Raw genomic sequence first — 288,358 nt, 5'->3', positions numbered from 1 at the left:
AATATTTTGTATTTTTAGGTGGATTTTATGATACTAAATTATATTTATGCTGTATTTAAAATCCATGTATTCACTTTTTGAACTTAAACTATTGTAAATCTTGAACGCTGTAGAGCACAGACTTAAAGGTGCAGTGTGTGATTTTTAGCGGCATCTAGTGGTGAAATTTGCGAATTGCAACCGGTCAATAACTCGCGGCCTTTCCTTCAAATTGCAAACTCGAATGAGAAGCTACGGTGGCCGACGTAGGAGTGGAAGATGTCGTCGTCTGAGTCAGCAGAGAGTAGCAAGTCAAGCAATGAGGTTTCTCTATATTACATTTTATATTAAATTATATTTACTTAATTATTCAGTAAAACCACATGTTATTGCGATTGATATTTTTACTTGTTTATCATTGTGTTAGTCTTTTATTCACTGACTTTACCATAGCTTGTTTCCATGCTAGTTAGTATAAGATAAGAGCATCAAAGCAGCTAACTTAGGTAAGGGGAAATAGCTAACGTTACGATGTCCGAGGCGTCGTTCAGACAGCATGTTTTTCTCCACGTTTGCCGCGTCATGTAAGACTGTACCTGGGTATTCTGCTGCGTCTTTTTCTGCTGCTTCTCATTCAAGTTAGTGATGAAACGCGCTCTGTAGCGCTGTCTGTTCGCTGTCGGCTACGGTAGAAACATGACGTCACGATATGTCGACCTTCATAGAAGGGGGTGGCCGCGGTTATGTAGATATAAATGATTCATTCTAAGGTAAATTAAGTGAGGTCTTTATACACCACTGAAAACATAGTTATGGATCTTATATTGCATTTCTGTCAATAGATCCTCAGAAATATCACACATTGCACCTTTAAGTTTGATCTCTTTTCAAAGTCGACACTTGGCAGATTATTGCTGAAGTGAAAAAAGTCGTAAACAATTAAAAAAAACAGTAAAAAATTGTCGATCTCCGAATGCACCGTAACAGGGAGGAGTAAAGACGGAAAGCTCCTAAAGCTTAGTTCCATATAAATTCACGGATAATTTGTTATTTTGTCGTTAGTGAAAATCACTATTGACCTTGTATTTGAAAAAGAATCCTCATATAAGAAACAATAAATTCAGAGTCAGTTCATTCGCATTCGGAGATCGACTATTTTTGACTGTCAGAATGCCGGCGGACGGAAACAACAACAGCTACAGTGAGTTGTTCAAAATCTTTCTTTTTAGTAAACTCTGTGTTCACAAACAATGTTCTCAATGCTGGAGTTCATGTGTAGAGCCCCTGGTTATACTTCCAGCAAAGTTCGAGCCTTCTTAGTGTTTTAAAAATAGCGATTTTTGTTGCTATCATAGTCGTGCCCCATTCACTCCCATTCACAAGGCAATTTGACCGAAAACGAAAATACGGTCAAACTTAAAAGTGGCGTTTCCATTCTAGTTATGCTTTTAAATGAAAGTTTGCCTCGGGTAGATAAAAAGAAAAAAATACCCTAGGTTGCATTTTGGCGACAGTTATCCTTTAACTGTAAATTTCCCATGTAAAATCTGGCCCCAGAAGTTAAAAAAACCACTGAGCACAAGCGAATGATTGTTTCTGAGGCTGGTCTGGAGCTCTCCTTACAGGCGAACAGCTTGCAGAGATGGAGGAAGGGACCGAGGGAAGCAAGGGACGGTGCCAGAGAGATTACGGGGTCATTGTGCTGAAGGACGCGTGTTTTTGGCCCTCTGGCTGTGCTGTCCACAGCAGGCATATGTTCCCGGCCTCAGCGGTCCCTCCTGTCTGAATGTGAAGGGGGTCGTGGCCACTGCTGCATTTTAATCCTCTAAATGGAAAGTTTGGAAATGCTATTATCTTCCATCTGTCGGCCCCCCGCTCTCGAAAGGGCCCCCGCTCCGACGGCTGACAGGACCCGAACGCCTCACTGTATTACGCTCCTCTCACGAGAGGGCAGCCAAGATCTACATTAACTCCAGAACATGTCAGACATCAAAAGAATCAGACTTTACACTTAAAAAACTGCATTTGCTTCCCAGCCGGATATCTTCAAAGGCAAGAAGTGCTTCCTTCATTTAGCTGTAGCGCTTAGCCAAAGTTGCCCAGAGAGACGGCGCTCAAACACAGCAAAATCAATTATTTATAATTATTTATCAAATGTGTATTTAATGTTTCCAATGAGCATGAAAGTGCATTCCATGCCAAAAAGTAGTGTTTTATGTATACCATGGTGTTACAATTAATTCTCCACAGTATTTACATAGATTTAGGCACTTTTGTGATTACCATATTCATGTACCATGGTATTTATGGTATTTACCAATGTCCATGTCCAAAAAACCTGATATTTATGGCGATGTAGAATTCAGAAACCCTTGTTATTAGCGACACCTGTGGCCATTAAGTGAACTGCAGCCAAGCTTATTGCTCGTGCTCGCACTCCTAACATACTGAACGTGATTCATGGATATATTTTTAACAAACATCCCGACGCTGCTGAGAATATGAAGTTTATATGAAACATCTATAGAGATGTGGATATGTTCGCACCAGCTCTGCAATTCACCGGCATCATGACGACAGATGAGGTCATTCAAATTACACAGTTATGATAGTTTGATTATAAAGTATATTTGAGACCATTTAGACTATGTAAGACTATAATCCCTTTTCTTTGCATGACACATTGACAGTACAGTACAGAATGGCTCTTTCTGTGTTATACTGAACATTGTATAAGCATTTATTGCATGTGTCATTGAACGGAAGAGATGCGCTCGGGAGTGCGCGTCACATCTTTCTGATTTTCCCAGGAAAAACGTCCCGAATCCTTCACATAAAAATCAGTTTACAGGCTCTCATAGATAACCTAGGAAGTCGGGGAAGGTCTCTCTTTTTTTTCTTCTTTTTTTTTTACAAGCTGTTCAAACATTGTCAATAAAAAAGCCATTAATACATGAAAAGTCTTACATTTAACACATTTAATGGTATCATGTCTAAAAAAGCATGGCACTTCTTAAAAAATAAAAATAAAAAAGGTGTTACCATGGTATTTTTTGTATTTGGTTATGTCAACAATCACTTTAAATGTGGATGGACTGATATACCAAAAGTGATCAAAAACATGGAATTACCATGTTTTGGACATTAATTGTACCATGTTACTGCCATGGTATTTGTACAATGGTACTACCTGGGAGCACCATATAAAAACCATGGTAGATTAATTTATATACCATGGAATATTAGAATAGAATAGAATAGAATAGAATACTTTTATTGGCATTGCACAACTGTGCAACGAAATGTTTGTGCTTCTCCTCAGTGGTACATTCACATCAAACCAAGCACACAGACAAATATAGACAAGAAGAACATTAAAAAAATAGAAAAAGTATAAATCATTAAATATAGTCAATAAGAAAACAAATTAAAAGACATAGTAATACCATAGAACTTTTATTTCTGTTTTTCCATCTGTGTGAATGGATGAGCAGAACACAAACGCACACATTCAGGATGTGGTCAAACCTCGAGTCTGTGTGTGGCGGCTTTGTGCAATCACCTCCATGGATCCGCGGCGGATGTTATTCTGGAAACTGGAATTAAACCTGACTCTAACCTAATCCCGGCTTATTGCCATCTATTTCATTTCACAGAATACGGAGGGGTGCCACTAAGCACTAACACACACACACACACACACACACACACACACACTCATATCAGAGATGATAAAGCTCTGCAGTTGGATAATGTGCGCTTAGACAAGCCGCAAACACACCGTCACATCACTATACCTTATTTTACACTGGAAATTAAATTTCAACTCTGCAGCTACGATACTGACGGACTAGCTAGCTGCTAACCTCAGTCACCTGTTTGATTATCCATTTCTTTATGTCTCGTTAAATACATTAGTAGCACAACACCTTAAATCTCTGTAAATAAAAGCGTTTATCTAAGAGTTGATCTGTTCGGCGTGATGATGTTTAATCTCCTCGACAGCATCTGTAGTCCCATTTAGCCCCTTGTTAGCAACCGCCTTTTTCAAGGCACGTAACAGCTTAAAAAAATCACGAGTGGGGTAATACTGATGTATTTTATGTTGTAGAATAAAACGTGTACGTGTCTTGAGCTTGTGTTCACCACAAACACAAAATCGTATAAAAAAAAAACATTGAGTTTCGACGATGGACGATGGAGATGGCAATGCTAAAATGCTACTTGTTTCCGCGTTTTTGCCTACAAAAATGTGTCAAACCTGCACTTCTCTATTTGGGCACTATCCGGGTCACGGCACCAAATGTAACCGGTCCTACTCAACCCGCTCTGGAGTGCGTTTCCCATACAACGCCGTAACTCGCTGCTTAACTACCGTAATACAAACATGGTTGAAGAAATCCATGGTTGAAGAAATAGCTAGTCACGACTTTTTCCCGAAACCTATCGTCGCAAATTGGTCGTTCAACCACGTTGGTTAATGATGTCACGCAGGTGTTGGAGTAATAACTACTGTTAATGAATCTGTTTGAATCGAATTAACGCTAGATGTTTTGCTATAAATTACAGACATGACATCTGAGGACTATTCCTAATTTTTCTCAGTTATTTTGCTTTATTTCCAGATTCAATCATAGACTCGTTCGTACGCACTAGAGCTCGTTCACACATGCGCACTCTTCAAAAACGACACTTTAAATCTCTTGACAAACTAAAAGACGTAAATGACATTTGTATGTATTCTAAATAAAAGACACAGGCTGTACTGAATGTTAGCTTGCTTATTTTGCTCAGGATAAGGATTTCTTGAGTCCACATGTCATGCAAACTAGAAACTCTGCTTCTAACAACAGGTCAAGAGCCGTCATTCCAAACACACAACTTTGTGAAGATGTTTGCAAATGTTCGTTAGGACTACGTTTTCGGCAAACACAGACTCGTTGAACTATGCTGATAACGACAGAACTTGCGACCATAATTGGCTAACGATTATTTCAGGAAACGCACTCCAAGCCAGGGGAGTGAGACTTACACGCACGGCTCTTATCGGCGTTACATGAGCACAACATACCCAACCAATTCTCTCATCTAAGCTTCATGTAAACAGCCACGAGAGATTATGAACTGAGAGCTTTACCTCTTTCATATTCAAATATATTTTTTGATAATTAATTGACCTTTACCCGCTCGCCCGCAATGCAGAGGCTTGTGAGTATTGTTAACTCCCAGAACTCAAATGTCAACAAGCGGAATAAAGGAACGTCTAATTCACGCAAGTGTAAAATAAATTGCTTCTCATACATGTTCCTGCATATGACAAATTGATTTGTGGAAACTCAGATGGAAAGAGGAAAAATCCAGCAGACAGTTCTGCAAACACGCACTGAAATGTAATTGAAGTCGCCGCAGCCGGGAGGCAAAGCGTGCTCTTTCCCGCCCTTAATTTGTTCGGTTAACAGTCTTTCGGTCAATAAAACGAATCTAAATCATTTTCCCTCTGCGTGTGAGCGCAGATGATTATTCAATATCAAGCATTTTTTGAGATGTTTGCTTGCTGATGCACTATTTCCTGTCAGTCTTCTAGCAACAGCCGCTGGTTATGCCAATAACGCGTTTTTAATTTTCACTTCTAACGTGATTGAAAATCCATTATATTGCGATGTGAGGCAGAATGAAAAAGATTGCTTTTTGTTTGCTCTCATGTCCGTGGGATATGATAGTAGTCGGATTTCAGTCTTTTCACTAGGATGTGGCCCTGACGGGACGCTTCCCACCGTTGTGAAATCCGATGGCTATAAAAAGATGAGGATAAAGCCCAAATTACAGGTTCCTGCAGCCGAGCACCTGGCCTCCGATCCTCCTTTAACCATAGTCCATTTAGTCATGTTCCCTGCTCTCAAAAGCACAGGTGATGATGACATTGGTTAGGCACATTATCTCTCCTAATTGCCAGGTTGACAAAACATTACGGATGGTTTGGCTTTCCTCCGTTCCCGCCCCGAAAAAAAGGAAGCTGCAGCCCTTTTTAAGAACTGCTGATGGCCTTATTTTTCTTTTTTTCTCTTTCCCACACCAGGGATAAGGTTATCTGAGCAATTCGTCATGGAGTTTGCAGATAATTAGCTTTTTAAAGTTTCCCCCGAAGTCAGGACTGTCCTTGCAAGGGCGAACCTGTCTCTGGAAAAATTATTCAGCTATAAACAAAAGTTTTGAGCCGGAAATCCAGAAAAAAAGTGTGGTTTTTCCACACTAGACTTATACTGTTGCATCATTTTAGATATGTCTATTCACATCTACATAATGCAGGTCATTCTTGTATGCACGTTTCAAAAATGATATTGGAAATAATATCCAAAAAGTCTAATGATGATCTTAAAGGTGCTGTATGTAGGCCTATGCTTTTTCACTCTACTAAAGCTGTTAATATTCTGAGTTCACATACTTGTTTCTCTGAAAAACACTTCTCCAGTCAGTTATTTTACTTTGAAATGTGCTTTCCATGTCGGAATGCCTGATGTTGTTTTGGTCTGTGTGACTCCGCCCACTGCCAGTTCGCCCAATAGTATTTCGACAACCAGGGATGCCAGTTGGCGGGAAACACAGCGTATTGCAGCCAGCAAACAAACTGAGTCAGAGATTGCAGATTCCACACAACCTAAAGCGCCTCGGTATCCATCTAAAAATCTCTGTAAACGAGAGCATATTAAAACGCGGATAAATCGACTCATCAACTGTAAGTCTCCTCAGCTTTCATTGTCAATTGCACTCGTTCCTGTTGCGTGGGCTTAAACTGGCAACCACGTGAGCGTCGAGTCTGCGGAGGCGGGGGAAACAATGATCTCCGATATTTTGTATTTGGACTGCAGTACCTATTTCGACCACTACATGTCATTCTCACAGACAGTACCTTTAAGGTTGTTCGTACAACCAATCTTGCGTAAAATGTTACGAAAGTTTTACCCAAATTCGTTTTGCTCCTCTTTTAAAGATGGCGGCCGTAAAATCGAATTATATTTCTAAATTATTTGTAAAAACTATTTTTTATCTTAATTGTCACATTCAGTTCAAGATATTACATAAAACTATATTTACGAAAGATTTTCATTAATTTCGCAATAATGTGCTTAAAATGACATGTACATTTTTAGGCTGTGAAACGAATAAAAGTTAGTTTTTACACAATATATGTGTGTGTACAGTGTATAATTATTTTGTATATATTTAGGAAAAATGTGTTATTTATATATAAAATATTTATATTTATATATGATATAAATTATATATAAATATATATATACAGTATATACATGCAAATATTTCTTAAATATACATGCATGTGTTTGTATTTATATATACAAAATGGTAATACACAGTATACACATTTTATTTTGGATGTGATTAATCACGATTAATCGTTTCACAGCCCTAGTAAATTTATGAGGTCATTCTTGCATGCACGTTTCAAAAATGACGTTGTGACAATGTCCTGTTGTTCAAAAGGACTTTGCACGCTTGAAGTCTAGTGTGACCAGGTGCATTTAAAGCCACGTTTATAATAGGTTTCCCATTGCAGAGTCTGCTTTCTCAGTGGAGGTAGAGGTCACATCACCCCTCCATTAGCTGGCACACGCATTAGCCCTGGACTCTTTAGCGGGGCACAAACTCGAAAAGCACGAGCCCCTATCGACAGCCTGGGCCTGGTTCTATTGACTGCCTCATTTCCTGCTATCCAGAGAGCTCAGTGGAGCGTGTGTGTGTGTGTGTGTGTGTGTGTGACCTGTGACTGCTGGGATACGGACACCGCTGATCTCGCTAGCACTGAGTCATCGTGCGGACCGGGATCAGTGAACACACAGCAGTGATTGATAACTACCTGGAAAGAGGGTTTATTTATACCGCCGTCCTTCACTTTAGCTTTCTTCTGTGCACGCATGCATTGCCAACGTTGATGAGATGATGCATCGTTTTTGTCTTTTTGACTGTCTGGTTTTTTGTGTGTTTTCTTATTGTAGATCTGTAAATGCATGCAGAAAATGTCTTGGATTACCCATTTAATGGAGGGGGTTTTGTACTACACTCTTAAAGGGTTAGTTCACCCAAAAATGAAAATTCTGTCAGTAATTACTCGCCCTCATGTTGTTCCAACCCCGTAAGTCTTTCGTTCATCTTCGGAACACAAAGTAAGATATTTCTGATGAAATCTGAGCGTAGCGCAGCGCTTCTGGGTTGTACGTCAGAACGGAGGCTCACTATTGGCCGATGCTGGTCATGTGTGTGATGCGTGTGATGCTGGCCAATAGTGAGCCTATGTTCTGACGTACAACCCAGAAGCGCTGCGCTGTTACACTACGTGAACTCACTCAGAGAAACACACAGAAGAACTTTTTTTTTTTTTCGTACAGAAAGTATTCTCGTCGCTTGATAAACTTAAGGTTGAGCCTCTGTAGTCACTTGGACTATTTTAACGATGTCTTTACTAACTTTTCTGGGATGGCAGATCTCGATTACCTAGAAGCCTATGGAGGAGTGAGACAGCTCTCAGATTTCATCAAAAATATCTTAATTTGTGTTTCGAAGATGAACGAGAGACTTACAGGGTTGGAACAACATGAGGGAGAGTAATTACTGACAGGGGTAAACTAACCCTTTAAGCCTCATGCACACTGGGAGAATTATTGCAATTTTATTTTTTATTTTTCATTTTGGTGATCGAAAACGAGTGATAAAATTATTGACTACAGGGGGACTTTAAGACATTTTATAGAACCTTTTTGGCATATAGAGTTCTTAAAATTACGTCAAGAGTACTATATAGAACTCCACTGGAACTGTACTTCTAAGAGTGTATGATAATTCCTTGATCTGAAGTTTGAGTACAATATGAAGAACATGCTACAGTACATTAATATTGAAACGCTTTGGATCGACAATGTATGTTTTAAGCTAACTATATTTCGTCCATCCACTGATATTGTCTATATTCAGTTCCAGAATGTCCTGAAATGATCTCAGAACGTGTTGAAATATGAACATTTTCAGGGTACATTTACACGACAACGATGTACTAAAAAAGGAAACGTTTTTCCTTTGCGTTTTTCGTGCACAGACAACAATGTTGTCGAAACAATCCCCATTCACACAGATCCGCGAAAACGACTAAAAACGCTGCACTCTGCTGCCAGGCCAGTAGATGGCGATGTCACTACACTTTAAAAAAATTTGCATTTTTGTTGTTTACTATAACAGAGACAATAATGTTTTATTCAGTTATTCAAATTCAGTTATATAGTACTATTTCAGAAATCTGCATCACATCATGTCAAGTTTATTAGTTTGTTTATGTTAAAACAGTGTAAATTTTATCTGCGATTGAAATACATAAATCTTATTGGGTCTCATTCACTAATAATTGCTTGGATTATTCCATATTTATACACACGAGAACTGCACTTCTCGTGATATTTTTATGTTTTTAGTTTCTGTTTTAGTTTTAGTTTACTATATCAACCGTGGTATGGTTTAAGTTGTTCCCACTTTGTTACGTAAATTTAGAATAAATAATAGTGCGAATTAACGAATCATGATTTGTTTGTGCAAATGTTTGTATGCAGATTTCACGCACAAATTAGTGAATGAGACCCATTAATTGTATGTTGTCTGTGTGTTCATTTTGCAACCGATTGCTCTTTCTTGACTGGTTCTTGACCACTTTCAAACCATTTAAACTTTGTGTCTTTTGGTCATGTTTGCGTCAGGAGTCAGAACGAAACTATCTACATATAATATTGGACAATAATGCAGCATACTACCGTTTGAAATGTTTATTGAAGCGTTTAGGCAGTATACACTGTGTAGTATGCTAGCCTTTGTCTCCTATGTCTTCAAATCCATCCGTTTGGGCAGTAAACATTGGCCCTTTTCTCTGGAGATCATCCTATCACACACACATCCACACATCCCATGTATGTGCTTGACGCTCTACTGGTTTCAGACGTAGGGCTTCAGGCTCGGGTTCCTCTCGACTGTCTGAAGAGTCTCCGTCACTCTGTCATGCTTGATCCCTGTCAGAGTGTTTTCTCCTGAAATCCACTGAAAACTGCTAAGTTTTTTTCCCTCAGCATAACTCTCTCCGTCACCCATCACAACTGTTCCCTCTATGACGTCACTCTGATGGGTTGCAGAATTAATATTGGTATTATTGTTTGCGGGTCAATTTGACCCGGATATATCATAGTTAAAGGCAGCTGCACAGACCTAAAATATATATATATTTATGTATTTTATGTCAGTTTCTCAACGTTATTTGAGAATAATTCGTAATAAAAAATAAAAATAAATAGAGAAACTGTGACTTTACAGTAAGGTCTCATTTGTTAAGTAAGGGATAATGTACATCCAGCCGGTTGTTATCTCAGAAATAAAACCCAGACAGGGTGATCGGGACGGTCTTCATCATCGGGACGGTCTTCATCACCCTGTCTGGGTTTATTCTGAGATAACAACCAGCTGGATGTACATTATCCCGCTTATTTATTATTATTTATATCCGGCTACTTGCCACATAAGTAAATAATTAGACACAAAATATTGACCTGAGTCTAAATATTTTATCAGCTTTTTAAACGCAAAGCTTCCGCGTAGAGTTGCTAGAAAGCGACGAGTTCAAACTAGACGGACATTTAAGAGATACGATATACAGTCATATCACTTATTACACAGCATTTCACCACATAAATAATTATGGAGATAAGAGATGTTGATTTCAGATTAAACTGTTTTAAAATGGTTCCTCTTTGTATCTTATAATCAAACAGTGTAAAACACAATAGTCACAAAATGGCAGCGGCTGCGTTTGTATGAAACGAGAGAGAGTGAGTCCATGATTAAATAACTGTACACAAAATATTGATTTGTCTGAGTTTTAATATTTTATTAGCTCACCAAATACAAAACTTCCATGAAGAAAAACCGTTCCTAGCGAGTGTATAACACTGCTGACTTCAGTAACCCGGATGAGCCTGTGTTTCTGTTCTCAGTGGTTGTTATCGTCAAATAACACACCACTGGATGGTGCGATTGACCAATCAGAATCAAGTATTCCACAGAGCCGAGTAATAACTAACATGAACTTTAAGCATTTATTAATCTTTGCTGATGTTATTTAAAATATAATTGCTCATTGTTTGTTCGTGTTCATTTACAGTGCAGACAAATAATAATGTGTGAGAAAAATTTGCTGTTTTTACCTGATATTTTGTATTTCATAGTGCAATTTATGGTGAATTGTATTGAATTGAATAAGCTATAAAAAGTTGTAATTAGAACAACTATTGGAGTACGTTTTACAAGAAAATATTATTTCAGTCTTTCTACTTAAAAAAATGTCACGTTTTATTCAATGTGTTACTTGGCATTTCTTTGGCCCATTGTACAAGGGTAAAACTGTGGTATAATTCCTTTAATAAAAGACAAAAGTTGCATAAATGCTTATAACAGACCATTAAGCAACTTGGTTTCATTCTGTCTGGCACAAATTATACAAACTATAAAGGATATAAGAGCAGCAAATGAAAGGCAAAATGTATTTGTCCCTCCATCCCTGCAGTCAGCAGAACACACAGAACAGAAAGTGAAAAAGGCAAAAAGTGTCTCATCAGAAATAAATTCCTGCGTCTGGGCTTGTGACCTGACAGATACACGGCGAAGCGGAAATTAATAGCGTGTATAGGGGCGTCAGTGGAAGGCTATCGATTTCCCCTCGTCTCCTGCTGGCGTTTCTCACGGGCTTTTCTGCAGTGTCAGACGCACACGAGCAACACAAAGAAACAATTAATACTTTCCTGTTCTGGATGGCTGCTGTTGAAGGGTTGGGACACAGATTGGCTACTTCCTGATGTTTGACAGTCTTGTAGGAAGCACAATGTACGGTTGTTTACGGTATGTTATGAATATTTTGCTCGCTTAAACCCTCAAAACCAGACCAGCCTAACTAGTGGATACCAGCATGGCGGCCAGATAAGATCAGTAAACCACATTAAGCCGGTTTTGAGACTTGCGCGATATATCGGCCACCATATCGGTATCGGCCGAAATATGTAAATTTTTATGCGATCGTTATAGGCCCTGTAAGAAAATTTGGCTGAAATATGAAAGACTTATTTAGATTTATCAACCAAAATATCAGTTATCGGTTTTCAGGTATAAAGAATTATCGTTAATCGGTATCGGCAAAATTTGCATATCGGTGCATCCCTACTTTTGGGTTATATAGTCATGGGGTATATAGTACAAAAACATGCTGACATATTGACAAAAGATCACTTAATCACAATTACGAAACAATTAATCAAAATCAGATCAGTAAACCACATTAAGTGGGTTTTGACACTTGCACGATATATCGGCCACCATATCGGTATCGGCCGATATATATGTACATTTTTAATGCAATCGTTATCGGTCCTATAAGAACATTTGGTCGATATATTAAAGATTTATTTCGATTTATCAACCAAAATATCGGGTATAGGTTAATATAAAGAATTATCGGTTATCGGTATTGGCAAAAAAATTAATATCGGTGCATCCCTACATTTTGGGTATTATAGTACATAAAAACATGCTGACATATTGGCAAAAGATCAAATTCTAGGAAAGATTTTTAGACAATTAATAAAAAAATGCACCAAATGACAGGTCAAAACTGTTCACTTTTCTTTTCAGTTAATAATTTTAGTGTGTCAACTTAAACTTTTCCGTTTATTGCCAAGGCAGCTTTTAAAAATTTTGTTTAGTTTAAGTTTTTCAACTAATATTTTTATTTTAATTAACAGAAATATTTTGATAGTTTTATAACCCTGCTTCTCACACATTAAAAACACACACACAAAAGTATAATGCTTTACAATACGATTTCATTTGTTAACATTTAACAATGTTCATTAACATGAATTAACAATGAACAATACCTCTGCAGCAGTTATATTCATTTTAGGAATTTCATTACAAAATAATGCTTTTATTGCCCCCTCAGCAAGTTTGGTTTTAGAAAACCAAGAAACTGGAATTTTCTCATCTGATATATGGACGTTTAAGATCACTCACGCTGTTTAAAAATGCTTCCCAATTAAATTTGGTCAAATTGTTAATCGTCGTTCTTGAGTATGACAATCGTTCTGTAAGTTTTCTGTGAAGCTGATTGGGTAAGTCTAAGGAATCATTTCCAGGTCATGTTTCACCACAAAATCTAAAGAAATATATTATAAATTATATTTTGCTCAAAGAAAATTAAACCCATTTTTGTGACCATTAACTTGTTTTTTGCGTCATGACAATATTTTAACTACAATTAGGCATATTGTCACCCAATTTCTCAATACTGTCATTTATAAAAGTGTAAAATAAAGGTTTAATTTTATTATTTTATTTGAATTCTTTGTGTGTGTGTGTGTGTGTGTGTGTGTGTGTGTGTGTGTGTGTGTGTGTGTGTGTGTGTGTGTGTGTGTGTGTGTGTGTGTGTGTGTGTGTGTGAGAGTGTGTGCATTTGCTCATAATTTTTTTGTCTGAAATATGACGTAGACATGTTCTTGACCAGCATTTGAATGCTTTGGGAGAAAAACCTTACGAATACATAGAAATATTAATGTGTTCTGCATCATTTTCTGGCAGGTGTGTCTTTGCAACTAGATTTGCTGGCCCAAGATGCATTGTGCTGTTTAAGATCTACATTATTTATTCATAATAGCACCATTCATAATGGAGCGGTGCGGTTTATTCTCTATATGTCAATTCCATTCCTGTGAAAAATGCTGTGATTATCGCAACACATCCATTTTCTTGTCCCCTGGATGCGTTTGAGTTGGACCAGTAACCTCTGGAAAGGACAGCGCGACGAACAGGACCTGTTATTGGTGTAATGGGATGTGCAGGATGTAATAAGCTGTTTTTGTTCATGTGAAGTGTTTACTCTACACGTCTGGCTAAACAGGGTCTGTGACTCGGGTTCCCTAAACCGGCGTCACATGAGGCCATTTGCTGTTACTGTCCTCTAAAGTCTCCCTGTAGTCAATCATTTATCCCTTAAAACTCACCAAAATGACATATTTAAATGTCTTTTCCTTGAAAAAAAAAAAATTCTTCATGCCTCTAATGGCGCTTTTCCACTACACAGTACCAGCTCGCCTCGGCTCGCCTCGGCTCGCCTCGACTCGGCTCTGTTTGGTTTTCCACTGTGTAAAAGTTGTACCTGTACCCGCTTCCAGGTACTTTTTTTCGTACCACCTCCGGCGAGGTTCCAAGCGAGCTGAGGCGAGCCGAGGCGATACTAAAATGTGACGTGAAAACAAGGCAGACTGCTGATTGGTCAGAGAGAATCGTCACTATTCACTGCGTCATCATTGCGCGCGCCAGACGGAGTATCCTGAATAAAAAACAGCAAAAACAAAAACAAAAACATCCAAAAACAGCATACACTCGATTTCCTCCATTGCCCTGTGTGTGTGGGTAGCGGGTGTGTCTCGCGCGTCTCGCGTAAAAGATTAAGTCACGGCAGTTTCCTGCGGCGTCGCTATGACGACCAGGTACTATTGTGGAGGTACTATCTGCAATGGAAAACGGAGCGAAAAGCGAGTCGAGTTGAGACGAGGCGAGTCGAGTCGAGTCGAGTTGAGCTGGTACTGGTAATGGAAAAGCGCCATAAATAGCTTGAATGTAACTCGACACCCGTGCCTCATTTAGTATGCACGGTTCTATGAATATGCAAATGAGCCCCGCCTCCACTCACTCACTCAGCTCAGAGATCCACTGGTTGACGATCACACGTTGATCTGATTGGTTACAAGGTAGTTTGTGACGTCAGAAACACCAGCGATTTCAAAGCGTTTTAAGGAGAAAATACTCAGCAATGCTGTCGACTTATGAACTTACACATGGTTTGTCATAAAGCGTATTAAAAACACCACATAGACACATAAACAACATTAAAAACTTGATGTTCACCACAGGAGGACTTTAATAAAAGTTGTTGTGGTACAGTGTTTTTTTAACCATGATGACTCAAAGTAGCGCTATTGGTTGCGCTATCGAAATTCTCAAACAAATTTTTAAACAGCGCCACAATTTTTTGCACTATTCGAGGAAATCCACTTATTTTCTTTGCATATTAAACAGATTGGCTAGTTTTACTTATTTTAAGGATCTTGCTTTATATTGAAATGCGCGTTTTCGTTAGCATGTTTACTTAAACTGAATTATACGTTTATATACTGTATGTGTTTACACATAAAATAATAAGTAGGGGAGAGCCGGGACGATTGAAACGCGGGACGGATGAAACACTGAGATTTCCTTGAAAACCACTCACGTCATGTACGTCAAATTTCATTAGCACATACAGCACACAATGCCTACCAGACCCGCGAAAACATTTCTTATCTCTTTAATAATCATCAATTGTCCAATCTTCAATAAATTTCATTTATCTTCTTCTGGTTGACCTCGTTCTCTTCATAATAACAGGCTATTCAACAAGCAAACACTCAATATACACTCAACACTCAAAGACTCAAGGAAGAAATGTAAGAAAATGAATTGTAAACGGATTTGTCTGTCTTCGTCAAAATAGTCTGTTAGAAAGATTACAAAATGTGCATAGGCTTATCGCCTATTGTTTATTAGGCGACTGAACAAAAATGGTTAATATGAACCTTTAAATTAAAACAAATTACAAAATATGTGTGGAACAATATGTACATAAGTTACTTGTCAGGTATTGTTCTCAAAAACAAGCATTAGATGAATAGTTGCCGTTAAAACTGTTATGTTTCATCCGTCCCACCCCTTGAAACAAAGCACAACTACCGTTCAAAGTCTAATTTTACTTAAATCATTCTATATTTGTACCGAATAACACATGATACTAAGAGAACACATATGTGAGTTGTTGATCTCAAAAAAATTTCAAATCTATCTGTAACCATATCTTGGAAAACGACATTTATCTGAAAAGTGTTTCAACTGTCCCGGCTCTCCCCTACTTCCTCCTGTCCCAATTATAAAATCGTGGCTGTAAGTTTAGGCCTTGTCCACCACACTAACACGTTTCTTTTTCCTCTATATTTTGGCCTTCCGTCCACACTGAGATGCGTTTTTAGCAATGAAAACTAATCTTTTTGAAAACGCTCTCCTAGTGGATACAATTGAAAACGCTGTATTCGCACTGAATTGTGGACCGTTAAAATGGAGGTATTTGAAGACGATGACGTAAGTTTAGTCGTGACGCATATTGAACTCATATATTAATGTTTATACCGGTATTGTGCCTGTCATGTGCTATTCACTGTCACACAGTTGCCAAAATTTGTTACTTTCTTTACACACTCTTCATATCACAGTCCTGCAAAGATGACAGAAAACTCACTCGCATTTGCTGTCCTGAGAGCATCTGCGTTTTAGACCAAACATATAATGGTGAGTGAATGCGACCTGGATATTTATATATTTAGCTAAATAAAATGATAACTTGATCATGTCTTGTTCTGTCTGTATCATCTCAGTAAACTTGTATGGGCGTGAATTTAGCGAAAACGCTTGAAACACTAGTGGACGGAGAGCGTTTTGAAACGAAAACTCAGTTTTTCAAATGTATCCGGATGAATGTAGACGTTAAAACTGCTAGCATTTCTAGCCTTAGTTAAAGTGCTAGAAATGGCGTTATTGATCAGCTGTGTTGAATCCCTCAGTGCTGAAAGTACAGGTGTGATTGTAAGGAACACGTTATAGTTTCTTTCGAGCATTCGTCGTCCTCACAAGTTCTGTCAAAGTCGCAGCGTGTTCGCGGGGTTTTTAATCTAAAAGCTGCCGTGTTATTTGACTAGACTGGAATAATCTTGTCCATTGTGACAACAACACTAACACAGTGTGATATTGCAGTTTCACACTTTTTTTTATTATTATTATTATTCCCCAGCAGAACGGACAGTGTTTCTGAGCTGTGCTTCAACAAAGGTTGCCTTTCAGCAGTTTCCATTAGGGATTTCTTAAATTCATGTTTGTAAAAAGGAAAAATGGGTTGTATTCCTTTCCCTCGATAAAGCAGAAATGCATGAAAAAGAAATGTCAAGGAAATGTCAAACGCCCGCTGGCCCGGTCCACTCCATCTACCATTGAAAGCCATAGAAAGCAGGTTCCTGATCTTTATTCACCTTTATTTACCTGGTCTTTGATTCCCCCTGACACCGTCTGCATGCTCGACTTTCATCTCTGCTTTTAGTGTCCGCTTCTATAAAAGCCTAAGAGTCTTTGGCAAACCTGGACTTAATGCAAGTTTTAGTAGCACTTATAAAATGTGAAGTTTCCAAAGTTTTGCATTGGTGTTTGCCAGCGCTTTATTGACTTAGACCTGTAACATACTTTGGTATTTTGCAGATTTTTTGGGTTTTTGTTTTAAGTATAAACTCATTTAATTATCAGACAACAAGATTTAAGATTTATTGATCTTAAGTCATTTTGCTTCTCAAGTAAATGTGTCTTGGTTTTAGAATATTTTGATGTTTGGACTGGAAAACAAAATGAAATACTGGACTTTATGCCATTTGGCAGATTTTTTTCTGTTCTTTGTTTTAAGTATAAACTCAAGTTTTTCATATAAAATGTGTTTTTATTTTAGATATATATTTTAGCTTTATTTTTTACTTTAACTTTTTTAGTAATTTTACTTTAACTTTAGTTACAAACTTTATTTGTTTGTAGTTATTTGGCAAAGTTTCAAGTTTTTTTTTTAAATTTAGGTTTTTCACGTAATGTTTATATTGTCATTTTTTATTAGTTCTTTGAAATATATCTATAGCATTATTTCTATTTCAACATTTTTAAGTTTTTCATAATAATACATGAGTATAACATAAGTACGTTTTTATTAAGTTTTTTAAGTTTAAGTTTTTCATGTAATATTTATAGTCGTTTTTATTTTAAATATATCTTTTAGCTTTATTTATTTATTGTAATTTTTCTTTAACTTTAGTTACTGTACAAACTTTAAGTTAGTTGCCAAAGCAACATTTCTAATTGATGTTTTTTCAAGTTTAAGTTTTTCCACAATTTTTATTAGTTCTTCTTTTAATATCTATGTAGCTTTATTTTTATTTAAGTAATTTTAGTATTTCTGATTTCTGATTTTTTTTAAATGTTTTTCAAGTTAGGTTTTCATGTAATATTTATATTGTTGTTTTTATTTTAAATATATCTTTTAGCTTTTTTTTCAGATTTTTAGTCATTTCAGTACTTCAACTTTAGTTCTACAAACTTTATTTCAGTTTGTTGCCAAAGCAACATTTCTAATTTAAGTTTTTTTTTAAGTTTAAGTTTTCCATTTATAGTTTATATTGTAATTTTCATTAGTTTTTCTTTGAAATATATCTATTTAGCTTTATTTAAATTTAAATTTTAGTAATTTTAGTACTTCAACATAGTACTTCAAAACTAGAAGTGTTGCCTTAGAAACTAACTGGAATAAAGTTTGAGTTTATCACAATATTTAATTTTATTTCAACTTTAATGATTATTTAAAAAAATTTTTTTGATAGTTTCTGCTTTAGTTAACAGTAACTCAGCTGCTAAATAGTAATACATCTGTATTTTAAAGTACAATGTATTTTCCCACTACAGATTTAAATCTCAAATTAGCCTCTTCAGAACCTCACGTTTTGCAGATAATGATTCAATTATAGCATTCTGAATAACCTCAGTCTCTGTCAGAGTAATCTCACTTCATATCTGTGCATTAATAGCTTTGAATATTGATCCAGAGTTTCTCGTTACCCTTAAGTGTCCTCCTGTCCCGCTAAAACGGCACGCTCAGAATTAGACATCTCCAGACTTTTGATTGGCATGTTTGTGAAGTACTAATTCATATCTTAATCAATTAGTTGTTAAGTCCTAAATCAGTGAGGCGTAGTTTTATATGATTTAGAATAAATCATAACTATGTTTTCCACACTTAAACACACAGTGTTTTGGTTGCGAGTGTGTTTTTTAACAAAACAGTTTGTTTTGTTCTGTCAGAATTGGTGTTTGCTAAACCGCAGAATATTTAGTCATTTTTTACTTATCCTAATGTTTCTCCTACCAATTTTTTTTATTATTTATGTTGTAATAAGTCCAAACTCCAAATAGAACAAAAAAGCACAATAAAAATGTGATTAAAGTGGTTTGAATGACTCCTGAGATTAGCCTTACGATAGATTTATATCAAGAACAGACTAAAATGAATGTGTACATTTTATATTTTTAGTGTCAAATATGTAATTTTGTTCAAATGAACGTGAGCTGGGAGAATATTTACAGTAAATAACAACATAAACTCGGTTAAAACTATAATGCATTATAGTTTTAACCGAGTTTACGTTGTTATTTAATGAAAATATTACTTCAAGATACTTAACTTGACTACTTTTTTATCCTTTTTTTATTCAGATTTTCTTCCTCAGTATTTTTGTTTTCCAGTCTATATATCTAAACATAAAATACTTAAAGCATGATTTAAGATATTAAAATGAACTTATTTATGCTTAAAACAAGAAAAGTATCTTCCAATGAGAACAAATAAGCTTGTTTTTGGATTAAGGTTATTTTTCTTACACAATGGGCATATATATTGTTCCAGAAAACAAGATTTAAGATGAATTAATATTAAGTCATTTTTGCTTCAGGTAAATGTATATCTTGATTTAAGAATAGGTATTTTGGATTGGAAAACAAGTTGAAAATACTGAGGAAGAAACTAATTTTTTTGCAATGCACTTTTGTTTTATGGAAAACAGAAGCTTGGACATTTTTGCTAATATCTACTTTTGTGTTTTATTGGGAGAAGAAACGCATACAGGTTTGAAAAGACATGAGGGTTAATAATAATTTAGTTTTTTGGCTGAACTGTTTCTTTAAAATCCATGGCTGCAAAAACTAGCATCCATCCATCATGACCTTGCAGCATCACATGTCTTATGTTGCATTATAACTTTGCAATGATCAGATTTAAATGGGCTTTGATGAGGTGTAATTCGCTGTTGGCCTGTAGGGGTCAGTCATGATCCAGCTCCTCTTCCCACAGTCTCAGCATTAGCGATAGCATTAGCATCCGCTGCTCGGATACTCAGTGAAATACTGTTCACATAAAAAAAAATAAACATAAAAAAAAAATTTTCCTGTTCACATCATCATCAGTATGGCGACTGCGGCTGCAAACGTGTGTGTGTGGGTGTGTGTGGGTGTGTGTGGGTGTGGGTGTGTGTGGGTGTGGGTGTGGGTGTGGGTGTGGGTGTGGGGGTGTGGGTGTGGGTGTGGGTGTGGGAGGGCGGGGGAGGGGCTGGAGTGCAGTGTGTGTGTGGCCTCTGGAGAGCAGTGTGTGTGGCCGCTGGAGAACAGTGTGTGTGTGTGTGTGGCCGCTGGAGAGCAGTGGGTGTGTGTGTGTGTGGCTGCTGGAGAGCAAGTGTGTGCTTGTGTGTGTGTGTGTGTGTGTGTGTGTGGCTGCTGGAGAACATTGTGTGTGTGTGTGGCTGCTGGAAAGCAAGTGTGTGTGTGTGGCTGCTGGAGAACATTGTGTGTGTGTGTGGCCGCTGGAAAGCAAGTGTGTGCTTGTGTGTGTGTGTGGTTCTGGCCACTGGAGAGGAGGTGTGTGTGTGTGTGTGTGTGTGTGTGTGTGTGTGTGTGTGTGTGTGTGTGTGTGTGTGTGTGTGTGTGTGTGTGTGAGTGAGTGTGTGGTTCTGGCAGCCGGAGAGCTGTGTTTGTTCTGGCCACTGGAGAGGGGGTGTTTGTGTGTGGTGTGGCTGCTGGAGAGCAGGTGTGTATGTGTGTGACAGTGTGTGTGGCCGCTGGAGAGCTGTGTGTGTGTGTGGATGCTGGAGAGCTGTGTGTGTGTGTGTGTGTGAGAGAGAGAGAGAGAGAGAGAGAGAGAGAGAGAGAGAGAGAGAGAGAGAGAGAGAGAGAGAGAGAGAGAGAGAGTTTGTGTGTGTGTGTGTGTGTGTGGTCTATCTATCTATCTATCTATCTATCTATCTATCTATCTATCTATCTATCTATCTATCTATCTATCTATCTATATCACTTGTCTCTCTGTCTGACTCTAATGGTTAACAGTAGCTTCTCTCTCAGTGTAACTCGAACAGCTTTAACTGATGTTTCCCAGTTTACATCTGTCCACATTCACAGGTTTCCTGTTGTTTCTGTATCCGGTCTGCTGTGTTTGGCTAATTAGCGCTCTCAGCTGCTCCTGCTAGCTCTCGCTGAAGTGCGTGTGTGTGTGTGTGTGTGTGTGTGTGTGTGTGTGTGTGTGTGTGTGTGTGTGATGTGAACATAAACATCTGTTGCGTTTGTGTGTCGCGAGACGCCAAAAAGTGCACAACACGAGCCCTTCTCTTCATACTCTGATGGAGAATTACTAGCATCTTCAGAAATGCGTCGAGAAATGTGTAAATAAATCCGCGCTCCTCTCTGGTTTCCATCCGTCATCGTATCTCTCTCCTCTCTTGTACTGGGAATGTCAGTGTTTATGAAGATCAACGGATGAGCTCGCGATGATGGATCGCGCCGAGACACCGAGCGCCATTTTCTGTTCACGTTTTCAGCACTTTTCACGGTTGACGACCCACCGTCCTTCTTTTAATGCTGACCTGGAGTCAGTTCACGGGTAAATAACTTTAAACTACAGCTGACCTAGCCCACAAACTCACAGGACACGATACAACCGAACACTAGACCCAGTTTTGTCCTTGAGTAACTGTCAATTTGCTTGACTAGCATAGGCTAGTGACTAGTTTAAAAACAAGAAAACATTGAAAAAAAGTGTGTTGGATTTACATGATTTGGCTAATCTTGTACACCGGTTCCACATAAACCAAGTTAAACAAACATAATTTGTTTACCTAGGCTAATTTCAACATCATGGAATGAAGTAATTAGGTATCCCGATTAAGTACTCTCAAAATTGTTTTAATATAGTTCCCTAATGGGATTAATTTGATTTTTTTCAAGACTATCAAGTCTCGCTTTTCTCATCTTGCTCAAAAACACATAAAATAACACTTAATTTCAACATTTTTACTCTCCTCGTAAGTCCCAAGCAAAGCATGCTGGAAACTACACTGAAATAAAATGATTCGTTGAATTTAATACATTTTATCGTAAGTGGTTGCACATAATTGATTTTAGATACATTTAAACAAAAGCATTAAGTTGAATAAAGTTGATTAAGTTCAACTTAATGCATTTGTTTAAATGTAGCTATATAAAATCAATTGTGTGCAACCACTAACGATAATTTTTTTAAATTAAATTCAACGAATAATTTTTTTCAGTGTACAGTTTCAGCAAAAATCATTTTCGAGTACTTGATTGGTTCACACTCACCCTCAATAATTGAATCTAGTAGATTGCACGTATTAGAGAATTACATTAATCGAAAGCAATGAATTTTTTTTTCGAAGATCGCAATTAAGAATTTTGAGTAAATTGGACAATGTGTGTTTTCCTGTTATTTCAGTGAATACTGTACCTTTCTTAGTACACTGTAAACCTGAATAAATAAAACAAAACTCAAAAATTTTTAGGTAATCAAAACGATGATTACGTAATCATCAAACTAATCTCATGCTTAACACTCCCCAAAAAACATAACAGCAACTCTTCTAAACTAGCATAACAAAACCTTAATCACTACTAAATCTCCCACTTAACATTAATCTTGCAAAAACAAAACAAAACAAAAAACACTATATAACACTTAGTTTTAGCATTTACTCTCCCTTTTTAAATGTCATGGCAAAGCATGCTGGGAAATAGAAATTCCAGCCCAGTTTCAGTTAAATTTGTCTAAACGAAAAGAAACAAGTTTACGTGAAATCAAAAGAAAAAGAAAGTTCAAAATACTCATTAAAGTAAAAATAAATAAATTCAAAGTACCTTTTTACATGTAACGTTCAAATGCTCTTTTATGGAAGTTTACCATAGTTTTTGCATTGTAAGCATAGTTTAACTGTGATATTTGGAAGTAAAACCATAGTAAAGCAAGGTAACATTTCTTTGATTTGATGACTTATCTAATAGATTTACCATGAATCTACAACATTTCCGACAAATACATTTTTTTTACTATGCAAACAAATACTATTTACAGGTGACGGATCAAAAAGGCCAATAAAACATACATAACAGCCAACATTGTGTGTGTGTGTGTAAGTGTAACTGGTTGTGGGAGTGGAAGAATGAGGAAGATGATATGATAATATAGTCTTATATAATAATACAATAATGATATAATAAGAATAGTAATAGTAGAAGCAATAATAATAACAATAATAATAAACTTTGAGTTTACACATTTATTTATTTTTTTTGAGTTGGCTCTACTCAAACCAATTAATTATTTTGAGTGTTAGGGTTTACAGTGTATCGTTTCCCAATTTTAAAACGTATTTGTGTGCTGTATGTGGACATTAATGAGATTCATAAGTGCTCATTGTTAATGTGTAATGTGTAAACGAAATAAAATCAATGTGTACGACTTTATAAGAGTCCCTGTCATAAAAGCAGGAAGTTTGGACCAAAGCAAGTTTGTTTTCTGTATGTTTTCCACTGAGAAGTGCATCTTTACTGTAACGTTTGGAGTCGTTTAGCGACAGTAAACTGATCTGAGAGCAGCCTTCAGCCCTTGCGCTTCCCGAGCACGAACACCAACTGGTATTTGCTGAACACGCTGAATTTCCACTCAGCCGAAGCCCTCGACTGTCCTTGTCGCTCCACCAGCAGATCGTGTGACTCTCTCTAAGCGCTGGGAATGAGATGCAGTGGTTTCTGCGAATCCGTCAAGCGTGTGTTTGATTAGCGACGCGAAGGAAGCCATTAAACAAGCGGCTGATTCACGCCTGCAAGAGCAGATTCAGTTCTTTCTGATAACACACACACACACTCACAGACACACTCCCACCCTTGCCTCATTTAGTATACGCAGTTCTATGAATATGCAAATGAGCCCCGCCTCCACTCACTCACTCAGCTCAGAGATCCATTGGTGGACGATCACACGTTGATCTGATTGGTTACAAGGTAGTTTGTGACGTCAGAAACACCAGCGATTTCAAAGCGTGTTTTTGAGACTGTCTTTGGTTCACTGCAGTTTTACTCAGCAATGCTGTCGACTTATGAATTTACACATGGTTTGTCTTAAAGCGTATTAAAAACACAACATAGACACATAAACAACATTAAAAGCTGGGTTTTTAATAAAAACAATGTCGTTAAACTCATTTTGTGATCTTTCTTTGCATGAGATGTAGTGATTATTTTCTGTTCACACTGTTTGTTTGAATGAATTGATTCGAAAACAGATTCAATGATTCTCACGACATTGTTCATATTAAAATGTTTTAAGTAGCCTAATTGTGATAAATGTTGCTGCCTATCACTATATATGGTTAAATTGGTGCATGTAAATTTAAATCATTAGATTATTATTATTAAAATGTAACAAAAGATTATACATTAAATAAATTTTATTTTATTAAATTATTGATTATTTTTCTAAAAACATTACATAAACCATGCCTTGATGATTTAACTCGATTTTTACTGTTCTTTAATTCTTCCATGAAACATTTTAAATTGCTTCGTAATTTAGATATATCTGCAACACACACAGATTTCCTGATTGATTTTTCTTTTTAGAAAAGCAGTTCATCTCTTTAACATGATGTTCATGCTTTGGTAAAGGGAAACACTAATTAAACACAGTTTCCCAGATCAAACAGCGGACATGTATTGTGTGTTTGTTACAGGTTCTCGGCCGCTTCAGTTTCTCCAGTGTCTCAGTGGCATTTAGAAAAGACATGCTTTTATCCGACGCTCTCGTTCTCTCTCTTCATGCCGAGTTCGTGTCTCTCGATCATCTAGTAAGAGATGCTCTAGCAGTTGCCATAGAAACCCACCTAAAAATGCACAGATGTTGGTGAGAGAAAAGAGTGTACGAGGAAGACGAGGATCAGAGTCGTCTGGAAATGAGTACAAGTCTGAGCTTGCATTTTATTTTCTTCTTTTCTCACAACACACCAGTTAATCACTATTATTATATTTGCAACATCACTGTTTTGTAACCACTGTTTAACTGGGGTATATTTGGAGTAAAACCCAAGTAAAATCACTTTATATGAACATTTACCATGGTACTTGTGTGGTAACTATTGGTTTATTTGTAGAAACATAATTGGAACAGCATGTAAAATTGTTCTTTTATGAACATTTAGCATGTTTCAATCACTTCTATTTGCGGTATTTGCATTAAAACCATAGTAAACTCAGTTCAAATGCTCTTTTATGGAAGTTTACCATAGTTTTTGCATTGTAAGCATAGTTTAACTGTGATATTTGGAAGTAAAACCATAGTGAAGCAAGGTAACATTTCTTTGATTTGATGACTTATCTAATAGATTTAACATGAATCTACAACATTTCCGACAAAATAATGTGATACTAACTGTAGTAAAACACTAGTAAAAACACTGAAGTAACTTTTTTTTTGTTGTTGAAAGTTTACCATGGGTTTTGCATGGTAACTGTCATACTGTTTATTAGTGTGTGTGACGATACACTTAGCTCACGAAACAAGAAGATACGCGATATTGGGTTCACAAGAACAAGACGAGACAATATTTTAACATTATTTTTAAGTCAAGTCAAGTCAAGTCACCTTCATTTATATAGCGCTTTTAACAATGGATTATTTCAAAGCAGCTTTACAGTGATAATAGGAAATTACCGGAACAGATTGTTTAGGCTTTACAAAAGCTCTAGTCCAGCTAAAGTTAGTTTTGATTGATTCACTTCCGTTGTGAAGATCATTAGTTATTAACTTAGGGGCCGCTAACACAACACCGTGCTAACAGGAAAACCCTTAACGCGCTCCAGCCGGTCATCCGCACTAAACAGTGCCTGGTGTCTCGAGAACGCACTCCCTGAAATAGGCTCGAAGGTGCAAACGATTATCCGTTATCTCGGCGCAAACCTCAAAAACGCAAACCCGCGAACACGCAGATGTCGCGCACATGCGCATTACGTGTTCATTCTAAAGGTATGCGCGTTTGAATATATATGTGCACAGGCGTGTAGTCCTTCTTTACAAATCAACCCTCAATAAACTACTTGTCTGGCCTTAAATAAATGTTGTCGCGTCTGCGTAGCCACGCAAACCGGAATTATTATCCCGACAACATTTTATCTGTACTGAGGTAAAGGGAAGGGAAGAAGGCCTTTACAGGGGAGGGACTGGTTGACACTTCAGGACTGCGTTGTCGTCATGTTCAGGCGCAGGTCCTTCATCAGATCTGGATACGGCCTGGATCCGGCGGACTGCGGTAAACCTCGGATAAACAGAGAGACTAATATTAGCGTAGATGCCATCCTTCTTATGATATAACGAGTACATCAGGATTTATGGGGAGTGTTCACAGTTCCGGCTGGCCTGATCTATGCAGCCTAACATTAAATTAAAGAAGTCTATAATGTGTTATGTGTATGCTAGGTCAAAGAGATGTGTTTTTAGTCTAGCTTTGAACTGACAGAGTGTGTCTGCTTCCCGGACAATGTTAGGAAGACTGTTCCAAAGTTTTGGTGCTAAATAGGAGAAGGATCTACCACCAGCAGTCGATTTTGATAATCTAGGTATTATCAACTGGCCGGAATTTTGAGATCGCAATAGACGTGAAGGACTATAATGCCTTAAGAGCTCGCTCAAGTACTGCGGAGCTAAACCATTTAGTGCTTTGTAAGTAATCAGCAATATTTTTACATTTATACGATGTTTAATAGGGAGCTAGTGCAATGTTGACAGAACCGGGCTAATATGGTCATACTTCCTGGTTCTGGTAAGAACTCGAGCTGCTGCGTTTTGGACCAGCTGTAGTTTGTGTATTAAGCGTGCAGGGCAACCACCCAGGAGAGCATTACAATAATCTAGCCTTGATGTCATGAACGCATGTACTAATTGTTCCGCATTTGTCAATGAGAGCATATGGCATAATTTAGATATATTTTTTAGATGAAAAAATGCGGTTTATAGAGACAGTATTCTAGGTTATTACGTGAGGACGTTTTTTGTCCAATAAGTAGAATCTCTGTTTTTTCAGAATTAAGTAGTAGGAAGTTGCTAGTCGTCCAGTTTTTTATATCACCATGCATTCCGTTAATTTTGTGAATTGGTAAGTTTCGTCAGGGCGTGAAGAAATATAGAGCTGAGTATCATCAGCATAACAGTGAAAACTAATGCCGTGCTTCCTAATGATATCTCCCAAGGGTAGCATGTACAGAGTGAACAGCAACGGACCTAGTACTGAGCCTTGTGGTACGCCATACTGAACTTGTGATCGATTTAAGAATATGAACAATGGTTACCATGCAACATCTATGGTAAACTTTCATAAAAGACCAACTGAACTGGGTTTACTATGGTTTTACTCTAAATATCACAGTTAAATAATGGTTACCATGCAACATCTATGGTAAACTTTCATAAAAGACCAACTGAACTGGGTTAACTATGGTTTTACTCTAAATATCACAGTTAAATAATGGTTACCATGCAACATCTATGGTAAACTTTCATAAAAGACCAACTGAACTGGGTTAACTATGGTTTTACTCTAAATATCACAGTTAAATAATGGTTACCATGCAACATCTATGGTAAACTTTCATAAAAGACCAATTGAACTGGGTTTACTATGATTTTACTTTAAATATCACAGTTAAATGATGGTTACCATGCAACATCTAAGGTAAACTTTCATAAAAGACCATTTGAACTGGGTTTACTATGGTTTTACTCTAAATATCACAGTTAAATGATGGTTACCATGCAACATCTATGGTAAACTTTCATAAAAGACCAATTGAACTGGGTTTACTATGATTTTACTTTAAATATCACAGTTAAATGATGGTTACCATGCAACATCTAAGGTAAACTTTCATAAAAGACCATTTGAACTGGGTTTACTATGGTTTTACTCTAAATATCACAGTTAAATGATGGTTACCATGCAACATTTATGGGAAACTTGTATAAAAGACCAATTGAACTGGGTTTACTATGATTTTACTTTAAATATCACAGTTAAATGATGGTTACCATGCAACATCTAAGGTAAACTTTCATAAAAGACCATTTGAACTGGGTTTACTATGGTTTTACTCTAAATATCACAGTTAAATGATGGTTACCATGCAACATTTATGGGAAACTTGTATAAAAGACCATTTGAACTGGGTTTACGATGGTTTTACTCCAGTTACTTCATTTGAACTATGGTTATCATGTGAAGACAAAAATTTCATCTTTTAATCTAATTTAATTATATAATATTATGTATCTGCATTATTCTTTTTAAATATTCATAATCAGTTGTATTATCTCATGAAGTTACATGAGTTAGACTATAGATTGCAGGGACAGATTTTAGGATCATATTTTAGACACAAGGAGGGTATCTGGAAAGTTATATATTCTGTTAGAGGTGTGTGTGCAATGCAACGTTCACTGAGATGTTCCAGTGATGATGATACTTCAAATGTTGGTTTGTTCTTTACAAAGGAAAGGAATGTTTCAACTGATGCAAACGTACCATTTGTATACCACTAATGAATACACAGAGGGATAGTGGATTGTACCATGTGTAAGCATTAGGTATACATTCCATTTTTAAACATAAGCAACATGTTTTTCTACCTTACAAGGAAGTTGAAAGTCGCTCAGATGTGTATATAAGCTCAATCCTTACTGTACTACGGTAGAGAAACACGGAAATGCATGAATACAGCATCTTCTCAGAGTTTCTCTCCTGACATATACGAGTAAAGATTGTTCTTGGCAAGATAACTGGTGTCCGGTCCCTGTGAATCAAATACGGGGAAAAGGCTTGATTCCAAGTCTACACCATGCAAAAAATGTTTGTAAGATCCACTGGTATCTTCTGTTCACAGACACCCAGCTGGTCGATGCATGTCAGTTTGATTGGACCTTTGGCTCCCGCTGTGTCTCTTTGGTTCCATCACTGGAATAAAAGACCCCGTGTGTGTGAACGCTTGCTGTGCCGTTATCAGAAACACCCGAGGGCGGTGAAGAAGCTGTGAGAGGGATTTCAGGTGCTTCTTCACTGAATACAGTACAGAGAGATGCGCCCGCATTTTAGCAAGGTTAACTACACGAGCCAGACTGGATAAATGAGCTCCACTTACGCCTGTCAGTGACGGGACACCAGAGAACCGAAGAAACACACAGGGAGACTCAGAATAGCTCGTCTTTGAGCCCGAGTCATGTATTTCTGTAAAAAGTGTTCAGTTCACTTACTCAAAAAAATGAAGTAAGTTGCCTTAAAATTATTACGTAAATAAACTTAATGCTTAATTGGAAAAATATTAAGTAATGTGGAATTGTCAAGTTCACATAACTTACTTTTTTTTTTTTATTATGTGAACTTGACAATTCCACCTTACTTTATTTTTTTATTAAACACAACGTTTATTTACTTAATAATTTTAAGGCAACGAGTTTCCTCAGTTTTTTTAGGTTAAGTCAACTGATCACTTGTTACAGTGTATAGATATGAATAATCAACATAATTTTTTATTTTTAAGATATTTATTTTTTATGAGCATGGTTTATTTTATGTTATAAATTAATTATATTTTTATTAGCATATTTTTTTAATGTATTTCATGTATTTATAATATATGCAATGACAAAGTTACGAAAGTAAAAGTTTTTAACTTTTAACGTGTTATCCTTGACAAATGAGTGTATTTCACTACTTTTTGTCTAATAAATCAAATCGAATTATATTATTATAAATTATTTAGATTTTATTTTTAAAAAATTACTTTTATTTTTTTAATTTGTATTCTTTTTTTTGTTCATTATGTTTCATTTATTGTTATATTATAAACCGTTTTAATATTTTTATTTGCATAGTTTATTATAAATTATATATTTTTTTACTTTTTATTTTATTAGCATAGTTTAACTTATTATAATATTAAAATATATACATTTTTAATTATTTATTACTTTTTTATTAGCATATTATTACATTTTTATTAATAATAAAATAAAAAAAAAATCTTATTAAAGTGGTTCTTATTAAAGTGCTTCTCCCTGGCCTCTTACCAAACTAAATTAATCTAATAAATCGTCAAGATCCCATTCCCACAGCTCTTTAAAGGCCCAGATATTACAGCAGAAACAAGGAACCATTCACTTCAATTAAATGATTTTCCATACTCGTTACTTAAGGATAATTGGTATAGTTTTTAGTTTCGGGCCGTCGTGAATTAACCTCAGCATCCAGTGGGAGTTTCTCGCAGAATCGTCTTTTTTCCAAGAGATTAGAAATCACATCGAAATAAAGTCTACATTTATTCCTTATTAGAGTAACCCATGAGTTTAGCAATGGACTGACCGAGCCAAACCCTGATTATCTCAGTAATACTAACATCGTTAACTGTGCTATTTGGAGTAAAACTATAGTAAACCTAGTTCAAATGGTCTTTTATGAAAGTTTACCATAGATGTTGTATGGTAACCATAATTTAACTGTGATATTTAGAGTAAAACCATAGTAAACCCAGTTGAAATGGTCTTTTATGAAAGTTTCCCATAGATGTTGTATGGTAACCATAATTTAACTGTGATACATTTACATTTAGTCATTTAGCAGACGCCCTTATCCAAAGCGACTTACAAATTAGGACTAAGTTCAGCGAGTCATCATAAAGAGGCAAAAGCAACAACAACGCAGGAAGTGCTCAAAATACGAAGTTCAGGTATTATTCAGAGTAGCATAAGCCTGATAAGTGATGTTTCAAAGGGAAAGGATTTTTTTTTTTTTTTTTTTTTTTTTTTTTTTTTTTCTATAAGGTTAAGTGCTCGCGGAAGAGATTGGTTTTCAGCTGTTTTTTGAATGTTGTCAGGGATTCTGCATTCCGGATGAGGGTGGGGAGAGCGTTCCACCAGCATGGAACTGTAAATGAGAATGTTCTGGAAAGTGATTTTGTGGCTTTCTGTGATGGAACCACGAGACGTCGCTCGTTGACCGATCGTAGGTGTCTGGTAGGGATGTACTCTGATATTTAGAGTAAAACCATAGTAAACCCAGTTGAAATGGTCTTTTATGAAAGTTTACCATAGATGTTGTATGGTAACCATAATTGTAACCATAGTTTAACTGTGATATTTGGAGCAAAACCACAGTAAACCGAGGTGAATTAAAGTAGAAAAACTACTTTACCATGCCGCAAATGTACACATCCTATCCAGAATGATTGAAACACCTGTAAAAGTGTTTCCCCAGCGATCAGTGTCGATTCTAGCTATACGATCTTCCACCTCTCGACATTGACTTTATCAGCGCTATTTATTCATTGGTTAGAATACAGGAAACTACCTTTACTGGTCACCACTGTGTTTCTACGCTTCTTTTCCTCCATCCGTTGGCCTGTTTGGCAGCTGATTAAACCGAGCGCAGTGAAAGCTGTTATTACGTGTTTTTGTATTGCCAAGCGTGTGAATGACGGGCAACACGGTGAAGGAATGGAGTTAAGTGTAAGGTTATCATGCATCTGCCCTCTCGCTGCGTCTAATCAAACGCTCGGCACACACACCGAAGGAATCGGGAGCTGTCAGACAGAGAGTGTGTGTGTGTTTGTACCAGAGGAAAGTAAGAGCACCTTCATCCCCCATGGTGTGAAATATAGTTTTCATTAAAGAGCAGGCAGCAGTTTTCCAATGAAAGTCCAAACAGCACAGCATGCGTCTCTGGGGAGAAACCCTTACGCCGGGTCTTACCGCTGCACTTTCATGCCCGGAACCACTGGAAAGATTTCTCACTCCTCCATTTGCCTTTTCTTTTTCCTTTTTTCTTCTGTAGGTGGTGATAATCGACTGTTTTTAGCAATTTCTTGCCCATTGTCTGTTTTTTTGGGTTCCCAAGGGACTAATGGAGAGCAAGGCTCATGGAAAAGTTTTTATTTATTTTTTTATGATAAAGGCAAGCAAGCTATTAATGTTTTAGTGTAGTTTGCTAATGAATTACTCAGGTTAGTGTGGTGCTTATTTTACATAATGTTTTTTAAATTTTTAACAATATATTTGTACTAAATAATTACAAATATTTTCAATAAATGTTTTAATTTTAAATAAAAATGTCAATATTTTTTTCATTTTCAATCAATGTATTTATATAAAAATTAATTGTATATATAAATTAAATAAAAAATGTTAATGCGTTTATAAATATTATCACATTTTTATATTTTCTTCCAAAATATGTTTTTATAAAAAGTGCCCTTTTCCACTTAGCAGACACACAATTATTGAAGGAATTATTTGAGCATCACGTCTTAATATGGCAGAATTGTAACTTTTTGTTAATTTATTGAAGATTAATGATTAATTAAGTTTCTCCCACTCTCTCTTTTTATATTCCTGCAGAAGATGATATAAATAATTGTGCAGATTACATAACAGGTTATGTAAAACAAGACTGACAGGTTGGGGATGATTTGAATACGCTCTTATTCAGAGGAAAACGGGTCGAATAAATAACGAATGAGGGTTTGACGACTTCATTATTTTCTTCACTGATCAATAGTAAAAGGCAGAGCAGAGCGGAGCTGTCAATCAATGCTGGACGCGTCCTCTAAAACATTTAAAGATGTTTTTTTGTGCATTTTCTCTGCATTTATCAGCCCGTTTCTTCCTCCCGAGCTTCAATTCTCAGCGGTCGTTCCCTTCTTAAGGTTATCGGTGGAATCGCCAGCTTTTTCAATTGCTGAGATCTCAGAGGGATACGCAAAACGCACATGGAAAAACAAGACGATATTGCTTTTAGATTTGGAAATCTCTCCAGATCAATTCGTGTTTATCGAGTTGATGTTCTGTGAAATCTCTCCTGTTGCTTTGAGGCTAATGTGAGAGAGATATTTGGCAAGCCTGATGTTTCCATGTTTTTCCCCTGTCAAATTTGTTTTCAATATCACTAGGTTTTATATCGCACCTCAGATGATGGGATGGTTTACAAAGCTTCAGGCCCTGGTTGAATTAGATCAGATGAATCTGTTTGCTTTAACTGAACTGTATTTTCCATTCCACCGTATGATTTAGATTTCACTTTCTAAATCTTTATTTCGGCCTTATGTTCAGATAAAATATCAAGATATCCACAAACATGATACATTTATTTGATAGGTTTTTATTTATTTATTTATATATATATATATATAAATATTTTATTTTAATGATTGAATAAAAGGTTGAGGTTTCTATTTTAAAAAACAAGAAAACAAACTTTATCAGAAACCTTAAAAAACGTATTTGCCAAAGGGGTAAAAATAAACAAATGTAAAGACCTTGTTTAAATACATTAATTCGTTATTGTTAGAAAGACATTGACATTTGAAAATTAACGTAACATCTTTAGCAACAGTGTGAAAGTGAATAGCACATAACACACACTAGCGGTAAAAAACATCTATCGGTTCGATATCGTGACGTATAGTCGTGTTTTAGTTGGACTTTTGATGGTTGAGTCGTGTTTTGGTTGGACTTTTGATGGTTGAGTCGTGTTTTGGTTGGACTTTTGATGGTTGAGTCGTGTTTTGGTTGGACTTTTGATGGTTGAGTCGTGTTTTAGTTGGACTTTTGATGGTTGAGTCGTGTTTTGGTTGGACTTTTGATGGTTGAGTCGTGTTTTGGTTGGACTTTTGATGATTGAGTCGTGTTTTAGTTGGACTTGATGGTTGAGTTGTGTTTTTGTTGGACTTTTGATGGTTGAGTCGTGTTTTGGTTGGACTTTTGATGATTGTGGTGTGTTTTTGTAAGACTTTTGATGGTTGAGTCGTGTTTTGGTTGGACTTTTGATGGTTGAGTCGTGTTTTGGTTGGACTTTTGATGGTTGAGCCGTGTTTTGGTTGGACTTTTGATGGTTGAGTCGTGTTTTTGTAAGACTTTTGATGGTTGAGTCGTGTTTTGGTTGGACTTTTGATGGTTGAGTCGTGTTTTTGTAAGACTTTTGATGGTTGAGTCGTGTTTTTGTAAGACTTTTGATGGTTGAGTCGTGTTTTTGTAAGACTTTTGATGGTTGAGTTGTGTTTTGGTTGGACTTTTGATGGTTGAGTTGTGTTTTGGTTGGACTTTTGATGATTGTGGTGTGTTTTTGTAAGACTTTTGATGGTTGAGTCGTGTTTTAGTTGGACTTTTGATGGTTGAGTCGTGTTTTGTTGGACTTTTGATGGTTGAGTCGTGTTTTGGTTGGACTTTTGATGGTTGAGTCGTGTTTTTGTAAGACTTTTGATGGTTGAGTCGTGTTTTTGTAAGACTTTTGATGGTTGAGTCGTGTTTTTGTAAGACTTTTGATGGTTGAGTTGTGTTTTGGTTGGACTTTTGATGGTTGAGTTGTGTTTTGGTTGGACTTTTGATGGTTGAGTTGTGTTTTAGTTGGACTTTTGATGGTTGAGTCGTGTTTTAGTTGGACTTTTGATGGTTGAGTCGTGTTTTAGTTGGACTTTTGATGGTTGAGTCGTGTTTTGGTTGGACTTTTGATGGTTGAGTCGTGTTTTTGTAAGACTTTTGATGGTTGAGTTGTGTTTTGGTTGGACTTTTGATGGTTGAGTTGTGTTTTAGTTGGACTTTTGATGGTTGAGTCGTGTTTTGTTGGACTTTTGATGGTTGAGTTGTGTTTTGGTTGGACTTTTGATGGTTGAGTTGTGTTTTGGTTGGACTTTTGATGGTTGAGTCGTGTTTTGTTGGACTTTTGATAATAATAATAATAATAATAATGCATTTTATTTATAGGCGCCTTTCTCAACACTCAAGGTCACCTTACAAAAGCAACAATAAAACACTCAATCCATTAAACAAGCAATCATAGAAAACAGGCAATAAAATAACATGATAATACTATTAATAATAAAAGAACATGAGAAAGGGTGGGGTCATTACAGTCAAAACAAATAAAAAATTAAAGAGAGTAAGTCTGTCTGAAAAGATGAGTTTTTAAGTGAGTTTTGAAAATGGTTATGGACGTGGAGTGTTGAATGTAGTGGGGCAGAGAGTTCCAGAGGTGTGGGGCTGAATGACTGAAAGCTCTAAACCCCATGGTAACCAGACGAGCATGTGGGAGGATGAACTGAATGGAGGAAGAGGACCAGAGAGAAAGAGTGGGTATCTTGATATGGAGGAGCTCAGTGAGATACTTAGGGGCAGAATTGTTGATAGCTTTAAATGTAAGGAGGAGGATCTTATAAATTATGCGATATTTGAAGGGGAGCCAATGAAGTTGCTGCAGGACTGGTGTTATGTGACTGATGGAGGGGGTTCTGGTAATGATACGGGCAGCAGAGTTTTGGACTAGTTGTAGTTTATGGATGGATTTGTCAGGTAGACCATAGAGGAGAGAGTTGCAATAGTCTAGGCGAGAGGTGACCAGGGTGTGAACCAGAATTTCATGATGGTTGTGGTGTGTTTTGGTTGGACTTTTGATGGTTGAGTCGTGTTTTTGTTGGACTTTTGATGGTTGAGTCGTGTTTTGGTTGGACTTTTGATGGTTGAGTCGTGTTTTTGTTGGACTTTTGATGGTTGAGTCGTGCTTTGGTTGGACTTTTGATGGTTGAGTCGTGTTTTGGTTGGACTTTTGATGGTTGAGTCGTGTTTTTGTAAGACTTTTGATGGTTGAGTCGTGTTTTGGTTGGACTTTTGATGGTTGAGTCGTGTTTTGGTAGGACTTTTGATGGTTGAGTCGTGTTTTGGTTGGACTTTTGATGGTTGAGTCGTGTTTAGTTGGACTTTTGATGGTTGAGTCGTGTTTTGTTGGACTTTTGATGGTTGAGTTGTGTTTTGGTTGGACTTTTGATGGTTGAGTTGTGTTTTGGTTGGACTTTTGATGGTTGAGTCGTGTTTTGTTGGACTTTTGATAATAATAATAATAATAATAATAATGCATTTTATTTATAGGCGCCTTTCTCAACACTCAAGGTCACCTTACAAAAGCAACAATAAAACACTCAATCCATTAAACAAGCAATCATAGAAAACAGGCAATAAAATAACATGATAATACTATTAATAATAAAAGAACAAGAGAAAGGGTGGGGTCATTACAGTCAAAACAAATAAAAAATTAAAGAGAGTAAGTCTGTCTGAAAAGATGAGTTTTTAAGTGAGTTTTGAAAATGGTTATGGACGTGGAGTGTTGAATGTAGTGGGGCAGAGAGTTCCAGAGGTGTGGGGCTGAATGACTGAAAGCTCTAAACCCCATGGTAACCAGACGAGCATGTGGGAGGATGAACTGAATGGAGGAAGAGGACCAGAGAGAAAGAGTGGGTATCTTGATATGGAGGAGCTCAGTGAGATACTTAGGGGCAGAATTGTTGATAGCTTTAAATGTAAGGAGGAGGATCTTATAAATTATGCGATATTTGAAGGGGAGCCAATGAAGTTGCTGCAGGACTGGTGTTATGTGACTGATGGAGGGGGTTCTGGTAATGATACGGGCAGCAGAGTTTTGGACTAGTTGTAGTTTATGGATGGATTTGTCAGGTAGACCATAGAGGAGAGAGTTGCAATAGTCTAGGCGAGAGGTGACCAGGGTGTGAACCAGAATTTCATGATGGTTGTGGTGTGTTTTGGTTGGACTTTTGATGGTTGAGTCGTGTTTTTGTTGGAATTTTGATGGTTGAGTCGTGTTTTGGTTGGACTTTTGATGGTTGAGTCGTGTTTTTGTTGGACTTTTGATGGTTGAGTCGTGCTTTGGTTGGACTTTTGATGGTTGAGTCGTGTTTGTAAGACTTTTGATGATTGTGGTGTGTTTTTGTAAGACTTTTGATGGTTGAGTCGTGTTTTGGTTGGACTTTTGATGGTTGAGTCGTGTTTTTGTGGGACTTTTGATGGTTGAGTCGTGTTTTTGTGGGACTTTTGATGGTTGAGTTGTGTTTTTGTTGGACTTTTGATGGTTGAGTCGTGTTTTTGTAAGACTTTTGATGGTTGAGTCGTGTTTTGGTTGGACTTTTGATGGTTGTGGTGTGTTTTTGTTGGACTTTTGACTGTTGTGGTGTGTTTTGGTTGGACTTTTGATGGTTGAGTCGTGTTTTGGTTGGACTTTTGATGGTTGAGTCGTGTTTTGTTGGACTTTTGATGGTTGAGTTGTGTTTTGGTTGGACTTTTGATGGTTGTGGTGTGTTTTTGTTGGACTTTTGACTGTTGTGGTGTGTTTTGGTTGGCCTTTTGATGGTTGAGTCGTGTTTTGGTTGAACTTTTGATGGTTGAGTCGTGTTTTGGTTGAACTTTTGATGGTTGAGTCGTGTTTTGGTTGGACTTTTGATGGTTGAGTCGTGTTTTGGTTGGACTTTTGATGGTTGAGCCGTGTTTTGGTTGGACTTTTGATGGTTGAGTCGTGCTTTGGTTGGACTTTTGATGGTTGAGTCGTGTTTTGTTGGACTTTTGATGGTTGAGCCGTGTTTTAGTTGCACTTTTGATGGTTGAGTCGTGTTTTGGTTGGACTTTTGATGGTTGAGTCGTGTATTGGTTGGACTTTTGATGGTTGAGTCGTGTTTTGTTGGACTTTTGATGGTTGAGCCGTGTTTTTGTAAGACTTTTGATGGTTGAGTCGTGTTTTGGTTGGACTTTTGATGGTTGAGTCGTGTTTTGGTAGGACTTTTGATGGTTGAGTCGTGTTTTGGTTGGACTTTTGATGGTTGAGTCGTGTTTAGTTGGACTTTTGATGGTTGAGTCGTGTTTTGTTGGACTTTTGATGGTTGAGTTGTGTTTTGGTTGGACTTTTGATGGTTGAGTTGTGTTTTGGTTGGACTTTTGATGGTTGAGTCGTGTTTTGTTGGACTTTTGATGGTTGAGTCGTGTTTTGGTTGGACTTTTGATGGTTGAGTCGTGCTTTGGTTGGACTTTTGATGGTTGAGTCGTGTTTTGGTTGGACTTTTGATGGTTGAGTCGTGTTTTTGTAAGACTTTTGATGGTTGAGTCGTGTTTTGGTTGGACTTTTGATGGTTGAGTCGTGTTTTGGTAGGACTTTTGATGGTTGAGTCGTGTTTTGGTAGGACTTTTGATGGTTGAGTCGTGTTTAGTTGGACTTTTGATGGTTGAGTCGTGTTTTGTTGGACTTTTGATGGTTGAGTTGTGTTTTGGTTGGACTTTTGATGGTTGAGTTGTGTTTTGGTTGGACTTTTGATGGTTGAGTCGTGTTTTGTTGGACTTTTGATAATAATAATAATAATAATAATAATGCATTTTATTTATAGGCGCCTTTCTCAACACTCAAGGTCACCTTACAAAAGCAACAATAAAACACTCAATCCATTAAACAAGCAATCATAGAAAACAGGCAATAAAATAACATGATAATACTATTAATAATAAAAGAACAAGAGAAAGGGTGGGGTCATTACAGTCAAAACAAATAAAAAATTAAAGAGAGTAAGTCTGTCTGAAAAGATGAGTTTTTAAGTGAGTTTTGAAAATGGTTATGGACGTGGAGTGTTGAATGTAGTGGGGCAGAGAGTTCCAGAGGTGTGGGGCTGAATGACTGAAAGCTCTAAACCCCATGGTAACCAGACGAGCATGTGGGAGGATGAACTGAATGGAGGAAGAGGACCAGAGAGAAAGAGTGGGTATCTTGATATGGAGGAGCTCAGTGAGATACTTAGGGGCAGAATTGTTGATAGCTTTAAATGTAAGGAGGAGGATCTTATAAATTATGCGATATTTGAAGGGGAGCCAATGAAGTTGCTGCAGGACTGGTGTTATGTGACTGATGGAGGGGGTTCTGGTAATGATACGGGCAGCAGAGTTTTGGACTAGTTGTAGTTTATGGATGGATTTGTCAGGTAGACCATAGAGGAGAGAGTTGCAATAGTCTAGGCGAGAGGTGACCAGGGTGTGAACCAGAATTTCATGATGGTTGTGGTGTGTTTTGGTTGGACTTTTGATGGTTGAGTCGTGTTTTTGTTGGAATTTTGATGGTTGAGTCGTGTTTTGGTTGGACTTTTGATGGTTGAGTCGTGTTTTTGTTGGACTTTTGATGGTTGAGTCGTGCTTTGGTTGGACTTTTGATGGTTGAGTCGTGTTTGTAAGACTTTTGATGATTGTGGTGTGTTTTTGTAAGACTTTTGATGGTTGAGTCGTGTTTTGGTTGGACTTTTGATGGTTGAGTCGTGTTTTTGTGGGACTTTTGATGGTTGAGTCGTGTTTTTGTGGGACTTTTGATGGTTGAGTTGTGTTTTTGTTGGACTTTTGATGGTTGAGTCGTGTTTTTGTAAGACTTTTGATGGTTGAGTCGTGTTTTGGTTGGACTTTTGATGGTTGTGGTGTGTTTTTGTTGGACTTTTGACTGTTGTGGTGTGTTTTGGTTGGACTTTTGATGGTTGAGTCGTGTTTTGGTTGGACTTTTGATGGTTGAGTCGTGTTTTGTTGGACTTTTGATGGTTGAGTTGTGTTTTGGTTGGACTTTTGATGGTTGTGGTGTGTTTTTGTTGGACTTTTGACTGTTGTGGTGTGTTTTGGTTGGCCTTTTGATGGTTGAGTCGTGTTTTGGTTGAACTTTTGATGGTTGAGTCGTGTTTTGGTTGAACTTTTGATGGTTGAGTCGTGTTTTGGTTGGACTTTTGATGGTTGAGTCGTGTTTTGGTTGGACTTTTGATGGTTGAGCCGTGTTTTGGTTGGACTTTTGATGGTTGAGTCGTGCTTTGGTTGGACTTTTGATGGTTGAGTCGTGTTTTGTTGGACTTTTGATGGTTGAGCCGTGTTTTAGTTGCACTTTTGATGGTTGAGTCGTGTTTTGGTTGGACTTTTGATGGTTGAGTCGTGTATTGGTTGGACTTTTGATGGTTGAGTCGTGTTTTGTTGGACTTTTGATGGTTGAGCCGTGTTTTGGTTGGACTTTTGATAGTTGAGTCGTGTTTTTGTAAGACTTTTGATGGTTGTGGTGTGTTTTGGTTGGACTTTTGATGGTTGAGTCGTGTTTTGGTTGGACTTTTGATGGTTGTGGTGTGTTTTTGTTGGACTTTTGACTGTTGTGGTGTGTTTTTGTTGGACTTTTGATGGTTGAGTTGTGTTTTTGTTGGACTTGATGGTTGAGTTGTGTTTTTGTTGGACTTTTGATGGTTGAGTCGTGTTTTGGTTGCACTTTTGATGGTTGAGTTGTGTTTTCGTTAGACTTTTGATGGTTGAGTCGTGTTTTGGTTGGACTTTTGATGGTTGAGTCGTGTTTTGGTTGGACTTTTGATGATTGAGTCGTGTTTTTGTAAGACTTTTGATGATTGTGGTGTGTTTTTGTAAGACTTTTGATGATTGTGGTGTGTTTTTGTTGGACTTGATGGTTGAGTCGTGTTTTGGTTGGACTTTTGATGGTTGAGTCGTGTTTTTGTAAGACTTTTGATGGTTGAGTCGTGTTTTGGTTGGACTTTTGATGGTTGAGTCGTGTTTTGGTTGGACTTTTGATGGTTGAGTTGTGTTTTTGTAAGACTTTTGATGGTTGAGTCGTGTTTTAGTTGGACTTTTGATGGTTGAGTCGTGTTTTGTTGGACTTTTGATGGTTGAGTCGTGTTTTGGTTGGACTTTTGATGGTTGAGTCGTGTTTTTGTAAGACTTTTGATGGTTGAGTCGTGTTTTTGTAAGACTTTTGATGGTTGAGTCGTGTTTTTGTAAGACTTTTGATGGTTGAGTCGTGTTTTGGTTGGACTTTTGATGGTTGAGTTGTGTTTTGGTTGGACTTTTGATGGTTGAGTCGTGTATTGGTTGTACTTTTGATGGTTGAGTCGTGTTTTGGTTGGACTTTTGATGGTTGAGTTGTGTTTTGGTTGGCCTTTTGATGGTTGAGTCGTGCTTTGGTTGGACTTTTGATGGTTGAGTCGTGTTTTGTTGGACTTTTGATGGTTGAGCCGTGTTTTAGTTGCACTTTTGATGGTTGAGTCGTGTTTTGGTTGGACTTTTGATGGTTGAGTCGTGTATTGGTTGGACTTTTGATGGTTGAGTCGTGTTTTGTTGGACTTTTGATGGTTGAGCCGTGTTTTGGTTGGACTTTTGATAGTTGAGTCGTGTTTTTGTAAGACTTTTGATGGTTGTGGTGTGTTTTGGTTGGACTTTTGATGGTTGAGTCGTGTTTTGGTTGGACTTTTGATGGTTGTGGTGTGTTTTTGTTGGACTTTTGACTGTTGTGGTGTGTTTTTGTTGGACTTTTGATGGTTGAGTTGTGTTTTTGTTGGACTTGATGGTTGAGTTGTGTTTTTGTTGGACTTTTGATGGTTGAGTCGTGTTTTGGTTGCACTTTTGATGGTTGAGTTGTGTTTTCGTTAGACTTTTGATGGTTGAGTCGTGTTTTGGTTGGACTTTTGATGGTTGAGTCGTGTTTTGGTTGGACTTTTGATGATTGAGTCGTGTTTTTGTAAGACTTTTGATGATTGTGGTGTGTTTTTGTAAGACTTTTGATGATTGTGGTGTGTTTTTGTTGGACTTGATGGTTGAGTCGTGTTTTGGTTGGACTTTTGATGGTTGAGCCGTGTTTTAGTTGCACTTTTGATGGTTGAGTCGTGTTTTGGTTGGACTTTTGATGGTTGAGTCGTGTTTTGGTTGGACTTTTGATGGTTGAGTTGTGTTTTGTTGGACTTTTGATGGTTGAGCCGTGTTTTAGTTGCACTTTTAATGGTTGAGTTGTGTTTTGGTTGGACTTTTGATGGTTGAGTCGTGTATTGGTTGTACTTTTGATGGTTGAGTCGTGTATTGGTTGTACTTTTGATGGTTGAGTCGTGTTTTTGTAAGACTTTTGATGGTTGAGTCGTGTTTTTGTAAGACTTTTGATGGTTGAGTCGTGTTTTTGTAAGACTTTTGATGGTTGAGTCGTGTTTTGGTTGGACTTTTGATGGTTGAGTTGTGTTTTGGTTGGACTTTTGATGGTTGAGTCGTGTATTGGTTGTACTTTTGATGGTTGAGTCGTGTTTTGGTTGGACTTTTGATGGTTGAGTTGTGTTTTGGTTGGCCTTTTGATGGTTGAGTCGTGCTTTGGTTGGACTTTTGATGGTTGAGTCGTGTTTTGTTGGACTTTTGATGGTTGAGCCGTGTTTTAGTTGCACTTTTGATGGTTGAGTCGTGTTTTGGTTGGACTTTTGATGGTTGAGTCGTGTATTGGTTGGACTTTTGATGGTTGAGTCGTGTTTTGTTGGACTTTTGATGGTTGAGCCGTGTTTTGGTTGGACTTTTGATAGTTGAGTCGTGTTTTTGTAAGACTTTTGATGGTTGTGGTGTGTTTTGGTTGGACTTTTGATGGTTGAGTCGTGTTTTGGTTGGACTTTTGATGGTTGTGGTGTGTTTTTGTTGGACTTTTGACTGTTGTGGTGTGTTTTTGTTGGACTTTTGATGGTTGAGTTGTGTTTTTGTTGGACTTGATGGTTGAGTTGTGTTTTTGTTGGACTTTTGATGGTTGAGTCGTGTTTTGGTTGCACTTTTGATGGTTGAGTTGTGTTTTCGTTAGACTTTTGATGGTTGAGTCGTGTTTTGGTTGGACTTTTGATGGTTGAGTCGTGTTTTGGTTGGACTTTTGATGATTGAGTCGTGTTTTTGTAAGACTTTTGATGATTGTGGTGTGTTTTTGTAAGACTTTTGATGATTGTGGTGTGTTTTTGTTGGACTTGATGGTTGAGTCGTGTTTTGGTTGGACTTTTGATGGTTGAGCCGTGTTTTAGTTGCACTTTTGATGGTTGAGTCGTGTTTTGGTTGGACTTTTGATGGTTGAGTCGTGTTTTGGTTGGACTTTTGATGGTTGAGTTGTGTTTTGTTGGACTTTTGATGGTTGAGCCGTGTTTTAGTTGCACTTTTAATGGTTGAGTTGTGTTTTGGTTGGACTTTTGATGGTTGAGTCGTGTTTTGGTTGGACTTTTGATGGTTGAGTCGTCTTTTGTTGGACTTTTGACGGTTGAGCCGTGTTTTGGTTGGACTTTTGATGGTTGAGTCGTGTTTTTGTAACACTTTTGATGGTTGTGGTGTGTTTTGGTTGGACTTTTGATGGTTGAGTCGTGTTTTGGTTGGACTTTTGATGGTTGAGCCGTGTTTTGGTTGGACTTTTGATGGTTGAGCCGTGTTTTTGTAAGACTTTTGATGGTTGAGCCGTGTTTTGGTTGGATTCTTGATGGTTGAGTCGTGTTTTTGTTGGACTTTTGATGGTTGTGGTGTGTTTTTGTTGAACTTTTGATGGTTGTGGTGTGTTTTTGTTGGACTTGATGGTTGTCGTGTTTTTGTTGGACTTTTGATGGTTGTGGTGTGTTTTGGTTGCACTTTTGATGGTTGTGGCGTGTTTTTGCATGATTCAAAGCATTGGAAATACTGATGACCGTTATTTAGCTCCAAAACAGATGTATCTTTGCAATCCACACAACATCACTTGAGACATATCAGAGTTCAAAAGAGGACAAATTGTTGGTGTGTGTCTCGTTGGATCATCTGTGACCAGGACAGCAAGTCTTTGTGGTGTATATAGAGCTATGGTGTCCAGGGTAATGTTGACATGCATCCATTTAGGACAAACCACATCCAACAGGAGTAAATGTTGAAAGGAATGTCCAGGTACTAACCCGGATTGTATCTAAAAACCACAACTGCCCAACTCACCGCAGAATTAAATGCGCACCTCGACTCTCCTGTTTCCACCAAAACTGTTCGTCAGGAGTTAATATTCATGGTCGGGGTGCTATAGCCAAACCTTTGGTCACTCGTGCCAATGCCAAATGTCAGTTTCATTGGTGCCAACAGCACAAATCTTGGGCTGTGGACAATGTGAAACATTTATTGTTTTCTGATAAGCCCACCTTCACTGTATTTCCAACATCCGTTGGAGTTATGGAGTGGAGAAGAACCAAAGAGGACTGTTTCTGTCCAGACTGAGTAAAGTGCCAATGTGAATATCATGGTGCTTAATCGACTACAGTACTGAACCATTTAGGAGGACCATGTACACCTGATGGTTCACACATTGTACCCTGAAGGTGGTGCCGTGTATCAGCATGATAATACACCAATACACACAGTAAGACTTGTGACAGAATGATTTGATGAACATGAAAGTGAAATGGCCTGCACAGTCACCAGATCTTAAAGGGTTAGTTTACACAAAAATAATCAGTGAGTAATCAGTAATTACTCACCCTCATGTTGTTCCAACCGCGTAAGACTTTTGTTCATCTTCGGAACACAAATATTGTGTTATTTATAGATTTTTTTGATGAAATCTGAGCGTAGCGCAGCGCTTCTGTGTTGTATGTCAGAACGTAGGCTCACTATTGGCCAGCATCACACGCATCACACACATGACCTGCGTCGGCCAATAGTGAGCCTCCGTTCTGACGTACAACCCAGAAACGCTGCGTTGTTACAGCGAAAGAAAATGAATAGTTGAATAAAGTCGAGGGGTTTTTTTGCTCACAAAAAGTATTCTCGTCGCTTGATAAACTTAAGGTTGAGCCACTGTAGTCACCAGTGGCGGCTTGTCAACAGAGGGCGCTGGGGCGCTGCCCCCATCAAAATTCCAGAAATATACATGTACAAAAATGATTTAAAAATACAAAAATAAAATAGTTTACTCATACGATGTGCCGGCTGGTAGTAAGAAGAGCCTCACAATTTAATAAAAACTGGCTTTAATCGGTTAACTATTTTCTATGTTTTTCAATGTGTTTCATGCGGTTTCAAGAGCGAGGGACGCCGGTCAAATGGATGTCTATCTGAGTCCTTAAATTTTCGGGTAGCATGTGACCTGAAGCTGGTCTCTAATTGGTTTCTTCAAGATTCTCCTCCGGACGCAGGTCGTTGCGTCCCTGGCGAATCAGAATTGGATACATGTTATTTTATCCAATCTGATTGGTTCTTGTCACCTGTCATTCAACTTTACGCTCTTGTCCACTACTGCGAGCTGCCACCGTCACTCCGACTCCGTCAAAACCTTGCTAGGCTGACCACTTTGGTAGAAATAATGGCAGCAGTTAATCCAAATTCTGTAATTTATTTAGCAAAAAAAAACGTTCACAAGGCTTTCGCTCAAAAAAAAAATACGATAAAGGATAACGCTACACCCGGAGCTTCACCCGCGCTTGTTATGAGAAATGGAGGTGGCTGACTGGATGTGATGTTAGCAGTGCCCTGTTTTGTTTTGTCACTGAAGTTTTGTGGACAACAGCGGGGGTAAGATACCTCAAACATCTGAAAAATATACCTATTCCAACTGTTTATGGAGAATAATCTCGAAGAATAATCCGAAACTGTGACTCTCCTAAAAGTTCTCATTACCACACCCATGACCACGGCTGAAGCTGAGAGGTGCTTCTCAACCTTGAAAAGAATAACAACTTTTCTCAGAAACACCATGACCCAGGAGAGGCTGAATGCACTGGAATTGCTGTCCATGGAAAAGAGACTTGTTACTGAGATGACTGACTTTAATCAGAGAGTCATTGAGAAATTTGCTGGCCAGAAAGAACGGAGAGCAAAATTTATGTTCAAGTAGGAAACATGCTTTTTGGAACTGCTTTGTTTTTTTTTGTTTTTTTGTTTTTTTTACCGAATTGGTGGTAGGAGTAATAATAAGAACAACAATAATAATGATGAATGAACAATGAAATTAATTCATGTAATGTTTTAATTTTAATATTATTTATTATTTTTCCATATTTATATATATTTTTTTATATATTGTGGTTTGGTCAAAGGCATTTTGCAGTCAACATAATAATGTATAATTTACAATAAATTAATTTGTATTTTTTATATTGGTATTAATAATTACTTATTCATATAATATTTGTTAGTTCTAATAATCATTATAATTTGTTATATACATTTTATTTATTATTTTATCATTTTTATATTATCTAGTAGTAATGCATCTTTTTAAAATAATATTTTGTGTCATTTATTCATATTAGTTATTTATATTATCAATCTAAATGTATGTTTATAGAAATAACTAGCATGTGTATGCCAGTTATAATTGACAATTTCCTTCACTCTGTAATCTCTCTTGGATAAAACCCGAGTATGTCACAATGCCTTCTGGGATATCTTTTGATCATGACAATGTACGGTATGTTATGATCCAGAATAGGTATTGGTGGTTGGAGTCCTGCTGACCCAGAAACCCCGGGAGAATGACAGAGACTTGTGTTTCCCACCGGAGACCCTGACGTCCCTCAGATCTTCCTCTCGGTCTGGGGTTTGTGGATCTCCGTCTCCTTCTCCTCCTCCTTTCATCATTACAGCAGCTCCTGAGGATCATCCCAGGCCCTGCCGTTTGGTGTCCGTGGAGAAGTCCGGCTTTTACTCATTAACAGCATCTGGAATCCACATGCTGTCAGCAGATCCGATCACTGGAGAGCAATGATGCAACAACATCAACACATGAGAAACTAGCAGAGGAAACCTGTCCTTCAGCTCCTGCATCCCATAGATAGACCATAAAGACACCTGAGGTTGAGGTTGGAGAGGCGTCACTGGCTAAAACATCTATAGATTGGACATGGAACTGAAAAAAATTACTTGTAGGATTTGCGTGATAAAATCCTCGTAACAATTCGCACAACACGTTTTAAGTAAATTTTACTGCTACTGTCTGTACAACTTATCTGTTATTATCAAGTAAAATCTACTTACTATTATACTTAACATTCATTTGACATTTATTTGAAGTATATTACTTAATTATATTTAATTTTACATATAGAATTAAGTAATATCTACTTAACTAAGTTAAGTAAATTTAAACTAAATACATTTTTTACTCATACAATATAATATTGAATTAAACTACAATTTTAACAATGTATGATTTACTTAGAAACATCTTGATTCCATAATAAATCTTCATATTAGCAGAAACTTTTCATCTGATTCTGAACACAGAGACCTCAGTACTTGGTACACAATACATGATGACGGTAACATTCGATAGATCGTTTTTGAGTATAAATGTGTCATTTTGAGTAGAAAATGAATCCAGATGTCACAAAATGGCAAGTTATCAAACCTAACAACAAAAGCAATGATGAAACGGTGTAAATACAGCTGGAAAAAAGTGAAAAATCAACCTTACTAATTATTCACGCCCCAGTGCATGATGGGAACACCAGTATTAGAAAAGTTGAGTAGGTTTTACTTAATTTTATATCGTTGAGATTTACGCTTTATTAAGTTTGAATTGAGCATATATAGGATTTACTAGAATTCTTGACTGAACTAACTTTTTTTCATGTAGAAATTACATTTGTTTTAGTTTTTTTCTGTAGCATTTACTTCACCACAGAATCATTTTCACCAGTGCATAAAGACACTTGAGGGTGAGGTTGGAGAGGTGTTACTGGCTGAAACCACAGTAGATTTGGACATGGAACTGTCTTATTTTGGTCCAGTTGCAATTATGATTCAATATTTGTGGAGTTTCTCCGGTGGCTCCTTCATGTTTTGTTGTGGTAGGTAGTGTTGAGTCTCATTGATTGATCGTCTGCGTTCACCGGTGCTCATCTAGAGGTATGAAAACAAGCTCGGGCTGAACAGCGCTCTCAGTAAAAGCTCAGATTGATGTATCGATCCCCCCCCCCCCCCCCCCCCCCCCCCCCCCCCCCCCTACACACACACATATACACACACACACACACACACACACACACACACAAAAAAGCCCTTGCTTATGAATTTATTTGTCCATCAGACAAACCCGAGCAGGAATAAAAGGACAAATGGTTGCCGCATCAAAAGCACGTAAAATACCACAGGTAAACAAACGTCGCACAAAAGGCCCCTGCTTTCCACAAGCATTTTTATTGAGTGCTTCATTTACGAAATGTTTTGGCTTTGGTACAAAGATGTTTCTCTGGAGTGGAGCTCAGCGTGTGGAAGTTTCTTAAATTACGGACACTTTTAGGTCTCAAAAGTGGGTTTTCTAAAAGATTTCAAATTTTATTCTGTTATGAAAGTCACATTAAGTTTATGTTTGCAACTTTTCAAATGTTTAATGTAGAGATTTTATTGTTGTGGAGATGACATCAGAGGTTTTTGCAATGCTAAGGCTTATTAATGCTAAGGCTAATTTCATCGCAATTAAATGATGTTGTCACACTTTTTGAATAATTTGGCCAAATTACAGATCGAATCGGTAATGACACTCAAAAATATTCAGCGTCTTTTCAGTGATAAACTACTTGATATTACAAACTATTTTAATAATAAACAAAACAAATGGTGAAATGATCATGAACCATTTCGGTATACAGGATAATGTGTGAGAATAGTTTTGCACATTGTAATTTGAAATTATAATTTAAATGATTACACAAATTACGTCTGTTCTTAAGTTTTGACGTCATTTCCGCAACACGGAACAATTTTGGCCACTAATAAAGTTTGTCCAAAAGTTTAGAGATAATTGATAATTGAAAACGAAGTAAAATTGAGGTAAATATCACTTCCAAGCTGAATATTTTTGTGTGTCATTACCAACCGAGCTGTAATTTGGCCAAATTATGCAAAAGGTGTGACAATATCATTTAATTGTGTGTAAAAATTAGCCTCAGCTGAATGTTTAATGTCATTTCCGTAACAGAATCTTATCAAACAAAACGCATCAATAAAGATGTTGTGGAAATGACTTTTATTATTATCTGAAAAAATGGTAGTTCTTTGAAATGGATGCATGTATATCCACTGTTAGTAGACAAATTAAATGAGTTTCTTTGAGTCCACAGTTGAAGAAACCCCCTTGAATCTCAGATCAGACCGGAGTCTCTTTAGGTTTACAGCTCCCTTGTGCTTTACCACAATATAATCTAATCCGGAAAGCATAATGCAGGGATTACACTGCGAGTATAGCAACTTCCTGACGAGATTACGCTCGCGATAAGAGACGCTCCAACTCCAGCTCAGCCGTGATGATAGAGCGACCTACTTTCTCCAACACTTCCCAGGGATCTTATCATATCTAAATGGAAATGGCTCCGTTCAGCTTGAACAGCGTGTGTGTGTGTGTTTGTGAGCGGTAACTGATCTGAGGTCAGCTGGTGCTATAATATCATCCCGCTTCTCCCTCTTGTGTTCTGAACAGCAGGTGTGTGGAGAAGATGGCATATCTTTCTGATGAGAAACTGTTTTGTTGTTTTAGGATGTTGGTTTAGGTTGGCTTTAGCATACAAGCCCTAGGTCAGACTGCAACATTAGCATAATAATATACCATGGAAAAACTGTGACCAAGTCTTTTTTGGACACTATCATGATGGTAGCAGTCGAAAAAAAAAATATATATATATATTTTTTATTTAATTTAAATATTACAATATTTTAATGATACATTTTTATATTTTAAAATGGAATATCAAGGACTGGATAAAAGGTGCCATAAAAATAGCACAACATTATTTGTTTGTTGGTCACGTATGGTAAAGTAATAGTATTTGGATATGGTAGTCATTAGTACCATGGTATAGATGAATGTACCAAATTATTACCATCTGACACCATCACTGAACCATTCCTTACTAAGAAATATGAGCTACAGGGATTTACCGTGGTAATAAACTATGGTAATGTTCTATAGTAACTATTCTTTTGAAGAAAGAATGATTATTTTCTATATTTGTATTTATTTGCTATACTGTTATGGTAAATGTAAACACAATTCCTGTCAGTCTCACCTCTTTAAAAATGACAGATAACTTTGACAGTGAATGCATTAGTGGGTGAAGTGGTTTTAAGTGAATTCTTTCCAAAGACGTCTTGCCATCATTCTCGGGTCTCTGGTGTTAAAAGCGTCAGTAATGGTATCGATCTGTTGATGTTGATACGGTGTGTGTCGGTAAACGCTAGATCCTCAGTTTAGCATTAGCCTCTTGAGAACGCTATCGATCCGCTTCGCTATTGCTTAGCAACACGCGCACTTTAACCGTTATTTCTAAACTCGGATCAACATTTTTTGTGTGAAATAGTGTTCTAGTTAAGCTTTACGCTAATGTGTTGAATCTATTTGCAGCCGTCACTTTAAACGTCTTTTTTGTTACATAACTTTTTCAAATATAGCCTATTTAGATTTAGTTTAGCGTGTCTACATTACATCAGTCTGGTGCCGCTTCGATGCTTCCGATTGCGCGCACATTCTGCATGATTAGCATATGTTCGTTTGGAGATTTGCAGCGCGCATAAATGAATGCAGTGATGTCGTTTCTTCTTAGTTCTTAGCATGCATTAATGACGAATTAAAATGACAGAAGTTTCTGAGCAGTATATTGCACACTATATTTTATACATTATGTACATATTCAGTGCATATAGGATCATTCAATCGTTCTAACAAAAGCATTATGGGAAAATTATTCTTGAAGCTGAACAACAAGATCAATGGAAAATTAAATTATGTTTCAGACAGTTATTATACTATCGTCAGGGCTGCCAACTTTTGAGTTTAGCTTGGAGAGTTATGGATGGAGGGTGATTCGATATTGCTTAGCGATTCGATTCTGATCATGATTCAATATTGATTAATTTGGCTAAATATTGGGTTTCCATCTTTTCCATGGTGATGTCTGCGCGAGGAGGAATGAAAATACATAAACTGACAGGCAGGAAGTACATTGAATGGCATTCGAACCGAATGCATTGATTGGATGAACGTTTTATAGACCGAATGCAATGATTGGATGAACGTTTTATGGACCGAACGCAATGATTGGATGAACGTTTTATGGTCTTCCACAGACTATATAAAGACCACTTAAAGGGATACTCCACTTTTTTTGGAAATAGGCTCATTTTACAACTCCCCCAGAGTTAAACAGTTGAGTTTTACCATTTTCGAATCCATTCAGCCGAACTTTTAGCATAGCTTAGCATAGATCATTGAATCGGACAGGACCATTAGCATCTCTCTCGAAAAAGAGTTTCGATATTTTTCCTATTTAAAACTTGACTCTTCTGTAGTTGCATCGTGTACTAAGACCGACGGAAAATGTAAAGTTGTGATTTTCTAGGCTGATAGGGCAAGGAACTATACTCTCATTCCTGCGTAATAATCAAGAAACTTTGCTGCCGTACCATGAGTCCAGCAGGCGTAATGATATGACGCAGCGCCTGAAAATAGTCCCCAGCTCGGTAACTTCCAACATGACCAGGACTAAGTTTGTCTAACCTATTAGACCTATTTTCAGGCACTGCCTGAAATATCTCTAAATAAGCTGTAACTTTAATAATGTTCGACCTAGGGAAAAAAGGCCTCTGCGGGGTCGAGGTTATGGTGCAAACGACCCATGGTTGAAATTACTCTGAACCATCCCTTTAACTGAGTGATTGCTATCAAGATGTGAAGAGACATTCAACCAGCATAACAAAATATGTTTCTGGAACAAATCGCCTACCCTGCCTTTTAAAGAGTGCCAAAAACGGTATGTATTGTTTGAATTTTGAAATAAAAATGACAGAATTTAAAAGTTGAGACTTTGTTTCATATCAAAAGTAACGTGCTCTGTCTTGTCTGTCTGCGTGAGTCTAAATGCACGAGTTGGCAGCCCTGAATTAGTAAACATTCACATTATCACTTTAATTAATTCACCTCATGCAGAAGCGTACACACACACACACACACACACACACACACACACACACACACACACACACACACACACACACACACACACACACACACACACACACACACACACACACACACACACACACACACACACACACACACACAGGCTTATTTTCAGCCAGATCCGTTTCCCCTCATATGCCCCAAAAAATCCAACAGAGGATTCATAATTTCTGAGTAGCTCTCTGGGTAAATGTCAGCCCGCGTTACATATTTAACTATGGATTACTCGGAAATGTGCTTTCAGAATAATAATTGGCAGTTCTCCGGCTCCAAATCCCAGCAGGTTCTGCTTTCCCGGTTCCACATCAACTTGACTTGTAGTACTCGGAATAGGAAAATCAGTGTGTCGGCTGCAGGGATGTCACACACACACACACACACACACACACACACACACACACACACACACACACACACACACACACACACACACACACACACACACACACACACACACACACACACACACACACACACACACACACACACACACACACACACACACACACACACACACACACACACACACACACACACACACACACACACACACACACACACACACACACACACACACACACACACACACACACACACACACACACACACACACACACACACACACACACACACACACACGTGGAGGAGAGTCGTTTGACTGGTGATGTGCTGGGAGACGGCCAGTGTTCAGGACAGTGAACACTTTGATGTTCTGGTCTGTCTGAACTGAGCTTTTCACTCTCAGAGGAGACAGAAAATGTGCAATGAAGAGTCTGTCCTCGGAAAAATAAAGTACAAGGTTCATTTTAATGCTATTCAAGGCCTTTAAGGTCAGCAATGAAGATCCATTTGGTCTTGATCAGTTATTTTCAAGTATAAAGATCCAGTTAATACTGTGGAAAAAATTATAAATATTATAAATGTGTGATTGTTAAATTGCATTTTTGGTAACAATTTACAATAAGGTTCATTAGTTAACATCATGTATTAACATGGACTAACAATGATCAAAATACATTTGTTACTGCATTTTTTAATCTTTGTTAATGTTTGTTAATAAAAATAAAGCTTCATTGTTTTTTCATGTTAGTTCACAGTGCATTAACTAATGTTAACAAGATTTTAATAAAGTTAAGGAAAATGTTGAAACTTTAACAAAGATGAATAAATGTTGTATAAGTGCAGTTCATTATTAGCTCATGCTAACTAATGTTGTTAACTAATGTTAACTAATGAACCTTATTGTAAAGTGTTACCGTGTTTTTCTGTTCTCTGTAGTAGCCTACTGTGGTGTTATATGTATTATTTATTAATTTCGCTATTTCATGTTTTCTACAGAATTAGTCGTTAGAAATAAACATGAAATACACGATCTCTGCACGTTACAACATAACGCCAGTAGGGGGCGGTACATCTTTTTGAGTGAGTCATTTGAATAATTCAGTTCATTCGTTTCAAAGTGCTGAATCATTCACTCAAAGCGTTCATTCAAAAAAACACTCACTAGCGAGTCATTTGCTCAAACGATTCGTTCAAAACCGTTGATTAATCGAGGAACGCCATTACTGTTGTGTTGCTTCGGAGAGGAGGAACTGGTTTCATTTGGAAATGTTTTGGTCCAGCCAAAACAGACAGTAGGCTACTTCCAATACATACAGTCGGCATCTAGTGATAGTTGGGGGCGTGGTCTGGCGTGGTGAGGGTGGAGTCGGCGTGGGGGAAAACACTGCGAGCATCGTGTGTATTTGAATGACAAAAATGTGGTATTGCGAGCCTTGCGAGTCATTGACGCCTGCCGACCGGCAACGGTACATTGCAAAATTAACTGCAATAGGTTATGATTGCCCTTATTTAATTAAAAACTGGGTCAATGACCCAACCAAATGGCCGGAGGTGTCGTTTCCAGACATATTTTGTTATCTGGTTGAATCTCCAGGTAAGACATCGCGGCAGCTGTAGCGGTGACATTAGCCTGTTGCATACTATAACTCCATACATTGTATGGCATACAACCTTGTCACTTACCAATTGTACGTATGCTTCACTCCAAACTATTAATCCTTTTGTAAAACGGTGAAGTTGCCGATGGACTGTGCTGACAGTTATCCCTAACTCACAGACTGCAGTCTGTATTGAGTGTAGACCTCGAACTACTCCATAGGTTCGTGATTGGCCTATCAAGCGAGCCTTCAGCTGATAATGCTAATGTGAATGAGACATCCCTTATGAAAAACAACTATAGGAATCTTGTAGTATTTTGGGACAAAATATTATAGAAATCTTATAGGATTACTATAGTTCTTTTTCGTAAGGGATGTAGACAAATCTGGCCCACTGCCTAATACGTGTTTAACACCCACTACTATATCACACAGGGATCTACTCACACAGTAATCTCAAAAATTACAAGTCCCTGTCCTTCTTTCCGGTTCTGTGTGTTTATTAGGAAGAATGTAGAACTTCAATTCATAATTTGTTTGTTTATTGGCGGTACAGAAAACGACACAGCAACTCTTCGGCATGATTGCCCCGTGTATTTCAATGAGTGCCAAGGCAATGTTTTCCCCCACAGGCTAAATTCACATCACGTGACGGGGCGTTCCCGGGGGCGTTCCCAGACCAACCGTATGTATGTATATTGCGTCTAAAAAGTAAGTTACGCAATATGAACGTATTGTTTGTTGAACTGTGATATAAAATTCACATTTGCTAAAAATTCCTCCTCTCGCTAGTGAGTGTTTTCTTATCACAAAGATAATAAGGTTAAGACCAGAAACAACGCAGAGCTCTCCTGTTTTCCCTTGTGCCTAGATGCCCATCTACCTGGAGCATGTTTGATCCAATTTCGTTAACTACCTGCAAAGACATTGTTGAACATCTAAAAGCTACCTCTTGTCCTAATGATACTATTCCTTCACACTTTTTTAAGCAAATTATTGATATCATAGGGCCTGATCTCCTATTTTTTATCAACTTTTGTTTGAATACTGGTACGCTACCAGATTGCCTAAAACATGCCACAGTCACTCCCCTATTGAAAAAACCTAATCTCGATACATCTGATTTAAGTAACTTCAGACCTATTTCTAATCTTCCATTTATTTCGAAAATCCTGGAAAAGGTCATTCTCAATCAATTACATTCCTACATGAGTACAAATTCATTATATGATACTTTCCAGTCAGGATTTAGGAAACTGCACAGTACTGAATACGCTTTACTGAAAGTCACTAATGATATTATGCTGGCTACAGATACTGGGAGTGCTGTTGCCCTGGTCCTCTTAGATCTGAGCTCTGCCTTCGATATGGTCGATCACTCAACCCTAAAAAAGACTGAAACCAATTTAAAACGGTGCCATGAATGCCTAAATTCTCGAAGAATTTAGGCATTCATGGCACCGTTTTAAATTGGTTTCAGTCTTTTTTAACTAATAGAACATTCTCTGTATGTATTGAAAATTACACTTCTTCAGCAGCACATCTTTCCTGCGGTGTACCACAGGGATCCATTCTAGCTCCGATATTATTCTCTCTTTATCTGTTACCATTGGGTTCTATTTTTTCTAAACACGGAGTGTCATTTCATTTATATGCCGACGACACCCAATTGTACTTTCCATTTAAACAAAACAACTCAAGCTCTTTAGAAGTCCTTCTTGCATGTTTTCAGGAAGTGAAGCTATGGCTTACACAACATTTTTTAGCTCTTAATGAAAACAAAACTGAAGTAATACTGTTTGGACCAAATGATCGCTATGACTCCGGTACTTTAGATCTTGATGAGTTAAATCCTCATGTTACTTCATCAGCAAAAAAATCGAGGTTTCCTGTTCGATTCAGGCCTTAAGTTTGATCAACAAATTAACTCTGTTGTTAAATCCTGTTTCTTTCACTTACGGCGTCTCGCAAAAGTAAAATCTTTTCTTTCTTCTAAGAATTTCAAAATAGTCATTCATGCGTTTATCACTTCACGACTAGAATATTGTAATTCACTTTATTTTGGAGCTAACCAATCATCAATTGGGCTCCTTCAATTAGTACAAAATGCTGCTGCCAGGCTGTTGACTGGTAGTCGAAAGTTCGATCACATTACACCTATCATAACCTCTCTAAATTGGATACCAGTCAAAAAGAGAATAGAGTTCAACATTTTAATTTTTGTTTTTAAATCATTACACGGCCCAGCACCGGGGTACCTATCGGACCTAATACACTACCACAACCCACCCAGGTCACTTAGGTCTAGTAACCTTAGATTGCTCTCTGTACGTCGATCGAGACTGAAACATCGAGGTGACCGAGCCTTTGAAATAGCAGGCCCCAAATTATGGAATAGCCTACCATTATCAATTAGATTAGAGTCGTCAGTTGCCACTTTCAAATCAAAGCTTAAAAGACACTTTCTTAATGCTGATCCTTAATCTATTTTCTTAACTTGGAATTGTATTATATTCTATGTGTTATTTATTTTAGTATGCTTGTAATCATATTGACTGCTCTTGCAATTTTACTATTTCCTTGTATTGATTATATTGTCCTGTTCAGCACTTTGGTCAACCATGGGTTGTTTTTAAATGTGCTCTACAAATAAATAATGAATGAATGATGAATGAATGAATTTGCAGTGGGTTTGTTTTTCACTAAATAGCGGTTAGCAAGCTTTGGTTTTTACTAAATGTATATTTGCTATAAGTAAACGAAATGAGTTGTTTGTCTGATTTTGTCCAATAACCTTTGTATCAGAATTGAACAGTTAAGCTTGATTAATGCTGTAAACTCTACAGTTCGTATAAAATTCATTTAATGGAATGATATAATGTGTGTGTATATATATATATAGGCTATACACACACACACACGTATATATATGGATGTGTGTGTGTGTGTTTTACAATCTAATTTTACAGCAAATTGCCTTTATCACTAAATCAGTTGTCTGTGTTATAAAGCATCATCACGACTGCAAGATTAAATGAACCGTAAGCATTACAGATGTGTGAATAGGCGATTAGTACTAGGTTAATATCCCATGATGTCACCTTGCCCCTGTGTTCGTCCTAACACGGCCGCCTCGAGTGGCCTTCTGATCCGATATCCCGCCAGAAACCTTGGACTGATTGTCTTCGTGACCTTTTTCTCATTCAGCACGGCAAAATAGACTTCATTTGCCATGAAATTTATATCCGCGCTCTCCTTGGTCCCGGTGCTCTTCCACCCCGGAGCCCTCTGGGAATCCTGGACCTCGTTCCCTGATGGCCACGTGTTTTATTACCCAGTAAAGCATTACACTCGGGTACTTTGATATTGATTTATTTATTTATTTGTGTCCTTCCCATAAGCCCTCGTGAGAGATGTGTCCGTGCTGTGCGTCGGGAACGGCGCATTTGAGCGCATTAAATATATTGCAGGCATTTGTTCTCGGGTGTCGACGCGGCGGGTGTTTGTTTCAGAGTCAAGCGCACCTGCGGATACAACAACAAACACGCCGCCGTTTGAAGCCTTTTCCTCAACACAATCCACACAGCTGGGCTCTGTCAAGCTCTGAAGAGTCAAATATCACTTGTTTTAGAGATTTATTGCTATATTTGTATATAAGGATACACAAAAAAGTGGGACACAACATACCTGACAAAGGCTAAAATGTATACTGTATTAAAGGATTAGTTCACTTCAGAATTCAAATTTCCTGATAATGAACATCTGAGGTGTTCATGTCTTTCTTTCTTCAGTGGAAAAGAAATGAAGGTTTTTGAGGAAAACATTCCAGGATATTTCTCCATATAGTGACTTCAATGGGGTCCAACGGGTTGAAGGTCCAAATGTGAGTTTCAGTGCAGCTTCAAAGTCTCGACACGATCCAGCCAAGGAATAAGAGTCTTATCTAGACAAACCAGCGGACATTTTATAACAAAATAAACATTTTATATATAAAAAATAAACATTTATATACTTTTTAACCACAAATGCTCATCTTGCACGTCCACGACTTCACACATTACGTAATCACGTTGGAAAGTTCAGACGGTAACCGGACATAGGCGGAAAATGTAGAGCAAAAACATTTTCTCCTCCAATTCAAAATTGTCCGACATCGTTGTTTTATCTTTTATACATTTTTTTGTAAAGGGCGTTTGACCTAGTCTTTGCACGTTCGCTTTGTAAACACTAGATCGGTTCTTTCTCCTACGTCACGCTTGACCTTTCAACATGATTATGTAATGTGTGGCGCATCACAGCCAGTGCTAGACCAGCATTTGTGGTTAAAAAGTATATAAATGTTTATTTTGTTATAAAATGTCAGATGGTTTGTCTAGATAAGACTCTTATTCCTCGGCTGGATCGTGTCGAGACTTTGAAGCTGCACTGAAACTCACATTTGGACCTTCAATGTTTCTGGAATCCTGGAATGTTTTCCTCAAAAACCTTCATTTCTTTTCGACTGAAGAAAGAAAGACATGAACATCTTGGATGACGTGGGGGAGAGTAAATTATCTGGAACATTTTAATTCTGAAGTGAACTAATCCTTTAAAGTATTAAAGTGATGGTTCGGAGTAAAACCATGACCTCGAGCCAAACACCCCCCAGAAGCCTTTTTCCCCTTGGTTGAACATTATTAAATAAGTTAGAGCTTATTTAGAGATATCAGCCGGATGGTTTAGTGCAGGCGCTAATGAAACCTAGGATGTATCTGGTAAATTACCCCACTAATAATGCCCAGAATGGTACCAAACTTCTACAGTAGTACAAATAGGTTCTGTACTCATAAAACAAGGCATTGGAAAGTTTGTATGTATCAGGAGTTTATTTAAATAACACTTGCCTGACGGCTAATGCCACCGCTAACCCGGACGTCGAGGTCACTTCCGTGATTTGGGAAAAGCCCGTAAAAAGTCCTGGCAGAAAGCGATGCATAAGGATGTAGTGTAACGACGCCCAGTTCCATGAATGCACTTATATTTTGTTGGTAGTACCAGTTTATAACAATTATTAGTTAAGTTGTTAACACTTCGGAAAAAATTATAATTCGTTGTTACACTACATCCTTATGCATCGCCTATTGACTGTCTACAAGTGACTGAGAAGTACACAGCACTGAACAGTCTGTAAGCCTCTCCCTCACAGCCTTGTTTCCATAACCGCTTCATCTTGACTTGTTTTGGACAGAATATTAGCGTTTTCGTTTTGAAGGGAAAAACCGCACAGCACAATGGATTTAAACATGGTGAAATGTGTACTTTATTTTGCTGAACACTCAACGCTTATCAGGCTACTCGTCTTGTATTGACTGAAAGCTGATTTCCTACATTAGCAATAATGCTCTGCAAATGCTCCATAAACGACAAAATCCAGGGACAAACTTATCGGATTTCGGAACATGACGCATTTAAGGAATCTTAATTGGCGGAACATCCAGAAGGCGTTGACTGATTCTCTTTCACGTGTGTGTGTGTGTGTGTGTGTGTGTGTGTGTGTGTGTGTGTGTGTGTGTGTGTGTGTGTGTGTGTGTGAAATCCCGCTCTTATCAGCATCACTGTGTCATTGTTTCACTAGCCTCAGAGTTGAGCACTTCAGCCAAGTCATGTTTATTCATTTACCCCTGAGGGAGAGAGACAGAAGAAACACAGTGATTAATTCTAATTTGACCTTATCATAATGTAGCAGAGGCCCATTACCATGCCAATCACAAACCAGCACAGCATGCTGGGAAGAGAGAGCGTTCTGCTCTTCAGTACTGTATATCATAATGTATATAATAAATAAATGCTTGTTCTAGGGGTGTAATGATACCCTCATGTCGCGATTCGATACATCTCACGATATTGAACTCACTATACAATATTATCGCGATACTCCAATACATATGATAAAAGGTTAAAAAAATGTTTTACTGTTGATTAAAATGCTAAATTTGATACATTGAGTGTGTAAATGAATAGGCTTGGATTTGATGCTGGAAACCCAAAGCTCAGGACAATAGAGACACCAGAATAACAATATTCATGATTCTGAAGCTGAAAATACAGAATTATTTTAGATAAATATGCTTGATCTCTGTCACTGACTAGATATATTTAAAGGGGTGGTATAATGCCCTTTTCACAAGATGTAAAATAAGTCTCTGATGTCCCCAGAGTGTGTGTGTGAAGTTTTATCTCAAAATACACTACAGATATTTTTATATAGCATGTTAAAATTGTCACTTTTTGAGGGTGAGCAAATAAGCAGCGTTTTTGTGTGTGTCCCTTTAAATGCAAATGAGCTGCTGCTCCCGGCACAGGGGGCGGAGCTTCCACAGCTTTAGTCCTTTTACCTCACACACACATGCACTGAAAATGTCTAAACTTTTAGCCTTTTATGTTCAAACCGGAGTCAGACAAACAAAGATGGAGTGACTCAAGAAGTGACAACATGTAGAAGCAACAGGACATTTCTGAATGGTTAGTTGATGAATTTATGAAGCTGACGTGTAGTTATCTTCTAGTCATTAATTAGCATATTCTGTCTTGATAATCTATAAATCGTGTTCAGGGGGCGGGGTTTATGTAAATTTCAGGGTTTGTGATGTCACTAACCCGGGAGGAATGTGGTGTAGTCTCTACCAGCCGTTTGTTGTAGTCCTTAAAAAGCCATTTCTTTAAAAGCAAATATCTCCCTTTGCTTTGAACTTTGAGCTTCGTAACTTTGCAGATGTCGTTTATGATCAAACAGCAGCATCACACACTAACTAAAGTTAGAAAAGTCAAATCATAATCAACCACCCCTTAAAAATAATGTAGCACTTTTAACTGGTGACATCAGACATCTGGCATTATCACACAAATATTCCCCCATTGCATTAATTATACATTATATTCAACATTATATAGTAGTTTAATGTAGTACTGACACTAAAACTCAGAAAACTTGATTTTTTTTCTCACACAGTAATTTTTATTTTGGGTGAATCATACACAATACATGTCACTATCCATGAACATATTGTTGCGTTTTTTTATTGCGACATATTGTTACACGATACACCCCTAACTGTCTTTTTCACTAGTTTTTCCACTTATGTTTAATTAGTAACTTGTTAATCCCAGTGCAGTACGACAAAATACAGAAGATTTCCGACGTGTTTATTGGACATAAAGCTGAATGTTCAATATTTAGAAAACGCTAGAAAGAAAGAAATCCACATCTAGGTTAAGAAGGACTATCAGACTGTCACCTGTGTTTCCAACACATGCACGAAACCCTTCTCTCATTTGAGTTTCTTTAAATAGCGTTGTGGTTGGCTTGTTTGTTTGTTGTCTGTAGAATTGTTTGTGCGTTTATCCACATTGACTGTTTGCAGAGAGGAGCGCGTCTGTCGTGGAGAACATGCTTTTGTTCCTTTTGTGTTAACAGCCACAATAAGCCGTTTTCCAGGACGAGAGCCGCCATAAACAGAGGAGAGAAATGTTCATTGTGTCACACTGCCATGGTTTCACACACACACACACACACACACACACACACACACACACACACACACACACACACACACACACACACACACACACACACACACACACACACACACACACACACACGCGTTATCCAAGCGAAGCGTCTAATCAAATATTCATAAGTATGAAGGTGTTAGGTGCTTCTGGGACTGCTAATTAGCAAGCCAAGACTCAGTACAGTCAGTCTTCTCCTGAACGCCAACAGTTGGTCCAGTCTGCACTTTCCTTCCTTTCTGACCGAGTTGCCAAACGCTTCCTATTAGCCAAGACATCCCTTTTGTATTGTTTTTGGCTAAACAGGACAGTCTCTGTCACGTCTAAATGTACTTTAAATCCAGAATCAAAACGGACAATATTTTGTCGGACAAATGTAAATGATGCATTTAAATCAGAATATATTTAGTGTTTAATACACCATTTTGTAGACCAATGAGATTTGACTGGGTGGAGCTACAAGTGTGTTTTGTCAGATTTTTTTTTTATTCAATTAGTTTTATTTTTCAAGTTATAATCAAGTGAATCAGTTTGGTAAAACAAAATACACTTTCACAATATTTTTTTGAAGTTGTAAATAAAATTGTACAAAAAAAGTTATAAAAATGCATTACTTTGTAATTATTGATGAAATTTACTAGCAATTTCTGATTTTTTTTATCTACAATGAAAACAAAATGGCTTTAATACCATATTGACTCAAATTCCTTATAAATTCCACATATAATTACAAAGAAATAGTAATACATTGTATTAAAACGTGAAATTGTGGTGTAGAAAGACTAGAATTTTCTTGTCAAATGTTCTCCAATAATATTCTGTTTTATTTACAATTTAGAAAAATCTGAACGCATTTCTTAAACTCATGCAGTGTTTCTTCTCAAGTACATTTGCCTTGTTTTAAGGATTTTTTGATATTCTAACTGGGAAATTACAATTGTAATTTTGTGTTCATTTCTTTTACTTGATATTGATTGAAGTAGATTGAAATAACTACAACTATTAAAACAATTTAGTTGAAATAAAGCTGAAATATACATATAAGATGCAAATCTCATTTCAGTTAGTTACCAAAGAAACATAAAAAAAAAAAAAATGATTACAAAACTAGAAATATATATGATTTCTGATTAATACTGATTAGTGACGCAGAAATATCACTCAAATATAAAATTGTATACGATCAATGTTCTTTTCCCCAAAGTTTTTAGATCCTAAAACTGTATTTCCAAGCTCAAGGCTGGTAGAAAGTTCAAACCCTACATGAAAGCGAGAGGTTCCCTCAGCAGGGTGAGCGTGTAAACTCGTGTCTCAGTGTATTTCACTCGTACGGTCCACACTGGAAGGGTTTTAAAGTGAATAAGCTGGAAAAATCCTTTTAGTTTGCCCTACGGATAAAGGTTAAAGTTAAAAGAAACCCCCTTCTTTCACTCTCTCTCCCGTTTCCAATCTCTCTCCATCAATCCTTGTGGCTCCAGAAGCTCAGTAAATCCTCAGGAAGAGGTCACTCTTATTGATACGGGGGTTCTTCCGATCGGACAGATCATGTTGTCACGCACCAAATCCCGCGGGTATTAGCCAGCGTTCTCTGAGAGATCCAGTGTTGTTTGGCATCAGGAATATGGGCTTTTCCGCCATTATACTCGGTTCTGGCGTTTCTCTCGTCTACAATGTTCATCTCTGCCAAGTTTATTGATTCTAGCGCTCGACCACCTGCTGTGTTTCTGTCATAAACAATCTTTCCTTTTGTGGGTGAACTCAAGATCATCTTCTTCTGACTGCGGATGGAAACACACTCTTGAAACCAGATTACGGATGTTCCCGGTCCAGCTGTGTCCTTCTGGGAAACCGGCTCGGCCTTTGGCTTTCTTTCTTCTCTTCTTACAGGCTTTTCTGCAGGTTTCAGGCAAATTTTGGTTTTACCATCATTATGTTTTTCATCTTTTTTTCTGAATTATATCACTTTGTTTTTTACAGATGAAATTAAAAGCACTTCGGTTATTCGACTGCAGGTTCTTCATCATGGATTATCTTTGTTTCTTGACAAGTTTCCTCTACATATTTTCTCATTTTGAATTATCATCATAGTTCTTCATCAGAAATCATGCTTCCTCGTCATGGATTTTTATTGTTTCCCGACAGGTTTCCTCTATATAGTTTCTTGTTTTGAATTATCATCATGGTTCTTCATCAGAAATCATACTTCCTCATCCTGGTATTTTGTTATGAAATCTCATATATTTTGGTTCCTCATCATGGTTTCTCCAGATACTTCAACCAAAACCCTGTTTACACTTGCAATCCTTTTCTTTTTAACTCTGTAAAGCCGGTATATATATTTTTTTAAATAGAAAAATTGACTAAATATATATATTTTTAATCTTTAAAAAGAAACAAGTTGGCATATGTTTATATTGTTTTGTATCATATTTGCTTGTATGGCTTTTATGGCTCAAATAGTCTGATATAGTGAGGAAAATGGAGGAAAAATCACTTAAATTTTATTCAGAATCCCAAAATGAGCAAAAATATGCAATCTGGTGCAGAAGCTGATATATAAATGGCCAAAAGACAACATGAAATTCTCAAGCTTGCATTGTAACTCTATGCGATCCTCGTAACAGTATAGCAGATATAGCATACAATTAATATCAATATCTGCCAATAATATGTCTTAGTTAGATGATATTTAAATGCTTAGTATGATCAAAGCTCTAAAGTCTTAAAACATATCATGCAATGCAATACATTGATGATTGAGATCATAGGTTTTACTAAAAAATTATGTCTGGATAATCAAGTAAATGTACGTTACTTCAGTCAGTCAGAGTCAGGACTGTAGGAGATTGTGTTGGACAGGTTTATCAGTAAAGTTTTGATCATGTTTGGTCATTTAAAGGCCTTGTAACACTCCCTGTATGAACGTTTAAACACATGACTCACGTTTTTGCTTCAATAATAGAGTCTCCATAGCAAATTCCTCCTTGATCAATATCTGCTTCTGAGTAATGGGCCTTCTCATAACTAATTCTATTTCTCTCTCACACACACACACACACACACACACACACACACACACACACACACACACACACACACACACACACACACACTCACGTCGGGTCGTAATGAAGCCTGGTCTCTTACGTTCCCTCTCAGTTTGGGAATGTAACTCCTTTATTAGATTATATACGTTTCGTTTGAAAGAGGGAGATTTATACCTTTCATTATTGGGAGAAAGCATTTAATCAATAATTGTTGGGTGGGATTTATGATGCCGCAGTCGGTTTAAAATCCACGAGTGATGTTATTTGTGGTGACGGGTCCTGCCGTTTGGACGCCGTCCCGTTTGAGGATGGAGAGGGACTCTCCGTGAAGTGCTTTTCTGGCCCGTGTCAGTGTAAGCCATTGTTTTACACTCTTTTTAGTGTTAATCTGGCCTGTATTTTATGTGGATTTGCAATTTTAAAAACCTTTTTTTACACACCATTTCATGTTTTCGAATTTCTTTTGGTAGTTTTTAGGGCTTGATCAGCTGAGATTGTCTTTCGCCCCGCGTCTTTTGTGAAGTTTGTGCATTGAAGCTGTGGTTATACAAAAGTCATGTGACCAATCAGAGTAACACATTTACAATACATCTATTGTATTTTTTTTTTTATAGTGATGTTTTATTAAACAATTTTCACATTTTGCACAATAAATACAAGTATAAGTCTTGCTTTTATTTGTATTTTATAATTTATTTTTAATTAATTTAATTATTTGCACAATATACAAGTATAAAACTGGATCATATTTTAATCAAATTATTTGTTTATTAATCATTTTAAATTATTTGCACATGTACACGGATTAAAACACATTTTATTAATAATTTTTAATTGCATAAAATATAAAAGAATAAATCTGTTATTTTATAATGTCTTTTCAGTAATAATTTAATTATTTGCACTTCATAAACAAGTTAAAGCTGTTTTATATTTTCACTTTCAAATTGATTCTATTTTAATGTCATTATATTAATAATTTAATTATTTGCACAGGTATAAATTTGTCTTTCATATTACATTAATTTCATTATTCATTTTTAATAAGTAAAAAAAAAACCATTTTATTTTATAATGCTGTCTCATTCATGTTTTTTTTTTTTTATTTGCACACAATATACAAGTATAACTTATTTTTATTTTATAATGTTATATTAATAATTTTCAATTATTGGCACATAAAATATATACAGGTTTAAATCTGAGACAAACATATAATTAAATCGTTTTCAATCAAATTTGTGGTGAAAACTACATTACCCATGATTCTGTACAGAATTCCACCAATCAGAGAGTCGAAAGATCTTGTTAGCTCCTCCCACTTCCACAAACCACCTCAAATGACATAATCGAGTTGATCTCTTCGCTCTTAACAAAACGTTTCAATCTTTTCTTATTGAACATGCAGAATAAAATCAACTTCAAGAGCTCACAAACTTTGACTGTTTTAGGCCCAGTAAATGCCTCTGAGAGCATAAAATCACCTCCTCGTCTCCAGAGTTCACAGTCCACTGGATGAACTCTTCCATGTTCATGTCTGCGGGCGTCTTTGCGTTTGCTTCAGAGTGATTGTGTTTCCCCTCAGGTTTTGTTTGCCCCGAGCGCTTGTCATGCGTGGCCGCGGTCTCTCCGCTTTCGGCCCGTCTTTCGATTTGATTAATTTTTCAGCAATTTTGGTTCTGCGTAAACCGCTATCTGCCACCACGCTTGGCTAAACTTTGCCACTGCGGTCAACAGTCTGTTTCCTCTGGAGAGGGACAGAAAAAACACAAATCAGAATAAGAAGCTTAGAGCTCCGGGGAATTGTCGCTTGGCTGTTGTGAACTGATTTCTTGACGTGTTTTCAGGCTCTAGGGGAAAAGCCTCTGGGCTCGACAAACCACTCGTACACTCCTGATATCTGTCAAGCGGTTCTTCTTCATGGAGTGTTTACAGTTGGTCGTGTTCGACTGGTTGTGTTTAGATGAGTTGCACACCTACAGTGAAAATATACTTCTATTTGTAGTTTATATACATATATAAAAACTACAAATAGAAGTATATTTGGCTTAATAGTTCAAATATGTTATTATTAGATTTGGAAACAGACTTTTGAACCCTTCTGAAGTTTAATAGTGTTCACTTATACTATGAGCAATTGGAATAGTTGATAGTAGTTTTTGTTCATATTTTTTTTAAATTGGGTTTTATTTTTGTCATTTTTATTAGTGTTGGTTTTAGTTATTTTAATACTTCAAAAAAATTGAAGTAGTATTGCTTTGGCAGCTTGCTGAAATGAAAAGTTTTATTTGTTATCTAGGTTATTTTATTTTAGTTCATGTTTATTTTACTTCAAGTAATTAATGTTGTTGTTTTTTTTTACGATAATAATCCTTGCTTGACTTGGCAAACACTGCCGATATTTTGTGACTCATATATATTTTTTACTGTTTTATGCACTGAAGAAAATTCGATGCTTTCTAATGCTGATCTATAATTATTTTTAATGTCTAAAGTACATTTCTGTAGGTTACATTCATACGCCAGTAGATGGCGATATGCGAAAGGTCTTATTGAGTGAGATATCAAATCTTTCACTGAACCGATTCACTCAGCACAGAGTGAGTCATTAAATCATTTATTCAGAACTGAAATAAGTTATGAGTGAGTCATTGAATCATTCATTCAATCCGATTAGTTAAAAAAATGCAGATTTATTCAGGAAAGCAAGTGAAACATAATTATAAAATTACAAAGCATATAATGTCTATCGGTTAAAGCTAAAAATTAACCCTAGAAAATAGGGCTGGGCGATAAAACGATAACGATATATATCGCGATAGACACGTAATCAATATCAATAAAAAATGCGTTCGATAAAACGTTCGATACATTTTTTTTTCTTCGTCGGAAGAAACCAGAGGTTGCGAAGCAAGTTTGGTTGCATGAACAAAGGCACTCACTCTCTGGTAACCTAGCAACGTAGGGGGTGACACGCTAACACCGTGTCCTAACTACACGCGCCGCCACGACGCGATAAAAGGTATATTTTCCATGTTAATCAGAGTGTTTGTCCTAACCAGGCGCGACGCTGACACACGACGATTCTATTTTAGAAATGGTTTCTATTTTTCTGCGACATCGCGCAATTTGCATTTAAAGGGACAGACACAAAACCAGTGTGTTTTTGCTCACCCTCAAAAAGTGACAATTTTAACATGCTATATAAAAATATCTGTGGGGTATTTTGAGCTAAAACTTTACAATACACACTCTGGGGACATCAGAGACTTATTTTACATATTTCGAAAAGCGCATTTTACCACCCCTTTAAGAAAACCCACATAACAGTCAAAATGCTATTACGCGTTTCCCCAAAAGAGGCTTATTAAACCGTGTGTGAATGTGTATAAAACCTCTTGTCTTTATAGATGATCTCTTAGTGCTTGTTCTTCTTTCTGGCTATTCCTGTGTCGGTAATCAAGAGATGGCTCTTTGCTAGCACCAGATAATTGGTTCAGGTCGCGTGCCTGCGGACCCGTCCTCTTCTGACCTCGCGGATCAGACGTCAGGTTAGTTAAAGCATGTTCCCTGTGCTCTTTATGTGTGGAGGCGAGGAAATGTGGAGAAAAGGCCACTTCTAGAACGCTTTGTCCATTCAGCCTATAGCAATCAGCCTTTATAATACTCTCTCATGAAGTCGAGAAAGGCAGGTTATTTTTTTAAGTAAAGTGTACTGTAGCTTTTAAAGTGTCAGTAGCACCACATTATAAATATGAGTGGAAACACATTTGTTGCACCTGTTAATTAAGCAAGTCACTTTATTATAGTTGTTTTCATATTTATAGTTGTTATTAAAGTTTATAAGTTGTTATTAAAGTTTGTAGTTGTTTTCATATTTTGAACCCATTTTAATTTCCCAAAATATAGATATATTTTTGAATGTTTTTGTCTTTGTTCTTTTGCAATATGTCTACAGCTTTATTCATTTTTAGATCAAATTATTCAGTTATTTAAGTACATTACGGTAAACTAAAATGAAAAATGTGTCCTTAGTATCTAGCTGAAAGAAAGTTTTATAAAATTTTAGATTTAAAAAAAAAAAAAAAAAAAAAAAATTCATATCACAATTATAGTTTATATAATGTAATATTAACGATGACGGACGGATTTTAAATAAACAAAAAATGTTGGTTGGGTGATTTACAGCATAACATGTTATCTACTAACATGTACTACAACTTTTGACAAAAAAAGTTTGTCACTTGTAGTGAAAAATTGTTTCCCTTAAAGGAGTGGTATAATGCCGTTTTCACAAGATGTAAAATAAGTCTCTGATGTCCCCAGAGTGTGTATGTGAAGTTTTAGCTCAAAATACCCCACAGATATTTTTATATAGCATGTTAAAATTGTCCATTTTTGAGGGAGAGCAAAAACGCACCGTTTTGTGCGTGTTCCTTTAAATGCAAATGAGCTGCTGCTCCCGGCACAGGGGGCGGAGCTTCAACAGCTTGCACTCACACTGAAAATGTCAAAAACTTTTAGCCTTTTAAATTCAAACCGAAGTCAGTCAAAGATGGAGAGACTCAAGAATAAGTGACAACATGTAGAAGCAACAGGACATTTCTGAACGGTTAGTTGATGAGTTTATGAAGCTGATGTGTAGTTATCTTCTAGTCATTTATTAGCATATTCTGTCTTGATAATCTATAAATCGTGTTCAGGGGCGGGGTTTATGTAAATTCTAGAGTTGGTGATGTCACTTACCTGGAGGAATGTGGTGTAGTCTCTACCAGCTCCTTAAAAAGTGATTTCTTTAAAAGCAAATATCTCCCTTTGCTTTGAACTTTGAGTGTCGCAACTTTGCAGATGTTGTTTATGATCAAACAGCAGCATCACACACTAACTAAAGTTAGAAAAGTGAAATCATAATCAACCACTCCTTTAAAACTCATCTTTGATCACCAAAATGACATATTTAAATGTTATTTCCTTGAAAAAATTTCTTCACGCCTTAAAATATCTTGAATGTAACTCGACACCCTTGCCTCATTAAGTATTCACGGTTCTATGAATATGCAAAATAGCCCCGCCTCCACTCACTCACTCAGCTCAGAGATCCACTGGTTGACGATCACACGTTGATCTGATTGGTTACAAGGTAGTTTGTGACGTCAGAAACACCAGCGATTTCAAAGCGTGTTTTTGAGACTGTCTTTGGTTCACTGCAGTTTTAAGGAGGAAATACTCAGCAATGCTGTCGACTTATGAACTTACACATGGTTTGTCTTAAAGCATATTAAAAACACCACATAGACACATAAACTACATTAAATGCTGGATTTACACCACAGGGGGACTTTAATGCTGGACAGTATTTACCATTTTAGTTTTTCAAAAAGTGGTAATCAAATTCAAATACGGTTTTAATGATCATTAAAATATGAAAGGGTATTACTAGCCGTCAGGAATTTTATCGCCGTATATCGTCAAACCGGTCACCATTTTATCTCTATTTCAGATATCATTAATTATTCTCAGAGAGAGAATCGAAGGCCTGAGAGAAACTGAGACCTTGATGATGTGAACTTTTTGTTGCAACAGAAAGTGACTGAGATTTATTTAAAGTTTGAAATAGAAAGGTAATTTATTGCTTACTTTATATCCTCTCGATCTAAAAGCTGTAAGAAACCTATAAAACAGTGTGTGTGTGTGTGTGTGTGTGTGTTGGTGTGTTGGCGACTCTGGTGTAGCCAGTCAGTTCTGGTTTGGCTTTAATCTGGTTTTGTTCTTAAATGTCAGCCTGTGACCTTTTAGAGCAAATCTTCCCCTCAGCGTCGACCTGATACACCACATGCTTCAGTATATTTCATAAACTCTATTGATATTTCTCCTTTAAACGGTAGCACTAGCGTTTTTATTTTCAAGTTCACTTTTTTGTAAAATTGCGCAATGCTTTTCCCCTCTTTAGCTGTTGGCGAAGATCAAATGGTCAGCGTTTGAAGGTTTGTCTTGATTTGACTTTTATATAATCTTTACACAATAAACTTTTCATGATGGATAGACTGAGACTGACAGATCTTCTGATGGCTGTAAAGTATTGAGTGTGTGTGTCTCTAATATTGATCCTGATGTTGACGCAGCGCTGTTTTAATGATTGGGAATCCTCCGAGGAACTAGTTAGTGCAGACGGGTGAAGCGCTAGTTAAAAGCAGAAGTGAAGGTGGTGTAAATCTGGACTGACACATCCGTCGAGCTTTTGGTTTGATTTCTCGAACTGAAATATTACTGACTAAAAAAATTATAATTTAAAACCTCTGAGAGACAAAAACCAGGTTCAAATATTCAGATCAGTGTTAAAATACATCTATGTGTCTATATGGTGCTTTTGATGATTTAAAGGATAGTTCACTCAAAAAAGAAAATATTGTCATTTACTCACTCAATCTGTTCATCACATAAAGCGATCAAATCTCTTCAGAAAATATGGACGAAACCGCTCAATTCATATGGAATATTTTTACGATCTCTTTATCAGGGTTCGTACAAGATGCTTCAAGTGCTTGAATTTCATTTAGTTGAAGTCCTGGAAAACCCTTGAAAAAGCCATATTTATGAAAAGGTACTTGAAAAGTGCTTGAATTATTAAAAGACAATATATGTGAAGTTATTGCTTAATTTTATTGAGAAAACAAATCTTTTCATACAAAAAGCAGCCATTTCACATGACTACGAACGTGATATTGCTCATAAATATCCACGTATATGATACAGTTTTCATTTTTCAGGTCAATCTTATATTCATGGGAGAACAAATCAGTTTGAATAAAGAAATATCGTTGTCATAGTTTCCTTTCAATGGTTAAAGTTTCCGCAGTCATTGCATGTGCTGCACTTTTATTCGTACAATTTTGTTTTATTAGTGTATTTATCTATTTGCCTTTTTTAGAATTTGAAAGATAATCTTTGATAAGTGAGATCTCTGATTGTGGTCCTTGAAAACCAAAAAAAGTCCTGGAATTTTATTTGATATTTTATTGAAGCGTCAAAGTGGTAGTTGCGTAGCCTGTCAATGGAGGCACAGAAATCTCTCAGATTTCATTCAAATATCTTCACTTGTGTTCCGAAGGTTAATGAAAGTCTTACGGGTTTGGAACGACATGAGCGTGAGTAAATTATTCATTTTTGTATGAATTAACACGTTTTTAAGGAAGTAATTTAACCCTTCTCCCCCGAACACCCCATTATTCCCTCTGTTTTTACATCATTTTGTATTATATGTGAGAGAGCAGACAATTTATTTGATGATGATGATCAATACTTTATTCATCCCTTTCGGGAAATTCAAGCATCCAGTAGCTCAACACAACTCATAACACTTACAAACAGTAAAATCAGTAATATCACACAAACACCAATTCTATAATAACACATAAATCAGCTACAACAACCAAAGTAGAATCTCTACATACATGTTTAAAAGACACATAGTCCTTTTCATATTTGTGACTCTGGATCACAAAACCAGTCAGATATTGGTTTGGGTATATTTGTGGCAATAGCCAAAAATACATTGTATGGGTCAAAATTATCCATTTTTCTTTTATGCCAAAAATCATGAGGATATTAAGTAAAGATCATGTTCCATGAAGATATTTTGTAAATTTCCTACCGTAAATATATAAAACATGTATTTTTGTGAGTGAATGCAGCACAATCGTGAACATAAATGAACAACTTTAAAGGAGATTTTCTCAATGTTTCGATTTTTTTCACCCTCAGATTCCAGAGTTTCAATAGTTGTATCTCGGCCAAATATTGTCCTATCCTAACAAACCACACATCACTGGAAAGCTTATTTATTCAGCTTTTAGATGATGTGACTGGGTCACATTTGTCATATATTCTCATTAAAGGCCTCCAGGTTTAGTTGAGAGTGAATGATGTTTTCTCCGACTTCAGCGGATGTCCATCAGAGGGCAGTGTTTGCTTTGACTGACTGAGAAACAGCACAGCTCATGGCCATCAGTGCCAGCTTGTTATTCATGACTGTAATGAAGCAAGGTTTTTTTTTTTTTTTGGGGAGAATGTTAATGCCAGAGCGAGGGGAAGACGCATGACTCAGGTTTAAAACTGCGGTGATATTTCTGGCTGAGGTGAGAAGTGGGGGAGGGTGAACTGACGTCTGTCAGGAAAGAGGCAGGATTGCGTAAACGAGACTCTGAAATCATGATTCTAGGGAGTTTAGGAGAGGAATGTAAAGTGTGTTTGTGCACGTGTTGCGTTCTATGCATGCACCATGTTGGGTTAACAAACTCGTCATATCACGTTTATGTCACGGCAATGATGTGTATGCAGCAACATAGTTATTTTAACGACCCAAAAACTTGTGCTTATCAATTCCGATTCTTATCGATTCCCAATTTCGATTCCAATAACGTAAAAAACAACAACTTAGAAATCATTTACATTTAGTCTTATTGCAAAACTGAATATCATGAATGACAGTCAACAGGCTAAAGAACACTTAAACAAGGAACTTTTACCTGTGATTTAAAAATACCATAGAAAAACAACTAGCCGAACTAATATACATTTCAAGCATTACTAAAGACAAATAAACCCTTACACACACAAAAATTGCAATCACAACTAATAGATACAACTGAACAAGAACAAAGATGCAATTGAAATAAACAGTGTTTTAAGATTTTCAGATGTTCAGGTTCAGAAACTGTGATCAAATGTAAAATAACACTGCACTTTATAAATAAAATATACATTACAAATATAGTTACAGAAGTTATTCAGTCAAAAACGAGTGAATTTTCTCTTTGTCTTTTGTTGTTTGATTAATGTTACTATAGAGACGGCATCAGGAATATTAGGCTGCTGTCCCTTTAAGAGCTGGATACACACGCCTGCAGCGCTGAGCGAAAACATCACATTAAAATCAGTTTTTCAGTGCGCAGGCTTTGGATGTGTGTGTGTACGCGACCAAAAAAAATACGTTGGCCTTAGGAAAAAACGCTCTGGTGGACACACGGCCTAAACAACCTATTTTTCTGTTTATCCACCATCCGAAGAGAAGATCCACATGCATGATGCCAGCAGACGAGTTCAAAACGTGCTCAACCATCTATCAGATCTCTGCTGGAACAAACAAACACACACACACTCTCATTATTAGCGCATTATTCAGCTGTTCGTCTGACACTGAATAATGATGCTCAAGATGGTCTCACTCCTCCTCCGTGTACTTAAAGACATGCCCGTACTGTACAGATGCCTTCGACACGGCTCGCATGCGTGTTTTCTGTTTGAGGAATCTTCTCTCTCTCAGACTTTCTCCAGGGCTTTCGGGTTGTGCGACGTGACTACAGATCTACGTCGCTGAGAACAAAGCAATGCGAGGAACTGAGAAATGCGCGGCGTGCGTGTGTGTGTGTGTGTGTGTGTGTGTGTGTGTGAGGGAGATCAGTGTAAGCGGATGTCAGTCAGAGAGATATAAACCAGACTTTGCATGCTGTAGATGTACTTATTCATCACTCTGAGAAACAAATAAAGGGCTGTTCTTCGCAGAAAGCTCACCAGGAACATAATAGGGCCGTATGAAGTGTGTTTTCCTACACCGTTTTCAACTAAAAAACAGACATTTTTTCTGTGTTTTGGCCGTTCATTTACACGACAACTGCGTTTTGGGGGCATGAAAACGCAAACTGTTGAAAACGAGTGAAAGTGTTTGAAAACGACATCTTATCGTCTCTGTAAACTACAAAAACGTGAATTTGTGAAAACGGTGACGTCATGCATATGTGTATGTGTTCAGTCTATAGGCGCATATTGTTTCTTTACAAAGTGACATCGCCCCCTACTGGTCTGGCAGCAGAAAATGGCGATCGTTTTGACAACATCGTCTGCAGTAAAAAAACGCAAATGATTTTTTTTTTTATACATCTTTGTCATGTAAAATGAAGTCTTCTGGATTCTGTTTCTTCAGTTTACATTTTTTGGGATTCCATTTTAATAGTTGAATTAAATGTTAGTATTTAGAAAACTAAACTAAATCTAAACTAAATCAATTGAAATCATGAAACTTTACAAAAATGTAAACAATTTCAATTAAAACCTTATAAAATCAGTTTTATTTTTACACAAATTAAGTTTTTTTTTCTATTTGAATTTTTCTGTAGTCCATGTTTTTCTCATTTAAATGTTTTTTTTGGATTCCGTTTTAATGTTTACATTTTAGCTATCAAAAAGCCATATCTAATTAATTGAAAAAGTATTCATTTGAACTATTTATTAAAAGTATATTGTAATTTATTTCGAATCGATTTTTTAAATTATAATTATATTTTTTTACATTTTTAGCGCCATCGTTTTTGATCCCCCCCCCCCCAAATTCCGTTTTTTTAATGGTTTAATTAAATGTTTATAATCAAAAAGCATGTTTAAGCAATTTAATTCATACTTTTTTTTTTTTACTTGCATTTTTTACAATATTAGGGCCCTGTGATATGTTTTATTTACAATACATTTATATTAACGGCCCTGTGATCTGTCATTTTTCTGGATTTATGATATAGTACAAATTTACTATCAAAAACAGTAGAAATGAAATCAAATGAAGGCAAAAAACATCAACAAAAAACATTAATCTTTTAAAATGTAATCAAAAGTAACAAATACATAAGGCCCAATGATTTCCGCTACTTCTGAAACCTTCTGAATTTGGCAAAATGTCTTTCAGTCTTAAAAAATTAAGTTTCTACAGCGGTTCTTTAGGTGGAAGAACCCTCAAGAACGGCATTTTGGTGGTTTTTGAGTTGCGGTTTGGTTCTGGGGCGATTAAAAAGCTCTTGATGCTGCATTATAGGCTCTTCAGATCAGTATTTTAGTGTTTGGGTTCTTCAAAGTCAACATGAAACAACATTCACATCCCATTTCACCTCCAAAAAGGGACGTGTTTTCATGTGAAGCTGAAGATTATAGTGTTCAATTAAAGAGATGGAGATACCAGAGCGTTTTGAAGACGGTTTGCTCTTTCCTCGACTCTCGAACTGTCATTCAACGCCTCTCAGATGCCACATCTCACAACTTCAGAACATTATTCACAACGCAGCGCTCGGCAAGAGGGACTCGTACACTTTCATTGAAGTGCAGAATGAAGTTTCGCTCTGTCGCAGGTCGTATGAAGACGCTTTGGCTCTTTTGATGAGGGGATGCTGTGTAATAACTGCTTCTCTCTGCAGAACGGCATGCTGGGACAGCACAATAGTTTGTGTGAAAGAACTGCAGCTGCGTTTCCTTCACGGCCAAAGGCCTCAGGCCTCACGCCTGTGAAATTGCTGCAGTGGGCTCTTTATTGTGATGCACGCTCTATTATTTACAATCAATATACAATTATCCTGCCCTCCAACCGAATATCTTATTTATGGATGCGAGCGTGTGTGTGTGAAGAGAGTTTTGTGCTAATGTTTACATTACTGCAGGTTCCCAAACATTTTTTGTCAGCTAAATCTTTGAACGAAAATGTCTTTTGATATTCTCAACTATTTTGACTATTATCAAACCATTTTTGTCATCTTAAACTTTCATCCTTTCATCCATTGCTTTTTATATTCTAACCTTTTTGTAAATGTATTGAGAATTATATAATATATATATATATATATATATATATATATATTTACACTCACCTAAAGGATTATAAGGAACACCTGTTCAATTTCTCATTAATGCAATTATCTAATCAACCAATCACATGGCAGTTGCTTCAATGCTTTTAGGGGTGTGGTCCTGGTCAAGACAATCTCCTGAACTCCAAAACTGAATGTCAGAATGGGAAAGAAAGGTGATTTAAGCAATTTTGAGCGTGGCATGGTTGTTGGTGCCAGACGGGCCGGTCTGAGTATTTCACAATCTGCTCAGTTACTGGGATTTTCACGCACAACCATTTCTAAGGTTTACAAAGAATGGTGTGAAAAGGGAAAAACATCCAGTATGCGGCAGTCCTGTGGGCGAAAATGCCTTGTTGATGCTAGAGGTCAGAGGAGAATGGGCCGACTGATTCAAGCTGATAGAAGAGCAACTTTGACTGAAATAACCACTCGTTACAACGAGGTATGCAGCAAAGCATTTGTGAAGCCACAACACGCACAACCTTGAGGCGGATGGGCTACAACAGCAGAAGACCCCACCGGGTACCACTCATCTCCACTACAAATAGGAAAAAGAGGCTACAATTTGCACGAGCTCACCAAAATTGGACAGTTGAAGACTGGAAAAATGTTGCCTGCTCTGATGAGTCTCGATTTCTGTTGAGACATTCAGATGGTAGAGTCAGAATTTGGCGTAAACAGAATGAGAACATGGATCCATCATGCCTTGTTACCACTGTGCAGGATGGTGGTGGTGGTGTAATGGTGTGGGGGATGTTTTCTTGGCACACTTTAGGCCCCTTAGTGCCAATTGGGCATCGTTTAAATGCCACGGCCTACCTGAGCATTGTTTCTGACCATGTCCATCCCTTTATGACCACCATGTACCCATCCTCTGATGGCTACTTCCAGCAGGATAATGCACAATGTCACAAAGCTCGAATCATTTCAAATTGGTTTCTTGAACATGACAATGAGTTCACTGTACTAAAATGGCCCCCACAGTCACCAGATCTCAACCCAATAGATCTTTGGGATGTGGTGGAACGGGAGCTTCGTGCCCTGGATGTGCATCCCACAAATCTCCATCAATTGCAAGATGCTATCCTATCAATATGGGCCAACATTTCTAAAGAATGCTTTCAGCACCTTGTTGAATCAATGCCACGTAGAATTAAGGCAGTTCTGAAGGCGAAAGGGGGTCAAACACAGTATTAGTATGGTGTTCCTAATAATCCTTTAGGTGAGTGTGTATATATATATATATATATATATATATATAAAATAAATTATTCTTATATTTTAATATTTGTTTATTCAATACACAAAATTTTGCTTTGCATCACAGGAATACATTATATTTTAAAATATATTCAAATAGAAAACTGATATTTTGAACAGAACATTAATTCATGTATGAAGTATAATAATAATAAAAAGGCTAGTACTATAGTAAAAATGAACCAACCCAGTATGATGGGTTAATTAAACAACCCAAATTTCTGGGCAAAATTAACCCAACATGTGTTCTGTCCTATATTTACCCAGCCCTTGGGTTGTTTTTAACCCAGTGTTTTTTACAGAGTGAACCCTGAATGCTAAACCCTGCATTAGAGAACAGTGGAGTTTGCTAAGAGTTTACAAACATCTCGGAAAAGTGACCGCGGTCAGTCTGATGTGAGGTGTGTTGTATCAGTTTATCTTGCTTTGACTCCCATCTGGTCCAAGGTCAGCAGAAATGACCACTATATGTCCTCATATAATGAGGTGTGTGTCGGGACGGGAAGAGCGTGGCCGCGGTCAGCTATCCGATAGCTCGATGTCTGGAGACCTTGAGGGTAAAACCCCAAGCATCTCCAGTTCATCTGCTGTTGGTCGACGGTCTAAAAAAAGACCCGTCCTGGTCTGGTATCGATCCGAGGCCGCGGGAGACGGTGAGGTTTAACAGGGATGTGCCGATACCCGGTTCTCTCCGCGTCAACCTGTCAGACTCAATGCGTGTCAGTTTATGAGAAAGATGAGTGTGAAAGACAGTGAGAAAGATGACTGTTCACTTTCAAACTGTTGTCATGTTAAACGAGAAAAGAAAGGAGCAAAAGCAGAGCGACAGTGTGAGAGCGTGATAGTTATCTGTGATTATCGGCATGTTTTACACGAAATGAACAAAAGCAGGAGTTATTTTCATTTAAATGCCCCAATATAACAATGCATAGTCATTCATTGTAATATTTACTTAGATATAATAAAATTCTGTAGTAGAAATATAAAAAAAATTCAATTTTTTTGAATATTTTTAAGTGATGATTCGCAAATGATTAATTGAAATTGACAGTTGGAACTGATTCATGCAATTGAATTGGAACTTACAAAGAATTTAACTTTCAATTATATTACAATTTTAAAATTTAAATTTAAATTATATTGGGAACTGATTCGAGTAATTAATTCACAAGAAACGCATAAAGTTTTATTCACTAATGTGTTTGAATATTTATTGGGAAGAAAAACAACTACATGATACAAATTAATTGTTAATCAGAATTTTTAACAGATTCAATCATTGACAGTTTAAATTGATGGAAAATTAATCATTCTTAATACAAATCTTTAATTGAATTTATGATAGAATACATTTCTTTGAACTTTTCATTTGTGATTTCCGATTGAGTAATTTTCAAGGTAATTCAAATTCAATTCACTAAATTCAGACCAACTTGGCAACTGATTCAGTCATGATACAAACAAATCCTTAATTTTATTTGAAATGTAAGTTTGGTTAATTTGCATGAATCAGTTCTAATTGTCCAAAAAAATCTATTTCTGAAGTTATGACAAGCATATACATATCAGTAACCTTTTCAGTCATTTGTGATTTACCAAGTACATTTTCTTTCTTTTTTTTTCAGATTATTCTAATTGCTAATGAAACCGATTCAGGAACCAATTAAAGTAATCAATTCAAAATAACCGATTCAAAAGGTTTTGCTCGCTACTCAAGTTGAATATTTGATACAAAAACAAATTATGTCATGATACAAACGAATCGTTAATCATAAATTCAAATAGATTCATTTGCACGAGTCAGTTCAAATTGTCTGAAGTTACGACAAGCAGATACATTTGATATTCAATTTGATTCATTCAAAATTCAATTCGCTAATGAATCATTCAGACTGATTCGGAAACCGATTCAAAAGGTTTCCTCGCAAATCCCATTAAATATTTTAGAATAGAGCACTTGAACTACAAAACTGTATATTTACTACTGTAATTCAACAACCCCCCCCCCCCCCCCCCAACTTTTTAATGGCCAGACTCCAGTATTTGATTTCTCTTGCCGTAAGAGTTAGCGTTAGCCATTATAAAGTGTGCTCAGAGATGGAAACTGCAGCGATACATCAAAGCAAGCCACGATGAATCAAAGGACCTTATCCAGATTAGACAAAGATGGTCTTCAGTCCATTAGCTTAGATTAGCAGGAACGCCACCAATTCAAACAAGAGGGAAAATGTACGTCGCACTCGGCTGAATTATTCAAATTGGCTGTGATATAAAGACATTTTTCTTCTAAACGTTGGGAACATGAATAATTGTCTTTCCAAACAGATGAACTCTGGGAAGGTAAAACAGGGACTTAGGGATGGGAATTCATGAAGAAACTGCCTTCTGACGATTAGCGAGTGTTAAAGGTTCAGCTGGTCTGATGGTTTACCAGGATGGAAAACTAGCTAAATCATCTTAAACCAGCCTGAACAAGCGAATAGTGACCAATGAAATCTGTTATATTTTCCCACAAATTCTCTGTTGTCTGTTTTAATTGTTCTGGATTTATGATTTGATTCAAATTTAATCAATAACATGTTAACTTGCTAGAAAAGTGTTGAATCATGCTAACAATGTGTTCAATCGTGCTAGAAACATGCTAGCAATGTGTGCCAAAGCAAGCTAGCAACATGTTAAATCATGGTAGCAATGTGCTAAATCATACTAGAAACATGCTAACAATTTTAAAACATGCTTACAAATGTATTCATTCTAGAAACATGTTAGCAACATGTTAAAACACCTTCACAACATCTACCTGTCTGTTTGTATTTCTGAAAGACTTTATTGCCTTCAAACTTTAAGTTTTAAACTAAACTTCAAACCTCTGAAAACCTTCAAACTTCAAGCTTTTAAAACTTCTTCAATCTTTCTGGTCAGGCTTTCCCTGGCCAACATCAAAAAGTTTGTCTGGATGAACTTTACTGTGTCTCTTAACCTTTCTGGTTTTATGATTTTATACAAATTTAATATTCAAAAACGGTGGTAATCAAATGATGGCATAAAAAGTTTACAATTTATTTCGTCTTTTAAAATGACTGTTTCTTTACTGTTAAAATGTAAAACATGGAAGAAAAAGGCTTATGATATTGCTTAAAAATAATGTTGTTATTATTATTACTTTGAAAATACATTTTAATATATAAAAGTAATATATTTCTGGCACAATATAAAGTCAAACAGAACTTTTATTTTGACGGGTTGTCTTTGTGGTTTAATATTCACAGAAACTAGTCTCGATTCAGCCCAACAAACCACATTAGTCTAAACGTTTCAGATAAAGAGAGGTTTCTGCCACCTTTTGTCTTCACATTGTACAGTATCAGTAGCCTACCACCTCATATCAATGCTGAAAACACACGCGGGCAGTGACCTGTGCTTTTCCACATATCCCTTTCCGTGTATCCAACGCAGGCCATCAATGCGGACTCCGTGAAATAATCCATACCATCTGGAGCTCTTCTCTTTCTCCTCGGATGAGCAGCGAATCGATGTTCTTGCCGGGAGGCCTGGAAACGTAGCGAGAGCTAGCGCTGTAATTCATGTGCCGTTGTCTCGGTCGTAGCGGCTCCCAGAATGCCTTTGTTTCGGCTGAGCGGGAATCCTTCCAGTGTCAATGTTTGAGCTCTGAACCAAGACTGAAGGTTCAATATAATGGGCGAGATTCATGCGTCGGGTGAAATTACTAGCTTGTTAGATTCCATAACTCTCTAACGTCTCCAGATTAAATCAAAAGCCAACATCCACAGAGAATCCAAAACAATGGACGCGGGAACACAAAAGCAGATGTTTTGAAGAATGTTCAAGCAGAAAAATGTCCTGAAGTCTCATTTGCATGTGCACAGACACCTGACGGGTTTCGACACCAGTGATGCGACTGCGATTGGTTCTTGCACAACACATGACTGATTGTGAAGTGGTAAATTTGAATATGCAAAAGCAGGGATGATATCGTTAACTTGAGGGCCGTTTACACGACAACAACGTTTTACGGGCCTGAAAACGCAAACTTTTATAAACGGGTTTTTAAAGTGCAAGTTTTTGAAAATTATACCGTTATCGTAAACTTCAAAAACGTGAATTTGTGAAAACCGTGACGTCATCCGTATTACATGTTCAGTCTATAGGCACGTAGTGTTTCTTTACAAAGTGACATCGCCATCTACTGGCCTGGCTGAAGAATACAGCGTTTTTAATCGTTTTCGCAGATCCGTATGAAGGGTTGACATACGGCAAACTTTTAGTACATTGTGTAAACATATGCTAAAACTAATAAAAAACTACTTCTAAAAAAATGTTTTTGTTAATTGAAATAAAGTTGAAATAAAATAATAAATATATATTTTTAATAAAATAAACGCAAATAACAATAAAAAAACTAATAACAATTATATGTGTGTGTATATATATTATGTACAATTATATTTTTATACAAATAATTTTAAATATAAATTGTTATTCAATACATCAAATATATACAAAATAAATATATGTAATTAATAAATGTCTATTACATACTAATATTTATGTATATACTATGTACAATTATTAAATTATACTTTATATATATTTTATATATATATATATAAATGACTATATATATCTTTGTAAAATTAATAGTTGTCATATAATGTCATAACAGCAGCATGAGAATCCATCTGTAAAATCACGTCTGACTGATATGAAAGTAAATTTTTCACCTGTCGCAGCTGCAAAATAAGTGGAATAATAAGCAGTGACAGTGAAGCCATTACAGTGATGCATCCATATATAATTCACACGTGTCGAGCATAGACTGTGTGTCGAGGCTGTTTGCGTGACACAGATGTGATTAAGCAGGAGTGAAATGTTGCCGTCTGAAATTTCATTGAAACGTACGCGGCTGCAAACACTCGACTGTTCTGATGAGAACCGTGACTAAAGAAATGTAGAGCTGTTGTACAACACTTTAACTGTTTAGCCCAACTCTTTTTAAAGCGACTCATTTAAAAACGACTCTTTTCAAAACTCATTTAAAGCTACAGATGACAAAAGTGCAGCGTGCGCTTAAAGGGATGGTACGGAGTAAAATAGGGTCTTTTAAAAGGACTTTTACGTGTTTTCCCAAATCACGGAAGTGACCTCGACGTCCGGGTTAGCGGTAGCATTAGCCAATAGGCAAGTGTTATTTAAATAAACTCCTGATGTACTTACAAACTTTCCAATGCCTCGTTTTATGAGTACAGAACCCATTTTCACTACTGTAGAAGTTTGGTACCATTCTGGGCATTATTAGTGGGGGAATTTACCAGATACATCCTTGGATCCATTAGCGCCTGCACTAAACCATTCGGCTGATTTCTCTAAATAAGCTCTAACTTATTTAATAATGTTAATAATGTTCGACCAAGGGGAAAAAGGCTTCTGGGGGGTGTTTGGCTCGAGGTCATGGTGAAAAAGACTCTAGGTTGATTTTACTGCGAACCATCCCTTTAAATAAACATGCTTGATTTTCCTTTTCGTCACACAAAGATTGTTTGGTATTAAACATCACTATCCGCGCAAATGTTAAGACTGTTTGTATGGTTTGACCAATGGGAAGCTGTAAATACAGACATCACTGCTGCTTATTAGGACGTCCATTGCAAGCTGGGAAATTTGGAAAGAAAGCCAATATGTCTGCGCTCTGGCATTTGACATTGAGTAACTTCATTTGACCGGCCAGCAGAAAGGGCAGGAGGACTGAAGACGCTCGACCAATTACAACTAATTGGATTATAAGCAGTGTCCTCATTCCCAGTGATGCTCTTTTTGGTGTCATCAAATTAAAGGGCATCGTTGAGGGTCAAGATGAAAGTCAGCATGGGAACAGAGAGGATTAGGGGAAGGTGATGCATCCATCATATGTGTTGACAATGTAAATGTGTGTGTTTCTGTGTAGGCTACCTTATTAACATAATTTAATATGTGAAACATCAACAATCAGAAGTTTGAGTGAAAAGCATGCTGAGATATGAGACATGATGTGAGAAAAACAAAAACAAAAAAACAAGGTAAATGTCACTTCTTTTTAAGGAATATTATTGTGCGTAATTTCCTGGTAAACTATAATTTTGTCAATTATGCAAAAAAACAAACAAAACAAAAAACAAAGGACTTGTTATTTTTTAAATAATATAAAAAAAATAGTTAAATTTTAAAAAAACCTTTTTTAAATTTTTAAAAAAGAAAAAGATTCTTTTTTCTTTTTTGCATGGTTTGAATTCAGAGAAATATGATTTAAATAGATTTTTTTTTGTTGAAAATATATTTTACATTTTTGTTATCATTTTGAATAATTTGCAGTTAAATTCAAATAAATAAATAAATATATAAAAAATTACAAAATATTTATCTGAAATCAAATTATGCAAAAAAAAAAATACTATGCAAAAAATATTAAACTAAAGCTAAACTATGCAAAAAAGTGCAAATATATTTAATATCTTAAATATCATTTTTGATCATTTTAAACTGAAGTCATATTATTGTTAAATATAATTTAACTTGAAACAAATTTTCACTTTTTTCATAATTTGATATCAGATAAATATTTAAAATGAAAGATTTTGTCATATTTAGTCAGAGTAAATAGATTAAAAATGAAGTGAAATTATTGAAAAAATCATATCGTCAAATTATAAAAATATTCAAAATATATCTAACTAAAATAATTTTAATAATTTTAACTGAAATCACATTTAAAAAAAAATCATGTAAAGAAGTAGCAGACCCCAGACTTGGACTTGGATATTCAGATTCTAGCGTTTCCTGTTATAACATACCGTTAAACTGCTACCTAAAGAGTTAAACAAATTCAGCAAGAGTTCATTTAACATGTTTTTGTTTTCCCTTCATGTTCCTGCCGTGACCTCGTGCTCTTGTTGAACAGCTTCAGTTGACAGATCTTTAATAACTGTGGAAATGAAAGCGCACAGGATGATTAGGGCAGGAGGATCGACACCTCTTTCCTCGACAGAATAATAGAATAATAACTCTACAGGTACTAATCTCTCGGGAGGGTCGAAGGCTATCAGCAGTGTCCCCGCAGAGCCTTCATTGACCGTACAACGACTGTCAGGTGACCGCTAATCCCCTCAGTGAACATCCCGCTCTTGTGACCACATCCTTCCAGTCGCCCGTCATTGTGGAGATCAGAACGGAGAGCAATTGTCAAAACTCAAGAGGGCGAATTAAACGTTTTCTCAGTGGAGCGGAGTCACTACCTTTGAGCAGGGAATAATCTACGTTTTATGGCGTAGCATGAGATAGTAGAGGGCTAAAAGGGCTAGTTAACTATCGATTAGCATGCAGAAACATATAGCGGGTAAAATAGATAGTTGGCTGGTTCTCAAGTCAGTTTTCTTTATAAATGCTGTCGGTTAGCATACAGAAGTATAATGGTTAGTTAGCCAATTCACTGTAGAAATACTGTCAATTAGCATGCAGAAATATAGGCTAGCGGTTAAAAGGGCTAGTTAACTATTTAACACGTGTATTTCCTTTTATAAATACTGTCGGTTAGCAAACAGAAACATCAGCTAATGGTTGGCCAATTCACAGTAAAAATAATGTCGGTTATCATGGAGAAACAGGCTAGCGGCTAAAATTGCTGTCGCTTAGCATATAGAATTATAATGGTTAGTTAGCCAATTCACAGTAGAAATATTGTCGTTAGCATACAGAAACGGACTAATGGTTAAAATGGATAGTTTGCTAATTAACAAGAGTGTTTCCTTCAGAAATACTGTCGGTTAGCATGCAGTTACAAGCTAATGGCTAAAACGTTTAGTTTGGTAGTTTACAAGTGCGTTTCCTTCTAAGGGGCCGTTTATATGACACCGTTTTCAACTACTTTTTCTGCCACTTGATTGTTCACTAACATGACATTCACTTAAACTTGGGGGCCTTAAAACGCAAACTTTTGAAAAAGGGATTTAAAGTGCACATTTTTGCTAAAGGTTAAAGTCATCATGAAATCAAAATTGACCCTATTTACTTTGTTAGCGCATATTACTTGTCTTGTGGTGAACAATTAATCAGTGCAAGTTAATACAGAAAAAGATTGTTTAGGTCAAAATCTGAAAAGTTACTTGCGGTCTCGAATGGCGTTCCTTCTCTGATGATGTCAGTTTGACAAGCCGCTTAACCACTCCCCTCAAACGGTCAGTCTGCTATGAGCGACGGATGGAGACGAGGTGCGCTAAAGTAAAACCCTGCTCTCTGTTCAATATTCCCTTTCACTTGGAAATATGTCACAGCACTGGAGAAAAGTCTTTTGCAACTTCCGGTTCACGGGGACTTTAAAACGGCTGGTTTGCCAGTTTACATGTCAGTTTTCTTATACTGTTGGTTAGCATACAGAAAAATAAGCTAAAGGTTAAAATGGCTAGTTTACAAGTCAGTTTCCTGTAGAAATACTGTTGTTATCATACATAACCATAAAGCTAATGGCTAAAATGGCTAGTTTGCCAATTTACAAGTTACGTATTGGGGTGTAAACACTCAATAATGGAAAAATCAATTTCTTTTACAAATATTGTTCATAAGCTAACTTCATAAGATCGATGTCCTCTCAATTAGCCTACATAGAATGTATATATATATATATATAGGCTAATTCATAAGGAAAAATAAGATTTTGATATAGCAGAACATTTCTGTTCTCTCCTCATGTGGCAAAAATCCTAAGAGTGGTACTGTATGTTAATCCTAACTTAATCATATGTATTCAGAGTTTGACATTGCCTGAACAAACTTTTATATTAGCGTTTCGTTTCATATTTTAGCTCGAGCTCACATTCAAGGCTTTCAATTGACCTCCTCGTCGTTTTGTGTCTGGTTCTAATATTTCTCCTCTTTTAAGCTTTGTCTCTTTGACACGTAATAAATTAGTGCGCGTCTTAGCTCTGTGCTTTTGGGTGGCTTGCGCGCGCGCTATGCCTGAGCGAGTTTTGGCTTCCTGACCCTGGATTATCTTCTGGTTATTATTGGCACAACTCTCAGTCTGTCTCTCCTTCTATAATCACACCTCGAGACTCCTCCACCTTAATGCTAGCAAGAAAACCTTATTAACATCATCTCACAGTCAATTAACCTGTCACATGTGACTTCTTTACCCACAATGCAGTGCTTCCGTCTATTAATAAACCGCTAACTCCTGAGCAGAAGTTGCTGTCTGTTAAGACTCTTCACAAAAAAGCACCTGGAATGTATTTGACACTCCTCATCCACTTCTTCCCTCCAATTTATCATGCTAGTTTCTTTGCTTTATCTCTGTTGTTTTTATAGATGCTAACTGCATGACAGGCAGGGAAGAAGGTAAATAGGGCTGGATGAGCTGAATTTCCCTCAAGACCTGTGATACTGTCGCACAGAACAACATGCTAACGCTAACAGAGCATCTGCGTTTGATGTGACTCATTCTGTGAATGAACGAAGGAAAGAAATAATAGGGGTTGCTAGTTTTAGACACCCTTTGCTTTTTCACAGCACTTTTTTTTCACAGTTTCACAACATTGCATTTTGTTAGCTTGTGTCGGAGAACAGTTTAAAACAGTCTAAGGTTGTTTGCTGGTCTAGTTGATTTCTTAGCTGGCGCATTCTGCTAATTTTGACTACCAAAATGCAATTGTTTAGAAGATTTTACTCATTTTTAGTTTGAAGCACATTAGAAGTAGACATGTAATAAACTCTTTGAAAGTGTGGACTTTATATATTTATATTTTGTGGAATGTTTTGTTTACATTTCCCTGCTGAGAGAAAAAGTTTAAACCAGTCTAAGGTGGTTTGATGGCCCTTGCTGGTTTAAGCTGGTCTAGCTGTTATTTTTCTGGCTCATTGGTGCATCATTTTGACAACCTTCCTGCAACCAAAATGCAATGAATGTTGCAGTACAGCATTCTAGGACATTTCTAAAACTACATTTTAATACAATACTAACAACCATTTAACATTTGTGGAATGTTTTGTTCATGTTTTCTATTGGGCGAAATAAGTTTATACCAAGTTTGAACCTGGTAAATGAAATTAAGATTTTTCTCCATAATAGTGACTTCAATGGGGTCCAAATAGTGACTTCAATGGGGTCCAACGGGTTGAAGGTCCAAATGTGAGTTTCAGTGCAGCTTCAAAGTCTCGACACGATCCAGCCGAGGAATAAGAGTCTTATCTAGACCAAAAATAAAGATTTATGTACTTTTTAGGCTCAAATGCTCACCTAGAGACTTTGATGCTGCACTGAAACTCACATTTGGACCTTCAACCTGTTGGACCCCATTGAAGTCACTATAAGGAAAAATCCTGGAATGTTTTTCTTAAAAACCTTCATTTCTTTTCGACTGAAGAAAGAAAGACATGAACATCTTGAATGATGTGGGGGTGAGTAAATTATCAGGAAATTTTAATTCTGAAGTGAACTAATCCTTTAAGCTGGTCTAGCTAGTATCCATCTGGCTAATTGGCACATTGTGATTGTTTTGATAACCTAACTGCAAACAAAATGCAACGTTGATGTTGTTGAAAAGTTGCACCACTCCTTGCAACATTGTGATCAGTTATAAGACGCACAACCAATGAAGTAAACCCATTGTTGAGGAAAGTCAGCATGAGTTTACAGTAACATACGTCAGTGCTAAAAACAAACGAGTACACTTTCTGCTGTTACACTTGTCCTTACGTTGGCTTTTCTCAGTATTTGGCTCTGCTGAATGGGCTTTCATCTTCCTCCAGCAAGAGCGTGGGCCCCCGATGCTTCTCCATTGTGCCTTTCCTTTGCCGATTTATTCCTGGAATTGATTGAGAGTGTACAAAGAGGTAGTGCTCTTGAAAGCAAGTCCTTGTGTTTAGACAGCGTGGGCCACTCGGTCACACTCGACAATCGGAATACACTCCAGTTATATCCGTCAATGACAAGAGTCATCACCCGCGCCTTACGGTAATGATACGGTGGTAAACATGCACCAATCAATGGCCTCCATTCAAGGGCTCGCTTGCGGACCAGCACTTTTTGAGTAGCGTGAGCGAGCAAAAGACATAATCTGCAAACTCGTTCTTCATTTCATGAGCTGATTCGTCTTTAAACATGACAGTGTGACACTCATAAATAGCTGAACACACAATTGCAATGGCTGTTAAAAACATCTATGTACTTAAAGCTTAATCCCGTCTGGCTGGCACACTTCCCATAATGTTTACGCATTAGGTCAGTATGTCGAAAGTACAGTAGTCAACATTTGAAGTGGATCAAAAAAGTTAATCAAAGTTGTCCTAAGACAAGAACAGGTATTGTTCAAAATTCATGTATAACGTTGATTGAAAGGTTGAAATGTTGATTACTGAAGTTGGTCTGATGTCTACGGAAGTGATCAAGATGGAGCAAATCTATAGTAAGTAACTTGGGGCTTCAGATAATGATCAATTACACCATTACGCCAGTAGGTGGCGACAAAGGACTGTTAAAAATGTAGTTGTCATTGCATCATTTATTCAAGAGATTCGTTCAGAAATGCTGATTCATCCAGTAATGAATCAAGTGAAGTTTTTATGAGTGAGTCATTGAATCATTCATTCAAGATTTGATATTATACTGTTGTAATGCTGACGTGTTTGAATTGTTTTTATCTCCTTTCAGTGTGACTGTGAGGGTGTTCACAGTGAATGAACATTGGAATGACTGACTTGGATGATTGCAATGGAGAAAGTTGGAGAGTCATTGTAAGAAAGGAGAACCAGTTATGAATACAACTTTTGAGTGCAGTGTAAACACAAAAATGCTATATTATTCCAAGCTTAAGTGTTTATTCAAACATATGCACTTGCTTTTTACAATTAAAATAGATATTGACATACATTTGACCTAGAAAAAACTGTCTGCGAGTCTTGGTTCAGAAGTTGGCAAGTCTGCTCTCATTTAGCATTCATAATTTGTTGCTTTTTCACACTTAGAATCTGTCAAGCGTAACATCCACCCTGTCAAATTAATTACTCAGAAAAGTTGTTATTATGTTTTTTTCTACAGTTCATATAGGCCTATGTTGACTCTTGAATGCCGATGAGAGCAGGACACAACTTTACTAACATTTCTCTTTCCAGCTTGAAATGGCACACACTCTTCGGGAACGCACCGAAATTGCGTCCGTTTTACAGATTCGTTCAGAAATGCTGATTCATCCAGTAATGAAACGAGTGAAGTATTTATGAGTGAGTCCTTTTTTTAATTTTTTAAAAAAAATTTTATTCAGATTAAACATTTTAAACTGCAGTCAATAAAACGTTTTGTCAGAATCTCTAGTAAATTACATGTTATTTCGTTTAGTTGTATCAGGAATCAGGATTTTCAATTCATCCAGAATTGCGCTAGTTTTAGTGCATCGCTTTAGGGTTAAGATGTTTGGACAGATTTTTTGTGCATTGCTGGTTTTTATAATTTTGTTAGATTGTGTTTGTTTTTTTTGTTTTGTTTTTTTTTGCTATGAGGTTTCTAGATTGTTTAAAATTGTGTTTTAGTTTATGGGATTGCTGAGGTGTTTTTATTGTTTTCATTTGTTTTCAAAAGTTATTATTACATTTATATCTTTTCTACAGTTCATATTTATTGACTCTTGATTGCTGAGGAGAGCAGGACAGAACCTTACTAACATTTCTCTTTCCAGCTTGTAATGGCACACACTCTTTGTAAAAACGTACAAAAAAAATGTTCGAACTGAAAATGCGTCCATTGACTCTGGAGACGAGGCCTGTGATGTAAGATGACGCACGGGTTAGCTTTGAGGTTGCAGACGGGTGAAGCTAAACCTCTGGGAGAGGCTCTTTTGTGTAAATCAAGGCTGTTTCCCCCCCGTCCCGGAGCCGATGATGAGGCTGGCTCTGTCAGTTCACCCTCACCACTGGATTTGTGTCGAAATCTCCTGATTCATCGACGGCTGATCAAAGCCTGCGCTCCAATGAAACTTTCCCCTGACTTTCATCTCTGACTCCAGATCTTTTTTTTTTGTTTTCGCTTGTCATTTCACAATGTTGCTTTCAAAGAAATATAATCATTATTTATCAGAGGAAGCTTTTTGATTTGTTTTGACTGGAGAATAATGACAGCGCCGTACGTGGCAATAATTGACTCGCACGTCTGCGATTCGTTTGGTTATTCAGTCAGAGCAACAATTAAAGTGGATCTCGGGTAAAGTTTGGTGCAACTTTGGAGTTGTTTTAGTGAATACTCTAAATTCCATGTCATTTTCAGAAACAAAAGTGCATGAAGGCCTGGAAAAGACTTTACACTGTTTAAAGCCTAAACCTTTCCTGTTTTACCGTTAAACGTATCAGTTGCACATGAACATTGTTTGCTTTTTAAAAATTATTTCACATCTTGAATCATGTTTTTTTTGTGTGTAAAAAAAAAAATAATTAGATTTTTTTTATGTATTTACATTTATTATTAGATTCTTTAATTTATAAAAATTTTTAAATCTTTGATTAATAGATTTTTTTAATAATTGAATTTTGTATTATGTAACTAGAAATGCAACAGTGTTTTTAGCGCATTGCATGCGTGGTTTAGATTTTTTTTGTTGCATATTTCAGTGCATTTGAGATGTTGTGATGTTTTTTTTACATCACTGTACATGAGTGTTGTTGCCTGGTTTTCAGCATGTTACTAAAACCCACCAAAAACACTGCAACCATGCATCAACACTCACAAAGAATCACAACACCTCAAATAGGTTTTTTTGCTTTGCTTTGCAGTATGGAGGGTGTTCTGGGCGCTTGCTGAAAGCTGCATGATTTGAGGAATCATTGAAACGCTGCAGGATAATGCACCCGCCGAGCTTTAATACTTAATGTGAGGGGTTTGCTCAAACCTGAAGCAAACACATGCTATATTCAATGATTTTTTCCAATATGCGTTTATGCTAAAAATACCTCAAAACCACATGCTGCTTCCATAGCAACCATGCTGTTGCTGCCCATGCATCTTTAGATATCATGTGTTGAACATGTGGAAAACAAGATGTGCTACAGAAAGTCATTTAATGCAAACGTATTAATGTTTAATGTGCGCATTGGCAGTGTTTGAGAAGGCGGCCTGACTTTGAGCTAATCTACAGCAGCAAATCCCCGGCCAATACGCATTACAGAAATCACATCCTACACGAATCACTCCGTCAGCAAACTAAGTGGGGGCTGTTATGGGTTTAACGTGTGGAACAAAATATTTTCCGGATTATCCTCATTACAGCCTGATCAGTCCTCCGTAGCAATTAGTGTTTCACTGTTTCATCCGACTATCGTTAGCGTCGAGCTCACAGGCCTTCAGGCTCTCCAGCACTCGCTATTAGTCTGTGGATTTACATTGTGCATTGTGTGACTTGAAATCTATCAATTCCATGGAAAAACTTCAATTGCGTGAAGTATTACTGGAAAATATTAATATGTTTCAGCCTTAAGACAATATTTAATAATTGTATCTCAATGTTAATTGAGAATTGTTAATGACTTGTTTTGCATTCAGAGAAACCATCGTTTCAGAGTAGATTCACAGTTTAATGCAAGTAGTGAAGTGCAGTAAAATCTCCAATTTCCATGAACTTTTTTTCCCCAGTGCTGATATAAATGAACAATTCAATCAGAGTTTGACGCAGTTGGTTCACTAAATCAACTAATCGATTAACTGAAGCAACTAATCGATTCACTGAATCGACTAACCGATTTACTAAATTGACTAATTGATTAATTGAACCGACTCATATGTTCATTGAATCGACTCATTGATTAATTGAATCGATTCACTGATTCGTTGAATTGATTCACAAAATCTAGGCTGCGTTGGAAATACCATACTCTTTAGTAATAATTTTGAATAAGTAATGACTTCACGGCTGCTAAATATATGGTATGAATGTGTGTGGTATGAATGTAAAATGGACGTACTCGCCATGTTGTCATTTGTCATGTGACCTACCAGCGTCAGTTGTCGCTTCACGTCCATTCACAAATGTTCACAAAAAATGCCATCAAAATGAACAAACATGTTCCCTAAATAATTTATGAGGGGGAAAAAATGCCCCAATGAGTTCCTAATTTTTGTATTTTTATTGATATTAGTTAAACAATATGCTATCACACGAGCAACATACTACATACTGTTTTTGGCCTACTCTGTAGTAGAGAAGCATGTGATTTCGGACGCAGCCCTACTCATTGACTCACTGAATCGACTCACCCCTTCACTAATTTGACTCAGTGATTCACTGAATCAACTGGTCTATTCACATAATCGGACCATTTGAACTGATTCACTGAAACTCTTTTTTTTTAATGTTTTTTTTTAAATGTTTTTTGAAACATCTCTGTCTCAACACGTGTGTTCACTGCTTCCTCTGTTAGCTTTTTCCAAAGTCCTGTTGTGGGAAAAGCAAAAAATACTATGCTTCTGCTCAGGTTCCGGTTTAGCGCTTTTTGACTCACTTGCACTACACCACATGGTGAAACAAGTGTCTATAAATATGAGTGTACTTCAGGAGGAGGAGGAGGAAGATGATGAAGACGAGGAACAATGTGTCTGCTTTCACCGACCCCGCAGCATTACTCACTCTGTCAGCTGCTGTCTCAACACCTTTCTGTAGATCCATGTGTTCACACGGTGGAGTCCGGCCAACCGGTGTGACACGCAGAGACAAAAATACAGTCAGTCGCCCACTGATGATCCTATTATTGAGACTGGAAACCTGCTTAATATTTTTAGGGTCATTTGTAGAAAAAAATTATACAAAAGCACATTTGTAAGGTACTAGAGGCTGTGCTGTATCATGAATAAGTCACGACTGAAAGGTGTTGTTAGGCACAACGCAAATCGGAGTCAGTCATGACTTATTCATGATACAGCACAGCATCTGGTACCAGATGTTATTGCTTTTATAAACCGGTTGCCACATAATACTAATAGTAAAGCCCCCCCCCCCCCCCCAAAAAAAATGTCAATGCAACTTTCATGAAATAAAATCACTAAAAGCCTTCCTTCCGCTGGAAAAAATAGTCCCTGACCGTGAACAGCAGCAGAAGTTACATTATTTCACCATTAGATGGCGGCAAAGACTGCCTTTATGAGTGAATCAGTCAGCAAAGACTTTTATATTGAAAGGACTGAAACTTGTGAACATGGAGAAGCAAGACGCAACTGACAAATGACTAGCGTGTTGGGCACGGAAAACCCCCTAACTTTTAAAAGTACAAGATTTCGCAGCGGACATTCAAACTGATTTTTATTACGTATATAGGACTGACCTGAAGGAAAATGCTATGTCTACAGTAAATGCAGGTACACTTGCTGACTCGCTCTCTCACAATCCTCTATAAGCTTCGATGAACAATATCAATGAGAATTAGCATATGTTTACATTGCTAAGAGTGGTTGCTAAGGGTGTTGTGCAGTGATACATAGAACCATTGGGTGATAGCCGTGTTTTATCGTGAATAAAACGCAGCTATTGACCAATCAGAATCAAGAACTGGAACTAACCGTCTTATATTATAATGTAATAAAACAGTTTGTTTTGTGATATTCCCCCGTCTCGTTCCCTCTGTGTTTACCTCTCCTTTCTCTTTTCCAGTAGAAGAGCAGGTGAATGTTGCCAGTGATGCGAGGCACATCTATAATGAATGTATGGAGTGGCCAGACGTGTCTCATCGAGGGTAAAGGATGCCCGCTCAGGGATCACTTCCCCGCTGCTTTATTGCCACGTGCTTTATTTATGTGTTTGACATGGTGCCGCTGGGCTGAAGGTGCAGGGAAACCGGACCGGACCATCACAACCTATAAACGCCATCAAAAGAGAGCGTTAGGGTCAGTTAAAGGGTTATTTCTCCCAAAAATGAACCCGTAAGACCTTCGTTCATCTGCAAAACACAAATTAAGATATTTTTGATGTAATTTAAGAGTTTTCTGAACCAGCCATTGGCAGCAACGTCATTGCAACTTTCAAGGCCCAGAAAGATAGTAAAGACATCGTTAAAATAGTCATGTGACTCAACCTTAAGTTTATGAAGCGCCGAGAATACTTTTTGTGCTCAAAATAACGACTTCATTCAACAATCTCTTCTCTTCCACATCATTTTCCTACGCTGTTGACGTCGTAAACACAGTGCAGCACTTCCTGGTTCTATGTCAGAATGCCGGCTCACTATTGGCCGACGCTGGTCACGTGATCACCACGACACATGCGTGTGATGCTGACGCAGGAGCCGGCCAATAGTGAGCCAGAATTCTGACGTAGAACCAGGAAGTTCTGCACTGTGTTTACAACGTCAACAGCGTAGGAGAATGACGTGGAAGAGGTTTGCGCATTTTTGTGTAATTTGTGTTATGAAGATGAACGAAGGTCTTACGGGGTTCGAACGACATGAGTGTGAGGAATCAATGACAGAAATTTCATTTCTTGGTGAACTAACCCTTTAAAATCAATTTCTCAAACTGCACTAATTTGTTCACAGTGCCAGAGATCTCAGGATGAACTCGAGCATTTCTCACCAAATTCTTCCAAAACCAACTTTTTCCACAATCCATTCCATTATAAAATGGCTGTTTTGTTTTTCTGACGGAAGTTCATCACATGGTGGGAGTAACGGCTCTCGGACATTTTCCAGTTTTCTGAGCTTTTAAAGGAGAAACCTCTGAGGAACTGTGAGAGTGATCGAACGCACTGATGTTCCGGTTTCGACTGGTTTTGGGTCTTGTTGGTTTCATCAGGTTCTGATGGATGTCAGAATCCTCCAGTCTGTGGATGGACTGTGACAGTAAAGTGGATGAGTGACAGTCAGTGAAAGTAGACCAACTCCAGCAGTTCATACAAACTACCATAAAAATATTTTGGTAACACTTTATTTAAATGTGTCCTTGTTACATAATTACACGTACTTACTATAGTAATAACAGTAAATGATGTATAATTACATGCAACTAACCCTCAACCAAACCCTAATCCTACCCTAACCCTATAGTAAGTACTGTACATGTTATTAATTATTAATTATGCTTTCCTGTAGCTCAGTGGTAAGAGCATTGCGTTAACAACGCAAGGTTGTGGGTTCGATCCCAGGGGATTGCACATACCTATGTATAAATGTATAGGATAATGCAATGTAAGTCGCTTTGGATAAAAGCGTCTGCCAAATGCATAAATGTAAATGTAATTAATATTACCAGAGACAGTTTATATAAGAGACATGCCACTTCCTCAATCCTCAATACAACTATATAAGGAAAACCCGTAACGGCAAAGATGGCGGTTGTATGCACATGTCCCGCCCCTCCCGCTGGAAAGCCAATCATCTGCTTTTAACAGTCAAGCCGGGAAACATTTAAGCCTATCGTCTGGTTCCACTGACGCATGCGCACAGTTGAGGTTTTGCGACAGCGGAGACGATTTGACGACAGCGAGTGCAAGATCAGATGGAATCCACATGGAAGAGGGTGATAACAACGCGAAGGCACCGGACTATTAAAGTATTTTATATCGACCACAAATATGTTACCTTACATTCTAAGTAAAAGACACAAAATATGTCTTATTTGATCGGTGAGTAATGTAGATGAACTGCTGCGCTTGTGACACTGACAGGGCGCATATTTAACTGAAAGAAGTGAACAAGCAGAGAGAGAGAGAGAGAGCTCCGGTCGCGCGCGCGCACTCTCCGGAGCCAGGCGAAAGTACTTCACCGTCTCCAAATTAAGCGCTGTCTTGCTCTCTCTCCCGCACGCATATTAATCAAAATAAAACGACATGATGGTAAAAGGTCGGAAGACCAAAGTTTCATGTGGAGCATTCGGAGATTTTTGTTTCCTGAATTACCGCTGGGTGTGAATTGTGCTAAAATACGTTGCCTTATCATCTCTGAAATGCGTTCCGCACATTCAGTTGACATAAAATGACTCTCTAAATAAACGAAAAAACCTATCCAGTGATGTAATGTTTTCTGTCTTGACACTAACCTTGTGGGATGTCCATGTCCTAACTGCTGGGATAATCACACAACCGTATGACACGTCCAATTCGCGAACTAATGACTCCTTTGAACCGATTCATGTTAATGAATAGTTAAAACAACTGATCTATACAATACATTATTACTGATAAAGTGCAAACCTGCTTATATTTAAATAATGGAGAACAATATTGACATTGATTATTGCACAACACCGGCATTCTGGATAGAGACGTAAATGAAGTGCGTAGTAAAAGTATAACCTGCGGGGGAAAAGGCGTTTTAAACCTTATTTTGGGGCAAAGTCATCAAACTTTTTCAGCGATTTTTATCATATTTTACTGCTGTTTCGATACATGCAGTTTTTATGTCCCGGTGACCAGTGAAAGTGCAGTTCTGACTCTCTGCCCATTCATTTAGATAGGAGCCTGGTCTTGTTAGTCCGAAATAGCTGCCCGGAGGCGTTGCCAAGATGGCGGCCGAGTGGCACGACTTGCCTAAAAGGACTTTGATATTACTCAGTGCTTAAATATATAATTACACTGTAACCATGACACCTTAAAATAAAGTGTAACCAATCTTTAAAATCACAAAAAAAGAAATTACATTCAAAGTACAAACAACCATTGCACAATTTTTAATATCTTCATAAAGTATTGCTAATTACCATAAAAATAACGTCAAATGAAAAAAGTCAAGTAAAAACGTTCAGATAAATATTGAAGGCAGTGTCACTGGAAGTCAGTAAAGTATTCGTATACAGTCGTTCTTATAAACTCAGTAGTCTGCAACAGTGAGCTTAAACTATCCCCTTTCAAAACCAACTTGTCTATTTATTGTTTGGCTGCCGAAATGTCTCCAAAAGTCAGCCGAAGCAATAAGAAATCCCATCTTGTGTTGCGCTTCAGTAATGTCTCCTGTGGTGTTTTGTTCGGGGTTGTTGTTCCTCCTCAGTTGTTACGCCGCTGGAAGAAAAGCTGAGGCCTGCAAACAGGGTTCTGGAAACATCCAACACCCAATATCTGACTAAGCGCTTCTCCGATCTCTGTCTGTTGGCGGCTTTATTCACTTGCGAGCTCACATCCATCAGAGAACGAGAAGATTAAACCCCTCGCTCATATTTCCGGCACAAATCCCATTTCATGCCAAAGATAGAATTCCAAGTTCATTACCGCCGTTTTCCATCAAGAAAAGTTTTTTGCCAACTGACAGTCTGAAAATCACAGTGTGATCTGATCATTTTCATATGAATCAGGATTTTTATTTGTTCTATCAGTAGTTGATTGGGTGCTGACAAGTGAACGATAAGATGGATGGGATGGGCTGAAAAACAAGAAGGATTGGTGACGTCAACCGAAAGGCAAAGACTTTTCAGAGCAGGTTATTACATTTTGATTATGCATTAAACAAAATAAAAAGGTAAATTTTTGTTAGTGTTTAGAGCAGGTTTCAGGACGTCTCAATTCTTCAGATCTGTTTTGAGTTCTCAGTGAAAGTGTTTTGTTTCTGTGTTCTGTCTGTCCGTCTGAAAGTGTTTGTCTATCTGTCTCTTTGGAAAGTATCGGTCTATCCTTCTATGTGGAAAAAAAGTGTTTGCTCATTTGAAAAAGTGTGTCTTTGTATCCGTTCGTTTGGAAAAGAAAAAGTGTCTGCCTAAAAAAATCTGAAAAAGTATCTGTTTGCCCATCTATCTGTCCATCCATCTGAAAAGTGTCTGTCTATCATACGGATGAAAAAGGTTTTCCTGTCTGTTCATCTGAAAGAGTATCAGCCTGTGTATCTGTCTGAAAATAAGTGTCTGTTAGACTGACAAACAGCATCTGTCTGTTTGTCTGAAAAAGTATCTGAAAAAGTACCTGTCTGTCTGAAAAATTATGTCTGCCTATCAAATCATCTGACTATATATCCGTCTGTCTGTCTATCCATGCGTCTGAAAAAAATACCTGTCTGTCCATCCATTTGCCTGTCTGTCCATTCGTCTAAAAAAAGTACCTGTCTGTCTGTCCATTCATCTGACTATCTGTCTGTCTGTCTGTCTGTCTATCCATTCATCTGACTGTCTGTCTGTCTATCCATTCGTCTGTCTGTCTGTCTGTCTGTCTATCCATTCGTCTGACTGTCTATCCATTCGTCTGTCTGTCTGTCTATCCATTCGTCTGTCTGTCTGTCTGTCTGTCTGTCTGTCTGTCTATCCATTCATATGACTGTCTATCCATTCATTTGTCTGTCTGTCTGTCTATCCATTCATCTGACTGTCTATCCATTCGTCTGTCTGTATGTCTGTCTGTCTATCCATTCATCTGACTGTCTATCCATTCGTTTGTCTGTCTGTCTATCCATTCGTCTGACTGTCTATCCATTCATTTGTCTGTCTGTCTGTCTGTCTATCCATTCATCTGACTGTCTATCCATTCATTTGTCTGTCTGTCTGTCTGTCTATCCATTCATCTGACTGTCTATCCATTCGTCTGTCTGTATGTCTGTCTGTCTATCCATTCATCTGACTGTCTATCCATTCGTTTGTCTGTCTGTCTGTCTGTCTATCCATTCGTCTGTCTGTATGTCTGTCTGTCTATCCATTCATCTGACTGTATGTCTGTCTGTCTATCCATTCATCTGACTGTATGTCTGTCTGTCTATCCATTCATCTGACTGTCTATCCATTCGTTTGTCTGTCTGTCTGTCTGTCTGTCTATCCATTCGTCTGTCTGTATGTCTGTCTGTCTATCCATTCATCTGTCTGTCTGTCTGTCTATCCATTCGTCTGTCTGTATGTCTGTCTGTCTATCCATTCATCTGACTGTCTATCCATTCGTTTGTCTGTCTGTCTGTCTGTCTATCCATTCATCTGACTGTCTATCCATTCGTCTGTCTGTCTGTCTATCCATTCGTCTGTCTGTCTGTCTGTCTATCCATTCATCTGACTGTCTATCCATTCATTTGTCTGTCTGTCTGTCTGTCTGTCTGTCTATCCATTCATCTGACTGTCTATCCATTCGTTTGTCTGTCTGTCTATCCATTCGTCTGACTGTCTATCCATTCGTCTGTCTGTCTGTCTGTCTGTCTATCCATTCGTCTGAAAAAATACCTGTCTGTTCATCTATTCGTCTCACTATCTGTCTGTCTGTCTGTCTGTCCATTCGTCTGAAAAAGTACCTGTCTGTCTATGCATTCGTCTGACTATCTGTCTGTCTGTGTCTATCCATTTGTCTCACTATCTGTCAGTCTATCCATTCATCTGAAAAAAATACCTGTCTGTCAGTCCATTCGTCTGTCTGTCAGTCTATCCATTCGTCTCACTAACTGGCTGTCTGTCTGTCAGTCAGTCTATCCATTCGTCTGAAAAAATACCTGTCTGTTCATCCATTCGTCTCACTAACTGTCTGTCTGTCTGTCTATCCATTCGTCTGACTATCTGTCTGTCAGCTGTAATGCATCATAGGAGTGGCCAGTCACTTAGTCAATTCTGATTGGTGGATCTCTCTACAGGATTATGGGTAATGTTGTTTTTCACTTGGGATCTGGCTTTTTTTTTTTTTAAACAATGTAAAATCACTTAGACAGAAACACATCCACTGAACAGTCCATCCTAAAATATTCATAGGTTGTTGTTGTTAATCAGTTTAGATTCTTTAGTGCCTGTATGAAGTAAAGGAGCTGGTCTAGAGTGTGTCGTTTGGCATGTTATCACTGGTCTTTGTGAAGTGCGTCTCACGTTTGTAATTATCTCTTCATTCTGGAGACTCGAGCACTAACAGCACCATCTGTTTTGTGTGTGTGTATGTGTGTGTGTGTGTGTGTGTGTGTGTGTGTTCAGGTACGGCACACACACCTGTCTGATCTCTCTCAGCGCCGTCAGCTCACAGCGGCTGCTGTCCACATCTCACACATATCTCTGCACTGAACACCGTTAAAGAGACGCCAGAGGAACACGTGCTGTTAGAGAACACTACACACACACCTGGGGAGGCGACGAGTGTCCTGTCTGTCTGTCTGAGGAATACCTGTCTGTCTGTCTGAAGAATACCTGTCTGTCTGTGTGTGTGTGAAGAATACCTGTCTGTCTGTGTGTGTGAAGAATACCTGTCTGTCTGTCTGTCTGAAGAATACCTGTCTGTCTGTGTGTGTGTGAAGAATACCTGTCTGTCTGTGTGTGTGAAGAATACCTGTCTGTCTGTCTGTCTGAAGAATACCTGTCTGTCTGTGTGTGTGAAGAATACCTGTCTGTCTGTCTGTCTGTCTGTCTGAAGAATACCTGTCTGTCTGTCTGTCTGTCTGTCTGTCTGAAGAATACCTGTCTGTCTGTCTGTCTGTGTGAATAATACCTGTCTGTCTGTCTGTCTGTCTGAAGAATACCTGTCTGTCTGTCTGTCTGTCTGTCTGTCTGAAGAATACCTACCTGTCTGTGTGAAGAATACCTGTCTGTCTGTCTGAAGAATACCTGTCTGTCTGTCTGAAGAATACCTGTCTGTCTGTCTGTCTGTCTGTGTGTGTGAAGAATACCTGTCTGTCTGTCTGTCCGTGTGAAGAATACCTGTCTGTCTGTCTGTCTGTCTGAAGAATACCTGTCTGTCTGTGTGAAGAATACCTGTCTGTATGTCTGTCTGTCTGTCTGTCTGTCTGTCTGAAGAATACCTGTCTGTCTGTCTGTCTGTGTGTGTGAAGAATACCTGTCTGTCTGTCTGTGTCTGTCTGTCTGAAGAATACCTGTCTGTCTGTCTGTCTGTCTGTATGTCCGTGTGAAGAATACCTGTCTGTCTGTCTGAAGAATACCTGTCTGTCTGTCTGTCCGTGTGAAGAATACCTGTCTGTCTGTCTGAAGAATACCTGTCTGTCTGTCTGTCTGTGTGAAGAATACCTGTCTGTCTGTCTGAAGAATACATGTCTGTCTGTCTGTCTGTCTGTCTGTCCGTGTGAAGAATACCTTTCTGTCTGTCTGAAGAATACCTGTCTGTCTGTCTGTCTGTCTGTCTGAAGAATACCTGTCTGTCTAAAGAATACCTGTCTGTCTGTCTGTCTGTCTGAAGATTAACTGTCTGTCTGTCTGAAGAATACCGGTCTGTCTGTCTGTCTGTGTGTGTGTGAAGAATACCTGTCTGTCTGTCTGTCTGTCTGAAGAATACCTGTCTGTCTGTCTGTCTGTCTGAAGAATAACTGTCTGTCTGTCTGTCTGTCTGAAGAATACCTGTCTGTCTGTCTGTCTGTCTGTCTGAAGAATAACTGTCTGTCTGTCTGAACAATACCTGTCAGTCTGTCTGTCTGTCTGAAGAATACCTGTCTGTCTGTCTGAAGAATAACTCTGTCTGTCTGTCTGTCTGTCTGAAGAATACCTGTCTGTCTGTCTCTCTGTCTGTCTGAACAATACCTGTCTGTCTGTCTGAAGAATACCTGTCTGTCTGTCTGTCTGTCTGTCTGAACAATACCTGTCAGTCTGTCTGTCTGTCTGTCTGAAGAATAACTCTGTCTGTCTGTCTGAAGAATACCTGTCTGTCTGTCTGTCTGTCTGAACAATGCCTGTCTGTCTGTCTGTCTGAATAATACCTGTCTGTCTGTCTGAAGAATACCTGTCTGTCTGTCTGTCTGTCTGTCTGAATACCTGTCTGTTTGTCTGTCTGTCTGAAGAATACCTGTCTGTTTGTCTGTCTATCTGTCCAGGTGTCTGTGTGCATCTATGCATCTTTTATATCTGAAAAAGTGTTTTGTCTGTCAGTCTGATGAAAAGTGAACCACCTGTCTGTCTTTTAAAGTATCTGTTTGACTAAAATATCTACCCGTTTATATATCCATCTGTCTGAACAAAGTTTCTTTCTTTCTTTCTTTCTTTCTTTCTTTCTTTCTTTCTTTCTTTCTTTCTTTCTTTCTTTCTTTCTGTTGTAAAGCCTTCTGCTGTTCTTTCTTTCTGTTGTTCTTTCTTTCTGTTGTTCTCTCTATCTTTCTTCCAGTCTTTCTTTCTTTCTTTCTTTCTTTCTTTCTTTCTTTCTTTCTTTCTTTCTGTCTATCTGTCTGTAAGTAAATTAGTTTTTGACGCTCTATAATTAATTTTTATAAAGGACCAAAAAGGCCCTTTGATTTCAACAATAATTTATAATTAGGCATATAATAGAATCTAAATGTTTTAAGCAAAAAACAACATCAAAAAAGAAAAAAGAAGGGAAAAAAAAACAGCTGAGGAATTCATTACTACAGCATTTTTTTTTTTGGCCCCACTTTTTGTCATAAATTATTTTTGCCCCTAGCCCTTATTAATTTCCAGCCCTGCCTCTTTCCAATTAATGACTTCAAAAGGCTTGAATCCCGACTGCAGTGCGGCGAGAATCATAACCACTGCGCCATATTTCATCATAAAGGGTCACTTTATCAAACATCTCGGGCGGTTTGGAGGCCTACCAAATGTGCGATTAGCAGCGGATGTGCTGATAACGTCCAGATGTCCCGCGATGACTTTCCTCACTGATGATTTTAATGACTCAGGTGTGAGTTGGAGGATATTGATTCTGTCTGGAAGGCTTTAGACGGGATGTGTTTAAGATGAGGACAGGACCTGTGAGAAGACCGTGATGGCTTTATTTCTCTTGTCGTTTGCTAATGCAGGGTAGCGCTCGCGGTCTGTTCAAAACCGACGCGAGATGGACCTGAATCTCAGATTATTGATTTGAGTTCACTTAAGGATATTAACTCAGCCATTGAGTTTGTGTACCGTAAAGACGCTCGACTCAATGCATGGCGCTACAGTGAAACACAGAGATGATCGTTTAGGTTTTATCAAATCTCCGTCCACCAGGACAGAAACATACTTTACACAGGAAAGCAAACGTGGTTCTTTCCCATCGAAACATGCTTGAGTTGTGCTTGAGACATCATCAAAGCAGAGATAGTTATTTATTAGTGCTGCCTGGTGCTTATTAGTATTATTATTATATATTATTATTATTATTATAACTCGTCCCGCACCATTTGTCGTAGACCTATGAATGAGGTTTTTAATCTAAATATTAAATCTAAATCTAAATGTTAAATCTAAAGGTTATATCTAAATCTAAATCTAAATCTAAATGTTGAATCTAAATGTTAAATCTAAATCTAAATGTTGAATCTAAATGTTAAATCTAAATCTAAATGTTGAATCTAAATCTAAATCTAAATCTAAATGTTGAATCTAAATGTTAAATCTAAATCTAAATGTTGAATCTAAATGTTAAATCTAAATCTAAATGTTGAATCTAAATCTAAATCTAAATCTAAATGTTGAATCTAAATGTTAAATCTAAATCTAAATGTTGAATCTAAATGTTAAATCTAAATCTAAATGTTGAATCTAAATGTTAAATCTAAATCTAAATCTAAATGTTGAATCTAAATGTTTCGGGTGGAACTAAATATTTAACTAATATGCAAATTTAGATTTGATAAATGATAAACATTTAGATTCAACATTTAGATTTAGATTTAACATTTAGATTCAACATTTAGATTTAGATTTAACATTTAGATTTAATATTTAGATTTAATATTTAGATTTAACATTTAGATTTAATAATTAGATTTAACATTTAAATTTAGATTTAACATTTAGATTTAGATTTAGCATTTACAGTAGATTTAACATTTAACATTTAGGTGTAACATTTAATATTTAGATGTAACTATTTAAAATATCTCTAAGTTGACAAATATTGTTGTAATTGTGCTAAAAAGTGACCGTCAAAAATTCATACCAGTTTTTTAAACATTGTTTGAAGCTAAATGTGGCAAAATGTTGCTGTTATTTTCAGCGTGAGCCGCTTTACAAACGGCGCCCCATACATGCAGTGGGTGAAAAATCAGGTGAAAATTCCCATTGACAGAACAAGCAGCAAATAGATACTGACGTTTAACCCTCCTAGCGATGCCTTAGCAACAATCCCAGAGTCTTACACTGAACATTTTTTTTTGTAGATTGAGGCCTATGATGAATCAGTTTCAAAACTAAACACAAAACCTGTCCTAACTGAAGGAAAACAAGTTGACAAAAAGATTGAATCCAATATTTGTTGATAATAGCGATGACAAGTGATTTATAAGCTATTTTTTTATAAACCAGTCTTCTTTTTTTACTACAAGTGTGACTGTTTAATTTTGTAGAAATTAAAAGCATTTCAAAACAAACTTCCTGGTTAAACATTAAAACACTCTAGTGTGATATATTTTGTTGACTATTGACAAAATATGCTTTTTTTTTACATTTAGAAACGGAGGTGCATGTAGGCTCAGATCAACGAGGCCCACAATTAATCAGTTTCAAAAATAAAATGCAAATCCTGACCAAATTGAAGAAACACAAGTTGACAAATGTGCTGATAACATAGCATAACAAGCTATTTACAAGCTATTTTTAAAAGACTGGGAACACAAAAGGTGTTACCAGCATAAGGGCTAAACACATTTGTTATTTATTATTATGGGGTTGTTAATTTACGTTGGGCTGATTCTTTCGTGCTTGGATACAGGAGGAAAGTCTGCATCATGTTTCTTGTGAGGTAAAGCGTTTCCTAAATAGCCATGAATGAGCGGCGTGTGGCAACTCTCTCTCTTTGTCTTCAGTCTCTCTCTGTTGTGGCATAAAAGCTAACTGAATCAAAACGCTAGGCCACGTTTAATGTCACATAGCCGGAAGAGAAGTAGCCCGTCTCGACACCACGGCTCGATGGGAATAAAGCGACTGGTGTGAATATCAACACCCACCCGGTGGCTCTGTTTCACACTGAGTCTAAATTTAAACTCGCTAGTCGCTAGTATTAGCTGCTAATGCTCTGGAGACCGTCACGCCCACTCGCCTTCCTGACACGCTTGTTATTGTTTGTATTTACTCGTTTCACTTCTCAAAGCACCTGCGCTAAAATAGAAGCCGCCACCTCATCTTGTCATCTCACCTGCGCTCGCGCTATTTAGGAGCTTTACATGTTTTTTGGTATTCTGGGATTCTGAGTCTGTCCAGTAGCTAATCTTAAATATATAACATGTGAGAAGTAAAACAGTGCAGATTATTGTGCCTCATAATCTTGAATCAGAATAACTTTAGAATACTAATCTCTTCTCTTCTCTGATGACGAGGGCGGGGCAATCTGTCACTCACATGAGATCAGCCAATCAGCCATCCAATCAGCCAATCAATTCCCCAAGTACAAAATTAAGCCCCGCCCATATTTGTTCTTGTTTCAGAATGCAATTAGTCTCTATGACGTTTTCTGCTAGATGTAATATAGACATTTAGAAGATGTCTTTAAGATGTTTAAGAGTGTTAAGTCTTAATGCCATTGCAGATTCTATTCTTTCCGGCGAAATCACAAAAATGCACATAAAAGTTTCCCTGCTCTTAATATATAATCATTAATGAAAATCTTTCATTTCCATGAGGAATTTTTTTTTTTTAAATAAACTATACGAGGGCGGATTACAACCCAGAACCTCTGACAAGCTTAGCAAAAGTCCTGCCACCAGACCATTAGGGAATACAAACTGTAATAGTGGATCTATTGGTGTGTTCAACTCATTTTCATCGGTGTAAGATGGCGGTGTACTTTCTCTTAAAAATAAAAATACAGCAAGGTTCTTAAACTCTAGTTCTGGGTTTTTGCTTTTTTATGTTTTTAATTAATTTATGAAGCCACTGCAAACTTTATCGTTACATATTATATTGTTATATTATAATGCCATCATATTATGTATGTACAGGCAATTAGTTTACTACGTTGTAAATAGAAAAGCCTGACAATATATCTGCTAAATACCTTTAAGTATTATTGTATTCCGCCATGTTTCTCACGGACACGCCCACAACTCGTTAAGATCAGGGGTTAAATTACCATATGTATTTATCCACTAACGTGAAGAATCCAACCCAATCTTGCGGCAATTCGGAAGTATTTTACGAAGTGGCTAATTCGTATGAATTCATACAAACTCACTCGTACGAATTTGTACGATTTTTGCTAAAACGTTATTTTTTAATCTCAGGACTACAATGTATTGTAGGTAGTAAACTTAATAATGAAACTATCACATGAGTTCTATGTCGATACATTAAATATATTATTGTAATTTTATTAATTTCAACCATTTTTATTGTACATCTGATATTGCATTATATACGCGGTTCTATGAATATGCAAATTAGCCCCGCCTCACTCATGGCAGCTCAGAGATCTACCTGTGCTGTACTAATCCAGTGTAACTTTAGCAATTTATATTTACTATAGAAATGTTCAGCGATTCTTTTCCACTATTCAAAGTTCCCTGATATTTTCAAACTTTACGTGACTTTGGATATTTGAAACCACAGCTCGATGCAAAATGCGCTAGCATAGCAAATGCGCTAACCACCAGACCACAGCTCTATCAGGAAATGTATGTGATTTGCCTCTATTTTGTACTCCTTTCATTTGACTAACTTGTTAATGGCCACAGTGGTGAAATGAAAGGTAAACGGTGAAGAGAAGCCGGTTTTGGCACTGGCACTATTTTTTGAAACCCGAAACAATGACATAATAAAAAAAAATTAAAAAAAGAATAATAATAAAAAACGACGCACACATCTATGGAAGCTTGTTTCCGCCACAAAATAAAACATTTTAAAAGATAATTGCGACTTTTTATCTCACAATTGCAAGTTTACATCTCGCAATTCTGACTTTATTTCTCAGAATTGCGAGATATAAAGGCAGAATTGCGTGAAAAAGTCACAATTGCGTCTTAAGTCAGAATTCTGACTTTTTTCTCGCAATTGCGACTTTATATCACGCAATTCTGACTTTATAACACATAATTGCGATTTTATATCTCGCAATTCTGACATCTTTTCTCAGAATTGTGAGATATAAACTCACAATTGTGAGATATAAAGTCCAATTATTTTTTTTTTTTACCTCAGAAAAGTTTATATATCACAGTTCTGACTTTATAACACGCAATTGCGACTTTATATCATGCAATTCTGACTTTATATCTCCCAATTGCGACTTTATTTCTCAGAATTCTGACTTAATATCTCGCAATTGTGAGAAAAAAAGTCAGAATTGTGAGATAAAAAGTCGCAATTATTATTATTTATTTATTATTCAGTGGCGGAAACAAGCTTCCATACACATCTGTCCTGACAGTCGAGCTCTCCTGTTTTCAAAGCGTATAGTTTGAACAATGTGAAACTGCATCCTGAAAGCTTTAGGATACGTCTAATGCTCGTCAGATCTTTTCCAGAACATGAATGTTTAATTTCTGACAGAGTTTCCTCCATAGATTGGCTTTACCTCAGGGATGCGCGCGTGTTTTCCCGCCGACGAGGATCATGAGTCACAGAACCCTGTTCCCATTATATCCCCTCTTTTCTCTCATGTAGCCTATAGCTTTCCGTTTGAAACGAATATGCTTTCAAAGGAGCGCTTACTGGGAAATAGGAAAGCTGTTTGAAAGGTAAGCTTTTCTCACGGAGTGAAAGACTGCACACAAACAGACAGAGTCAGCTTTAAGAACACATGAACACTCGAGTGTAAAAACAACAACTGCAATCATACATTAATGAACATTTAAAAATACTTGTTTTGCTTTATTCAATTATTATTATCATTTTAAATAATATATTCAGTGGAATGATGATGACGATGCAGCTGAACATTAATAAATTACAAATTTATTCAAATGAAAAAATCATTAGCCTATAAATTAATAATATTTTTTAAAGATTACAATAAAACATTTTTACATATAAATAGTTTGTTATATTTACATTTGTAAGATAATTATGAAATTACAACTATATATATATATATATATATATATATAAAATCAGTGGTATGATGGCTATGATGATGATGCAGCTCAACATTAATTAATAACAAATGTATTTTTAAAAATGTCTTATATAATTTATTGCTATTATAAATAATTCTGGACTGAATAATTTAAACAATTTGATTGGCTAAATGAATGCATAAATTGGTGACTTCATTTACACTTGCATATTCCCTTATGGATTGGATGAAAAATAGTATTCAATTAGAAAAACATAAGATTAAATCGATTTGTGATTAATAAAGCAAGATGAATTTAGGATCAATGTGTTTCAACATGCAAGCCAATGAATGTTTGGAACATTCAAGCAGTTATTGTAAGTTGACATTTAGTTTAATTAGACACGTGTTTAGAAACGAGACCCCTGAAAAGGCCCATTTTCATGCGACACTTGTCAGACTGAGTTCAGGTTGACCTCGTGACCCGGACGCTGATGGCCAGACAGACTTGCAGAAGTTTCCCAGCACATGTTGGACGTGGTTCTGGCTGGATGCAGTGGGTCTGAAGACGAGCTGTTGACTCACTGGGTCTGTCTTCTGCTCCAGTCCACAGATTTGACGTGGGTGAGACAATGACTTTGGCCTGTTACCAGCTTGACTTCCAACAGCTGCTCCCTCTCTCTCCAGAACCATCCGGAAGTCTTCGCAATGAACCGCGAACGTCAGTCTGGTAAGATACAAATGCTCATCGTATTCATTAGGCCTGTCCAAACCAAGGGCGAAAACTGTCTCGTTCTAAATTTAAAATAATAGCAGAGTCTACAACACAACTATAACGATAACAACAGAGAGAAATTTTCACTTTCAAAACAGCCAATCAGAATCCATCCTGCATTTAAAGCGACAGACAACAAAACTGGGTAACACTTTATTTTATTTTACAGTGTCCTTGTTACATACAGTATGTTACATGTGGTAACATATGGTCTCATTATGGCCTTGAATGTTTCTCATTAGTGTTTCTGCTAAGGATGCAGGATATATCGGCCACAATATCGGTATCGACTGATATATGTTCATACAAATTCATACAAATTAGCCAGAAATTCGCCAAAATGTAAAATAGTTATAAATTAATGTGAGGCGATCCATTTCGGTGCATCCCTACTCTTCACCGGGACGTAAGCAGATCGTATGAAAACTCGTACAAATTTATATGAATTAGCCTCAAATTCGCCAAAACGTAAAATAGTTATAAATTCACGCGAGGCGATCCAAACGCATTTGGCGAGTCGTATCAGTGATTCATAGTCGTGCATAGTTACGATGTCACTTAATAACGTATTAACTTGTGAAAAGTGAAGAAACATTTTCCTTTTCATTTGTTGTCGAAGTCGAAGATTGTGCGTCAACTCAAATGGTAAAAGCTAGCCGAGTTAGCTAGATGCTAACATAAGGCTTTCTATTTATGTGCTTTTTTCACCACTTAAAGTGATTTCTGGGTCTTGAAATGATGTAACTTATTAATAACGTAATAACTTGTGAAAAGTGTAGAAACATTTTCCTTTTCATTTTTTATCGAAGTCGAAGATTGTGCGTCAACTCAAATGGTAAAAGCTAGCCGAGTTAGCTAGATGCTAACATAAGGCTTTCTGTTTATGTGTTTTTTTCACCACTTGACATGAATTCTGGGTCTTGAAATGATATAACTTATTAATAACGAATTGACTTGAAGAAAATTGAAGAAACATTTTCCTTTTCATTTGTTGTCGAAGATTGTGTGTCAACTCAAATGGTAAAAGCTAGCTGAATAATCTAGATGCTAACATAAGGCTTTCTTTTTATGTGCTTTTTTCACCACTTTGACATGAATTCTGGGTCTTGAAGCGAAACGTTTGAATGTTTTATGTATTAGTTGAAGGATCGTCAGTCAGCCTGGCTTTCTCTTTGGAGAGTTGCATTGCATTCTGGGCTTCAAACGCTTCAAGATGTTGCACAAACGGCGAGCAGCTCTAACCCGAGTTCTCCCGTCGCCCGGAGCCATAACACAACCAAACAACAGCATGAGGCCGGTTTCTCTGTGGTTTTCCCACGTCTTGAGCGTGACGTGTGCGGGACGGGTAAGTGGATCTTGACGGCTTCATGATGGGGTTGATAAGTGATGCTCCCAGATGCTGCTCTTTGATCAGACTCGCGACCTGCTAAGTGTCTCTGTTAAAAGCCCGAGTCGACCTTCGCCCTGTCCTGGGATCAGCTGAGGATGGCATGTTGTCAGAGAGGCGGGAAAGACCTTCAGAGACCACATTAAGTCTGAATGATGATAAACAGGCCTTTGAAGAAACCCGAAACATGCTCAGCATTGCTGCAAGGGACACTTTATTTATTAGCATAGTATGGGATATGTTAGCATAAACGCTGTTCTCTTTCTGGTCAAACGAATCTTAAAATGTATCTTGCTGAGCTAGTTAGTAAAAGTTAGCTATTAATGCTGTTTAATAATGGCATAGATATTTATAGGAAACTTGTTTTTTCTGGACGTAGACATTTAATAATAATGATAATGATTATTATTATTAATAGTATTTATTTATTTTAAACAATTAATTAGGATAATTAAATGACAACAGTAAGAAGAATAACTATTATTATTAATTTAGTTTATTTGTAATGATTATTTTAAATTTTTTACATTTTGAAATAGTTTTGTCCTCTATAAAATGTTATTTTAAATAATGAGTTTGTTTTATATTAAATTATTAATTATGATTGTTAATTAAATTATAATAATAAAAAAATTAATATTAGTAATAATAGTAATTGATATTAATTAGTTAACTGATATTTATTTCTTTAAAAAATGATTATGTACAATATATAATTTTAATTTAAAATAAAAAATTATAATAAGTATAATATAAACAAATATCTATTAGAAGTTTTTTAGTAATTGTTCAAATAAAAGTATAATTTACTGTAATGAATAATTTTAATAAATAATAATGAAAATATTTACAATTTAATTAAAACAAGTTAAAAAATAATTAATTTTAATATATATTTTATATACTTTTTTAACCATCTTATTTAAAGGTCTTCATTTAACCAGTCTGATGGAGGCCCATAAATGCGATAAAACACTCAGATGGGATCATACAAGGACAAAAGATCAGTGTGAAAATGAACGGTGACCTTTCTAGCGTCCGCTGACTCGAATCATGTCGTGTGTGTGTGTGTGTGTGTGTGTGTGTGTGTGACGGACCTCAATTAATAAAACAATACGGCCAACAGTCTGAAGTTGTAAAAGCCAAAAGTAGGACAAGCAGGAGTGTGTTTTCTGATGCTGACATGTCTGATGGGGAAAAACACACATCTCTGCTGCTGTGTCTCTGTAATCTTCCCATTACGTGAAGAAAGGCCCAGGGCTTTTCTCCAGCTGGAGAACTTAAAACAATCTCCCGTTAAAACATTATCCACGTCTGCGACGATGATGAATCCGATGCGTTCTCCACCGACCCCGACCGACCAGGAGCCCCGGAGAAATGAATCAGAACTAAACACCATACGAGCCGACAGATGTCCAAAACCAGGCTTCCCGGCTTCATCATCGACACTTCGAGAGCCAGATTACCAAGAGACATTTCTATCTTTGACAGTTAAAGGGATAATTCACCCAAAAACTCAAGTTTGACACTCTTTCGAGTTTTTGGAGACCGTTGTCCATTGGACAGGAACCGGAGCTTCTGAAAAGCATCATAAAAGTCTGTTCACACAGTATATAATATTCATAAATCAAACGTTAGCAATGTGTGAGGAACCGGACAAAATTTAAGTCGTTATTTACTGAAAATATTTAAGAGAGAATTCATGAATGAATCAGATCTTTTTGATGAATCTAGTCTCAATGATTCATTTACTAAATGAACTGATGGATGGGAACTGGAGCTTCTGAAAAGCATCATAAAAACTATAATAAAAGTGTCCACATAGTATATTATATTCATAAATCAAACGTTAGCAATGTGTGAGGAACCGGACAAAATTTAAGTCGTTATTTACTGAAAATATTTAAGAGAGAATTCATGAATGAATCAGATCTTTTTGATGAATCTAGTCTCAATGATTCATTTACTAAATGAACTGATGGATGGGAACTGGAGCTTCTGAAAAGCATCATAAAAACTATAATAAAAGTGTCCACATAGTATATTATATTCATAAGGCAAACGTTAGCTATGTGTGAGGAACCGATTAAAATTTAAGTCGTTATTTACTGAAAATGTTCAAGAGAGAATTCATGAATCGGAATCGAATCGGATCGGCTTAATGATTCATTCGCAAAATGAACTGATTCAGTTAAGTTTGACTACAGGAGCCAAATTGCCAATGCAAATTTCTATCTTTGACAATTAAAGGGATAGTTCACCCAAAAATGTACTTTAGGTCATTATTTACACTCGTTCCAGTACTGAGTTTATGGAGGCTTTTTATTTTTAATTTCCATTGGACAAGAACTGGAGCGCCAGAAAAGCATCACAAAAGTATAATAAAAGTGGCCCGCACGGTATATTCATAAGTCAGACGTTAGCTATTTGTGACAAACCGACCAAAATTAAGTAATTATTTACTGAAAATCTTCAGGAGAGAATTCATGTTCTTTTGAGTCGGTTTCAATGATTCTGGCCTAAATGATTCATTCACAAAATGAACCGATTCAAAAGTTTGACTTTTTTTACACAATATTTTGGGGTATAAAAAAAAAGAAAAAAGAAAGTTTTTTTTTTTATGTATTTTATTTATCTGTTTTATTTTTAATGTGTTCATTTCTTATCTCATCTCATCTAGGGCACCAAGTGAGCCAAAACTACCAAAAAAAAAACAATGACGCCCCTTTTCGGGCACCAAGTCTGTTTTGGGAAAGCGGAAAATGAAACTGGTGCGTACAAAGACACAAAAGACGTTTCATAATAACTGGACTAATGCAACCCAGAAACATAAAAGATGAGAATGTCATGTTCTGATCAACTGGGGCGTTTATTGTGGTGTATGAATAGCTCTTTGTGTCGTCATGCTAGTGGATCCACACACAAGCGAGTATTGAGGATTGACACGCTCCCGAGAGCAAAGCTTGTTTATTTTCTGCTTCTAGCTCTGCTGTAATACTCAAGTCGTCTCCGGCCCAAAACTGCACCCTAACTAGGGCACACTACACTTAAAGAGCACCATGTGGGCGATATATATATATATATATATATATATATATATATATATATGCTGTATGTTTATACAGTAGTCAACATTTGAAGTGGATCAGAAAAGTTCATCAAAGTCATCCTAAGACAAGAACGGGTATTGTTCAAAATTCCTATATAACTTTAATGAAAGGTTTTGATCCACTTCAAATGTTGACTACTGAATATGTTTATATACACACACACACATATATATATATATATGTTTGTAAACTATATGGTTTAGGGATAAATTACATTTTATAAAAATAAAAAGGAAACCATTATTTTAAATTCTAATAATATTACAAAAATGTTCTGTATTGTACACATTTTTACGATATTTTTCATCAAATAAATGCAACTTTGGTAAACATAAGCGACTTCTTTCAAAGAAAATTTAATATGGAATCATTCCAAACATTCGACTCCAAACATTAATATAGTTGTTTTTGTCATTCTTAAAAGTTAAAAAAAAAATGTGTATACATAGTTTGTATTAATTTTTATTTCAGTTTTAGTAATTGTAGTATATCAAGTTAAATGAAATAAATGTTGCCTTGGCAGTATATATATATATATATAAAATACAAACAAACACACACACTTTTTTTTATAGTTTTAGTTTAAGTTTCAGTTTATCTATCTATCTATCTATCTATCTATCTATCTATCTATCTATCTATCTATCTATCTATCTATCTATCTATCTATCTATCTATCTATCTATCATTAAGTGCTGTGTATGCAGCAAAGGCTTCTGGGAAAGTCCAGATACAGACTCTTTAATTGTCATCTTTAGAGATTCCCTAAGTGCTGCTCTTTTGAGGACAAAAACAATTAGAGTTGAAAACGCTGGTTTTAGGGAGTGTGTGCTGTGCTTTTGGGCAGCTGGAAGGGCATCGGTGTGAATGGATGATGAATCGTCTCATTAATTCTTCAGAGAAGAAAGCGAGAGAGAGACACACAGAGGGCCGTGTAGAGCAGTTACAGTTTTTTGGCCTGTAATTACATGACGGGACTCGGCTGAAGCTGTTCTATTTATTTAATTTCATATTTTCTGTGCAATTTGAGCTTTTCGAATAAAAGGATTTCTGCTCATCACAGTGACAAAAATCTCACACTTATTATAGGCAAACCATCTTATGATGTTTCCGTAAAGGTTCCACAAACACTTCTAGGATTTTCATAACATTTCCGAAACATGTACAACATTCATACATTTCCAACTGTTAAATTTAAAACTTTTTTAAACAGTTTACATAAACTTTTAATTTAAAATGACACTTCTAAAAAAGTTTTAAAAAGTTTACATAAAAGTAAAATTCTAAGTTTCTAAATTTTCGTTTAGATTTAAAATTTTCGTTTAAATTTTCGTAATTCTAAGTTTCGTTTATTTACATAAACGTTAACTTTAAATTTTTACTTTACTTTTACTTTAAAAGTAAACTTCTAAGTTTCTAAGTTTTAGTTTACATAAACGTTTACACTTAAAGTAAATTAAGTTTAAAATAAATTTCTAAGTTTAAAATAAGTTTACTTAAACTTTTACTTTAAACTTACTTTTTACTTTATTAAAGTAAACTGAAACTTAGAAGTTCACTTTTAAAGTAAAAGTAAATTAATTTTGAAAACGTTTATGTAAATTAAAACTTAGAAGTGTACTTTTGAAGTAAACTTCTAAGTTTTAGTTTACATAAACTTTTACTTTAAACTTGAATTTACTTTTTATTTTAATAGTATACTAAGTTTTAGTTTACATTAACATTTACTTTAAACTTTTACTTCACTTTTACTTTAAAGGGGTGATGAACTGGAGAAATAACATTTTCCTTGAGCTTTTGACATCATACTATAAGAATATCCTCTAAGTTTCAGAACTGAAAACTTCCTTGTTAGTCCAATAAAAGCTTTTATTGACACCAGGCACAGTGAACCACAGGCTTTTCAAAGTGTGGATCAATGACGTCAAAGGGTATCAAACACCGCTTCCGCAGAAGAAGATCAATGCCTACTTCAACTGTTTAGCCCCACCGACCTTATATGAAACTCATTATAATATGCAAAACTGTTATCCAATCATAGCAGTGGGTGTTTACTTCCACGTCTTCAATGCGGCACGCCCATAAAAACCGAGCGTTTCAGGAGCTAGGCTCCAAACCAGGGTAGAAAATAGCCTGTTACTTATTCATTTTGATGTTTTTGAATGTAAAAACCAAGCGAACGTCATAAGTTGACCTCAGACAACAATATACAAATTTTAAAAAGCCAGTTCATGACGCCTTTAAAAGTAAACTTCTAAGTTTCTAAGTTTTAAAAAGTTTACTCAGACTTTTACTTTAAACTTTCTTTTTGCTTTAAAAGTACTTTTAAAAAAAACTTCACTTTAAAAACTTCTAAGTTTTAGTTTACATAAGCGTTTACTTTACACTTTTAATTTATTTTTACTTTAAAATTAAACTTCTAAGTTTTAGCTTATATAAACTTTTACTTTACTTTTACTTTAAAAGTAAATTTCTAAGTTTCTAAGTTTTATTTTACATAAACTTTTACTTTAAACTTTTACTTTACTTTTACTTTAAAAGTAAACTTCTAAGTTTCTAAGTTTTAGTTTACATAAACTTTTACTTTAAACTTACTTTACATAAACTTACTTTTTACTTTAAAAACTAAACTTAATTTTTTTTTTAAATGTACATAAACTAACTTTTATGTTATTATTTATTTTAAGTTTCTAAGTTTACTTAAACTTTTACTTTTTTCTTTAATAGTAAACTAAGTTTCTAAGTTATGAGTTATCTTAAAAAAAATGGCATACTTTTAAAAATAAATAAATGCATACATAATTATTTAATAAATGTAATTATCAGTTATCATTATTATTATTATAAAAAATTGTTCATATGATCATTAATAACTTTTTGTATTAGTAAATGTGTACATATGTTTTATTTTAGGTTATTTTTATTAACGTTGTGTTGCAACTTAACCTAACTGCAACCATAATGCAACATTTGGGAAGCACAGAAATGTTTTGTTTTCACCTAATTATGTCTCTAGAAATATTGAAATCCAAAGCATAAAGCAATGTGATCAGGTGAGCTGTTGATGTTTCCAGAGGCTCATGGGAAATTAGGCCAGTTGAACGTCGTTGCGTCACAATCGTGAGGGTGAAAGGTCATCGCTCCTGTCAGCTTAGATTGAGGTATGGATTGAAATTGATTTTTCTTTATTATAGTGTGTGTAATGAAAGTGCAAATGATTGATTCGCCCTTTGAATATCCATCCGGTTTCTTAATGTTAATGACGATAAGTCGCTCAAACGAACGCTAGACTGTGTTTTTGTGTTCTCCCACTTTGAGGAGAACAAAAAAAAAATCAGCTGAAACATAATAAATAGCCTAATTGCATATATACAGTAAACACATTTGCATCTCTATTGTATGACAACTACAATTCAGAAGTACCCTTGTGTATGAATGACTTCTGATTAGCAGAGTAGCTTTCATCCAACATTTTCCCATCAGAAACATGTTAGCTTTGTATTTTAACAGTTTGTCATTGATTATAAGATTATGAAATGTCTGGCAGGTTCTGTACTAATGGAACATTTTACAGTTTTTCTTCTGTATTTTCCTTCTTTTCTCCAGGTTTATCGTCAGATGTCATTCCCGCGACACAAACAGTGATTTGCATACAGAAATATCATCATCTGGATCCTGCTGTTTCGACTGGGAAACCCTGCGGCGTCGCCAAAGGTCACATGACCATCAATCTCGCTCAGGTGTCGATTTCCCACTGAATTAATGTGAGCGTAAGATGTTTTTAGTTTTTCCTTTCATTTGATCACCCATTTATCTTCAGCGTGTCACTCAGATATTTAGTCAGTGAGACGTCTGGACAAGATGGGTTGGAAATATTACATGTCAAAACATGAGCAATATTCAGCACGATCACTGCATCTCATGCTGGCACGGCAACATCTTCATTTTTAGTATCAAAATAGAATAAAAAACTCATTTCCATGGATATAAATAAATGTGATGTGATGCCGGTAAACTCTCGGTTTCTTTATGAAAGAGCAGTTTTTGAAATGAACAAAAAGAAAATAAATCTAATAAAATATAACTGTAATAAATAAATACCATATACAGTAGCGTTGATTTATTTTAAATCATTGCTCAAAAGTGTCTCCAGAAATCACTGCTCAACAATTTTACTTTTTACTTTTTTTTAATAAGTAAATATACAATTTTATTCTGTTTCTATTTTTATTATTATTATTATTATTAATGATTGTATTTATTATTAAAATAATTGTATTTTATTATTAATTTAATAGTCAGATTTACATTGATATTAATTTAAATAAATGACTGAAATAAATGACTGAATGTATAATTAATTTAATTGTTTTTTAAACGTATTATTATTATTATTATTATTATTATACTTACCGTTACTATACAACCGTTTTTTATTTATTTATTATTAACTCAATAATATATATATATATATATATATATATTTATATTTATTTATTTGAATAAATAACATAATAATTATATTAATTATACGACAACCACATTGAAGCTACAGTACATTATTTATTTATAATTTCATTATTAATTAATTTATTGCATTTATTCAATTATTATTTATTTATTTATTTATTTTTATTAATTTATTTTTATTATTAAAATATATATTTTTAATTACTTATCATTATTTATCAATTATGTTGAGTTAGATAGCATCATTGTTTGTATTCTTCCTAAAAAATTTGCGAATCCAACGTTCATGCGTCTCTAGTAGCCTAGTCACAGTTTCTGTGGACCTCAAGCAAACAATCTGACTAAAAATGTTTCCTCTCATGAACAAGTATTTAATATGTGTGTTAAATCTCATTTTGACGCCATTACATTTGTAACACAGCATTTCCCGTTCGTACTAGTCTCAGTGGCTCGTCTACATTAAAGAGCCTACGATGTGAATAGAGGCCGATCCTTGACGCACATGGCCGGCCACAGGCGTTGCACACAAACTGGCTAGATGTTGTTATAGATGTTGTAGCGATGTGGCTGAACTCAAAGGAGTGTATGGCAGTATGGCACTGTGCTCGCCATGATGTCCTGTCTGCAACCCTCTCTTCAAGGTCATTTGGGTCCATGTTGCATAGTTTTAAATTGGCTTTGAGGTCGTCCTCGTAGCGTTTTAGTCGCCCTCCTTGAGAGCGCATGCCGCTCTGGAGCTGGCCTTAAAAAACCTGCTTCGGCAGGTGTGAATCTATGAAGGTAAAATCTGTGAAGGGGGGGGCAATGAAATGGGATGACTTTTGTTTGCGATGATGTCACGAAACCCGCGTCCTCGGGGATGCTCTGGAACACTAACGTGGCTTAATGCATTAGACTGATATTAAAAGAAATAAATTATATTATTAAACTCAGAAAACACCATAATAATAATGCATACTACAGAAAAGCAGATACACACACACACACACTCTGCTCCTCTGCGCTGGGAGCAGCAGCTCATTTGCATTTTTGCTTACCCTCAAAAAGTGACAATTTTAACATGCTATAAAAGAATATCTGTGGGATATTTTGAGCTAAAACTTCATACACACACTCTCGGGACATCAGAGATGTATTTTACTTCTTGTGTTAAGGGCATTATACCACCCCTTTAAGTTTATTAGCAGTTGTCCATTAGTTGTCAACTTGTTTACTCATTCTCATTTTCTCAACTTCTACGACGATCTTCTTCGTGGACGCCGAGCGAATCTGCTGACGCACGATTCTGACCTTTCCAAGCCGAACGTTAATTTCCCCTCCGATTCTCTTGTATCTCTGACGAGTTAAAGTCTAAACGCCTCCCGTTGCTTGCAGAAGTTCTGTGAGAGTTTGTCAGCTTGTTTGGCCCGTGATTCATTTCATTTCGAGCGCCGGCTCGCGTTATTATTAAAGGCCTTTCAGTTGTTTCAAAGGTTCCCCTTTTCCTCACAAGACAGTCTCATTTCTGCCTTTTGTCCTGGACGGTATTTACAGCCATAATTGAACAGCGTCGGGTCCTCGAGTTCAATTGCAGTCAAAGGGGCTGGAGCCGGCGGATATGAAAAATGGGGCTCTTTTAAATGCTAATCAGCGTGGTTAGCGCCTAGCTCCTGCTTGCCTGGCAAAAATAATTGTGCAAATATACATGAAAAACTGCAGTCCTTATTTAAAGATGCGTCCCGTTGGCTCTGGGAGGGCAGTCATGCGCACAATATCCCTTATTTTACTCTTCCACACTTAGCAGAAGACTTTGAGTGATAATTCCTGTCAAATATTTATCATTCTGAAGAGTTTTCGCTGTCCTTTTAGTGGGAAATGTCCAAAGAATAACAAAATGTGAGGATTATTGTAATTACGGATCAAACGAGACTCAGCGGCCGATGAAATTAAATATATTACCATATTTTTGGGGACTTTTGTGAGAGTTTGCTGCTGGGGAACAAGTATAACTAATGTTTGAGGACGAAACCCAACAGAATGAATGCTGGGAAAATTATATATGAGCTGGACAATCTTTATACGGTCTAGAGAGTGTTTAACCTCGTATTTCTCTTGTTCTCTCAGGCATAACATTTCTTAGGAGACATAAAAACAGACCCAAATAAGTCAGTAGTTGTACTAATTGATCTTGGAAGAATCTGATGAGTTTGAGACATTTTAGATAGTTTTACTTGTGTGAAAGTCTCCACTTGCTCTCCATTCAGTCTCATTGCAGTCGAGGAGGAACAATTGCCATATTAAATAGATGGCATTTTTATTTTTTGTTTATCTATTAAAACCATTATTTCTTTTATTATGAATTTAATTGTTTTATTTAATATTAATTATTTAGATATATAATAGCCATATTATATAACCTGGTTTAATTAAATTGTTATTATAATTTATTAAATGTATTAATTTAATTATTATACATTATTTTATTATCTTTTAATTATTTTAATAAATTATTACTATTAATAATATTATTTATTTATATATATATATATAATCATCATTTTGTTTTATTATTAGCAGTTATTTAAATTATACAACTTGACATTTAAAATGAAGCTGAAATATTATTATTATTTATGCTTTTTATTAAAATAATTAATAAAAATTTTCATGTAATTGATTATATATTAATATGTATTATTTCTTATTATAATTTATAATTCATTATTAATAAGTACTTAAATTATATAATCATATTATACAACACGATAGCTACATAAAGGTTAAAATATTATTATTGTTTGATTAAGTGTACTTAATAGTGATATTTATTATAAAAAAATATGATCTGCTTTATAATTAAAGGAATTAGTGTAACTAATTACTTTTTTAACAGTATCTTGATGGTAGTTTGACTCTGGTCAGTATGTTTTGGTCCTCAAAGCCTTTAGTTGCTCTCTTCCCTGCGTTCTCTCACAACAGAAGCCACGTGTGTGTTGACGAGCGAGGATCGACTGTTCTCCGGCCGCTCGCTAACAAGCGTGTCGCTGTTCCACGAAAGAGCATGCTGAGGGGAAGAAACAAAACCAGGAGCAAGAATGAAATGAAATGCTGCAGATTTAAACAGCTGATAATCAGATTGGAGAACACCTGCGTCTCGCTGATAAGAACAGAACAACAGAAACCAGATGAAACGATACGGTAAATCAGCTGCAGAGGAGAATGTGAGTTAGTTTGTGCTGGAAATATCTGTTGAATAGCAGAAATGCATATCGAACAGACGGATTATTCGAAATCACCAAGATATAATAGTAGACTTATGATTTCATAAATGATATGTTTATGCTTGTTATTTTGGGTGTTTCTGACTGCAGTGTCAAGTGCGTTTACTAAACAAATCGACATGAGGATGTTTCATACAGTTAAGAAACAAACTGAGGCGTTTTAAAATGATTATCCATCCAACTTTTACTGTCATTTACACAAGCTAACAACACAGATAAGGACTTCGTGCTAGTTTTATTGGTTAATTGGGTCATCTGCATGGGTGTCATGATAGGAAATTGTTAAAATTCAAAGATGAGGCGGAGAGGGAGCATATATAAAGCAAATAAAAACGGGCCCAAAACGGAGCCCTGCTGCACCTCACATGTTACGAAAGCTGGAAATGAAGAAAATTCACCAGTTTCTACAGAGAAAGTCCTCTTTGTAAGATAAAACTCAAACCAACCTTAGACTTGCACCACTGATACCAACCTCGGGTTTTAAACTATTTAAAAGAAAGCATATAAATTCATGATTTGTGTACATTTGTAAAAAAAAAAAAAAAATTATATATTTGTGTATGTGTGTGCATGCTATACTTTCATATAAAAAAATATATATATATGCTCATTATTTATTTTATTATTATTAGTTGAATTATTTCATTTATTATTAATTATTTAAATAAATTCTATAAATTAACTATACAACCTGACAGCTACGTTAGAGCTAAAATTAATAAATAAATAAATAAAATTATACTTTAAGTTTAATTATTAATTATTATAAAAAAAATTAAGTATTAATTGTAATTATACTTATTTTTAAAATCCTTTATTTTATTATTAATTATTTAATTTAGGTCGCTGCTCATTTGCATAACGTTTTTAATATTAATTATATATATATATATACTATTATTATTATTATTATTATATGATTTATTATTTATTATTTAAAAAAATTAGCTAAAATAGATTAAAATGATATTAAAGTATAAATTATACTTATTAATTATTATTAAATAAATTAAATAATTAAATGAAAACAATTATTTAAATAAAACAAATTAAATGCATATTTTAGGTGTGAAACAAAAAATTTGGAGTTTACATAATGGTGCAAAATGTATCTACAAAGATTTGAATACTTCAATCATATTTGCCAGCAAAGTTATTGGTTAATATTATTTTCTCTAACTATATGCCATTGTACCGCCTTGTAGTCGCGTTGAAATTATTATAATTGTGTGACGAACAGTGTCGTATTTACCAGTGAGATGTCAACTTTCCAAATATTTGTTGCTGCACTAGAGCTAAAAAAGCATCTTAGTAAGTTAAAAAGTGAGAAATATATATTATATTGCGTCCAATATGTAAATTTCCCAACCGAAATCGCCTCGTAATAACGACTTTGAGCTTGTAAATAGGATCTTTCCCATGAGGACTTGCATCAGCTGGAAAGTCATTAAAGTTATTGCATTTTGATGAAAGATTAAGAAAACAAACATTTCCTCCTTCAGAATAACATCCAGTCTTGATTCGGTTGAAGTGTCTGTGCAGGATAACGGCGGAGGGGTTTATTACGGAAGTGAACTGGATGAGTTTTGATGTCTTGTTATCTTTCACATCAGTTTGAGGAAGGGATCCAGCTCTGTATTCTTCGCACCAGTGAATCCACTCGATGTTCCAGACGTCAAAACTCACTCCATCTGTCACTCGCTCGCTGTCGTTTAACTGTGCCGTCACTGGGGTTTATTGGCTTCGGGTTCGCTGACACCCGTCACACAGTGTCTTTATCCTGAGGGCGAACTTTCAGAGACGTCGTTGGCTCTTTTTATCTGGCTCTGAATAAGAAATCACAAAACATTGGATGCTGTGTTCGTTTGGAGATACAAAAAAGGCCCAAACTTGCAAAACTGAGCCTGTTAGTGTCAAAAAATGAAACCCGAGCTGGAGCCTAGTGCTTAGCTTAGATGCTAGTTTTGCATGTTGTTAGCATTGAGTGTATACACAAATATTACATAGCGCAATTTATGTATCTAAATGGGGTTTCTTCCAAACTGAGTTACATGCTAAAACTAGTTTGTTAGTTTAACATCAACTTTTTCATTTTTTTATCTTAAAAAAAGTGACATTACCCATGATTTCATTATTTGTATCCATATTAACTTGTTAAAATGCTAACTTTTCTATTTTTGTTAGCAAGATGGTTGTTTAACACAGTTTAACATGTGGTATGTTGGCATTAGCACTAGCCAAAAGATAAAAAAAAAGAATATAGTTCATTGCTAGCTTGTTTCAAAAGCCTCTAAATGTCAAACCCATCTGGAAAATAATAATAATAAACATAATCAAACATAGCTTTTAGCTTTCCAAAGCACTTTTTAGCTATTTAGCTCTTTTTACTATTTTAGCATTAGCATTAGCACCAAAAGGCTTTTACAGATAAAAAAAAAAAAAATTGCTAGCTTCTTTCAAAAGCCTCTAAAATGTCAAATCAATCTGAAAAAAGTGTAATAATATTAACAAATGTAGCTTGTAGCTTTTCAGAGCATTTTTTAACTTTTTTTCTTCCTTTTTCATGCATTACCAATGATTTCTGTTTATTTCCACATTTTTTTTCCCAATTAGCTTGCTAAAAAAAGCTACCTTTTCTATTTTTGTTAGCATGAGTGTTGTTTTTCATTTTAACACGGTCTAATGTGTGGTGTTTTAACATTAGCATTAGCCAAAAGGCCTCCACGGATTAAAAAAAGGAAAGAAAAAGAAAAGAGTTAATTGCTAACTTCTTTCAAAAGCCTACAAAATGTCAAAATCTGTCTTGAAGAAGAGTAATAAACATATCACTGTGATTCTGTCACGTTTCAGCTCGTTCTGAACAGCTGTATGCGGCGAGTGGGCGAACGCTGGTATGTTTCCCAGAGATTTCCCGTTTTCCACTCAAAGCGGCCCGTAATGAATGGATCTTGTATGATCAGGGAGATTAGCATGGCAGAATCTTAATTCGCTTGTCGGGGGGGGAATGTTGGGGCAAAGTAATTGTATGTACACTAATCATGTACACCAGCGTGTGGGTGAGCGCTCGCGCACAGTTACACTTCTGTCTCTGTCGCGTTATTAATCACGACATGATTTTTCCCGGTTAGCCTCAGCGAAGGGCGGCTCATGCTAGCCCGCGTACAGGTCTGTTGGGTACAAGACTTCTGACACACAAGCCCTTAGTGAGCAAAACAAACCATCAGTCACCGCTAAAGCCGCGCTCTACTTGGGGACGGAGGGTTTTAGAGGAAATTATAGCGGTAGGCCTACTAGTGTGTTTGCTAACTTAAGAGCGTCTCTTTGCTAATACAGGAATGCAAATGCTTCCAGCTATGCAAACTCAAATGCGTGTGCTATTGATTGTGTAAATTCATGCGCATTATATGTACTTACATGAATAACACATCTGGTTTAAAAGCACACTTTGTGGAAACTCTAGCGCCCCCTTGAGTACTTTTTTTTTTTTTGGCGTTTATCAAATATATATTTCATTGTTGTTTAGATACATGATGTAGGGGAGAGCTGGGCTCAACCTAACACTTTTTGACTTTCTTAGTTTGTGTAAATCCACTTGGGGTTCAGATCATTTATTTTTTCCCACATTAATTTCACACGTCTAGTACAATTATGTGGTTTTGTTTCATTAATACAGTGTATATTTTTTTCTTGATTTGCCCTGAAAGAATGGAAGTGAAATGTGACAACATGCCCCATAGGTGCGGTACATTATAACATGACCATTTTACAGATTATAATGTGATTATGATCTCATCAAAAAATATACAAGACAAACTAAACCTATAACAAAAATATTTTGTCAAAAACTTGAGCGTTTGAGCAACCAAACACACATCTCCAACCCATATTGCTCCGTGACGCGTCAACGGTCGCTTCGGCCAGGTGGTGTTTATAGCAGAGGGGCGGAGCTTTAGATTCTAGAGAGCTTTTGATTGGACAGAAGATGTGATGAGAAGCTGAAGTCCACGAGGATGTCATAAAAATCCCTGATCCATTTTAGCGGAAGTGAGCGACTGTGAGTTTTGAATGCTTATGTCTCCTAAATGCGAATTTTGTCATTGTTTTGGAACACACCAGCTTATTCATAACATTAAGGCTAACATATTCATACTAAAAGCTAAAAAACTTACATTTTAATTTCAGAGGTTTAATTAATTAAAAAATGTACTTTTGCTATGGTTAAATAGATGTTCAGTACGGAAGCTTGTTTCGCCACTGAATAATAAATAAATAATAATAGTTGCGACTTTTTATCTCACAATTCTGACTTTTTTTTCTCACAATTGCAATATATCAAGTCAGAATTGCATGATATAGTCGCAATTGCGTGTTATACAGCATTGGTCATGCTGGCATGTGTGGGAAGTTTTAAACCATGTGTGTCACAGCGAGCCCCGCGTTAGTTTGTGCCTCGCTCACACTGGTTTATTTCCACTGGAAACCAGAGCACAAATCCTGAGGAATGAACAGTGTTTTTGAGCAGTGCACCTGTGAGAGCCGGTCTATTCGCAGGTGTCTCGTGTTTTAAACCCTGTGTGTTACAGCTAGTCCTGCATTAGTTTGTGTCCCGCTCACCACTATACATCTGACTGTTCATTCCTGAGGACGTGTGCTCTGGTTTCCAGTGTTTTTGAGCAGTGCACCTGTGAGAGCCGGTCTGTGTGTCGCGTGTCTCGTGTGCTCAGGGTGAAGCAGACAGTCGTGTGGCGCTGCATGTCGAGCGCTGGTGTTCAGACGAGCTGATGTGACAGCGACTCGTTCACAGCCCTGATTCAGTGTGTCAGTGAAGAGACTAATAACCTCCTGTGAACATCCCTCACAAACAGCCCTGAGCGCTGAGACACACACACACCTGCTGAGACACACACTGCCAGCGCTTCACACGTCATCATACTGAGGCTGACCTAGCTTATAAGGATAAGAATATTTTCTACAGAATGTATTTATTTTTTTGCAAGAGAATTTTAGTTCATATTAAAAATTGTAAAATAAATACTAAGCAATGTCGTTAATATAAATAGCATTATTTTTTTTTTTACATTTATTCTCATTTAGCAAAATTCAAAGCAACAAGCAAGGAATAGAAAAAGCCGCTTTTCCAGCGTCGGGCTGAGAGGCTGGTGGTTCTAACAATGGAAATAAATGATTATGGTTGTATTTCCACTTGAGATTGGTTTAGCACGAAAATGAAGCCACATCATGGAATGGGACGGTTAAGCAAAGAGAACCGCTTTGCCCGACGGTGGAAAAGCAACTAAAATGATTGATTCTAAATGAAATGCCAAAATGTGTAGAAGATGTGTAGTTGTATGCTGACGGAAAAGAGTCTTTAAAAGTCTTTATATGTTTCTTGAACTTTATAAAAGGACTCAGTTGTCGGGAAGGGTTGGTCCACTGGTGAGGAACTGTGAAGGTGACGGTTCTGGAAAGAACTCACGAATCACAGGCTTCTGGAGGGACGAACATTCATTAGAGGGAGTGGTGGAGAGAAGAGGGTGCAAATCGTGTGCTTGTTCTCTACGCCAGCTTTGAGTTTTGCTATACTTGATGTACTTGCTGTCTGTGAAGAGAGATAAACAGAGGTGTGTCATGCTGTAGTGAAATTCAAAGAACATTATCAAAAGATTCACATATAATTTCACACACACCACCAACATAATTCTTAAAGTTTGATCATTTTAGAGAATAAAAACATGATGGAACTGATAAAACAGCGACAGGTTCACATTCACTGCACTCTTCTTCATTGTACCACCACACACACAAACACATGCACTTATGATGGGAATTATATATCTCATTAATACTTACGATATTTTAATTCCTTCCTGCGTTTCCAAAGTACAGACAGTCCAATCAGTCCAACAATAACTAGGATGATGACTATAACCAGATATATGATATATGAAGCATCTGATGCAGATTCTAGAACACAGAAAAACACACACAATATACAATGAATATTGTAGAAAAACACTTAATTAACAACAACAAAACAAAAACAAACAGAAAAACAACAACAGAAAAAAGTCTTTCTCATGTGTTTGGCCCCTAAAAGAAGTAAAATGTATCGCTAGAAAATGAACCAGGTTTCTTACTGTTCCTCTTGATCTCATTCACAGTCATACTCTTCTGGATTGGCTCAGTCAAGCTCTTGTGCTCGACCACACAGGTGTACTGGTCCTCTCTCCATTCGTCTGGAAGGACATACAGGGTAACTCTCCTCTGGAAGGTCCCGTCCCCATTTGGTAGTGTGTCTCCAGACTCCACCAAGTTACTAGAATCGCTCAGAGCTTGTCCATTCTTCCTCCATGAAATGGTTGTGTTTCTGAAGAGAAAGCCTGTGACGTGACACTCCACATAATAGTCTGGGTTCTTCTGCAGCAGAGACACTTTAGGAGGATCTAGAAGTAAATACAGAACAGGGAACAACACTGAGAACAGAGAAAGAAACCCCTGCACTTTCTACTAATCACAGTTTAACACTCTCTAAAGTTGGCCTGCATAGATTTATCAAGCTGTCTGTTAAAACATGGTTTATCTGGATCTGCACATGCAGGAAAGATTGGTAACACTTTGGTTTAAGGTCCAATTCTCACTATTGAGTTGCTTATTAGCATGTATATTACTAGTATATTGTTTGTTAGTACTTATATTTGTACATATTAATGCCTTATTCTGCATGATCATATTCTAACTTACTAACTATTAATAAGAAGTAATTGGGAGTTTATTGAGGCAAAAGTCAGTTAATAGTGAGAATTGAACCCTAAACTAAAGTTTGACCGAATGAAATAATCATCTGGTAACTCTGTACCTGTTTTCTCAGAAGTAGCTTTAGACAAATACAAGAACTCCTTCAGCCAGTAAACACACTCATAATCATAGTATTGTTTCAGATATTCAAGCTGTGCTCTGTCATTATTCCACTTCATCACTGAAGGAGAGGCCTGTGGTACAGATGTGATGTATCTGTTCTCCTTCAGGTCCAGTGAGATGAAGTCCTCTCCATCATAACCGTACTGATCAAACCCATGTGATTCTCCAGTCTCATTATCCCAAACACAGCCATACATCCTCTGATACGTATGAACACCTGAAAGAGAGTTGGGATACTGTTGTTCTTTGTTTTTTAACGTATAAGCTAATCTTTTGATGTTTATAAATGTAGTGTAAGTAAGAGATAATGTACAAATAAACCCCTTCAGAGTGATACAAGACCCCTCCCCATCACCCTGTCAGGGTTTATTCTGTGATAACAACTGGCTGGATGTATACCTGCTTATTACACGCCTACTTGCCTCACAAGTATATAATTACATGAAATATTGATTTGAGTTGAAATATTTTATTAGTGGGTGGGGCTAACAAGTTATTTTGGGGTGTTTTGCTAGTTTTGACTCTGTACAGAGAATAGTAGAGAGTTTTCTGTACAGCATCATGGGTAATGTGGTAAAAAATAATTTGAAATAATGCGGGCTGGCAGCTTCAGCAGAAGCAAATACCATCGATTAACAACCTCATAGCTCACAGTCACAGTAGGTCTGTCTTTAACGGTTTAAAACATATAGTTAAAAATAAAATAAAAATTATGAAGAAAATTAATGGAGTTTTTACTTTCAGAACCGACTGTTGGGCTCTATACAGTGCTGCTATTGACGACGGTCATTATCGGGGAATAACAGACCTTGGATGTCACGACTGACCAATCGGAATCAAGCATTTCAGAGAGCCATGTAACAATGTATTTCCTCTCACCGTGTGACTGATTGAATGTCTCCATTATAACATGAATGTTGTTTTTGTAGATGTGCTGTAATTTTTCTCTGATCTCAATGTATGCCTTCCACAGTTCTGTAGATGTAAACTCATTCATCCAGTCCTGTTCGGGAATCATCTTCATTATGTTACTGTCATAATAATCAATCTGTTGATCATCCAGTGTCGTTACAGCAGAAAACTCAAGAGTTCCTGCAATTGTCTTTCCATTTATTTCAGTGTATGTGGTGATGAAGCTGTGTAACTCTGAAAAAAACATTAAACAAACATTCAACCACAAAACAACAACAACACAAAGCTCCCAAACTGGTAAATACATATAAATACAGTGTCATAAATCAAATTACTATTTGTAACCAAGACACTTCATTCAGATTTTTTCTTTTAATTCATTATGAAATCAAAATGGATAATTCTTGTTTTTTTTATGGAATTTTGTATTATTTATTATAAATGATTTATTTATCTGTGCAAATTTTGTATTTTTTATTATTCATGTGCCTCGTAATCTTTAATTGCCCTACATTTGTTCTTGTTCCAGAAGCCATTTTACTCGGATATACGTCATAATAGCGAGGAAAAGATGAGCGCAACCTTTTATCAATACTTTTGCACAGATAACTAGTGTATCTTTCACAGACAGGAAGCATTTTCTTTCATTTAGCTACATTAAAATGTCCATAACTTTATTCATTCATATAGGACTAGTGTCAGTCGTGTCTCAGTGTGTGCAGTTTAAATAGACCTGCCTGCAGGAGACAAATACACAACATCAGAAAATACTGAAACGATTTCAGTGCAGCTTCAACAAATAAATCCTGCTTCAGTCCACGACAGAAACAATAAGAACTAGTTCTATTAACCTGGCTATTATAAAAGATGTTTGAGAAAATATTACATATCAGATTAAAAACATCTTATTTTCTGTCAGTTCAACACACGGAAGCAGCTGAACGCCTTGCTGACAGAGAATACATAATTTAAACGACTGTACGAAATGAATCTCACCTGAGTAAACCAAAGGTACGAAGAAGAAGAAAATGATGAACTTCATTGCAGATGAAAATCCATGTATTTGACACACACTTCTTTGTGTAGTTGTCGAAGAGCGCTGTAAAAACTTTAGCCTTACATCTGAGTCAACAGGTAAAACAGGTTACAGACCTGATGTCACTGCAGCTCTAGAGAAACAGCCTCAACACGGAAGTGTAGGGAGGAGCTGTCTAAGGAGGAAACTTTTACTCACAGGTTGTCGTAACTCGCTCAGTAACGTGTATTTCCTGTTGATTCAGATGTAGCAAAGGCTAAAGAGTTTTACAGCGCTCTTCGACGACTACACAAAGAATTGTGTGTCAAATTCATGGATTTTCATCTGCAATGAGGTTCATCATTTTATTTATCTGCATACCTTTGGCTTACTCAGGTGAGAAGCATTTTGCTGTTTAAATTGAACGATGAATTCTCTGTCAGCAAGGCCTTCGGCTGCTTCTGTGTGTTGAAGAGACGTAAAATCATAAGAATTTTTTTATAGAACAGATTTAATTATATAAAAGTATATAAAAAGCTAAGAATTTCAGTTGGGATTAGTCTCAAATTCAATTAATATTCATTTGGATGATGACACTGTATGTTGTGTTTAATCATGTTTGATATCTTTATGACTGTTTTGTTCAATGTTTGTTCAGAGAAACAATGGTTGAACACCAAATACACTGAAATAAATGGAAAGACGATTGCAGGAATCCCAGAGATTTCTGCTGTAACGACACTGGATGATCAACAGATCGATTATTATGACAGTAACATAAAGAAGATGATTCCCAAACAGGACTGGATGAAGGAGTTTGCATCTACAGAACTGTGGAAGAATTACACTGATATCAGAGAAAAACTACTGAACATCTACAAAAACAACATTTATGTTATAAAGAATACAGTCACTCAGTCACAGGGTGAGTTAAAATACTTTTTAGTAAAAATTTTAAATGTGAAAAAGTACATTGTGCATTAAACAAAAATATGTTTATTTTTTCTCTCCCCCCCACCCTGTTTTCTTCTTCAGGTCTTCATACGTATCAGAGGATGTATGGCTGTGAATGGAATGATGAGACTGGAGACTCACAAGGGTTTGATCAGTACGGTTATGATGGAGAGGACTTCATCTCACTGGACCTGAAGGAGAACAGATACATCACATCTCTACCACAGGCCTCTCCTACAGTGATGAAGTGGAATAAAAACAGAGCACAGCTTACATTTCTGAAACAATACTATGATTATGAGTGTGTTTACTGGCTGAGGAAGTTCTTGAAGTTATGGAAAGCAGATTTAAAGAGAAGAGGTACGTTTTTCAGACATTCACTGTTCAACAAATGGATATTTTTTTATTATAATATTTTATTAATATATAACTATTTATTAGTATAATAAGTCATTAATGTATCTTTTCTCCTGCATTGCTTCATTATATATAAAATATAAAACCTTAGCACAAATAAGTTAATATTTGGATAAATGTTAATGATCTGATCTGAAGTATTAAATATATTTTTCTCACGTTTTTCTCAATCTTTTTCAGCTCCTGAAGTGTCTCTGTTACAGAAGAATCCCTCTTCTCCAGTAGTGTGTCATGCCACAGGTTTCTACCCATCAGGAGTGAGCATTACCTGGTTAAGAAATGGAGTGAATCACTATAAGGATGTGAAGCATGGAGATCTACTGCCAAATGAGGACGGGACCTTCCAGAAGAACCATACCCTCAATGTTTCTCCAGATGAATGGGAGAAGAACAATTACACTTGTGAGGTGGAGCACAAGGGAAAAACCATACGGAAGAATCTGATTAAAGATGAGATCAAGAGCAACTACAGTAAGTTGTTAATACTGCGGTAAAATCTTTATGGTACTTGCTATAAAGTTTATCCTATCCTTATCACATCTGGATAATTGGTCATTTGATCTGAATGGAGGGACAGAAAGCTCTCAGATTTTATTAAAAATATCTTCATTTGTATTTCAAAGATGAACGTAATTCTTTCAGGTTTGGAACGACATGAGGGCGAGTAAATGATGACAGAAATGTCCATTTTGGCTGAACTAACTCTTTAAGATCACACTGGGCAAATCTATCAAATATATATTTTTAAAATCAAAATATCACATTAAAGTTGAAAGGGTTATTTCACCTGACAATGATCATTCTGTCATCCTTTACTTGCCCTGATATCATTCAAACCTGTGCGACTCTCTTCTGCAGAACATAAAGACGACATACAGCAATATCTGATAATTCATAGAATGAATGTGACTGGGGAAAGAGTTTGTCAAGACAAGAAAACAACATAAGTATTATGAAATGAGTCCATATGACTTGTGGGTTGTATTTCAAGTCTTCCGAAGTCATGATAGCTTTGTTTGTTTGTTCATTTAAATGTAAGTGTGTATTAATCGCAGTGCACTATGCACACAGGTTTATTCTCATGTATAATCACCAGATTTGAATGAGTTTTGGGCTGTTCCTCAAACAAAACATTTACACGCCTTCAGAAGATTCTTGCAGGTTTAATTCAGGTTATAGTTCAGTTTTAATTGTCTTTTACCAGGTAGTAATTCAGTGCTTTAACTTGCCAAGGCAACATTTGTAATGTTTTTTTTTTTTTTTTTTTTTTTTTTGAAGGACCTACAAATGCATACTGTCTTATTAAGCCAGGGTGTGTGATAGGAGGAGTCGTCGTCATAGTACTGGTTATTTGTACAGTATTCTGTATTAAGTCCAAAGTAAGTATATGTTTTACAAGTATTTTTTCTGCTCTTGAAATTCTCATTTAAGTGGTTTCATCAGTTTAGGATGATGGGAATGTCCTCAGCTATCATACAAGCATTCAAAAGTTTGCATTTACACAGACATTTTAATGTGTTTGATAGAAATTACACCAAGGTGGAAATAAACAGAGCTAATGCTTCACTAATATTGAATATCACTATTGTTAATTCTAACTCTCATTGTTAATTCACATGTCACTTGGTTATTTGATGCAACTGACAACAATTATGAAGAGCTGCATTTAAGTTTTAAAAGCTATATTTACTAAAGCAGTCAAAGCCAAATGTTTATCTTTATACAACATTTTAGAGAAAGAGATTGTTTGTAGAATTTGCTGTTCAATTCCAGTGTTGCAAAAGAAAATTGGGATTTGGAACTGGTCACGTGCTGTTTCAGTGGTCATACAAATCGTGTAATTAAAAATATCCTAATTTAATGAATCATTACTTTGCAGAAAACAGAGCATGAGCATAAGCCGTTACCCAGTGAAAGCGAAGAGGACTCCGCTGACAAAGCTCTTTGAAGAGTTTCCTCCAGTCGTCTGCACTCTCTCCAGATTTCAGTCCGCTTGGGAATCTTCAGGTGGGAGATCAGATGATTTCCATAGTGCTTGTGTGACCAAAACACGTTTCAGTGTTGAATAATATTCATAAGTATGGACGCCATGGAAATGTTTTCCCAAACAAGATATGACATGACCAAACAAACAAAGAAAAATAACATATGTGTGGCATTGAGTCTGATGATCACTGATATGATATGCAAGATGGCGCCGACGTCTGCGGCATGCCGTCTGCGGTCCCCCCCTGATGTTATCTCTTGCACTTACTATGTTTTATATATGTCTCATTTAGTTTTATATTGTAACGCTATATTGGTCTATGACCGTTTATTACTTTTAAACATTCGTAGTACGGTCACTGCCTTGCCTAACGTAAGGTGCGATGTTTGAGGACTGCGCTTCGGGCTTCCACCTTGTCCATCTCTCCCCCCTGCATACCTGTGCCGGTTCCAAGTCGATCTACCTCGCCGGAGAAGGCGCGACAAGCGCGGTGGTATCGCCGTACGACTCAGATCGGCACTGCTACGGACTTGTGATCCGTAACACGCTTCTCTTCGATGGGGATCTGAGTCTGCTCACCAATTCACCACTGGCCAGCGTTCCTTGGATGGCCCTTTTCGATGGCTGCGCCCTATTCTCCCCGGATTCCTCTCTGCACCTGCTCGGATTTTCAATCATCCTCGCCGCGGTGGAGCAAATCTTTACAACCTTCGTCCGCTGTGCCAAGAAACACAGCCAGTGACTGTTTCATCGCGGTTGAAGTTCGCTCTCATTAATGCCCGGTCTCTGGTAAACAAAACTTTCATTTTAAATGACTTTTTTACCTCTCAAGCACTGGATTTTCTGTGTGTCAATGAGACTTGGACAAAGCCTGGCGAGTTATTTCCGTTTTCAGAACTGGTGCCTCGCAGCTATCACTTCTTAAACTCCCCACGTTTGTCTGGCCGCGGTGGGGGTCTTGTCACTGTTTTTAAAGACACTCTTCACTGTCGACGTCTGCCTACTGGCTCATACCACAGTTTTGAGGTGCAACTCTTACAACTAGTCTTAGTTAACCCCATTGCTATAGCTCTGATATATCGTCCTCTTCAGCAAAATAAGGACTTTCTAAGTGAACTTGCTGCACTAATGGGTGATTTAGTCACCAGGCATGACAAAATATTACTGCTGGGTGATTTCAACATTCATGTTTGCTGTGCTTCCAAACCATATTCTACTGAATTTCTAAATCTGATTGAGTCTTTTGACTTTACTAAGTGGGTTTCTGGTCCAACACATATCCATGGCCACACCCTTGATCTGATTTTAACCCATGGTTTCTCTATTTCGAACATAGAAATCAGCAGCGCATCTTTCTCTGACCACAGGCCTGTACTCTTTACTGTCCCTCTCACTGGACGTATACTCAGAAATCCATCGCTGGCACGTTTAACTTGCTGTCTTACTCAACGTTCTAGTGAAGAATTTTCTGTAGCCTACCATGATGTACGTTTGCTGCATTTGATTTAGTCGACCATGAGATCCTGTTGAGACTTCTGGAGATATCTGTGGGCTTTCGAGGCATAGTCTTACAGTGGTTCCGTTCTTATCTGACCAACAGATGTTTTAGAGTTCGTATTGGTCATCAGTCCTCCTCTAGTGTACCTCTAAACTGTGGAGTCCCACAGGGATCAATCCTCGGGCCGGTATTGTTTACCCTGTATATGCTACCTCTGGCTTCCATTTTTAATAAATACGGAGTATCCTTTCATCTATATGCTGATGATACTCAGATCTATTTTTCTTTAAAACATAACGATAAAAATGGTTTACAACTCCTGCTGGCCTGTTTAAATGACCTTAAGCTTTGGCTTTCAAGTAATTTTCTAAATTTAAACGTAAATAAAACTGAAATAATTATATTTGGGCCCAAGGAAAACTCATGCTTTTGTAACATCTCGACTAGATTACTGTAATTAACTTTATTTTGGTGTCTCTCAGTCTTCCCTCTCCCGTCTACAGCTAGTGCAAAACGCAGCTGCTAGACTCCTCACTGGGACCTGCAAGTATGAGTCGATCACTCCTATTCTATCCAAACTGCACTGGCTACCTGTAAAATTTAGAATTGATTTAAAAATTGATTGATTAAAACTTTGGAACAGTCAACCTCTCTACATTAAATTAGCTCCCTCTGTTTCCACCTTCAAATCTTCTTTAAAGACTTATTTATTTTCTTTGGCTTTTAATACTCCTTGACTCAGATACTATTATTGCTTATTTATTGTTTTGTGTTACCTTATTGGTTGTTTTATTATTATTTTTTATTATTATTATTTTCCCCCATCTGTTCTGTACAGCACTTTGGTCAGCCTTGGTTATTTTTAAATGTGCTTTATAAATAAATATTGTATTGTTGTATTGTATAAAAACATCAATGTATACTTTAAGTGTCAATGCAAATCAGCTAAAGAACATCCAGAGACTGTCTGGATATGAAACTTCTGTTAAAGGGATGGTTCAGAGGAAATTCAACCTAGGGTCCTTTGCACCATGACCTCGAGCCAAACACCCCCCCCAGAAGCCTTTTCTCTCGTGGTTGAACATTATTAAATAAGTTAGAACTTATTTAGAGATATCAGCCGAATGGTTTAGTGCAGGCGCTAATGGATCCAAGGATGTATCTCGTAAATTACCCCACTAATAATGCCCAGAATGGTACCAAACTTCTACAGTAGTACAAATAGGTTCTGTACTCATAAAATGAGGCATTGGAAAGTTTGTAAGTACATCAGGAGTTTATTTGGCTAATGCTACTGCTAACCCGGACGTCAACGTCACTTCAGTGGTCTGGGAAAAGCAAGTAAAAGTCCTGGCAAAAAAAGCGATGCATAAGGATGTAGTGTAACGACGCACAGTTCCAGGAATGCACTAATATTTTGTTGGTAGTACCAGTTTATAACCATTATTAGTTATCACTAAGTTGTCAACACTTCGGAAAAAAATTATAAAAAATGCAACGCTTTCTGACAGGACTTTTGCTTTTCCCAAACCACAGAAGTGACATTGACATTATTAGTGGGGTAATTTACGAGATACATCCTTGGATCCATTAGCGCCTGCACTAAACCATCCGGCTGATATCTCTAAATAAGCTCTAACTTTAATAATGTTCAACAAAGGGATAAAGGCTTCTGGGGGGTGTTTGGCTCGAGGTCATGGTGCAAACAGCCCTAGGTTGATTTTACTCCGAACCATTCCTTTAATATCAGGTGTAATGGGTGCCTTAGATGTACTCATGTGTGTGATTTTGTCTTTGACCACTCATGTTTGTATATATTTTAAATGAAAATTTCACTTTTTTGTAAATATACAGTACAATTTATTTTCAAGTTGTAAGTAGTGTTGTCACGGTACCAAAATTTCAGTATTCGGTACCGATACCAGTGAAAATCCACGGTTCTCGGTACCAATTTCGGTACCAAAGCTTAATTTAGATTAAATTTACATAATTATATTAAAGTGTATATTACAAAGATGGAAACTGTAGTATTAAAAACACTTTACAATAAGATTCCATTTGTTAGATAACATTAGATAAAATGACTTAACAAAAAAAACAATAGTTATATACTGTCGCAATTATTCTCCTTTAGGGGTTAATTTAAAAATACATTTTTAAAATCAAAAGTTAACATTATTTCTGTTAACATTATTTAATGCACAATGAATGAAGTGAACAAACATGACCAATCAAGTGTTTTGTATTAAATAACATTCACAAACATTAATTAATGTTGTAAAAATATATTGTTCACTCAATGTGTTATGTTAGATAACGCATTAAGTGATGTTAATGAATGGTATCTTATTGTAGCATTACCAAACTATACAGGAGATAAAATATGTTTTATTTGACTTGACTATACTTTTAATCCAAAACTGTATTCATATTTAACTTTAAAAGGGCTTTTTAAACCTGCTAAGAGTTATCCAGCCAAGAATAAGACTAGAACTGCTTTTCTGACGGACTGATATTAATGACGGCTTTTTATTTCTCATCTCCATAAATATATCTAGTAGTAAAGCTAATGCAAGGGCTAGAAATCAATTAATAGGCCTATGTCACACTTCCTCGTCGTCATGGAGAGCGCAGTTCGCACAAGCGTTTGTACTCCCGTGGCGTCTGTCGTTGCTATGCATCCATGAACGCACATGGAAAAGCGAGCGCACCGCTTCTATTATGAGCGCGCTTGCCACGCGCCATTTGAAATAACGTATCTGCACGCGCATCAAGTACCGGGTTTGAGAAAACCTGGTACCGTGACGTTTAAAAAAAAATTAGTACCGACTTGGTACCGAAGTACCGGGTCTTTTGACAACACTAGTTGTAAGTATAGCTTTTGTGAGTTCCAAATGGAAAAAAATAAACACTGAAATATTTAAGAACATGTTCAGTTCTCCTTTTTTTCAACAAAATTGTTAATTGTGTGCGTTTATAAAAGTACAGTAGGCCAATGTGTTCAGTATGCAAGTTCTTTGTTATTAAGTCTTCTCTTTTGAAAGGTGCAAAATGGACCAGTAGGGGTTCAGCGAAAAATCGGCAGCTGGCAGCAGGAAGTAGCTGCCACTGGCAGCTGACGTCAGCTGCCGCTAATAACCGGAAGTCGGAGGTGGATGCCGCTTTTAGCAAGGCAAAATAAATTATTATATCAATGTATATATATCATTTTAGTACTTATTTAAATAAATTACTTAAATTTGTAATTATTTTGTAATTGGTTTAAAAAGGTTTATCAAATATAAATTAAGCAACCTTATAAATTAAGGTTTATCAAATATAAATTAAGCAGTATATTTTTTGTACTGTCTACAAAAAATATAAATTTTTTGTAGACAGTACAAAAAAAAAAAACATTAAGCTACACTTGAAATTATAATTTGTATGTGTATAAATATAATTTGTGTACATGTTTGTCAAATAATGAAATATATACATAAATGAATGCCTATATAATATTGTATATTTATTAAACGCACATAAACATTCATTAAACAAATAATGAAAGTCATGTCTAAAAGAAGAAAAAAAAAACATTTTCTCAATGACCTTTATTTAAAAATCATATTTTGCTATCATTTAAGTTCAGTTTTACATTTGTAGTATTTCAATACATTCTTGTCTTTGTTTTATAAAACAGCTGTAACTTTGAAAACAGGCTTGATATTTGTTGTTCTGAAATCAGAATGAACAATTCTGAACTAGATGTTAAAGTTCATAAAAAACTAAGTTGGCTTGAAAAAGAAAGTTTGAAAACGTTTTACAATGTTCTAGCATGGTTTAACATGATTTACAATGTTTCTAGTGTTAGGGGATAACAGCTTAAAGACCCAGGACCAGATATGATGAAAGAAGACCACACTGTAAAAAGTGAACAGTTGGATCAACTTAAAAAAATTACTTCAATTGGTAACACCTAAAGAAATTAAGTTTTCTCAACTTAAATTATCACGTAAAAACTGTGATATTATTTTTGTCTGCTATTTTTACAGTGCAGGAGTCGTGAGGTTCAATCAAATAAGTAAAAATTTACTGAAGAATAGTTTCATCGGTAGAGCCAGGCGTCAAAGTCTCACGGGGTCGCAAGCCAGAGACTCTACTGTACACAAAATCTCACACCAGTTATACCATTTCCAAGGGCATGATTGACATCAGTAAATACAGGTTGGCTACTTCTCATTGGCAAAAGAACAAAGTTAAAACAATTCTACACTTATGGATAGATAGGAGGGTAAGTCGACATTGTCATCCGAGTCCAAGATGGTCCGGTGATGACCTCGGAGGTCGTAGAAAGGCGTCTTGGGGTCAGCTGCTGCATATCACAAGACCTGCACAGAGCATTCAACACACACACACACACACACACACACACACACACACACACACACACACACACACACACACACACACACACACACACACACACACACACACACAAAAACACAATGGAGTCGCAGTTCCTCCAAAAGTAGTACAGATAATGTTCACTTTAAAGAAATACACATAAAAGTACAATTCTGTGAATCAGATCACATAGTGTTTAACCCCTGTAACCTTAAGATTAGTAAGAAAGACAGATGTTAGAAAAAGATAGATAAGTTAGAAAGAAAGAAAAGAAATAAAATAAATACAGACAGACGTTAGAAAAAGAAAGAAAATAAAGAAAGACAGATGTTAGAAAAAGAAAGAAAGAAAGAAACTTTAGAGTAATGTTGCTGTCAGAGCATAAACAATATCTGCAATATGAATAAGTTACGACGATAAAAGTTCAACGCAAAGGGAGACTTTTTTAAAATATTTTTTTTACAGAAATCACTTTAAGGACTACAACAAACAACTGGTGGGGACTACACAAGCTTCCTCCTGGGCTAGTGACATCACTAACCTTAACACACACACACACACACCTGAAAAACAAAATTCATTGGGATCAGCCTGATGATAATTATTATGGATGTTGGGTTATCCGTAAAATAAATGTTATGGGGAAACAAAACCACCGTAATAACTTACCATTAGCATGAATACACTGCAGTCCACAGATCCCAACTGAGCTGGAACATCCTGGGAAAAAAAAAATCTAAATGGAAAAACTAACATTTTATTTATACACTAAAGATAGTAAAGAAATCAAAATTGTTGTAACATGAAATCAATACCTTATTTTTAACAAGCTTCCAAGATCCCGGATCCATCTTTATTGCAATTGAGCTTAAAAAGAAGGGGGGAAAAGTTAGTTATTTTATACACACGAGAGAAAGAGAGAGATGAACTCCGTGTTGAACCACTTAGCCATGTTGCAGCAGTAGACAGTAGCATACCTGAACTAGGGAGCAGGTGTAATTTATTTTTTAAATGCCACTGTCTATGCCTATCTAAAGCCAGAGAACAAAGTGTTGAACTGAACCACTGGACTAATATGTAAAACTTTGAAGCCCAGTTTCACAGATAGGGTTTAGATTATGCCAGGATTAGGCCTTAGTGCAATTAGGACTTTTATAAATATGCCTTAGAAAAAACATTACTGTTGTGAATCTTAAAAGAAACAATGGCACTGATATTTTAAGATACACAAGGGTAATTTGCTTTCAGTTAAACATGCATTTTAGTCTGGGACTAGTTTGAGCCTTGTCTGTGAAACTGGGGGTGAAAGTTATATGGAAAAAGTGAACAGTTCCAGTATATTTTGAATAGATATATATAAAATAATTATATATATATATATTCTGGTCTCATCTGGTGATTGGGTCCCCATCCAAAACATGATCAAACTAAGAAAATAAACAGACACTGAAATGTCAAATTTTCGATACAATCTAGAATTTGTATAAAAAAAATAAAAAGATTAAAAACAGAATGCCTTTTGCCTGCTTTGATCAAGACAGGATATAATACATTTGAACATTATGTTCATTATGTGAAAACATACCAGTGAGTTTGGTTGGTTTTGCAACTGGAAATCTGGGGTTTCCTTCCTGGCACATATGTTTGTCCATCCCCAGCAATCTGTGACAGGCTGTGGTGAACTTGGTGAAACTACAAAAAAACAGAAGTTTAGAATATGGTGAAGTAACGTTGATTAAAATGGTGTTTTGTATTAAAACATAAGTTAGATCATTTGGGATATGTTTTGTTAGCGTTGCACGTGTATCATCAAGGCTGAGCTTGTCAATTCCAATAAATCAGCATGAGCTTTATTCTAATAGATTAAGTTAACATGTTAACAAACGCTAATATTTAATGATAATGGTAACGTAAGTTAGTATTTGGAGTTAATGATAGCCCCTCACAAACCAGGAGCACACGGTGCACAAGCTGCGTTTCTACAAATGATTAAATTAACCAATTCAACTTAAGTAGACACAGATACACTGTCTCTAACATAAAAGGTAAACTCCAACGTACAGAGCAACAATTATTTATTAATCTGATAATATACGAACTTACCGAGCCAAATACCGCCGCCATTACTGAAGATTCGCCGGCGCCACCATTGGCTGCTCTAGCTTGACTTCCAGGTAAATGTGATTGGTTGCTACTACGTTGGACGATACTGATTGGCTGCCACGAAATGGCAGGTCCCTCCTAATATGGCAGGGCTTCCGGCTGTCAACGGCAGCTACTTCCTGCTGCCAGCTGCCGATTTTTCGCTGAACCCCCTCTCAAAATTATTTTAAAGGTATTTTATTTACTAATAAATATGGTATGTCTTCAGTTCCCACAATGCACCATGACATAAATATATTATGAATATTACTATGGGTTTATACTGTCATTTATACTTGGTTTATACTTATTAATACCAGTCCTGAGCCTTTTCCATGCACTTAAAGTTTTTAGTTGATAATGTCAGATAAATTGTTGCATTTGCCTTTTATCCTGAAGACTTTTAAACATCAAACTGGGACTGACAAGAGGGTACGTATGATGACAGTTTTCATTTCTGGCTGCACTGTACCTTTAAATATGTAATTTGAAGCCCGAGTCTGAGCAGTAGTGATCGTGAAGTGGAGCCGAAGTATGAAGATCCCGTCCATAGACTCAATCACCAGCAGAGCTGTCAATCATGACGCCAAACCCTGTTTTATAGCATCAGATAATTTACTTAAAACTAACTTAATTGAAAAACTAACACTTGCACATATGACAGCATGATAAGAGCCACCTAAAATGACAGAAACCATCTTTGGAAAAATTTTGAAGTGTAATTGGATTTTTTTGTTTGGCTCGCATCCCATTTTTTACAGTGAGAGGGCGGGGCTTATGACCTATACTGCAGCCAGCCACCAGGGGGAGATCGAGACGCTTTGGTTTCAGGCCCACTTGGTTTTAATGCTATAAAAAATATTAGAATTTTTTTTAAGTTAGTGCTGTAAAATTGATTAATTACATCTAACATAACATAATTTGTGTGGGCTGAATGTGTGTGAGTGAGTGATTGTCCTGAGGCTGGCTGATCTCTGCAGGTGTGAGGGGACAGGTGAGGTTCAGCTCTTGGTGTTTTAGGGCTTTGTAATGGTGTGTGTTGGGGTCACTTGTCTTTAGGTGTTTCCACAATTTAAAGCCCTTCAAGCTTTCTCTTTGAGTTCATTCACAGCCACAGTAACATTACCAGTTGAAGATATGTTCAGGCCGAGGTAAGTGTATGTTTGTGCTCTCGATGGTTCTGTGTGATGGTGTGAATGTGTGTGTTGGTCCCTGAGATCTGGAGTGTTTCTGGAACATCATTACTGTAGTTTTCTGGAGGTTGACGGTCAGGGCCCAGGACTCACAGTAATCCTCCAGCAGATCCAGGCTGTCCTGAAGACCCTCTTTAGTGGACGACTGGAGAACCAGCTCATCTGTGTAGAGAAGACACTTATCTCTGTGTGTGTAGAGGGAGACCTTCAATGGGAGCATGTTCCAATATATTGGCCAATCGGTTGATGTGAATGTTGAAGTGGGAAGTTGATTTGATCAAATCATGGAAGGTTCCCCCTATCCCACTGTCAATAAGCTCTAGATCCTTGAACCAGATTGAACCAAATGCTTTCTTGAAATCAACGAAACAAGGGAAAAAATGTGCCTTTTGTTTTGATGTAGTACATACTGTATCAAGTAGTGTTTGTAATGTAAAAATTTGATCAGATGTGCAACATTTTTGGAGAAAGCCAATTTGACATTGTGCTTCATAAGGAAGTCTATATTCACTTCTACGTTTAGGCCTTGTAGCAGCTGGACCAGTCAGACACACAATTATTCATTATATTTAATGAATAATCCAGCAAACCCCCTCTCCCAACAACAAACTAAGTGCCAAGGTGTGTTTGACAAGCCCCCAGTAGGGCAGAAGAGGCAGCAAAGGCACACCAGCGAGATGAGATGATTATGACGTGAAAAATGTTGAAGACACAGGCCAAAACTTTCTATGAATGAACATGCATATCCCCAGGACATTGTTTGTATTGTATCCTGTTTTATGCATGCCTTATGATAGAACTATTAGATAATGTAACTTTATTGGTATCATGCGTCCTATCAAAAATAACCCTCGTTTAACGCCCTGCACATTGGTGTACATCACCTCCTCATAGCATGCATTGTATGCTTGTTATATTAATTCAGAGTAACTGCCAGCTCACTGTGATCATGCAAATGAGTCCGCTTCCAAACAAAGGAACCTTTCTCGCTTGAAAAACACCTCTTTCTCATCGGACACGCCAAACTCGATGTGTGACCTCTGCGAAAGTTAAAGGGAACAGTCTCAGTGTCCTGCCTCTCTTCTTTCTTCTTCTAGTTGCTGTTTGTGTGAAAAGACTGGAGAAATCCAGTCCGACGGCGGGACTTTTTCCCCGGTGCGCAGTCGAGCAGTCGAAGGGCCCTCAAGCTACAACCAGCCCTTTCGTGACTTCCTTGACCATAACCGAGTCAGATTAACACCACAACTTTGTTATCTCTTCATTCAACCAGGAAGAATTGTTCAACAGCTAAGGCATTGCAAGTACATCACACAAGTATATCAGTATATCATATAACTAAACAGAGGTTTAGTATAAGCTGTAGACCCCTTGTTCTGTTCAGGTGGTTTACTGACTATTATGTGTGGTTACATTTCCATATAGCTTCATTCCCCTGTTTCGCTTTCATTCATTAACTTTCACTTTCCATTTTACCCATGTATGCGTGATTGTGTGTATGTTTAGACTAGTTATGTGTTTGTGATTTAGTTCAATAAAACTTTAGTACACATTCATGTCAGCATTGATTCTGTAATCTCTGCTTGCAAAGTCTCTCTAACAATGTGATCACAGCTACATAGCTTTTGAGTAGCACTGTATTCGGTAAAAAAAAGAAGAAGTTGTTATTTTTCTGTGGCCACGATAGACGATCAATACTGAGTGTTCGCTGGACGAACAGGTTCATTAATTGTAATATTAATTCCGCTACATCAAGTTAATTATATTAATTCCTTCCCCGCCATTGACGGAATTTTCTGGCTTTCCGTGTTTTCACTGTTATACGGTGGTTATACGCTATTATGCTTCTTCTGAAAGAGTGCAGAATCTCCTGATCAAAACACAGGAGAAGAAGCAGAAACAATCGAGATCATGGAGAAATTCCAAACTGAAGTGTGTATCCCTGTGCCCTACTCCCTTCGAAGGGCAGAGCTCTTGAAGTGGGGACTTGGGAGTGAACAGGGCACTTGTGTGCCATTATTATGTAGCCGTTTTGATTGAACGCACTTGGCGAAGGGAGCAACGAAAGACAACGTCTGCCTTCGAAAACTGATAAATGTTGCCTTCGGAGGATGTATTTCAAGATCGGAAAGCATCAAGACACGTCCGAATGCAATGTTGGTTTCACTTCCTGTCTCCTGAGAAACCTTCATCTGATCGATTTTTGAAGGCAGCATAGATGTATCCTTCACTGCCTTTGATATCCCACAATCCTGTGCTTTCCAGTCTGTGACAGTTGAGCTAGAAAAATAAAGATGGCGTCTGAAAGTTGTGGTTGATAATCAGTTTGTGTGTGAATGTACATTTTTGATCAATGTTTTCCCCTTATGATGTCATTTCTAGCGAGAAGTTACTAAATATTCACTTAGTTTTCACCAAAGATCACTCTATTCTTCTGTAGATCATTAAACCGTAACACTGCCTCAGAAGTCAGTCTGAAATCAGTTTTGTGAGGTTCCTTCGTGGGCAAACGCTGCCTGCAGAGTCATTGCCTGATAGGGCAGCGAGGCAACAAGTCACTGCCTACGTTTTCGGATGCAACCAACATAATTTTGTCACTATTTTAACCTGGGATGTTCCCATAACAGCGCAGCACGGTGACCCATCAGTTGAATATCTGTTCTTACGACAGAAATGTCTCATTATTGCTGTTAACATAATTGTTGCAAATAAATATATTTTATATTAAAGTATGCGTTATATATGTGACCATCGTTCCCTTTGCTAGTAACCTTGTGGAAGGGCCCTTTGTGAAGGGATCCAGTTGTTCACTTTGTTTTGGAAAACCCTTACAAATGCCTACAAAACCCCTCTTCCCGAAGGGCCCTTCAAGGGTCCAAAAATGCTGTTTGGAATTTGCCCTATATGTAATCATGCTTATGAATATTAAAGCTCCAATATGTAATATTTTTTCACCACAAGAGGGCGCAGTTTCAACAATAACAAAGGCGAAGCTTGATGACGCTATGAAGGAGGTGACGATGGGAGATGTCGTTTTTAATGCGTTTTCACCATCTAGTGATGTATCTAAACGGAATTAATGAATCATGATCACGGATGAGGTAATTTATTCGTTTTTGTATTACCTGTATGTCTGATCGTATTATTTTATGTCATCATAATTAATGAACTGCAAGGAACGTGAAATGTTATGCTATATTATTACAGGCATGTGGTGTAGCCTAATTCATATCTATTAAAATCATCTTTACTGTAACTATTACGTTACTTGTACAATAAAAAAAATATATATTTGCTTACCTGTCTATCAATACACTCGCGAGAGCAGAGTCTCTGTCAAGTCCAAGATTGTCGCGCAGCTCTCTCCATCTCGAAAACGCCTGGCGGATATTTATCCGGGTTTTATTCCTCCGTTTGTCACAGTCTGCGTGTATCCGAATATGGACGCTTTCATTTTGTTGTTTCAAATTGTCAAAATTTGAATCGTATAATTAAAAAAAAATCTCTCTCTCTCTATATATATTGATCAAAATGTGAGAAATACATGAAATATTATCATTGAGGTGAAATAAAAAACATTTTTTGTCAGTTTTGTTACCTGACTCGATCATGTGGAAGGGAAGGTAGAGCTACTCGGTTACTTTAACCTCGGTTCCCTGAGAGATAAGGGAACGAGTATTGCGTTGCAAACGCTATGAGAACTCCTTTTCTCGAGAAAATAACGACCATGGTGTGTAAAGCAGAAGCAGCCTGGCCAGCGGCAGAGTATGCACGATCCGCGAGTGCTGAAGACGTTCTGCACGGCTTTGATGGGTGCGCAGGACACAAATGGGCGGCGACCGCTTCTTCCAGTGGCGGGAGCTTTTTCCTCAGCGCCGTCAACAGAGCGTTAACTGTACGTACACACCGCCGCCGACTTGAGCTGCAAAGAAGCTCTGGCCGCCCTGTCAAGGACGCTTGTCAAAAAGTACGGGGAAGCTTGGCCGCTCTGAATAGTGAGTGAGTGCGCGCGCGCGACCGGGGCTCTCTCTCTCTGTGTGCTCGTTCTTAGAGGCAGAAGAGCGCGTGCGCGCTTAAAATTTCATTTTTGGTAAGAACATTCACCCGCCAGTGTGGTGGATAGCCTTTTGAGATTTACTTGCCAAACAGAAAATCTACCCGCATTTGGCGCTTGGCGGGTGTTAATTTCGGACCCATAACCACCACTTCCGCATTTGACCATGTGATATTCCGGTGTGGTGGAATATCACATGGTCCACACCGGAAAAAGCAGACATTGCGTCACTGAGAGGCGACATTTCTTTTCCGGGACGGACAGTTATTTAAAATCGGAATTTCTCTGAAATAAAAAATCTTTGGAGACTTTTGAGATATTGTAAGTACACAACTGGAGGAAATATATCACACTGTGCAAGTTATTTTCAGAAATTTTATTACAAAATTTTTACATATTGGAGCTTTAATATTAAACAGTGTTAAAAATCCCAATTAGTCACTCTCCTGTCACTCATATTGGGAGACACGCCCACTTCCTGGAACTTTCTTCACCTGAGGATAATTACCAATCAACCTCACTAGTGTGTCTCTCTTTGTGCTGTTTGCTCCTCTGCTTGCTGCATGTGTTTTTTGCGTCTATGACTTTGTAAGTTTATTTAAACCTTTTGTATTGATATTAATTTGATAACTGATTTGTTTAATTTGGTTAAAGATTTTCTTTATGGTTATGTGAATGTATACTTATTATAATAATGATTTGTCACTCACAACTCCAGAGTGATGAGGTGGTACCTAAGTCTCCAACCCTATAAGTTCCAGGTACGGCACAGACCAGGAAGACAGAATGTGGTTGCCGACTACCTGTCACGGTACCCGGACAGTACGCGGCCAAGAGAAGGGGGAGGTGATGTGATGAAGTAGAGATCCCGCTGGGTACAACACACACACACGCTCCCTTACCGCACCGCACACACATACTCACCACACTGCTTTTCCCCTCCTCTCTGTTTCTCTGTTGTCGGCGGTGCGGGTGCACACGCAGCCCGATAGCCCATGGACAGTTTCACACACTGCAATCCCTTGCTGTTATAATATTTCCGGTCATACATAGTACACCACACTCTTTTATCTTGTTTATGTGTCATATATTGTGTGATTTGTTTGTCGTGTGTCGCGAGGGTTTGTTGTAGCCGGACTGACTGGTAGCGCCGGCGAAACCGATCGAATGAGTGGCGCACACTTATGACGTCACTGTTGGCGTCGCGTCAGGCGCACACCACTATGAGTCCGGTTAAACCATTTTTGTTGTTTGTAGGGGGGCTGACAAATAAGAAAGAGAGTCAGACATTTGTGTTATTGTTTTGTCATTTTTGTTTGATATGTTTATTATGTTTATATGAGGATTTGTTTAAAACTATATCTAATGTATATAGTTGAAGTCTAATTAAAAGACTGATTTAATTACCAAAGCAATGGTATGTCCGTAGAGGGGGCGGAGTCTGGCCTATAAAAGAGAAGGCCAGACTCAAATTTGGCACTTGTTAACCAAGTCGAATATGAGCGTGCAACTGTGGTGCCGTGAGTGATTCATTGAAGCGAGTATATTGAGGATACCCTTTTTGAATATTTTATTTATTGTTCATCTTTATTTTCCAGTTTGTTGTTTCTTTGTCACTTTGTATTTTGGGGTTTTGAAGCTACACTGTGAATATCTTCACCCCAGCACTCTTGGAGTTTTTTTTGTATATATCTTTCGGTGCTGACAATAAATTACACCTTGCACAATAGTGCTGTTGTGGGTAGAGCCATCATTTATTTTTTACAACGGACCCTCGTGTTACCCAAAGCAGATCTTCGGGGGTCGCTATGTAACAATCAGTAAAGTTAACTTTGTTTGTAGACACCAGCAATATGCAGCAATTGTAAAGCCACATTAAAGGAACACTCCACCGTTTTTTGAAATAGGGCTTATTCACTTTCTTTCCTACATTTAGATAGGTGGGCAAATGCATTTGTGTCTCAGTGCATGCATTGTTTTAGTTTGACAGGGTCGGCGCTAGCTTAGCTTAGCATAATGAATGGAATCCTTTGTTGCCAGCTAGCATGTCCTGAGTAAAAGTGATATAAAAAATTAAAAAAAAAACACCTAATTACTTCTTGTGGCCTGCGTATTCACAACAAGTACAAATAGTGATGCAGATTAACACTAGCCGATTTCCTAGGCAGATATTGACTTATATATTAAGGACTATATTAGGGGGAAGCACAGGTGAAGCACTGCTACTTGGGCGTGATATCTCTGCGCCCAAGTAGCAGTGCTTCGCCTGTGCTTCCCCCTAATATAGTCCCAAGTCAATATCTGCATAGGAAATCGTCTAGTGTTAATCTGCATTGCTATTTGTACTTGTGAATACGCACATTTTAAACATTTTTATATCACTTTTACTCAGGACATGCTAGCTGGCAACAAAGGATTCCATTCATTATGCTAAGCTAAGCTAGCGCCGACCCTGTCAAACTAAAACAATGCATGCACTGAGACACAAATGCATTTGCCCACCTATCTAAATGTAGGAAAGAAGGTGAATAAGCCCTATTTCAAAAAACGGTGGAGTGTTCCTTTAAGGAAATGGGACAATGAAGAAAGAAAGCAAATGGCAATAAATCAATTGAGAAGTAACTTCTGGACTCATTCCTGTGTTCTAATCGAAACACCATTCTGGTAGCACTCATCCTTAACCAGCCAAACACCATTGTTCAAACAGCATATACATGCCTAAACTTCTGAATCTTGACCAAGGACGACCTAAATGTATAGGGCTGTGAAGCTGTATGTGTTTTATGCGTTTATAAGAAACGCTGGCAGGGAAAGAGTTAACTTATCCAAATATGTATAATTAATAATAATAATAATATTGCACACCACTCTGCTTATTACACACACAGGGAGGCGCAGCAGCACACAAACATGCCGAACAAAAATAAAAGGATGTAAAAGATTATTATTGTGTACAAATAAAGATATGGTTGAATTTGGCTTGTCCCGTAGATGGTCTGTTCTTTAACCTCACACACACACACACAGCTTTAACCTCGCGCACGAGCAGATCCGTTTGCGCTCTGGAGTTTTGTTTTTCCAATGCAAATTTCTCCATGTAAAAGTGAATCTGCCATGGCGCGAGCGCAACTGGCTTTTAAAGGGAATGGGAGACGAGACTCTGATTGGTTTATTTCACGTTACGCCCAAAACACACCCATTACTCATTAAGAGAATAGAGACAAAACACACCCATTACTCATTAATAGAATAGGGACGACTCTTTTAGACCATGCGCCGGGACCACCGACCATTTTTCCCGCCGCTAAACTGGCAAAAGTGGATTCAGAAACGCCCTAAGTGCACTTGTGCTGTGAGCTTTAGACCATGAGCTTAGATCCTTAAAATAGGGCCCTAGGTCTGGATGATGGTGTCAAGTGGATGTGAGAGAGAGAGAAGCTGCAACAATGTCATTATGGGGAAAATAATGTTTTTTGAACATTCAAGCATGGAAATATATTCTAGTAGAGGCCAGAAACAAAATCAAGACTTTGTTAAAGGTTATAATATTGCCTCTTTGTTGTTCTTCTCGTTATTTCCCGAATCGAATATTCTCACACATTCACAGATTGATAATTTACGCATTGCAAAATAAAGTGGACAAAGTTGATCATGTTGTCGAGATTAATTTCATGCTACCTTTATGGGTTTTTTGGAGCATGAACATTTTGTGTATATGTATAGAAAAGCTTCCTCTAAACGTCTGTACTGAGAGTTTATCTAGAGCATCAGTGACGTCTGTTCTAGACAGTCTGCATCTTCCTTTATTAAGCTCTTCTTCCTGTTGACTCTCATGTGGTGAAGACTAAAGTATTTTTTACAGCGCTCTTCGACGACTACACTTAAAGAAGTGTGTGTCAAATCAAGGATTTTCATCCATAATGAAGTTCATCATCCTCTTCCTCTGTGTACCTTTGGTTTACTCAAGTGAGTTTCATTTCATAAAGTCGTTTAACCGATGAATTCAACGGGCTTCAGCTACTTCTACTTCTTGAACTCTGTGCTACTCTAGTTTTATTATTTTCAATTAGCTTTTATTTTTATATTTTTAGTGTTTTATATTTTCATGTTAATTTTAGGTGTAATTTTTAGTAATTTTGTTATATGCTTTTGTCTTAAAAAAAAAATGCTATTTAGGTTTAATTTATTTTTATTTCACTTTTAGTTTAAGGTAGTTTTATTATAGTTTATCAACATTTTGATTTAGCTTTTATTTTTCATTTATATTTTAATGTGAATTTTAGTGTATATTTTTTATTCATTTTCAGTTAATAATGTTAGTGCTTCAATTTGAACTTTTATTGTTTATTTATAATTTATTGTCAAGGCAACATTTCTAGTTTAGTCTAACTTTTTACATTTTATTTATTATTAATTTTATTTGATTTCATCTTTTCTTCAGTTAAAAGGTTTTTAATAGTTTCAGTTTCAGGTCTTTTTAATCTGATTCAGTGCTTGCCATTTCCGTTGTGGGTTGAAGGGCAGTTTTTATCTTCAATTTTTTCTCACTGAAATGTTCAAATATGTTTCAGTATTTTCCAATGACGTTGATCTGTCTCATGCAGGCAGGTCTATTTACAAGGCAAAACTATAACAAGTCTGAGAATAGTCCTATAAGAATGAATAAAGTTATGCACATTTTAATGTTAATTAACCTGTTAACGGTCACTCCTGATCATGGATGTTTTGGAGTGAAGACCTTTAAAAAAACACACACACTCAGCAAATTATTGCAGAAATTAAAGCACCTTGAAACATAGAAGTATAAAAAAGTTTTAGATATTCAGGTTTACTTTAAATGTACTGACCTAAACATTTTTTATTTTGCATATGTTTTACAAAACAAATACTCTAAATACTCCATATGTCTAACCAAGTTGTGTTTCAAAATTGAAGTTGATGTCTCAAAAAATCTTAGAGTACAATTTGAAATTTTTTAATTTTTAAAGTAGCATTACCATAGTAAAACAATTTTCTATATCAAAACGGCTTCAAATAGTTAACTTTGAGTGCTTTCTAATGATACCTTAAATACTAAAATATCTGTGCAAAAGTATTGATTTGAAATTAAAAGAAAAAAAGGGAATGACTCAAACAGTAATTTGATTTATGACACTGTAAGTTGCATTTGAAAGCTTTATGTCTTTGTGTTGTTTTGTTCAATGTTTGTTCAGAGTATCACGAGTTTATGACCACATACACTGAATTAAATGAACAGACGGCTGCAGGAACTCCAGAGTTTTCTGCTGTAACGACACTGGATGATCAACAGATCGATTATTATGACAGTAACATAAAGAAGCTGATTCCCAAACAGAACTGGATGAAGGAGTTTACATCTGAAGAACTGTGGAAGAAATACACTGAGATCAGAGAAAAACTACAGCAGATCTACAAAAACAACATTCATGTTATAATGGAGACATTCAATCAGTCACAGGGTGAGTTAAAATGCTTTAAACTACATTTTTAAATGTGAAAGATTATCTTGTACTTTAAAAAGAGCAGATGTTATGGTATCCCCTTCTTCAGGTGTTCATACGTATCAGAGGATGTATGGATGTGAATATGATAATGAGACTGGAGACTCACAAGGGTTTGATCAGTACGGTTATGATGGAGAGGATTTCATCTCACTGGACCTGAAGGAGAACAGATACATCACACCTGTACAACAGGGAATACCCACAATGCAGAAGTGGAATAATGACACAGCACAGCTTGAATTTCTGAAACAATACTACGATTATGAGTGTGTTTACTGGCTGAAGGAGTTCTTGAAGTTATGGAAAGAGGCTGACAGGATAACAGGTGCCCTTTGTTCACCAAGTAGATCATTTATATATATAGTAGGGATGCACTGATACGATTTATCTGCATCATCAAATCATTTTCATTGAACATGGAATGAATCCATTTTTTACGAAGAATCATGAGATGGGAGGAAATAAATATATCTCAATGATCTTGAGCTCTCACCAAACTTTTGCATCTTTTTATATCGGCCTTTTTCATGCTATTGCCGATTAGCCGATAATCTGATGGTTTTATATCTCTCAATATCGGCGGCTGATACATCTCTAATAATGAGTCATTCTTTGTCTCTTGTTTTAATGAAGCCACCATGAGAAAACAATAGATTTAACTGATCTGATCTGAAGTATTAAATATTTTTCTCACATTTTTCTCAATCTTTTTCAGCTCCTGAAGTGTCTCTGTTACAGAAGAATTCCTCTTCTTCAGTAGCGTGTCATGCCACAGGTTTCTACCCATCAGGAGTGACTATTACCTGGTTCAGAAATGGACAGGAGCACCATGAGGATGTGGATCTTGGAGATCTTCTGCCAAATGAAGACGAGACCTTCCAGAAGACATCTAGCCTTCGTGTTTCTCCAGACGAATGGAAGAACAACCAGTTCAGTTGTGAGGTGGAGCACCAGGGAAAAACCATCAGGAAGACTGAGGATGAGATCAAGAGTAACTACAGTAAGTTGTTAATAATGCTGCATAGTATTTTTATGGTTATGCCTCTTTAATTCATAGTTCCCTTTTGATACTCTACTTGTACTGCATCGCTAGACGCTGTTATGTGGAAAACTCCTTTTTCTCCAAATTCTGAAGCCTTTTTAATCACCCAGTGAAACTGCACAGCCATTGGTTCGTGCAGAGTAGTATAACGAACCAATGGCGAGGCAGTGGAGCTGCACGAGCCTAGCGCAGAGAACTAGGGCTGCACGATTAATCGCAATTTACATGTAATCGCACTTAAATCGAGATGGCTTATCGCGATTTTAAAATCGCAAAGGCTGCGATTATTTTTTTATGCGCAGTTTGTCATTGATGTACGGCTCTGTAAACGCTGCTCTGTCTGAAAGCACTGTGAGTTTGAGTCACTTATAACGTGCATTTGAAAAAGCAACACGCGTCAACATCTTTCCAAAACATGAGAAGCATTTATGAACCTCTTGTCCAACAGACAACATTTAATAACATGCATTTACTCCAAACTCACTTCATAACGACAGTTGAGCTTCTGTGAGATGATGTGCTTCTGACACAGAATAAGGCAGTCGTGTCTTTATAAGTCATGTTTAATCAAAGCGTTTCAATCTTCTGTTTATTCAGCTACAGCGATAGGGGTTTCCTGGAATGATGTGCATTATTGTACTTCTGCGGCGGGGCATATTTATCGTGTTTGCATGAGAGTGCCCTCTGGCGTTCAAATGGAGCAGTATTTACTACCAATCAGCCGCACTCCACTGACAAGCTGCGCATAAAATAATCACAGCCTTTGCCAAATTTGGGTTTCTTCTCATGATATTCTTAGCACCGTATTACAGTGACACTGAAAGGATCTTTGCAAAAATAAAAAATATGCAGACTTTCGTGTGCGCATGAGAAACCATTAAACTTAGCATAGACAATGCACACTGAGACACCTATTGCACCATCAGCCCATTTCACGGTGTGGTTTCTTATGTGTATGTGTTAAAGCAGACCTAAGGCCTTGAAATATAATGTACCCAAACATTCATTTTGCCATTAATTGTAATAATCCAGTGAGATTTTTGCATGCACAAGGAGTGACAAGAGCCGGTATGATCTGATCTCACCATCATTGATTCTGTCTGTGATTACATGAAGAAGCAGAAAAAAATTGAGACAGACTAAATCCAGAAGAACTGCAGCAACGTCTCCAAGATGCTTAAAGAAACCTTCCTCCAAAGCTACAGTACTGTGAGACGTTTTAGGCACTTGTGTAAAAATGCTGTAAAGTGAGGATGCTTTCCAAAATAATGTCATAAATAGATTTTATTTATCAAGTAGCTTCTATTAACTGAATCAAATCAATATTTGGTGTGACCACCCTTTGCGTTTCAAACAGCTGTTGTCCAGGTACACTTGCAGATAGCTTTTCAGGTAGCTTTGTAGGAAGGTTTCTTCAAGCGCCTTGGAGACATTGCCACAGTTCTTCTGGATTTAGTAGTTTTTTCTGTTTCTTCATGTAATCCCAGATGGACTCGATGATGGTGAGATCAGATCTCCGTGTGGAGCACCGGCTGTTGTCAGACTCCTTATGCATATAAAAATCTCACTGGATTATTACAATGGCAAAATAAAAGTTTGGAAGTGTAAACTGATACTGACACTACAGCAAAGGATACAAATAACTGTCTTAAAACCCTTTTTTGGGGGTGAAAATAAAAATTGTGCTTTGGAGGTCTCCAACAACAAACACATTAATTTTCTCATAATATACATTGTACAGCACCACATTTTTCAATGACTCTCAAACAAATCGTCCGATGAATTCAGTCTCTTTAAATCCCTCCTTTCCGCTGCCTGCTCTGCTCTGATTGGCCAGACAGCCCAGTCTGTTGTGATTGGTTGACCGCTTACAGCGCCTGTCAGAAGCTAAACACCCATTACCATAACTGAACTTCAGCTCCGGAGGCTTCCTCAGTCCTCAGCGATTACACACTGTAAAGAAGTGTAAACCTCATTTATACCTCATGGAGATTTTAGAAGCATTCGTCTAAAGGTTTTATTGCTGTTGTATTGCTGTGGTAATTTTAACAAGACTCTTCACATCCTCATCCTTTGAAAGGGTTTACAAAGAGAATTTGCTTTTGCAGAGCAGAAAACAGCGTCTTCTCGACATGCACAACACAAACCTGCTACAGTGATTGAGGGCAGGTCAAGTTGTTTGCGGGCGGACAACATAAAACATAGGTGGGCATTAGGCAAATGTGTTACCCAGTGACGTAGCCGTCACGGAAGTAAGATTCGAATTCCTGACGACTCGTTTAGGCGGTTCAGAGTCGATTCTTTCTTTTGAGAACCAACAACTTTATTTATCGTGTGCTCTTTCGTCTTCATAACTTTGCAGAAAGCTGCATTACACATTGCATGAAAGGGAATATTCGAAAAAGCATAATAGGGGCACTTTAAATATGGTCTGAAAATCTTGGAAATCTTGGATCTTGGTTTGGAAATTTGAGTCTGGAAAAGTATGGAATTTTGAAATGGAAAATGTGTAGGAACCCTGTCTAAGTGAGCTCACGTCAGTCTGTATCCCGCGTGTCTCACTTTTTTTGCAGCAGAGGGAAATCCCCAGAGCTGCGCGTGCTGCAAGAGCGAGCTCTATGCTCTATGACTTAAGTGAGACTCATGGAGTATATTCCTTCTGAAAGATCATTTTTTCACCGGCGTTTGCTGTAAAATGCCGAACATCTGAGCGTGTCACTTGCCGGCTCCGGCCCCACAAGCTGCGTTCATTGAAGACGAGTGCTTTCACTACGAGAGCGCAAGTCTCGCCTCGATGCATTCACAGGCTCTTCCCCTCGTTCTACATTGTTTTCCTTTCTCTCTAACATGAGACAAAGAAACAATGGAATCGCAATGCTGATTGAATGGGACTAGGGGAGCTCACGCCGGCCTATTTCCTGCGTGTCTCATCGTCTCTGCAGCAAGTGTCACAGTGTTGGGTTTGTGTTCCCCGGGTGTCCAGTAGATGTCCTCCTTCCCCGGTGTCACTTACATCATGAACTACGTTTCCCATCATCCTGTCTGGCTATCTCGATCATTGCACTCAGGTGTTCCCCGTCATCATTGCACTCAGCTGTTTCCCCTCACCTTGTTAGTGTCGATGTATATATATGCTGTTTGTGTCAGTGTTTGTCACGGAGTCCTTGTATGTATCACACCATTTCCTTAGTCGGTTCTTGTCTGTGTCTTGTTCTTTTTGGATTGCTTCTTTGGATTTTGACCTCTGCATGGACTGGATATTGATGTAACGGATTTCCCTTAATAAACACATATTGCATTTGGATCTAAATTACCTCTGTTCTTGTGTGGATCGTGACAGAAGGACTCTGTCGCCAAAAGATCCAGCGGTATGTTTTCCGGTGTTTCTTCCCCAGCCACGAGCGGGAGAGAAGGATTTGTTTTGAGGGAACCCGCCTTGTCATTTTTCGCGGGACCCGTGGAGGCCACAGTAGAGGAGGTGGGCGAGAGGAGTCCCGACACCACTCTCCACTCTGGCCCCTCTTCGACCCTGGGTTGGTGATGTCCAGCCCAGGGCCCCATTCGCCACGGGTTCCGTCCAGCACAGAGCCTGTTCCAGTGGTCCCAGTTCCAGTGGTCCCGAGTCCGGTGATCCCTGTTCCGGTGGTCCCTGTTCCGGTGGTCCCTGTTCCGGTGGTCCCAGTTCCGGTGGTCCCAGTTCCGGTGGTTCCGGTTCCGGTGATCTCGAGTTCGGTGGTCCGGAGGCGGAGGAGGAGGAAGACCTCCAACCTCCCCAAAGAACCGGAGGCCGTACCCGTGCAGCCCGTGCAGTCCGCAGTCGTCCCCGAGCAGACCGCTGTCATCCCAGAGGTCATGCCCGTGCAGCCAGCGGTCATCCCAGAGGCCGTCCTCGGGCAGCACGCTGTCGTCCCGGAGGCCATGCCCGAGCAGCCCGCTATTGCCATAGCGGCGGAAGGCTTGTTGGATTATTTTGATACGCTATTTAAAATCCTAGAAAGTACCAAGACTGTCCATGGCACGTCTGCCGAGCCTGTGTCTTCGGACAAGATGGCCGCCGCCGAGCCTGTTCATGTCACGCCTGCCGAGCCTGTGTCTTTGGACAAGATGGCCGCCGCTGAGCCTGTTCACGTCACGCCTGCCGAGCCTGTGTCTTCGGACAAGATGGCCGCCGCCGAGCCTGTTCACGTCACGCCTGCCGAGCCTGGGTCTTCGGACAAGATGGCTGCCGCCGAGAGTGTTCACGTCACGTCTGCCGAGCCTGTGTCTTTGGAGAGGATGACCGCCGCCAAACCTGTGTCTTCAGACAAGATGGCCGCCTCCGAGCCGGTGGTATCTGTTCCTGAGCCTGAGCCGGTGGTGTCTGTTCCTGAGCCGGTCGTGTCTGTTCCTGAACCTGAGCCGGTGCCTGTGTCCGTTCCTGAGCCGGTGCCTGTGTCTGTTCCTGAGCCGGTGCCTGTGGTGTCTGTTCCTGAACCCGAGCCGGTGGTGTCTGTTCCAGTTCCTGAGCCGGTGGTGTCAGTTCCTGTTCCTGAGCCGGTGGTATCTGTTCCTGAGCCGGTGGTGTCTGTTCCTGAGCCGGTCGTGTCTGTTCCTGAACCTGAGCCGGTGCCTGTGTCTGTTCCTGAGCCGGTGCCTGTGGTGTCTGTTCCTGAACCCGAGCCGGTGGTGTCTGTTCCAGTTCCTGAGCCGGTGGTGTCTGTTCCAGTTCCTGAGCCGGTGGTGTCTGTTCCAGTTCCTGAGCCGGTGGGGTCTGTTCCAGTTCCTGAGCCGGTGGGGTCTGTTCCTGTTCCTGTTCCTGAGCCGATATCTATTCCTGTGCCGTGGCCGCCCGAGGAGTCGTCTCCGCCCTGGCCGCCCGAGGGAGAGTCTCCGCCCTGGCCGCCCGAGGGAGAGTCTCCGCCCTGGCCGCCCGAGGGAGAGTCTCCGCCCTGGCCGCCCGAGGGAGAGTCTCCGCCCTGGCCGCCCGAGGGAGAGTCTCCGCCCTGGCCGCCCGAGGGAGAGTCTCCGCCCTGGCCGCCCGAGGGAGAGTCTCCGCCCTGGCCGCCCGAGGGAGAGTCTCCGCCCTGGCCGCCCGAGGGAGAGTCTCCGCCCTGGCCGCCCGAGGGAAAGTCTCCGCCCTGGCCGCCCGAGGGAAAGTCTCCGCCCTGGCCGCTGGCTAGACCGTCACCCCCTTTTCCGGCTTCCCTTCATGGACCTGGTCCCCCATCCCTCCCCCTGATTCTCCACCGTTCTACCTCCCGCCTGGACTCTTGTTTTGTTGTATTTGTCGTCTTGGAGCGTCTGGTAGCCGCTCCGTAGAGGGGGGGTTATGTCACAGTGTTGGGTTTGTGTTCCCCGGGTGTCCAGTAGATGTCCTCCTTCCCCGGTGTCACTTACATCATGAACTACGTTTCCCATCATCCTGTCTGGCTATCTCGATCATTGCACTCAGGTGTTCCCCGTCATCATTGCACTCAGCTGTTTCCCCTCACCTTGTTAGTGTCGATGTATATATATGCTGTTTGTGTCAGTGTTTGTCACGGAGTCCTTGTATGTATCACACCATTTCCTTAGTCGGTTCTTGTCTGTGTCTTGTTCTTTTTGGATTGCTTCTTTGGATTTTGACCTCTGCATGGACTGGATATTGATGTAACGTATTTCCCTTAATAAACACATATTGCATTTGGATCTAAATTACCTCTGTTCTTGTGTGGATCGTGACAGCAAGGGGATTTCCCAGCTCTATGTGCAATGTGAAAGTGAGCACAGGACTGACAATGCGATGCTGAATGCGATGCTAGTAGCTCGTTAATATATGACGTTTTCCTCCATGACTGTCAGATGAGGCTCATATAACTAACAAAGGCTCCCAAAACAGCCTCTTTTATGCCTCCTAGCACCCGGTTCAGTTCCCGGTGCTGGAGACAGTGTGTTTGTTGCAGCCTCTGGGCCTATTCAGTTTCACGCTCCCATGCTGTTATTGCAAACACAAACATACTCAAAAGAGAGAGCTCTTTTCCTCTTCCCCTTAACACGAGCCCCAGGCCCCTGCACAGCGGCCTGGCGCTTGACCTGATAGAACCCCTTGCCACACGGTCCAAGGCCTGGGAGGCCATCCCCGGAGTGTCAGAATGGGTTTTAGGGATAATAAAAAGAGGTTACTCTCTACAATTCGCTCTCAGACCATCGCTCTTCACCGGCGGGGTTCCCACCTCAGTAAGGAGCAGCGAAGCTCTCGTCCTTTGCACCGAGGTGATGAATTTACTGACGAAAGGAGCCGTAGAAACGGTCCCGCCAGCACAGAGCCAGTCAGGCTTTTACAGCCGTTACTTCCTCGTCCCCAAGAAAGATGGTGGTCTCAGACCCATCTTTGACCTCAGATGCCTGAATCGCACCTTCATGAAATCCTCACACTTTCACGAAGTGCATGAATATTTCCTGGGGAGCCCCTCTCCCCTCTGTGACAGACGGGACACCACATTCTGAACTATCTCGACGACTGGCTTGTTTTGCCCAGTCGGAGGCGGAGCTAAACTCTCACAGATCCATGCTCCTTCCCATGAACAGATCCGTACTGTTCCCAGGAATGAAATCTGTTGGCTGGGGGACAGTGAGCTCTGAGTCCCAGGCACTTCAAGTGGCTGCACTTGAAGTGCCTGGGACTCAGAGCTCACTGTCCCCCAGCCAACAGATTTCATTCCTGGGAACAGTCTTCGACTCAACCCACATGTGGGCCGCAGTCACGTCAGAGCGCGCTCTGACCATTCAGCAGCCTGCGGCCTCCTTCAAAATTGGAGCCTGTCCCACCGTCAGGTCTTTTCAGAGGATGCTGGGCCTCATGGCCTCTACATCTCCAGTACTTCAGCTAGGCCCGCTGCGCATGCAGCCCCTACAGTACTGGTTGAAACCTCGATTACCAGCCTATGCCTGGCATCACGGACACCTACGTATCAAGGTGAACCAGGCCTGTGTCTCAGCCCTGGCCCCTTAGAGGAATCCTCATTGGTTCCAGTCTGGCGTGGCGCTGGGAGCGGTCACCAGAAGGAAGGTGGTCTCGACAGACGCTTCCAACACAGGTTGGAGCCTTTGGCTCCTGGTCAAACGAGGAAAGTCGGCTACACATCAACTGCCTGGAAAAGCTGGCAGTCTGTCGAGCCTTTCAGACTTTCCTACCAGACCTGAAGGGACACCACGTCTTGGTCCGATCGGACAGCATGACAGTGGTGTCTTACATAAATCGCCAGGGCAGGCTCACCTCGAAACTTCTGTTCAAACTGGTGAAACACCTCCTGGTATGGGCACACCACAACCTGTGCTCTCTGAGGGCAGCGCACGTGCCGGGCAAGCTGAACCAAAGTACAGACATGCTATCTCAAAGCAACGTCCCCTCTTCGCCTCAGAAGACAACTCTCACTGCCCAACTTATTTTTCAAAGAGCAGGGATGCGCTGGCCCACGACTGACCCAGCCTTCTCCTATACGCTTTTCCCCCGATCGCTCTGATCCCCCAGATCAGAAATTTTTCTGATACTGGAACTGGAACTGTAAATTTGTTTATGTACATTTCTGAAATGCATAACTGATAACATCACTCTGAATTGTAAAGTAGATGCATGCATGATCGTTAAAGCTGCTTTGAAACGATATGTATTGTGAAAAGCACTATACAAATAAATAAATAAATAAATTTGAATTGAATTGAAAGAGTCTGGACAAGCCTACTATGCTTATTGCTCCCCCCGCTTAGCTCTGCCTAATAATGAATCGTGCTGAAAGCAGGCAGGCACGTAGCTATGCTGCTCGCGTTTACACTTGCGTGCATGGCAATGACGTAAGATGCACGCAAACGCACCAGGGTTCGATAGAATTAAGTTGAGTGTGAAACCAGACCAACGCTGCGGGGGCACCAGGAACAATCGCGGTCGTGCTCGGACCTCAGCAAACGAGCCCAGTGTGAAAGCACCATCACCTGCCTCCGCCATTTTTCATATCAAAGCAGTGAAGGCGGGGCGAGGGGGAAGAAAGAGGATAGCAGATTAACCAGCAGGGCGTGCACAGCGCACAGACTGGTGTGTGGAGGTGAATTACAGTGAGCCGTTTGAGACGGGAGACCAAAAATAAATAGGTGGGCAATAGTAAAACTAGTTGACTAAAAATATTGCCGTCTACTAATTTTCATGGTCGATTACGTCGACTAATCGCAGCAGCACTAGACCACTGACGCTAAAGACCATAGTTCTGCTAGCATTGTCAAGCGTGTAGGTGACATACATCCACTCTCTGTGAGCGCACCATGCTTGAAAATTAGGCCAAACGACTGTTCCTAAGGTGCTCTCTATTCCGTTCAGAGCACAGGTCATCTCCCTTTCGGCACTTCCTCCGTCCGCAGATGAACGAGAGCTGCAATTTACTCTGCCCTGTCAGGGCTTTGAGAATATACATAGAGCGTTCCACCTCTTTTAGACACATGGAACAGCTTTTTGTATGCTTCAGAGGCCGCACCAAGGGGCATCCGGTCACGAAGCAGAGGATATCTAGATGGATAGTGGATGGATAGCATTCATATGCCTTTTAATTTGGACGCATCACCTCAGCATTTGCCTGTGCCCATTTTGGTGTTGTCTTCACATGTAGACTGTCGTTTTCCTCACAGAATTGTTGAAATTGAGCAGACATGAACTGAGGGCCACAGTCTGATCTGATGGTAAAGGTCAGACCGTGACGACTGAAAACTTTTGATATTAAAGTTTATTAACTGAGCTGATCTCAATTTGATGTTTTTATTCCTCAGACTCTGAGAACAACTGTTGTGGTCCTACTGAAGCTGTGATCCGATTGGTCCTCTCTGCTCAGGTGGGCGTGGCTACTGTCATTATTGTGGTTTATGACATCAGATCCAGAAGAGCTGAACGAGATCAAGCACATATTCACACATCAGGTACATGATTGATGTAATTTCTCACAAACCGATTTTTCAAATATATTTGTGAGTTTTAATAATTTATGCCTTTATACAGTATGTGTATCTTTTTCAGAAAGTATTGAAATCTAAAGGAGAACACTGAACTTCAAGTGTGTTCTTGTTCTTCTAGTGTTTGTTTGAGCTTGTGCTCTCTCTTTCAGTGTCAGATTTTTATTTGAAAGTTTTTAATTTTAATTTTTCAAATTCCAATTTGAAAGGCTTTTTTTGATTATATTTCTCTACAAGACACAGTTATCAATTAACCACTACTGCTGTATATTTGCTCTGTGTTTGCTTGCCTTTAGCAATAAAGCTTTCTCACTGTAAGGTTCAAGAGTCTCTCCATGTTTTCTTACATTTATTATGTCAAGCGCCCCCTGGAGGAATAATAATTTTATGTAAGTAATTAGTGTGCTGTATTGTGAATAAGTCCCTCACGAATGAAGGGCGTGGTTAGACACGACTATAGCCTTTGACTATATTCACAATACAGCACGCCTCAAGTACCTTATTGCTTTTTTAAAACGGTTACCAGTTACCGGTTAACATTTTTATTTCAGGATTCTTTAAAGAATAGAAAGTTCAAAAGAACGTCTCGGTTACCTATGTAACCCTCGTTCCCTGAGTAGGGAACGGAGACGTTACGTCGGATGACGACGAATGGGGTTTCGCTTAGAAATCCTATCACCTTCGAGTATATAAAACGAGCCAATGGCAAAGAAATGCCATGGGTCTGCGGAATTTGCATAGCGTAACTCCGCCCCACCGCGTGGGTATAAAGGAGGTACGCCGGCAACATGCAGATATGTCTTCGCTGAGGAGCCGAGACTGAACTCAGGTGTTCCAGCGGTACAGCGGAAGTGGCAGGGAGACGTAACGTCTCCGTTCCCTACTCAGGGAACGAGGGTTACATACGTAAACGAGACGTTCCCTTTCGTTGTCACTCCGAGTTACGTCGGATGACGACAATTGGGGTTCCCAGTGAAATCACGCTACCTCTCGACTGTCTTCCAGTGCCCTGCGTAAGTCTGAGCTCCCTGTCGTGAGACTGGCACGGACGAAGGACTCCTACTTAACACAGGAATACCAAGGTACACTGGGAAGCATATCTCAGGGGAAATATGCAATCATGCCCAACCCGAAGGGGGGGACTTGGAATACACATATGACCCCGAGGGGCTGCATATGGAGAAACACTGGGGTGTCCAGCCGCAGGTGGAAAAAATTCAACCCCAGGGGTGGCAAGGTGGCTTGCCAAGGGAAAGACACCTGCTCAGAGAGGCTTACAGTGGAAATACACATGTGGGGTCGCCCAGAGGGGGAACCATGCACATGGAGGCACCTAGCCAAGCGCGAAAGCTGCCGGTGGCATAACTCTGGCGTTGACGTCGTCAGTGCTGGAGGAGACTCAGGGCTTATTAGGCTCACCTGAGGAAAATATCGCACGTATCCCGTCCGTGGAGAGGATGCAAGCGAAGCGAAGCGCAAGCGAAGACACCTGAGCAGGATCTAATACCGGCTAGTTGAAGCGAGTACATGAGAAGAAACTGGCTCCACTCGGAGATTATAGAATCTCGCGAATGTGTTAGGTGTCGCCCAGCCTGCAGCTCTACAAATGTCTGTTAGCGAGGCGCCATGCGCTAGAGCCCAAGAGGATGCCACACTCCGGGTGGAGTGGGCCGTCACACCAAGGGGGCATGGTCGACCCTGCTGCTGGTAAGCCAAAGCAATGGCGTCCACTATCCAGTGAGATAACCTTTGTTTGGAGAGAGCCTTTCCCTTCAGCTTCCCACCATGACAGACAAAGAGCTGGTCTGAAGTCCTGAAACACTGCGTTCTGTCTACATAGGCATGGACGGCGCGTACTGGACAGAGCAGTTCCAAGGCTGGGTCTGCCTCCTCCGAGGGCAGCGCTTGCAGGTTCACCACCTGGTCTCGAAAGGGTGTGGTGGGAACCTTGGGCACATATCCAGGCCGGGGTCTCAGGATCACGTGAGAGTTAGCCGGCCCCAATTCCAGGCACGCTTCATCAACCGAAAATGCCTGCAGCAGAGTTTCCGCTAGAAAAAAATGGTGCCGGTCAAAGTGACCGGCAGAGATTTCGTTTTCCGGACATTTTGATGATATGCCGGTCAAATATTGCCTCTTAATTAGTCAAGTTGAGGAAAACTGGAGGCAGGCTATGTAACTTAAAAAAATGACATAATCAGGCCGTATAGAACGCAACATGTTTATTAGCCTAACTTTCAAATAGACGGAAAAAAAAACATGAACGTCCGATTGGCGTCAATCAACGGCAATTGTTTTTACTATGGTTTCACATTCATAGTTTAACAAACCAATCCCCCTTCCCCACATAAAATATCTGAATATCTCGCGGTGTAAATAGCCGCATTTCCATTACAGATTTGCGCAAATGTTTTGCGCTATTATCTAAATATCGATAAAAAACTATTGCGAAATGACGGCGTTTCCATTAACCGATGTTATATGCGACTAAACGTCCTTTTTTCTCTCACGATAAGTCATTTAAAAAATCACGGCAACGGACGTTGGTTTATATAATATCACTGCCACCGCATTAGACATTATTATTATGATTAATGGAAGGAGACGTGGCGTGTTATCCAAGCATTAATGGCAGGGAAAGACCCTTGTACTGCGAACGACACATAAGGAGTTTCTGGGTGTTTCGCCCTCATTTCTGCTCCGAGGTTTTGATTGTGGCATTTATTTGAGATTTAGAATCCAGTATTCCTATAGGCTAATTATTGTTTCTTTTATGAATTTAATAAAGCACTCTGTCTCGTATTCTGTCCAAACGATCCATGTAGGCTACTTTTGTCCATTCGTTTTTCCTTTTTTAACCCGTAATTGAAAAACGAAAAATGAACGGTTGTTGTCTTTTTAAAACGCAAAGTTGAACACCAACATTTTAATTTGAACTGGCTACACCAACTGCTGCGCAAAAAAAGTAAATACCGACGCATTTTCTGATTTTTGTTTATGACTTTTTGCCCCTTTATTAAACATTTAACATATTCACAAATTAATATGGAAAACATGTCGATTTTACTGGTTTTCAAAGGCCAAATTAGAACCTGGAATTGATGTTTTTCCCGCAGTGCTGAATGAGAAGAGCCATTAATAGCCTATTATAAATAAACTATTGTTTTCTAAGTGTCGGCTAAAATCACATCTCCATCTCCGCTGTTAAGCAGATGCGCTTTTAGAGAGAAATGCACCTTTCATACAGATTAGGTACATAATCAGAAGGTATTAGCTTTCGATTCGAATTTGTTCGTTTTAAAGTGGACATTTCAAGCTTTAGCCTACATAGGCTATATTTTGTTTCAATTCTCACGCTCCAGTTTATGGAGATCATGAAAGTGCGTCTGATTTTTTATTTTTTATTTTACAAAAGCACAACGTTTTCTTGTTATTGTGAGTTTACACAAATAAAAGTAGTTGAGAATAATGTATTATTATTTTCTGTATGACCAGAAATGACAGAGTATTTTAAGTTGTTTCCACTGTTAATAGGAAAATGCAAGTGGTCACGCCCGCGCCTCCGTGCCATGCAGTGCGCGCTCCACACTCAGCTTTGTTCCTTTTTTGCATAAAAGCGTCTTCTAAATATAGCTTATTAAATGTTATAATATAATAAAATAATATAAAATGATTATTATTTGCGTAGCTATACATGGACCTCAAACACACCGCGTCTTCTAAGTCAGGTGACTGCAAATGCGCAATAACTGTTTCCATTGCAGTTTTGCGAAATATTCCTTTTTCGAATGGCCTGAAAAACCACCTCATGCGAGCATAAAAACGTTCTTGCGATAAACGGGAGTTTTTGCGAAATTAACGTGTTTCCATTTTGCGTATTTTTAATTCGCAATTTCAATTTGAAGGGTAGCCTAATGGAAACGCGGCTAGTGTCTCTCCGCAACTTGCAATGCGCATAAGCCGAGTAACCTTGTTCTCCGCAAGGCGACTTCGCTGCTTCGTCTTGATCCGATTCTGCTTTTTCTCCGGTGGTGGTGGAGCTGTCTGGACATCTGAGGCTTCAGGCGTTCCTGATTCACCATCGTCCGTCGCGTCTGGCCTCTGAAAAAAGCTTTTACGGCTAGTCTGCCTGGGCCTGGCCATATTTGAAACGTCTCACTCATTCGTTCGTTGTTTAGGTCTATATTACAGCCGTTTTAGGCGTGCGCTTTATTTGAAATGCAGCATGCGATGTTGTTTAATAACTTTCAAACGGTAGAGCCTGTTCCTTTATAAAAGCCAAAGGTCGGTGTATTTTTGTTTTATACATTTTAGGCTTATTCTCAAATTCAGATTGTGTTAGGGGGGCGGGATTATTAGGTAATTTTAATCGGACAATTTGACCGGAGAGATTTAATTTTGTCGGACATTTCATTTTTTTTCCGGCCAATGTCCGGTAATTACCGGACAACAGAAACCCTGGCCTGCAGGTCCCCTACCCTCTTGATGGAGGCCAATGCAACCAGGAGCGCCTTCATGGACAGAAACTTAAGCTCCACTGACTGCAAAGGCTCAAAGGGAGCACTCTGCAGGGCAGATAGTACCACTGCGAGGTCCCAAGAGGGAACGAGAGGAGGGCGAGGAGGATTTAGTCTCCTCGCTCCTCTCAGGAACCTGATGACCAAGTCGTGCTTTCCAATGGACTTACCTTCAACTGCGTCATGATGTGCGGCAATGGCGGCAACATACACTTTCAGGGTGGAGGGAGACAGCCTTCGCTCCAACCCTTCTTGCAGGAAGGAAAGCACGACACTGATCGGGCATTTCGTGGGTTCTAGACGTTTAGAAGAACACCAGTTGACGAAGAGGTTCCACTTCAACGCATAGGCATGTCTCGTGGACGATGCTCTAGCGGAAGTGATGGTACTCAAACCTGCCTCGTCCCGTCCAGGAGCCACACGTGGAGGTTCCAAAGATCGGGACGAGGGTGCCATAAGGTGCCCCGTCTCTGAGAAAGTAGGTCCTTCCTCAGAGGGATAGGCCAGGGAGGGGCTGTCGCGAGGAGTACTAGTTCCGAGAACCAAGTGCGGTTGTGCCAAAGCGGGGCAACCAACATTACCTGCTCCTCGTCCTCCCTGATCTTGCGCAAGGTCTGCGCAAGAAGGCTCACTGGGGGAAACGCATACTTGCGGAGGCCCCGCGGCCAGCTGTGCGCCAGTGCATCCGTGCCGAGCGTGCCCTCGGTCAGGGAATAAAACAGGTCGCAGTGGGACGAGTCGTGGGAGGCAAACAGGTCTACCTGAGCGTCCCCGAACTGGCCCCAAATCAGCTGTACCGACTGGGGATGGAGTGTCCATTCTCCAGCGAGAGGCCGAATCCGAGACAGCTCGTCGGCTGCAAGGTTCAGGTCTCCTGGAATGTAAATGGCTCGAAGCGACTTCAGATGCTTCTGACTCCATAAGAGGAGGCGGCGGGTGAGTTGCGACATACGGCGGGAGCGCAAACCACCCTGATGGTTGATGTACGCTACTGTCGCGGTATTGTCTGATCGGACTAGTACGGAAGCGGTGCAGGGCGAGACGTACAGCCAGCAACTCGAGGCAATTGACATGCCACAGGCACTGGGGTCCTGTCCAGGAGCCCGCGGCAGCATGTCCGTTGCACATGGCGCCCCAGCCCGTGGAGGAGGCATCTGTTGTCACAACAACATGCCGGGAAACTCGTTCCAAGGGCACTCCTGCCCGAAGGAAACTGAGGTTCGTCCACGGGGTGAAGGTACGACGGCAGGCCGGAGTTACTGGAACCCGGAGCGTGCCGTGATGCCATGCCCACCTCGGGACTCGATCGCGAAGCCAGAGCTGAAGCGGTCTCATATGAAGCAATCCGAGCGCCGTAACTGCGGCTGCGGATGCCATATGCCCCAGGAGCCTCTGAAAAAGTTTCAGTGGAACCGCGCTCTTGTCTTCGAACTGGCGAAGACAAGTCAGCAGTGACTGCGCGCGCTCGCTCGTAAGCTGCGCGCACATGGCGACCGAGTCGATCTCCATACCGAGAAAAGAGATCCTCTGCACGGGGCAGAGTTTGCTCTTCTCCCAGTTGACCCGAAGGCCCAGACGAGCTAGGTGCCGGAGCACTAAGTCCCTGTGTTCGCAAACCTGGTCTCGAGAGTGAGCTAGGATCAGCCAGTCGTCGATATAACTCAGGATGCGAACCCCGTGATCCCGAAGGGGAACAAGGGCTGCCTCGACGACCTTTGTGAAGACGCGAGGCGACAGGGCTAGCCCGAAACGGAGAACCGCGTACTGGTATGCCTGCCCCTCGAAGGCAAACCGTAAGAACGGTCTGTGTCGAGGAAGAATGGAGACATGGAAGTAGGCGTCCTTCAGGTCGATCGCTGCAAACCAATCCTTTGGCCGTACACACTCGAAAAGGCGAGTGGCTGTGAGCATCTTGACCGGCATTCTGTGGAGGGAGCGGTTCAAGAAGCGCAGGTCCAGGATCGGTCGTAACCCACCGGACTTCTTCGGTACAATGAAGTACAGGCTGTAGAAGCCGGACCTCATTTCGGCTGGAGGGACAATCTCGATCGCACCCTTCGCCAGTAGGGTGGCGACCTCCGCTCTCATGACAGGGGCATTGCCACCGACCATCGTGAAACGGACTCCCCTGAAGCGGGGAGGAGATTGTGCGAACTGAATCGTGTAGCCGAGCCTGATGGTTCTCGCGACCCAGCGGGACAGTCTCGGAAGCTCTAACCAGGCTCCCAAGAACTGTGCCAGCGGGGTCAAGCGGACCACAGACGTACCCTCTGTGGTGCAGCGAGGCGGAATGACCGGCCCAGGCGTGGGTGGCATAGTGGCCCGGTGCGGGGGCACGGTCATTAGCCGCGTCCTGCCAGAGGAGGCCAGGGGAGGACCAGCGTCCCACGGGGGCGTGCTCTGGCAGGGGTCTGGCGACAGAGGGGGACGAGAGTGGCGAGGCTCGAAAGCGGCGCACACCGTCGTCCGAGAACTCTGAGTGCTCAGAGATGGGGGTGTTAGTTCTTTCTTTAACCACATTAGGGTGCTGCCCGTCCGGAGACGAGCAGCGGGAATGGGACAACCAAGGATTCTCCCCCGGCCCTCCACCGGGGGAAGGAGCGGCCCTGCTACCGGCTCCTGGAAAGAACTCAACGCCATCTCTGAGCAGCCCGTCTCAGGAGCGCCGCTTTGCCTGGCGTTTAGCGGGGCACAGGGCGGGAGAGGGCTGTGGCGCCTTCCTGCGGTTTCCTCTGTGCCGCGGCCCGGATGGAGGCTGCTGCTGGGGCCGGGCGGGAGGGAGGGGAACTGCTGGAGGGCGCCCTCGGCGGCGAGCAGACTGAGGCGCCTGTACCGACGGCTGGGTGGAGGCAGCAGCTGGCCGTCGGGGCAGAACATGTTTAAGAGCCTCAGTCTGTTTCTGGGCAGCTGAGAACTGCTGGGCAAAGTCCTCAACTGCCCCGCCGAAGAGGCCAGCCTGGGATATGGGGGTGTCGAGGAACCGGGTCCGCTCGACCTCCCGCATATCGGCCAGGTTGAGCCACAGGTGTCTCTCCTGGACCACGCAAGTGGACATCACCTGACCCAGGGAGCATGCGGTCACTTTAGTCGCTCGGAGAGCGAGGTCGGTGGCGGCATTCAGCTCATCAAAGAGCCCTGGGTCAGTCCTCCCCTCGTGCATGTCACGCAACAACTGGGCCTAGTAGACCTGCAGCGTCGCCATGGCATGCAGTGAGGCTGCCTGCCCGCAGCTCTGTAGGCCTTCGCCACAAGCGTGGAGGAGAACCTACAGGCCTTGGAGGGGTGCTTAGGATCACCGCGAGAAGAGGCACTCTGAGGACACAGTTGCATCGCAACAGAGCGCTCAACTCGGGGAACCCCAGTGTACCCTTTAGCAGCCCCCTGGTCGAGAGGAGGAAAGGCGGAGGAGGTCGCCGAGCGATCACGGGAAGACAAGGGTGCCTTCCAGGACCTCGAGACCTCCTCATGCACGTCCGGGAAGAAAGGCATTGAGGTTGGACACCGACGAGAGTCAGCGGCCGCGCCCAAAAACCAATCGTCCAGCCGCGAGCGCACTGGACCAGGTGGCGGGGACCACTCAAGTCCAATGGCCGCGGCTGCCCGGGAAAGCATAGCAGTCAGTTCGGGATCTGACTCGGACAATGCTGGCGCACCCGAGGGTGGCAACACAGCCGAATCATCACTTCCCACTGACTCTTGCCCACCTTGTGATGCTGCTATCGACATTTGGTCTTCCTCTGGGGCGCCGAATGAGACCCGCGGTACCTGTGACGGCATCGCGGACTCATGCGGCGCACACACGGGTTGCACAGAAGTAGAGGGAGGGGTGGAGCGCGGAATAGTCTGCGCTTTGTTCCACACCGTAACCCTCAGATCACCCGAGCCGCCAGCCGAAGTACCAGCCCTAGAAGAACTGGTAGATCGGGGTGCGGATGAGGGGACTCTACCACTTACGAGGTCATTGAGTCTCGATCGCAACTGCGCGATGGTCATGTTCCCGCAATGGTTGATTCATCCACAAACGCTGTCTTAGCGTGGTCAACACCCAAACACACAAGACAGCGATTGTGCCCATCAGAGTCAGACAAAATACGACCGCAACCAGAAGTGCACGGGCGAGACATCTTTAAAAAGACGTGCCACGCGCAAGCTCTTTTGTGAAAGGAGAAGCTCTACAAGTGCTGAAGCGACCAGGGAGATGAACACACAAACACTGGCAAATCACTGCACAGATAAGCAGGGAATGTGCACTCGCTGGAACTCGCTGTCACACCAACACCCGGAGAGAAGCTCGTCTCGAAGAGTGAAGAGATGAAACTCAGGATTTGGCTGGGAGTGAAGTACATCAACTTGGCTCCGAAGCGAAAACATATCTGCATGTTGCCGGCGTACTTCCTTTATACCCACGCGGTGGAGCGGAGTTACGCTATGCAAATTCCGCAGACCCATGGCATTTCTTTGCCATTGGCTCGTTTTATATACTCGAAGGTGATAGGATTTCTAAGCGAAACCCCATTCGTCGTCATCCGACGTAACTCGGAGTGACAACGAAAGGGAACAGCATTTATCTGAAATAGAAGCTTTTGTAACATTAAACACTACAATACCTTTATTCATCATGGATGAATTAAATTGATCAAAAGTGACAGTAAAGACATTTATAATGTTACAAAAGATTCTATTTCAGATAAATGCTGTTCTTCTGAACTTTTTACTCATCAAAGACCCCTGAAAAAAAAAATTTAAATAACTGTTTTCAACACTGATAATAATAATGAATGTTTCTTGAGCATCAAATCATCATATTAGAATGATTTCTGAAGGATCATGTGACACTGAAGACTGGAGTAATGATGATGAACATTTAGCTTTGATCACAGGAATAAATTACATTTTAAAATATATAAAAATATAAAAGTTATTTTAAATGGTCATAATATTTAACAATATTACTGTTTTTATTTTAGTTATTTTTTTACTTTTAATCAAATAGCCTTGGTGAGCAGAAGATACTTTTAAAAAAAAAACATTAAAAATCTCACCGATCAAGAACTTTTGACTGATAGTGTATCTGTACGGTAAGAACTTGGATCCATAAGTTACAGTCTAGTGTTAGTTCATTAGATAATTAAATTTGAGATTAAGTCTCACATATGCAATCAAGAATTCTGCGATACATTTTTTGAATGTAGTTTTACAAATTAACATAGTTGGCATGTATGAGTTCAAATCTGTGTAGCAAAATCCATGAAACACATTTTGTCAGAATCGTGATATCTATTAAAACTATTATGTATAGATTAATGACAGAGACTGAACTCACTCAGAAATTTTAATTTTTAAAAAAAAAAGGGGTTTATTATTTAATATAGTACAGAATAAGGCAAGAAAGATCAAAAATTTTACAAACAGGATGAAAAAAAAGTGAATACATGTTGATTGATCACAGGTTATCATAAATGTTTTATGCTGTTATGTTAAATCACAAGATCAACAAGTACTTTTCAATGAGAAATCATCAGACTGAGGAAACTTACTGATCATTCACTCCAGAACACAGAAAGAAATATATACATTTCCACAAGAAACAAGGCACATATATATATATATATATATATATATATATATATATATATAGTACTTACACATATAATTACACATATAAAATATGTGCATAAACATCTGATTGAGAAATATACTCTGATAAAAATGGTACAAATGGTATTGGCTCATATCTTAATAGCATATAACTTGTTATCTAGAGGCAAATTTCAGTCAATTAAAAAATGTTAATGATTTTTTTTGTAGTTAATCAATATTATTATAATCTATTAACAGTCCTAAAAAATTGGATTTTAGTTAAGATTTGTAGGACTTTGTTTTCAACAGAATGGGAATTTTAGTTTAGATATAAAAATAAAAAAAGCACTTCAAGAAATATCATTGAGACAATTATCATTAAGAAAATATTTACATTTTTTATCATTTTGCAAAATTCAAAGCAACAAATGAGGAAAACATAGTTTTCCATCGTTGGCCGAACGGTTCTAAGAACGGAAATAAATGGTTACGGTTGTATTTCCACCTGAGATTGGTTCAGTAGAATGTGAAGTGACGTCGACACTCAGGATTGGTCACTTGTCTGTCGCCTGGCTGTAGTTTCTCTCTAATTGGCCATTTGAGCGAAGTAAACACAATCATCCTCCGCGGTCGCTATTTACATCTCATAACGTCTGTAAACTCTTGCATTACCAAGACAACGACTGACACATTGCATATTTGTAAAGAGCTTCGTTATCAGCAACACAGTGGACAATGAAACCATGGCACGTTGAACGGTTGAGCAAAGAGAACGGTGGAAAAGCAGCTAAAGTGATTCATTCCAAAAGAAATGCTAAAATTTCAAGATTAGAGATGGAAGAAAAGGTAAAAGTATAAAGAAGATTAATTTGAGGATGTGTAGTTGAATGGTCACAGAAAAGAGTCTTTAAAGGTCTTTATATGTTTCTTGAACTTTATAAAAGGACTCAGTTGTCGGGTAGGGTTGGGGAGATCAGTCCACCGGTGAGGAACTGTGAAGGTGAAGGTTCTGGAAAGTGATTTTGTTAATCTCTGGGAAGGAACCATGAGGAGCCGCTCACTCAGGAATCACAGGCTTCTGGTTCATGAGAGGGAGTAAATTAGATCAGCCCCACCAGAAATGCACTTTTTTTGCGATTTAATAATTTCTTTATCACACTAAATGACCAGGAGGGTGCAGATCCTGTGCATGTTCTGTAGGCCTGCTTTGAGGTTTGCTATACTTGATCATCTCGCTGGCTGTAAAGAGAGATAAACAGAGGTGTGTCATGCTGTAGTGAAATTCAAAGAACGTTATCAAAGGATTCACACATGATTTCACACACACCACCAACATAACTCTTATAGGTTGATCATTTTAGAGAATAAAAACATGATGTTACTGATAAAACAGCAACAGGTTCACATTCACTGCACTCTTCTTCATTGTACCACCACACACAGAAACACATGTTAAACACATGCACTTATGATGGGAATTATATCTCTCAACAGGTCATTAGTACTTACAATCTTTGAGTTTCTTCCAGCATTTCCAAAGTACAAAGAGTACAAACAGTCCAATCAGTCCAACAATAACTGTGATAATGACTGGAACCAGATACTTGATATATGAAGCATCTAATGCAGATTCTAGAACACATAGAGAAACACACACAATACACAATGAATATTACAGAAAAAAAACTAAACAATAACAACAAAAAAACAAACAAACCTAAAAACAACAACAGAAAAAAAGTCAATTGTGTTTGGCCTCTAAAAGAAGTAAAATGTACAGGTAGAAAAATGAACCAGGTTTCTTACTGTTCCTCATGATCTGATCCTCAGTCAGAATCTTCTGGATTGGTTCAGTCAAGCTCTTGTGCTCGACCACACAGGTGTACTGGTTCTTCTTCCATATGTTAGGAAGTACATAGAGGGCAACAGTCCTCTGGAAGGTCCCATCCCCATTTGGTAGTGTGTCTCCAGACTCCACCAAGTTACTAGGATCACTCAGAGCTTGTCCATTCTTCCTCCACAAGATCCTTGTGTTTCTGAAGAGAAAACCTGTGACGTGACACTCCACATATTCTTCAAGGTTCTTCTGCAGAAGAGACACCTCAGGAGGATCTAGAAGTAAATACAGAACAGGGAACACAACTGAGAACAGAGAAAGAAACCCCTGTACTTTCCACTTACCACAGTTTAACAGTCTCTAAAGTTGACCTGCATAGATTTATCAAGCTGTCTGTTAAAACATGGTTTATCTGGATCTGCACATGCAAGAAAGAAATAATCAACTGTCTGTCCTGGTAACTCTGATACTGTACCTGTTTTCTTAGAAGTAACTTTAGACAAATGTAAGAGCTCCTTCAGCCAGTAAACACACTCATGATCATAGTATTGTTTCAGAGATTTAAGCTGTTCTCTGTCTTTATTCCACTTCATCATTGTAGGAGAGGCCTGTGGTACAGATGTGATGTATCTGTTCTCCTTCAGGTCCAGTGAGATGAAGTCCTCTCCATCATAACCGTACTGATCAAACCCTTGTGAGTCTCCAGTCTCATCATCCCATTCACAGCCACACATCCTCTGATACGTATGAACTCCTGGAAGACAGAGAGTGGGATATTGTACTACTTTATTTTTTTAAAGGAATAGTTCACTTCAAGATCAACATTCTGTCATTTAATCACCCGGAAGTTGTTTCAAACCAGTATGAATTTCTTTCTTCTGCTGAACACAGAAGATGATATTTTGCAGAATGTTGGTAACCAAACAGTTGATGGACCCCATTGACTTCCATTGTAGGAAAAAACATACTTTTTTTTTGTTTAGCAGAAGAAAGAAATTCATACAGGTCTGAAACAACTTCAGGGTGATTAAATGATGACAGAATTTAAAGTTATCATTAAAAATCTATTTCACTATGGAGAAAATTAATGGAAATTTACTTCCAGAACCAGACTGTTGCTCTCTATATACATTGTTATTGACTACGGTCATTATCGGGGAATAACTGACCTCGGAACGTCATGACTGACCAATCAGAATCAAGCATTTCGGAGAGCTGTGCAATAATGTATTTTAACTCACCCTGTGACTGAGTGGATGTCTCCGTTAGAATATGAATGTTGGTTTTTTCTCTGATCTCAATGTATTCCTTCCACATGTCTGTAGATGCAAACTCCTTCATCCAGTCCTGTTTGAGAATCAGCTTATTTATGTTACTGTCATAGTAATCGATCTGTTGTCCATCCAGTGTCGTTACAGCAGAAAACTTTGGGATTCCTGAAAACCTCTGGCTACTGTAAGCGGCCTTGAAGGTGTGCAACTCTGAAAAATATTGAACACACATTCAACAACACAGTTCTCAAACTGGTAAATAAACATAGATACAGTGTCATAAATCCAACAACTATTTGATACCAAGACAAGTCATTAAGTTTTTTCTTTTAAAGCTAGGGTAGGCAATGTTTTGTTTTACTGTTCTCTCTTCACATCCTGATAGCAATAATTTTCATCTAATCATTGCACTTGGTCCGAATGCAATGATACGATGTCCTACCTGCCCGTCAACGTATGTAATTCCATACATCCGCGCACCTGCTCGCGCAGACATCACACGTCATCAGTTAGACAGACGTCAGTCACTGAGCGCCGCAAACGAACAGCAGCTGTTACAGTTCCTCCTTAACCAAAACAACTAGCTGATGCTGCGTTCACGCCATAACTACTGTCATTTGGAAGAGATGGAAACCTGTGACGTTCTACCCGGAGCTGTTCGCATCCTCAGACTTTAATTATGATATGTGCTTCAATGGCAACACTAGAGCTCCGTAAGTTGTTAACGTTCATTATTGTAAAATGATGTGCTTTGAGACATGAGGTAGTTTAACGCGGTCTCTCGTGACGGTTTGCAGACTCTGCTCATTGCTGTACATCTTCATGTGTTTTGAAGGATGCGAGAGGGTGAGATCTAATTCTTTCAAAGCTAGTTTGCTATTTCTAGCCTCTCCGAAATTGCCTACCCTACCTTTAAAGCCACAAAATCAAATTGGACAATTCTTTATTTTTTTATATATTTTTTCAATATTATTGTTGTTTAAAGTCATGTGCCTTGCTATCTTTAATTGCCCTTCATTTGTTCTTGTTCCAGAAGCCGTATTACTTGGATATATGACACAATAGGGAAGAAAAGACTAGCGCAACTTCAGTTTCATGCCAACTTTCAGTTTAAAGCAATACTTTTGCACAGATAACTATCTTTCACAGAACCATGGCACATCTAGACGTGCACAGGAAGCATAATCTTTCATTTACATTAAAATGTGCATAGCTTTAGTCATTCTTATAGGACTATTCTCAGTCTTGTTATAGGTTTGCCATTAAAATGGACCTGCCTGCAGGAAACAAATAAACATCATTGGAAAATACTGAAATGATTTCAGTGGAGCTTCAACAAAACAAAATCCTGATTTTCAGTTCACGACGGAAACGACAAGCACTAAATCTGTTAACTAGTTCTAGCCTGGTTATTATAAGAGAAATGTTTGAGAAAATATCAGATTAAAAACATCATGATTTTCCGTCAGTTCAACACACGGAAGTAGGCTAGATCAAGGCCTTGCAAGACAGAGAATACATCGTTTAAACGACTTTACTAAATTATTCTCACCTGAGTAAACCAAAGGTATGAAGATGAAGAAAATGATGAACTTCTTCATTATGGATGAAAATCCATGTATTTGACACGCACTTATTTAAGTGTAGTCGTCGAAGAGCGTTGTAAAACTCTTTAGCCGTTGCTACATCTGAATCAACAGGCAAAACAGATCTGACGTCACTGCAGCTCTAGAGAAACAGTCTCAATACGGAAGTGAAGGGAGGAACCTTTTGCTCACAGGTTGTCGTCGTTCCGCTCAGTAACGTGTTTGTCCTGTTGAAAAGAGTTTTACAGCGCTCTTCGACGACTACACTTAAAGAAGTGCGGGTCAAATACAAGGATTTTAATCTATAATGAAGAAGTTCATCATTTTCTTCATCTTCATACCTTTGGTTTACTCAGGTGAGATTCATTTCGTAAAGTCATTTAAATGATGAGTTCTCTGCCATGCAAGGCCTTCAGCTGCTTCCGTGTGTTGGAACAGAAAATAATGAGTATTAAAAGTATTAATCAAGAATTTCAGTGGGATTAGTGTCTCAAATTCAAATAATATTCATTTGGATACTTGAATTAGTAATTAGATTTATGACACTGTATGTGGTGTTTAATCATGTTTTTGAGAGCTTTATGTCTTGTGTTGTGTGTTCAATGTTTGTTCAGAGATACACAGGTTCATCACCACATACACTGGAACGAATGAACAGACGGCTGCAGGAAATCCAGAGTTTTTTGCTGTAACGACACTGGATGGACATCATATCGATTACTATGACAGTAACATAAAGAAGATGATTCCCAAACAGGACTGGATGGAGGACTTTAAATATAAATACATGTGGGAAAAAGACACTGAGATCAGAGAAGATGTGCAGCAGATCTACAAAAACAACATTCATGTTCTAATGAAACGATTCAACCAGACACAGGGTGAGAGAAAATAATCATTTTACATTTTGTACATGTACATGATACATTTTAAAGGGGTCCAAATATGCTTTTCCACTTTTTCAACATTAGGTAATCTGTAATGTTGCTGTTTGAGCATAAAGATCTGCAGGGTTACAAAGCTCAAAGTCCCTCCAAAGGGAGATATTTTATTTTACAGAATCCTCTTTTCAAGAACTACAACAAACGGTTCATTTGGACAACAACGCGATTTTTCCAGATCTTATGAAGTCATACTGTTAATCATTTAAATAATCCCCGCCCACTGAATACGCAAAAAAAGATGACAAGTCCTGGATGAGCTGCGTTAGAGAAGACATTGTTGTTGCTATGTCAAAGAGACAGTGTTTTCCACAACATTTGCAAAACTTTTCTAAGGCTGACAAACTTAGTGTGTAACATTTATTTTAAAACACAAACGTTTATCTGTGCGCTGCACATTTAATGGAGAACAGCTTGTTTTCTGACGCTTTTGTAAGATGGTTCACCGCTCCTGAGGAAAATTAACCCTGGATTTGTGATCGATTACTGATTGTATGACCTTAGTTTTCCAACAAATATCACCATTAAATGGTGGATAACATCGTATCTATAATGAATAAGAAAATACAAAAAACATACCACTCTGAAACGTCCTGTGAAATCCATGCTTGCAAAGTCAGTGCATGAAATCTGTTCTGCATGATCCTTTTGTTCGTAAACATTGTCAGGGTCTGAACATGGCTTGAATTGGTTTGAAATTGATGCCATCCTCAATATTTACACCAGAGAAGAACTCGCAGTTATGGAGGAGCGGGACATTTCCTGAACACGCACTAAAGCGCTGCCAATCACAACACATTTCTTATTTCGGAAGGAGTGACTCGATTAAAAACGACGCGTTCAACCAGACTGGGGAGAGAGGAGCTGTAATAATGTTTTTTGAGCAATCAAGCATGAAAACGTATTCTGGTACACTCTGAAAACAAAATCAAGACTTCGCAAAAAGAGCAAATGTTGTATTTTTTTCTTCAGGTGTTCATACATATCAGAGGATGTATGGCTGTGTTTGGGATGATGAGACTGGAGGCTCACATGGGTTTGATCAGTACACTTATGATGGACAAACTTTCATCACGCTGGGTGTGAGGGAGCGCAGATACACTGCACATGAACCACAGGCAATACCCACAGTGGAGAAGTGGAATAATGACAAAGAACGGTTTACATTGCTGAAACGATACTACGATCATGAGTGTTTTTACTGGCTGACATATTTGTTGGAGTTAAGGAAAGGGGTTTTCAAGAGAAGAGGTACCATTTTAATGAGTCATTGGTGTTTCACTTTCTTTTCTCATTGCTTCTTGAAAACTTAGCACAATTTATGTTTGAGCTAATCATGTGGATAAATGTAACCATCTTTTTATGGTTTTGTGTTTTTCTAAATATACTTACTACATTGCTTCTCCTATCTTTGCCAGATTTGGCTTATAGGATTGTACGATTATACCGGGCAAATTTATCAAATAGGTTTCTATCATTAAGGAATTGATCAAATAGATATTTGAAGTCAATATCACACAATAAAAAGTTGAAAGGGATAGTTGAGCCAAAAAATGAAAAATAATTCTTGCAGTCATGCTAACAAGGGGAACATGAAACACATGTAGAAACAATCAGGAAACAAATCATTTAATGTGAAAAACTACAACCATGGCACATGAGACAGGAAGTGAAACAAAAGTCCGAAGACAAATACAGAGATCATGACACTATTATAATTTTGAATTTGTATTTTAAATTAGGGTTTCTTTTTATATTTTTGTATTCATTTTCTGGTTCATTTTTTGTCATTTTGTTACTTAGTTTTGTCATTTTTATTAGTTTTTGTTGTTTTATATATTATAATTTAGGTTTAATTAATTTTTTTAGCTCAGTTTTAGTTTAGTACTTTAACTTAAACCTATTTCAGATAGTTTCTAATTAACAATTTTTAAGTTTCATAATATTTATATTTAATTTGATTTAGCTGTATTTCAATAAAAACATTTTTTAATGATAATAATCCTGTATCTAACTAATAACTTGTTATTTTTAGTATTGATTATTAACTATTTCATCATTTAGTTCTTTCAGCATTATATTACTGTATTGTATTTTCAAATGTTTATTTTTTATTTTTAAGGACCTACAAAAGACTACATACCGGTGTGTGTGGTGGGAGTCCTGGTTATTTGTGTTTTACTACGAATGAACTCAGTAAGTATATGTTTATTTGTATTTTTTCTGCTCTTATTTCTCATTCCAGTGGTTTCATCAGCTGTAGGATGATGGGAATGCCCTCAGCAATCACACGAGCATTCATATGTTTTACTCACATTTTAATATGTTTGGTAGATTAGGTAAAAAATCCAGTAAGGTGGAATTAAATAGAGCAACTATTTCTAATGGAAATGTAAAAATTCTAAATGATTGAATCTTCAGTAGCCATTACTGCAGCTGAATCATAGTGTAAAAATGTCTTTAAACGTTGAGAAAACATTGTAAATAAATGATCTACATGATATTTAAAGGATTTATTGTTAAAGCAAGCATTAAATCCAGTCTTCAATAGCTGTCTATAAATGGACCATAATCAGCTCTTATTCATACTATTCCCATCTAACCATGTCAATTGGAATAAGCTGGCCAAATATGATTAATATTTAATTCAAACACTTTTGCAAAAGATGTAAAAAATAATCTAATCTAGTAAATTAATCTAGTTTAAGTCTGTTTGTCTAAATCTGTTTAGTTTCATTGTGTTTTGGTTTGTTTTCCCTGTTCTTGTTTGCCTGTGTTCCTGGTTGTTATTGGTTTCCATGGTTTCTGATTTATCACGCACCTGTTTCTGTTCCAGTTATTTACCTCACTCCGTGTACTTAAGAGCTTAAGCCTGGTTCAGACTGTCAGTCCAGATCCGATCAGATTTAGCAAGTGTGAACAGCATTAAATATGTATTTGGCATTTATTTATTTATTGCCATAGAAACCAATGCAGATATTCTGAAAACTAAAGAGCGGCATGGACACGAATCGGATCTGAACAGTTGCGATACACAGTTTGGACGTCAATCATTTTAGATCAGATTCCAGTCGGATACACAAATATTCGGGTTTGGACTGACAGTGTGAATGTAGCCTAAGCTCCTCTCAGTTCATTCTTGTTTATATCTAGGTTTTAATGTGTTCTCCTGTGTTTTTCCTTGGATTTATGAATAAACTGTTTTGACCGATTTCACAGACGAGGCTCAAGTCTATGGAAGCATTTGGGTAGCAATATTCAATATTCAAAATGACAATGCAATATGTAAAAAGGCAATGCATTTCTGTATTTAAATTTACGTTTTCCATTACATTTGTGCAACGTTTGGTGCAAAATGAAAATTCAATTATATGATTTACATTTGCCATTTAATACACTAGTTTTAATATTTAAATTGAATACATATTTCAACGCTTTATAAGTTGCAAAATGAAAATGTATTACAGAAATGATTAGATATGTTTAACATGTTAAAGCAAAAAAAATTAGCAAAATGATAATTTAAATGTAATTTTTTCTTAATTACATTTACATTTCAAACTGAATATTGCTGCCCATATGCTTCCATAAAGTCTAGTCTGAGACTAAAATGCATGTTTGAGCTGTTTTAACTGAAAGCATATCTTAAAATGTGTCAGCTACATTGTTTTGTCTCGAGATGCACACCAGTAATGTTTTTTAGGCACTTACTTAAATATCCTAATTTAACGAAGGCCTAATCCTGCTTAATCTAAGCCCTGTCTGTGAAACCAGGCCTTTATTTCTCTGAATCTCCTGCATCACACCTTCTTTTTTTTTTCTTTTTTTTTACAGTCTTTTTACAATTCCAATGTATAATTCCATAAATTTGGGATTTTGAATTGGTCACATGATGTTTCATACAAATTGTGTAATTAAAAATATCCTCATTTAATTAATCTTTATGACATTACTTTGCAGAAACGAAAGTTGCGGAGATTTTAAGAGATTTCTTCAACCATCTGCGCAGAATCTTCAGGATGTGGGAGAACTGATGATTTCCATCCTGCTTGTGTGTCAAAACACATTTCAGTGTTAAATAATGTCCATGAGTGTGAACGTCTTTTATGAACAAGATACGACATGACTAAACGGCATAAGTGTGTGTGATCTTGTCTTTCGCCTCTTGCATTTGTAAATATTTTAAAAGGTCCTGTAAATATAAATGAATAAAAAAAATGTATCAAGTTCACTGATTGCAAATAGTTTGAGTTTTTTTATGAGTTTAAATGTAAAAAATGTTACCCCCCCCCCCCCCCCCATAAAACTGCATAACAATATAAAGCTGAAAAAAACACAATAAAGCATGTTTTAATAATAATTTATATAATAATTGAATAATCATAAGTGTAACATCAGATACATTTGTAAATGTTTTGTAAAGTATGTGTAAAAATATACTTTTTTTACACTAGAAAGTATGTTGCATTTCTGACCATTTAAACTCAAATTTCTATTTAATTTTAATATAATTAGTAGTTAATATCTGGCGTTTGCAACGTAAAAACAGAATTACTTATTTTTTTTCTTTATATCTCACAATTTAGACTTTTGTCCTTGTCAAAAAACAACTAAATATGAATTTAGTTAAATAAAATTTGAATATTTGTAATCACTAATACACACAGGCGTCATACAGGCTCATATTTTCATTTCTCCGCTGCTAAGTCACTGATTTTCTCATTATTGGAGTATTTGGCCTTTTAAAAACCTTATAAAGGTTTTTTTTATAAAACCTTAGCTACATCACACAAATTGTTATTATTATTATTATTAATTATATATATATATATATATATATATATATTTATATATACACACACACAGTATCTCACAAAAGTGAGTACACCCCTCACATTTCAGCAAACATTTTAGTATATCTTCTCAAGGGACAATACTATATGAAACTTGGATATATTTTAGAGTAGTCAATGTGCTGCTTGTATAGCAGTAACTTAAGTTATATATTTACTGTTCTCTGAAAATAACCTCAAAATAACATGCAGCCATTATTGTCAAAATAGCTGGCAACAAAAGTGGGCACGGTTTATGAATTTGTGGGTAACCTACAGATTGCAAAAACTGAAGGCACGGTTTACAAATCTGAGAGCGCGGATTAGTTCATCCGTGGGCACGATTTGTTAAACCCAGGGAACAGTTTAAGAATTCGTGAGTACAGTCTATAAACTGAGGGGACGGATTGCAAAACCGTCGCCACGGATAGTTTTTTTTTTTCCCCACAGGTGACTTCCCGGGTATTATCTATATGTTCCGGGTCAACGCAAATAAAATGCAGAAATCAAATTGTGCATTTTTGTAAAACGGAAAAAAAGTTGTATGTCAATTATTTTATTTTCAATTAAATAAGCTTTGTATATAAGGGAAATAAGTTTGTATGTGAATATTTTTTCACCAGTCTAAAAAAACGAATAAAGAAGTTTTTAATTTTACGTTTTTCAATTACAAGTTAAAAAAGGAAAAAGGAATGGACACAAAATTACACGGACCGCTATTCAAGCTGTTTTCTCATTTTTCTACTCTTAATATTAAATCAAAAAACGACTGAACGAATTATACACGAATTCTCTTGAACCACCACCACGTTTGCAGCAGAAAACGTACTCGGTTACTAACGTAACCTCGGTTCTCTCTAGAAGAGGGAACGAGTACTGCGTAAGATATCTTACGCTAGGGGAAAATCCTTTTCCGCGAGATATTGAAGCCAAAAATTATCCTTAATTTTGTAATAATGCAAAACGCGTTGCAGCAGCAATGCAGACATAGGCGAGACAGCTCGCGCGCCTATTGGCTGCTCTGCGGCAACTGCAGCAGCCTATCGAGCGAGGCCTGGCGTGACGTCAGACCCAATCAGGGCACTTCGCGCCCGCTGCGCCACGTCCCGCCGAAATGGGCGTGGTCTAGGCCTATAAATATCGCTCGCAGGCAGCTATTATCTGGTTTTTCATCATCGAAGCAACCAGAGCGTGTGCATGCACGGCAAGATACGCAGTACTCGTTCCCTCTTCTAGAGAGAACCGAGGTTACGTTAGTAACCGAGTACGTTCTCTTACGAGAGGTCTCTCGTACTGCGTAAGATATCTTACGCTAGGGGACCCAGTGTAAAACGCCGTGCATGCTGAGATCTGACACCAAAGACCCAAGGGCGAAAGCCCGGGGTACATATAGTGCACAATCACTCAGTGAACTCACAGAGAGTCCGGGAAGGAGGAGGGGTGCAGCCTCACTTTTCCACATAAAGTAGCGTCGAAGGGACGCAAATTTCATCATACAGACAGGGCGGGGTACGGCCTGAACTGATGGGAAAAAATGTGGGTCTTACACAGTTTGCCCAGCTTTAAACTGTCGAAAATTGAGCTGTGCTCAGTAAACGCAGCATTCTGAGCTGAACGCATCAGGTCAGATAATACTGGTAGTTTAGACCGACAGCAGCCTGGCCTGCAGGGCGGGAACCTCTAGGTTATAAAACCTTATAAATGTAGACGGGGAGGCCCAGCCTGCCGCCATACAAATATCTTGCAAGGCAATCCCACTTGACCAGGCCCACGAAGAGGCCATGCCTCTCGTGGAATGCGCTCTGACACCCAAAGGGCACTGCATGCCCTTGGAGGCGTATGCCAGCGCTATAGCATCAACTATCCATCTGGATAGGCTCTGTTTCGACGCGGCTAGTCCCTTAGAACGTCCGCTAAACGAAACAAAGAGCTGTTCCGTCTGTCTGAAAACAGACGAGCGAGACACATAAGCTCGTAATGCCCTGACTGGGCAAAGGAGGCTCGCGTCTCTTTCCTCATCAGGGACCGGTAGGGCTGACAGAGAGATAATCTGCGCCCTAAACGGTGTGTTGAGGGATTTTGGAACATAACCGTGCTTAGGTTTGAGTATAACTTTTGAGTCATTGGGCCCAAACTCCATGCACGCCGCGCTCACAGAGAGCGCGTGCAGATCCCCTATGCGCTTCACTGAAGCGAGAGCCAGCAAAAACACCGTTTTGAAAAACAGGTGTTTCAAATCGATTGACTGTAAAGGCTCAAATGGCGCACCTTTCATGGCTTCCAGAACCGTAGAAAGGTCCCATACGGGGACTGAGGGAGGTCTGGGAGGATTCAGTCTCTTAGCTCCTCTAAGGAAGCGGATGACTAAATCGTTCCTTCCTATTGACTGACCAAGCGTTGTTTCTGAGAACGCTGCTATAGCCGCCACATAAACTTTGAGCGTGGAGGGGGCCCTGCCCCCATCCAACAGCTCTTGTAGGAAGGAAAGCACCTCCGTCACATCACAGTTTGTGGGTGACACACCACGGGCTGTGCACCAGCCCGAAAACACTGACCATTTCGAAGAATAGAGTCGTCTTGTAGACGGAGCTCTAGCCTGCGTGATCGTGTTTAATACTCCTTTAGGGAGTCCAACATGTACCCGTTGATGGCCCAGACATGAAGGGACCATAGTTCCGGGTGAGGATGCCAGATCGAGCCGCGGGCCTGTGAGAGGAGATCTCTCCTCACTGGTACTGGCCACGGGGCAGTACTTGCTAACTGCATCACGGCTGGGAACCAAGGTTGGTTTTTCCAGAACGGTGCTACCAGCAGTACTGAGCATCCTTCTTCCCTGATCCGTTCTATCACCTGAGGCAGGAGAGAGACGGGGGGGAAAAACATAGAGCGGGCGGCGGGGCCACACATGGGCCAGCGCGCTCCTGCTCTTGGAGAAAAATTCTTGACAGTGAGCGTTTTCTTGAGACGCAAACAGGTCCATTTCCGCTCTGCCGAATTTCTTCCACAGCAGTTGGACTGTCTGTGGGTGTAGAGACCATTCGCCTGCCGGAACATTGTTCCTGGACAGTCTGTCTGGTCCTATATTCATGATCCCTGGCACGTGCGCTGCTCTGAGCGAGCGCAGGTTGCACTGAGCCCATACCAGGAGGCGTTCTGCCAGCCTGTACAGTTTCTCGGATCTGATGCCGCCCTGGCGATTTATGTAGGACACCACAGACATGTTGTCCGAACGGACCAAGACGTGGTGACCTTTCATTTGGGGACAAAAACGCGTCAGCGCGTTGTCTACTGCCAGTATTTCGAGGCAGTTTATGTGCAGGAGCTTCTCCCGTTCTGACCACTGGCCGAAGAACGGTCTGCCCTCGAGCAGCGCTCCCCATCCCGAGGTGGACGCGTCCGTGGACACCACTTTCACCCTCGAGGAAGTCCCCAGGCTTACACCTGATTGGTACCAGTCGTTCGCTTTCCAGGGTTTCAGAGCTGTAACGCATTTCTGATTGACCCTGAGGCGAAGCAAACCGGGTGCCCACGCTTCGCGTGGGACTCGCGCTTTCAGCCAAAACTGCAGCGGGCGCATGCGGAGCAGACCCAGCTGGAGCACTGACGATGCTGAGGCCATGAGACCTAGCATCTTCTGAAATCTCTTGAGCGGGACAGACGCGCCGCAGCGAAAAGAGTTCGCTGTGCGTCGAATGTCTTCCGCGCGCTGTTGTGATAGTCGCGCTATCATGGATAGTGAGTCCAGTTCTGTGCCCAGGAAAGATATTTTCTGACTGGGTGACAGGGAGCTCTTCGCCCAATTGACACTCAGACCCAAATCCTCGAGGTGATCGAGTAAAATGGTCGTGTGTTCTATGAGCACTGCGTGAGATTGCGCTAGAATCAGCCAATCGTCCAAATAGTTCAGCACTCGCATGCCTCTCATTCTGAGGGGTGCGAGCACCGCATCCATGCACTTCGTAAATGTACGGGGTGCTAGGGACAAACCGAACGGCAGGACTGTGTACTGATATGCCTTGCCCTCGAAGGCGAATCTCAAATATCGCCTGTGACGTGACGCTATCTGTATTTGAAAACACGCGTCTTTCAGATCTATTGACACAAACCAATCTCCTTGGCGAATCTGCACAAGGATTTGCCTGGTCGTGAGCATCCTGAACTGTCGCTTCACAAGCACTTTGTTCAGTTGCCTTAGATCTAGTATGGGTCTGAGACCCCCGTCTTTTTTCGGTACCAGGAATTATCTGCTGTATAGCCCTCCCTCGCTCTGATCTTGAGAGAGAGGTTCTATGGCCCCTTTGCTCAATAGTTTCGTCACCTCGGCTCGAAGTAGATGTGCTACTTCTGTTTTTACCATGGTCTCGACGCGCGCCACATAGCGGCGAGGGCGTCGGCGAAACTGCAGCGAATAGCCTCTTTCTATAATGTTCAGCACCCACTTCGAAACCCCGGGTAGCTTTGCCCATGCGTCTGCATGGATAGCTAGGGGTCGAATACGAAGCGCGCTCCGCTCGCTCAGCGATGGAGAAGCTTCGGTGTGCTGTAACACAAGCGTGTCGCTCGTGACATTTGAGGCATGGGGCGCGCTGATGACAGCGAGCAGATTGCCCGCGCTCGACTCCTCTGCGGTGGTTAACCGCGAGGGGGAGGGCTGGGCGGTTCCCGTGGGAACTGTCATGTCTATGTGTGGATGTGGGCGCGGGACAGCGGGCACATTTATCACACCGAAAGCATCGTTCGCTTGCGTGAAGCGAGTGCACGTTGGTTTCGTTTTTACAGAAACCGTGAGACATGCATAACGTGGTGTTAGTGGGCACATTCACCATGTTTGAAGCGCAATCGGTCTGAGCCGATTCATGTGCGCGAGCCCTGTGTGACGGGCTGTGCTTGTGTGCAGAGATGGGCACTGGGCAGTGGGCATTCTTCTTACACATAAAGCACCATCGGCCGTGGCCGGGACACCAGAAAAAAATTCACACTTATGGGATTTATCTGGGTAGCCGTAAAAACGGCGTTTGTGTGCAGGCAAGCGGGTGACAGAACCGACTTGTTTACTGCAGGATACACTGGAACAGTCACATTTACTGGAACTGAACGAGCGAGAAGTTGCCATAGAAACAGAGAGCGTCAACATGCTGGCGTTTATTGCAGGCCTGCGTGCATTACAACAGGCTTGTTCACTGCAATATTGACATTTCCAGTCGCCTGAATTCCAGAGGGGAATGGGAAATGTATAGGAAAAAGGAGGTTGGTCCGTCCGCAGCGGGACCAGAAAAACTCCCTTTTTTCCTTACGCCAGTGACGCACGGAACACCATAGAAACGGTGTTTGGGTGCAGGCGAGCGGGTTGTACAACGCGCTCGTTGGCTGCAAAATACACATCTGCAGTCGCCTTTTCAGGGAACTGTCAGAGCGAGCATTGACGGCATAATTTTATCTGCCGGTAGACCCGGGGATCGAACGCGGGTCTCTCGCGTGCAAAAACCTGAGAGTCTGCCACTGGGCCACAGGGGGAGACACATTGTAACTCAGTTAGCGCGAGTATTATAAGAGAGCGTCAACGTGCTGGCGTTTGTTTGCAGGCATGCGTGTATTACAACAGGCTTGCTCACTGCAATACAGACATTTCCAGTCGCCCGAACTTCAGAGGGGAATGAGAAATGTACGAGAAAGAGGAGGTCGGTCCATCCGCGGGGGGACCAGAAAACGCTCTTTTCTCCTTTCGCCAGTGACGCACGGAAACCATAGAAACGGTGTTTGGGTGCAGGCGAGCGGGTTGTGCAACGCGCTCGTTGGCTGCAAAATGCACGTCTGCAGTCACTTTTCAGGGAACTGACAGAGCGAAGCATTGGCGGCATAATATTAAACTGCCGCTAGACCGGGATTCGAACTCCGGACTCTCGTGAGAAAAAACAATGATTCCGCCACTGAGCCACAGGGGGGGAACGCAAAGATTTTCGGATGCACGAGCATATAAGAGCGTCACATGCTTTCTTCGGCGTATGCTTGCAGGCGCGCTTGTATTAAAACAGGCTCGCCTGCTGCAATATTGATATTTCCAGTCGCATGATCAGGGAACTGGGAATATGTATGAGAAATTGAAGGTCAGTCCATCCTCGGAGGGACTAAAAAACACATCTTTCTCCTTTCGCCGGTGAGTGACGCATGAATGGGGCGCAGAAGGCAGGGTAGCTTTCTTATAACGTAAAGAAAAACTAACCCCTACCGTCCGCTTCCAGCCTCCCTTGTGAGCGGCGCAGTTTGCGCGGCTTGAACAGAGGGAGAGAGAAAGCTAGCCCCGTGACCGCCCGCTCCTGACATCCTCTGTGAGCGGCGCGGTGTGCGCGGCTCGAACAGAGGGAGAACAGGTATCGTCCCCCAAGCAGGCAAGGCAAGCGGGCGAACCGGCAAGCTTTGCGGGTTGGGGGGGGGGGGGGCGGAGGAGCAGTCTCGGAGAAGGATGCCAGGTGAGTCCTCAGAGTCACCATAGGCAGTACCTAACTCGCAGTGAGGGCAGTCGCCGTCAGCGAGTGCGAGAGCTGCGTGATCAGGAAAAGGGGCGTCTTGAAAAAGACGCCCAGCTCTTTTAGTGCAATGGGAGTGTGTGTCGCGGCGGCGAGCACACACACATACATAAACACAGTAGCAGAGAAAGGATATAATGCCGGAAAGCGCAGCAGGAAGGCAAGGAAGGCGGCGCGGCCAGCGACTTCAGTGACTCGTCCCGCTGAAGGTGCTCTCTCTCGACGGCGCGGCTTCTAATCCAGCTCCAGCGATGCGTGTGCTTCGCTTGAAGGATGAAAAATCAGATAATAGCTGCCTGCGAGCGATATTTATAGGCCTAGACCACGCCCATTTCGGCGGGACGTGACGCAGCGGGCGCGAAGTGCCCTGATTGGGTCTGACGTCACGCCAGACCTCGCTCGATAGGCTGCTGCAGTTGCCGCAGAGCAGCCAATAGGCGCGCGAGCTGTCTCGCCTATGTCTGCATTGCTGCTGCAACGCGTTTTGCATTATTACAAAATTAAGGATAATTTTTGGCTTCAATATCTCGCGGAAAAGGATTTTCCCCTAGCGTAAGATATGTTACGCAGTACGAGAGACCTCTCGTAAGAGAACCAGTGCAGCTCTGTAACTGGCCAAAATGCTCCATTCGACTTTTCTGAGATCCTCTACTCTTCCCTGTGGATGACCTGTGACCTACTTTCTGGACGATCTGAATTTGCAGCGTTTTGAATTTTAGAAAACTGAATTTGAAGTTCCGAATTTCTTCTTCATCTTGAAAACTTGAATCTGTAAATACATGTCAATAAAATTCAGCCACAAAAACATTTCAGTTCGTTAAATTTCAAATGTTCAATAATATTCGTTTTAAAGAAATCGAATTCAGAACAATTTAAAATTCCACATATTATTCAAATTTGTTAGATTACATTTGTCAATAATTCAAATTTAGACAATTCAAATTCAAATCATTTTGTCATATTATAAGCTCCATAGCCACCGAAGAGCGCTGTAAAACTCTTTAGCCTTTGCTACATCTCTGAATCGAAAGGAAAAACCGCTATTACTGACCTGACGTCACTGCAGCTCTAGAGAAACAGCGTCAACACGGAAGTGTTGGGAGGAACCTTTTACTCACAGGTTGTCGTAACTTGCTCAGTAACTGTTTTTCCCCCCTGTTGATTCAGATGTAATAAAGGCTAAAGAGTTTTTACACCGCTCTTCAACGACTGCACTTAAAGAAGTGTGTGTCAAATATCCAAGGTTTTTCATCCAAAATGAGGTTCATCATTTTCTTCATCTCCTGCATTCCTTTGGTTTACTCAGGTGAGTTTCAAGGCCTTCAGCTGCTCCCATGTGTTGAACTGACAGATAATCATGAGATGTTTTTAATAGAAATTAGACTTTGCTAAGGTAAAGATCAGAACTGGATTCAGAAAATGTGTTTAATGAGTGAAAGAAGTAGAAACCTAAGGATTATTTTCAGTGGGATTAGTGTCTCAAATTCAATCAATATTCATTTGTATAGCGGTATTTTATTTATTTATATCACTGTATTTGGTGTTTAACCGTTTTGCATAGCTTTATGTCTTGTGTTGTTTTGTTCAATGTTTGTTCAGAGTTACACGAGTTTATCACCACATACACTGGAATAAATGAACAGACGGCTGCAGGAATCCCAGAGTTTATTTCTGTAACGACACTGGATGGACAACAGATCGATTATTATGACAGTAACATAAAGAAGCTGATCCCCAGACAGGACTGGATGAAGGATTATGCATCCAAAGACATGTGGAAAGAAGACACTGAGATCAGAGAAGATGTGCAGCAGATCTACAGAAACAACATTCATGTTCTAATGCAGCGATTCAACCAGTCACATGGTGAGTTAAAATGCTTTATACTAAATTAAACTGTCAAAGATTACCTTGTACATAAAAAACCTACAAAAAACCTGTACATAGTTTTCTCTCTCCCTCACCCTGTTTTCTTCTTCAGGTCTTCATACGTATCAGAGGATGTATGGCTGTGAATGGGATGATGAGACTGAAGACTCACACGGGTTTGATCAGTACGGTTATGATGGAGAGGACTTCATCTCACTGGACCTGAAGGAGAACAGATACATCACATCTGTACCACAGGCATTTCCCACAGTGATGAAGTGGAATAATAACAGAGCACTGTTTATATTTCTGAAACAATACTACGATTATGAGTGTGTTTACTGGCTGAAGGAGTTCTTGAAGTTAAGGAAAGAGGTTCCCAGGATAGCAGGTACCCTTTGATCACCAAGTAGATCATTGTTTATATTATGAGTCATTAATGTCTTTCTTTTCTCATACATTGCTTCATTAAAACATAAAAACTACGCACAATTTAATAAGTTAATCATATGGATAAATGTTACTGATCTGATCTGAGATATTAAATATTCTTCTCACATTTTTCTCAATCTTTTTCAGCTCCTGAAGTGTCTCTGTTACAGAAGCATCCCTCTTCTCCAGTAGTGTGTCATGCCACAGGTTTCTACCCATCAGGAATGACTATTACCTGGTTCAGAAATGGACATGAGCACTATGAGGATGTGGACCTTGGAGAGACACTGCCAAATGAGGACGGGACCTTCCAGAGGACATCTAGCCTTCGTGTTTCTCCAGACGAATGGGAGAAGAACCAGTTCAGTTGTCAGGTGGAGCACCAGGGAAAACCCATTGGGGACAGACACCCTGGTTTATATGATCACTTCGAGAGCTACTACGGTAAGTTGTTAATACTGCGGTAGAGTATTTATGGTACCTGCTATAAAGTTGATCCTATCCTTATCACATTTGGCTAATTGGTCATTTGATCTTAGCAGAGGGACAGAAATCTACCCAATTTCTTCAAAAAGATCTTCATTCGTTTTCTAAAGATAAACAAAAGTCTTGGATTTTTGAAAGTCAAGTTTGGATCGACATGAGAGCGAGTAATCGATGACAGTTTTTGGCTGAACTAACCCTTTTAGGCAAGGCAAGTTTATTTATATAGCACATTTCATACACAATGGCAATTCAAAGTGCTTTACATAGAAGAAATTAAAATAATGAAAAGAAATAAGAATAATTAAAACAGTTTAGAAAAATAAAATAAAATACAGTACTTAAAAAAAAGAATATTATTATAAATCTTTCCTTCAAAGGAATCCCTTAAGACTTAAATCTTTCAACTTTCTTTTAACCTTCAATCTTCTTACGACTTCCATCTATCAACTTTCCTTTAACTTTCTTTTCTCCCTCATTTACTCACACGTTCTTTTTACTTTCTTTAGCACTGCGTTCACATTCTTTCTCAGACGAAAACTTTAATATCGACATTTAAATACTGTTCTACTTTCAGACCCACATTAATACACGTCACTTTCACATTATCACCTTCTGAGTGGGCATTTACAGTTACGGGCTAAATGCCCTGCTGACATAGGAGAAATTAAAATAATTAAAAGAAATAAGAATAATTAAAACAGTTTAGAAAAATAGAATAAAATACAGTACAGTAAAAACAGTCGGACGAACAGCGGCACAGTGCTCATTCAGTAAATGCATAGCTAAACAGAAGTGTTTTGAGTCTGGATTTGAATGTGACCACTGTAGGAGCACATCTGATCTCTTCTGGAAGCTGGTTCCAGTTGCGGCTGGCATAATAGCTAAAAGCAGACTCACCATGTTTAGAGTGAACCCTTGGTATTTCTAGCTGATATGATCCTAATGATCTGAGTGATCTGTTGGGTTTATATTCAGTGAGCATATCTGCAATGTATTGAGGTCCTAGGCCATTGAATGATTTATATACCAGTAATAATACTTTAAAATCAATCCTAAATCTAACTGGGAGCCAGTGTAAAGACCTGAGGACTGGTGTGATATGTTCATATTTTCTGGTTCTGCTCAGAATCCTAGCGGCAGCGTTCTGTATGAGCTGCAACTGTCTTATGGTCTTTTTGGGAAGGCCAGTGAGGAGTCCATTACAATAATCCACCCTGCTGGTGATGAAAGCATGCACAAGTTTCTCTAAGTCTTGTCTGGAAACAAAGCATCTAATTCTTGCAATATTTTTCAGATGATAGTATGCTGATTTAGTTATTGCTTTGACATGACTACTGAAACTAAGGTCTGACTCTAGTGTCACACCAAGATTCCTGACTTGATGTTTAGTTGTTTGACCCCTGGAGAGAAGGTATGCGTTCACTTTGAGAACTTCATCTTTGTTTCCAAACGCAATAACTTCAGTTTTGTCTTTGTTTAATTGAAGAAAGTTTTGACACATCCAACTGTTGACTTCGTCAATGCATTGGCACAGGGAGTCAATGGGGCTGTAATCGTTAGGCGATAGGGCTAAGTACAGCTGTGTGTCGTCTGCATAGCTGTGGTAAGCAATTTGGTTCTTTCTCATTATTTGGCTCATTGGGAGCATATACAGGTTGAACAGGAGTGGTGCAAGGATTGACCCTTGAGGGACTCCGCATGTCATGGATGTCCACTCAGACTTATGGTCTCCTATACTAACATAATAACCTCTCCCATCTAAGTATGACCTGAACCATTTTAGGACTATCCCAGAAAGCCCCACCCAGTTTTCCAGCCTGTCAAGAAGTATGTTATGATCGACAGTGTCAAATGCAGCACTGAGGTCGAGTAGTACCAGCACTGATAATTTTCCTGAATCAGTATTTAAGCGAATATCGTTTATTATCTTTATGAGCGCTGTCTCTGTGCTGTGATGCGGTCGGAAACCAGATTGAAAATTGTCAAAGTATCCATTCGAGCTTAAGAATTTGTTCAGCTGATTGAAGATAACTTTTTCTATGATCTTGCCTATGAAAGGAAGATTTGAGATCGGTCTATAGTTGCTTAATATGGTCTTATCCAGATTGCTCTTTTTCAGGAGGGGCTTGACAACTGCAGTTTTAAGGGAGTTTGGAAAACTCCCAGAGAGAAGTGAGGCATTTACCACTTCTAGAAGATCTGCTTCTAAACTGTTTAGCACACTTTTGAAAAAAGATGTGGGAAGTGTGTCAAGAGCGCAGGTTGATGTTTTGAGGTGTTGTACGGTTTCTTCCAAAATTTTGCCATCAATTTCTTTGAAGTCAGACATAGTAACTACTTTCTCAGGTGGTCTGATCTGTCTGACCTCAGTGCAACTCAAGGATGTGCTGATCACCTTTCTGATATTATTGATTTTCTCAGAGAAGAAAGAAGCAAACTCACTGCACTTGCTGTCTGAGAGCATTTCACTGGGAATCTGGCTTGGGGGGTTTGTCAGTCTCTCTACAGTAGCAAAAAGAGTGCGTGTGTTGTTTAAATTGCTGTTTATAACATTTGAGAAGAAAGTCTGTCTAGCCTTGCCTAGTTCCATATTGAAAGCATGCAGGCTGTCTTTGTAGATGTTATAATGGACTACAAGTTTTGTCTTCCGCCACATGCGCTCTGCTTTTCTGCATTTTCTTTTCATATTTTGCACTGCTGTTGAGTTTCTCCAAGGTGCTTTTTGTCTGCCACTCTTCTTCCTGACTTTAACAGGAGCAATATCATCAATTATATTTTTAACTTTTGAGTTAAAAGAATCAAGGAGAAAATCAACAGAGTCAGCAGATATGCTTGGTGTTAAAGATATAGCCTTCATAAATAGTACACTAGTGTTCTCATTTAAGCATCTCTTCTTGACAGACACAGATCTAGCTTCAGTGGCAGGAGAGATCAATATATCAAAGAAAATACAGAAATGATCAGACAGTGCTACATCCTTAATAACAATCGATGAAATGTTTAGACCCTTACTGATAAGTAAATCTAGAGTGTGTCCATGATTGTGTGTGGGTCCATGTACATGCTGAGTCAGATCAAAAGTTTTTAAAACAGTTTTGATTTCTTTGGCCATATTGTTTTCTGCATTATCTATGTGAATGTTAAAATCTCCAGCAATGGCAAAACAGTCAAACTCTGAGGTAATTGTTGATAACAGTTCTGTAAAGTCCTCAGCAAAGGCTGGAGAATATTTTGGAGGCCTGTAAATAATGATAAGTAAAATGCGAGGAGCACCTTTTAACACAATACCCAGATATTCGAAAGATGGGTAATTCCCAAATGATATTTGCTTACATTGATAGATATCTTTAAAAAGAGCAGCTAGACCCCCACCTCTCTTAACAGCTCTGCAGACACTCATAAAAGTAAAGTTAGGAGGGGCTGTTTCATTGAGGATTGTTGCACTGCAGCTGTATTCTAGCCAGGTTTCATTTAGAAACATAAAGTCCAGGTTGTTTGTGGTTATTAAGTCGTTGACTAGAAGTGATTTATTTTTGAGTGAGCGAATGTTTAAAAGTGCTAACTTAACAGTCTTACTTTTTGTCCCCACAGCAATATTAGTTTGACATGTAATAGGCACCAGATTAGTTGGGTTTGCTGTACGGCTATTGAAGGCCTTAGACTTTCTATCTTGTAATAGAACAGCAATAGAGAAAGATACAGGCACACTGGGTTCCCGCTTGTTCTGTAAACATTTGAGAAAGTTACTGTTATCATAGCAGGAACCCGACACATATCACTGAGAGCTGAGTTGTTTTTGGTTCACCTCGAGCAGATGGAGGAGGGTGTGGGCCCTGGCGTTTTGGCCGAAGAGGCCGAAGAGCTCTCACAGAAGGAGGGGGCGGGCGAGCTCGGCGCGCAGGCTTCGGTGTTTGAGGTGCCTGACGTTTTTTGGTTGGTATCTGGGGGCTTGCAGCAAAAGAGTGGGATAGTCTGGTTCCAGCATGCACCAATTCTTCCATTTTCTGTGAGAAGCACAAAAGTGGACTTGCTGGCGAGAGTGAGAAAGTATCTGGTGAAAGGGGCTGTTGCTCAGGTGTTATCGGAGGCTGGGATATGCTGTCCTGGCTTCCCTGGCTGTTTTCCAGGAAATCGTCCTTGGGTGCTGAATCTTCGAGCAGTTCTAATATGTCTGTCTGTGGTGAGCTCTGTGGGCAGGGCTCAGCTGAGATTGTGTCCGTGAGCAGAGGTTGTTGTGGCTCAGTGGTGTTATCATTGTCCTTGTGTGATATGTCAACATCATGTCCATTTTGCTGCTGAAGTGAAGTCCCGTGTTCATTCATACTGTTTCCAGGTGTGTGTGTGTCGTTCAGATTGACACACACTGCAGAAGGATGATTGAGGGAGAAGTCGATATTGTCCTTTAACACTCTTGAACCAAGTTTGTTTGGGTGATGGCCATCCCGATGAAATAGTTGTCTCTGACTCCAGAAAAGATTGAAGTTGTCAATGAAGTTTACTCCTTTTATATTGCAGGTTTTTTGCAGCCATGTATTAATCCCAAGCAGCCGTGAAAACCTGTTTGTTCCTCTTGCTGGGAGTGGTCCACTGATGAATGTTTGAACTTTCAGTCTTTTAAGTGTTTCAAAAAGTTCATTGAAATCCTTCTTAAGGAGTTCTGACTGCTCTTTATGAATATCATTCTTCCCCACATGAATTATGAGTCGATTTGCAGTCTTATGTTTCATCAGAATGTTCTGAAGTTCCCTGTTTATATCAGAAGTTGTTGCTTGTGGAAGGCAGCATGTAGTTGTATCCCTGCTGCTAATGTTTCTGATTATGGAGTCCCCCACTATCAGAGTCCTGGGCTCGGCTGTGCTCTGAGCTGAGTGCCGCTGTCTGCTCGACCTTGAGCGCCAGTTAGCATCAGTGTTAGCTACTGGCTGATACAGTCTGTGTTCGATCATATTCATCATGTTTGGGGATTCCTCATTTACATTCATTAGTACTTCAAATCTGTTCTCAAGATGTATAGGTGTTGGTTGGAGACCAGTGTTTGCAGTCCTTGACAGAGCTGTATCTGGGGTAGAGGATGCTACTGCGGCAATATGTGGGGCTCGTGACAATCTGATGTCTCGAGTGCCTTTGGGTCTCGCTCCCTGTTTGTGCCATCGATTTGTAAGTCGATCGGCTTGTTTCTTTACCTGTCGAGGAGCACTAGTTTCATGGGACTCACCGGCTATATGCTGAGGGTGTCCATGACGAAGCTCTGTTGTGTGTTCCGTCTGGTTTGGTGTTCCCGTAAATAACTTTGTTTCAAGAACTGCAATCCTTTGTAAAAGTCTGTGGCAGTTAGTGCAGCAAGTAGATTCCAGAAGAGGCATTTTCTCTCTTATCCTTGTAGGCAGTTGTGTTTTTCTTTCCCCGGAATGTAAGCTGGTCAGGTAGAAGAATTCTGCGTTTTTGTGGTAATCCAAACTTTGTCGTTTGAGCACTGTGCTGATTTGCTGAAGTTAAAATTAGGTGATAAAAGGAGCTAAAATATAAAAATATAGAAGATAAAATATAAAAAGCGATAGAGCAAAGCGCGGAGCAGTAAGCAAGAGCGTCCGAATGGTAGCCGAGCTGAGCAGGAAGTTTTACACAACACTGGGCGAATCAATCAAATAGATTAAAATCAAAATCACACATTAACAAGGTGAAAGGGTTAGTTCACCTGAAAATGATCATTCTGTCATCATTTACTCGCCCTGATTTCACTCAAACCTGTGCGACTCTCATAAAGACGACATACAGCACAATGTCTGATCTTTCATACAGTGAAGTGACTGGGAAAAGAGTTTGTCAAGACAAAAACACAACATATATGACTTGTGGGCTGTAAATTAACTCTTCTGAAGTCATATGATTGCTTTTAGGGCTGGGACAATACACCTATCTCCCTATTCGATACTATCACAATACTTGGGTGCCGATATGATATATATTGTTTTTTTTTAAGAATTGTGATTCAATATTGCAATATAATGCAATTTTTTTAACACTAGATCGTCGGGAAAAGTTAAATCATACACTTATACAGACTGTACATAATGTATAAGATGAGTCATATTTACAAAAACATCATCACATCTTTCTGAGTTTTATTTCAGAAGCATCATACAACATTACATTCTCCTGAATAAATTATTCAATAACAAATACATTGTTTAATAGTCACTTGTCGCCACCTAGAGGTGAAACAATGTAACCGATACATGCGTTTTTTTAAGCGTCAAGTTTCTATCAAAAGCTGATTTTGATCGCTATCGTAGACATCAGTGTTCATATTTGAACTTTAAACTTTTATCCCGGTACTTCTATGATATTTTGAACTATTGTATCACAGAAATAATGATACTATGAGGTTGAAAAGAGTGTTTGTGAAGCGGTTTCATGACGACTCTCTCTGGGTCAGTGGCAGCGCCAACACAGCTTTGAATGTTGCGATATGATTTTATCAAAGTTTAATAGACAGGCGAATTGAAAGATCGTGTGGGTGTTTGAATGGAGATCACAGTCTTTTAAAGATGAATTGTGCAGCTCTATTGTCTTATCTCTCTCTCAGTGTACGAGTAGCGCGAGGGCTTTTCAGTGTTTTCAGTCTCACGTCTCTTCCACACATCCAGTTACGTCACTCAACACTCATAGATAACCACACATTTCATCCTCTGTTGGAAAGAAAGTGGCTAACTTCTGTCAACCTTGTCTATAAGCAAGGACAAAAATAAAGCAATTTAATTTGAATTAATATCGATTCTGTAATAAAAATAATGATTTTAGAATCGAAAAAAAAGAAATCGCGATAGCTAGGTGAATCGATTTTTTTCTCCCAGCCCTAATTACTTTGTTTGTTTTTTTATTTTAATTAAAATTTAAATTGATATGCATCGCAGTGCACTTCAGAATCTTCTGAAGCCGTGTAAATGTTTTGTTTGAGGAACAGCCCAAAACTCAATCGAATGTGGTGCCTTATTATTTACACACATGGAAATAAACCTGTGTGTTATTCTCATGTGTGTTAATAAGGCACCAGATTTGATTGAGTTTTGGGCTGTTCCTCAAACAAAACATTTATACGGCTTCAGAAGATTCTTGCAGGTTTATTTCATTGTTAGTTCAGTTTAAGTTTTTTGTTAATGATAATAACAAAGTTTTTTTTCAGGCTTATATTGCTGTTTATATTGTATTTCTTTTACATGTTTTTTCTTCTTTTTTATTTTTTTTACAGAACTTGACCTAATACTAATAGGTATACTGTGTGTGATGAGTGTATTCATAGTCCTGGTTATTGGAATCTTAATTATTTACAAAGTAAGTATATGTTTTACATGTCTTTTTTCTGCTCTTGAAATTCTCATTTAAATGGTTTCATCAGTTTTAGGATGATGGGAATGTCCTCAGCTATCATACAAGCATTCAAAAGTTTGCATTCACACAGATATTTTAATGTGTTTGATAGAAATTCCACAAAGGTGGAAATAAACGGAGCCAACGCTTCGCTAATATTGAAAATCACTATTATTTATTATAATGTTATTAAACTGCAAAGCCTCGTCATCATCAATAGCCATTACTATCAAATTTACATGTTTTTGAATGCTAGTCTAAACTGACTCCAAAACGTCTTCAAATGTCAATAAATTAGACCTATTGTTAATTCGGCCAAGCATTAGATGCATAATCCAGTTTTCAGTAGCTGAATTTACAGCTGCATTTAAGTTTTAAAAGCTATATTTACAAAGCCAATTGTTTATCTTTATGCAACATTTTAGAGAAAGAGATTGTTTGCAGAATTTGGTGTTCAATTCCAGTGTGTAATTGCAAAAAAATTGAATTGGTTACATGCTGTTTCAGTGGTCATACAAATCATATAATTAAAAATATCCTAATTTAGTTAATCACTACTTTGCAGAAACCAAAGTGTAACGAGGTCAGATGTTGTGGAAAGAAGGAGGCGGGAACCGGCAAACGTTAACGCCAGTGGCGGTTCTACACCCTGGGTGAGACCCCCTTCGAGCACTTCGAGACCCTCTAGCACTTTGAACACTTCAAGACCCCCTTCAAGCACTTCGAGACCCCCTTCTAGCACTTCGAGCACTTCGAGACCCCCTTCAAGCACTTCGAGACCCCCTTCTAGCACTTCGAGACCCCCTTCAAGCACTTCGAGACCCCCTTCTAGCACTTCGAGACCCCCTTCAAGCACTTCGAGACCCCCTTCAAGCACTTCAAGACCCCCTTCAAGCACTTCGAGACCCCCTTCTAGCACTTCGAGACCCCCTTCTAGCACTTCGAGACCCCCTACTAGCACTTCGAGACCCCCTTCAAGCACTTCGAGACCCCCTTCTAGCACTTGGAGACCCCCTTCTAGCACTTCGAGCACTTCGAGACCCCCTTCTAGCACTTCGAGACCCCCTTCAAGCACTTTGAGACCCCCTTCATGCACTTTGAGACCCCCTTCAAGCACTTCGAGACCCCCTTCAAGCACTTCGAGACCCCCTTCAAGCACTTTGAGACCCCCTTCAAGCACTTCGAGACCCCCTTCTAGCACTTCGAACACTTTGAGACCCCCTTCTAGCACTTTGAGACCCCCTACAAGCACTTTGAGACCCCCTTCAAGCACTTTGAGACCCCCTTCAAGCACTTTGAGACCCCCTTCTAGCACTTTGAGACCCCCTTCAAGGACTTTGAGACCCCCTTCAAGCACTTTGAGACCCCCTTCTAGCACTTTGAGACCCCCTTCAAGCACTTTGAGACCCCCTTCAAGCACTTTGAGACCACCTTCAAGCACTTTGAGACCCCCTTCATGCACTTTGAGACCCCCTTCAAGCACTTTGAGACCCCCTTCAAGCACTTCGAGACCCCCTTCAAGCACTTTGAAACCCCCTTCAGGCACTTCGAGACCCCCTTCTAGCAATTCTAGCACTTCGAGACCCCCTTCTAGCACTTCGAGACCATCTTCAAGCACTTTGAGACCCCCTTCTAGCACTTCGAGACCCCCTTCAAGCAGTTCGAGACCCCCTTCTAGCACTTCGAACACTTTGAGACCCCCTTCGACTTTATATTTAGGCTATTTATCTTTACTGTTCTAACGTTAGAATAGAGCGCTGACATTGTATGTTTGACTGAATTGTTTACTTTATTTCTTATTGTACTTTTATAATGGTAACAAAAAGAGACAGGGTTGAGTTTTGTCATTTTTTATTTTATTACAGTGAAGATGATCAGAGTACAAATGCACATATTGCCTGTGTTGGAAACTTTTATTCCTTCATTGAAGCAGAAACCAGGAGACTTGAGATGGATCTTATAAGCAGAAGAGATTTATTCTTCCATGTCTGTAGTTCATCAAGTCTGTAGTTCTTCATCATCAAGTCTAATCTAAAGAAAGTTGCCTTGCACTTTTATATACATTTAGGGGGAGGGATTTACATTGAGGTTGAACAAAGCATGTAAATTAAGTATACAGGTTAAGGAACCGCCCTAGACTCCAGCGTGTTACCAGTCTCAATCCAATCAGCATAACTATTCAAACGCATATATGCTAATCCAGTCAGCCTAACTATTGGGGCTGGGGCTCCAAGAGCCATTTGGGCTCCGAAAGCCATTTGCAGAACAAAAGGTGAGAGTCCCAGTGATCTGACTCATTTAACTTACAATGGAGAAAACAGGAATTGCAACTTTGCTGAGCAGAATCTAACTTCAATGTACTCAACTTTTACTGTTGCAACCTAAATTAAACATTTAATAAATTTGTAATACAACACCTGATAAAATTTTTAAAATTCAAACGAATAGCGGCAGGGCTGTGTTTTATATTTCGTTTAGTTATAAATAGGCTAATGTTATACATGCAGTGAATATTGTTTTTTTTTGTTTATAATCAATACACGTTGCCTGAACCACATTTGTGTGGCTATATAATGTTTAAGATTTCTTTAAATGAAAACGAAAAGAGGCAGAGTTGTGTTTTATAACATAGTTTGTTTTATTGTTGCCTAAAATACAGAGATAACCGGAGTAGCAGAGCGAGCTGAGTGACGCTTTCAAGAACGCGCTGTTCCATTCGCAGAATTCCCGAATTCCCGTCCGACCGCTCATTCTCCTGAGTCGGACTTGGCAAGTCCGAACTTTGCGTACTTGCTATTGAGAAACGCCTAATGTCGCCGCTTGTCTTCTTGTGACAAACATGCCGAGAAGCAAGAACAAGATCTGCTGTATGTCATCCAATGTTGTTTATGTCGCTTTCTTCTTTGCGCAAAAATGACGTCGATTGCTTCTTTCCGGCATAGGCTACACCACGCCTATCAAGTAAGGGTACAGTTGGCGGTGGAAACGCAAGCCGGATCAGGGTTTACTGTCCCGAATCGTACTTTACTGTACCGTACCGTACAGCTCAGTGGAAACGAGCCATAATTCCATTAGAGTATTGCTCTATACAGCCTTTGTGCCCTTTTCCGTTCCATTTGGGAGAGACCCAGAGGTGAACTGTCCCCCCTTTCCCCTTCTCACACAGCTTCTGTGTACGGCACCTTCTCAGCAAGCAGGGGGCGCCAATTTGTCAAACTGAAATGATCGATAATAGAAAACCGCTTCGCGGCGCAGAGGATTTTATATTTAAATTATTTTATTTTTTAACTGCTCGTGCCGCCCACCATGTGTCATGAAAAAATGCCTGGTTCGCCTGTGCCAAAAAACGCTACTGGTTAACACATTTTAATACCAAAAATAAAACAAATACAAAATGAAAGTAAAAGACAGCAGCCCCTCACGGATGACATATAATAAAACAAAACGCAACATAAGTCCAGGCCTGGTCCTCTCTTGATCTCCACTGTCGTTGCTCCTCCTTTTAGGAGCGGAGGATCATTAATCATTAAGGATCATTAATCACGCCACCGGCCTCGCGCCGCTCTCTCACGGCCCTCGGCCTCGCCCTGCTCGCCACGTAAACCATGAGCCGGTATCCTGTGAAAGCGAAGGGTAGATTTGTTTTGACAAAGGTCTTTGAAGAGTTTCCTCCAGTCGTCTGCACTCTCTCCAGAGTTCAGTCCGGTTGGGAATCCAGATGTGGGAGAACAGATGATTTCCATAGTGCTTGTGGTACACGTTTCAGTGTTGAATAATATTCATGAATATGGACGTCATGGAAATGTTTCCCGAACAAAATATGACATGACCAATCAAACAAAGAAAAATAACATATGTGTGGTGTTGAGTCTATAAAAACACAATGGAGGCACATTGTCGTATAAGTGCGAATGCAAATCATCTAAAGAACATCTAGAGACTGTCTGGATATGAAACTTATGTTAATATCAGGTGTAATGGGTGCCTTTTGATGTATTAATGTGTGTAATGTTGTCTTTCACCACTCGCGTTTGTATATATTTAAAATAAATAGGATACTTTTTTTGTAAATATACAATTTATTTTCAAGTTTTAAGTTCACTGTTTACTACTACTTTTACAGCTATAGCTTTTGTGAGTTTCAAATAAACAATTAAATATTTAAGAACATGTTCAGTTCTCCTTTTTTCAATGAAGTTGTTAATAGTGTGCGTTTATACAAGTAGGCTTATGTGTTCAGTATATGAGTTCTTTGTTGTTAGTCTTATCTTCTGACAGGTGCTGTTGTCCCATCCAATAAATATGGTATGTCTTTAGTTCTCAGAATGCACCACGGCATGCATGTAGTATGCAGATTACTGTTAGCGGGTTTATATTGTTATTTATACTGGGTTTATATTTATTTAGATCAGTCCTGAGTCTTTCCATGCACTTTAAAGTTGTATTAATTAAAAAATATGGTTAAAGTTTTTTTTTTTTTTTTTTTTTTTTTTTTTTTGTTGTTGTTGAAAATGTCAGAATAATTGTTGCATTTGCCTTTTATCCAGAAGACTTTTTAAAATCAAACCTGGACTGACAGTTTTCATTTCTGGGTGCACTGTTCCTTTAAATATGTCATTTGAAGCCTGAGTCTGAGTCTGTTCCCAGCAGAGCTGTCAATCATGATGACACACACTGTTTTTATAGCATCAAATAACTGACTTAAACCAAACTTAATTGAAAAACGAACACTTGAACAAACATCAACGTGATAAGAGCTGGCTAAAATGACAGAAACCATCTTTGGAAAATTTTTGAAGTGTAATAGGATTTTTTTGTTTGGCTCTTGTCCCATTTGATTACATGGAGAAGGCGGGGCTTATGACCTATACTGCAGCCAGCCACCAGGGGGCGATCGAGACGCTTCGGCTTTAGCACGTGCGTGGCCCACTTGGTTTTAATGCTATAGAAGTTTTTTTTTTTTTTTTTTTTTTATTAATGCTGTCAATTTGATTAACCACAAATTGAACCATAAATTGATGCATCATGAATCGCGAAATGATTTCCCGAATGCAGCGCGGTTGTCTCTCGAATCGATTCTTAGTTTAGTTTTTAACAGCAGATGACACTGCATGCTTTATAAACTGCCGTACTCTGCTGGCTTCCAATGCCTTACACACACCACTTGAACCTTCTAAAAAATAATAATAGGCTTTCCTGTAGCTCAGTGGTAAGAGCATTGCGTTAACAACGCAAGGTTGTGGGTTCGATCCCAGGGGATTTCACATACCTATGTATAAATGTATAGGATAATGCAATGTAAGTCGCTTTGGATAAAAGCGTCTGCCAAATGCATAAATGTAAATGTAAATAATCATTCATAACGTTCGAAAAGTTGAATTGCAAAGGTGTTTGCAGTGGGCTGTTTACATAAAAGCATTATGAGGTGCAAGTAGGCTACATTCTCGGACTCAGACTGAACGCAAGAGCGCTCTTCTTCGTGAGTATTTGAGCATGTGGTTAAAAACTAGCCTAGAGCGCCATCTGCTGTTAAAAACTAAGCTCAGAATCGATTCGAGAGAGAATGGCATTGCATTCGGAAAATATTGGAATCGATCCACGAATAACGATTTATTTTCCCAGCCCTTATAATTTGTGTGGGCCAAATGCGTGTGAGTGAGTGATTGACCTGAGAATGGCTGATCTCTGCAGGTGTGAGGGGACAGGTGAGGTTCAGCTCTTGGTGTTTTAGGGCTTTGTAATGGTATGTGTTGGGGTCGCTTGTCTTTAGGTGTTTCCAGAATTTGATGTCTCTTTTTCTGGATGTTTAGAAGGAGAGGGAATCTGGCCTAATTCTGCCCTGCATCCTTCGTTTGCCATTTTTCTTTTGACTTTGAGTATTCTTTTACAGAATTCTACATGTAGAGTTTCAATCGGATGTTTTTCACAATTTAACCATCAGGGGTCTGCGGTCACGAAATAAAATTTTATAGGAGGACCCCACATTTCACTGCCATATAATGCAATAGGTTCAATTATTGATTTGAAAAGTTTGAGCTAAATTTGGATTGGGATGTCAGTTTTAATCGATCTTTTCATGCCATATAAAGCTTTCTCTTTGAGTTCATTCACAGCCACAGTAACGTTACCAGTTGAAGATATTTTCAGGCCGAGGTAAGTGTATGTTTGTGCTCTCGATGGTTCTGTGTGATGGTGTGAATGTGTGTGTTGGTCCCTGAGATCTGGAGTGTTTCTGGAACATCATTACTGTAGTTTTCTGGAGGTTGACGGTCAGGGCCCAGGACTCACAGTAATCCTCCAGCAGATCCAGGCTGTCCTGAAGACCCTCTTTAGTGGACGACAGGAGAATGGGAGCATCTTCTAATATATTGGTCAATCGGTTGATGTAAATATTGAAGAGGGAGGGGTTTAAACTGCAGCCCTGTCTCACTCCACGCAGTTCTTTGGTTTCCAATTTTAACAGCACATTGGCTGGCTGTGTACATTTATTTGATCAAATCATAGAATTTTCTCCTTATTCCACTGTCAATAAGCTCTAGGTATGATCCTTCATGCCAGATTGAAACAAATGCTTTCTTGAAATCAACAAAACAAGGAAAAAAATGACCTTTTGTTTTGATGTACATACTGTATCAATTAGTGTTTGTAATGTAAAAATGTAATCAGATGTGCAACATTTTTGGAGAAAGCCAATTTGACATTGTGCTTCATAAGGAAGTCTATATTCACTTCTACTTTTTAGTCCACAGACTGAGGAGTTTAGAGCTTGTAGCAGCTGGACCAGTCAGACACACAAATATTAATTATATTTAATGAATAATCCAGCAAACTCCCTCTCCCAACAACAAACTAAGTGCCCAGGAAACCCGGTCTAAAGATATTAAAAATATAAAAATATTTTTTTGGTTATTTAAAGAGTGCGTTAGTAATATGAGCTGGGTCCACAACACACTTACACTGCTTGTTAAACATACACTCTGCTTATTACAAACACACAGCAGTGTGCCTAGCAGCACACAAACATGCCAAATATTAAAAATTAAAGGATTACAATGTAAAAGATTATTATTGTGTACATAAAGATATGGTGGTATCCGGCTTGTCCCGTAGATGGTCTGTTCTTTAACCTCACACACACACAGCTTTAACCTCGCGCACGAGCAGATCCGTTTCTTCACTAAAGAAGCGTTCAGTTTTTTAGCTTGCAAATTCCGTCATGTAAATAGCGAATCCGCCATGGCGCGAGCGCAACTGGCTTTTAAAGGGAATGGGAGATGAGACTCTGATTGGTTTATTTCACGTTACGCCCAAAGCACACCCATTACTCATTAAGAGAATAGGGACAAAACACACCCATTACTCATTAAGAGAATAGGGACAAAACACACCCATTACTCATTAAGAGAATAGAGACGACCCTTTTAGGCCATGCACCGGGACCGCCGACCATTTCTCCCGCCGCTAAACTAGCAAAAGTGGATTCAGAAACGCCCTAAGCGCACTTGTGCCGTGAGCTTTAGACTATGCGCTTAGATCCGCGGGGCTAGAGGGGGAGGAAAGGCGGAGAAGGCCGTCGAGCGATCGAGGGAAGACAGTGGTGCCTTCCAGGACCTCCTCATGCATGTCTGGGAAGAAAGGTATTGGGGTTGGACGTTGACGTTGATCAGCGGCCGCACCCAAAAACCAATCGTCCAACCGCGAGCGCTGAGGACAGGGTGGAGGGTTCCACTCTAACCCAATGTTCGCAGCAGCCCGGGAAAGCATGGCCGTCAGCTCGGGATCAGTGCCGCCAATGCTGGGCGGCCAATCCCGAGGGCGGCAGCACAGCCGAATCCTCACTTCTCGAGGACTCATGCCCACCTTGTGATGCTGCGATGGACATGGCATCATCATCTGGAGTGAGGAGGGACCATCGCGCTCAGTCGGAGCGCTCACCGGTTGCAACACTGGAGAGGGGGGTGTGGGCCGAGGACGAATCGTCGGTGTATTAGTCCACACCATCACCCTCGGGTCACCCTGGCCACCAGCCGAAGTACGACCTCCAGAGGAAACCGTAGATCGGGGTGTGGATGAGGGGACTCTCCCTCGAGAGAGGTCATTGAGTCTCGACCATAATGTTGCGATGGTCATGTTCCCACAGTGAGAACATGACTCATCCACAAACGCTACCTTAGTGTGATCAACGCCCAAACACGCAAGACAGCCATTGTGCCCATCAGAGTCAGAAACAGTCCGACCACAACCAGAAGTGCACGGGCGAGGCATCTTTAAAAGGACTTGCCGCGTGCAAGCTCTTTTTGTGAAAGGAAAACTCCGCGAATGTTGAAGCGGACAGGGAGAACACACTCACTGGCAGATCACTGCACAGATCAGCAGGCAATGTGAACTCGCTGAAATCGCCATCACACCTACACCGGAGAGTAGCTTGTCTCGAAGAGTGATGAGAGAAAGAGGATGAAACTCAGGAATGGCTTGTGGAGTGAAGAGATGCTCTTGGCTCCAAAGCGAAAACATACTGTGCTATGCCGGCGTACTTCCGTATATACCCACGAGGTGGGGCGGAGTTACGCATGCAAAATCCGCAGACCCAAGGCATTTCCATTGCCATTGGCTCGTTTTCTAAATCTCGAAGGTGATAGGCTTTCTATGCGAAACCCCCATTTCGTCGTCACTGACGTAACTCGTAGTGCCCACGAAAGGGAATCCTGCTTTTCAGTTCAAGAACGAGTTCTATTATCCTGGATATTATACAAGATGTTTGAGAATATATTACATATCAGATTTGAAAATTCTTAATTTCTGTCTGTTCAACACACGGAAGTAGGCCTTGTTGAAAGAGAATTCGTAGTTAAAATGACATCACAAAATGAATCTTACCTGAGTAAACCAAAGGCTTGTAGATGAAGAAAAGGATTATTAACCTCATTGCAGATGAAAAAAACATTGCAGATGAAAATTATTTGTGTAGTCGTCGAAGAGCGCTGTAAAAACTCTTTAGTCTTTGCTACATATGACTCAACAGGAAATGGCAGTTACAGAAGTGACGTCACCAACTCTAGAGAAACGGTCTCAATACGGAAGGGTGGAACCTTTCGCTCACAGGTTGTCGTAACTCGCTCAGTAAAGTTTCTCTTCGACGACAACACTTAACAATTATGTCTCAAATACATGGATTTTCGTCAGCAATGAAGTTCATAATTTTCTTCATCTACATACCTTTGGTTTGCTCAGGTGAGATTAATTTCGTACAGTCGTTTAAACGATGAATTCTCTGTCAGCAAGGCGTTCAACTACTTCCGTGTGTTGAACGGACACACAATCATGAGATGTTTGTAATAGAATTGATTAAAATATTAAAGAATAAAGAAAGTAAGTTAAGAATTTCAGTGGGATTGGTGTCTCAAATTAATGTAATATTAATTTGGATAATGGTATTTTATAGTTATTTGATTTGACATTATGAGATTCTTAACCATGTTTGAGAGCTTTATGTCTTTGTGTTGTTTTGTTCAATGTTTGTTCAGAGTTACACAAGCTCTACACCGCATACACTGGAATAAATGAACAGATGGCTGCAGGAATCCAAGAGTTTATTGCTGAAACGAGACTGGATTATCAACAGATCGATTACTATGACAGTAACATAAAGAAGATGATTCCCAAACAGGACTGGATGGAGGAGTTTACATTTACAGAAATGTGGAAAGAAGACACTGAGATCAGAGAAGATGTACATCAGATCTACAAAAACAACATTCATGTTATAATGAAGCGATTCAACCAGTCAGGTGGTGAGTTAAAATGCTTTATACTAGTCCTGCTTTATACTACATTTTTAAATGTAAAACGATTACCTTGTGCATAGGGCTGGGAGGTATGAAGATATATTTGGTTACCACGGTATACAATTATATACAGTTATATATATATATATAGTTATAAGCTCAATATATCCTGAAGAGGAACTCTTTTAGAGGGCGGATGGGCGAATTTGGGACGTGTTTGATGTTAAAAAGTGTCATTAAGCACAATAAGTTTTGTTTCATTCATATTTTAGTTATATTTGGCCTAGTTTTTGTAATTTGCTTCTTTTTTTCTTATTTTTATTAACAGAAATGAGAACAAACAACACAAAATAAATATATAGTGTTCTTTATCGTTATTGTAAAATAAAATTTCTCATATCGTGAAATAAGAATTTGGTCATATCGCCCGTCCCTACTTGTGCATTAAACAAAAAGTTGTACCTTCTCCCTTTTTTTTTTTCTCTTCAGGAGTTCATATGTATCAGAGGATGTATGGATGTGATTATGATGATAAGACTGACGTATCAGATGGGTTTGATCGGTACACTTATGATGGACAGGAATTCATCACGCTGGGTGTGAGGGAGCGCAGATACACTGCACATGTACCACAGGCAATACCCACAGTGGAGAAGTGGAATAATGATGGAGAACGGTTTACAGTGCTGAAACAATACTACGATCATGAGTGTGTTCACTGGCTGAAACATTTCTTGGCGTTAAGGAAAGCGGGTTTCGAGAGAAGAGGTACCTTGTTATTGAGAACTTCACTTTGTTCGAAAAGTAGATTTTTTATTATTATAATGAGTCATTGGTGTTTCTCTTTTCTCATGCATTGCTTCATTAAAACAAAAAACAAAAAATGCACAATTTATGTTTGAGATAATCATATAAATGTGACTAATCTGTACCCATCCTATCCTACCACAATTGGCTAATAGGATTGTAAGGTTACATGGGCAAATTTATCAAATGGATTTTTATCATTAAAATATTTATCAAATAGATATCTGAAGTCAATATCAAACATTAACCATTTGAAAGGGATAGTTCAGCCAAAAATGAAGAAATTAATTCTTCCAGTCAGTCTTCAGGCGCAAAATCAAACCGTTACTATTAGGACCAGCCATCCAGTGTTGTTTAGTATTATTTATATACTATTATAGTTTTGTATTAATATTTTGTATACGATTTTTTTTTTCCATATTCATTTTCTGTTTATTTTTTATTTTTTTGTAATTTTGTTATGTAGTTGTGTCATTGTTGTTAGTTTTTCTTATAGTACTATTTAGGTTTGATAAAATTTTTGTTCGGTTTTAGTTTTTTATTTATTTTATATTACAGTACTTTGACTTAAACCCATTTTGGGTATTTTCCATGGAAACATTTGTTTCGTTTCATTTTTGTTTTTCATCTAATATATTTAATTTGATTTTAGCTGTTTTTCAATAAATTTTTTTTTTTTTTTTTTTGTTAATGATAATAACCTAACTAACCTACAGTAACCTAACTGGACCTAACTAATAACTTATATTTAGTATTGATTATTATTTATTTCATCAGTTAGTTGTTTCAGCCTTTTATTGCTGTTTATATTATAGTATTCTCAAATGTTTTTTGTTTGTTTGTTTATCTTTTAGAACTGTGAAAGAGTCTGCTAAGAGAGGGCCTCTCCGCATGCCTTACCAACATGGCATTTCCTACGCAATGGTTGTTTCTGGAACAAAACAACAGAACAGGAAGTCACCCATCCTCCATGAGATGTCGGAAGCAGAGATGCTTGAGCTTGTGCGGAAGATCAGTATCAACGATTGTTAGAAGCTATGCCGTTAGAATTGCTTTTTAGAGCTATGCTGTAATACGTGTGTGGAAACAATTTTAAAAGGCAGAACCTGAGTTCAGTTGAATTCAAGACTATATAAGACGCAAACAAAGGAAGATTTATTGCTCTTCCTTGCCTTAGAAAATCTAGTGCGCCAGCTTTTACTAGAAGCAAGAAGCATGCTATCTTTAGCTATTTTTTATATCTGTTAGTTAGTACTCATTTATGTTCTGTAACAAGTATTCTTTTCATTTGATTATTTTAATAAAGTTTGTTATAACTTTTACTATAATCATCTGACTGGACCTTGGATCATTTGAGTACACTTTCTTCTGCCTGGATAAGGAAATCCTTTGTGAAGGAGACGCATGAGGGGTGAGCATTTCTTTTTTGATAAAATAATTATTACCATGTATTTTGATTTGATCATATAGCCTAGCCAAAGAGGCAGCATGTAACAGGGTGTTGTTATATTGCAAAGAAGGTTTAAGAAGTACCACAAAAGGCACTTAAAATACAATTAATACATCTATTATTTTATAATGGAATATTAATTTGTATAGACTGATCGTCTAACTTATTGAGGGCGCGACTAGAGGATAGGCTCTCTAGTTACCGCGTGATTATCTCTATAAACTTTAACTAGGGTTATAGGATAATTAAGAACGGTATTAATCGTGATCCATCACAGAACCTTCAAATGCAAACTTAGTAGCACTGGTGATGTGTGTGATGGGAGTATTGACAGTCCTGGTTATTGGTTTTGCAGTCGGGTTTAAGCTAGTAAGTATATGTTTACATGTCTTTTTTCTGCTCTTATTTCTCATTCCAGTGTTTTCATCCGCTTTAGGATGATGGGAATGTCCTCAGCAATCACACAAGCATTCAAAAGTTTTGATTTACACAGATAATCATTTAATGCATTTGATAGAATTTCCATTAAATTGGAATTAAACTAAGCTAATGCTTCACTAAAGTTGAGAATCACTATTATTCTTAATTATTGTTTTTAAACTGCACAGCCTCATCTTCAATAGCCATCATTTCAGTTAAATTTACATGTGATAAACTTTTGAATGTTAGTGTAAACTGACTCCAAAATATCTTCAAATGTCAAGGAATTAGACATATTGTTAATGCGGTCAATCACTAGATGCATAATCCCGTTTGCTGCATTTAAATGAACCACAATAGTCTTATTGACATTAATTCAGGAGTTTTCATAGTAAAAGACAGTGGACCTCACTTTTGACATACACAACACATACACCCAATTTTTTAAAACTAATTTTCAATAGAGATTATTGCGCCGAGAGCGCTGAACACACCCAGTATGTTTGCACATTAATAATAACGGACACATAACAACATCTCTTGTCAAAAACCCTGCATCTTTTTGCTTTTTAAAGAATTGTTTTCGCTATAATGTATTGAAAAGGATTAATCATTAATTAATTCCATTAATGTTTGAGCACTCTGTGCCCCTCCCCTGGGGAGGCAAACCCCAACTGTTGAAAACCACTGGACTAGTCTAAATAAAAAAAGAGTCTTTTCTAACCATGTCAATTGTAATAAATGGGTCAAATCTGATGAAGATTTCATTTTGTGACGAGCGTCCTGAGCACTCATCAGCGTTGCCCTGGAGAAAGACGCGAAACACCTGCACTCGCTCATCAGGGCTTGATCGGCCACTTTACTTCACTTACTAAATAGATTGAGACCGCAAGCAGAGGAGATCATTGCCGAAGAACAGGCCGCAGCACGACAGAACAAATCTTCAGTATTAGAATAATTTGCGAGAGGTACCTACAACACCAGCAAGAACTCTACCACATATTCATAGATTTCAAAAAGGCATTCGATAGGGTTTGGCATGTGGCTTTATGGGCTACCATAAGGTTATACAACATCAATGCCAACCTGATCAAGACAATAGAACGCCTATATGACAAGGCTACTAGTGCAGTCTACTCCAATAACAACCATAGGAGAATGGTTTCGAACCACAGTCCGAGTCCGCCAAGGCTGCCTGCTCTCCCCCACTCTCTTTAACATCTATTTAGAACGAATTATGACCGACGCATTGGAAGATCATGAAGGTACAGTCAGCCGATGACATCGATGGATTAGCTGGAAAAGAACAGGAACTCGTCAATCTTGTGAAACATCTTAACGAGGCCTCGGCAGCATGTAATATGCAGATTAATGCAGAGAAAACCAAGCTGATGACCAACAACCCCAATGGAATCAGCACTGAGATCAAGATAAACAATAAGAAGCTTGAGACTGTTAACAGCTTTAAGTACCTGGGAGCCATCGTTTCGGATGAAGGATCTAAGCCAGAAATACTCTCCAGGATAGCACAGACCATAGCCGCCATGACCAAATTGTAGGTCATCTGGAACGACAGTAACATCGCCATTGGCTCAAAGATCAGGCTGATGCGTTCCCTGGTCATGTCAATATTTCTATACGCATGTGAGTCATGGACGTTGACAGCCGATATTGAGAGAAGGATTCAGGCAGTGGAGATGAGATGCTTCTGCAGAATTCTTGGCATCTCCTACAGAGATCACATCACTAATGTAGAAGTGAAAGCCCGAATTGAGAGCGCCATTGGGTCATATGAAGACCTCCTATCTTCAGTAAAAAAACGCAAGCTGAATTGGTACGGGCACGTCACAAGATCATCAGGACTTGCCCACATAATATTACAAGGCACAGTACAGGGAAGCAGATGAAGAGGTAGACAGAGGAAGAGATGGGAAGACAACATCAGAGAGTGGACAGGTCTAGAGCTGAGTGATACAGTGCGGAAAGCAGAGAACCGGGAGGAATGGAAAAAGCTGGTTGCCAAGTCTTTAGTGGTGCCCCTACACGGTCCAAAAGACTACGGGATAAGTGAAGTGAAGTGATATAAGCAGCATGAGGCTGGATAACGGCAAGACTGGCGTCTTGAAAGCTGAGAACTAACGTGTCGTCTCTTGTTCTTTCCAGAAACCAGCGTGTGACCGAGCTAGACCAAACACGAGCACAGCACCGACTCACCGCACCAAGGAAATCTCCGCACCACCTCAGCAAGCCACTCTTCACTCTTCACCGACCACTCCACCGAACATTACCCTCCAGGGTATTAATTTGAGCTCTCCTTGTCACGTGATTCTTCCACCCCGTCACAGTGGTGGAGAATGCGAGCAGATTAAAAGGAAGTTTCCGTCGACAAGTGATCTCCAGATTCTCACATTGTTCTCTTCCAGACAAGGCGGTACTCCTCCCCTCAGGATGGAAGAATTTCTCCGGTCAGCATGCGCCAGCACCAGATCGTGGAGCATTTTGCCACACGCCAGAGCCAGGCTGACCAGGAAATCGCCGCCCTCTGCACGGCCGCCCGCTAGCGCGTTCCGTTGCCTGACCCACGGGTTCAGGCCGCCCAGCTACTCCCCAAAATGACCGCCCATGATGACGTCGAGGCATATTTACAAATGTTCGAGAATACTGCTACAACGGAGGGGTGGGACCCGGATGACTGGGCCCGCGCACTCGCCCCTCTTCTCACTGGCGAAGCCCAGCGTGCCTTCTTCAGCCTCCCCACAGTGATGGCAGAAAGGTATGAGGATGTAAAGAGGGAAATTTTGGCTAGAGTGGGGCTATCTCCAGTGTGCTATCCCCAGTGCTTCTATGATTGGTCGTATCAGCCCCGACGTCCCGCAAGTACTCAAGCGGCCGAACTGTCTCGTATAGCACAACATTGGCTGATGGATGGAGCACCCACGCCTGCCCAGGTAACGGATTGCGTGGTCATTGACGCCTCCTTCGGGCCCTTCCCCGCACCTACCGTCAGGCCGTCGGCATGCGAAACCCCACAACCACGTCAGAGCTAGTGGAAGCGATTGAGCTGGCGGAGGCGGACCACCGACGTGAGGCTGGGGAGTGAGCACCGCCTTTTCTCCGGAGGATGGCTCCAGAGCAGCGCGCGCCGGAAGGCACCTCGTGGCCAATAAGCAGGACGGCGGCCCCCGAGCCACAAGATGAGTCCATGCCAACAGCGCCCTCTTCTCCCAAAGCTCGGAAAGCCCTGCTCAACGACGCCACACAACCTGTCAAACCCAGTTGGGGTCGCCGTGGGCGGCGCCCAGTGAAGAGGTCCCGCCGCCGCCCCGTTCTCTTGGCCTCCGACAGTGGGAGAGATGGTGAGTCCTCTTCCCATTCCACTAATCTCTTCTATGATATCTACCAACAGGTTTCGGGAGGGGGCTCCTTTGGCCGTGCTCAGCGGGAGGATGAGCGGTTGAAACACTGCTGGACACAGGTCTGCGTGATGAACAGAAAAGACACACGGCCAAAGCCCCATCCTTTCTCCCACTTTGTCGTGGAGAACGGCCTGCTCTATTGTGTTGCCCAGCGGAGGGGGGAGGAAAAAAAGTTGCTAGTGGTTCCACGCTCGAAGACGGAGACGATCCTGCAATTGGCGCACTCTCATCCACTGGCAGGACACCTCAGCGCAGCAAATACCACCCAACGCATTCGAGACCGGTTCCACTGGCCCGGCCTGGAGGCCGAAGTGAAGCGCTTCTGTCAAGCCTGTCCGGTCTGTCAGAAGACATCACCCAAGTCACCTCCCCCCACACCACTCATACCGCTGCCCATCATAGAGGTGCACTTCGAGCGCAATGGGATGGATCTGGTAGGGCCGTTGCCAAAGTCGGCCCGGGGACATGAACACATACTCGTCATGATCGACTACGCCACTCGCTACCCCAAAGCAATCCCTCTCCGGAAAGCTACCGCAAAGAATATCGCCCACAAGCTCTTTCTGTTGTTCAGCCGAGTCGGCATACCGGTGGAGATCTTGACCGATCAGGGAACACCGTTCATGTCCCGGCTAATGGCTGATCTCTGCCGCCTACTCCGGGTAAAGCAACTGCGGACGACTGTGTACCACCCTCAAACGGACGGACTCGTCGAACGTTTCAACCAGACCCTCAAGCAAATGCTGCGACGGGTGGCAGCCGAAGATAAACGGGACTGGGACTGGGACCAGATGTTGCCCTACGTCCTATTCGGTATACAGGAGGTCCCCCAAGCGTCCACAGGCTTTACGCCCTTCGAGCTCCTCTTCGGACGACAACCTCGAGGGCTGCTCGACGTTGCGAAAGAGGCGTGGGAACACCAGCAGCCCACCCCACACCGGTCCCTAATCGAGCATGTCGCCGAGATGAGACAACGGGTCGACCGCGTCATGCCATTAGTCCGGGAACATTTGGCAAAAGCTCAGCAGGCTCAACAGCGCCACTATAACCGTACAGCTCAGCCTCGAGAATTCCAAACGGGCAACCGGGTTATGGTGTTAGTCCCCACCGCAGCCTGCAAGTTCCTGGCCACTTGGCAGGGGCCGTATACAGTGGTAGAAAAAGTGGGACCTTTAAAGTACAGAGTACGGCAACCTGGGAGATGGAGCCCTGAGCAGCTATACCACGTAAACCTGCTGAAGAGGTGGGTGGGGACCAGAGAACAGACCGTAGCCCTTGCCACCATCGAGCCCGTTCTGGTGGATACCAACCTCGGTCTGTCGGCGGCACAAAAGGCTGAGCTGCAACACCTGATTGGTCAGTTCTCGGATGTGTTCTCTACAGTCCCCGGGCAAACCAGTCTGGTTCAACACGACATTATAACACCGCCGCGGGTCATCGTAAAGCAACGGCCCTACCGTATTCCAGAGGCTCGTCGGCAGGCTATCGAGGAGGAAATTCAGCAGATGCTGAAGTTGGGGGTGATCGAACCATCACGCAGCCCATGGTCCAGCCCTATCGTCCTGGTCCCGAAGCCAGATGGCACCCTCCGCTTCTGCAATGACTTTCGCCGTCTCAACGAAGTCTCGGAGTTCGACGGATACCCAATGCCCCGGGTGGATGAACTCCTAGACCGCCTGGGAAGGGCCCGGTATATTTCCACTTTGGACCTGACGAAGGGCTATTGGCAGGTACCACTCTCCGAAAATGTCAATCCGAAGACCGCCTTTTCGACCCCAAGTGGCCACTGGCAATATCGGACCCTTCCCTTCGGCCTTCACGGGGCACCGGCCACGTTCCAGAGGCTTATGGACATCATCCTTCGGCTGCACCAACAGTACGCAGCAGCGTACCTTGATGATGTAGTCATCCATTTGGAGCATTGGGAGGACCACCTAGACCGTCTGCTGAGGGTGCTTCCTCGCAAGTGTCACCTGGCCCTCTTTGAGGCAAAGTACCTGGAAGGTTGGACGGGGCCTCATTAAGCCGCAGGAGAAAAAGGTGGAGGCCGTCCGCGCCGCCCCAAGACCCGGAACGAAGACTCAGGTACGAGCTTTCTTGGGCTTAGCGGGATATTATCGCTGCTTCATCCCCTACTTCTCCTCTTTAGCCGCCCCCCTGACAGACCTAACCAGAAAGGGGCAGCCTGAGCGCATCGCCTGGAGTCCAGACGCAGAAGAGGCGTTCCAGCGAATCAAGTGTGCCCTGACGGAGGAACCGGTCCTGCACGCCCCCGATTTCGGCTGCCCCTTTCTGCTGCAGACGGATGCGTCCGAGACAGGGTTGGGAGCCGTCCTGTCCCAAGTCACGGAGGGTGAGGAACATCCTGTTTTGTTTATTAGCAGGAAGCTGACGAAATCCGAGAGGAACTACGCCACGGTTGAGAAAGAGGCTCTGGCCATAAAGTGGGCAGTCCTGGAGCTGCGTTATTACCTGCTCGACCGTAAGTTCACCCTCCTCACGGACCACACGCCCCTTCAATGGATGGCCAGGGCCAAGGAAACCAACGCCAGGGTGACGCGGTGGTTCCTCGCGCTCCAGGACATCTGCTTCATCATCCGCCACCGAGCCGGAGCCTCCAACGCCAATGCAGACGGACTCTCGCGGATCTGGTCAGCCTTCGCAGGTCTGTCAGGGGTCACTCTCCACCCACCCCCAGTTTCCCCCTTGTTGCTTGGGGGGGGGGGGGGGAGTGTGACGAGCGTACCAGACTCGCTCATCAGGGCTTGATCGGCCACACCTGCCGCCAATTTCCCCACGGCCATATAAGCAGCATGAGGCTGGATAACGGCAAGACTGGCGTCTTGAAAGCTGAGAACTAACGTGTCGTCTCTTGTTCTTTCCAGAAACCAGCGTTTGACCGAGCTAGACCTGACATGAGCACAGCACCGACTCACCACACCAAGGAAATCTCTCACAGAGAACACCGCACCACCTCAGCAAGCCACTCTTCACTCTTCACTCTTCACCGACCACTTGTTAATAAATCCACCCTCCGGGGTATTAATTTGAGCTCTCCTTGTCGCGTGATTCTTCCACCCCGACACAATTTGGATTCAAAAAGTTTTCTGTAACTATAAAAAATAATGCATTTAAAAAAATATTGATAAAACAAAAATATTGATTTATTATTTGGTTCTTTTTTTCATTTGATGCTACTGACAACAATTAATCAAGTTGAATTTAAGTTTTAAAAGCTATATTTACAAAACCAGTCAAAGCCAAATGTTTATCTTTAAGCACATTTTAGAGAAATACCTTTGCAGAATTAGCTTTTTTTACAATTGCAGTGTGTAATTGCAAAAATCTGGGATTTGGAATTGGTCACATGCTGTTTCAGTGGTCATACAAATTGTGTAATTAAAATAGCCTTATTAAACTAATATTTATGACATAACTTTGCAGAAACGGAGTCGGTTTAAGCAGATATCCTGTAGCGAAGAGCGCATTGTCATTGATAAAGGTCTTTGAAGAGTTTCCTCCAGTCATCTGCACTCTCTCCAGATTTCAGTCCGGTTGGGAATCTTCAGGATGTGGGAGATCAGATATTTCCAGCATGCTTGTGGGACACGTTTTAGTGTTGAATAATATTCATGAGTATATACGTCATGGAATTGTTTTCCCAAAGAAAAAGAACATCCAGAGACTATCTGGATATGAAACTTCTGTTAATATGTGTAATTGGCACCTTAGATGTGTGTGTGATTTTGTCTTTCACCACTCGCATTTGTATATATTTTAAATGATAAGGTCAGTTTTTTATTTATTTTATTTTCTATTTTTTTGTTATGGTTTATTTATTTTCAAGTTGTAAGTTCACTGATTAGTAATAGTTTGACAGCTTTTGTGAGTTTCAAATGGAACAAAATAAACACTGAAACATTTCAGAAAATGTGCAGTTCTGTTTTTTAAATAAAACTTGTACGTAAGAAAATATAAAGATGAAAATAGTAAAAGTTTGTAAAGTATGTGTAAAAATTTAGAAATACTCTTGAAATTGTGATATTTTAGCCTCAAATTTAAAAAAAATTTTTTAATACTAGTTAATATCTTGCATTTGAATGCAAAATTGCAAAAGTATTTTATTTAGGAAATATTTATTTATTTTATTGCTTTATATCTCACAATTTAGACTTTTTGTCTCAGTATCCCGAGATAAAAAAAGAAACATGAATTTATATTTGTAATCACTAATATACACAAGTTTCGTACAGGCTCATTTCTTCATTTGTTTGCTGCTAAGTCACTGATTTTCTCATTAGAGTATATTGACATTTAAGTTAGTTTCTACAAGTATGTGTTCTTCGTATGTGAGTTCTTTATTATCAGTCTTATCTTTTGACAGGAACTGTTGTCCACACCAATAAATGCGGTATGTCTTTTCAGAATACACCACGGCACGAATGTATTATGCAGATTACCATTTATGAGTTTATATTGTTATTTATACTGGACTGACCAGTCCAGAGTCTTTTTCATGAACTTAAAGTTTTATCAATCACAAATATGTTAGTATAGTTTTCTTGTTGATATATATATATATATATATATATATATATATTATATATATATATATGTATATATATATATACATATAGAGATATATATATATATATATATATATATAGATAGATATATATAGATATATATATAGATATATAGATATGTGTATACAGTAGTAGGTATATACTATACAGAAATGGCCATTTCCCGAGTCTGAGACTCAATCTCCAGCAGAGCTGTCAATCATGACGCCACACCCTATTTTATAGCATCAAATTACTAACTAAAACCTAGCTTATAAGAAAAAAACATCATAATAAGAGCTACCTAAAATGACAGAAACCATCTTTGAAAAAACATTTGAAGTGTAATTTATTTTTTAGTTTGGCTAATTTGAAGCCAGCCACCTCTCTTCTTTCTTCTTCTGGTTGCTGTTCATGTGAAGAAAAAAAAGGCCTTTTAAGACCTTTTCCCTGGTGCGCAGCCCTCAAGTTACAACCAGCCCTTTCGTAACTTTCTTGACCATAACCGAGTCAGACTAACACCACAAGTTTACCATCTCTTCATTCAACCCGGAAGAATTGTTCAACAGCTAAGGCATTGCAAGTACATCCTACATTAAACAGAGGTATATTTTAAGCTGTAGACCTCTTGTTCTGTTCAGGTGGTTTACTGACTGTTATGTGAGGCTCCGGTCTGCCTCGCTGTCTTGCTGCTGTGTGGGTTGCGTCTGTAAGCTCCATATAGCTTTGCGTTTTGAATGTCTATTTACTATCACTCCTTGTTGTTTATATCGCTAAATATATCGTACTCATCAACCAGAAATCTGATATTATCTAATTTTGTCTGTCACATTGATCTGACTTCGCTAGCTTTGATCTAAATCACTATCGCTAGCCTTCCGCTAGCCTGTTAATCTGCCATGCCTGTTTGCCGTCTTTTTTCTCTCTCGCGCCTTTTTCGAGTTCATCAAACAACTGTGGTGAATAGCATCAGTCAACAAACACGGTGAGTCATGTATTCTCCTGTTATTGTCACTTGCACTGCATGTCACATGTATAGTATAGCCTTCTCTGTCAGCGCCGAGTGCTTTACATATGATACATGTATTTATTATTATTATTATTATTATTATTATAAATGCAGGGAGATAGTCAGGCTGTCGGAGAACATTTCGGAACTAGAGACACGCATCCAAACTTTAATAGAGTATAGTAAGAGTGCAAGGGCTTTCGATACTGCTTTGGATGTGACTAGCTTAGTGAACTCTGTACATTGTTCAGTTCCCGCTGAAGTAGAGCCCGTGCAGCAGGGCAACTGAGTGACCATGAGACGCTGTAGTCACGGGACAAAACACAGCTCTTCCGTTCTGATTACCATAACAAATAGATTCTCCCCACTCAGTGAAACACCCACTGAGAATCCTGTTGATTGTGCCCTAATAATTGGTGATTCGATCACACAGAACGTGAAAATAGAGACACCAGCCACCATAGTCACATGTTTGCCGGGAGCCAGAGCGCCTGACATCAGAGCAAATTTAAAAGTGCTAGCTAATGCTAATCGTAAATTCTCTAAGATCATTATTCACGTCGGCACTAATGATGTTCGACTCCGCCAGTCGGAGATCACAAAAATTAACATTAAAGAGGTGTGTGAACTCGCAAGTCCGATGTCAGGCACTGTAATTTGCTCTGGCCCCCTTCCTGTTTGCCGGAGTGATGAGATAGTCAGTAGATTGTCCTCACTCAATGGCTGGTTGTCTAAGTGGTGTCCGCAAAATAATATAAGGTTCATAGACTATTGGAAAAGTTTTTGGGGCTGACCTGACCTGTTGAAAAGAGATGGTATTCATCCCTCCTGGGATGGTGCTGCTCTTCTCTCTAAAACAAAGGGCCCTATTTTAACGATCTGAAACGCAAGTATCAAGCGCGAAACGCAAGTAACTTTGTGGGCGGATCTCGGGCGCTGTTGCTATTATACCGGCGGGATAAATGACTCTTGCACCCGACACAAATCTAAAATGTGTTGGTCTGAAGTAGCTTCATTACTCAAATGTGAGTAACTCACATTCCCTTTAAGAGCAGGCGCGCTTGTTCCATGGCGGGTTGCTATTATAAAGGCGGATTTTCCAGACGCACGCCAAGAGCGGTTCACAGCCGAGGAGACCGACGTTCTCGTCAGGGCCGTAAAAAACAGAGAAGAGACATTGGGGATGGAGAAACACACCCAAATTAGCTTCGGTTAAACAGGCGTATAAAAATTTGGGTAATTGTGTAAGCTAGATTTATGGATATTTTTTCACATCTTCATGGACACAACAATGATTTCCCTCGTTTGTTAATATTTTTCCTTGTAATAATGTATGTTTTTTTAAATATGGGAACTGCTGCGTCTGTGTAGATTACAAGATGGCAAACCATCCAAACTTTAATAGAGTATAGTTGTAGATGAGAGAAGCAAAGTGTATGTGTGTTGTGCACACGCTACATTGATTATGGCCAAGCATGTGCCCTTAAAATAGCATCTGAATAACATGCGCAACGTGCCACTGACTTTAGACTAGGTTTTTCCTGGTCAGTGGCGGACAGCTAGTGAGTAAAAGCTAAACTTACGTATTGCGACTGTTTATCTAGAGCATCAGTGACGTCAGTTCCTACTTTAGTAACCACTTCTTCCTGTTGACTCACATGTGGTGAAGACAAGAGTTTTTAAAGCACTCATCGACAACTGCACATAAAGAATTGTGTGTCAAACACAAGGATTTTCATCCATAATGAAGAAGTTCATAATTTTCTTCCTTTGTGTACCTTTGGTTTACTCAGATGAGAATCATTTAATAAAGTCATTTAAATGATGAATTCTCTGTCATGCAAGGCCTTCAGCTACTCCCGTGTGTTGAACTCAGTGTTACTTTAGTTTTATTATAGGTTTATGATTATTTTGAATTGGCTTTTATTTTTATTAGCTTTTTTTAAATACTTTGAATACTTCTAAAATATGTCTCAAAAGCCACGCATCCTTCAAAACACATGATGTACAGCAATGAGCAGAGTCTGCAAACCGTCACGAGAGACGGCGTTAAACTACCTCATGTCTCAAAGCACACAACTTTTCAATAATGAACGTTAACAACTTACGGAGCTCTAGTGTTGCTATAGAAGCACATATCATAAATAAAGTCTGAGGACGTGAACAGCTTGGTTTGCCATCTTGTAATTACAGTTACAACATGGCGTGAGCTCAGCATCAGCTAGTTGTGTAGCAGGTGCGCGGATGTCTGGAAATGCATACGTTGACAGGCAGGAAGGACACTGTATCGTATTCGGAGTGAATGCAATGATTGAACAAAAATTTTTTGGTCCTGAGACTTACACAAAAGATATATGTAAATGTTTAAAATTGAGACCACTTCTATTATTAGTTTCAACCAGAATAACAAAAAGTGTTAATGAAAAACAAATTAATAATTTTAATGCTTCAATTTAAACTTATTTCCGTTTAAGTTTTTCAACAAAAATTTACATTTTTATTTATTATTAATTGTATTTTATTTCAGCTTCATTGCAGCCAACAGAAATGCTTTTAATAGTTCGTTTTTGAACTGACAGAAAATCACGAGTTGTTTTTAATCTGATGTGTAAAATGTTCTCAAACATCTTTTATAATATCCAAGCTAATAGAAGTAGTTAACAGATTTAGGGCCCTATCATACACACAGCGCAATGCAGCGCCAAGCAAGTGTGTTTTGCTGGTTTCAGCCCGACGCATTTTTCATTTTCACGTCCTGCACCTGAAACCTGCTCTAAAGTCAATGGTGCAATATTTATTTATTTTTTGTTATGAAACTTGTTGCGCGTTAGTAATGTGCGCCTGTAGGCGTGTCCACAACGCGTGAACACTGCTTATTACACACACAGGGACGCACAGCAGCACACAAACATGCCAAATATTACAAATAAAAAGGATTACAATATAAAAGATTAATATTGTGTACATAAAGATATGGTGGAATCCGACTTGTCCTGTAGATGGTCTGCTTGAGTGCTTTAACCTCTCTCACACACACACACACACACACACACACACACAAACACACACACACACACACACACACACACACAGCTTTCCTCTCTGGAGACTCGTTCAGTTTTTCCGATGCAAATTCCGTCATGTAAATAGCGAATCCACAATGGCTCGTGCACAACTGGCTTTTAAAGGGAATGGGAGATGAGATTCTGGTTGATTTATTGCACATTACGCCCAAAACACACCCATAACTCATTAAGAGAATAGGGACAAAACACACCCATTACTCATTAAGAGAATAGTGACGACCCTTTTAGACCATGCGCCGGGATCGCCGACCATTTTTCCCATCGCTAAACTAGCAAAAGTGGATTCGGACACCCTAAGTGCACTTGCGCTTTAGACCATGAGCTTAGATCCTTAAAATAAGAGAGAGAAGCTGCAACAATGTCAAATATGGGGAAAATAATGTGTTTTGAACATTCAAGCATGGAAACCTATTCTAGTAGAGCCCAAAAACAATATTGCCTCTTTGTTATTCTTCTAGTTATTTCCCTTTAGTGGCTAATGAATCTTAATATCGTGCACATTCACAGATAGCTAATTTCCACATTGCAAAATAAGGTGGATACAGGGATTATGTTGATCATGTCGAGATTGATTTCATGCTACCTTTATGTTTTGGGGTTTTTTTTTTGGAGCATGAACATTTTGTTTATATGTATAGAAAAGCTTCCTCTAAACGTCTGTGCTGAGAGTTTATCTAGAGCATTAGTGACGTCAGTTCCTTTAGTAACCACTTCTTCCTGTTGACTCCCATGTGGTGAAGACAAGAGTTTTTACAGCGCTCTCCGACGACTACACTTAATGAAATACAATACAAGTCCAATACAAGGATTTTTTGAAAAAGTTAAAAAGTTTTATTATTATTTTCAAATGGCTTATTTTTATAATCATAGTTTATATTTTAATGTGAATTTAAGTTTAGTTTTTTAGCAATTTTGCTGTGTGCTTTTTTTATTTTATTAGTTTTTATATATATATTGCTATTTCGGTTGAATTCATTTTTATTTCAGTATTTTTTTATTATTATTTTCAGTTAATAATTTTAGTGCTTCAATTTGAACTTATTTCCGTTTATTGCTGAGGCAACATTTCTAATTTGAGTTTTGTCTAAGTTTTTCAACTAATATTTACAGTATTTATTATTCATTTTATTTGATTTCATATTTTTCAGTTAAAATAAATGTTTTTAATAGTTTAAGTTGTTGAACTAACAGAAAATCACACTTTTTTTCACTGAAATGTGCTAATACGTTTCTGTATTTTCCAATGTCGTTGATTTGTCTCATGCAGGCAGGTCTATTTACAAGGCAAAACTATGAGAATAGTCCTATAAGAATGAATAAAGTTATTAACCTGGTAATTAACCTGTTAAATGTCATTCCTGATCATGAATGTTTTGGAAAAAAGACCCTGGGCCCTATTTTAACGATCTGAAACGCAAGTATCAAACGCGAAACGCAAGTAACTTTGTTGGCGGATCTCAACGCATATCTAAAATGTGTAGGTCTGAAGAAGCTTCATTACTCATAGGTGTGGTTTGTGCGTAACGTGAAATAAACCAATCAGAGTGACATCCCACATTCCCTTTAAGAGCAGGCGTGCTTGTTCTCGTCAGGGCCGTAAAACACAGAGAAGTGACATTGAGAAACCCACCCAAATTAGCTTCGGTTAAACAGGCTATTCGGTTAAATAAACAGGTTATTTTTCCTTGTAATAATGTACGGTTTGCAAAAATGGGAACTGCTGTGTCTGTGTAGATGAGATAAGCAAAGTGTATGGCTTTGTGCACACGCTGCATTATGGCCAAGCATGCCCCTTAAAATAACATATGAATAACACGCCACTGAAAACGCGCCACTGACTTTAGACGAGGTTTCTCCTGGTCTGTGGAGGAATTGTTTTCTGAAACTGCAAAATAGCACCAGGGAACGTTTGCGCCGGAACACGCCTCCTCTTTTCACTGAACCGCCCCGGGGAGCGCAAGTTCATTCCCTAATTTACCGGCGTGCGTCTGTGGAGGGAAAAGTCCGCTGTGCGCGGGAGCAAAATAGGAATGATACGTCGGTGTACAAAGTCAATTGCACTGGGTGCAAGATAGGGCCCCAAAAGTGCAAATGCAATGCAAATTCACATCTGTACAGTAGAGGGCGCCGCTCAAACGAACCTTTCAGCTGCTGCTGTTCTGGATTGCAGAAGAATAGGAAGATAGGGCCCCCTTTCTTATTTGAGTGTTTTTCTACACTCAAAAATATCTGTGCAAAAGTATTGATTTGAAATTAAAAGAAAAAAAGTGAATGACTCAAACAGTAATTTGATTTATGACACTGTATGTTGTGTTTGAGAGCTTTAAGTCTTTGTGTTGTTTGTTCAGAGTTACACAGCTTCATCACCAAATACACTGAAATAAATGGAAAGACGATTGCAGGAATCCCAGAGTTTTCTGCTGTAACGACACTGGATGGACAACAGACTGATTATTATGACAGTCAGATAATGAAGCTGATTCCCAAACAGAACTGGATGAAGGAGTTTGCATCTACAGAACTGTGGAAGAAATACACTGAGATCAGAGAAGATGTACAGCAGATCTACAAAATCAACATTCATGTTCTAATGGAGACATTCAATCAGTCACAGGGTGAGAGAAAAAACTTTATACTACATTTTTAAATGTGAAAGATTATCTTGTACATTAAAAAGAGCAGATCTTATGGTGTCCTCTTATCCAGGTGTTCATACGTATCAGAGGATGTATGGCTGTGAATGGGATGATGAGACTGAAAAATCACAAGGGTTTGATCAGCACAGTTATGATGGAGAGGATTTCATCTCACTGGACCTGAAGAACCTCAGATACATGACACCTGTACAACAGGGAGTACCCACAATGCATAAGTGGAATAATGACAGAGCACTGCTTACGTTTCTGAAACAATACTGTAACGACAATGACTATGACATGCGGTCACATGCTGTTCAAATTAGTAAATCCTGATCTCCAAGTCTGCTTGAACGGTCAAAATTGCATCTTTGTGGCTCCCCCGAGGGACATTTGTGTCACATAAGGAAACCCTGTTTTCTTAGAATCCCCTCTAAAACCCCCATTTCAGCTCTGGACTCCCTGTGACTTTTACAACCTCACAGACTCGTGACATTCCAGAACACACACACACGTACACACACACACACACACACACACACCAACATCCTTTTGTGTTTAACTTAAAATGTGTGTAACTCAGACTGGTATCTGAATTTCCTGTATGTATGTGTGATTAATGTTGTTGTGATCATACAGTTATGATCTTCGAGTGTTTGGATCTGAAATGTATTTTTGAAGAATGTTCTCCCAGTAGAATCGCATCCCGTAACCCGAGCTCATTGGCAGGTCATAAAATTTGACCACAGAGCTATCCAGCCCTATGCATGGGATAACAGGGTCGCAACATTCCAACACACACACACATACAAACACACTCTGGACTGTGAAACAGAAACCCCCTTACAGAAAAGGACTTTTACCCATAAAGTCACTCCTAAAGGTACTAAATATATAAATTTGTGTGTTAAGAGGTGTGTGTAACCCATAGGAAAGCATATGTCCTATTTGTGACCTTAATAGAACTGCTATTGCCTATACAAATGCATAATAATGTATCGTTGCATGGCTACAACGCCTAGATTCTATTTTTGATATCTCTGTAATCCTCTCCCGCTAACGGAGTTGAATTCCAATAACAGAATTCAGTGATGCGCATTGTTTTATAAGTTCATATGTCTGGAGAAAATCCTCTCCAGTTAAAGTCAATCATGACTCATTCGAGTGGGCGTGTCTAACCGGACAAAGGAATCTTCCCGCTCGAAAAATCTCGACAGCTGATTCGTCCTACACGAAGGAGGGGACGGCACCTGGGACACTGATAAAAGTCCAAAATCTCTTCTCTTCGCTCTCATCCTTCCGCTCTCAACTCATCCAACTTCTCTGGACCCTCCTCCCCGGCGCAGCGCTTCTCCAAGGAACATCTGAAGGAGGCCCTGGCCTTCTCCATCGAACGAACCCATGTTCGAGTCGTAACAGCCGGTCTTTGCAACTAAGATTTCCAGCCTCTCCCATCCCGGGAGACGAATCTGAACTTTTCCGGTAACGTTAAATTCAAGTGAGCCTTTACATCGTTTTTCGAAACGACCCAGAAGAAGAAGCTAGACGCAAACCAGCCGGACACGCGCACGCGCGTCCCCTTTTCAGCATCACACTGAAAGAGTACCACATCTCGCAAGTATATTGATTCCTATAAAAGCTGTTCCAGGTGTCTAGGTCTTAGGTCTGTGATTTAAGTTACCCTCTATCTTCCCTCTATATCTTTCTTTCTTTCTTTCATTCTGTTTTCATTCTGATCACGCTATGTTTATGTTTTTGTTCGGTTAAATGTTTATTCGTTGTTTGCATTTTTACGTACGTTTATGTTTGTAGTTTATATAATCTCTAGTGTGTGCCATTTTATTAATAAACCCATTTATACTTTTAACTGGCTCTGTGTTTGAAAACCCACTTTTTATAAAGTCAATGAAACAAAAGATCTATAAAGCTACAGGCTCTATATTATAAAACTACTTTGAGTAGTTTTAATTTATAAACCCAAAGAGGTTTTGTCTTCGTGGCCAGAAGACAAACTCTCTTGGAGTTTTGTAGACAGGAATACTTCTTCTTAACTGTAATGATCAGACAGTACAGAACGAGGCATTTCCTATAATTGATAAAGTAAATGCATATGCGATTTATGAATTATGACCATGCGTTATAAATATTAATATTGCCAAAATTCCCTATATTCTTGAGCTAATTCGCATTAACCCAGAGGCATTTACGCTACATGTATTATGGTGGAGATATTTCGAGCAGTTTCAAACTTCATTTTTTGTGGGCAAATTCAGTTTCAGTTGAATGTGTATTATTGGTATTAATAATTGTAGGCTATACGCGCGTTTTGAATTGTGAGATAAGTCGCCAAGGCGAACTCACCCAGCTGATCGCGGGCACAAAGCCAGCCCAGCTCTGCTAAAACTGCAGTTCATGACATTACATCTGTCTCTGTAAAGACGAAGCAAAACTCTTTGCAGTTGATACATGTAACATGATTTAAACCGACTAAATGAAGACGAAGGATCTCTTTTAGGATGAAGACGTAAATCTGATAGTTTTCAGTCGTAATAGGCCTTATGATATACAATACGTTAACGATAAGCTCCTGGTCAGAAATTGGCCTCGCGATCCAATTTCGTAAACCTACGCAAAAATCATAAAAGTGCTATTTTGATTAATGCTTATGGGAGATGAGCAGATGATAAGTCCTGCTCACAGCTGTTCTGATGCCTGGTGTGCTCACAGCTTAAGTAAATAGATGTTCAATGCCTGTTTGCTCACAGTTTCTAGTGATTAAAACACGAAGTTTTAATACCTGTTTTTATGTAAACCGTTTTATATGTAATGAGTAATTGGAGACCAGTTTTATGAATTAAGAAAAGATGATAATCCCTGTTCTTATTCTAAAACCGTCTCAATGTGTAATGTATAATGTGTAATTCCTGTTAGTCACATGTTGTGAAACTCGCGTCAGTTTTCCGCATGCAACAGAAGCGCAAAACACCACGTGATTCCACAGATAAAAAAATCTGCTGTCTTAACTGCTGAATCACGTCACCGACACTAGAGGGCAGCCTCTAGAGGTGTGGCAGGGCTCAAATTACGCGCCCCCCACCGACGTCATCCTGCGTGAGCGTCGCCTCCCACTGACGTCAGCCTGCGCGAGCGCAACTACGCCATCTCGTGGCGTTCTAAGATAATACCTGCTTTCAATTTCTTTTTCTCTCTGCATTCATTTTCTCTCTCAAATACTTAACTGCATTCAAGCTTAGCTTATGCTGATATTATTTGGAGTTAGACAATTCCTTTTTCTGTTTTTGACTGTCACACTTTAAGTTAAGTTCAAAAAAAAAAAAAAAAAAAAAGGGAAAACTTTTCGAATTAAAAACTTAGATTTGATTCACTCAGTTCATTGATAAGGTCCACCTAGGAAGAAGCACGCCACCGTGTGGCGATCTTGGGTCGACTTATCAATATCTGTTTAACCCCCAGTCTGCAATTGAAGTGTCTCATTGCCACCCTTTTCGTTTGATTATTTTTATAATCAATACTAATAACCTCAGTGTTATTGTAAGGATTATAGGAAGTCATTCTGAATTTCAGTTTTGATTATTTTTAGTATTGATACATCACTGTTATCATTCTGATTTTCTTTCCTTCCTTATTATTATTATTTTGGACCTCTCCTTGCATGCTTATTTGAATTTTAATTTAAACTAGTTTGAATTTTAATTTAAATTGTGTTCACTAACAACCAGGTGGACCACGGAGAAGGAATACGCCCCTTTCCCTTGTGGCACAAACCCACTGCAGGGCCTATCCCTCTGCCTGCGTCCCAAGCCTGTGTTGTTTATTTGAATTTTATTTCATTGATAATTTTTTTTTCTCTTTCCCCAGCCTTTTCAAAGGGGGGGTAGGTTATTCCGATAATTAACCATCGGTTATCATAATTCCTTTGTTGTATCATTATTTTAGTAAAGCCTTTGCCTCTGACTCCTGCATACCTATTTACTCAATTTGATGAAACCAGAAAGCCTTAATTTACTTTAAGTCTAACATTTTAATCCCTTATTGTGTATCTATTGGCAGGACTCAGTCAGTGCACTGTGGTAATCCAAAAGTCATCCCTGGTGGTTTCCGGTGGGCGGCGATCATCTGTCCGGCGTTACTGACACTGCGCTCTGTCTGGTGTTGGGACCGTCGGAGAGTCTGACCGCGCCCGCTGGTTTCCACCTGGATGACCTCTATTCACCCCAGGTAAACTAAAATTTGATAGAACCCATCCACTTATTATGAACCACAGAATACTAGCTATTCCTTCGGGGTATTTTAAGTGCTTAGACCCACCTTTCTCTCTCTAAGACACACCTTCTTTCGAGGTCCTGTCCCGATAACCCACGCATCTCCTGGCCCGATCAGGAACTCTCGCAGTGTTAATAAGGCTTAGGCCTCTTTATTTTATTTTATTTTATCTTATTTGATTTATTTTCCTTAAATAACGCTCCCCGTGTTATTGTTTGTGACATTTCATTGCAGACCAATGCACTTCCTTGTGTTGTGTTTCCCTCTGATCTTCCCTACCTTCAACCTTGTCTCTTTCTCCACTCTGTTGTGATTTGTTTCTTTCATTTCACTTAGACACAGAACCTAAGAGAGACCCCAGGAAAAGCTGAATAATAGAGTGACGATCAAAGCGGGCGTCGCTAGACGACCCCCCCAGGCTACCGCCTGTCCAAATTTCTATTGTGGGTTTCATCCATACCCACGAAATTGGCTCCGCTAACTGTTGACATCAGTTAGCCCCGAAATTCTCATAAACGGCATAGCCCGTATGAGTATAGCTCATTAACCCTAAAACAAACTTGCATTGTGTCTCTTTTTGTGTGTGCTGTGCTTCTCTCACCACAGTAAGCAGAGATGTCGAGCTAACCCAGTCCCACAGTACCTGGACCAGTTTGAGACCTGCGATCCAACCCAAAAGTACGACCACGAGCAGCTGGCCAAAATCTTCGGAAAATCGCACTCAACCTCGTCACCAAGGCCCGGGCCAGCGAAAGGCTCAGTCTCGATATGGAACAGAAGGCAGCCGCACTAAAGCTCCAGGCCACAGAAGCCCGGAAGGACCGAGCCCACACACAGAGTCGGCTAGACCAGCTAATCTTCCTGACCGAGGAAGAGGACGAGACGGACACAACGCTACAACAGGAAGTTGAAAGACTTCAAAAAGCCCTGGACGATCTTCGTCTGCACACAGATCAAAGACAGCAGTCGGAGGAAAACACCCGGGAGGAACTCAACGAAAGGCTCCAACGGGCTGAAGCTCTCCTTGAGAGAGCAGAGACTAAAATCCATCAGCTCATTCAGCAGAGACACGATCTCGAAGACGAACTAGACATGGTTCGCAGAGAACTGAGACATGCTTACAGTTTCAACCGCGACCGGGTAGGGGAAGAACATCTCACACCATTTCCCCCTTCCAGCGAGTCTGCGCCTTTCAGCCACACACCCAGAGCTGAAAAGGGGGGCGAAAGCCCACTGCACAACACCACGCCTGTCAGCCAAACACCAAGAGCTGTAAAGGGTCAGAATCCTCTCCAGACGGATTGGGCCCCCAGCAACAGCTCTCGTCCAACAAACCTCAACAAGATGGCCAGAAACATTCCTACGTTTGCCGGAGACTGCAGTGTTCATGCGTACCTTCAAGACATTGACTTTCACCTGCAAACTGTCGCCAACGCGACAGCTTGGGACAAATTGTACCTGGTAAGAATCACCTCAAGCAGAGAGGTGCGTAGTTTTCTGGATCGCCAACCACAGCCTGTCAAAGCAGATTACAAGCAACTGCGACAAGCGTTGATCCGCGAATTCTCTGACCCAGAATCAGACCAAGGGTTTATCACGGCCCTCGACGTGAAACAGGCCCGACTTGAACACCCACACTCCTATTATGACCGACTCCGACAAACGTTCTTCGGAGCAACCAACACACCAGATATGGAAGAAGATATAACCTTTAGAACTTTGTTTCTGCGGAACCTGCATAGCACCGTGAGTAAACATCTCGGCGTGCTCGTCTGCCCACGAACCATGTCTACTCGAGAACTCAGAGACTTAGCCCACAAGGCTTACACCAAGCAAAGGGCCATGGATGAAAAGACGGTAAAGACACACACAATTCACTCCGTCTCTGAGCACCGCTCAGAACCAGACAGCAGGTGGCGGCACGACTGTGACGGTGCCCGTCCAAAGCGTCGGACCGACCGCTCAGAAAGATTCTGGAACCAGCACCACCCGCCGTCCAGAACTCCAAGCCCAGACCGTCGAAACTGGAACCACTCTCCTCAGAACACTGGTGAGCCCGAGTCTTCTTACATCACAGATGAAGACAGTGCAGCCACGTCTGACACAGACACAGAAAACGAACACTGACACCTACTGCTTCAAGGTCCTGACTGACCTGCAGTTGAGTAACCAAACCAATGTCTGCGCCACATACAGACAACCCACCCACCCACCCTAACCATTGCAGTGATTACACAGCACAAACGAACTTTACCAACTACACTGCACGCCTCAGAGCCGCTAAACGCTACCTCCGCTGTGTACAAAGAAAGTCATGCGGGCCTCTGATGAACAGACTTTTCCTATGCCACCACTTACCCCTCCACCACCCTCGCAGGCCATCTGAGCTCACTGACGACCAGTGCCTCAGACAGCTGTCTGCCACCACGCACATGTTGCGTTCACAAGACTTCAATACGCATTGTGCACCTGTTGCCATCACAGCGCCACAGCTCGTAAAGCCACAAAGCACAAGGGGGGGCCAGGCGTAACAATGACGCCACATGTGCCAAAAAGCCATGCATGGGACATCAAAGCATGTGACATACCAACCTCAGCGAAAACAAAAGACTGTCCTAAGCCAATCAAGGACGTCCCTCGCTGGAATTTTTTTTTTTCTTCTCTCTCTCTCTCTCCCTATCGCCTCTAACAGGATGCAGGCCGCAGTGGTTCGCGAGAAAGCAGCCACACTCACCAGGTCTGGCATCCGGCATCGCACGGAGAGAGCAACCCTGAGTCCTGAACACCAAGGCAGGACTCGCACTCAACACAGTCCCTCCAAGCATGGGCAACCGCCCAGCCTGAACACCTCACCTGTGTCCATACCTGGACCGCAGCTGACGCTGCGCTGTGTACCTCCACAGCAACCGACCACGCCCTGACTCCCGTCTTGGCTTTCACCCTGTACCAGACCCTACCAAATGTGAGCAGCCACAGCAAAGCTCACAAAGCCGTGTCTGGTGGTTTCCTATGGAACCGCAAAAAGGGGGTCCCGATCCGGGGCTCGCCTAAACCTCATTTGACCTGAGTCCTCAGTCATCAGCCGCTTGCCATCGACCATTGCGCTAATTTGTTGTTCGATAAAGTCCTTCCGAGGTCTTTATCTAACAAAAAGGGGGAATATGTAACGACAATGACTATGACATGCGGTCACATGCTGTTCAAATTAGTAAATCCTGATCTCCAAGTCTGCTTGAACGGTCAAAATTGCATCTTTGTGGCTCCCCCGAGGGACATTTGAGTCACATAAGGAAACCCTGTTTTCTTAGAATCCCCTCTAAAACCCCCATTTCAGCTCTGGACTCCCTGTGACTTTTACAACCTCACAGACTCGTGACATTCCAGAACACACACACACGTACACACACACACACACACACACACACACACCAACATCCTTTTGTGTTTAACTTAAAATGTGTGTAACTCAGACTGGTATCTGAATTTCCTGTATGTATGTGTGATTAATGTTGTTGTGATCATACAGTTATGATCTTCGAGTGTTTGGATCTGAAATTTATTTTTGAAGAATGTTCTCCCAGTAGAATCGCATCCCGTAACCCGAGCTCATTGGCAGGTCATAAAATTTGACCACAGAGCTATCCAGCCCTATGCATGAGATAACAGGGTCGCAACATTCCAACACACACACACATACAAACACACTCTGGACTGTGAAACAGAAACCCCCTTACAGAAAAGGACTTTTACCCATAAAGTCACTCCTAAAGGTACTAAATATATAAATTTGTGTGTTAAGAGGTGTGTGTAACCCATAGGAAAGCATATGTCCTATTTGTGACCTTAATAGAACTGCTATTGCCTATACAAATGCATAATAATGTATCGTTGCATGGCTACAACGCCTAGATTCTATTTTTGATATCTCTGTAATCCTCTCCCGCTAACGGAGTTGAATTCCAATAACAGAATTCAGTGATGCGCATTGTTTTATAAGTTCATATGTCTGGAGAAAATCCTCTCCAGTTAAAGTCAATCATGACTCATTTGAGTGGGCGTGTCTAACCGGACAAAGGAATCTTCCCGCTCGAAAAATCTCGACAGCTGATTCGTCCTACACGAAGGAGGGGACGGCACCTGGGACACTGATAAAAGTCAAAAATCTCTTCTCTTCGCTCTCATCCTTCCGCTCTCAACTCATCCAACTTCTCTGGACCCTCCTCCCCGGCGCAGCGCTTCTCCAAGGAACATCTGAAGGAGGCCCTGGCCTTCTCCATCGAACGAACCCATGTTCGAGTCGTAACAGCCGGTCTTTGCAACTAAGATTTCCAGCCTCTCCCATCCCGGGAGACGAATCTGAACTTTTCCGGTAACGTTAAATTCAAGTGAGCCTTTACATCATTTTTCGAAACGACCCAGAAGAAGAAGCTAGACGCAAACCAGCCGGACACGCGCACGCGCGTCCCCTTTTCAGCATCACACTGAAAGAGTACCACATCTCGCAAGTATATTGATTCCTATAAAAGCTGTTCCAGGTGTCTAGGTCTTAGGTCTGTGATTTAAGTTACCCTCTATCTTCCCTCTATATCTTTCTTTCTTTCTTTCATTCTGTTTTCATTCTGATCACGCTATGTTTATGTTTTTGTTCGGTTAAATGTTTATTCGTTGTTTGCATTTTTACGTACGTTTATGTTTGTAGTTTATATAATCTCTAGTGTGTGCCATTTTATTAATAAACCCATTTATACTTTTAACTGGCTCTGTGTTTGAAAACCCACTTTTTATAAAGTCAATGAAACAAAAGATCTATAAAGCTACAGGCTCTATATTATAAAACTACTTTGAGTAGTTTTAATTTATAAACCCAAAGAGGTTTTGTCTTCGTGGCCAGAAGACAAACTCTCTTGGAGTTTTGTAGACAGGAATACTTCTTCTTAACTGTAATGATCAGACAGTACAGAACGAGGCATTTCCTATAATTGATAAAGTAAATGCATATGCGATTTATGAATTATGACCATGCGTTATAAATATTAATATTGCCAAAATTCCCTATATTCTTGAGCTAATTCGCATTAACCCAGAGGCATTTACGCTACAATACTATGATCATGAGTGTGTTTACTGGCTGAAACAGTTCTTGACGTTAGGGAAAGAGGCTCCCAGGATAAGAGGTACCTTAATAATTCATTACATTTATAGCGCTTTTCTCGGCATCTCTCAATATCAGCGGCTGATACATCTCTAATAATGAGCCATTGTTTGTCTCTTTGTTTTAATGAATATTTAACTGATATGATCTTAAGTATTAAACATTTTACTCACATTTTTCTCAATCTTTTTCAGCTCCTGTAGTGTCTCTGTTACAGAAGTATCCCTCTTCTCCAGTAGTGTGTCATGCCACAGGTTTCTACCCATCAGGAATGACTATTACATGGTTAAAAAATGGACAGGAGCACCATGAGGATTGGGATCTTGGAGAGCTTCTGCCAAATGAGGACGAGACCTTCCAGAAGACATCTACCCTTTATGTTACTCCAGACGAATGGAAGAACAACCAGTTCAAATGTCAGGTGGAGCACCAGGGAAAAACCATCCAGAAGACTGACGATGAGATCAAGAATAAGTACATTAAGTTAATAATGCTGCATAGTATTTTTATGGTTATGCCTCTTTAATTCATAGTTCCCTTTTGATACTCTACTCGTACTGCGTCACTAGACACTGTTATGGGGAAAACTCCTTTCTGAAGCAATAGTATGTAAAACTAGGAATTGTAATGTAGATTGTAGATTGTAAGCATGCAAACAATTACTGTGCACATGTGAGTAGTTTCTCGAGGGCACGAAAAAGTTTCTTGTCTGCATGCAAGAGTTTGTATATATACACTACTGTGCAAAAGTCTTTTTGCAGTATTTTAGTATTTTCACCCCCCAAAAAATAGTTTTAAGCCAGTTATTTATATTTTTTGCTGTAGTGTGTCTGCTTACATTTCCAAACATTAATTTTGCCATTAATTGTAATAATCCAGTGAGATTTTTGCATGCACAAGGAGTGACAAGAGCCGGTATAATCTGATCTCACCATCATTGATTCTGTCTGTGATTACATGAAGAAACAGAAAAAAAATTGAGACAGACTAAATCCAGAAGAACTGCAGCAACGTCTCCAAGATGCTTAAAGAAACCTTCCTCCAAAGCTACAGTACTGTGAGATGTTTTAGGCACTTGTGTAAAAATGCTGTAAAGTGAGGATGCTTTCCAAAATAATGTCATAAATAGATTTTATTTATCAAGTAGCTTCTATTAAAGGAGAACTCCCGTCAATTTTAACATTGAGCTAATTTTTTTTGTAAATTTGGAGTGCTGTCAATACAGAGAACAACGACAAAAATCGGTGTTGCCTACACCGTGTTATCCTCTTTTTAAAATGTACACCCTGTTGACTTGAATGGGGCAAGTTTTAAACCGGTTTAGTTACCTATGATCACACACGTGAACTTTATTAGTGAGGCTTTATTAGTGCTGTTCATTGATTCGAGTAACTTTTTTGACATTTGGGTATAAAGTGTTTTAATTTTACAATATATGGTGTAAAAATGTCTGAGTGCTGCCCTCTTAAGGTTGAACGGTGGCTACTGCAGTTGAATTTTCCTATTGGATGTTGCGGTGGCAAGTGACGTAAGTGGTGGCAGGTGACGTAAGCAGGTTCCAGCTCTACCACGCCCCTGGTATGAGCTAGCGTAGATTTATCTGTATTGTACAGTGGTCAGGAGGGTACATAGGTGTAGTGTTGTGGTTGCAACAGCACTGTTGGACTGCATAGCTTTCCAGCAGACTTGGAAATTAGGCGCCAGTGTTTGCATGCACTTGGCCTGGAAGACCGTGAGTGTGGAACCTGCATTTTACGCGGGATTGCTTCTCCAACGCAATAGAGGTGGAAATGGGCTTCTCCACACAGCTCGCGCTGAAAAGCGACGCAGTGCCAAACGCCACTCCTCCTGCATGGAGTCCACCACCGCAGCGGCGTCTTGATGTAAGTGATCATATATATTTTTATATTCCTCTGGGGTCGATAAATGCGTCGGCGCATTTTGCTGGATTTTTTCACATAGCGGCAAAATATGAATATGCCTATAGAGAGCGCGCGCTATTGACATCAACTTGATAAAAACAGAGAATGACGGGCTCTGATAAAACTCATCAGATGCATGTACTTTTACGTCGTCTTGCGACCCTGTGAGTCACTCTCCATTTTAGAGAGTCTGACAGCAGATCTCAGGTGCACGCCCCCCCCGCTCACGGTTCGTCCCCTCTATCTCCGCTGGGGTCTGCCCACTTTTCTAGCATTTTTCAAATATTGACAGTGGGTGGAGTCAGGCTCTGACCAGGGGTTTAGTTACCCTTTAACATCACTTTTATTCATATCTTTCACATCTGCTGCAGTCAGATTCACCCGTGTTCACTCTGAAGGAATCACTCACATTGGCTGTGCACTTATAATGACACATCAAGGATGTTAAGAAGGTAAAAGCAGGTTTAAAATATGCCCCATTGAAGTCAACAGGGTGTAAATTTTAAAAAGAGGATAACACAGTGTAGGCAACACCGATTTTTGTCGTTGTTCTCTGTATTGACAGCACTCCAAATTTACAAAAAAATGTGCTCAATGTTAAAATTGACCGGAGTTCTCCTTTACCTGAATCAAATCAATATTTGGTGTGACCACCCTTTGCGTTTCAAACAGCTGTTGTCCAGGTACACTTGCAGATAGCTTATAAAGTAGCTTTGTAGGAAGGTTTCTTCAAGCGTCTTGGAAAAGTTGCCACAGTTCTTCTGGTTTTAGTAGTTTTTTCTGTTTCTTCATGCAATCCCAGATGGATTCGATGATGGTGAGATCAGATCTCCGTGTGGAGCACCGGCTGTTGTCAGACTCCTTATGCATATTAAAATCTCACTGTGATAATTACAATGGCAAAATAAAAGTTTGGAAGTGTAAACTGATATTTCCTACTGACACTACAGCAAAGGATATAAATAACTGTCTTAAAACCATTTTTTGGGGGGTGAAAATACAAATTTTGCTTTGGAGGTCTCCAATAACAAACGCTTTCATTTTCTCATAATATACATTGTACATCACCATATGGTGGCGTATGGTGGCGTGATAAGGCGTTTTTCAATGATTCTCAAACAAATCGTCAGATGAATTCAGTTTCTTTAAATCCCTCCTTTCCTCTGCCTGCTCTGCTCTGATTGGCCAGACGGCCCAGTCTGTTGTGATTGGGTGACCGCTTACAGCGCCTGTCAAAAGCTAAACATCCATTGCCATAACTGAACTTCAGCTCCGGAGGCTTCCTCAGTCCTCAGCGATTACACACTGTAAAGAAGCGTAAACCTCATTTAGACCTCATGGAGATTTTAGAAGCATTCGTCTAAAGGTTATACTACTGTTGTATCGCTGTGGTAATTTTAACCAGACTCTTCACATCCTCATCCTTTGAAAGGGTTTACAAAGAGAATTTGCTTTTGCAGAGCAGAAAACAGTGTCTTCTCGACATGCACAACACGAACCTGCTACAGTGTTTGAGGGCAGGTCAAGTTGTTTGCGGGCGGACAACATAAAACATAGGTGGGCATTAGGTAGATGTGTTACCCAGTGACGTAGCCGTCACGGAAGAAAGATTCAAATTCCTGACGACTTGTTTAGGTGGTTCAGAGTCCATTCTTTCTTTTGAGAACCAACAACTTTATTTATTGCGTGCTCTTTTGTCTTCATAACTTTGCAGAAAGCTGCATTACACATTGCATGAAAGGGAATATTCAAAAAAATCTAAATAGGGGCACTTTAAATATGATCTGAAGGTTTAGAAATTTGAGTCTGAAAAAGTATGGAATTTTGAAATGGAAAATGTGTAGGAACCCTGTCTAATGGCGCTTTTCCATTACCAGTACCAGCTCGACTCGACTCGGCTCGCTTTTCGCTCCGTTTTCCATTGCAGATAGTACCTCCACAATAGTACCTGGTCGTCATAGCGACGCCGCAGGAAACTGCCGTGACTTAATCTTTTACGCGAGACGCGCGAGACACACCCGCTACCCACACACACAGGACAATGGAGGAAATCGAGTGTATGCTGTTTTTGGATGTTTTTGTTTTTGCAGTTTTTTTTATTCAGGATACTCCGTCTGGCGCATGCAACGATGACACAGTGAATAGTGACAATTCTCTCTGACCAATCAGCAGTCTGCCGTGTTTTCACGTCACATTTTAGTATCGCCTCAGCTAGCTTAGAACCTTCCCGGAGGTGGTACAAAAAAAAGTACCTGGAAGCAGGTACAGGTACAACTTTTACACAGTGGAAAACCAAACAGAGCCGAGTTGAGCCGAGGCAAACTGGTACTGTGTAGTGGAAAAACACCATAAGTGAGCTCACGTCAGTCTATATCCCGCGTGTCTCACTTTTTTTGCAGCAGAGGGAAATCCCCAGTGCTGCACATTCTGCGAGAGCGAGCTCTACGCTCTATGACTTAGGTGAGACTCATGGAGTATATTCCTTCTGAAAGAGCATTTTTTTCACCAGCGTTTGCTGTAAAATGCCGAACATCTGAGCGTCACTTGCTGGCTCCGGCCCCACAAGCTGCGTTCATTGAAGACGAGTGCTTTCACTACGAGAGCGCGCGAGTCTCGCCTAGAGGCATTCACAGGCTCCTCCCCTCATTCTAAATATTTTTCCTTTCTCTCTAACATGAGACAAAGAAACAATGGAATCACAATGCTGATTGAATGGGACTAGGGGAGCTCACGCCGGCCTATTTCCTGTGTGTCTCATCGTCTCTGCAGCAAGGGGATTTCCCAGCTCTATGTGCAATGTGAAAGCGAGCACAGGACTGACAGCGCTCAGCTAAATGCGATGCTAGTAGCTCATTAATATATGATGTTCTCCTCCATGACTGTCAGGTGAGGCTCATATAACTAACAAAGGTTCCCAAAACAGCTTATTTTATGCCTCCTAGCACCCGGTTCAGTTCCTGTTGCTGGAGACAGTGTGTTTGTTGCAGCCTCTGGGCCTGTTCAGTTTCACGCTCCCATGCTGTTATAGCGAACACAAACATACTCAAAAGAGGGAGCTCTTTTCCTCTTTCACTTAACACGAGCCCCAGGCCCCTGCACAGCGGCCTGCCGCTCGACCTGATAGAACCCCTTGCCACACAGGCCAAGGCCTGGGAGGCCATCCCTGGAGTGTCAGAATGGGTTTTGTGGATAATAAAAAGAGGTTACTCTCTACAATTCGCTCTCAGACCACCACTCTTCAGCGGCGGGGTTCCCACATCAGTAAGGAGCAGCGAAGCTCTCGTCCTTCGCATCGAGGTGATGAATTTACTGACGAAAGGAGCCGTAGAAACGGTCCCGCCAGCACAGAGCCAGTCAGGCTTTTACAGCCGTTACTTCCTTGTCCCCAAGAAAGATGGTGGTCTCAAACCCATCTTTGACCTCAGATGCCTGAATCGCGCCTTCATGAAATCCTCACACTTTCACGAAGTGCATGGATATTTCCTGGGGAGCCCCTCTCCCCTCTGTGACAGATGGGAATCCACATTCTGAACTATCTCGACGACTGGCTTGTTTTGGCCTAGTCGGAGGCGGAGCTAAACTCTCACAGATCTGTGCTCCTCAGCCACTTGAAGTGCCTGGGACTCAGAGCTCACTGTCCCCCAGCCAACAGATTTCTTCGACTCAGCCCACATGTGGGCCGCAGTCACGTCAGAGCGTGCTCTGACCAATCAGCAGCCCGCGGCCTCCTTCAAAATTGGAGCCTGTCCCACCGTCAGGTCTTTCCAGAGGATGCTGGGCCTCATGGCCTCTACATCTCCAGTACTTCAGCTAGGCCCGCTGCACATGCGGCCCCTACAGTACTGGTTGAAACCTTGAGTACCAGCCTATGCCTGGCATCACGGACCCCTATGTATCAAGGTGAACCAGGCCTGTGTCTCAGCCCTGGCCCCTTGGAGGAATTCTCATTGGTTCCAGTCTGGCGTGGCGCTGGGAGCGGTCACCAGAAGGAAGGTGGTCTCGACAGACGCTTCCAACACAGGTTGGAGCCTTTGGCTCCTGGTCAAACGAGGAAAGTCGGCTACACATCAACTGCCTGGAAAAGCTAGCAGTCTGTCAAGCCTTTCAGACTTTCCTACCAGACCTGAAGGGACACCACGTCTTGGTCCGATCGGACAGCATGACAGTGGTGTCACATAAATCGCCAGAGCAGGCTCACCTCGAAACTTCTGTTCAAATTGGTGAAACAACTCCTGGTATGGGCACACCACAACCTGCGCTCTCTGAGAGCAGCGCACATGCCAGGCAAGCTGAACCAAGGTACAGACATGCTATCTCAAAGCAACGTCCCCTCTTTGCCTCAGAAGACAACTCTCACTGCCCAACTTATTTTTCAAAGAGCAGGGATGCGCTGGCCCACGACTGGCCCAGTCTTCTCCTATATGCTTATCCCCCGACCGCTCTGATCCCCCAGATCAGAATTTTTTCTGATACTGTAACTGGAACTGTAAATTTGTTTATGTACATTTCTGAAATGCATAACTGATAACATCACTCTGAATTGTAAAGTAGATGCATGCATGTTCGTTAAAGCTGCTTTGAAACGATATGTAATGTGAAAAGCGCTATACATATAATAAATAAATAAATAATTAAATTTGAATTGAATTGAATTGAAAGAGTCTTGGCTAGCCTACTACGCTTATAGCTCCCCCCGCTTAGCTCTGCCTAATAATGTATCGCGCTGAAAGCAGACAGGCACACAGCTATGCTGCTCGCGTTTACACTTGCGTGCATGGCAATGACGTAAGATGCACACAAACGCACCAGGGTTCGATAGAGTTAAGTTGAGTGTGAAACCAGACCAATGCTGCGGGGGGCACCAGGAACAATCGCGCTTGGGCTCAGACCACAGCAAACGAGCCCAGTGTGAAAGCACCGTCACCTGCCTCCTCCATTTTTCATATCAAAGCAGTGAAGGCGGGGCGAGGGGGAAGAAAGAGGATAGCAGATTAACCAGCAGGGCATGCACATCACACAGACTGGTGTGTGGAGGTGAATTACAGTGAGCAGTTTGAGACGGGAGACCAAAAATAAATAGGTGGGCAATAGTAAAACGACACGTTGACTAAAAATATTGCCGTCTACTAATTTTCATGGTCAATTACGTCGACTAATCACAGCAGCACTAGACCACTGACGCTAAAGACCATAGTTCTGCTAGCACTGTCAAGCGTGTAGGTAAAATACATCCACTCTCTGTGAGCGCCTCATGCTTGAAAATTGGACCGAACGACTGCAAAGTCATCCTTAAAGGACAAGTTCGGTATTTTACACTTAAAGCCCTGTTTACAGATCGTATCTGATGAAATAGAACGGTTAAGATTAAAATTTGGACACATGCTGCTGTCCCGAGAATTTTAGGGTTATTTCGCGAAAAGATCAAGCACATATTCACACATCAGGTACATGATTGATTTAATTTCTCACAAACTGATTTTTCAAATATATTTGTGAGTTTTAATAATTTATGCCTTTATATGTTTATCTTTTTCAGAAAATATTGAAATCTAAAGCAGAACACTGAACTTCAAGTGTGTTCTTGTTCTTCTAGTGTTTGTTTGAGCTTGTGCTCTCTCTTTCAGTGTCAGATTTTAAAAAAATTCCACTTTGAAAGGCTTTTTTTGTTTATATTTCTCTACAAGACACAGATCAATTAACCACTACTGCTGTATATTTGCTCTGTGTTTGCTTGCCTTTAGCAATAAAGCTTTCTCACTCTAAGGTTCAAGAGTATCTCCATGTTTTCTTACATTTATTATGTCAAGCGCCCCCTGGAGGAATAATAATTTTATGTAAGCAATTAGTGTGCTGTATTGTGAATAAGTCCCTCACGAATGAAAGGTGTGGTTAGACACGACTATAGCCTTTGACTATATTCACCATACATCACGCCTCAAGTACCTTATTGCTTTTATAAAACGGTTACCAGAAAACGGCAGTAAACGGCCTCATCTGATGGAGCTCAAATGATCCAATAGCGTTTCCATGACTTTCCAAAAGGGGAAATATAGCGAGATTGATTACAGCAGTCAGAAGAGAGAAAGATTCAAATAAACCGTCTGTAACAAGTTAGCTCAAAGGGGAAATATTAATAATAACTCATAATTATCAATTATGATTAATTATTAATATTTGGATTAATTTGAGGTAGCTAAATTAATATTACAATCAATTAATCAGTTCCAACAAACTCTTTTGATTATTTCATTTATTCTAAGAAAAGCGTATCTTTCATGGCCACCGAAAAATAATTATTTCTTAGCATGTACAGCGCTTAGAGCATGTAACAAGATCAAGATCGTAAAATGGACTTTGTTGCAAGCAGAGAATCAGAACCAAATACATATTGTGCACAAGTTTTATTAACTAAATCACAAACATAACTAAACTAAACAAACATACATACATTCATACATGCATGCATAGGTAAAATGGTGAGTGATATGGAACCAGAAACATGAAATGGAACTATGGAAAAGATCTATCTATGAAAAGAACCATCAGCTTATCATTTTCAAAGCACCTCTAAAATTGATACTTGCATGGTCTGTGCAGTGGACACAATTCTTGAAGCGGTCGAAAATGGAAGTCGTTGATAGAAGGTAAGTGTCAAATGTTATTGTACAAATTGCAATCGTTTTCTTCTCCACTGGATGGAGAAGATGTGATGAACTTGCATGGTTATTTTGACGCTGTGTTCATGGCTGGAGTGCAGATTGTCCCCACAGACAATCAACCTGAAGAAGCAGCAGTAGAGGCCCGAAGAAGAGAGAGGGTCACTGTGGATTTGTCTCTAATAAAGCCTGAGAAAGGCCCCACCTCTCCAGGTTTGCTTGATCAATGAGAAGGGTGGAATTTCCAAGCGGGAAGATTCCTCTGTGGTTGATTTATGAGTCTTTGTTCTAAGCGTGCTCATTTTCATGTGCAGCTGGATTGGTTTCTGATGACGAAACTAAGAAAGATTCTTGTAATACTAATATGTTGCGCAGATATCAGCATATCATATACACAATCATTTCGATCTTCAAAGTACCAATTTATAGAGACCACACATGGTATCGGTGAGGTTACATTGACCGTTGGTTCTATAATAAAATACATAGTATCAAAGAGATAATAGTATCAAAAGATAATAGCATTAAAAGACACAACACAAGACAGTAAATCATTCACAAAATGTTCTGGAATGCATGTTAATTTCATGTTTTAACTAAACAAATACTTGTGTCTCACTTGTCTCAGTCGTTACACGTCACTCCCTCAGAAACACCCTCGTAGCAGTGTTTACTAGTTACTCTTTTGGAATGGAATGCCAACAGTTACACTATCAGTAAAAAGTTCTTGATCGGTAAGATTTTAAATGTTTTTTTTTTTTTTAAAGTATCTTCTGCTCACCAAGGCTATTTGATTAAAAGTAAAAAAAATATATATATATTGTAATATTGTTAAATATTATGACAATTTAAAATAACTTTTATATTTGTATATATTTTAAAATGTAATTTATTCCTGTGATCAAAGCTGAATATTCAGCATCATTAGATGCATCAGATTTTTTATCATTAAAACATTTGTCAAATAGATATCTGAAGTCAATATCAAAAAGTAACAATTTGAAAGGGATAGTTCAGCCAAAAATGAAGAAGATTCTTGCAGTCAGTCTTCAGACGCAAAATCAAACCGTTACTATTAGGACCAGCCATCCAGTGTTGTTTAGTATTATTTATATAATATTATAGTTTTGTATTAATATTTTGAATTAGATTTTTTTTTCATATTCATTTTCTGTTTATTTTTTTTTTGTAATTTTGTTATGTAGTTGTGTCATTGTTGTTAGTTTTTTTTATAGTACTAATAAAGGTTCTATTTAGGTTTTATTTTATTTGTTTGGTTTTAGTTTTTTATTTATTTTATGTTACAATACTTTGACTTAAACCCATTTTGGGTATTTTCCATGGAAACGTTTGTTTCGTTTCATTTTTGTTTTTCGTCTAATATTTATATTTAATTTGATTTTAGCTGTTTTCAATTAACATTTCTTTTTTGTTAATGATGATAACCTAGCTAACCTATAACCTAACTGGACCAAACTAATAACTTATTTTTAGTATTGATTATAATTTATTTAATCAGTTAGTTGTTTCAGCCTTTTATTGCTGTTTCAATATATTATAGTATTCTCAAGTGTTGTTTGTTTGTTTGTTTGTTTATCTTTTAGAAACTTCAGAAGCAAACTTGGAAACAAGCAAACCAGCACTGGTGATGAGTGTGATGTTTTTATTGACAGTCCTGGTTATTGGTATTGCAGTCTGGTTTAAGCTAGTAAGTATATGATTACATGTCTTTTTTCTGCTCTTATTTCTCATTCCAGTGTTTCCATCCGCTTTAGGATGATGGGAATGTCCTCAGCAATCACACAAGCATTCAAAAGTTTTGATTTACACAGATAATAATTGAATGTGTTTGATAGAAATTCCATTAAGTTGGAATTAAACTAAGCTAATGTTTCACTAAAGTTGTGAATCACTATTATTCTTAATTATTGTTTTTAAACTGCACAGCCTCATCTTCAATAGCCGTCACTTCAGTCAAATTTACATGTGATAAACTTTTGAATGCTAGTGTAAACTGACTCCAAAACATCTTCAAATGTCAAGGAATTAGACATATTGTTAATGCGGTCAATCACTAGATGCATAATCCCGTTTTCAGAAGCTGAATTTACATGGAACACTATTGACACTAGTCCAGGAGTTCAAAGTCAAAGACAGTGGACCTCACTTTTGACATACACAATACGTACACGCAATTTTTTGTACTAATTTTCAATAGAGATTATTGCGGCGAGAGCGCTGAACACACCCAGTATGTTTGCACATTAATAATAACGGAAACATAACAACGTCTCTTGTCAGAAACCCTGCATCTTTTAGCTTTTTAAAGGATTGTTTTCGCTATAATGTATTGATTTAAATGATTAATCATTAAAGGAGAACTCCGGTCAATTTTAACATTGAGCTCATTTTTTTGTAGATTTGGAGTGCTGTCAATACAGAGAACAACGACAGTATTCTCCTGTTATTGTCACTTGCACTGCATGTCACTTGTATAGTATAGCCTTCTCTGTCAGCACCAAGTGCTTTACATATGATACATGTACTTACTATTATTATTATTATTATTATTATAAATGCAGGGAGATAGTCAGACTGTCTGAGAAGATTTCAGAACTAGAGACACACATCCAAACTTTAATCGAGGGCTTTCGATACTGCTTTGGATGCGACTAGCTTAGTGAACTCTGTACATTGTTCATTTCCCGCTGAAGTAGAGCCCGTGCAGCAGGGCAACTGGGTGACCGTGAGACGCTGTAGTCACGGGACAAAACACAGCTCTTCCGTTCTGATTACCATAACAAATAGATTCTCCCCACTCAGTGAAACACCCACTGAGAATCCTGTTGATTGTGCCCTAATAATTGGTGATTCGATCACACGGAATGTGAAAATAGAGACACCAGCCACCATAGTCACATGTTTGCCGGGAGCCAGAGCGCCTGACATCAAAGCAAATTTAAAAGTGCTGGCTAATGCTAATCATAAATTCTCTAAGATTATTATTCATGTCGGCACTAATGATGTTCGACTCCGCCAGTCGGAGATCACCAAAATGAATATTAAAGAGGTGTGTGAACTCGCAAGTACGATGTCAAGGACTGTAATTTGCTCTGGCCCCCTTCCTGTTTGCAGGAGTGATGAGATAGTCAGTAGATTGTCCTCACTCAATGGCTGGTTGTCTAAGTGGTGTCCGCAAAATAATATAGAATTCATAGACAATTGGAAAAGTTTTTGGGGCAGACCTGACCTGTTGAAAAGAGATGGTATTCATCCCTCCTGGGATGGTGCTGCTCTTCTCTCTAGTAATATGGCTCATAGTCTTAGAGCTCAAACATGACAATCTGGGGCTCAGGTCAGGAAGTAGACAGACTGGCTAAACCGACCGTCTGCTAGCGGCCTCGCGTCACCAAGGTCTGATAAATCCCATCACATAGAGCCTCTTTCACCTAGATATCATCATATAGAGACTGTGTCTGTTCCCCGAATTAGGATATACAAAAAACTTCCAAACTTATCTAAGGGTTAAAATTTGATTGATGTTCAACAAATAAAAAACTATAATGCAGATGAACAAATGATAAAGCTCAGGTTGCTGAATATTAGATTCCTTACTTCAAAAGCACTTATTGTTAATGATACGATTACAGACTATAATCTAGATGTGCTGTGTTTGACAGAAACCTGGCTAAAACCAGACGATTACATTACTTTAAATGAGTCCACCCCGCAAAATTAATGCTATAAACACGAGGCTTGTTTAAAAGGAAAAGTAGACAATTACTGTATTGCTGGGGTATTGCTGTAATTTATAGTTTCTAGTCTAGTTTCAAATATAATCATTTTGAAGTGATGGTGCTTTCTGTAACGTTATCGAGTGTAAATGATAAATCACGTTTGAGATTTGTGCTGGCTACTGTATACAGGCCACCAGGGCACCATACAGACTTTATCAAAGAATTTGCTGACTTTCTAGTTAGTACTGGCTGCAGATAAAGTACTAATTGTTGGTGATTTAAATATACATGTGGATTACGAAATAGATGCATTGGGATTGGCATTTAAAGACATTCTGAACTCTATTGTGTCAGGACCTACTCATTGTCGTAATCATACTTTAGATCTAATATTATCACATCGAATAGATGTTGATGCCGTTGAAATTCTGCAGCAGAGCGATGACATCTCAGATCATTATTTAATCTCACGTATACTTCATTTAGCCAAGGTTGCAAAGCCGACTCCGTGTTATAAATATGTTAGACCTATCACTTCTGCCACTAAAGATTGCTTTATTAATAATCTTCCTGATCAGTTTCATCATCTCAGCATCCTGGATAGCTTAGAAGAACTTGATATTGCAACAGAAACTTTTAACTCTCTCTTTTCCAGCACTTTAGACACAGTTGCTCCGTTGCGCTTAAAGAAGATTAAAGAAAATAGTCCAACGCCGTGGTACAACGAGCACACCTGAGAGGCTTTAAAAGCTGCTAGATCTGCTTATTTTTCAACACTTTCAGAAGAAAACAAACACAACCCTAGGTATTTATTCAGTAGCTAAATTAACCAAAAATAAAACTTCAACACCGGATGTTTCCAAGCAGCACAGCAGTAATGACTTTATGAACTACTTTACTTACAAGATTGATAATATTAGAGAGAAAATTATAACTATGCAACCGTCTACTACAGTATCGCATCAGGCAGTGCATTTTAGTCTCCCTGAGGAAAAATTCCATTCATTCATTGCTATAGGAGAGGAAGAATTGTCCAAACTCGTTAAATCATCTAAATCAACAACATGTATGTTAGGCTAAATCATTTGGTGTCTATAAGCCAGTTTAAAACACTTATGCATGCACTAGAAAAAGATTTAGTGATTTGCAAATGCTTCCAGAATTGTACTTTTAATGATATCTCATTGTATTTTGAGATCGCAATAGACGTGAAGGACTATAATGCGTTAAGAGCTCGCTCAAGTACTGCGGAGCTAAACCATTTAGTGCTTTGTAAATAATCAGCAATATTTTAAAATTAACATGATGTTTAATAGGGAGCCAATGCATTGTTGACGGTGTTGACAAAAGATGCAAAACCACAACAGATTAATCAGTGGAGGTTAAGTTGTGGCAGGAACTGAAGATCACAGTTCATCCTCTCTAAAGTAATGTAAGTTAATCAAGCTGTCTATTAAAACACGTGTTTATCAGGGATGTGCATATATGCAAAAAAGAAATCAATTGTCTGTCTGGAAAAAAATGGTTACTGGGCAAAGCGACGGCAACTAGTGAGTAAAAGCTAAACTTCCGTATTGAGACACTTTATCTAGAGCATCAGTGACGTCAGTTCAGCACAATCTGCATCTTCCTTTAGTAACCACTTCTTCCTGTTGACTCACATGTGGTGAAGACAAGAGTTTTTACAGCGCTCTTTGACGACTGCACATAAAGAAGTGTGTGTCAAATGCAAGGATTTTCATCCATAATGAAGAAGTTCATCATTTTCTTCCTTTGTGTACCTTTGGTTTACTCAGGTGAGAATAATTTTATAAAGTAATTTAAATGATGAATTCTCTGTCATGCAAGGCCTTCAGCTACTCCCGTGTGTTGAACTCAGAGTTACTTTAGTTTTATTATAGGTTTATGATTATTTTGAATTGGCTTTTATTTTTATTAGCTTTTTTTTTAAATACTTTTAGTTTTCTATTTTTCTGTGAAAGGTAGGGTAGGCAATTTCGGAGAGGCTAGCATTAGCGAGTTAGCTTTGAAAGCATTAGATCTCACCCTCCCTTCAGTGCGTCTCAAAAGTCACTCATCCTTCAAAACACATGAAGATGTACAGCAATGAGCAGAGTCTGCAAACCGCCACGAGAGACGCCGGTAAACTGTCTCAAAGCACATCATTTTACAATAATGAACGTTAACAACTTACGGAGCTCTAGTGTTGCTATTGAAGCACATATCATAAGGACGTGAACAGCTCGGTTTGCCATCTTGTATTTACAGTTACGACATGGCGTGAACGCAGCATCAGCTAGTTGTTTTGGTTCAGGAGGAACTGTAAAAGACGGCTGCTGTTCGTTTGCGGCGCTCAGTGACTGACGTCTGTCTACAACTCTGCATAGCCTTATGTCTGCACGAGCAGGTGCGCGGATGTATGGAAATGCATACGTTGACAGGCAGGAAGGACATCTTATCGTATTCGGACCGAATGCAATGATTGAACAAAATTTTTTTGGTCCTGAGACTTCCACAAAAGATATATGTATAAAATCGAGACCACTTCTATTATTAGTTTCAACCAGAATAACAAAAAAGTGTTAATGAAAAACAAATTAATAATTTTAATGCTTAAACTTATTTCCGTTTATTGCCAAGACAGCATTTATATTATTTTCAAGTTTTTCAACTAAAATTTACATTTTTATTTATTATTAATTGTATTTTATTTCAGCTTCATTGCAGTCAACAGAAATGTTTTTAATAGTTAGTTGTTGAACTGACAGGAAATCACGAGTTGTTTTTAATCTGATGTGTAACATTTTTTCAAACATCTTTTATAATATCCAAGCTTATAGAAGTAGTTAACAGATTTAGGGCCCACTCATACATGCGGCGCAATGTAGCGCCAAGCAAGTGTGTTTTGCTGGTTTCAGCCCGACACAGTTTTCATTTTCGCGTCCTGCACCACGTTGTTTAAATAGCAAATGCATCTGTGCGCCATGGGCTGCTGGTCTGAAAACGAGGTGTGTTCTGGCGCATTGTTGGACCGTTGCTATTTTGAGGAACTGAAATAGACTGAGCCATTGACCGACTGAAACCTGCTCTAAAGTCAATGGTGCAATATTTATTTATTTATTTATTGTAATTTAAAGAGCGCGTTAGTAATGTGCACCTGTAGGCGGGTCCACAACGCGTGAACACTCTGCTTATTACACACACACACACACACACACACACACTCTGCTTATTACACACACAGGGACGCACAGCAGCACACAAACATGCCAAATATTAAAAATAAAAGGATTACAATATAAAAGATTAATATTGTGTACATCTGGCTTGTCCCGTAGATGATCTGCTTGAGTGCTTTAACCTCACACACACACATACACACACACAGCTTTAACCTCGCGCACTAGCAGATCCGTTTCCTCTCTGTTCAGTTTTGCCGATGCAAATTCCGACATGTAAAAGCGAATCCGCCATGGTGCGAGCGCAACTGGCTTTTAAATGGAATGGGAGAAGAGACACTGATTGGTTTATTGCACGTTACGCCCAAAACACACCCATAACTCATTAAGAGAATAGGGACAAAACACACCCATAACTCATTAAGAGAATAGAGATAACCCTTTTAGACCATGCGCCGGGACCACCGACCATTTTTCCCATCCCGTTCGAACGCCCTAAGTGCACTTGCGCTTTAGACCATGAGCTTAGATCCTTTAAAATAAGTCAAGTGGACGTGAGAGAGAGAAGCTGCAACAATGTCAGATATGGGGAAAATAATGTGTTTTGAACATTCAAGCATGGAAACCTATTCTAGTAGAAACAAAATCAAGACTTTGTAAAAGGTTATAATATGGCCTCTTTGTTATTCTTCTCTTTATTTCCCTTTGGCGGCTAATGAATCAAATGTCTCACACATTCACAGATAGCTAATTTCCACATTGGAAAATTATAGTTTATATATTCATGTTAATTTAAGTGTAATATTTTAGTAATTTCGTTTATGTGCTTTTAAAACAAAAAAAATAGCTATTTAGGTTTAATTTATTTTTATTTCAGTTTTAGTTAGTTTTATTCATATTTTTAAAATACATTTACATTTACATTTACATTTATTAATTTAGCTGACGCTTTTATCCAAAGCGACTTACAATTGCTATATATGTCAGAGGTCGCACGCCTCTGGAGCAACTAGGGGTTAAGTGTCTTGCTCAGGGACACATTGGTGTCTCACAGTGGATTCGAACCCGGGTCTCTCACACCAAAGGCATGTGTCTTATCCATTGTGCCACCACCACCATAAAATAGCTTTTATTTGTATATTCATAGTTTATATTTTAATGTGATTTTGTCATGTGCTTTTGTTATTTTATTAGTTTTTATATATATATATATATTGCTATTTCGGTTGAATTCATTTTTATTTCAGTATTTTTTATTTATTTTCAGTTAATAATTTTAGTGCTTCAATTTGAACTTATTTCAGTTTATTGCTAAGGCAACATTTCTAATTAGAGTTTAGTTTAGTTTTTCAACTAATATTTACAATATTTATTATTAATTTTATTTGATTTCATCTTTATTTCAGTTAAAATAAATGTTTTTAATAGTTTAAGTTGTTGAACTGACAGAAACTCATGAGATGTTTTTAATCTGATTCAGTGCTTGCTGTTTCTGTTATGGGTTGAAAAGCAGTTTTGTTTTGTTTTTTGGACTGAAATGTGCTAATACGTTTCAATTTGTCTCATGCAGGCAGGTCTATTTAAAAGTCCAAACTATGAGAATAGTTCTATAAGAATGAATAAAGTAATGCACATTTTAATGGTAATTAACCTGTTAACTGTCACTCCTGATCATTAATGTTTTGGAATAAAGACCTTTTTTAAAGAGACACTCAGCAGATTATTGCAGAAAATAAAGCACTTTGAAACATGGAAGTGTAAAAAAGTTATAGAAGGTCAGGTTTACTGTAAAGCAAATGTACTTTTATATATGTTTTACCGAATAAGTTTTACTTTAAATTATTATAAAATCAAAGCAATATGTCTAACCAAGTTGTGTCCAAATCTGAAGTGGATGTCTCAAAAAGGTTTACCGCTAAAAGGTTTTAAAGTAGCATTACCATAGTAAACCAATGTTTGATTTCAAAACAGTTTCACAGGATTCATTTTAAATGTTTTTTCTAATGATACCTAAAATACTAAAATATCTGTGCAAAAGTATTGATTTGAAATTAAAAGGAAAAAAGTGAATGACTCAAACAGTAATTTGATTTATGACACTGAATGTGGTGTTTAGCTGTGTTTGAGAGCTTCATGTCTTTGTGTTGTTTGTTCAGAGTATCACAGCTTCATCACCACATACACTGAAATAAGAGGCCAGACGATTGAAGGAATCCCAGAGTTTTCTGCTGTAACGACACTGGATGATCAACAGATCGATTATTATGACAGTAACATAATGAAGCTGATTCCCAGACAGAACTGGATGAAGGAGTTTGCATCTGAAGAACTGTGGAATAAATACACTGAGATCAGAGAAAAACTACAGCAGATCTACAAAAACAACAGTCACGTTATAATGGAGACATTCACTCAGTCACACGGTGAGAGAAAATGCTTTATACTACATTTTTAAAAGTGAAAGATTATCTTGTACTTTAAAAAAGAGCAGATGTTATGGTATCCCATTCTTCAGGTCTTCATACGTATCAGAGGATGTATGGCTGTGAATATGATAATGAGACTGGATACTCACATGGGTTTGATCAGTACGGTTATGATGGAGAGGACTTCATCTCACTGGACCTGAAGGAGAACAGATACAACACATCTGTACCTCAGGCCTCTCCTACAGTGATGAAGTGGAATAATGACAGAGAACAGCTTGAATTTCTGAAACAATACTACGATTATGAGTGTGTTTACTGGCTGAAGGAGTTCTTGAAGTTATGGAAAGAGGCTGACAGGATAACAGGTGCCCTTTGTTCACCAAGTAGATCATTTATATATTTATAAATATATTGAGAGAGAGAGATAGCAGTAGGGATGCACTGATACGATTTATCTGCATCATCAAATCATTTTCATTGAACATGGATTGAATCCATTTTTTACGGAGAAACATGAGATGGGAGGAGAGAAATATATGTCAATGATCTTGCGCTCTCACAAAACTTTTGCATCTTTTTATATCGGCCTTTTCATGCTATTGCCGATTAGCCAATATTCTGATGGTTTTATATCTCTCAATATCGGTGGCTGATACATCTCTAATAATGAGTCATTGTTTGTCTCTGTTTTATCTCATTGGCTTCATTAAACCAAATATACTTTTATTCATAAATTTATATGATCTGAAGTATTAAACTTTTTTCCTCATTTTTCTCAATCTTTTTCAGCTCCTGTAGTGTCTCTGTTACAGAAGCATCCCTCTTCTCCAGTAGTGTGTCATGCCACAGGTTTCTACCCATCAGGAGTGATTCTTACCTGGTTCAAAAATGGACAGGAGCACTATGAGGATGTGGACCTTGGAGAGACACTGCCAAATGAGGACGAGACCTTCCAGAGGACATCTAGCCTTAATGTTTCTCCAGACAAATGGAAGAACAACCAGTTCAGTTGTGAGGTGGAGCGCCCGGGAAAAACCATCCGGAAGACTGAGGATGAGATCAAGAGTAAGTACAGTAAGTTGTTAATAGTGCTGCATAGTGTTTTATGGTTATGCCTTTTTGATTAATAGTTTTCACCTGATTTTACACTCAGGTACGCCCACCCTGTGGACAAAACAAGACTTTCCTTCCGCCGCCAGTCATTTGACCAAGTATGTACCAAGTTCTAATGTAGAAAGACAGCAATATTTAAAATTACATTCAACATACACCTTATTTATGATGCATATTGCAAACAATATACAGGTGAGCAGAAGAGCCCAGAATATAAATGCAATGCACAGTTTCAAGTGTTTTTCCATAGAAAACCATGATAGGGAAAACCATTTAGTGTATTGCAGCTCGCCTTTATTTTGTATTCATCATCAATAAGGTCTATATTCTGAATCTTTTAATATCACTGGTTTAGTACATTAAGGCACTTTATTTCTATATTTGATGTGATTTTCTATATTAAATGTTTTCCTTATTAGGTGTTTTAGAAATTCCCACTGTTTTTAGTGATTGTAAAGCAGGTTCTGTATATGGATCACACGTGGACAAAACTTGCATTTTGTTCACATATTTTTGATTGAAAACTGACAGGCTTGTGCTGCAGTCCTGTGATTGTTTTTCCCTCCAGCGTATTTCTAGTCTTCTGAAATCATATGATAGTTTTGTTTGAGGGACAGACCGTTAAGTTGTTATTCATTTGCAGTGCACTATATGCAAACAGGTTTATTCTCATGGAAAAAATGAGCCGACATTGGTGGATTAACTTAAACCTATTTCAGATACTGTAGGTGCAAAGACAACATTCATACATTTAGTTTGTTTTTAATCTAATTTATATATTTTTATTTTATTTAAGCTATATTTGAATTGTTTTTTTGTTGTTGTTTTTTAAGGGCCAACCCAAGAATACATGTACTTCTGTGTGTGATGGGAGTATTCATATTTGCACTGTGGTCCGTATAAAGCAAGTAAGTGTATGTTTACATGTGTTTTTTCTGATCTTTCTCTGAACTGCTCCTATTTCTCATTCTAGTGGCTTCATCAGCTGTAGGATGTTGGGAATGTACGGAGACCCTAAAGGGACATAGTGATGGGAAATCATATGAACGTATGAAGAGAACATATGAAGAGAACGTAAATTTTCTCTGGGGAACGCAAAAGTTATGCGAGAGAACGTGAATTTTCTCTGGGGAACGCAAAAGTTTTGCGAGAGAACGTGAATTTTCTCTGGGGAACACAAACGTTTTGAGAGAGAATGTAAATTTTCTCTGGGGAACGCAAAAGTTTTGAGAGAGAACGTGAATTTTCTCTGGGGAACGCAAAAGTTTTGAGAGAGAACGTGAATTTTCTCTGGGGAACGCAAAAGTTTTGAGAGAGAACGTGAATTTTCTCTGGGGAACGCAAAAGTTTTGCGAGAGAACGTGAATTTTCTCTGGGGAACACAAACGTTTTGAGAGAGAATGTAAATTTTCTCGGAGGAACTAAAAAGTTTTGCAAAAGAATGTAAATTTTCTCTGAGGAACGCAAACGTTTTGAGAGAGAACGTGAATTTTCTCTGAGGAACGCAAACGTTTTGAGAGAGAATGTAAATTTTCTCTGAGGAACGCAAAAGTTTTGAGAGAGAATGTACATTTTCTCTGGGGAACACAAACGTTTTGAGAAAGAATGTAAATTTTCTCTGAGGAACGCAAAAGTTTTGAGAGAGAATGTACATTTTCTCTGGGGAACGCAAACGTTTTGTGAGAGAACACAAACTTTCTCTGAGGAACGCAAAACTTTTGAGAAACACAATGTTTCTCTGGGGAACACAAAAGTTTTGAGAGAGAATGTAAATTTTCTCTGGGGAACGCAAAAGTTTTGAGAGAGAATGTAAATTTTCTCGGAGGAACTAAAAAGTTTTGCAAAAGAATGTAAATTTTCTCTGGGGAACGCAAAAGTTTTGCGAGAGAATGTAAATTTTCTCTGAGGAACGCAAACATTTTGAGAGAGAATGTAAATTTTCTCTGGGGAACGCAAAAGTTTTGCGAGAGAATGTAAATTTTCTCTGGGGAACGCAAAAGTTTTGAGAGAGAATGTAAATTTTCTCTGGGGAACGCAAACGTTTTGCGAGAGAACGTGAATTTTCTCTGAGGAACGCAAACGTTTTGAGAGAGAATGTAAATTTTCTCGGAGGAACTAAAAAGTTTTGCAAAAGAATGTAAATTTTCTCTGGGGAACGCAAACGTTTTGCGAGAGAACGTGAATTTTCTCGGAGGAACTAAAAAGTTTTGCAAAAGAATGTAAATTTTCTCTGGGGAACGCAAAAGTTTTGCGAGAGAACGTGAATTTTCTCTGGGGAACGCAAACGTTTTGAGAGAGAATGTAAATTTTCTCTGAGGAACGCAAACGTTTTGAGAGAGAATGTAAATTTTCTCTGCGGAACGCAAACGTTTTGAGAGAGAATGTAAATTTTCTCTGGGGAATGTAAACGTTTTGAGAGAGAATGTAAATTTTCTCTGGGGAACGCAAACGTTTTGAGAGAGAATGTAAATTTTCTCGGAGGAACTAAAAAGTTTTGCAAAAGAATGTAAATTTTCTCTGGGGAACGCAAACGTTTTGCGAGAGAACGTGAATTTTCTCGGAGGAACTAAAAAGTTTTGCAAAAGAATGTAAATTTTCTCTGGGGAACGCAAAAGTTTTGCGAGAGAACGTGAATTTTCTCTGGGGAACGCAAACGTTTTGAGAGAGAATGTAAATTTTCTCTGAGGAACGCAAACGTTTTGAGAGAGAATGTAAATTTTCTCTGCGGAACGCAAACGTTTTGAGAGAGAATGTAAATTTTCTCTGGGGAATGTAAACGTTTTGAGAGAGAATGTAAATTTTCTCTGGGGAACGCAAACGTTTTGAGAGAGAATGTAAATTTTCTCTGGGGAACGCAAAAGTTTTGCGAGAGAACGTACATTTTCTCTGAGGAATGAAAAAGTTTTGCGAGAGAACGTACATTTTCTCTGAGGAACGCAAAACTTTTGAGAAAAAACACAATGTTTCTCTGGGGAAGGCAAAAGTTTTGCAAAAGAATGTACATTTTCTCTGGGGAACACAAACGTTTTGAGAGAGAATGTAAATTTTCTCGGAGGAACTAAAAAGGTTTGCAAAAGAATGTAAATTTTCTCTGAGGAACACAAACGTTTTGAGAGAGAATGTAAATTTTCTCGGAGGAACTAAAAAGTTTTGCAAAAGAATGTAAATTTTCTCTGGGGAACGCAAACGTTTTGCGAGAGAACGTGAATTTTCTCGGAGGAACTAAAAAGTTTTGCAAAAGAATGTACATTTTCTCTGGGGAACGCAAAAGTTTTGCGAGAGAACGTACATTTTCTCTGGGGAACGCAAAAGTTTTGAGAGAGAATGTAAATTTTCTCTGGGGAACGCAAAAGTTTTGCGAGAGAACGTACATTTTCTCTGAGGAATGAAAAAGTTTTGCGAGAGAACGTACATTTTCTCTGAGGAACGCAAAACTTTTGAGAAAAAACACAATGTTTCTCTGGGGAAGGCAAAAGTTTTGCAAAAGAATGTAAATTTTCTCTGGGGAACGCAAACGTTTTGAGAGAGAATGTAAATTTTCTCGGAGGAACTAAAAAGTTTTGCAAAAGAATGTAAATTTTCTCTGGGGAACGCAAAAGTTTTGCGAGAGAACGTGAATTTTCTCTGGGGAACGCAAACGTTTTGAGAGAGAATGTAAATTTTCTCTGCGGAACGCAAACGTTTTGAGAGAGAATGTAAATTTTCTCTGGGGAATGCAAACGTTTTGAGAGAGAATGTAAATTTTCTCTGGGGAACGCAAACGTTTTGAGAGAGAATGTAAATTTTCTCTGGGGAACGCAAAAGTTTTGCGAGAGAACGTACATTTTCTCTGAGGAATGAAAAAGTTTTGCGAGAGAACGTACATTTTCTCTGAGGAACGCAAAACTTTTGAGAAAAAACACAATGTTTCTCTGGGGAAGGCAAAAGTTTTGCAAAAGAATGTAAATTTTCTCTGGGGAACACAAACGTTTTGAGAGAGAATGTAAATTTTCTCGGAGGAACTAAAAAGGTTTGCAAAAGAATGTAAATTTTCTCTGGGGAACGCAAACGTTTTGCGAGAGAACGTGAATTTTCTCGGAGGAACTAAAAAGTTTTGCAAAAGAATGTAAATTTTCTCTGGGGAACGCAAAAGTTTTGCGAGAGAACGTACATTTTCTCTGGGGAACGCAAAAGTTTTGAGAGAGAATGTAAATTTTCTCTGGGGAACGCAAACGTTTTGCGAGAGAACGTGAATTTTCTCTGAGGAACGCAAACGTTTTGAGAGAGAATGTAAATTTTCTCGGAGGAACTAAAAAGTTTTGCAAAAGAATGTAAATTTTCTCTGGGGAACGCAAAAGTTTTGCGAGAGAACGTGAATTTTCTCTGGGGAACGCAAACGTTTTGAGAGAGAATGTAAATTTTCTCTGAGGAACGCAAACGTTTTGAGAGAGAATGTAAATTTTCTCTGCGGAACGCAAACGTTTTGAGAGAGAATGTAAATTTTCTCTGGGGAACGCAAACGTTTTGAGAGAGAATGTAAATTTTCTCGGAGGAACTAAAAAGTTTTGCAAAAGAATGTAAATTTTCTCTGGGGAACGCAAAAGTTTTGCGAGAGAACGTGAATTTTCTCTGGGGAACGCAAACGTTTTGAGAGAGAATGTAAATTTTCTCTGAGGAACGCAAACGTTTTGAGAGAGAATGTAAATTTTCTCTGCGGAACGCAAACGTTTTGAGAGAGAATGTAAATTTTCTCTGGGGAATGCAAACGTTTTGAGAGAGAATGTAAATTTTCTCTGGGGAACGCAAACGTTTTGAGAGAGAATGTAAATTTTCTCTGGGGAACGCAAAAGTTTTGCGAGAGAACGTACATTTTCTCTGAGGAATGAAAAAGTTTTGCGAGAGAACGTACATTTTCTCTGAGGAACGCAAAACTTTTGAGAAAAAACACAATGTTTCTCTGGGGAAGGCAAAAGTTTTGCAAAAGAATGTAAATTTTCTCTGGGGAACACAAACGTTTTGAGAGAGAATGTAAATTTTCTCGGAGGAACTAAAAAGGTTTGCAAAAGAATGTAAATTTTCTCTGGGGAACACAAACGTTTTGAGAGAGAATGTACATTTTCTCGGAGGAACTAAAAAGTTTTGCAAAAGAATGTAAATTTTCTCTGGGGAACGCAAACGTTTTGCGAGAGAACGTACATTTTCTCTGGGGAACGCAAACGTTTTGTGAGAGAACACAAACTTTCTCAGGGACACGCAAAACTTTTGAGAAAAAACACAATAGCTGTGTCCCAATGTGAAGGCTGCATCCTTCGAAGGACTGAAGACTTCAAGGATGCAGCCTATGTGTCCTCCAAAGGACGCACCATGTAGCCTTCATAGGATTTCCTAATTGCGCAACCAGGTGTTTCTGATCACCGCTCCTCAACGGTGCGAGAGGACAGCTGCCATCCTGATCATTATTTTGATATAGCCTAATTGAGTAAACAGCTATGGAGCCAGAATTGGCTATTGTCATTTTTATGTTTTATATTTTACTGGAGGACATGGTGAAGATGTTTCAGCCCCGGCGCTGCCAGGTCATGTATTTTTGGTTTAGCCCTGTTTGAATATAAAACCCAATTGAATATAAAAAAGTCCAGTATTTCTCGCGCTCGTCATCGGCAGCTGTCACAGTTGCCAGGCGACAAGAACAGTCCTTGTAGGCTAGAGCGGTCCGAGCGCTTCAGATGCGCCCTTTGATATGGGACATATCAAACTTACGTATGAGACTTTAATTTTCGGAACTGCATATTTCATTAAATATTCACGTACAAATGTGAAGTAACCTACTGAAGTACCTTTTTTCCCTCACATATGATTTTACATTAAACTACACAAAAGTATATAATGTAACAACCTTGAAAATATTCAGAAGTAAAATGCATGTCATAATATAAATACAAACTATAATTAAAACCCTGACAAGGAGTTTTTTCCCCTGCAGAATACATACCTCTAGTTTTACTCTTGATACTAAAAACTTATTAAAAGTACTTTTTTCAGAAATTACTCTTTTTGAAAGTCTAATTATTATTCTAATAAATTCTAATAAAAGTCTACATCATTTTTTTCTTATTTTATGTACTGTAAATGTTTGTTGATTTTGATATGTTTAACGTATGTTGTTAATAGTTGGAAAAAGTACTTTAATGTAGCCCGTGGAACAAATGATTTTCATTTACCAATTTTATTTGAAAAAAAAAAGGTATACAAGAGTTTGTTTCAAGTAGAAATTATGACTGTGAAAAAAATAAACAATGTCCAGAACAATTCATTCTCTTTTGTTTACACATTTAAAGTTGCATAAAAAATAATGTACAGATTTTCTTTCCTTTTAAAAAATAATGAAAAAAGTTAAAGAATATGTAGAAAAAGAAAATATTTTTCAATAATTTTCTCAAGAAGAGAAAACAGCCTGTCCATCCTCTCCCTACTCTCTTCGCCTCTGCCTTGGTGCTGGTGCTGCTGGTGCTGGCTCCTCCTCACTGTGGGCACCCACTGCTGAACTGGACCCTGAGGACAAACCAGGGCCGAGTTTCAGCAGTGGGTTTCCCACTCACACCCTCACCTGTCCCAGGACACTTGCAATCCTAAGGGCAGAGCAAATGAACCATGGCTTGTTAACAACAACAGCACAATACATTTCAGCAAAGACGTGTTTTTTTTTCTCCTGAATTGCTCTAAAAAAAGCTTAACACAGGGGTGCAATCTTAAGTGCATTGTTAACACTGCAAAATATGACACATCAAGACATGCATACAAAATACTTAAGAAATCATATTTCTATATACTCAAATTTGGTTAAAACCACATAGCTTGCATGACAGCACTACAAAAACACAAAAGTGAAACCCCATTGCCTTATCAACTGCTTTTCTTATTGTTGTGGGCTTACTTTAGCATATTTCTTTTAGCCTAATACACAAGTGAGATAGACTAGTGCAAATATTACAAATAGGTCGTTAAACTAATATCAGCACAAGTTTTGCCTCAAACTACCTGACAAATGAAGCCACGCAATGGTGACGAAGGAGTTAAGATGAAGTTTATAATAAACTCTAACTCGGTTTCGCTAGCCATTTAAATAAATGAAAACATAATACTTACATTTAAATGTGAATTTGCTGTCCACCACCGATCTTTAGTCTCGACCGCCTTTAAAAATAAATAAATAAATGCTGTCGTCAACGGCGCGCAATGACTTATGGGGTAGAATAGGGTAGGATAGGCCGCTAAGTGTTCATTTATGTATCCTTCCTTTCACGGGGAAACGAAGGACGCATTTGGCGTCGCTTTTGAATCAGGGTAGCCTTCGTCGCGTCGCGATGACGCAACCGGTCTTCAAATACGGACTTCGGAGGATGCAGAACTGAATTGGGACAGCCTTCATCGCGCCGCGGTGACGCAATCGGCCTTCAAATGTGACCTTCCAAGGATGCAGCCTTTGAATTGGGACGTCCTTCGTCGCGCCGCTGTGACGCAATCGGCCTTCAAATGCGGCCAATCGGCCTTCAAATACGGCCTTCGGAGGATGCAGCCTTCACATTGGGACATAGCTAATGTTTCTCTGGGGAACGCAAAAGTTTTGCGAAAGAACGTGAATTTTCTCTGAGGAACGCAAAAGTTTTGCGAGAGAACGTACATTTTCTCTGGGGAACACAAACGTTTTGTGAGAGAACACAAACTTTCTCAGGGACACGCAAAACTTTTGAGAAAAAACACAATGTTTCTCTGGGGAACGCAAAAGTTTTGCGAGAAAATGTAAATTTTCTCTGGGGAACACAAAAGTTTTGCGAAAGAACACCATGTTTCTCTGGGGAACGTAAAAGTTTTGTGAGAGAACGCAAAAATTCTCTGGAGAACACTGGCTTTTTTCCATCACAATTTCCCTTTAGGGACTCCGTATATACACATGCTTATTTGATGCAACTGACAATAGATAACGAAAGTTCAGTGTAAGTATTAAAAGTTATATTTTCAAAAATGGTCAAAGCCAAATGTTTGTCTTCAAGCTAAATTTCAGATAAATAGATTTGCAGAACTTGCTGTTTTAATAATTTCAATGTATAATTCCATAAATTTGGGATTTGAATTGGTCATATGCTGTTTCAGTGGTCATACAAATCATGTAATTAAAAATGTCCTCATTTAATCTTTATGACATTACTTTGCAGAAACTAAAGTTTGAGCAGACGATCTGTCAAAATGAAAAGCAGAGCTACAGTGAGAAAAATCTTGGAAGAGTTTCCTCCAATCGTCTGCACTTTCTCCAGATTTCAGTCTTCAGGATGTGAGAGAACGGATGATTTCCAGCATGTGGGACCAAAACATGTTTTAAAGAACACTTGCTGTTCTATTTTCTTTTTTTTTCTTCCAATAGCTATATATAAAGCCGACAAATTTAAAACTAAGAATGTTTTAATTTAATGTTTTAGTTTTAATATAATAATAATTTAAATACTAATTGTAGGTGCAACATCAGATGAATTTGTAAATGTAAATGGTGTTTTGTAAAGCAGGTGTATGGAGAAACACTCATTTTAATATAATTAGCTAATACCTTGTATTTGTTACGTAAAATAAAAAAGTATTTTTTGTGCCTTAAATCACTCAATTTAGCCTTTTGTCTTAGTTTCCTGTGGAAAAAGTAAACATAAATTTGTATTATAATCACTAATATACACAGGCGTAATACAGTCTCATATCTTCATTTCTTTGCTGCGAAGTCAATGATTTTCTCATTATATAAGTCAAGTCAAGTCAAGTTTATTTGTATAGCGCTTTTCACAATACAGATTGTATCAAAGCAGCTTCACAGTATTCAATTTAAATAATACAACAAAGTTTGTTTCAAGAGGAATTTATTGATTGATAAAATTAAATTAAATATCCCCAAAATATCCCCAACTGAGCAAGCCAAAGGCAACAGTGGCAAGGAACCGAAAAACTCCATCAAGTGACCTAATGGTGTCCTAAAACTCCATCAAGTGACCTAATGGTGTCCTAAAACTCCATCAGGTGACCTAATGGAGAAAAAAAACCTTGGGAGAACCCAGGCTCAGTCGGGGGCCAGTTCTCCTCTGGCATTTATGAGCTAGAGGCCGGATTGTAGTTTGAACTGTGGGATTATATGAATGCCTGGCTGAAGAGATGCGACTTTAATCTAGTTTTAAACTGGGAGAGCGAGTCTGAGCAACGAACAGTATCAGGAAGACTATTCCAGAGTTTTGGAGCCAAATGTGAAAATGCTCTCCCTCCTTTGGTGGTTCTGAATATCCTAGGTATGACCAAAAGCCTTTATACCTATATAAGTATAAAGGCATTCAAGTAAGTAAATACAAGTAGCCTATGTGTTCAGTATGTAAGTTCTTTGTTATTAGAAAGCGACAAGTCTTGAGTTCCCAGAATGCACCATGACATTAATGTATTATGCAGATTACTGTTTATGGGGTTATATTGTTATTAGTGGAATGACCAGTCCTGGGTCTTTCCAATCATTTACAGTTGTATTAATTAAAAAAATATGTTGGTATAGTTTTCTTGTTGATAAATGATGCTGCATTTGCCTTTTACCCAGAAGGCTTTTAAACATCAAACCCGGACTGACATGATGGTAAGTATGATGACAATATCATTTTTGGGTGCACTGTACCTTTAAATAATACACCACACCACTTGATGCATTTGCTATCACCTTATTTATTGTGGTGAATATTCAGATATCATCTTTTTTAATGTGTCTGTTGGTTGTCACTAATATTGTGATGTGTTTAGTAATAATTAACAATTATATATACACAGTATTATTATTAAGCAACTACCTATAAAAAAAAATTCAATATATATTTCTATAGCTGTTACATACACATACTGTTATATCCGCAAGTGAGTAGCCTATAGTTTAGTATTCACTTGAGAACAGAGCCGTTGTCTCTTATAAGGTCTCCCTCCACCGCATCACTGTCTCTCAGAAAATTAAACAGTGTTTCAGATGAGAAACCCCTAAATCGCGTAATTTTCCACCTCATGGGGCCGGGTGTGAGCGCCGCTGAAATATTGTTCTTGGTTATGAAAATGAAGAGATTCCAGCACGTAAGGCACTTTTTGGCTCACGAGACACACCGTGGCGCTTCAGGAGGAATATAAACAGGTTTTGCCGGCGTGTTTTGGCTCACCTTCTTTGCCCTCTTGTTTCAAACAGCGAGGGTCTTTCTGTCTCCTCGTCTTTCCTCCCAGCAGGTTTATTCCTCTCAGCGGGTTTATTCCTCTCTCTCGGAGGCCCGAGTGCTTGCAGCGGCCATTAGCTCGACGAGAGGTAGGGAAGATAAACGCGCGGGCGAGTAAACACACACACACACACACACACACACACACACACACACACGCTCCCTGCTGCTCGCCACGGGCCAAGAGTTCCCGAAGAACCCTGAAGATTTCCCAGACCAAATCACATCTTCAGTTTCTCTCATCCGGAGGTTCACATTGTCATCTCTGACCTCTAGAGAAGAACCACTTATGACACACGTGTTCTGCCTCAAACACTACAGTTGTAGGTGTTCAATTCCAGACTGATCTCATGAAATGGCGTATGTATGACACGCCAATTCGTATTTCCATTTTTGGCGTGCTATCAACACGCATAATCGCTTTTCAGCGTGTTTATCAACGCCGTTGACTTAACGTTACATTACTCTCTATATAAATATATATGACTTACCCCAACCCCGTCCCTAAACCTACCCGTCACTGTGTCTTCCCCTACCATCCTAGTAAAAAAATATCGCTCCCCAGATGTAGATATACATTTTGCTTCGTTTCGCTCGGAGATTTAACGGCGTAGACATACACGCGGAATCACTCGGACATTTAACGGCGTAGACATACACGCGGAAGATGACGGCGTGGACATACACGCGGATAGCTCAAAATGCGTATAGATAGGCAGATGGGAGTTTTACTTACTCAAACATGTTCTGAGGGCAGAAAGGAAAATGATTGGTTTACAGCTTCAACCAATGAAACTGAAGCAAGGGCGGGGTTTAGACGTTTGAATTTGAGATGCGCTGCGGAGGGATTTCTTGAAGAATAGTCGGAATAAAAGACATGTTCGTGGGAGAACGCATTTTTGCAAGGTAAGTGAATTTACAACTATATTGTGTTACAATTCAACATCCTCTAACGTTTACTAAGATAATAAGCGAACATTTAAAAATGCAAAGAACTAATCATCGTCTAAATATCGTATTGTATGCATTTTGATTTGACTGTTTCATCAGTCGACCAAAACAAAGCTGCTTATGGGGTAACTGGTGTAAAACATGCTTTTCCAATGCTACCTCGCTGTCTGTTAAATTGATATGCGAGAACAGAACTCGTTCAAATTTTCCGCGATATTTCAACGGTCAAAATGATACATCTCCCGCGATCGCGCTGCTCTCAGGGCAGGAGTACTCGATAGATTCAAATTGCTGTTATTTTTAGTGTATTACGAGCTCTCAGGGCAGGAGTATAGATTCAAATTGCTGTTATTTTTAGTGTATTACGAGCTCTCAGGGCAGGAGTATAGATTCAAATTGCTGTTATTTTAGTGTATTACGCGCTGCTCTCAGGGCAGGACTACTCAATAGATTCAAATCACTTTTATTTTTGTGTATTACGCGCTGCTCTCAGGGCAGGAGTACTCAATAGATTCAAATCACTTTTAGTTTAGTGTATTACGCGCTGCTCTCAGGGCAGGAGAACTCAATAGATTCAAATCACTTTTATTTTAGTGTATTACGCGCTGCTCTCAGGGCAGGAGTACTCAATAGATTCAAATCACTTTTATTTTAGTGTATTACGCGCTGCTCTCAGGGCAGGAGAACTCAATAGATTCAAATCACTTTTATTTTAGTGTATTACGCGCTGCTCTCAGGGCAGGAGTACTCAATAGATTCAAATCACTTTTATTTTAGTGTATTACGCGCTGCTCTCAGGGCAGGAGTAGCCTACTCAATAGATTCAAATTGCTGTTATTTTAGTGTATTACGAGCTCTCAGGGCAGGAGTATAGATTCAAATTGCTGTTATTTTAGTGTATTACGCGCTGCTCTCAGGGCAGGAGTACTCAATAGATTCAAATCACTTTTATTTTAGTGTATTACGCGCTGCTCTCAGGGCAGGATTACTCAATAGATTCAAATCGCTGTTATTTTAGTGTATTACGCGCTGCTCTCAGGGCAGGAGTACTCAATAGATTAAAATCACTTTTATTTTTGTGTATTACATGCTGCTCTCAGGGCATGAATACTCAATAGATTCAAATCGCTGTTATTTTAGTGTATTATGTGCTGCTCTCAGGGCAGGAGTACTCAATAGATTCAAATCGCTGTTATTAGGGATGCACCGATTGGGAAATTCTGGGCCGATACCGATACCGATGTTTAACATAACAACTTGGCCGATGGCCGATGCCGATGTTTTTTCTTTTTGTTATTTATTCCTTCTTTTGTGCCACGGAAACATACAAGTCTTTCGGCTCTTGATCACACTATCCTAGAATGAGCACAAATTCAATCAGACAAATTTATGAAACAAAAAAAACCTTTAATGTCACTTTCTGGTTGACAGTTATAACCTTATTTATAAGTTCTTTTTCAGTTGTTATGAAGAGCAATATGAGAGAGAAATTTGGTAATCATTGTCTGACCCAACAAAAAAAACATTATAATATTCATTTTATTTTTCGTGTTCGCATTTATGAGGGAAAAAACACGGGTGAATGTTCATACCAAAATATTAAATTTTAAGCGCGCACGCGCTCTTCTGCGAGAGAGAGAGTGAGAGAGAGAGAGAGAGAGAGAGAGAGAGCGAGAGAGAGAGCACCGACCGCGCGCGCGCTCTCACTCACTATTCAGAGCGGTCAAGCTTCCCCGTACTTTTTGACAAGAGTCCTTGACAGGGAGGCCAGAGTTTCTTTGCAGCTCAAGTCGGCGGCGGTGTGTACAGTTAACGCTCTATCTGTTGACGGCGCTGAGGGAAAAGCTCCCGCCACTGGAAGAAGCAGTCGCCGCCCATTTGTGTCCTCCTGCACACCCATCAAAGCCGTGCAGAACGTCTTCAGCACTCGCGGATCGTGCATACTCCGCCGCTTCTTCTGCTACACACCATGGTCGTTCTTTTCTCGAGAAAAGGAGTTTTCTCATAGAAAATAAATAAATAAATGCGTCATTGTACCCAGCACTTCTGAAAATGCACTTCCGAATGCGTCTCTGTCCCCAGCATATCAAACCAAACTGACGCCCATGTGACATCGGCGAATGTCATTTTTATTTCCCGATGGCCGATGGCAGTTAACGAGGCAAATATCGGCCGTTACCGATGTTCAGCCGATGCATCGGTGCATCCCTAGCTGTTATTTTAGTGTATTACGCGCTGCTCTCAGGGCAGGATTACTCAATAGATTCAAATTGCTGTTATTTTAGTGTATTACGCGCTGCTCTCAGGGCAGGAGTACTCAATAGATTCAAATCACAGTTATTTTGAGTGTATTACGCGCTGCTCTCAGGGCAGGAGTATAGATTCAAATTGCTGTTATTTTTAGTGTATTACGAGCTCTCAGGGCAGGAGTATAGATTCAAATTGCTTTTATTTTAGTGTATTACGTGCTGCTCTCAGGGCAGGAGTACTCAATAGATTCAAATCGCTGTTATTTTTAGTGTATTACGCGCTGCTCTCAGGGCAGGAGTACTCAATAGATTCAAATCACTTTTATTTTAGTGTATTACGCGCTGCTCTCAGGGCAGGAGTACTCAATAGATTCAAATCGCTGTTATTTTAGTGTATTACGCGCTGCTCTCAGGGCAGGAGTACTCAATAGATTCAAATCACTTTTATTTTTAGTGTATTACGCGCTGCTCTCAGGGCAGGAGTACTCAATAGATTCAAATCACTTTTATTTTAGTGTATTACGCGCTGCTCTCAGGGCAGGAGTACTCAATAGATTCAAATCGCTGTTATTTTAGTGTATTACGCGCTGCTCTCAGGGCAGGAGTACTCAATAGATTCAAATCACAGTTATTTTTAGTGTATTACGCGCTGCTCTCAGGGCAGGAGTATAGATTCAAATTGCTGTTATTTTTAGTGTATTACGAGCTCTCAGGGCAGGAGTATAGATTCAAATTGCTGTTATTTTAGTGTATTACGCGCTGCTCTCAGGGCAGGAGTACTCAATAGATTCAAATCACTTTTATTTTAGTGTATTACGCGCTGCTCTCAGGGCAGGAATACTCAATAGATTCAAATCGCTGTTGTTTTTAGTGCATTACGCGCTGCTCTCAGGGCAGGAGTACTCAATAGATTCAAATCACTTTTATTTTAGTGTATTACGCGCTGCTCTCAGGGCAGGAGTACTCAATAGATTCAAATCACTTTTATTTTAGTGTATTACGCGCTGCTCTCAGGGCAGGAGTACTCAATAGATTCAAATCGCTGTTATTTTTAGTGTATTACGCGCTGCTCTCAGGGCAGGAGTACTCAATAGATTCAAATTGCTGTTATTTTTAGTGTATTACGCGCTGCTCTCAGGGCAGGAGTACTCAGATTCAAATCGCTGTTATTTTAGTGTATTACGAGCTGCTCTCAGGGCAGGAGTACTCAATAGATTCAAATCGCTGTTATTTTTACTGTATTACGCGCTGCTCTCAGGGCAGGAGTACTCAATAGATTAAAATCGCTGTTATTTTAGTGTATTACGCGCTGCTCTCAGGGCAGGAGTACTCAATAGATTCAAATCGCTGTTATTTTTAGTGTATTACGTGCTGCTCTCAGGGCAGGAGTACTCAATAGATTAAAATCGCAGTTATTTTAGTGTATTGTGTGCTGCTCTCAGGGCAGGAGTACTCAATAGATTCAAATCGCTGTTATTTTAGTGTATTACGCGCTGCTCTCAGGGCAGGAGTACTCAATAGATTCAAATCGCTGTTATTTTAGTGTATTACACGCTGCTCTCAGGGCAGGAGTACTAAATAGATTCAAATCGCAGTTATTTTAGTGTATTACGCGCTGCTCTCAGGGCAGGAGTACTCAATAGATTCAAATCGCTGTTATTTTAGTGTATTACGCGCTGCTCTCAGGGCAGGAGTACTCAATAGATTCAAATCGCTGTTATTTTAGTGTTTTACGAGCTGCTCTCAGGGCAGGAGTACTCAATAGATTCAAATTGCTGTTATTTTAGTGTATTACGAGCTGCTCTCAGGGCAGGAGTACTCAATAGATTCAAATCGCTGTTATTTTAGTGTATTACGAGCTGCTCTCAGGGCAGGAGTACTCAATAGATTCAAATCGCTGTTATTTTAGTGTATTATGTGCTGCTCTCAGGGCAGGAGTACTCAATAGATTCAAATCGCTGTTCTTTTAGTGTATTACGCGCTGCTCTCAGGGCAGGAGTACTCTCAAATCCCTTTTATTTTAGTGTATTACGCGCTGCTCTCAGGGCAGGAGTACTCAATAGATTCAAATCGCTGTTATTTTAGTGTATTACGAGCTGCTCTCAGGGCAGGAGTACTCAATAGATTCAAATCGCTGTTATTTTAGTGTATTACGAGCTGCTCTCAGGGCAGGAGTACTCAATAGATTCAAATCGCTGTTATTTTAGTGTATTACGCGCTGCTTTCAGGGCAGGAGTACTCAATAGATTAATTCGCTTTTATTTTAGTGTATTACGCGCTGCTCTCAGGGCAGGAGTACTCAATAGATTCAAATCGCTGTTATTTTAGTGTATTATGTGCTGCTCTCAGGGCAGGAGTACTCAATAGATTCAAATCGCTGTTCTTTTAGTGTATTACGCGCTGCTCTCAGGGCAGGAGTACTCTCAAATCCCTTTTATTTTAGTGTATTACGCGCTGCTCTCAGGGCAGGAGTACTCAATAGATTCAAATCGCTGTTATTTTAGTGTATTACGAGCTGCTCTCAGGGCAGGAGTACTCAATAGATTCAAATCGCTGTTATTTTAGTGTATTACGAGCTGCTCTCAGGGCAGGAGTACTCAATAGATTCAAATCGCTGTTATTTTAGTGTATTACGCGCTGCTTTCAGGGCAGGAGTACTCAATAGATTCATTCGCTTTTATTTTAGTGTATTACGTGCTGCTCTCAGGGCAGGAGTACTCAATAGATTCAAATCGCTGTTATTTTAGTGTATTATGTGCTGCTCTCAGGGCAGGAGTACTCAATAGATTCAAATCGCTGTTCTTTTAGTGTATTACGCGCTGCTCTCAGGGCAGGAGTACTCTCAAATCCCTTTTATTTTAGTGTATTACGCGCTGCTCTCAGGGCAGGAGTACTCAATAGATTCAAATCGCTGTTATTTTAGTGTATTACGCGCTGCTCTCATGGCAGGAGTACTCAATAGATTCAAATCGCTGTTATTTTAGTGTATTACGCACTGCTCTCAGGGCAGGAGTACTCAATAGATTCAAATTGCTGTTATTTTTAGTGTATTACGCGCTGCTCTCAGGGCAGGAGTACTCAGATTCAAATCACTTTTATTTTAGTGTATTACGCGCTGCTCTCAGGGCAGGAGTACTCAATAAATTCAAATCGCTGTTATTTTTAGTGTATTACGCGCTGCTCTCAGGGCAGGAGTACTCAATAGATTCAAATTGCTGTTATTTTTAGTGTATTACGCGCTGCTCTCAGGGCAGGAGTACTCAATAGATTCAAATCGCTGTTATTTTTAGTATATTACGCGCTGCTCTCAGGGCAGGAGTATTTAATAGATTCAAATCGCTTTTATTTTTTTGTATTACGTGCTGCTCTCAGGGCAGGAGTATTTAATAGATTCAAATCGCTTTTATTTTTTTGTATTACGCGCTGCTCTCAGGGCAGGAGTACTCAATAGATTCAAATCGCTGTTATTTTTAGTGTATTACGTGCTGCTCTCAGGGCAGGAGTACTCAATAGATTAAAATCGCTGTTATTTTAGTGTATTACGCGCTGCTCTCAGGGCAGGAGTACTCAATAGATTCAAATCGCTGTTATTTTTAGTGTATTACGTGCTGCTCTCAGGGCAGGAGTACTCAATAGATTCAAATCGCAGTTATTTTAGTGTATTACGTGCTGCTCTCAGGGCAGGAGTACTCAATAGATTCAAATCGCTGTTATTTTAGTGTATTACGAGCTGCTCTCAGGGCAGGAGTACTCAATAGATTCAAATCGCTGTTATTTTACTGTATTACGAGCTGCTCTCAGGGCAGGAGTACTCAATAGTTTCAAATCGCTGTTATTTTAGTGTATTACGTGCTGCTCTCAGGGCAGGAGTACTCAATAGATTCAAATCGCTGTTATTTTAGTGTATTATGTGCTGCTCTCAGGGCAGGAGTACTCAATAGATTCAAATCGCTGTTCTTTTAGTGTATTACGCGCTGCTCTCAGGGCAGGAGTACTCTCAAATCCCTTTTATTTTAGTGTATTACGCGCTGCTCTCAGGGCAGGAGTACTCAATAGATTCAAATCGCTGTTATTTTAGTGTATTACGCGCTGCTCTCAGGGGCAGGAGTACTCAATAGATTCAAATCGCTGTTATTTTAGTGTATTACGCACTGCTCTCAGGGCAGGAGTATAGATTCAAATCGCTGTTATTTTTAGTGTATTACACGCTGCTCTCAGGGCAGGAGTACTCAATAGATTCAAATTGCTGTTATTTTTAGTGTATTACGCGCTGCTCTCAGGGCAGGAGTACTCAATAGATTCAAATCGCTGTTATTTTAGTGTATTACGCGCTGCTCTCAGGGCAGGAGTATAGATTCAAATCGCAGTTATTTTAGTGTATTACGCGCTGCTCTCAGGGCAGGAGTACTCAATAGATTCAAATCGCTGTTATTTTAGTGTATTACGCGCTGCTCTCAGGGCAGGAGTACTCAATAGATTCAAATCGCTGTTATTTTAGTGTTTTACGAGCTGCTCTCAGGGCAGGAGTACTCAATAGATTCAAATTGCTGTTATTTTAGTGTATTACGAGCTGCTCTCAGGGCAGGAGTACTCAATAGATTCAAATCGCTGTTATTTTAGTGTATTACGAGCTGCTCTCAGGGCAGGAGTACTCAATAGATTCAAATCGCTGTTATTTTAGTGTATTATGTGCTGCTCTCAGGGCAGGAGTACTCAATAGATTCAAATCGCTGTTCTTTTAGTGTATTACGCGCTGCTCTCAGGGCAGGAGTACTCTCAAATCCCTTTTATTTTAGTGTATTACGCGCTGCTCTCAGGGCAGGAGTACTCAATAGATTCAAATCGCTGTTATTCTAGTGTATTACGAGCTGCTCTCAGGGCAGGAGTACTCAATAGATTCAAATCGCTGTTATTTTAGTGTATTACGAGCTGCTCTCAGGGCAGGAGTACTCAATAGATTCAAATCGCTGTTATTTTAGTGTATTACGCGCTGCTTTCAGGGCAGGAGTACTCAATAGATTAATTCGCTTTTATTTTAGTGTATTACGCGCTGCTCTCAGGGCAGGAGTACTCAATAGATTCAAATCGCTGTTATTTTAGTGTATTATGTGCTGCTCTCAGGGCAGGAGTACTCAATAGATTCAAATCGCTGTTCTTTTAGTGTATTACGCGCTGCTCTCAGGGCAGGAGTACTCTCAAATCCCTTTTATTTTAGTGTATTACGCGCTGCTCTCAGGGCAGGAGTACTCAATAGATTCAAATCGCTGTTATTTTAGTGTATTACGAGCTGCTCTCAGGGCAGGAGTACTCAATAGATTCAAATCGCTGTTATTTTAGTGTATTACGAGCTGCTCTCAGGGCAGGAGTACTCAATAGATTCAAATCGCTGTTATTTTAGTGTATTACGCGCTGCTTTCAGGGCAGGAGTACTCAATAGATTCATTCGCTTTTATTTTAGTGTATTACGTGCTGCTCTCAGGGCAGGAGTACTCAATAGATTCAAATCGCTGTTATTTTAGTGTATTATGTGCTGCTCTCAGGGCAGGAGTACTCAATAGATTCAAATCGCTGTTCTTTTAGTGTATTACGCGCTGCTCTCAGGGCAGGAGTACTCTCAAATCCCTTTTATTTTAGTGTATTACGCGCTGCTCTCAGGGCAGGAGTACTCAATAGATTCAAATCGCTGTTATTTTAGTGTATTACGCGCTGCTCTCATGGCAGGAGTACTCAATAGATTCAAATCGCTGTTATTTTAGTGTATTACGCGCTGCTCTCAGGGCAGGAGTACTCAGATTCAAATCACTTTTATTTTAGTGTATTACGCGCTGCTCTCAGGGCAGGAGTACTCAATAAATTCAAATCGCTGTTATTTTTAGTGTATTACGCGCTGCTCTCAGGGCAGGAGTACTCAATAGATTCAAATTGCTGTTATTTTTAGTGTATTACGCGCTGCTCTCAGGGCAGGAGTACTCAATAGATTCATTCACTTTTATTTTAGTGTATTACGCGCTGCTCTCAGGGCAGGAGTACTCAATAGATTCAAATCGCTGTTATTTTTAGTGTATTACGTGCTGCTCTCAGGGCAGGAGTACTCAATAGATTAAAATCGCTGTTATTTTAGTGTATTACGCGCTGCTCTCAGGGCAGGAGTACTCAATAGATTCAAATCGCTGTTATTTTTAGTGTATTACGTGCTGCTCTCAGGGCAGGAGTACTCAATAGATTCAAATCGCAGTTATTTTAGTGTATTACGTGCTGCTCTCAGGGCAGGAGTACTCAATAGATTCAAATCGCTGTTATTTTAGTGTATTACGAGCTGCTCTCAGGGCAGGAGTACTCAATAGATTCAAATCGCTGTTATTTTACTGTATTACGAGCTGCTCTCAGGGCAGGAGTACTCAATAGATTCAAATCGCTGTTATTTTAGTGTATTACGCGCTGCTTTCAGGGCAGGAGTACTCAATAGATTAATTCGCTTTTATTTTAGTGTATTACGCGCTGCTCTCAGGGCAGGAGTACTCTCAAATCCCTTTTATTTTAGTGTATTACGCGCTGCTCTCAGGGCAGGTGTACTCAATAGATTCAAATCGCTGTTATTTTAGTGTATTACGAGCTGCTCTCAGGGCAGGAGTACTCAATAGATTCAAATCGCTGTTATTTTAGTGTATTACGCGCTGCTTTCAGGGCAGGAGTACTCAATAGATTCATTCGCTTTTATTTTAGTGTATTACGTGCTGCTCTCAGGGCAGGAGTACTCAATAGATTCAAATCGCTGTTATTTTAGTGTATTATGTGCTGCTCTCAGGGCAGGAGTACTCAATAGATTCAAATCGCTGTTCTTTTAGTGTATTACGCGCTGCTCTCAGGGCAGGAGTACTCTCAAATCCCTTTTATTTTAGTGTATTACGCGCTGCTCTCAGGGCAGGAGTACTCAATAGATTCAAATCGCTGTTATTTTAGTGTATTACGCGCTGCTCTCAGGGGCAGGAGTACTCAATAGATTCAAATCGCTGTTATTTTAGTGTATTACGCACTGCTCTCAGGGCAGGAGTATAGATTCAAATCGCTGTTATTTTTAGTGTATTACACGCTGCTCTCAGGGCAGGAGTACTCAATAGATTCAAATTGCTGTTATTTTTAGTGTATTACGCGCTGCTCTCAGGGCAGGAGTACTCAATAGATTCAAATCACTGTTATTTTAGTGTATTACGCGCTGCTCTCAGGGCAGGAGTATAGATTCAAATCGCTGTTATTTTTAGTGTATTACGCGCTGCTGTCAGGGCAGGAGTACTCAATAGATTCAAATCGCTGTTATTTTAGTGTATTATGCGCTGCTCTCAGGGCAGGAGTACTCAATAGATTCAAATCGCTGTTATTTTAGTGTATTATGTGCTGCTCTCAGGGCAGGAGTACTCAATAGATTCAAATCGCTGTTATTTTTAGTGTATTACGTGCTGCTCTCAGGGCAGGAGTATAGATTCAAATCGCTGTTATTTTTAGTGTATTACACGCTGCTCTCAGGGCAGGAGTACTCAATAGATTCAAATTGCTGTTATTTTTAGTGTATTACGCGCTGCTCTCAGGGCAGGAGTACTCAATAGATTCAAATCGCTGTTATTTTAGTGTATTACGCGCTGCTCTCAGGGCAGGAGTATAGATTCAAATCGCAGTTATTTTAGTGTATTACGCGCTGCTCTCAGGGCAGGAGTACTCAATAGATTCAAATCGCTGTTATTTTAGTGTATTACGCGCTGCTCTCAGGGCAGGAGTACTCAATAGATTCAAATCGCTGTTATTTTAGTGTTTTACGAGCTGCTCTCAGGGCAGGAGTACTCAATAGATTCAAATTGCTGTTATTTTAGTGTATTACGAGCTGCTCTCAGGGCAGGAGTACTCAATAGATTCAAATCGCTGTTATTTTAGTGTATTACGAGCTGCTCTCAGGGCAGGAGTACTCAATAGATTCAAATCGCTGTTATTTTAGTGTATTATGTGCTGCTCTCAGGGCAGGAGTACTCAATAGATTCAAATCGCTGTTCTTTTAGTGTATTACGCGCTGCTCTCAGGGCAGGAGTACTCTCAAATCCCTTTTATTTTAGTGTATTACGCGCTGCTCTCAGGGCAGGAGTACTCAATAGATTCAAATCGCTGTTATTTTAGTGTATTACGAGCTGCTCTCAGGGCAGGAGTACTCAATAGATTCAAATCGCTGTTATTTTAGTGTATTACGAGCTGCTCTCAGGGCAGGAGTACTCAATAGATTCAAATCGCTGTTATTTTAGTGTATTACGCGCTGCTTTCAGGGCAGGAGTACTCAATAGATTAATTCGCTTTTATTTTAGTGTATTACGCGCTGCTCTCAGGGCAGGAGTACTCAATAGATTCAAATCGCTGTTATTTTAGTGTATTATGTGCTGCTCTCAGGGCAGGAGTACTCAATAGATTCAAATCGCTGTTCTTTTAGTGTATTACGCGCTGCTCTCAGGGCAGGAGTACTCTCAAATCCCTTTTATTTTAGTGTATTACGCGCTGCTCTCAGGGCAGGAGTACTCAATAGATTCAAATCGCTGTTATTTTAGTGTATTACGAGCTGCTCTCAGGGCAGGAGTACTCAATAGATTCAAATCGCTGTTATTTTAGTGTATTACGAGCTGCTCTCAGGGCAGGAGTACTCAATAGATTCAAATCGCTGTTATTTTAGTGTATTACGCGCTGCTTTCAGGGCAGGAGTACTCAATAGATTCATTCGCTTTTATTTTAGTGTATTACGTGCTGCTCTCAGGGCAGGAGTACTCAATAGATTCAAATCGCTGTTATTTTAGTGTATTATGTGCTGCTCTCAGGGCAGGAGTACTCAATAGATTCAAATCGCTGTTCTTTTAGTGTATTACGCGCTGCTCTCAGGGCAGGAGTACTCTCAAATCCCTTTTATTTTAGTGTATTACGCGCTGCTCTCAGGGCAGGAGTACTCAATAGATTCAAATCGCTGTTATTTTAGTGTATTACGCGCTGCTCTCATGGCAGGAGTACTCAATAGATTCAAATCGCTGTTATTTTAGTGTATTACGCACTGCTCTCAGGGCAGGAGTACTCAATAGATTCAAATTGCTGTTATTTTTAGTGTATTACGCGCTGCTCTCAGGGCAGGAGTACTCAGATTCAAATCACTTTTATTTTAGTGTATTACGCGCTGCTCTCAGGGCAGGAGTACTCAATAAATTCAAATCGCTGTTATTTTTAGTGTATTACGCGCTGCTCTCAGGGCAGGAGTACTCAATAGATTCAAATTGCTGTTATTTTTAGTGTATTACGCGCTGCTCTCAGGGCAGGAGTACTCAATAGATTCATTCACTTTTATTTTAGTGTATTACGCGCTGCTCTCAGGGCAGGAGTACTCAATAGATTCAAATCGCTGTTATTTTTAGTGTATTACGTGCTGCTCTCAGGGCAGGAGTACTCAATAGATTAAAATCGCTGTTATTTTAGTGTATTACGCGCTGCTCTCAGGGCAGGAGTACTCAATAGATTCAAATCGCTGTTATTTTTAGTGTATTACGTGCTGCTCTCAGGGCAGGAGTACTCAATAGATTCAAATCGCAGTTATTTTAGTGTATTACGTGCTGCTCTCAGGGCAGGAGTACTCAATAGATTCAAATCGCTGTTATTTTAGTGTATTACGAGCTGCTCTCAGGGCAGGAGTACTCAATAGATTCAAATCGCTGTTATTTTACTGTATTACGAGCTGCTCTCAGGGCAGGAGTACTCAATAGATTCAAATCGCTGTTATTTTAGTGTATTACGCGCTGCTTTCAGGGCAGGAGTACTCAATAGATTAATTCGCTTTTATTTTAGTGTATTACGCGCTGCTCTCAGGGCAGGAGTACTCTCAAATCCCTTTTATTTTAGTGTATTACGCGCTGCTCTCAGGGCAGGTGTACTCAATAGATTCAAATCGCTGTTATTTTAGTGTATTACGAGCTGCTCTCAGGGCAGGAGTACTCAATAGATTCAAATCGCTGTTATTTTAGTGTATTACGAGCTGCTCTCAGGGCAGGAGTACTCAATAGATTCAAATCGCTGTTATTTTAGTGTATTACGAGCTGCTCTCAGGGCAGGAGTACTCAATAGATTCAAATCGCTGTTATTTTAGTGTATTACGCGCTGCTTTCAGGGCAGGAGTACTCAATAGATTCATTCGCTTTTATTTTAGTGTATTACGTGCTGCTCTCAGGGCAGGAGTACTCAATAGATTCAAATCGCTGTTATTTTAGTGTATTATGTGCTGCTCTCAGGGCAGGAGTACTCAATAGATTCAAATCGCTGTTCTTTTAGTGTATTACGCGCTGCTCTCAGGGCAGGAGTACTCTCAAATCCCTTTTATTTTAGTGTATTACGCGCTGCTCTCAGGGCAGGAGTACTCAATAGATTCAAATCGCTGTTATTTTAGTGTATTACGCGCTGCTCTCAGGGGCAGGAGTACTCAATAGATTCAAATCGCTGTTATTTTAGTGTATTACGCACTGCTCTCAGGGCAGGAGTATAGATTCAAATCGCTGTTATTTTTAGTGTATTACACGCTGCTCTCAGGGCAGGAGTACTCAATAGATTCAAATTGCTGTTATTTTTAGTGTATTACGCGCTGCTCTCAGGGCAGGAGTACTCAATAGATTCAAATCACTGTTATTTTAGTGTATTACGCGCTGCTCTCAGGGCAGGAGTATAGATTCAAATCGCTGTTATTTTTAGTGTATTACGCGCTGCTGTCAGGGCAGGAGTACTCAATAGATTCAAATCGCTGTTATTTTAGTGTATTATGCGCTGCTCTCAGGGCAGGAGTACTCAATAGATTCAAATCGCTGTTATTTTAGTGTATTATGTGCTGCTCTCAGGGCAGGAGTACTCAATAGATTCAAATCGCTGTTATTTTTAGTGTATTACGCGCTGCTCTCAGGGCAGGAGTACTCAATAGATTCAAATTGCTGTTATTTTTAGTGTATTACGCGCTGCTCTCAGGGCAGGAGTACTGAATAGATTCAAATCGCTGTTATTTTAGTGTATTACGCGCTGCTCTCAGGGCAGGAGTATAGATTCAAATCGCTGTTATTTTTAGTGTATTACGCGCTGCTCTCAGGGCAGGAGTACTCAATAGATTCAAATCGCTGTTCTTTTAGCGCAATACTCCAAGCTGTCAGGGAAGGAAAACTTTGCATTTTCCTAGAAATGAAGTCCTGTAATATTCCTGTATTGCAGGAATATACAGTAGTAATGATACTATGTGCTCTAATAATTTGATACACTAAGGTCAGTTCTAGAATAATTATATTTTTCTCTATAACTAATCATTGTTAATTCTTAAAAAAAAAACTAAAAAAACATAACTCATAAAAATATTCAGTAAAAATGGCTGTCAGCTCCCAGGGCATTCTTCAGGGCATCACTTTTGTAAAACTAAAGCAAAGTTGTCCCACAATACCAAAATATAGGCTACAGTACAAAATACTCTTTTTTTCCTTTTTATATTTTTGCTGGTTTTATAGTCTAGTAAATCTATAGCCCTACACATTTTTAAGGGTATATTTGATTATTTTGAATCATTTTGTTGTTACATAAGTAGACCATTTCTTTTTGGTCTATTATTAACTTGGGTAACACTTTACTTGAAGGGGTGTGCATAAGACTGACATGAAACCTTCATAATCATGACATGGCAGAGGTCATAAATGAAGCAATAGATATGCATGTTTATGACAACTGTCATTAAGTGTCATTCGCTCAATTATGACATTTTTAATGCAAATATGACATTGTTTGCGATGTCTTTGTTATGACAACTTGACATAAACCAATACATCAAAACCTGTCAATGTCTTTGTCATGACAACTTGACATTACCAAGACAACATAAATTGTCATAAACATGACATAGCCTAGCAGATTAACTATTAAACTTAAGAAACCACTTAGCTTTATGGGTTAACATTTCATTAAACTTTCAGGTGGTTGGTTTTGACATTGGCTGTCATGAGGCCATTATAACTGTGTCATGAATGTTTTTCTTGACCTCAACTACAGTGGTACAAATTTAATTTGTCATTAAAATGTTATAATGGCTTCATGACAGCCAATGTCAAAACCAACCACATGAAATGTTAACCCATAAAGCGAAGTGGTTTCTTAAGTTTGATAATTAATCTGCTATGTCATGTTTATGACATATTCATGACAGGTTTTGTTGTCTTAGTAAAGTTTAGTAAGTTGCCATAACAAAGACATCTCACACAATGTCATATTTGCATTAAAAATGTCATAATTGAGCGAATGACACTTAATGACATTTGTCATAAACATGCATAAAACCTCCTTCATATTCATGACATGTGTCATGTCATGATTATGACGTTGTCATGTCAGTCTTATGCACACCCCTTCAAGTAAAGTGTTACCTTAACTTGTTCTTGTATCTCATTCTTCAGTTACCTGAAAGAGCTGGCAGAAACTGGATGAATAAAAGGAGCCAACACTGAAGATGCCTGATGCTACCCAGTCTATGATTAAGGCCTGGATGCAAAGATGGAGAGCGTTTGGTTCCACCTGATACAAGCACACAATCTCAGTGTTGACTTTGTGATGCATAAATGTGATTGCAAAATGTGGATCTATGTTCAAATACTTAATTTTCCACTGAGTATTGCAGAGAAACAAAGACACTTAATTTCAGGGTTCCTAGGCAATTTGGAAAAGTTTGGCATTTGATTTGAGTAATTTCCAAGTATGGAAAAATATTTTTGTTTCCATACTTTTCCCACCATTCTGTTTTCCAAAATAAAAAATTAAGATTTTCTAAAAATACATTTATCAAAAGCCGATTGAATTCATGGCAAAAGTTTAGTGATCATTTAGAGATTGTTTGTCTTTATCATAAGCGAGTCTCTTTTGAATGTCACTAAATTAATGTGCATTTACCCCTCTACCAGCAACAGATAAAGGAGCAGACTACCATTTAACTCATGCAACATCAAACCACACCTGTTATAAAGCATTTTAGGTTTCTTCTCATCCTGTTAGTGCTTATCACTTCCAGAAAACTTTTGTACTGATTGTACTGTATACCAAAAATGTAATGTTTTATGAATCATTAATGTTTAATATGGTTAGAAAAATCTAGAGAGAGGATTGCAATTTTAAGTCTGTGTGGAAAAGTGTAAGATTGAAAATAATTAAAGATATTTGAAAATGAACAAAAACATTTTCTTTTACTGTTTCAATTCCCCTTTCTTACCCCAGGGTACCATTTGGAGTTCCTAAAGGCAGAGGTGCTGATAGTGCTCAAGGCCTGTAGGTCAAAATGTGTGTACGTCGGGGGTCTACGAATTGTCACACCTTTTACAATGGGGGAAATTCTAATTATCTAATTAGTCGATTTGAACGTCTCACATTTGGGTTACAGACACATGGTCAAGGAAGGCATCAAAGATTATAACAGTTTCTCTGTCCCTTTTATTCTCTGGCTCTATTTGTCTCTTTCTACACTCTCTCCCTCTTTATATCTCTCAGGAAACACTTTACATATATGGGGGGTACAATTAATGGTATTTTGGGATGGGATAAGTTTTTATCATCACATCTATTTTGTAACTTTAAGTGTAACCATATATAGTGTCATTAGACCCTTTCAATTACATATAATGTGCCAACTAGTTTTGATTAGTTATTGACTTTGAAGTGCTACCTATTGCAAAACAATATTGTCACTCCATAGCAGCAATCTGCCACATATTTAGCTGTTGTTACAACTTGTAACTACTTGTAACTACTACTTGTAACAACTTATTTCCGTTGTTGATATAAGTAGCAGTGGGTGGTAATGGACAAGAAATCTACAGTTTTCCACCATCTTACTGATAACGTTTCTTTAGTTATTCGGCAGTCTTGCAGCCTGAACCCCTGTAGGAAATCAATCCTTACAAAATTATGGAATTTTGATTTCATTTAATGACTGAACAAAAATTGATTGTAAATAACTAGTTTACTAATTATATTTTTATTGAACTGTCTTTTGGTCCAATTGTGCAAAATAACCAATTCAAGCATAATTATGACTTTCCTTTTTTATAGTATTACAAAACATTTCCAGTGAATTAAATGTATAAAACAGAAACATATCACAAAAAAATGCAGAGCAAAGATGTAGCCTATCATTAAACTGTTGTACTTTTAACTAGCTCATATCATTATTCTTAGAGGTTTTTAATTGCTTTATTATTTTTATTTTAGACAGGTGTCATTGAACTTGAATGGGCTTCCTGTTAAACCAGGCCCAACGCTATGGGTCGCCTGGTCAAATGTCTGTCAGTTCCTCCTTAAATTCTCCAGATCTGTAGGTCTTCCTGCAAATGAATTACAAGATGTTGGTTTCAATGTAAGCTGATAGTCATAAAAAAACAAAATGTAAAATGTATTTCACCTGAAAGCTTCAGTTTCATCCTCATTTTAAAATATTTCCTGGACTATTTCTTTTGTAGAGTAAACTTGGTGCAAGGGACATTAATGAAACCTTATTGTAACTTGGAACCAATGTAAACAAATAAAATTACTTGTAAAAATCTTAAGATCTTTAAGCTAAAATACATTTATAATGCCCTCAAAACAGCACTAAAGACACAGTTATATTGTGCTTATCACAGTTAGTGCATGTTGAAGTCAAATTGAATCGGAGTACTCCTGCCCTGAGAGCAGCACGTAATACACTAAAATAACAGCGATTTGAATCTATTGAGTTCTCCTGCCCTGAGAGCAGCGCGTAATACACTAAAATAACAGCGATTTGAATCTATTGAGTTCTCCTGCCCTGAGAGCAGCGAGTAATACACTAAAATAACAGCGATTTGAATCTATTGAGTTCTCCTGCCCTGAGAGCAGCGCGTAATACACTAAAATAAAAGCGAATTAATCTATTTGAGTACACCTGCCCTGAGAGCAGCGCGTAATACACTAAAAATAACAGCGATTTGAATCTATACTCCTGCCCTGAGAGCAGCGCGTAATACACTAACATAACAGCAATTTGAATCTATACTCCTGCCCTGAGAGCAGCGCGTAATACACTAACATAACAGCAATTTGAATCTATACTCCTGCCCTGAGAGCAGCGCGTAATACACTAACATAACAGCAATTTGAATCTATTGAGTACTCCTGCCCTGAGAGCAGCGCGTAATACACTAAAAATAACAGCGATTTGAATCTATTGAGTACTCCTGCCCTGAGAGCAGCGCGTAATACACTAAAAATAACAGCGATTTGAATCTACACTCAAAAAAAAAATTGTGTCTAAACATAAGATTTATGTATTTGAATTGCATAACAAATTCCCATGCATTTGGTTTACATAGTTTTAACATAAACCAATCAATACTCCTGAATGTGATTCATATGTTTAAGTCATACATAAATGAAACAGATAAGATTTATGTAATTGTATTAATAAACTGAATGTGATTTGTATTTGTCAGTCGTATGTAAATGAAACAGGTAAGATTTATGTAATAGTACACAGAAAAACGCCCATGTTAAATTAACACTGCTCAGTGTTCATATGTGTGCACACTACAGAGGTAAAGCGGTGTTGAAGTTAATGAGATAATTAAGTGATGATTTAGCATTAATTATGAACACCTGCTGTTAACAAGCAGAATCACTGAAGGAAAGAGAAACACAAGAACTACAACTGACTTCAGCCACAGCCTTAGATTGACATCAACTGAAGAGAAAAGAAGACATTAAATCTGTGAAGATCTCAGCAGAGGAGGATTAAACAACTCCACAAACAGCATTACCAGCTTCACTTATTACTAACCAGACTGACTTTATTTCATTTCCGTTTTAATGAAATCAATAGTTGTATTTTAAAGTCACCATGATGGTGGTTAGCGTTTGCTTTAGTTGGACTCTTGACCATTGACTCTTTAATATAACATATTTTCTGACTGCTATAATTATGTGTTTATAACACACGTTTGTTGCAGCAAAAAAGCCATGAGAAAAAGAGATCAGGTGATGTTGGCTGATTATTGATGATGATGATGACAAAGTCTTCATCATGTAATTGCCTCATTCGCTGATCTTGTTCAGTGTCTAATGCTTTTTAATATTGTTTTATTCAAAACAGAAGCCATTTGATTTTACAGCATGAAATCTAACAGTGTTGTTTATCAAACAATATACTTTTTTTTTTATAGTTAGTGCACAAAAACCTTTCATCTATGGCATTACTTAGACTCACACAGACATCAAGAAACAGCATATGAATCTCAACAATGGTGACAAAAGATACAAAAAATCCTGATGCATAATTTATTAATGCCGCAATGCATGCTGGGAGATATGGGTGAGTTTTGATTGGTGGTACCCAGCATGCACTGCAGCATGAAGCATTTCATTGATTGTCACCATTGTTGAGAGTCATACACTGATTCTTCATGTCAAAGTAATAATGTAGAAGAGAAAGTTTAATGCACTAAATGTTTTTAAAATGCTTTATATTATTTGATTAACTGTTGGATCTAATGCTGTCAGGTCACACAGCTACTATAATAAATAAAACAAAATCACATAACCCAAATAATCAAAGCATTAGACACTGAAAAAGATAAGTGATTCAGGCCACAATATGATGATTACACCTTCATCAATAAACAGCCAACATCACCTGATCTCTTTTTCTCTTGGCTTATTCGCTGCAGCAAATGTGTTTTATAAACACATAATTATAGCAGCCAGAGAAAATGTTATATGAAAGAGTCAATGGTCAAGAGCCCAACTAAAGCAAACGCTAACCACCATCATGGTGACTTTAAAATACAACTATTGATTTAATTAAAACGGAAATGAAATAAAGTCAGTCTGGTTAGTAATAAGTGAAGCTGGTAATGCTGTTTGTGGAGTTGTTTAATCCTCCTCTGCTGAGATCTTCACAGATTTAATGTCTTCTTTTCTCTTCAGTTGATTTCATCTAAGGCTGTGGCTGAAGTCAGCTGTAGTTCTTGTGTTTCTCTTTCCTTCAGTGATTCTGCTTGTTAACAGCAGGTGTTCATAATTAATGCTCAATCATCACTCAATTATCTCATTAACTTCAACACCGCTTTACCTCTGTAGTGTGCACACATATGAACACTGAGAAGTGTTGATTTAACATGGGCGTTTTTCTGTGTACTATTACATAAATCTTACCTGTTTCATTTACATACGACTGACAAATATAAATCACATTCAGTTTATTAATACAATTACATAAATCTTATCTGTTTCATTTAGATATGACTTAAAAATATGAATCACATTCAGATTATTGATTGGTTTATGTTAAAACTATGTAATCCAAATGCATGGAAATTTGTTATGCAATTCAAATACATAAATCTTATTTTTAGACAAAAAATTTTTTTTGAGTGTAGTGAGTTCTCCTGCCCTGAGAGCAGCGCGTAATACACTAACATAACAGCAATTTGAATCTATACTCCTGCCCTGAGAGCAGCGCGTAATACACTAACATAACAGCAATTTGAATCTATACTCCTGCCCTGAGAGCAGCGCGTAATACACTAAAAATAACAGCGATTTGAATTTATTGAGTACTCCTGCCCTGAGAGCAGCGCGTAATACACTAAAAATAACAGCGTTTTGAATCTATTGAGTACTCCTGCCCTGAGAGCAGCGCGTAATACAATAACATAACAGCAATTTGAATCTATTGAGTACTCCTGCCATGAGAGCAGCGCGTAATACACTAAAAATAACAGCGATTTGAATCTATTGAGTAGTCCTGCCCTGAGAGCAGCGCGTAATACACTAACATAACAGCAATTTGAATCTATTGAGTTCTCCTGCCCTGAGAGCTCGTAATACACTAAAAATAACAGCAATTTGAATCTATTGAGTTCTCCTGCCCTGAGAGCTCGTAATACACTAAAAATAACAGCAATTTGAATCTATTGAGTACTCCTGCCCTGAGAGCAGCGCGTAATACACTAAAATAAAAGTGATTTGAATCTATTGAGTACTCCTGCCCTGAGAGCAGCGCGTAATACACAAAAATAAAAGCGAATTAATCTATTTGAGTACACCTGCCCTGAGAGCAGCGCGTAATACACTAAAATAAAAGTGATTTGAATCTATTGAGTTCTCCTGCCCTGAGAGCAGCGCGTAATACACTAAAAATAACAGCGATTTGAATCTATTGAGTTCTCCTGCCCTGAGAGCAGCGCGTAATACACTAAAATAAAAGCGAATTAATCTATTTGAGTACACCTGCCCTGAGAGCAGCGCGTAATACACTAAAAATAACAGCGATTTGAATCTATTGAGTTCTACTGCCCTGAGAGCAGCGCGTAATACACTAACATAACAGCAATTTGAATCTATTGAGTACTCCTGCCCTGAGAGCAGCGCGTAATACACTAACATAACAGCAATTTGAATCTATTGAGTACTCCTGCCCTGAGAGCAGCGCGTAATACACTAAAAATAACAGCGATTTGAATCTATTGAGTACTCCTGCCCTGAGAGCAGCGCGTAATACACTAAAAATAACAGCGATTTGAATCTATTGAGTTCTCCTGCCCTGAGAGCAGCGCGTAATACACTAACATAACAGCAATTTGAATCTATACTCCTGCCCTGAGAGCAGCGCGTAATACACTAACATAACAGCAATTTGAATCTAAACTCCTGCCCTGAGAGCAGCGCGTAATACACTAAAAATAACAGCGATTTGAATCTATTGAGTACTCCTGCCCTGAGAGCAGCGCGTAATACACTAACATAACAGCAATTTGAATCTATACTCCTGCCCTGAGAGCAGCGCGTAATACACTAACATAACAGCAATTTGAATCTATACTCCTGCCCTGAGAGCTCGTAATACACTAAAAATAACAGCAATTTGAATCTATACTCCTGCCCTGAGAGCAGCGCGTAATACACTAAAAATAACTGTGATTTGAATCTATTGAGTACTCCTGCCCTGAGAGCAGCGCGTAATACACTAAAATAACAGCGATTTGAATCTATTGAGTACTCCTGCCCTGAGAGCAGCGCGTAATACACTAAAAATAAAAGTGATTTGAATCTATTGAGTACTCCTGCCCTGAGAGCAGCACGTAATACACTAAAAATAAAAGTGATTTGAATCTATTGAGTACTCCTGCCCTGAGAGCAGCGCGTAATACACTAAAATAACAGCGATTTGAATCTATTGAGTACTCCTGCCCTGAGAGCAGCGCGTAATACACTAAAATAACAGCGATTTGAATCTATTGAGTAATCCTGCCCTGAGAGCAGCGCGTAATACACTAAAATAACAGCGATTTGAATCTATTGAGTACTCCTGCCCTGAGAGCAGCACATAATACACTAAAATAACAGCGATTTGAATCTATTGAGTATTCCTGCCCTGAGAGCAGCGCGTAATACACTAAAATAACAGCAATTCGAATCTATACTCCTGCCCTGAGAGCAGCGCGTAATACACTAAAATAACAGCGATTTGAATCTATTGAGTACTCCTGCCCTGAGAGCAGCGCGTAATACACTAAAATAAAAGTGATTTGAATCTATTGAGTACTCCTGCCCTGAGAGCAGCGCGTAATACACTAAAAATAACAGCGATTTGAATCTATTGAGTTCTCCTGCCCTGAGAGCAGCGCGTAATACACTAAAATAAAAGCGAATTAATCTATTTGAGTACACCTGCCCTGAGAGCAGCGCGTAATACACTAAAAATAACAGCGATTTGAATCTATTGAGTTCTACTGCCCTGAGAGCAGCGCGTAATACACTAACATAACAGCAATTTGAATCTATTGAGTACTCCTGCCCTGAGAGCAGCGCGTAATACACTAAAAATAACAGCGATTTGAATCTATTGAGTACTCCTGCCCTGAGAGCAGCGCGTAATACACTAAAAATAACAGCGATTTGAATCTATTGAGTTCTCCTGCCCTGAGAGCAGCGCGTAATACACTAACATAACAGCAATTTGAATCTATACTCCTGCCCTGAGAGCAGCGCGTAATACACTAACATAACAGCAATTTGAATCTAAA

General features: G+C 39.0%; 7 protein-coding genes and 1 long non-coding RNA gene across 21 annotated transcripts; 5 read left to right on the top strand and 3 right to left on the bottom strand.

Annotated features, from left to right (window-relative positions):
- Positions 1 to 125,339: 125,339 nt before the first annotated feature.
- Positions 125,340 to 129,919, bottom strand: LOC309476072 (major histocompatibility complex class I-related gene protein-like). Its single transcript, XM_082139230.1, has 6 exons — positions 129,764 to 129,919; positions 128,735 to 129,001; positions 127,794 to 128,072; positions 127,063 to 127,380; positions 126,788 to 126,901; positions 125,340 to 126,536 (listed from the first exon to the last, which is right to left on the bottom strand). Exons 1-6 carry the CDS (start codon positions 129,807 to 129,809, stop codon positions 126,346 to 126,348), a joined length of 1,215 nt encoding a protein of 404 aa, XP_081995356.1. The 5' UTR covers positions 129,810 to 129,919; the 3' UTR covers positions 125,340 to 126,345.
- Positions 129,920 to 130,040: 121 nt separating this feature from the next.
- On the top strand, positions 130,041 to 133,319 carry LOC309476112 (major histocompatibility complex class I-related gene protein-like). Of its 2 annotated transcripts, XM_082139304.1 has the most exons (6): positions 130,041 to 130,178; positions 130,441 to 130,707; positions 130,818 to 131,096; positions 131,334 to 131,624; positions 132,432 to 132,532; positions 133,033 to 133,319. In XM_082139304.1, exons 1-6 carry the CDS (start codon positions 130,133 to 130,135, stop codon positions 133,099 to 133,101), a joined length of 1,053 nt encoding a protein of 350 aa, XP_081995430.1. In that variant the 5' UTR covers positions 130,041 to 130,132; the 3' UTR covers positions 133,102 to 133,319. The 2 variants fall into 2 exon arrangements, with proteins under 2 accessions (XP_081995430.1, XP_081995431.1); XM_082139305.1 differs by lacking the exon at positions 132,432 to 132,532.
- Positions 130,084 to 236,317, top strand: LOC309476090 (major histocompatibility complex class I-related gene protein-like). 8 transcript variants are annotated; one of them, XM_082139255.1, is made up of 7 exons: positions 130,084 to 130,102; positions 176,991 to 177,070; positions 177,329 to 177,595; positions 190,993 to 191,271; positions 191,460 to 191,756; positions 199,048 to 199,134; positions 203,445 to 205,061. In XM_082139255.1, the coding sequence occupies exons 2-7, from the start codon at positions 177,022 to 177,024 to the stop codon at positions 203,582 to 203,584; spliced, it is 1,119 nt and encodes a 372-aa protein (XP_081995381.1). In that variant the 5' UTR covers positions 130,084 to 130,102; positions 176,991 to 177,021; the 3' UTR covers positions 203,585 to 205,061. The 8 variants fall into 8 exon arrangements, with proteins under 8 accessions (XP_081995381.1, XP_081995380.1, XP_081995384.1 ...); XM_082139256.1 differs by lacking the exons at positions 130,084 to 130,102; positions 176,991 to 177,070; positions 177,329 to 177,595 and adding exons at positions 190,074 to 190,317; positions 190,611 to 190,877; positions 205,280 to 205,306 and having other exon boundaries at positions 203,445 to 203,509; XM_082139254.1 differs by lacking the exon at positions 130,084 to 130,102 and having other exon boundaries at positions 176,953 to 177,070.
- LOC309476121 (major histocompatibility complex class I-related gene protein-like) lies at positions 150,230 to 263,575 on the top strand. 3 transcript variants are annotated; one of them, XM_082139324.1, is made up of 7 exons: positions 150,230 to 150,373; positions 226,053 to 226,319; positions 253,786 to 254,064; positions 254,489 to 254,764; positions 254,853 to 254,910; positions 255,646 to 255,720; positions 263,005 to 263,575. In XM_082139324.1, exons 1-6 carry the CDS (start codon positions 150,328 to 150,330, stop codon positions 255,713 to 255,715), a joined length of 996 nt encoding a protein of 331 aa, XP_081995450.1. In that variant the 5' UTR covers positions 150,230 to 150,327; the 3' UTR covers positions 255,716 to 255,720; positions 263,005 to 263,575. The 3 variants fall into 3 exon arrangements, with proteins under 3 accessions (XP_081995450.1, XP_081995448.1, XP_081995449.1); XM_082139322.1 differs by lacking the exons at positions 150,230 to 150,373; positions 226,053 to 226,319 and adding exons at positions 249,735 to 249,887; positions 253,427 to 253,693; XM_082139323.1 differs by lacking the exons at positions 150,230 to 150,373; positions 226,053 to 226,319 and adding exons at positions 249,735 to 249,887; positions 253,427 to 253,693 and having other exon boundaries at positions 255,646 to 255,730; positions 263,014 to 263,575.
- On the bottom strand, positions 171,785 to 176,850 carry LOC309476102 (major histocompatibility complex class I-related gene protein-like). Of its 2 annotated transcripts, XM_082139289.1 has the most exons (7): positions 176,681 to 176,849; positions 175,099 to 175,338; positions 174,333 to 174,611; positions 173,827 to 174,132; positions 173,530 to 173,652; positions 173,238 to 173,259; positions 171,785 to 173,198 (listed from the first exon to the last, which is right to left on the bottom strand). In XM_082139289.1, the coding sequence occupies exons 1-7, from the start codon at positions 176,727 to 176,729 to the stop codon at positions 173,174 to 173,176; spliced, it is 1,044 nt and encodes a 347-aa protein (XP_081995415.1). In that variant the 5' UTR covers positions 176,730 to 176,849; the 3' UTR covers positions 171,785 to 173,173. The 2 variants fall into 2 exon arrangements, with proteins under 2 accessions (XP_081995415.1, XP_081995414.1); XM_082139288.1 differs by having other exon boundaries at positions 171,785 to 173,259; positions 176,681 to 176,850.
- Positions 179,757 to 181,928, bottom strand: LOC309476368. The gene is made up of 2 exons (XR_014198068.1): positions 181,609 to 181,928; positions 179,757 to 179,847 (listed from the first exon to the last, which is right to left on the bottom strand). It is a non-coding gene; the product is annotated as an uncharacterized lncRNA (long non-coding RNA).
- LOC309476258 (class I histocompatibility antigen, F10 alpha chain-like) lies at positions 207,730 to 226,691 on the top strand. Of its 3 annotated transcripts, XM_082139531.1 has the most exons (4): positions 208,224 to 208,397; positions 208,691 to 208,957; positions 209,441 to 209,719; positions 210,613 to 211,086. In XM_082139531.1, exons 1-4 carry the CDS (start codon positions 208,322 to 208,324, stop codon positions 210,618 to 210,620), a joined length of 630 nt encoding a protein of 209 aa, XP_081995657.1. In that variant the 5' UTR covers positions 208,224 to 208,321; the 3' UTR covers positions 210,621 to 211,086. The 3 variants fall into 3 exon arrangements, with proteins under 3 accessions (XP_081995658.1, XP_081995659.1, XP_081995657.1); XM_082139532.1 differs by lacking the exons at positions 209,441 to 209,719; positions 210,613 to 211,086 and adding an exon at positions 226,411 to 226,691 and having other exon boundaries at positions 207,730 to 208,397; XM_082139533.1 differs by lacking the exon at positions 209,441 to 209,719 and having other exon boundaries at positions 208,216 to 208,397.
- Positions 211,037 to 217,738, top strand: LOC309475981 (uncharacterized protein). Its single transcript, XM_082139028.1, has 2 exons — positions 211,037 to 211,169; positions 213,792 to 217,738. Exon 2 carries the CDS (start codon positions 214,750 to 214,752, stop codon positions 217,066 to 217,068), a length of 2,319 nt encoding a protein of 772 aa, XP_081995154.1. The 5' UTR covers positions 211,037 to 211,169; positions 213,792 to 214,749; the 3' UTR covers positions 217,069 to 217,738.
- Positions 263,576 to 288,358: the final 24,783 nt, after the last annotated feature.

Source organism: Leuciscus leuciscus (assembly GCF_965113295.1).
Source record: "Leuciscus leuciscus genome assembly, chromosome: 15".
NCBI lineage: Eukaryota > Metazoa > Chordata > Actinopteri > Cypriniformes > Leuciscidae > Leuciscus > Leuciscus leuciscus.
The sequence above is the reverse complement of the archived record's forward strand: the minus strand, read 5'-3'. Positions and strand labels throughout refer to the sequence as shown.

Excerpts from the sequence above, each read along its gene's own strand:
- LOC309476102 (XM_082139288.1), bottom strand. The coding sequence starts at position 176,729 with ATGAAGAAGTTCATCATTTTCTTCATCTTCATACCTTTGGTTTACTCA. Across the intron at positions 175,339-176,680 it reads CATACCTTTGGTTTACTCAG|AGTTGCACACCTTCAAGGCC; the intron begins GTGAGAATAATT and ends AATATTTTTCAG. Across the intron at positions 174,133-174,332 it reads AGTTACTTCTAAGAAAACAG|ATCCTCCTGAGGTGTCTCTT; the intron begins GTACAGTATCAG and ends ATTTACTTCTAG.
- LOC309476258 (XM_082139531.1), top strand. The coding sequence starts at position 208,322 with ATGTCTCAAATACATGGATTTTCGTCAGCAATGAAGTTCATAATTTTC. Across the intron at positions 208,398-208,690 it reads CATACCTTTGGTTTGCTCAG|AGTTACACAAGCTCTACACC; the intron begins GTGAGATTAATT and ends ATGTTTGTTCAG. Across the intron at positions 208,958-209,440 it reads GCGATTCAACCAGTCAGGTG|GAGTTCATATGTATCAGAGG; the intron begins GTGAGTTAAAAT and ends TTTTCTCTTCAG.
- LOC309476112 (XM_082139304.1), top strand. The coding sequence starts at position 130,133 with ATGAGGTTCATCATTTTATTTATCTGCATACCTTTGGCTTACTCAG. Across the intron at positions 131,097-131,333 it reads AGCAGATTTAAAGAGAAGAG|CTCCTGAAGTGTCTCTGTTA; the intron begins GTACGTTTTTCA and ends AATCTTTTTCAG. Across the intron at positions 131,625-132,431 it reads TGAGATCAAGAGCAACTACA|GACCTACAAATGCATACTGT; the intron begins GTAAGTTGTTAA and ends TTTTTTTTGAAG.
- LOC309475981 (XM_082139028.1), top strand. The coding sequence starts at position 214,750 with ATGGCTCCAGAGCAGCGCGCGCCGGAAGGCACCTCGTGGCCAATAAGC.
- LOC309476090 (XM_082139255.1), top strand. The coding sequence starts at position 177,022 with ATGAAGAAGTTCATCATTTTCTTCATCTTCATACCTTTGGTTTACTCA. Across the intron at positions 191,757-199,047 it reads TCACTTCGAGAGCTACTACG|AACTTGACCTAATACTAATA; the intron begins GTAAGTTGTTAA and ends TTTTTTTTACAG. Across the intron at positions 199,135-203,444 it reads CTTAATTATTTACAAAGTAA|GTGCTGTTGTCCCATCCAAT; the intron begins GTATATGTTTTA and ends ATCTTCTGACAG.
- LOC309476072 (XM_082139230.1), bottom strand. The coding sequence starts at position 129,809 with ATGAAGTTCATCATTTTCTTCTTCTTCGTACCTTTGGTTTACTCAG. Across the intron at positions 128,073-128,734 it reads GACATTCAATCAGTCACACG|GTGTTCATACGTATCAGAGG; the intron begins GTGAGAGGAAAT and ends ACTCTCTTTCAG. Across the intron at positions 126,902-127,062 it reads GAGGAACAGTAAGAAACCTG|AATCTGCATCAGATGCTTCA; the intron begins GTTCATTTTCTA and ends TCTGTGTTCTAG.
- LOC309476121 (XM_082139322.1), top strand. The coding sequence starts at position 249,818 with ATGCAAGGATTTTCATCCATAATGAAGAAGTTCATCATTTTCTTCCTT. Across the intron at positions 249,888-253,426 it reads TGTACCTTTGGTTTACTCAG|AGTATCACAGCTTCATCACC; the intron begins GTGAGAATAATT and ends TTGTTTGTTCAG. Across the intron at positions 254,065-254,488 it reads AGAGGCTGACAGGATAACAG|CTCCTGTAGTGTCTCTGTTA; the intron begins GTGCCCTTTGTT and ends AATCTTTTTCAG.